Source organism: Carettochelys insculpta, chromosome 10, assembly GCF_033958435.1.
Source record: "Carettochelys insculpta isolate YL-2023 chromosome 10, ASM3395843v1, whole genome shotgun sequence".
NCBI lineage: Eukaryota > Metazoa > Chordata > Testudines > Carettochelyidae > Carettochelys > Carettochelys insculpta.
In genome coordinates this window covers 17,715,598-17,918,468 of record NC_134146.1, presented here as the reverse complement: position 1 = coordinate 17,918,468, position 202,871 = coordinate 17,715,598, and the positions used below count along the sequence as shown (strand labels likewise).

General features: G+C 44.0%; 2 protein-coding genes across 3 annotated transcripts; both read left to right on the top strand.

The window, feature by feature from the left end:
- Positions 1 to 3,583: 3,583 nt before the first annotated feature.
- On the top strand, positions 3,584 to 119,898 carry CUL3 (cullin 3). The gene is made up of 16 exons (XM_075004223.1): positions 3,584 to 3,945; positions 29,480 to 29,677; positions 37,704 to 37,817; positions 43,599 to 43,759; positions 45,090 to 45,204; positions 47,702 to 47,930; positions 61,118 to 61,263; positions 66,066 to 66,242; positions 68,183 to 68,353; positions 81,711 to 81,818; positions 87,928 to 88,052; positions 88,384 to 88,480; positions 96,376 to 96,510; positions 109,494 to 109,680; positions 113,922 to 114,067; positions 118,687 to 119,898. Exons 1-16 carry the CDS (start codon positions 3,880 to 3,882, stop codon positions 118,816 to 118,818), a joined length of 2,307 nt encoding a protein of 768 aa, XP_074860324.1. The 5' UTR covers positions 3,584 to 3,879; the 3' UTR covers positions 118,819 to 119,898.
- A 9,932-nt stretch (positions 119,899 to 129,830) lies between these two features.
- Positions 129,831 to 153,398, top strand: FAM124B (family with sequence similarity 124 member B). Of its 2 annotated transcripts, XM_075004284.1 has the most exons (4): positions 129,831 to 129,889; positions 133,751 to 133,782; positions 144,151 to 144,893; positions 150,337 to 153,398. In XM_075004284.1, exons 2-4 carry the CDS (start codon positions 133,767 to 133,769, stop codon positions 150,967 to 150,969), a joined length of 1,392 nt encoding a protein of 463 aa, XP_074860385.1. In that variant the 5' UTR covers positions 129,831 to 129,889; positions 133,751 to 133,766; the 3' UTR covers positions 150,970 to 153,398. The 2 variants fall into 2 exon arrangements, with proteins under 2 accessions (XP_074860385.1, XP_074860387.1); XM_075004286.1 differs by lacking the exons at positions 129,831 to 129,889; positions 133,751 to 133,782 and adding an exon at positions 143,559 to 143,683.
- Positions 153,399 to 202,871: the final 49,473 nt, after the last annotated feature.

The window sequence follows — 202,871 nt, the reverse complement described above, 5'->3', positions numbered from 1 at the left end:
AAGCAACATGCTTGTCATATTGTTAAAAAGAAAATGGCAGTCTCTGAAGTGAAAGTATTCTGTGGAGGTCCTTATATTGTGCTCATCACTGTATTTTCAGAGTACATTTCTAGGGTACATTTAGCAACGTGACCGTCATACTAGTCCTTCCCCATGCCAAGCTACTCTCTATCTCGAGCAGGTATTCTTGGCCCGTGTACTGCAGACTTGCATACTAGGGTGAAGGTGGCTGAGGGCAGATAGAAGTAGTCATTGTACATGAATGTAAACTCCTGATATGGAAGTCTATTTCCCAAAGAACAGCTACTACCTAACTTTCTTTACTGCAGGAGCATTTGAAGAGGTATACATAAGATAGCAGGCAGTGAAAAAGATCAGCATTAGGGTTACGAGCAGTCGATACGTATCCTGCCCTTCTTCACAGACCATCTCCCTTTTGACATCACTGGTTCTTAAGAACAATTCCAGTGGTCCCTTGTGTGAGCACAAGACCCTAGATTTGGCAAAATCTGCTTTATTGCTTCTACAGATGGGAGCAGAAATTAGAAGAGTTGCACAGGAGGATTCAGCACACTTGTTTGTTACAGAGCTGGAATGCAGAGAGGAATGAGGTTCAAAAACATTGCTGGTTCTTACTCACTGGTGTAATGGCTCCAAGCCAATGGGAGAGAGCTATCATAGCCACTTAATTAAACCAACCCTCATAAACAGCTGAAGTTATGTCAGGGGAATGTTGCCAAATGATCGTACATTGCAAAGTTAGATGTAACTTAATTTTTAAATCATTATCCCTTCTCTAGATACATAATGTTGGGATTGAGTATTTAAGTGACCTGAGTTACTATTTGTGGACCTCCTAAAAATAAATGAATCTTTATGAGCAAGGGTGCCATTTTGGGAGGGCAGTAGGGCAGCAGCCATGCATACAGGAATGCTGGTTGCTCTTCTTCCCGTTCCCTGCTGTCAGGGAGCGAGGGGAAAGTACTCAGATTGTGTGAATTATTCCTCTGTCCTCTCCCCTCATTGGCTAAGAGTGAGTGGCATGCATCAGGGAGCAGGGGGAAAGTACACAACATCCCAGTAGGCACAGCTGATGCTCTCCTTGCCCACCAAAATGGTGCCCATCTTTAGCAGTAGACAGAATGAGAAAATGAGTGCTTGGTACACTGGGATATTAAAGGTATTCTAAGCATAAGGGCACAACATGAAAGAAAGTATAAACAGCAGGTGAAGACATTGTGCTAGAGCAAGGGTGGGCAATAAGTCAGGAGCTTACCTTAGTGAACTGTATCCAGACCATGGGACGCTTAGCGCCTATCCCTTTGCTAGAGCAAACAGCTATAATTGATACCACCCATTTGTTCAGGTAACTGAGATCCATACTGCAATTTAAGGTAGGGTCTTTCTCCCAAACTTTTAAACTTCTTGGAAGCAAAACTCTTAGACTAACTTGGCTGGGCTGGATTTATCCACTAAGCTCCCAAATGAGGAACACAACACTGAAATGTATGGGGACTATATTCTTCATGTTGAAAGACAGAAAGAAAACTTTGTGTCTCCTACCACCTGACTTTCATTTCAATTGTTATGGAAAAGCACATTAAGAACTAGACACTATTATTCTAGAAACTGTACTTTTCAGAAGACCTGAACGGTACTGTGCTTCAGTTATGCTGAAATCACTAGGATTCTTATTTGCTGTGTTGCAGTTATTCATTTTTTTTTCCTTTTGGTGTAAAGTTAATTCTGAAAAGGAGATTAAATATATCCAGTAAAAGTACTTGCATTAGTCCAATTTAAACTGGTTCTTTTAAGATGAAGGGAACAAATAGGTGAGGAAACTCTTACAGAAGACAAATTAGGCCACAGGATATATGTACCCGTGTGCCAAAATTATAAAGGTATTGCTAGGAAACTGCTGCATGGCGTAATGTACTAGTCTGAAAAATGCCTGTCGTAAGAATCATGCGATTGTAATAAAGGTACAGATTGGGAATCAAAAATAGGAGCTCTATTACTGTCTGTGCCACAGTCTTCCTGTATTGGTTCTTGGGCTAGTCACAGAAGCCCAAACTTCAAGTGTCTAATAACTTTTTGTTCTTGTGTTTGAGGTCAGAAGTGCGGAGCAACTGAATTTGTCATTGAGTTGCAAAATCTGATATTTACAAAATTAGATATTTATATAAATTGTCCTGATTTGAGAATAACCTGCAGTTAGCCTTACTCTCACACAGGCATTGGGTCAGATGGCCTTCTCATTTCTCAAGCATATGTTGTGATTAGCAATTAAAAAAAAAATACAACAATCCTGAACGTGTATTTCAACATGCCTGAGTTGCCCAAAGAGTACAACACCCATGAGTGCCATGACTCAGTGAGCCAAAATTAACTGCTGGGAAACTTCAGGTTGATAAATAATTAAGATATATGCCTGTGGAGTTCTTTTTTCAGAGACTGTTTGCTTTTGCCCCCTCAACACAGGTCTGAAAGGGGTTGTGGGCCTATGTTTAAAGCTGTGTCTACATTTGACTTTTCCTTTCTGTTTTCCCATCACGGCTAGCATTGCCAAATTACCAACATATTAATAACCATCTGAACTAAGGTCTAGCAACCTGATAGTTAAAAGCTTGGTGCACGCCGGCACCTGGCTCATTTATGCTACCAGTTACAGGATTACCAACCGGGGAGGTACCCCATGATAGCAACAGACACAAACTGGTAGGTCAACCCTTGTCAAGGCCAAGTGTTCAAGTATCACCAATCAGGTTGCCCTCAATGGAGCCCTTAAAACAGTAAGAAAGGCCAGGGTCTCTTGCTTTGCTTCAAGCTTTAAGGTTAACCTCGGGTCCCACTTTCAACCAATATCCACTTTTTTTAAGTCAAGTGGGAGTCTTCCCTGGTCGTTTGACTCCACGAGCAGCGACTTCAAGGGAAACACCCACTGCCAGGAGGTAACAGGGCGGGAGCTGGCAAGGCGGCCAGGCCAGCCAGCACCTCAGCCTGCCCTTCAGCCGGTTGCATGCTGATCATGCGCGCGGCTACGGAAACTAAACCGGCTCTAGTAACAGAGAGGGAGCCCTGCTAGTCTATACACTATCAAAACAGAAAGCAGTCAAGTAGCACTTCAAAGACTAGCAAAATGGTTTATTAGGTGAGCTTTCGTGGCACAGACCCACTTCTTCAGGCCATAGCCAGACCAGAATAAATACCGAGGTCTGCTCTGGTCTGGCTGTGGTCTGAAGAAGTGGGTCTGTGCCACGAAAGCTCATCACCTAATAAACCATTTTGCTAGTCTTTGAAGTGCTACTTGACTGCTTTTTGTTTTAAACCGGCTCTGACATTTCCCGCCCACCCTTGCTCCCTCCCAGGCCGACCATGGGATCCCCTCTGAGTCGACCCCGCCCCTCCTGCGCGGCGCGTGGCCAATCAGCGGCCGCCATCGCTCCAGCGCGCTTTCTCTTCCTGCCTTTCCCTCCCCCTGCCCCTTCGCAGTCGATGACAGCTCGCACCGAGTCTCGCGAGAGTAGGGAGCGGTGCTCCCACCCCTTGGCCCGCCCTCCTTGCTGAGCTCCTCCCCTCGCCCCTCCTGCCGCCGCGGCCGGATCTGTCTCTGGGGTGGAGGGGGGGGGGCGCTTGGCCCTGCGCACTGAGCGATGTTTGTCCGCCATCGCGGCGGAGGAGGGTGAAGGAAACGCCGCCGCCGCCGCCGCTGGAGACAGGGGCCTGCACTGCCGCCCGGAACCCTCGTAGCCGCTTCCCTCAGCCCCGCTTTCCCGGGGGCCGCCGCCCGGAGTGAAGGTCGCCAGGGCCATTGCCCGGTGTGTCCCACAGCCCCCTCCTCCCGACCCGCAGGAGGCTCCACTCGAGCCGGGTCCGAAGATGTCGAACCTGAGCAAGGGGACGGGCAGCCGGAAGGACACCAAGATGCGGATCCGAGCCTTCCCCGTGAGTAGCAGGCCACCGACTCCGCGCCAGGCCCCGGCCTCCGCAGGCCCCGCACCGCCCGGTCTGTCACCCTGTTCCCCGCGGGGGCCGGGCTGGGCCCGAGAGCGAGAAACTGCGGGGACGGGGCCTGGGCAGGGAACGGGAGCGGGGGGCGCCGCGGGAGGAGGACGTGCTCTGCCCTATCTGTTATCAGCACAATGGAACCTGTCACGGCGGCCAAGCGGGGGGCGGCGCGGGCCACGGCTGGGGACTGGGCGCCTGGGGGCGAAGACTGGGAGCCTGAGGGCGGAGCCTGGGAGCCCGGCTGGGGACTGGGGGGGCGAGGGGGCGGAGACTGGGAGACCGGCTGGGGACTTGGGGGGGCGAGGGGGTGGGGACTGGGAGCCCGGTTGGGGACAGAGACCACTACTTGGAGGTGGTGGTGGGGGGTTAAGCTGCAGCAGTGGCGCAGGGACCAGGGCTGGGGAGGTTAGGCGGAAGAAGCTGTTCGAGCTCTATTTTGGGGGGTGTGGTGGCAAAGGCAAACTGGGGTTTTGTGGGGATGAGGCACTGGCAGTGTTGGGTACTAACTGGGGACAGGGACTGAGGATGGGGTTTGAGGTGATAGTGGCACAGGCACTGGCTGGGACCAGGCTATGTGACGGGGTTGAGGTGCAGTCACTAGGTGGGGTTTTGAGAGGATGATTTACAGTCACTGGGGTTTGGGAATGGCAGGACAGCAGCACAGACACTTACAGTGGTTTGTTACTGAGAGACTGCATTACAGACAGAGGGGATCTTCTGTTACAGCATGAAGTATGAAGAGGAACCTGCATTGGTGATATGTCTTCCCCTTTATAAGCTATGCAAATATGTTATGAAAATATATTTTATGCAGCTTCCCAGCAAGACGCTACAAATGTACATTAACAAAATAGGGAATCCTATAAATCAGTCTCTGAGCTAGTTTTCATGCATATGTGGGATTTTATTTTGTAGGCATTGTAGGTCACATGGTAAAATATCAGGTGATGTTAAGAGTTAGTAGCAACATAGCCTCTGTGTAACTTTTCATAGGTTTGCTAGGATATTAGCTGTGAAATAACCAGGCCTATTTGCAGAATAGCTAAAATGACTGGCAATTACATTGCAGTAAAATTGTGCTGGTTTTTCAGTGGTTTCTTCAGTTGAAGCTTCCACTAAATGCATGTGAAGCGTGCTTTTAATGGTTTGTAGCGTTACGAAAAATGTGGACGCTTCAGTTATTCTTAGTGATTTCCTTCAAGTGTTCATGTATGTACACATGTGGAAAGGGAAATACTCTAATAAGTCTTTGGCTGTTAGTATCTTTTGTAACTTTTTTGATGTTACACCTGGTCCAGATAGCCAGTGGCAAACAACTAAGATGTGTTGCTTTCATATGTAAACTGGACATACTGTTCACATCAGTTCACCATCATGTCGTATGGTGGAAGACTTGCTTAGACAAATTGTCAATGAAAAGTTGAAAATTTTAACATTTCTTTCCACAGCTGGAAGTTCTTTAGGGCTCTTGATTCAACTGGACAGCTTCCCTCTTAAACTCTACTTCTAATCAACAGTAATTCATTATGTTGAGGAATGAACATTGAGGTTAAAAACAGCATGGTACGGCGTGTTAAAAGACTATAATGTTTTACTTCAAGGGAGGAGAACCTCTAGCACACTAGCTGCATGTGGTTGGTCAGGGTTAGCCATTGGCAGGCTGCCAGACATTTTGTTTACCTGAGCGTCCACAAGCGCGGAGTGCCACAGTTGCTAGTGGCCATGGTATGCCATTCTCATAGCTTCCATTGGTCAGGAAAGGTGAGCCATGGCCACTGAGAGCTCCAGTGCTCCACGTTTGTGGACATTCAGGTAGATAAAGTGTCTGGTACATTGCCAGCATCTAACCCTGATGCAACACATATGACCCATGGACTGGAGGTTCCCCACCTCTGTTTTAAGTGGTGTGTGGCTGGTGTGGTAAAAATTAATTTGTTTTGAATGTATTCTTATTCGAAACATAAACCTCATATTATTAGAACTTCTGAGGATATAGCAAAATAATAACTGATAACTTGTATACCATAGAGGGACTGTCTTAAAAATTAGTAATGACAAAAATTATGCATCTGTTTTACAGCAAACTGCTCTAATTAAATACATTTTTTTCTGGCAATATTTAGCTAATAGGATCCATGCATAAAATCTCTTTATGCATGCGGATGAGGGTAAACTAATGGCTAGGATAAGCATTATTTTGTATTTTATTTTTTGAAAGCTCTTGTAACTGAGCATATAAAATGCTGTCCATGGATGACGAGTGTTCACATGGACTCCTGATCACATAAGGGTTGAGAATGCTTGATATTTCTTTTTCACTCCTCAAGCTGCTCGTTCTTAGCATTGTTTTAATTTTTCCTTTGAGCTGTTTATAAAGTGGAATAGTTATTTCATGGAAATTATCTTATAATCTTCCTCAAAAATAACACTGTAAATATATATTGACATCAGGCTCTCCAAACTCGAAATAGAAGTTTACATCTGTTGATAGTATTTTTGAAGCTTTGCTATTTTTAAATAAATTTTCCTTTTTTGCAACTAAACCCAGTCAGAATTTCACAGAGGATTTTTAACTGAAAAAAGAACATGTAAGTGAATGATCACTTTAAAAAGTTTGCCGTCAGGCACGTACTTATAAGGGGAAAAATTATTACTCTCCAAAAACTGTAACTTCAGTTTTCTGAATATTTAGGCATGTATAATTTGCCTTAGTTTGTTTAAATGGACTCTTCATGTAAATGATACTACATTTATTTGCAAGACAGGGACCTGTATTTAGTATTTACACTTGTATTTGGGCACTGTTTTCTTTTTTCACATTCTTTAATTCTGATGCTTTGTTCTGAGTTTTGAATTGCTAATGTTGCTTGTGTTATGTCATTTCTATGCCCTCTGTTGGTTGTAGATCTTCAGCAGTATTGCATCTCCTTCAGTTCCTTCATTTTGTTTCAGATTTTTCACTTGGGAATAAATATTTGCTATTGCGTTATTTGGAAAGAGTAGCCTTGTTGGACAAGTAGGTTCCTGAAATCTAGCAATGTCATGATTACGTTCTAATGATGGCCATGACCCTTTCATATTCTGTACTTTTTGAGCATTTCTCTTCTTTAATAAGCATCTGTGAATTGTGGTGGAAAGGGGTGCAATAATTATTTTGCCCCTTTCAAATTATTTTGGTTTTGCTGCTTCTTCATGAATGAGTGAAAATAGCTTAAATGTAAACATGGTGTTAAACTGTTGCTCAGTCACAAATGCACCATAAATTATTTTATTTTAAAATACTTTATTTCCCAATTTTTTTAGTTTCTTGTAATTAAGTATTGTAGAAACATACATTGGTGGCAAGTGCCCCTTCTTCTTCAGTACTAACCAGCTGCTGGTATACAGAATCTCACTATGGCACCATTTCCTTCTCTCAAGGGCAGTGGCAGAGGGTATATCTACCCAGCAATTAAAAATGTGAGGCTGGCCTTTTCCAGCTCACTTGGTCTTATGGGACCTGGGCTAACAGGCTAATTGTCATGTAGACTTTTTCTGCTTGACTGGCATATGTACTCTAGGACCCTGTGAAGTGGGAAGGCTCCAGACAGTTTCCTCTAATTTTTTTCTGTGCATGGGCAGAATGATTTTTTTTTTATGTGTGCCAAGGCTTATAGGGTTGTGCATTGCCAATAGAAACACATGCTGCTGGCTGTGGGCTCTCTGCTAATCAGCTGGGCAGCACCTGCATCTCTCCTGGATGGCTGTCCAAGTGTTCAGCTTCAAGAGAACACTAGCTAGAGCCCAGACTGTGACCCAAACATCTATACCACAGTTAAACAGTCCCAATGTCTGTGCTGGAGTTAGACCCTTGTAACTGGCCTGTGCCCACTGACGTCCCGGCATGGCTTGGCTAAGGGGCTGTTTAACTGCAGTGTAAGTTCTCGGGCTTTAGCCTGAGCTCTGGGAAGCTCCCACATCAAAGGCTCCTAGAGTTCCCACCCAAGCCTAAATATCTGTACCTCAGTGAAAAGTCCCTCAGCCTGTGACCTCAAGTCAGTTGGCAAAGACCATCTGGGGGTGTCTAATTACAGGACAGACATATCCATAGAGTACGTAAGAATCTATACGCTGAAGTGGGTTGTTCAGTAGTCAGGAACAGTCAGTGAGAATTCCCTGAGTAGAGTGAATCTTTACCATTTGTTGTCAGTGTAGGAATTAAGAACTTTACTTATGCCCCATATTAGTTTCAACCTAAATTGGGTTTAGTTTAAGTACTCCGGAGCAGCTGATCACATACATTCTTCCAACCCATGCTAGAATTTCAAGTGTTACCCTCCCTTCCATCCCTCCCCATCTCCACCTCTTTGGCAGGTGTGTGTATGATTTTTTTTTTTCCTTTAAAGGGGAGGCTCAGGAGACATGTTGATGCTCATGAATTTGTGAGAAAATTGGAAATAAGGTTAGTGAAGGAAGACGCATTGTAAACTTCCTGGTAAACCTTTAATTCATTGCTGTCTTCCTGTGCTTTTCCAGTATTGGAGTTTTCCAGGTAGTACTACTTTGTGTGCCAAAACTTTTATATAAAGTAGTATAAAATATAAAATATAGTAAATATTTGAGAGAAAACAGGAATAAAAAGCTGCCACAGAAAACTAATATTGATTACCAACAAAAGTCTAAATGTATTGCAAATTTCTTCAAAGAAAGTGGAAAAGTTAGGCTCCTTTTGTCATTTTCGTGTCTTGTTCATAAACCCACAACACTGCAAGAAGTTTTATCTTTGCCAGAAAATATAATTGTCTTCAAGCCCAAAATGGATCTAAAACATTTTTCCCTTGTGTTTTTTCTTTTGGAATAAGTTCTGGAAAGGCTGTCATAATCTCTGTAAGTTTCCTGTATACATCGGTGAGTGTGGAACACTTGATTTTCATAAATTATCTTGATATATCTTGTTTAATATCTGTAACAATTTCAAAATATTAAATGTTTGTAGATGCATTCTTTTTTACTCAGATGGCCATATTTCTAGTGGGTTGTACAGCAAAATTGGTATTGGGAGGCATAGTTTCCCATTAAGCCCTACATGGGCTCAGGGCTGCAACAGGGAGAGATCACTCTTCCTGAGGGTATATCTATGCTACAGGGAAGATCTACCCTGTAGCGGTTGATCTCCCAGATTTCGATTTAGTGCACCGAGTGGGATGCTCGAAATTGAATTTACGTGGTGCCCCCATCAATTGCATTACTTCTGTTCCCCATCAGGAGTGAGAGAAGCTGATCGGAGTGCAACCTCCAGTTGATCTCCCTTAGTTGAGACAGTGCAGAAGCCTTAAATTATGTACGTTAATTTGACTTCCCCTGTAGTGTAGGCCTGGCCTAAGCCCGGAAGCTGCCAGGGCTGGTGGGGAGGAGACCCTCTTCATGGTCCCTTGCACAGAGCTGCCCAGACAAACCTTCTGCTCCCCCTTGAGTCTGCCCTGCCTTGCAGATGCCCCTGCCTCCCAAAGACCACACATGCAGCCCAGAACTTGTAACCCCCTCCTGCACTACGATCCCCAGCCCTGAGCCCCACACAAACCTGGAGTCCTGCTCCTGAACTACAACCCCCTCAAGCACAGTCCTACCCCATAGCCTAGCTGGATTCCTTGTACCACAATCCTTTACCCCAGCCCTGAACCCATCAATCCAAAACCCACCCTAGAGCCTGTACCCCCAGCCAGAGCCCTCATACTTGCATCCCAGTCTTCTGCCCCACACCTGCACTCCATCATGCACTTAGAACCTTTTTGGCCCCACCCTGCCATGTGAATTTTGTTGTGTTCCAATGTGATGGGGGGCGGGGTATGTCACATACCACCTCCACAGTGGTGTGCATAAGAAAATTCATTCCATTCAGGGATAGAAAAAAATAGAGGGAACACTCTTGCGAGGGTTTTGAGTGTTGTGGCTCGAGGAAACTTTAATCAGAGCTGAAAGGCTTGTTTAAGTTGGAAGATGTTACCTCTGAGTAAACTTGGGGCCTGGGAAATAATGTTGTCCCCTCTCCTGCTAGTTCATACTAAGACTGGGCATTATAGCATCTGCATTCTGCTCTAATATGAGTATCTTAATATCTGCACTTTTTAATAATCAATAGACATAAGCTGGCACAAAGGAGAAATTAACAATTTCTTCCCACTGTGTGTAAAATCAGTTGTCTAATCTTTTTTTCTTAGTGGCTATCACCTGAACACATCTTGAAACAAAACTGTTAGAACAGATCTTGAAATATACGGAATCATTTTATTTCAGATTAGGTTTCTTGGGGCTGGGTTTAGGAAGCACTGTGTCAGTGGCTCTCAACCTTTTTAGACTCCTGTACCTCTTTCGGTACTCTGATTTCTCTCTTGTAGCTTCAAGTTATATCTCATTTAAAAGCTATTTGCTTACAAAATCAGACATAAAAACACAAGTGCACAGCACCCTATTACTGAAAAATTTTGTACTATCTCATTTTTATAGTGTAATTGTAAAGTAAATCAATTGGAATATAAATATTGTACTTACAAATGGTATGTAGTATGCAGAGTACTATAAACAAGTTGTACGAAATTTTAGTTTCTACTGATTTTACTAGTGCTTTTTATGTAGCCTATTGCAAAACTAGACAAATATCTAGATGAGTTGATACACCCCCTAAAAAGACCAGGGTGTGCTCATAGGGCTATGTGTACCCCTGATTGAGAACCATTGTCCTTCGCCACCTTTTTGCATCAACTGTTCTCCTATTATTTCATTAAATATTTATTGCAAATATTGGTTCTACAACAGTTTTCCATCAGTGTGTCTCAAACTGAATTAGTGTACTTGCATTTACAACTCGGAAGTACTTTGTGTACCACCATCATAGCTTTAATTGATGTGGTTCTAATAATTCCTGTTTTAATCAAACGGGGTTATGTGGGAGTGGGAGAGAGAATGCAAACAAGCTACTGCTTTATATGTTTAGCATTAAATGGTGGTAGACATATGTACCAAAGCTAAGGTGGGGAGACACAAGTTCAGGACCCTCTGTTTCAGAACATTTCCCCTGCCCTTTCTCCTGATTGTTCTTAAAGATGAAATTTCATGCCATTTATTTGGACATATACACTTCGTTATAGTAATTACAGGACAAACTGTTGTCTCAAATGGTACTTGAAACACTTTGAATCCTACACAAAGATTTTCAGAGGAGCTGAGGGGGGTATGCCTCTCCCATTGAGGTTAATGGATAATTACAATAAGTAATAATTTTATGTAAATGAATTGTATGGTTAAGTTCTGAAACTTGTACAGCACCTTACTCCATGAGTTGTTTCAGTGTAGCATAAAGTGGTACTGAGTATGAGGTAGAGGTATGTGAATCTGATCCTTACTATGTATTAGTAAAAGGAATTAATAAATGTGAGTAGCAAAAGCACTCTTCAAAGCAGATGTCACTGTCACTGTTTCATAATGCTTTTAGTATATAACAGTGGGGATGACGTAATAACTGCACAATAAAGTTTAATGTGGAGTTAGGGTTGTCAGAGTGAAGTTTCCATCCACCTAAAACCTCAATGAGATTAAAAAACACAATGAAGCACATAGAAACCATATTGCAAGTACACTCCTAAGTCCTTAACTAATCCTTCCCCTATTGACTTCAGCGTTACAGGAAAATACCCTCATTCAGATCCATCCTGCCTACCTCCTTTGCCAAAATGACCACACATCATGCATATGAACAGATTTCATCATGTAGACACATATATACAAGAATCTGCATTTGTGATTGCAAATAAAATTAAATTAATCCACTTTCCTAGTAAAACATATTGGAGATCTTAACATGGTGTGTGTGTGTGTATTAAACATTTAATGGCTTGATTAGAAATTTAAGATCAATGTTAATAGATTTTTAAATTTAAGTAACTTAAGTTCCTGAAACTTTGAAAGTCACATTTCTTATATTAATAGCAATTTTTTTTTAAATAAAAGCCATTGGTATCACTGAATTATCAGCGTGATGATTTTCCAAACTGAGTGTTTTATTAGATTTAAGATAGTATTTTAATGATTTACCTTTCTTCATAATTAGAACCTCTATTTTGGAACTGTTGATGTTTGTGGCATGCAACAAAAGGACTTCCTTGCATGCTTTGTGGCAAGTCTGAACTAGAGTCCTCTTGCATAGATTAGTTTGCTGCAGTTCTTATTGTTTCATTATACCATTGTTTTATTTTGGGGGATGGGTGGGTAAGAGGAGTTTAAAGATATCACTTGTTGCATTTGTTACCCCAGTTCGTTCCAGGTGGATTTTTTTTTTTTAACTTTGTGATTCTGAGCTCTTGATGAACTATTTCCTGTCATTTTTAACATATTATAAGCAAGGCAGTTGACTTGAATTGAAGAGGCCAAGGCATTGAAATGTCACCTCAAGTGTTGTCTAATTCACATTTTTGTTGCAGATTATAGATTGGACCAGACAAAACAGACTGCTCCTTCCTGGATACAAAACACTTAGTTCATCTCAGGCAGCTCTTGTTAAGTACGAATACAGGGCTAGTTCTGATTGTTCACTCTTCCCAACCCAAATTATCATGAATGCTGATGCGCCATCCAGCAGGCTGACTGTAGCGTTCTGCATAGGGAAGTTTTCTAACCTGTTTTGAAACTGGTTTTCTAAAACTGCTTAGGCTGTTTTAAACATTTAAATCTAGGTCTCTGATTTGGCTGTAACCAAGTTTTAAAATTAGCCTAGGTTGAACTACTTTCAAAGTCAGTTAGAAAAATTCCTCAGTGTAGTCATCTTTCTTTCTCCCAGAAATTATGTTCAGATATCTTTGAAAAGGAGCACTTTCATTATGACCTTTCTATAATATATGCTAATATTTGCTAACCTGAAACATTGCTCCATTCAGTGTAGCATGTGAAAGTAGAAAGCAGACAGAGTTGTGTCATTCACAGAACACAGTGTCCAATTTGAACAGTTTAAGGGTAGTGTGCTTCAGAATATTGCCTAATTCACAAACTGACCTGTATGTATTCAGGGAAATATAATAGTAACATCCAGATTAGAATAAAACATACACACAACGGGCAGAATTAAGGTTGTTATAAGGAGAATTAACTATGGTATTCACTGACTTGAAGTACTCTCTCTCTCTCTCTCTGTGTGTGTGTGTGTGTGTGTGTGTGTGTGTGTGTGTGTGTGTGTGTGTGTGTGTGTGTGTGTGTGTGTGTGTGTGTGTGTGTGTGAATACATAACACTTCAGTGATATAATGAATGATCCTGTAATTTGTGTAATCCACTGTATGTTTCAGAGAGAGATCATATCCTTTCACATTTGTGGTAGCCTGTGAAATGTGTACTGGTTTCTTTTAAAGCATGCTTGTCTCAAGCTTTCTGTACCTGGCTGGGGGCCTTCTATCTTAGGTGATTTCTATTGGAAAACATTTTATTTTAAATGTAAATTTCGTGATCAGAAAAGGGTGCTATCTTAACGGATATGAGCAGGAGTAGTCTTTTTATTCACAGAATTAGGAAATATGCATAATAGCTTTTATGATTCTATGATTAGTTGTTATTCATCAGTGCCTAAGAGGCAGCCAAGAATAGGATCCCTTGAAAACCTTGCAGTCAACGTAGACGAGAGATGCAGGAAGTGGGGAAGGGATAGAACCCACAAGCAGAGAGAGCAATGTGATGGCTGCAGTTACTAGGAATTCTGGATGTCAGTTTAAATATAAAATTATTAATTTTTGATAATGTTTAAGTTATAAAGAGCTTTTGAGTGTATATTAATGCTTGGTTTCTTTAATTGCTCAAGAACTGGTGGCCGCTGTAATGTAGAGTCAGAATTCCAGCAAACCTGTAAAAACAGTTATTTTCCTTAGGTTTTCACATGAACTTGAAAGTTGGGGTGGAGGGCAAGAGAATATAGAATGGCATAAAAATAGAACCTGAAATCCAGAATCAGAAATTTCCTTCACTGCTTGACTAATGTCTGTCAAACTCATTCTCTTGGGGCCATTTCTAGAAGGATAGTTTAAATTTTTGGTCATTATTTATATTTGTCTCCCGAATTTGTTAAAACATCTTTATCTTCATCCATCAATGTTTTATAGTCTGTCTTGTGTGGTGCACTGAACACTGTTAGATGATGAGACTCCAGACAAGCCTGCATGTTAGCGTCAGAAGAAATTTTCTGTATCTTCTTGCTGTTGCTCTTAATTGAGAGGGGACAGTTCTTCCCAATTTAGGTTTATTAGAATATTAAATTAAATCTTTGCAAAATGCAGTCAAGCTCAGCTTAGCCTTTTAATTTAAAAGAACCCACCTTCTTTCTATCTTCCATCCTCAAATTGTGCCTGAGAAATGGGTTCAAAAAAGCCCATACAAGCAGCAATGATTTAGTTTTTTTGTTTTCATTTGAAATCTAATACAGGTTGAACTTCTCTAGTCTGGAACCGTTGGGACGTGACCAATGCCAAATGAGAGAATTTGCTGGACCATGGGAGATCAATATTACCTAGCAGCCTTCCCACCACTTCCACTGCCTACTGAGCTCTTAAAAGACAGGAGTAAATTATAGCTTAAAAATCCAGCACAGAACACTGAGAGCCAGGACTGATGGCTGTAAACAAACTTTATGGCACTGTGAGAAACTTGGCCACACCCATGATAAGTGGATGTTGCTGGACAAGAGAGTGCTGGATAAGAGAGGTTCAGCCTGTATAGTGCAAGAATCAAACTCTACAACTGAACAGCAGTTCATTTTTTTAAAACATTTACAGCAAGAGTTTAAGTAGATCAATTCATGCAAGGCAGGGAATGAGCAAGGAAGAATATTTGGGAGCTGATTCTTCACTCAGTTTTGCTAGAATAGATCACTGAGCTCCCTTTTGTTGCAGTGGGGATGCGCCCAGGTGCAGTGGTCTGCTATATTGGATCAAATTGCAGAAGCAGGGCTTTTAATTTTTTACTGGTTCTTATATACCAGCTGTTATCAAGGATCTCAATCTAGATCTCAGAAGTACATAAATGTTCTTATGACATCACAAACTAATGTTATGTCTTTTGACTACCATATTGGAATTTCCAGTATGTTTATGGAGACAGCTCTATCACAAACTATGATTAGAAATACATTTTAATTTAAATAATTTCATTTGTGACCACCTCACGAGCTAAACAACCACGAGGTAACAATTGATTGACTTTCTTCCTTAGTTTTGAGAAAGCGAATATTGGTCAGGATAAAGTCCTTTGTGCTTTGAGCAAAAGTTTAAACAGAGCCTTTTAACAGAGTGGAACATTATAGGACTCTTGCTGAAGTATATATATGAAAGTTATTTACTCCTGCAATGCATAGTTATTTTAGTTTTATTAGAAATCTTTGGTTTGCTAGAAAACTATGGCTGCAAAACAAGTCAGCTACTTTTGATGTCTGAATAGGGGATAATTTGCTATCTTAATTTGTCATAAAATTTCAGCAAACCCATTTCCTAAAAATTGTTGGTTTTTAAAGAAAAAAAAAAGGTCAAACACCAACATGCTCCTGCTACTTACTAGAGAGAGGTAATTTAATTGAAGGAGAATATGAAGCTACACTGAAAGATGGAATATTTAATATCAATATTAAAAGGTAATATATTTCAAATATTCTTTGTGATAGTTTTGTAAAGTTATTTCCTACAGCTTGAAGTTTCCTGGAATTTATCTTTTATTGTTTTTCTGCACTTCTCTGAAGTGCCCCCATTTAGGCTGTGTCTACACTTGCATTCCTCTTTCGAAAGAGGCATGCAAATGAGGGAAATTGAAAGTGCAAATGAGACACTGATTTACATATCTCATGCTTCATTTGTGTAATCTCTTTTTGAAAGAGATCCTTTTGAAAGAAAAAAGCAGTGTAGATGCCGTTAATTTTCGAAAGAGCCCTTCTTCCCATTTCCCTTCAGGAAGAACGGTTCTTCTGAAGATGGGGCTTACTTTCAAGAGAGTCCCATCTCTACTTTTTTTCTTTCAAAAGAAGCTCTTCAGAAAAGAGATTATGCAAATGAGGTGTCAGATACATAAATCAGTGCTTTATTTGCATTTCCAATTTCCTTCATTTGAATGCCTCTTCTGGAAGAGGAATGCAAGTATAGACAGAGCCTAAGTGAATTATACGATTAGAACAGGTTTTTTTACATTTATGTGTTGTGAATTTGGGGCCTATGAAGGAGCAAATATCAAATCCTAATTTTAACCCCAGTCCCACCAAAAATAGAAAATTAAAATTGACAGTATATATTGTTGTTGTTAAAAGGAAGAGCTTTTACTCAAAGTAATTCCTCGCTCCCGAAAAGAATAGAGAGGGGATTGAAGACCTGTTAGTGACCTCAGATATTGAACATATCATCAAAGTTCAGAATGATCACCATGGCTTCTATGTAACCTCCTTCAACTCAGGGGACTGATTTATGGGCTCTGATTTTTAAAGGATACTTCCTTTCATTTTGGCCATTCATCCTGCTCTCAAAAGGCTCCTTTAGGTCACAGTGGTCCAGGCATATTTTGAATACAGGATGTTCCCTTTCAACCTCTCCGTGGTCTCAGGTTATTTACAGAAGGTATGCTGATGGCTGCATGCCTCTGCAGGTAGAGGAAACTGATATTGCCATACCTGAACAATTAGCTGCTTATTGGTTGGTCATAGTAGGAGGTACCAGCATCAGTCACTAACACATTTCAGCTCTTGATTCCCTAGGTCTTCTAGTCAGTTTGGACAAGTCCATATTAATGCCTGCACAAACCATACAGGCAAGCAGAAAAAATGAGAAGTCGTCTGACAAAGTGGGTCTTTGCCCACGAGAGCTTATGCTCCAAAAATTCTGTTAGTCTATAATGTGCCATGGGACTTCTCGTTGTTTTTGCGGATACAGACTAACATGGCTCCCCTTCTGATACAGTTAATCAGGGTGGACCTAAACTTAGACACAGTGGGTGCCTGCTTATGTCTGGAACAATTCCTGGTCAGGAACTCAACCAGCTTCATCTCAGACTACAGCCCAATTCTACCTACTCTACCTACTCTGACATGATTCCATCCACTTTGTCTCCAGATGTGGTTACACCGTCTGTGCCCTGAACTGCGATAATAGCTTCCTCACAAAATACTGACATTGCTCATGTAGTGGGAAAACAGACGCACAGTATGAATAGGCATATGCCTACAAAGACACTTAATGTGAATGCCTCCCTACTGGGATGGGGAGTGCATTTCAACAATGACGGAGCCCAAGGCTCTTGGGCCCCATGAGAATCCAGGCTGCATATTAATTTGCATAAGCTTGGAGAAGTTCTCTAAAAGTGTACAAAACATTCCTGTGCATCATTTCATTCACACACTTCCAGGTCAGGTCAGATGATATGTCTGCTAGATAAACAAACAGTGAAGAGTAAGATTCTCCCCCAAACAGTCTGCTGCCCTCCATGGGAGCTGGTACACAAGGCATTGGAGTAGCCTCTCAGCTGCATGTATTGCAGGCATAATCAATTCACTGGCAGACAGCCCCAGCAGACGTTTCCACATAGTTCATGAGGGGGACCTTCACTCATTAATAGCACAGTATCTCCCCCAGCCATGATGAATCCTATCTTTGGACCACTTTGTAACCAAGCACGACTAATATGCCTGGTTTGTATTTCTGTACTGCTCAAGGCCACAATTCCAGAGCAGATGCCTTCCTGGTATGTGGTTAGAGACACTAACGTATACTACTTCAAGTCATTGCTCATATCCATTTCATTTTGGTCTGCACATGCAGTGTGTGTGGTGGTTGGAAAGCTTTCCCTTAGCACTACCCTTTGGGCCAGCAGGGGAGTCCCCTGAAGTGGCAGCTCCAATGCAGCCCATATATACTACTGGATTCAGGCAGAGGAGATTATGGAGGAATCTGACCCCCTGTTTGACATCCTTTCTCCTGGGGGCCCTTCCAGGTTGGCATTGCCTCTGAATAAAATGGTTGCTGACACTGCCAAGATGCTCTGGCAAACCCTGGCTTCTATTTTGTCTACAGAAAATGGGATAGAACCTTGGTACTTAAGGCTACAGCAGAGACATGAACACCTTTTCGCACACAACCCTCTTTCCCGTGTGCCCCATGCTGGGAACCTTGGATGGCCACTTTTGCTACCATAGGCAGAAGCAAAGGCAGCTTGGCCCTATCCCAAAGGCCAGTGGATAACTGGCTTATCAAGATCAGGTTGTGGCAACAGATAGAGAAACTTTTAGCCCTCGCTCAGGCCACATTCCCCCACCTGGGTCTCATGTTAAACAAAGCCAAATCTACCTTGAGCCTGACACACAGAATAGAGTTTTTATAAGGGTACTTCTGGACGTGACCCTGGGCAGGGTCTCCTTCTCCAGGTCCCAGTTCCAGGCAATAAGAGAAATAGTTGAACTCACACATCTATTTCCTACTTTGATGCGTGAGACTATTGGGCCATATGGAGGCATGTATGTAAGTATGTCTGTCTGAGATTGTCCTCTGTGGGTATGGCTAGTGCATGTGTGGACGTGGTCACAGTTCCTCCTCACATGCTTGCCTCTTGGCTGGTGCTGCAGGAGCAGGTCACGTGCAGTGGAGTGTCATTTGTTATACCACCGTCCTCCATAGAGCTGATGCTTCAGCTCTGGGGTGGGGAGCGCACCTCAGCAGCATGAGGAACACTAGGTATGTGGTCTGAAGCAGAATTATCACTGCAAGACAGTGTCAGGGAACTCAGAGTGGGCCATCTGGTGTGCACGGTATTTTAAACCCACGTGCATGGCAGATGCGTGTCGGTCCTGACAGAAAACACTGCAGGAATGTTTTGTATAAACAAACAGGATAGTGTTTGCTCCTCTCTTGTGGAAACCCTGCTACTGTGGGAGTTTTGTATGAGCCACTCCATCCACCTGGAAGTCACCAACCTCCCAGGGACCCAGAATGTACTAGCAGACTGCTTCAGCCTTTTTTTCGCCATACACGAGTGGTCCCCTGGGGTGGATATAGCCCTGAGTATCTTCTTAAGGTGGGAGTTTTCTCCAGCTACATTTGTCCATGATGTGGGACAACTGGAAGTGCCAGTAGTTTTGCTCCTTCCTCTATCGCAGGCCAGGCTATATAGGGGACATATTTCAGGTATTGTTTGCTTCACACCTGCTCTACGTATTTCTGCCCTTTCTTTTAATTAACAAGGTCCCTCTCAGGGTATGGTCTCCCTAACGCTGATAGTGCCAGCTTGGCCCTGCCAGCATTGGCTCACTACTCTGTAGCAGCTCTCCGTGGATAAACTCGTAGTTCTTCCCCCTGTTCCCAGATCTTGTCACTCAAGACCATGGCCAGTCGTCACTGGAGTCCCACCACCTCATGGCTTCGATGCTCCAGGGTTGAGGTGGGTGGTGTGCCAATGCTCTGAGTCTGTTAAGGAGGTGTTACTGAGTAGTAGGAAACACCCCCACTAGGGCTACTTATCTTGCCAAATAGAAATGTTTTTCCATTTCGTCCCTGCTGAAGAGAATTCTTCTGCTACAAGTTCCAATTCCTGTCATTTTCTGTCAGGGTTCTGCTACATCTTTTATGTCAGGGCTCACCTAGCAGCCTTTTCCACCTTCTGTGCAGGGGTACAGAGGCTCTTCACCAACCCAAGATGAAGTGGGTCTTACCCACAAAAGCTCATTACCTAATAAATACATTTCTTAGTCTTTAAGTTGCTTCAGGACTGCTCATCCTTTTTTTTTAAAGGACAAGGTGCAGTTATGCCAACATCCTGTGTTATTCCCTTAGGTAACATCACACTTCGATATGAATCTGGATGTTTTCCTTGTGGTCTTTTCACAAACTGCACTCTAATGACAAAGAATGTGCACTACATTCTTCGAATGTGAGATATATGCTTTAGCTTTTTATTTAGACTGAACAAAACCACCTTCAGCTCCATAGTAGAGAGGAAGAAGTGCTGCCAGTTTCAGCCCAGTGTATCTTGATGTGCAATGACCTTGCAAAAGTGCCAGCCTCAGTGCTTACTGCTCACTCTACAAAGGCACAAGTGTCTTCAACTGACTTCTTGCCACAGGTGCCCATCCTGAACACCTGTAGGGCAGCCGTCTTGTCCTCCATATATATGTTCACAGCTCATTGTACCATTTCCCATCAGGCTAGGGACAATGCAGTCTTTGGCAGGGCAGTGTTGCAGGCCATTGCCACATAGGCTCCAGCAGCTGATAGCAGGAAGCTGGCCTGGGGTGTGGAGCCCCGGCAACCCAACAGCTGTGGGGACCCTACACAGGGAACCCTGACAGCCCCAGCAGCCCTGCTGCAGGAAGGTGGCTGGGCACTGAGCTCCACTGGTAGTCCCGCAACTGTGGGAACCCATGATGGTCAGAGCCCGGCAGCCCTGCAGGGGAGACCTCCATGATTACTTCTCTCTAGGCAGCCGACCTGACCTCCCTATGTCTGGCAAATCCACTCATTTGGGACCGCTTAGGTCCCAAGAGTTCTGGATGAGGGAGGTGGAACCTGTAGTCTTTCAGCCAGCAGCATCACTTCTTATTGTGATGTCATCTGTCCTTGTTCTCCTGATACCTGGCTTGTTGATAAGCTCCCTGTTAGTGCATTTTGCAGCTGCTTCCTCTTTCCTGTCCCTGATGTCCAGCTACCCTGTTTTTTTACTCATATCTGTAATAAAAAGTTCTTGAAGGCATCATAAGGACATTTTTCTCACATTTTTGAAATAAGTTCCTGCCTGGGATCTGAACCTCATTATTTTTATTGTCCTTTAGAACCTCCAGCTTCTTGTTTCCTCTGGCACCTTTCTTTAAGATCACCTTCTCGTAGCTGCCCCAGCTTAAACTTCTCCAGTGCATTATTGACAGTCTACAGTCTATACTGGAAAATGATCCCTTGTTCCCACAGACCTTGAGCCAGGCCAGTCCTCATCTACAGACAGCCCCACAACCTGAAGAAAATACTTACCAGCAGTCACACTCCATGCTGCGGAAACACTAACCCAGGAACCTATCCCTGCAACAAACCTCATTGCTAATTCTGTCCTCATAACTGTCAAGTCACACCTTCACAAGACCTAACTACAGAAGCCACAACATCAGGGCCTCATCCATTAACGTGATATATGCCATCAGGTACCAACAATGTCCCTCTGCCATGTGCACTGGACAAACCAGACAGTCTCTATGCCAAAGGATAAATGGACACAACTCAGACATCAGGAATGTGAACACAGATAAGTAGGGGAACATTTTAACCTCCCTGGACATTTAATACAGTAACCCCCCGCCTTACACGTAGGATGCGTTCCTGGGCAGCCTAAGTCGAATTTTGCTCAAGTTGGGGGAGCTGGGAAACTGACCAGCACTGCTGTATTGGTCAGTTTCCTGGCTCCTGGACTGATGGAATGCTGCAAACCAGATGGCATTTTGGCTCCCAGCTCCCAGGACTGGCAGGGAGCGGGGAAATAGTCTAATGCTGCTGTGCTGGTTAGTTTCCTGGTTCCTAGCAGTGGCAGGGAGCTGAGAGCCGCCTGGTACTCAGCTCCCAACCACTCCTTGGAGCCAGGAAAGTGACCAGCACAGCAGCGCTGATCAGTTTCTCAGCTTCTGGAATTGGAGAGGAGCCAGGATGCCTCCTGCTTTCTGGCTCGGCACCACTCACGATTTTAACTTGCATTAATCCAAGTAATGCACAAGTTGAAATCGTGTAAATAAGGGGTTTACTGTAATGTACTTAAAAGTAGCCATTCTTCTACAAAAGAATTTTTACCACTTGATTACACAGGGAGTTATCTGAACTGGAATTCATTTACAAATTTAACACCATTAACTGAGGGTTGAATAAAGATTTTAAGTCTAACACATTACAAGGGCAGTTTCTCCACCTTTGGTGTTGACACTTTTATATCACATACTATGAACGAGAGACATCCAACTCAATTTGTTTCATTAACTGGTGCTACTAGTGACAGATAAACTTCTTTTCCTTTCCTATATAGCCTGGAATCAGTTATTTCTACTCCAGCCCATCTCTTGAAGTAGGGTTTACCCCTAAAAGTTCATGACCTAATACAATTGTTAGTGTCTAAAGTGCCATGGTATTGCTTGTTGCTCATGATAGCTGTTATTCCTGTGAGAAGCGTGGGGAGACTTGAAGCCCTTATGGTAGATCCACCTGACACAGCTCTCCACAAGACAAGGTTTCTTTAGGTCAGCATCTTAAGTTCCTACTGAAGGTGCCTTTTGAATTTCATCTTAATCAGGGTATGCATCAACCCTTGTTTTATGCTAACCCTCACTGAAGGAGGCAAGACTACATTCCCTAGATATATACAGGGCTCTTAGCTTCTGTCTGCAAAGAACAACTTCATTTCTGAAATCTCCAGGGTTGTTTGTTGCTATGGCTGAGAAAACGAAAAGGAAAGCTATTTTGTCCTGAAAGCTGTATAAAATAGCCTCTGGCATGTCTCTCTCTAATATGATGTTGTGAAAGCCCCTTCTCAGACTGCCAGGGCCAATTCTACAATTGCTGGAGTAGTACCATTAGCAGCCTTCCATGGACTTCTCTCTGATATTTGCAGAGCAGCCACTTGGGGATCCTTACATGCTTTCACTAGGCTCTATTTCAAGCTATGACCACAGATGCTTCTTTTGCTGCAGAAGTCTTCCATGCTGTGTTATAGCAATACCTTCTCATACCCACCTCTTCTCCATGGTAGTTGTTTTGTAGTCTAATGATTATTATGCATTTTTCTGAACCTTTTTCAATGTATCTGTTTTGCAATGAAGCAACCACGTGTGCTTGCAGTGTTCAAGATGTGGGTATACCGTGTATTTATGCAGAGGCAGCAAGATATTCTTTTATTCTCTGTTTCTTAATGATTCACCACATTTTTTTGACTGCCACTGTGCGTTGAATGGATGTTTTCAGAGAACTCTCCATGATGACTCCAAAATCTCTCTTGAGTAGTAACAGCTACCTTATTCTGCATCATTTTATGTGTGTAGTTGTGATTGTTTTCCAGTGTGTATTACTTAGCGTTTATCAGCATTGAATTTCATCATTAATTTTGTTGCCCAATCACCTTCATTTTTTGAGATCATTCACAGTATGGTTGGGATTTAAATACCTTGAGCAGTTTTGTATCGCAGATTTTTGTCACCTCACTGTTTACACCCTTCTTCAAGACCCTTTGTTTCCTTTCTTTTAACGAGTATCAATCTGTGCAAGGACCTTTCTTCCTAATCCCATGGCTGCTTACTTTATTTAAGAGCCTTTAGTGAGGGACCTTGTCAAAGACTTTCTAACACTATTAACTGGATCCCCCCTTTTCCACATGCTTGTTGACCCTCTCAAATAATTCTGGTAGGCAGGTCAGACATCATTAGTTGGGGAAGAGTCGACATGGTATTCATAAAGGGAAATCATGTTCATTTATATGTCTGACATTTCAGCCTGTTGGTCCAGTACTGAAATTACACTTAGCAGCCTGTAATTGTCGGGATCACCTCTGGAGCTCTTTTTAAAAATTGGTGTCACATTAGTTATTTTTCAGTCCTTTGATGCAGAAGCTGCTTTAAAATATCTGTTACAAACCACTGATAGTTTGGTGATTTCACCTTTTTGAATTTTTTTTAAAACTCACTTGTGAATAGTCTGATCCTGGTTACTTATTGTCAGTTTGTTCCAAAACAACCCCTAACTACATCTCAGTCCTCAGATATATCACATTTAAAAAAAAAAGGCTAAAGTTTGGGAATCTCCTTCTAAACCTCAGCATTGAAAACCAATTTCTGCGATGATCTTATCGTCCTGGAGGACTTCTTTAGCATCTTAACCATTCAGTGGCCCCACTGGTCTTGAGCAGGCTTCCTGCTTCTGATATATTTAAATTTCATTTTGCTACTTTTGAGTTTTTGGCTATCTGTTCTTCATATTCTTTTTTGACCTTCCTAATTATATTCTTACACACCATTTATCAGAATATATGTTTCTGTTTTCCTAAATAGGATTTAACTTCCACTTTTTAAAACAATGTCTTTTTATCTCACTGCTTATTTTACTTGGTCAAGCCAAGCCACAGTGGCATTGTTTTTGTTCTCCTTACTATGTTTTTTAATTTGGAATATACATTTAAGCTGAGCCTCTGTTATGGTATTTTAAAAAGTTTCCGTGTAGCTTGTGCTTTTGGCACAGTACATTTTAATTTCTGTTTTAACTAACCTTTTCATTTTTATGTAGTTCCCCTTCCTGAAACTAAATGCCACAATATTGGGTTGCTTGTGACGTTTTTCTCTTAACAGGGATGTTAAGTTCAATTATAGTATGGTCACCAGGCTTGCTAACAGTTAGGTAAGGCAGGAAAGGGGTCAACTGCCCAATGGCCCGGTGATACAAAGGGGCCCAGAGCTCCCAGCTGCCACAGTAATGGTGTCCAGAAGTTCTAGACTGTTTAAATTGCTACCCGATTGCTGTGGTTTGGGTGGGGTCAGGGTTGTCAAGGTATGCATGGGACTGAAAGCTGCCTTGCTTCAGCCCTGCTCCTTCTGCACAAAGCCACATCCTTTCTGGGGGTGCAGAGCACCCGCCCCCCCGCAATCTTACCTAGGGGCACAGCAAGGCTGTAGGCCTCTCTGAAAGTTACTGTTTCCAAGTGGTCTACCTATATTCATCTCTTGGATCAGATCCTACACTCCACTTAGGACTAAATCACGAATTTCCTCTCCACTTGTGGATAACAGAACCAGCTGTTCCAAGAAGCAGTCCTTTATGGTGTCAAGAACTTTACGTCCTGTTTTGCGGTGACAGGTACCCAGTCAATCTGGAGATAGGGAGATTAAAGAGGCTATAAAAATAAAAAAAAAAATCAATAATAATTGGGGATTTCAACTATCACCATCCTGGCCAGGTGGTTGGTAATATATACCTACAGCTATATTCTTATAGCATGGAACTACAGGAAATAGCAACTAGAACAGTGAAAGCAAGAGCAAGTTTGAAGGCCATGGATAAGATCTGGAAAAGCAAAGCAATTAGCTTTGGAACAAAGCTGAGCGCCTTGAAAATGTGTGTATTTAGCAGTATGTTGTATGGATGTGAGGCATGGGTGATAACAAAAGATTTGAAGGGAATAATATTGGCATTCAAAAGGAGTTGTTATAGAAAGATTCTGAGAATAGGATGGATGCAGAAGGTCACCAATGAGGAATTATATAGAAAGATACAGCTGAAAGAGAACCTGCTGCAGAAGGTTATAAAACGGGAGCTACAATTATTTGGGCATATTTATAGAATGAATGACAAACGAAAAATCAAGACTCTGGTATTTGGCATAATGGACGGTTTGAATGGAAGAGGCAGACCCCACAGAGAATGGATAGGTGATACAGTAGATTGGTGCAGAGCTAGTCTACAGAAACTTAAGCCACTCCGCACTGGACAAGGAAAGATGGAAGGAAATAGTGGGAGAGGCATCAGACACCAACGGGTGCTGAGCCCATGGTTATTATTGGTGATGATGATGGAACTACCATCCATCCATATTTTGTGGAACAGTTTGGGATATTTAAGATTTTTACTTTGTTTGAACATGTATTGCTACTCCCACCACCAGCACAACCTGTTCTGTCCTTTCACTATGTATTTTGTTCCCTGATATTACTGGATCCCATTGACTATCCTCATTCCACAAAGTGTCTGTGATGCCTATTATATAAATATCTTCCTTTAATTCAAGACACTCCAGTTCACCCATCTTATTATTTGGACTTCGAGCATTTGTACACAAATACTTCAAAAACTTGTCACTTTCTAGCTGTCTGCCATTGTGATCTGATTGAACGGTATTCTTTTTCATTTGTTGCTCATCAGATCTTAGTATTTTTATCGTATTTCCTCCTCTTTACTGGGACATAGAGAATCTCTATTAATAGACACTTCTCTAAGGAATATTTCTGTTCAATCCATATGCTACCTTTTGGCTTTCCTCAGTCCTTAGTTTAAAAAAGTGCTCTGCAACCTTTTTAATTTTTGAGTGCAAGCAGTCTGGTTCCGTTTTGGTTTCTGTGGAGTGCACTCTTCATGTGTAGGCTCCCCCTTTCCCAAAAGTTTCCCTGGTTCCTATTAAATCCCCTTCCTCCCTACACTATTATCTAATTCACACATTGAAAAGCTACAGTTCTGTCTACCTGGTCCTGTGCGTGGAGCTGGAAGCATTTCAGAGAACTCTACGATGGAGATCCTGGATTTCAGTCTCTTACCTAAATTTGGTTTCCAGGACCTCTTTTCTATCCTTCTTGTGGATACAGATAATTTCCTCTTCTCATTTCAAGATGAAGAATATTTTTTTTAAAAATGATTTTCTCCTGCTCTTTCTCACGCTGTACTTTCAACAAAGGAATTTGTCGTATATATGCATACACAGCTCTTCAAAATTAAGGAGGCAGTACAGCTGGAGAGGACTTCAGTAGCAGGAGGAGGAAAATGCTCCTTCACAGTGAGGCAGTGCCTCTGCTCCCAACAAAGTGTCCATAAAGAGAGTAAAACAGTATGCTGCCTTGTCAACAAAGGAGGATTCTCCCGCAAGGGTGAAAGAGGAGATGCCATGTACCTTTAAGACTTAGGAATCTTGTGGTCAGTGACTGCTTTCTAAATGACAAAGACTTCTACTTGCAGGCTTGGCCAGGCATCTCAGGAGGCATGTTTGCTGCCAGGGACGCATATGACAAATTACAGAATGATTGCCAAGCACCAAATAGCCCTGAACCCCATACTGCATTAATGATTCTCTGAGATATGACCCTGAGCAGATCAGAAGTGACAGCAGTGTTCTGGGAGTAAGGGTGAAGGAGCTGGTGCACAAAGGGTGTGGCGGGGGGGGAGAGAGAGAGAGAGAGAGCTCATCAGTCCTTCCAGTCAGTGCTAAGGGGGGCAGGCACACATCCTGGAAGTAACAAGCAGACCCGTAGTCCCTTGTAGACTAATATTTCTAAAGCCATGAGATGTCATGGGTAAGACCCACTTCGGATGATAGGGAGTAAGCAGTTAAAATCCAGGGTTTATGTGGGGGTTGGGGGGCAGTGCAAACAAAGGAGAAGGGGGAAAGGGAGTGCCTGTCACTAGTAGGACCAGTAGATGAAGCAGATTAAGCAAGATGCATCCCATTCCTGAGAATATCAGAGGTAGGAAAATTGCCCTTATAATGGCTCAGATAGTTGAGATCTCTGTTAAGGCCTAATTTTAAATGCGTCAGATTTGCAAATGAATTACAATGCAGATGTCTCCCTCTGTAATCTTGTGGTAAAATTCTTTTGTAGAAGAATGGCTACTTTCAAATTCATTATTGAATGTCCACAGAGGTTAAAATGTTTTCCAATAGATGTGTGTATTCCAGTTCCTGTTATTGGATTTATGTCCATTCATCTTTTGGTGCAGAGGCTGTCTGGTTTGTCCATTGTACATGGCAGAGGGGCATTGCTGCTATATGATGACGTATATCACATTAGTGGTTGTGAGCCCCTATTATGTGGCTGATTAGGTTAGGCCCTGTGATGGTGTTATTTGTATAGATATTTGGACAGAGTTGGCAACAGGGTATGTTGCAGGGATGAGTTGCTTAGGTTTGTGTTTCTGCGGAATGGGCTGTCGCCACTGGTGAGCATTTTCGTGAGGCTGAGCAGTTGTCTGTAGGAGAGGAGTGACCTGTCACCAGAGGTCTCGGAGTGAGGGATTGTTTTCGAGTGTAGCTTACAGATTGCCAATGATGCGCTGGAGGGTTTTAAGTTGGGGGCTACAGGTGAAGTGGTGTTCTGTTGTTATCCTTGTTGGACCTATCATGAAGTAGGTGACGTCTGGCTCTGTCAGTCTGTTTCTTTATTTCCCCTAGGTGGGAAATTTAAGTTTTAAAAAATCTTGATGAAATTGTTGTAGGTTTTTGTCTCTGTCAGTTGTTTTGGAGGAGATATGGTTGTATCCTAAGGCTAGACTCTAGTCTAGACAATGGATTGTGTGATCTGTCTTGGAGGGTAGCTGGAGACATGTAGGTAAGCATAGTGGTCAATGAATATATGTTCTCTAGTATTGTTGGGGGTATTTTATCTTTCTGAAAACAGTGCTGCTTCTGTTCTAAATACTTGTCATTCATATGAATATGTATTTCTTCAACACTCACTGCTGTGGCACTGAGGCTGCGTCTACACGTGCACGCTACTTCGAAGTAGCGGCAGTAACTTCGAAATAGCGCCCGTCACGTCTACACGTGTTGGGCGCTATTTCGAAGTTGAAATCGACGTTAGGCGGCGAGACGTCGAAGTCGCTAACCCCATGAGCGGATGGGAATAGCGCCCTACTTCGACGTTCAACATCGAAGTAGGGACGTGTAGACGATCCGCGTCCCGCAACATCGAAATAGCGGGGTCCTCCATGGCGGCCATCAGCTGGGGGGTTGAGAGATACTCTCTCTCCAGCCCTTGCGGGGCTCTGTGGTCACCGTGGGCAGCAGCCCTTAGCCCAGGGCTTCTGGCTGCTGCTGCTGCAGCTGGGGGTCCGTGCTGCATATACAGGGTCTGCAACTAGTTGTTGGCTCTGTGTATCTTGCACTGTTTAATGAAAGTGTGTCTGGGAGGGGCCCTTTAAGGGAGCGGCTTGCTGTTGAGTCCGCCCCGTGACCCTGTCTGCAGCTGTGCCTGGCTCCCTTATTTCGATGTGTGCTACTTTGGCGTGTAGACGTTCCCTCGCTGTGCCTATTTCGATGTTGGGCTGAGCAACGTCGAAGTTGAACATCGACGTTGCCAGCCCTGGAGGACGTGTAGACGTTATTCATCGAAATAGCCTATTTCGATGTCGCAACATCGAAATAAGCTATTTCGAAGTTGGGTGCACGTGTAGACGTAGCCTGAGTGTGTTAAATTAGAAACAAATGATTCACACCTGTTTACCACTTTTGTAAAATCACTGCCTGTTACATGTGAAACCTGTACCTTTTATTATGTGTGTCAATTAAAACTTGGTTTAAACTGATGAGGTTTGTACCATGACCAGAAATTTGCTAGGTTGTATGTTAGTGTGGGTGAGAATTAGAGAACAGTAGTTATATTTATAGAGGAAACACGAATATTCTCCCTGCGAAATCAGGTTTGAGTCTTATGAAAGCTATATTTTTGAAGGAAAAAAAGTCTTTTTTTTTTTTTTTTTAAACAAGCAGTGCTATTGACTATCTACTGTACTTGGAAAGTCATAGCAATCGCTGTCTTTGATTCAAAGGAGTTAATCCCTACCAATATTGCCATAACTATTGATTGAAGTTCTGATAAATGTTAAAAAAATTCTAATCGGAGAAAGTTAACAGAAGGTATTAGTGCTGTTTTCAAATTACAGTGGTTTCCAGCTAATTTTCTGGTCACGGTTATTAATTCTGGAAAGTGTTAATTTCTGAATTTCAATATTGCAGATGACCATGGATGAGAAATACGTAAACAGCATTTGGGATCTCCTGAAAAATGCAATCCAAGAGATCCAGCGTAAGAACAACAGTGGTCTCAGTTTTGAGGAACTGTACAGGAATGCATATACTATGGTGTTACATAAACATGGAGAAAAATTATACACTGGACTACGAGAAGTCGTCACTGAGCATCTCATAAACAAGGTATCTAAACTAAATTTTAAGTCAATATTTTTATTGATATGTAAAATGAGCACTGTATAGCTGGTTTGTAACAAAAATTGAAGTTGTGATACAATAGTTTTAAAACTGTTTAAATCATATATAATACCAGTTTAGGATTAATGTTGAGCATAAGATACTCATGTCAGAGGTACTGTTTGTCTATCCTACTAATGAATAATGAAATTTACAAATTTAAATGTTAATGAATATATGAATAAAAAACCTTTCAGTTTAATTATTATATGAGCAATAAAAATAGAAATATCTCCTACACATTCATTTTTTAAAAAGTTTCTTGCTATTGTGTGTCTTTCTTTGGTGAACACTTTCACTTACCTCTTTCAATTTGGCAACTACCGGAATAAGAACTTTCTTGTTATGGGTATGTTCATGAACTAATGAAACATAGCCTTGATGGGATTGTATTATCTTGAGAGACTAGGGAGGCATCATTCAATACAGAAAACCCAATTGATGAAAACATCTTGAACAGGCTGAGTCCGTATATTTCAGTTTTTTTCAAAACATATATGTAATGTAGCCAAACATTTTAAATTCACAGTCCTTTTCATTCTGAAGATTGAGATATTCCATCTTGCTTCAAGCCACAGTGTGACTGTGTTAGTGAGGAAAAGCAGTCACATTTACATCTGGCATACCTAGCTCATGTTGGCTAACCCGTTTTACTTGACACTTTTTTTCTCCAAGTTGAAACAAGGCTGAAGACTTGTTGCTCTAAAGAGCTCAAGCACTTGTGACATAATCAAAGATGCAGCCTGGAGGACAGCTGTTTTTCCACTGTATCCATTGTATGTAGTGGCCAAGGTACTCTGGTAGAATCACACCTATGATGCCTTTACTGTATAATTTAATGTATGGACTGTTTTCCATTTTTGGTTATTCTTTCATGTGAAGAGGTCTTAACTTTGTTGTAGACCACTTCAATCTAAAATATGCTTTAGATACATATTTTCTTACACTAAGTGAATGAAAGGAGAGGCAGAGAATAAAGTAACTATATGATTTTGCACATATGTCATTTATTGCTGTACTAATGCCTCAGTGACATTAATGAATTTGTCTAGACTAGTCATATAACATGGTAAAAGTCTGAGACTTTTAGCACTCTGTGCCTATAAACGCCTTTGTATTGTCCTGGGCTTAGCAGTGTTTACAGCCTGCGCTAGGAGCCTGTCTCTACTATCAAGAGATTTGTCAGTCAACTGAGTTAGCAGGTCTCCCATGGCATTCCACCTGAATCAGTCACATAAGGCTCTCCCATTGAGCCAGGATGGTGTAGATTCCACAATAAATCGACCCAAGCTGTGTTGACTCCTGCTACAGTATTTATGTAGCTAGAGTTGCATACGTTAGGTTGACTTAACCCAGTAGTATAAACCTGCCCTTAGTAATGCACACTTGTGCAGTAATCTTTTGCCTGGTTAGACGTGAGGTCAGAATGATTTTCTTGGGTTGGTTTCCTCGCTTTTGCTCATCATGTATATATTATTTGAGTGTTTTTAAAAACTAAATGAAAAACATACACGTATGTTTAGGAAAGGCCACTTGTGACAACTGCCAGTGACTCGTAATAACAAAAGTTGAATAGAATCAGGTGTGATAGTGCAGCTCTGAATGGGATGCTTATATTTTTTTTCCCATACAATTCGTAGATTTTATCATCTGATGCATGTGAGAGCTTACCACAAACTCACCAGTCTGTTAAATTCATATTGTAAATGAGTAATGAAAGAGTCTCTGTGTACATGCATATGCTTGTGTTCACAGAGGAGTATACCTGTGATTCAGGCCTAATTAAAATTTGTGTGAGTATGTACAATTGAAATACCTTCATAAAAATAAAGCTAATTGTTAAATTTTAATTTTTTAAATTAGTTGTTTTTAAAATGACTACATGCAGAAAATGATCATATTTATATAAAAACTGGTTTCCCTGTACACGTAACCATTCACATGGGAAGTTGACTGACCAGTAAAAGTGCAGGGAAATAACACTTGAATGCAAAAGGCTTCTTGGCTATTTTGTTTGTATTTTTAGTCTAACTTTAAAACCAGTTCGTCTTCCTTTATCTCTGCATTCTGGCTTCAGGATGTGACAAAGTGTAGTTACGTTCAGAAAATTGATTGTGTAAAATGGTGCTCAGTAACAAGTAAAAAGTAGCATTTTAGGAATAGGTGATAGAAGTTGTTCAAGTCTGAAATTAGATATCTCTACTTTCTTTACAGTTTAATCTGTCTGTTTAAATGGAAAGTTTAGTGGAAAAATCATATAATTGATGGTTCCATGTATCTCTTTTTACTATTTAAAAACGTAAGCATATAATTAACGAATCACTGAAATGCACTCTATCCACAGGTCTTCACTTACCTACATCTTTAGGCTGTGTCTACACAAGCCCCCTCCTTTCAGAAGGGGCATGTTAATGAGGGAGTTTGAAAGATGCTAATGAGGTGCTGCCATGAATATGCAGTTCCTCATTATCATAATGGCGGCCATGGCGATTCAAAAGTGCTGCTTTTGAATTGTGCTCCGCCCGTGTAGCCAGGGGCCTTTCAAAATAACCCCCCAGTCTTTGAAAGCCACTTCTTCCCAAAACATATGGCAGTGTGATGCAAGGAGGAAGGGGTGGATTCCGCGCCCTGCCCCCCCCACACCTGCCTTAGCCCCTCCTGTTCCTCTGGGTCCCAATTCAGGGACACTCCAGTGGTAGGCCAGGACTGCCCCCCTTCACTTCCTTCTATTGCTTATGTTCCCCGGGTAACTTGCTTGTGGCCCTTGCAACGTCTTGGCCGTTTTTGTCAGGGGCCTCAGCCTAGCAGTTGCTGCTCTGTCCCAGTTGCTGTTCGTATCGGTGGGAGAAATCTGTTTAGTCCCAAAGATAAAAGTGCAGCATTGTTTTACTTCATCCATTAGGAAAGGGCTTACCCATCCCTCCTTTGTCAGGAAGCAGTTCATTTGTGGGAATTTTGCAGAGACCGTTCGATTAGTCTTGAAATCTCCTACCTTCCGGGGCGAGGGAAAGAACAGCAAATCAGCTGAATGCCTCTTTTTCAAATCACCATGCCTGGTGACTTTGCATTTTCCCGCAGTGGAGGATTCCTCGAATAGACCTATTTATGAGCAAGCATAGCAGAAAATGCCAGCATTTCTGTTCCCTGTAAGGCTTCAGACTGTGCTCTGTCACAGAAGCCTTCCTGATAATCATGAACAGAAAAGCTTTAGTATGGTTTTCCTCCATTCCCACTACTATACAAAGTGCTGCTAAAGGTCAAGTGGAACCACATACCAGCATGGTCCCACCAGCACTGGTTCTCCACCCTATTGGTCCTTTCCAGTGGCAACTCCAGTCTCGCCTCAGTTGCACCCAGATTTGATCCCTCAAGGCCACAGCCAGCTTCTCCATCTAATCAGGTAGTTCCTTATTTAAGGGCCTGGAAGCTCCAAGGTTAAATCCCATAGTGGAGGCTTGCTTGTGGCAAATTTTCCAGGTCTTACTAAGTAGCAGAAACCTTTCTGCCAGGGCCACTTCCCTGTCAAAGTAGACTCATAGAATACTAGGACTGGAAGGGACCTTGAGAGGCCATTGAGTCCAGCCTCCTGCCCCAGTGGAACCTGTTCTTTGTCTGGGCGTGTTAAACTGGGGTCTCACCAATGCGTGTGTCCATTCAGCATATAGTCAACTATTTGCTGCACCTGAAACAGCAAGATTTAACAATTTTCTCTGTCAGGCTTCCCTCTAGAAGCAATACCAGCTTTCCACCCTTGAGTCGATAACTTTTTTTCTAATGACTTGACAGTTAGATTCCTTAAAGCCTGGAGAGTTTATGCTCTGAGTTGAGACACCCAGTCCCCTATTATGACTTGAACTTGTTCTTTTCTAAATGCATGAGCCTTGGCAACACGTTGTTTACTATATCTTTTCTTGGAAAGGGGTTTTCATAATTCCTGTCACTTATGTCAGAAGGACCTCTTAACTGTGTGCCTTTGCATCTGATCCATCATACAGTTCTCTGTAAACATAATGCCCTCCTCTGAGTGTATTTTCTCTCTAAGGTAGTTGCGCACTTTCACATTAGTCCATGTACTTGCTTGTATTTTACCCCAAACCACATACAAATCCAGATGAGTAACAACTACACACATTGGGCATTTAGATGAGGCCTGGCATTTTGCATAAACAGATCCAAACTGCTTTATGTCTATTGCAGATTGGAAGGTCTTCCAGGGACTTAACATAGAATTTCATCTTGGATATCTTGTATCTGCATATGTTATGCTCTAGCAAACATTTGACTAGAGGCAAAGCTGTCTGCTAATGCTACAAGATCATAAGCATTGACCAGCGACATTCCTAGTGCAGATTCCCTATCCTGGACATTTGTAAAGCGGCAACTTCATCATCAGTGCATACTTTCTCTTACCATTATGCCATCAGCTAATATTCTGGTGACCAGGCCAAATTTGGTCAAGCTGTAGTACAGTCTGTGTGCATGGGAACTCTGATCTCCGTGCCTGGGAATCACCAAGAGTCAAATGCATGTATGCAATCGCATGAAAAAGAAAAAAGTTACTAACTTTGAAACTCTTATTCTTTGCGATATGCTATGTGTGCCCTTTCCATGGCTCAACCTTCTAACTCTCTACATCTGAGTTTCTAGAGAAAGGATCTGAGGTGACTCACAGTCAGCTGGGCCGTTTGTTCTTACATCAGTGGTGCAGAGTGGCAGAGGGTGCTCAGGTTGCCCCACTAGGTATTATGAAGGGAGAGCTTTCCAGTATCTATGTGTGCGGTGTGTATCCGTGGACACGTGCAGTACATCTCAAAAAACGATGATTATGAAAGGCAAGTTTTGTGATGTGATTGCAGTCGTTTGCTGTCTGTAGCTGATGTGATGAACTTTATTTGTATCTGTTTTCTTGCCCTTAGTTTATCTCCCGATATCATCTTCAGGAGTCGGGGGTAGCTCAGTGGTTTGATCACTGGCTCGCTAAACCCAGGGTTGTGAGCTCACTCCTTGAGAGGGCCATCTGGGGCAAATTGATTTAATATATATATCTGTCAGGGATGACAATAGGTCCTGCTGTGAGGGCAAGGGACTGAAATCAATGACCTCTGAAGGTCCTTGTAGTTTCATCAGATAGTGAACAAACTAGCTAAAAGTGATTTGAAAGTTTTCTGCGTGTTGTTATCTACAGAACTGTACAAATAGTATACATGTGTTTAATTGCTTCAGTGTATAGATTTAAGAATAAATTAGATAGCTTCCTGTATTCATACAGGTGAGAACTTGCACAGGATTTGACTTCTAAAGAAATTTAGCTCTATTTTCTTTTGAAGCCTTTAAGAGTTTTTCTTTTTAAATTTTCTCATTGCAGAGCTGTACTTTTAGCTCATGACAGAAACGCAATGCTGTAAATTTGTGGCAAAATATTTTCCTTTTGCAATTTTGAGATCTCACACAGCACAAACAGTTCAGCCATGTAAGTCCCTAAACTTTTTGGCTCAGTTAGCCCAATCCATCTTTTCTAGGGAACAAAATTTAAGGGAAATCCTGCCATACAGTGAATGGCCCCATATTCTGTTCTGTCTCTCTATTGCTAAAAGCAAGAGTTTGGAACAGGCTTTAAATGAGATTGTGCAAAAACCTAGAATATCAGAGGCTTTACACTGTCCATTAATAAGATATCAAACTCTAAATATACTCTATTGGACACCAGATAAAATTTTCAGCGTTGAATTATTCACACTTGAGATCAAACAGATTTCATCTCCCCTTCTCATTGGCCTAGACCTATCAACTTCTGTATAATTAGAAAATGCAGCCATCTTTTAACAAATGTTCAGGTAGTCAGCGTTGAGTTAACAGATCCTGGCGCTGCAGCCCCTTAGAAGTACAAAACTTGAATTTAAGAAAATTAACCCATCTCTAACTTTCTAAACCCTGTATAACATTTACAAATGGGAAAGTCATTTTTTAACAATGTTTCTCTTCTGATTCCCACTCCACAGGCTCAGCCTGTTTCTGTAATGGAAATCCTATTCTATTTACTTTCTAACATCATTGCTATTTATGCACCATTGTATATGTAAAGTATTATAAGAAATGCTTAGATTGTAGACTTAGTATTGGAATGGTTGCTGCCCTCCACTGTTAAACAAATTCAGTGCATTTTATAAAACATCTTTTTTTAACCCCTTTGAGTTTGCTTTGATCTTACTTTAAACTTATAAGGTTTTCTGGACCTTTCCCCAGCTCTTGTTGGTTTTCTTCCTCATGGGAAGTGGTTGGGGTGTGGAACCTGACAGACCATAGGAATGAGGTAAAGGGCAGAAAGTATATGGCATGACCTGGAAGAGGAGAAAGCAGAGTTATGGCACAGCATCCTTTATCCCAAAATATAAACATTTCACAAAATTCATAAATAAATTAAATCATTACTAACAATCCAATTATTACTTATGATTTAAACACTCAAATATCACAACACAGTTGGTAGTTCATGAGAATTGAAATTTGAGATTAGCTGGTGTGGTTTGGCTGGGTAAGCTTGATTGCAATGATAGACAAACAATGTTAATGGTTAACAATAAATTAATATCATAGATTAGAAATTTGTTCATAAAATATGCCATTCTTAACCTCCTTACTATCCATTTCTGCCTACCAGCTCCCTCTCCTTTCTCCCTGTCGGGGATCCATTGTTTGTGACTACACAGCAACAATTTTGAGTAATCTGTTGTACTGAATGAATACCCCTTTTAAAAATTCTTTGCTGCAAATTCTTCATACTTTCCCTTTTCAACTTTGCCATGTCCAGTGGTCCATCTAAAATCACTTCTGATTGTAGCATTATTTTGAGCTGCTGTGAAGCGGGCATCATAATACTCATTTATGTCGTAGAAATCTTGTTTTCATTTTGATTTGCCCCTTACTTATAAAGAGACTGTACCAGCTGTATGAAGCTGGTACTCTTGGAAAACAAGGTAGATTCTTATATTGTAGTAATAGGGCTGTCAGTTAACTTAGGTTAACGCCTGCCCAGGTGAGGGTCCTACTGCTGTGGGAATGCCAGTGGGGCCCTGTGTATCAGCTGGCTTACAGCTGCAGGGGCTGCCCCCAGATGAGGTCCCTCAGCTGCAGGGGCTGCCCCTGGTTGGGGTCCCGCATCTAGAAGGTGGCTAAGGTGCAGACCCCGGCTGGAGCCCCGGCTGATGTTTCGCCAGGGGCTTTAGGAGGATGTCACCTCCAGCCCAGCCTGGGTGCCGTGCTGCCTCAGCTTTTTTTTTGTGTGTGCGTGTTCTGCAGATACTATTCTTATTATTGTTTAACAGCATAATTAATGGCGATTAATTGTTTTTTAATTGCTTGATATCCCTATCTAGTAACAATCCTTGCCTTTGTGGCTAGTAAACCTTCCTTTTCTGAGCTGTTTAATATTTGTGTGATTGATCCAAAATGTATGTGCATGTAAGCTTTTTGTTTGTCATAAAGATTTTTTTAATAAATGAAAAAATGCCTTTTATTTAAAGTACATACTCAATTTCCAGATCTGAAGAAGTGGGGCTGTCCCACGAAAGCTCAACACCTAGTAAATCATTTTGTTAGTCTTTAAAGTGCTACAGGACTGCTTTTTTGGTTTGTGAAGGTACCTCTCTGTGACTAATAAAAACATTTGTAAAGGTTATGTGCTTTTTTTCATATTTTGATAAGCCAGACATCACTTTGAAGCAGATAATAATGGTCAGTAAGCTTTGGCTTTTTTCCCTCCGCTGCCTGCCCACCCACCCAAATGTTGCAATTTCTGTTGAACTTGAACGGCAGCTGTTGGTGGTCAACACTTAGGAAAATCAAACCCCTGGTACCTGATACTCTTGAGATAGTAGCAAATACATATGTAGTAGCAGGCTTCAGACGCTAAGTAGAACTGTGTATTGGCAAAACAAATTTGGTGGTATTTCATTATCATCCTTTTTTGTTACAGGTGCGAGAAGATGTGTTAAATTCATTGAATAACAACTTTCTTCAAACATTAAACCAAGCTTGGAATGATCATCAGACAGCAATGGTGATGATTAGGGACATTCTCATGTATATGGTGAGTAATCATGGTATTCCACTTGTCATCATTTATAGCCCTGTCTTCAGAAATGTAAGCTGCTTACCTTTCAGACCACTCTAAGGGAAAGAGGAGCAATAAAGTATGTCCAGTCATCTGCTTTTCAAAAGAGATAATTTATTTTAAAGGTAAACTACCAGAAAGCCCACATGAGCAAGAAAATGGTAAATAGGTCAGTTTCTTTTAGCGTCACTTATTTGGTAGACAGAGGTTATTGAAAGTGTTCTTCATTTCTTGCTGACGTGCTTCAAGGGTGGAAAAGATTTTCAGACGCCAATCAAAGGGAGAAGTGTAATTGATTTGGGGGGAAGGGAAGTTGGTCAGTTCCTAAATGATTCTCTTTCAGTTAAGGAAGCTTTCACTTTATTGAGGCTTCTGCCAATCTCCTATAGTCATCTGATGCTGCCTCATGATATATACATTACAGATTCAACCCTTGGTGAGCGAGAGCCCAAATTGCAGATTGGCAGATTTCTGAAAGGTGTAAAATTGCAATGAGGTTCTATTCCTGAAGTTTTAGATTAGGATGCCTCTGTTATCACCTTTTAATTTGGCTTGGAGACTTCCAACCATTCTGTGTAAATGCTTAGCAAGTCTCAGAAGTAATATAATTATGTTACTCTAGAATTACAGGAGGGCAAATGTTACCCTGATTTGACTTTCTATTTTGCCTAAAGTTCCTGTTACCCTGAAACTGAAAACAGGTGAGTCTCCCAAGCAAAATATTTTAAGATTCTTGTTCTAGATTTATATGGCTGCTAATTATTATTTTTTGCTGTTGACTTTGAGTGCGGAATTATTATAATATAGAGCTATACCTATCTCATAGAACTGGAAGGGACCTTCAGAGGTCGTCGAGTACAGTCCTCTGCACTCACAGCAGGACCTATCACCACCCTTGACAGATTTTTATTTTTTTAATGTATTTTCTCCAGATCCCTAAATGGCCCCCTCAAGGATTGAACTCACAACCCTGGGTTTAGTAGGCCAACATTGTTCCCAAATGGTTGTAATTAAAGAACATAAAGATTTTGATATGGCTGATAGCTAAGAGAGGTCTTCTTTCACCTTCAGGAGAGGAGCCCTTTATTTTTGGATCTGTGGCAGTAGGGTTCTAGTTTGGTTAAATTTAGCCTCTATGGAGTTTGTGATCTCAGAAGTGAGTTTAATCTCTGGTGAGGAGGTGGTAGAATTCAGTCTTGTATGCTTTCAATCCCCAATTCAAATTCCAGAGCCAAACAACTTGATTGCAAAAATCAGTTAGGCTACATCTACACTAAGAGAAATCTTCGAAATAGCCACGCTATGGCCATTTTGAAGAATATTAATGAAGTGCTGAAATGCATATTCAGCTCCTCATTAACGTGCTGCTGGCCGTGGCACTTCAGATTTGCCACTTACTCAGCAGATGGGAATAAGGGGATTTTGAAGTTGGTGGGGTACTTTCAATAAGGACCCCCATTTAGACAAGTCACACAGGAGCAAAAAGTGGCAATTTCGAAGTGCTGCAGCCAGCAGCACGTTAATGAGGTGCTGAATGTGCATTTCAGCACTTCATTAGTATTCTTCGAAATGGCCATTAGCATGGGTATTTTGAAGATTTCTCTTAGTGTAGACAGGGCTTATGGTTATAAAATGACAGTATTGTGCCTATCTACAGTGTTACTTAACAGAATAAAAGGAAGTGGTGGTTGTGACAGTGTTGGACTAAATAGACTTCTGATTGGTATTGCAATTGCTATGTTCCTTTTGATGTACTACTTTTCATTTAATTGATTAAAAATAGGACTTAGGTTGTGGTAGGGGGATAATCAAGTTTAAAATAAATCTTTCATTAAATTCTCATTTCACTGTTTTCCATTGTAGGTAGTTTTTGATTAATCTTTAAGCTAGTCTGTGTGAGAAATCTGATCTTCTATGAGTCTCAAGTGCCAGCATAATTATTTCCTTTCTGAATACCTGGTTTCAGCTTGTCAGAGCTTCTGAGTAAGATTTTCCATGCAAAAGCTAGATGCACACAAGATTTTTTTGGAGGTCCTTGCGAATTTGAAGTGAGAAAAATATACTATTTATGGTTATGGGTATTTCCTGTGGACCCAGTCTTGCCGTCTTTTCAATTAATGCATCAAGTTCTATGTGTGTGTTAATGAGCATCTTTCTTGGGGTAGATCTTTTCTTCTAAGAATTTCTAAATCATCATGTGATTTGGTGATCTTCTGGCAGTTAACTCTGTATAATCACAAATCCAAAATGTCAGAGAGTCTTGAATTTTGTGTTACCTATATTCAGATATTTCAAGACAATACAACAAATGTGGTTGAGTAGTATTTTCCTCAGTTTGCCTTTACACATTGTTAAAATATGCTTTTCACAACAAAGGACACTGCTAAAGGATATTCAGCAAAGAAGTTGACTTTTTTTTTTTAAAAAAACACCCATCTAGACTATCCTGGGAAGGGGTTTGTCTAATCTGCTCTTAAAAATCTCCAGTGATGGAGATTCCATAGCCTCCCTTGGGAATTTATTCCAATGCTTTACCACCCTGACAGGAAGCTTTTTCTAATGTTCAGTCAAATGTTCAGGTGGCACCCTTGTTCCCCACACCCCTCCACTTGCAGAACTGGGAACCAGGTGGCAGGCTGGCTCCCTACTCTCCTCTGCTTGCAGAGGTGGGAAACTGATCAGGTCCGCAGTCCTGGTCAGTTTCCTGGCTCTGGTTAGAGACAAGGGAGCCAGGAAATTGACCAGGACTGCTGGCCTGGTCAGTTTCCCCATTCCTATCAGTGGTGGCAGCTGAGAGCCTGACTTTTAGCTGCCCCTACTAACAGGAGCAGCTGCACACTGACAGGAGTGGGGAAACTGACTAGCTCAGCAGTGCTGCTCAGTTTCCCCGCTGTCAGTTTCCCCGCTCCTCTGCATGGTGCCAGCTCCCTACCACTGAGAATTACTTTTAACCTGAGATACATGTAACTTGAGCGTGCTTATCTTGGGTGTCTGCTGTATATTGTACAAGCTGAAAGTAGTGAAATAGCAGATTTTGAAACTAATCTTAAGATTGATTAATATTCTTAGCCCCTGAAAAATGCCAGTACAGGTTCCACATCTCTCGTCTGGCACTCTCTTGTCTGGCAACATCCATAGTCCGACATGATTTTGGTAAATCGTACAACCACTTATCTTGGGTGTGGCCCAAGATTCCTCTAGTTTCAGAAAATTAGTTTAGTCACCAGTCCTGGCTTTCAGTGTTCTGTGCTGTTATTTAGCTCTTTTTCAGCCTCAAGTGTCTTTTAAGAGTGCAGTAACCACTGGAAGTGTTGATAATGGGCTAGGCCGGTAGTTCCCAACCTGGGGTCCATGGAGCAGGGGTCTGTGAGGGTATTGCGGGGGCGGGGTCCTGTGTGGCGGGGGAAGATCATCAAATGGAAAAGGAAACCACAACATAGATTAAGTGTATGTAGCAGCTAGAATTGGCTTTGATGGGGGTCCGCGCATAGATTGGATGGGGATTCGGGGTCCTCACTACTGAAAAGGTTGACAACCACTGTTAGACAGTATTGACCTCATGGTCTGGCAGATTCTCTCATCTAGCATCACTCTGGTACTGAGAGTGTAGGACAATAAAGGTTCAACCTCAGTACAAATGTTTTCAATAAAAAGCTGACTTGTTATTTGGAGTTATGGTGGATAAAGGCAAAAGTGTTATCTTACAACAGTACTAGCACAAACCACAAGAACTTCCTTCTCTTGATGGTCTTTTAGTGATGTGACATGCTGGTTTCTTTCAGCAGTATATTAAATGCCCAACTAGCAGTTGTAGCGTGTACCTGGCTTATAATTAATCATTCCCTGTTTACTTTTGGAGACGTGGATAGAGTTAAATAAGGGACAACAGAGATACCTACATATGAATGGGAAAGAGAAACTACATCAAGCACTCTCTTCTCTACCATTTCTCCTAATACAAATGTTAGAACACTCAACCAAAAGTAGCATGGCTCATTTTTTCTTTTGGTCTGCGTATGGAAAGTAGGAGTCAAATTATTGGTGTCTATCCAGTAATGGGCAGTTGAGCTCTAGAGCAATGGTCATAAGGTCATATGTAGTAGGTGAAGGACTGTTCTATGATTTGTGGTCCATATTTGAAATGTATATTCAATAGTGGTATTGGATATGAGTTTGTTGGCCAATACCACCGGTTGAGGTGGAACAGAGGGATGGAGATAGTAAAGGTATTTTGTGCTGACCTGAAAGAAAAAAAATTCTTTATTTGCAGTGTGGTAGCCATCTTGGGGCCAAAATGTAAGGGAAACAAAGTAAGGGGATGTAATATATTTTATTAGACCATCTTCTGTTTGCAGAAGAGACAAAATTTTGAGCATCCAGGGCTCCTGTATATGTCACTTACTATCAGCCCTGGTCCTCAAAGGTAGTCTTCACTTCTTAAATTCATTGAGTCTAGGAGGTGCTAAAAATTGTTGTCTCAACAGAAATGAAGGGTCCTGTGGCACCTTATAGACTAACAGAAAAGTTTTGAGCATGAGCTTTCGTGAGCACAGACTCACTTCATCAGATCCTGGTCTTGGAAAACTGCAGGGCCAGGTATAAATAAGCCAGAGCAAGGGTGGGGATAACAAGGTTAGCTCAGTCAGCAAGGGTGAGGCTTACTACCAGCAGTTGAGCTGGAGGTGTGAACACCAAGGGAGGGGAAGCTGCTTCTGTATTTAGCCAGCCATTTGCAGTCTTTGTTTAAGCCAGAGCTGAGGGCATCGAATTTGCAGATGAATTGTAGCTCAGAAATTTCTCTTTGGTGTCTGGTCCTGAAATTTTTTTGCTGTAGGATAGCTACTTTTAAGTCTTAATTCGTTGCTGTTACAGATCCAGACTAACACGGCTACCCCTCCGATACTTGTCTCAACAGAGAATCTGGTTTTATGATTTACTACAGCAATTTTTAACCTACCAACTTTTGTCTTCTGACTGTAAGGGGGCTAATTGCCCACTTCATTTTATTGGCTGCCACATGCATTAGTCCCTCATGTTTAACAAACTGTCTCACCGTGTATTTGGCTGTTGCCATCTGGTTATCTTTTCCAGATTTAAAGGTGAATTCTGCAGGAGAAAGCTTTTGTCTTCCACCAACAGCAGTTGGTCTAATAAAAGATATATCACCCACTGTGTCTCTTCTTAGAAATCAATTTGAAATTTTTATTTCCAGCAGCGTTTTGAATCAGTAGATATTTGGTATGGAATTAAAGTTGAAAATAAAGTTTTCTTGACTGGGGAATTAAGGTGCATATTTGTGCCGTACTGAACTTGGTTTTCTATAGGAAATATAAGTAAATCAGTTTGTTCCCTTTAAAAAAAATGGTGGTAGGAAAAGTGACTTCAGCTCATACTTGAGCATTTTCACACATTTTTGGTGATATTTTTTTTTGTCTATAAACAGCTGACCAGTATAAAGGATAGAGATTTGTCTTTGCTAGGATTTTCTTCATATAATGTCTCCACTAACAATGTCAGCATTTGGTTGAGTAGTTTAGCCTTTTTTAAATAAAGGGAAACAAAGACTTTGAAAGCTAAATTGTGGGCTTAACTGTGGGTAGCAGTCTGGGGGATGGGAAGAAGTCAGGTTGAAATTCAGTTATGCAGTTGGGTCCACGCAGTATAAATCATGAACAAGCTCTTGAACACATTTTGAATCATACAGATATGTGGGATATAAGCTTATTTTTGATATTTGTTTGTATTTTTTCCTTATAGGATCGTGTATACGTACAACAAAATAACGTGGAGAATGTCTACAACTTGGGGTTAATAATTTTTCGAGATCAAGTTGTACGTTATGGCTGTATACGAGATCACCTACGACAAACTCTGTTGGATATGATCGCAAGAGAGCGGAAAGGAGAAGTTGTAGACAGGTATGGTGGTTCTAACTGATTACTATTGTATTTAATCTTTAAACATAAAGTGGTGAGTGGTATTTACAGCATTAAGTATAGACAGATAAGTTGTTTTTGCAAGCACTAGTTAATCTGTCCTTTCGGTCACAGCATGTCGGAGAGTTGTTTTTTAAAAGACTGGATTTTTTAAATTATTTTTGAGCATATGTCTTTTGTAAATATTAGATGCACAGAACTTAAGAAGTACTGCTAAGAAAACTGTTAAACAAGTATTTAGTTTGACTACAAAGATTCAATGATCTGTCTATTAATATTCTTTCTTATTTATTCCCTGCTTTTTTTGTTTTGGTTTCAAGTTTTTCCCATTATTTTGCTTTCCAGGTTGCTTTGAATTTGTGGTTGGGGTAATTCCTTGTGCAGCCCTTCTCCTTGTTTCCTCTTTTGCTCGGACGCCTGCGGTTTGCCATTTTTGGATGTGGGAAGCTTTATTTTTCTCTGTTTTATTTTGCCATAGTTTTTTACCTTAAGTCTTTCAATGTTAATTTGTCCCATTCCAATTTCTTACTTTTTTGCAATTTCATCATACCCTGAATGCCATTCCAGGTGCATGATGCTGCACCTAAAGAAACTTGACATTTGCAAGTTTTTTGTGCTTTTCCATTTTCAGAGCAGCTGTTGGGTGTGGAGACCATGTGAACTGCATGCTGCTTTAGTTACAGTAGCGTCATTACGATTGCCAAACAAGCATTTTATGAAGAGAGTATCTCTCAGCAGCTGTATATTGTCCCCTAGTGTCATACAGTGGGATTTTTCACAGCTCACTAATTCTTTTTGCTCTTACATTAGCTTTATTGACATGCTTATGTTCTTAACTGTGTTCTGACTTGCTGATTGCCTCTTTTGTCAGTAATCAAAGTATTGTATAGTTTCTCTGGACTATTCCAGTGCTGCAGCTTTAATTGTGAGGTTGTTCTAGGTGAAATAAGTGGCTCAACCGGTAGCTTTCAACTAGCTTAATTTAAAACAAAAATACTTTTGATTGTCCATTATACTGTAGAATTTACAGTCAGTATAAACAAATGGATTTCAAGTCTACTGCTGCTCTTGTTTGGCCTGTCCCTTTCAAAAATTGTTTGACTGATTTAATGAAAAGGAAAATGTAAGGCCTTTATATTTTAAAATTACTTGTAGTGGACTTGATTTTTTTTCCCCCCTACAAAATTGGTGGTTTGTGACATGAATGAGAAACCATCTGAGCAATGCTCTATACAGCTTTATCAACTTATGTTCTTTTTGCTCTGTATTTTAAAAGCAAGCACAAATCTCTAAATTGTCAATCTTTTGGCAGAGGTGCAATAAGAAATGCTTGCCAGATGTTAATGATTCTAGGTCTTGAAGGAAGATCAGTCTATGAAGAAGACTTCGAGGCTCCGTTTTTGGAGATGTCTGCAGAATTCTTTCAGGTATAGTGGTGTTTTCACTTACACTTTTTATTTTAACTATATATGGATTAGAGCTAGTACATGTATAATTATGGATACAATTTTGCCATAGTAAAATTAAGCAAAATTTACAGAATAGTCATGGGGAAAAAATGTATAAAAATCAAAGTATGGTTACAGATGGGCTGAGAGCTGAAGCCCCGCTACCAGTGCTGAATCTGAAGAAGTCATGGAATCTGTGACCAAATTGCATCCTTTTTTTATAACTTCCCGGATAATGTAACAATTAGTAAGAATCAAAGTGCAGCATTCAGTAATTGTAACTTGATGAAGAGGGGAAGGTGTTTTTTGTATGTGACTGTGTAATAAAAGTTCCCAGTTAATTTTAAGTCATTGTCTTTTATAGTGTCATTATGGATGTGAAATTATTTGGGAAACTGCCTTATGAAAGTGATTGACCATATTGTGAAATTTTTAATTTTGCAGGCTTTAATTGCATAGAATAAAAAGAAAAATCTTCCCAAATAATCTTTTGAGGGGGACCATGAATAAAGGAATAAGAAAGTTTAACAAGTTTTAGAGCTAAATCTTGAGTTGGAGAAAAATGCCACTTGTTAAAAATGTTGAGATCCGATATTGCCTTCATGTTCCCGTGGATGAGTTCGTGTATCCTGCATAATTACTTGAAATCACCAAGCGTGTGCAGTATATGTCTGTCTTTGTATGATTAGTATGCAGGTGTCCAACGTTTGAAAAATAAAAAAAAAAATCAGAGCAACATTTCCCATTTTTAACCATATGCCTTTATATTAAAAAAAGGAAGAAAGAAAGAAAAAGTTGGAGATGGACAATTTTCCAGGGTGAGAAACTGTCCATCTCTAACTTGTAAAAATTATTTGCAGAAATTGCCAAAATAATAGATAAAGCAAAAAAAACCTTCAGAAAGCTTTTGGTAAAATTTCTTACCGCAGGCAATTAAAGAAATTTCTCAGCCGTGAAAGAGAGAGTTATGTCTTGATTTTAAAATCTTGTTGAAACAGAAAGTGAGGAGAAATAAATAGCCAATTCTCTATGTATTGTAGTTGAATAAAATGTGTTTAGGGCAGTAGTTCTCTGCCTACTTACCATTGTGGTAAATAACAGAGAGAGCTGCATATGTGGCTGCATTCTCTCTCTCCTTCTCCTTGTACGGTGTTGCTGATGTCCCATCAGTCAAGCTGTGCACTGATTGGGCTGTGATTGAGAACCACTGACTTAAGGTAACAGTACAGTAAACTTTTTCATATCTGGAATTCTATCATTTGGAACTGTCAAATAACCAGCATTTTAACCTTAAGTAAATTTTAGTTACATTGTCCATTAGTACAGTATAGTGAAAGTAAATATAAATAAATACAGCAAATACAGTATGTTTGAAGTATACAATACTACTGTTGTTGGTAAATAAAGTGCTCTGCATGCATTTTTCTTAATATCTAATCTTGTTTTTCTTTAGTGTTATGCATTGCTAGGTATACCTCTCTCTTATCCAGAATATTTGAATATCTGCCCCTCACCCCACCCCCCAGTCCCGGGGCTGTTGGATATGAAAGGCTTTACTGTACTAGGGCTGGTGGTGTTCACTTTATTAACTATCTGGAAGACGGAAAAACAGCAAAATTTGCTGACAGTGAGTTAGGTTATTCAATTCCAAAAAAACTGAACTCCAAAAAAAGACCTGTGTAAGTAAAACCAGGAAATTTCAGCAACATAGTGGTAGACAAAATTTAGCATAAACTTGGTAATGTTCATTGGAAGACTAAATTGAAATAATCCAGTGGAACAATTTGATTCCAGTTCTTTTTTTATGTGAGTTCTAAATGTCTCTGTGCACAGGTGATTGAAGATGTTTTATTTTATTTGCATTTGTGATTGTAATGATTTAAAGATGTTGTTGGGCTATATAACAGGAGAAACAAACGTATAATATTGACCATTTGGGATTAAAGACAGTTTGTATGAAATAGAATCATAAGACTTGAAGGTACCTCAGAAACTCATCACGTCCAGTCCCCTGCATGCAATCAGGGCCACATAGTATACTCTTTGGAAATAGCTGGAATAATGAAAGCTGTGAATCCTTATCTCAAATTTATTAACAGCAAGAAGAAATTTTCATTATTCCATCCTTTTCTCTTTTTCCCCCACAGTACAATGGTGTTACAGCTAGGTGCACTATATTGGAATTTTTATGCTTTTCTCTGTATCATATGATTACAGTTGCTCTTGGACATTGGACACAGGATTTGCCATGCCAAGAAAAACCTATGTTTTTATTGTGTTCATACAGGCATGAGCTCAATTTTGGTTATGAGAGTAGGCCCTTTGGGATTACACACTTTGAATTAAGCACATTCAGGATCATAGGTATAGGGATTTCACATTTTTTTGTCATTTTTCTGGTTGATTAGCGCATAATTATAAATAATGTGATTAATGCAGAATAACTTTCATAGTATTTTCCTATTTTTAATCACAGATGGAAAGTCAGAAATTTTTAGCTGAAAATAGTGCTTCTGTGTATATAAAGAAAGTAGAAGCTAGAATTAATGAAGAAATAGAACGGGTGATGCACTGCCTTGATAAATCAACAGAAGAGCCAATTGTGAAAGTTGTTGAAAGGGAGCTTATATCTAAGCACATGAAGACTATAGTGGAAATGGAGAACTCTGGGCTTGTTCATATGCTGAAAAATGGAAAGACAGAAGGTAAGGCAGATCATACTGAAATCAGAAATGCCTGGAATGCTGCCCTAATTCTTATCACACTTACAGCATTCGTTTTTAAGTCTCTCTCTTTTCATATTAATGTTGATGTCTTTATGGAAACCTAAAAATCGCCACTTATTCTGCGTGTCTGGGAAAGTTGCTAAAACTTTAAATGTATCTCAAGTAAAAATAAGTCAATCAGTGCAGAGTAGGAACTGTGGCATACATGCTGCATATTTCTTCTTAGTACCTGATGTACTGCTTCTCAGTGAAATAAGACAGCGTGTTTAGAAAAAGAAAAAATGTATTGTCATGTTTCTTGACTTTTTTGAGCTGTTACTGCCAACCTGCCACTCTTCCAATGCATTGATCTCAGAATGTGTCTTTCTATGCAGTGTCAGAAAAGTTCCAGTAATTAATTTTGACCAGTAGACCACAGTTTGAGAACTTCTGGAGTAAGTTATTGACATAACAGTAGACTTATATGATGAGTGCATTGAGTGAAGAGACTAAAAATTGAATGGCAGAAAGGAATTATCTCTATAATTGTGTTAATAAAAATTGCACATAATTTTTCCTCTCCTTAAGATAGCAATTTAAAAAGTAAAAAGGTGGAAATGTTAGTTATAGTTTCCTGCAGCAAGAGAGACCCTGAGTTTTAAGGATAGCTGAGAGACTAGTGTGGTGTGAGTGGCTCTATTAATATTCACTATATATCTCAGAGTATTCATTTAAATCAAGGTGATTTTAAGTCATGAAGAAAAAACATTGATTTAAATCAGTTTCCCAAATCTGATAATTAAAATGTTAATTTATAACTCAGTGCAGCATTTTATGACCTCTTAGAGTATATGTTTTATGTAATTGTTTTAAGATAATTTGATTTTGATTAATTTAGGAAGTAGTACAAAATACTCATTACCTGAGTCAAATTGCCACAGTACATTAAGAATGGTAAGAACTAAATCACACATACAAACACAATTGCACTTTTATTTTATTACAATAAATCTTAAATGTTACATTTGCAATTTCAGCTGTATCCTGAGTTGCTGGCTGTCCTTAAATCTCTCTCTTTTTTTTTTTTTTTAAATAAAAAAAAAAACTCTGACAAGTCCTCAGAATGCTACTTCCATGACTCTGTTATCTTCCTCACTCTGTCATTTTGATTTGTAGACTGAAACAGATACATATATCCTCGCTTTTTCAACTCCTAGTCAATTTCTTAGATTTATGTGAATAATACCAAACAATGAAAATATGCTTTCTGTACCTACAGAAGAAGCTATTGATGTGAAAAGTTGGCTTAGCAACTGAAGGAACTCTGTTTCAAGATGCCTGGCTAATGATTCCCACCAGTTCAGGGGAGTGACTTTGTTCAAAACATCATCAGTAAACATATAAACTGTGTCTACATGTAAGCGCCCTTTCGAAAGGGCAAAAATCGAAGTTCGGCTTTTGAAAAAGCGGCCATCGAAAGAGAGCACCTGCTGCCATTTTTCAGATTGGCGTTCCGATCTGCTCTTTCAAAATGCTGTCCAGGTCTTTCAAAAGAGAGCGTCCACACGACTCCAAGCTCTCTTTCGAAAGAAGGGAGGCAGGAAACGCCGCGGACGGGGTCCCATGGCCGACAAGCCCTTCTGGGGCCGCAGCCAGCCACCTCCTTCAAAGTGCCCCTCCCTCCGCATGAGCTGAGTGCTGCCCAGCCTGGCAGAGCCCACTCGTGCCCACCATGGAGGCCCAGCGACAGCTCCTGCAGGAGGACGCCCTCACCATGGATGCCCTGCTGGCAGTGCTATTCACCCTTGCCGCAGCTGCATCTGAGGTCATCAGGTGGCTGTGCGGTCCTCCCGGGGCCGTGGGGCTCCCCCCCTCCTCGGGGCACTGCCAGGCACCCCCCCCAGGTGCCCCGATGCCTCTGGACCCACCCCAGCAGTACTGACTGGTGGGAGCGCGTGGTGCTGGGAGAGTGGGGCGAGGAAAGGTGGCTGCAGAACTTCCGCATGTCGAGGCAGACCTTCTGCGAGATCTGCCACTGGCTCGCCCCCGCACTTCGGCACCACGACATCTGCACGCGGCCAGCCCTCACCCTGGAGAAAAGGGTCGCAATTGCCATCTGGAAGCTGGCCACCCCAGACTCCTACCGCTCCGTGGGACAGCAGTTCAGGGTGGGCAAGGCCACAGTCGGGGCTGTACTTATGGAGGTAAGGTGGGGCCAGTTGGATGGTGGGGCTGGGGCAAGGGGCACCCTCCCCTGCAAGGGGCTGCATGGGCCAGGGGCTGGATGGGAGGGGGGCAGAATGGGCCCGAGGTGGGGGGCGACGGCCACCACACCCACACTTGAGCACGTGTCCCCCTTTCCCCTCTGCAGGTTGTCAGGGCCATCAATGCAATGCTGCTTCATAGGGTCGTCCGCCTGGGGGATGTGGACAACACGGTTGCCGGCTTCCTGGACCTGGACTTCCCGAACTGCTTCGGTGCTTTGGATGGCACGCGCATCCCCATCCGCGCCCCACCACACAGCGCTGGCCAGTACATCAACCGGAAGGGCTACCGTTCAGTGGTGCTCCAGGCTCTGGTGAACGTGAGGGGCCGGTTCACTAACCTCTATGTGGGCTGCGCTGGCCTGGGTCTTACGGAACTCCGGCCTCTGCTGTTGCATGGGGGGGGCTGGCATCTTTGTCCCTCAGTGGGAGATCCCCATGGCGGAGGACGTTACCATGCCGCTCTGCATGGTGGCAGATGTGACATACCCCCTGCAGCCATGGCTCATGAGGCCCTACATGGGACATCTTGACCTCACCTGGGAGGTGTTCAGTGAGCGCCTCAACCATGCCCACAATGTGGTGGAGCGGGCTTTTGGGTGCCTAAAGGGGTGGTGGAGGTGCCTTCTCAGATGGCTGCAGGTCGGGGTCCCCAACATGTCCCAGGTGGTGGGCTCCTGTTGCGTCCTCCACAACAAGGTGCAGGGAAAGAGGGATGCCTATGTCCCTGGGGGGGAGGCCCCTCTGGACGGCGCTCTCTATGAGCAGCTGAGCGCCGCCCCCATCTGCCAAGCCCACCGGGATGGCCACTGCATCCGGGAGGCCCTCAGGCAGGCTTTTTCTGATGGCCACCTCTGACCCTCACACATGCCCACATCCCATGCACATCCATCGCCCACCATCCCTGCCACCCCCATCCCCGCCAGCACTGCACCTGCACATCAACCACTCACCATCCACCAAGGAGCACAGCATGGGGTGGTGAACAGTAATAAAGAAATGTGTACGCCAAACTGGGTCCTGGAATATATATAGGGGAAACCTAACTTGGAGGGGGTGGGGGGAAACCTAACTTGGAGGAGGGGTGAGGCACTCATTCCGGGGCAGGGCTGGTGGGTCGCTGGCCCCATCGGCCCCTGGAGCCCCTGCTCCCCTGGATGCAGGGTCCCTGGCCGGGGGGGGCGGGGGGAAGGTGCCGGTAGCACTGGCAAATATTGCTGGTGTGTGGGCCTGGTGGGGGCAGACTCAGTGGGGGCAGCAGGGCCAGCATGAGGAGTCGCAGGGGGGCTGTGTGGCTCCCGCACAGCCTGGCCAATGCCCTGGAATGTGTCCAGCAGCCTGTCCCAGGCCACTCTCCGCCACTCCATATCCACCCGGGCAAGCTGGAGGTGCTCCTCAGCCGCCTCCGGCCTGACGCTGGCTGGCCTGGTCTTCTTCGGCCCAGCATAGGGCCCTCCGCCACGTCCCCGATGGTGCACTGCCTGGGGTGGTGTCCGGAAGGCTGCAGCAGGTGGGCTTTCTGGGACGAGGGGCAGTGCGGGGCTCTCCCGGCCCACGGATGGTGTGGCTGTGTGGAGAGGAGCAGAGCATGTCAGTAGTGTGCCCTGGACGGAGGGGACCCAGCTGTGGCCTACCTGCCCGAGCCCACCCCATGGGGCCCCCGCCCCCACAAGGGACACTGCCCCCCCCACCCCCCAGGGAGCACCGACGACCCCCAGCACTGGGCCTCCCAGCCTGGCTGTGATTTCAGGGGTCTCTCCCGCAGGTGGCCCTTCCCAGCCTGCAGTATGCGGGCCCTGGGCACCGTCTGGCACCAACCAGATGCCACCCCTGCGCGGCTTACGGCACTGTCCACTGAGGGCGGGGTGCTGGGCGTCGCTGATGTGCCACTGCGGGGTGCCGCATCCAATGTGGGGGTTGGCCTGTGTACGGCCCAGGACCACCGGTCCCATGTGCGTTGCCCCCACCCTTGGAGTTGGTATGCGCCCCTACTTGTACGTACCAGAGGGTCCTTCGGCTATATCCGGGGATGGCCGGCCCTCGGTCGTTCAGCTGGAGGAGCGGGAGGGGATGAGGATGGTCAGCTCCCCCCTCCTTTCTTGACCAGTCGGTGGTCCCCTCATCCTCCTGGGTCCCCAGTCTGGGCTGCTCCTCCACCTCCTCCGCCTGCAGCTCCTCCCCAGAGGTGTCCAGGAAGGCCACGGGGGGGTGAACTCTCCTGGGGCCCCAGGATGCTCTGGAGCTCCCGGTAGAACGGGCAGGTCGCTGGACCTGCCCGGTTCCTGGCCCGGGCATATCCCTGCCACAGCTCCTTCACCTTGGAGCGTACCTGGTCTGGGGTATGCTCTGGGTGGCCCCTGGTGCGGAGGCCTGTTGCCAGGCAGCCGAAGGCTGCGGCATTCCACCGATTGACCCCCATGTGGCGGAGGACCTCTTCATCCTGCCAGAGGCCGAGGAGGCCCCGCGGCTCCCGCTCAGTCCAGGAGGGCGCCCTTTTCTTTTCTCCTCCAGGAGCCCTGGGAGCCTTGTGAGGACTCGGAGGGGGGGCCGTGGGGCTTGTGGGGGGTTTGGCTGCCGGCCATGAGGGTGCTGGAGTGTGCAGCTGCAGCTCATGTGCAGGCTGCTCCTAGCACGCTCTCAGCTTCCTGCCACGGGTTTCCTGTGTGCGTGCGGCTTTAAAGCAGCCGAACGTAGGGACCGTAGAGCCCCGCTGCTGCCGGCTGGAGTGGCCCTGTGCTCCAGCTGATCGGCGCCATGGCAGACCTGTATTTCAAGAGAGTGAGCTGTGGAGTGTCTACATGTGTATTCTTTCAATTTATTATTTCAAGAGGGAGAGATCTTCCTGATATGGGATTGGGGTTCGGATTTTGAAGTCTGAGCCCCGTTCTTTCGATTTTCTTTCGAAAGACAGGTTTATACGTGTGGACGTTCCTCCCACTCTTTCGAAAAAGGGTTTCTTTTTTTGAAGTTTTTTTGTGCATGTAGAGACAGCTGTACTGATTATATGGTTTCACTCCAGCCCTGAAATTTAGTATGATTGGCATAACTGAGCAGTGACTTTGAGATGCCTGTGCCATGGTAGTAGTATCACCTTCAGATGGTCTACTTTATATCTGGGTATTAAGAGTGTTTTTCCAGGAAATGAGACAGAGTTGATGTTTGTTCCATTTGTTTCTTTATTGCACATAGTTTAAGTTTTTGGTGAGGTATTTCTTTCATTGGTGTCTTTCTGAAGTGTCTTCCAAATTTCAACAGCATCAGCAATGCAGCAGCAATATTTCTGGAGCTTTTTTAAGGCTATGAATTTCATTATGCTGAGCATATCCTGTCTTCAGTGAAGTAGAAAGCAAAATAGTTGTTATGGAGGTATTTTGTGACTTGAACATTTTCTTCTCCTCCCGAAGACATATTTAACTCTTGGGCTAAAAGATGCAATAAATGGGCATTGCAGACATATGTTAAGGAACATCCTTCTCATTTTTCTTCAAAGTATCTTCTCATCCTTGCCACATTTTCGGCATTGTCCATAACAAAACTGCACATGTGAGAGTTCAGCTTTTGTTCATAGTTTATTACAGCTTTCTCTGCTGCTACTTTTATATATTCTGTTGTGTGGACATTTCCCAACATAATTATTGAAAGATATGCAACTCCATCTTCTGTTGTCATTCAAACATATATTACTGGATCTTTTGTACTTTGCTCCACCCATCAATGCTTAAATTGGCAGATTTCTCCTCAGTATTTCAAGATCCTACTCAAACAATGTATCTAACAAATCTTCCACCAATGTCTGCTCTACCACATGTAGTGTTGCCTGGTTGTAAGGATTGTACCATGTCAGTGAAGGTGTTGATTTTTAACAACGTGAAAAAGATACTTTGCATTATTTAAGCAATCTTTTATTCATGTATAGTGTCTTATTGGTATTGTCAGAGGGGTAGCCAAGTTAGTCTGTATTTTTAAAAACAAGAAGAAGTCCTGTGGCACCTTATAGACCAAAAGATACTTGGGAGCATAAGTGTTCGTTGGCAAAGACCTGCTTTGTCAGATGCTTGAGTTGAGGGTTCCAGAGGAGAGTTAAGAGGGAGTCTCAGTCGAGGAGAGAGCCAGAGTTGACAAGGTCTGTTCAGTCATGGAGGATTTGGTCCATTATCCGCAGTTAATGTGGAGTTGTGAACATCAAGAGAGGAGAAATCAAGTTAGTTCAGACAGGGAGGGTGTGGCCCATCATCAGTAGCTAATGTGGAGGTGTGAACATCAGGAGCAGAGAAACTGCTTTTGTAATTGGCCAACCACACCCAGTGTCTGATTAATCCTTGGTTGATGGTGTCAAATTTGCAAATGAATTGCAGCTCTGTAGTTTCTCTTTGGAGTTTATTTTTGAAGTTTTTTTGTTGTAGGACTGCTACTTTTAAATCTGTTTCTGAGTGTCCGGAGAGATTAAAGTGTTCTCCTACAGGTTTTTGTATATTACAGTTCCTTATGTCTGATTTTATGTCCATTTATTCTTTTATGTAGAAACTGTCCAGTTTGGCCAATGTAAATTGCAGTGGGGCATTGCTGGCACATGACATGTATTATATTAGTAGATATGCAGGTGAAGGAGCCCCGATGGTGTGGTTGATGTGGTTAGGTCTTGTGATGATATTGCTGGTGTAAATATGTGAGCGGAGCTAGCAGCAAGGTTTGTCACAGGAATTGGTCCAGGTTTAGAGTTACTGTGTTGTGGTCAATAGTTGCTGGTGAGAATTTGTTTAAGGTTGGCAGGCTGTCTGTGGGCGAGGACAGGCCTGCCTCCCGAAGTCTGTGAGAGTGAAGGATTGTTGTCCAGAACAGGTTGCAGATCCTTGCTGATGCGCTGGAGAGGCTTTAGTTGGGGGCTGTATGTGATGGCCAGTGGTGTTCTCTTGTTTTCCTTGTTGGACCTGTCCTGTAGGAGATGGTTTCTGGGTACACGTCGAGCTCTGTCAGTCTGTTTCTTCACTTCCTTAGGCGGGTATTGTAGTTTCAGGAAAGCTTGCTAAAGGTCTTGTGGATGTTTGTCTGTCTGAAGGTTTAGAGTAAATGCTGTTGTACCAAGATCGATGGTGGGGTACAGATTGTTAAAGTCTCGATGAAATTCTTCTAGAATCTCCTTACCATGGGTCCAAATGATAAAGATGTCATTGATGTTAAAGGACGGTGATAGAGGACGAGAGCTGAGGAATCGTTGTTCCAAGTCAGCCATAAATATATTAGCATATTGTGGGGCTATGTGGGTGCCCAAAGCAGTGCCACTAATTTGGAGGTATAAATTGTCCCCAAATTGGAAATAATTGTGGGTGAGAACAAAGTTACAGAGGTCAGACAATACTATACCACAATAATGCTAATCCTGGAATGTTTCCTTGCAACAAGCCCTGTTGCCAACTTTGTTCGCATATCTATTCTGGAGACAGCACCACTGGATCTAACCACGTTAATTACAGAATCATGGGCACATTCTCATGTTCCTCAACTAACATCATATATGCCATCATGTGCCAACAATGCCCACACACCATATATATAGGACAGACTGCAAACACTCTTTGACAAAGAATGAATGGAGATAGAATAGACATCAAAAAACTCCAAATACACAAACCTGTCAGCTGGCACTTTAATGGAATTTATGTTCTACTGAAAAGGGACTTTCACAACTGTCTACAGAGGGAATGCTCAGAATTTACGTTCATATTCGAGTTCGACACATTAACGTGTTTTAAACAGGGACAGCAATTATCTGATCTATTAGAAGGACTTGTTTACATACTTTGTTTTAGCTAACTCTTAACTTCCCCGCCCCACAATCCACATCCACTGTCCCTTTGCTCTTCTAATTTGGCAACCTGGATAACAATTTTTCTGATTTGTCAACCTCGATAACTTTTGGACCTCTGTGCTTTATATATTGTGTCTGTTGTGGATCTGTCCCATGAAAGCTCATCACCTAATGAATTATCTTGTTATTCTTTAAAGTGCTACGTGGCTGCTTTTTTGTTTTGATAGAATACAGACTAACACAGCTATCTCTCTGTCACAAGTCGTAAGGATTTGCTAAGCTAAACTGTCTTTTCTAGCAACATCCAACATAGCAGAAAGCTTGGGAATTTACTTGTCAAATCACACTTATACTAAAAGACATGAAAGGGAATTACAATTACTAACCAGTTGATCCACATTGTTCTTCAGACATATCCACATAATTTTCTCCCATTAAGCAGCTTTTCTCGTGATGTTTCATTCTTGCAAGTAGGCCCTGCGTCATCTCATTGCACTGCTTACATTCAACACAGTTTCCTCATATATGCAAGGAATGAATTTCTTAAAAATATTCCTAAAGAGGGTGTCACTGATACCCAGAAGCCATGACCATTTTTCTTTGATAAAAGTGGGGAGGAATGTCAGAAGCTGTGTGTATACTGAATAGCATCTTCCCTTCTCCTTTCCAATCCACTCCTCTGTGTATTTCTGTGCTTCCTGCATCCTTTCCTATATATTATCTCTCTGTGTTTAAGACAGGGTGGTGAACCTACAGCCCACAGGCCAGACCTGGCCTACGAAGTTCAGGGATTGCCTCACCTCCTCCGAAAGCAGCAGAGCCAGCAGGCACTGGCACTCCAAACACATGGGTGATACTGCGGTTGGAGCACCAGCTCTGGCTCCCCACTGCATGGAAGGAGCCCCAAACTTTGGGGGCCTGGTCAACATACTCAGTGGGCTGGATGCGATTTGCAGGCTCTGTTTGGCAGGAGGGCGGAAACAGCTCTGCTCACGGCAGGGAGTGCTTTCCTGCAGCACACAGAGCTGCCTGCACACATGTACACACGTACACCCAACTACGAGCTGTACCAAGAAGGTGTCCCTGACACCTAGACCCTCACCCTGCACCTCCGTTCTGCCCAAACCCTGTACTCCCAACTTGTTCCTGTACCCTTTCTCTTACCCAGAACCCTCACCCCCAGCCCACTCCTGCATCTAACCATCCAGAAATGAAGGCGGGGGAGAGGGGACAAAATCCGCCAGCTCGTGAGCCTCCAGAAGAATTAATCTGGGCATGGGGGCATGCCCTGAGCCTCAGCATTTCCCACCACTCCCCTGGGACTGGAGTTCGAGGGGACTGAGGCGTGTCTTTTTCCCCTCTGCTTCTCATTTGGGGTAGCATCTGTGAAGGATGTTAATATGTTTTCTCCTTCTCACTTGGGGGCCAGGTCAGTGAGGGTGGGATTTTCTCCCATACCATCTGTATTGCCCCCAATTGATGGGTTTTTTTTTTTTTTTGGGTGGGACAGTGACCCTTGACCTCAAATAGTGTTTCCCAACCCTGCTTTAAGACAATCTCTTAAATAACTCCCCTGTCGAACTTTGCCTGGTCCACCGTCACATAAGCACAGAACAAAAACCATTCTATCCAGCTTGTGTCTTCCTTTGTAAATATTATTTTAGTCTGCTGAGAACCATCAATTGAAAGCACAGAACTTTCAAGAAGCAAGAGCTGATAGTGTGGACAGACTAGAGCCATTGATACACTTTATGAGATTAAATGTAGATTTAGCATGTTTTTGTGATGATGTTTAATTGTAACTTTTTTAAATGAGGAGGTTAATATTAATGATTTGTTGCAAAATAAAAAATCCAATATAATTTTTTTTTAAAATCTGATTTTTTTTTTTAAATCATTGGGGTGTTTTTTTTTGTTTTTTTTTTTTTGTTTGTTTAAAATCCACCCCGGTACATACTCACTCATCTTCAGAGTGATCTTCAGAGTAGTGATATGTCCAGGAATTGATTCATTTTGAAAAGGCATGTGGGAGAAATAAAACTTGACTTAAAAGGAAAGGCAGAGGGGAAAAAAACAGACATATCACTTACAAAACACCATTTTAAAGCAGAGACACTTGTGAGAATAAGGGAAGTGGAGAGAATGAGAAAAGCAGGAAATCAAGAAAGTAAGTCAAATGTAGAGACTCATATTAAGGAATAATATTAGCCGCACAAAGGCTGCATCTACATACATGATGAAATCGATTTTAAGTCAGTTAGCCTGATTTTTTCCAAGTACCTCTCTTCACTGTAAATTCCATTAGCTCAATTTATGGACCACTAAAATTGACATGATGTTGAAATCCTAAAATCAAAGTAGCCTGACGGATGTAGCACTCAATTCGAATGTGAAGTTCTGAATTAAGGGTAGTGAGGATGCAGCATGATTTTAAATAGAATTCATCAGCCTCCACAGATGTCGTGCATGTGCCCCACAATGCACCACAGTTCTCCACTCTGGCCTCTTACATCTCGGCTACGTCTACACTAGCCCAAAACTTCGAAATGGCCGTGCAAATGGCCATTTCAAAGTTTACTAATGAAGCGCTGAAATACGCATTCATCGCCTCATAAGAATGCCGGCAGCCACGGCACTTCGAAATTGACGTGGCTCGCTGCTGCGTGGCTCATCCAGACAGGGCTCCTTTTTGAAAGGACCCCAGCAACTTCAAAATCCCCTTATTCCTATCTGCTGTTAGGAATAAGGGGATTTCGAAGTTGCCGGGGTCCTTTCGAAAAGGAGCCCCATCTGGACGAGCTGCTCGGCAGCGAGCCGCGTCAATTTTGAAGTGCCGCGGCAGCTGGCATTCTAATGAGGCGATGAATGCGTATTTCAGCGCTTCATTAGTAAACTTTGAAATGGCCCATTTGCATGGCCATTTCGAAGTATTGGGCTAGTGTAGACATGACCCTCTGCTCTCAGTTGCAGAGGAATCAGGCAACAGGACCATTACAATTCGGCACCCGTAGGATCATGAGGCTGAAAAATATTTTCTTTTTCTTTGCTCCGAGTGCAGCTGTGGGGTCTGTGGTTCTGTGTGTACCCCTGCTAGCTGCCTTTTTTCTGTGCTGCTTGGCACCAGCTACTGGTCCCCCATACCATGTGTCAGCTAGGCTGTGGGTGGGGATTGTGCTTGTCTGGTAGTGCAATAAAATTTTCAGCCATTTACATTTTGTCCTGACCCCCACATAGCCTCCTTCCTTCCCCCTGGAGGTGCTACACAGTCTGGAACATTCCCTCGCCCAGCTGCATCATGTGGCTTGACCCCAAACCACTAACGGGATGTGCTGAGCAGGGTACCAGGCAGCTTGGGCACAGTGAGATTCATGATTTTTGGGGCCTGGATGTAGCCAGGGGTCTTCTTGCTTCCCATGGGACATCTCTCTTGGTGGTTGTGATTTTTCGGGGGTTGGCTGTAGCCGGAGATCTTTTAGCCACCTCAAGCCATACATGTTTTAACGAAAAGAATGTATTAGCTGTACAGTTACTACAGTTGTTGAAGTAAGGCTTGCAGCAGGTCCTTAGAGTCGTCTTTTCCAGATGCAAACCTTGCCGTAATCTGGGGTCTTTTAGCCTGATGAATCATTTGAGTTTCAGTGTAGCAACCGTGTCTGCTTAAACATAAGGGTATTTTTTGGTAGGAGGCCTAAATCCAGATTCAAGTTCCAGAAGGGGCCTCCGTGGGCAGCCACAATTTTCGTGACTGTCAAAAATGTACTCACTGTTAGCTGCCCTGGGCCATTACTAATGACTCATTCAAGTTTCAGTGTAGCACCTGTGCCTACTTAAACATACTTAACGTGGCAGGCGAAAGAGGGGAATGAAATGTGGGAAGATAGTGTCATATACCCACATATGCTTTTGGGGCCTGAATGCAACAGAGCTCAAGGAACTGTGGGATATGTTGCCACAATACACTGCAGCAGCACTCGATTTAAGCTACTTGCATTTGGTAGCAGTAAATCAATTTTGTGGGGAGCATGTGGGAAGGTGAACGTGCTCAAAATCAAATGGATGTAACCCAGTGTTAAGAAATCGATTTTAACAAAATCAGTTTTATCTCGCAGTGTAGATGCAGCCAAGGTCTATATTGGTTTCCTCATCTGTGTAAAAAAAAAAATCTTGTAAGTCACCACAGTTTTAAGTTTATATTAATGTAGGGCTTTTTAGAGGAAAAATGGTAAAGTGCTAAGTAATGTATCATTATTTCAGTGCAATAAATAGTACACCAGTGTTCATACCACAACAGCAGGAACAGGGAGGCAACTGAGCTGTCTCATATGCAAATGGTCCCTTTTTCCCAAAGCAACTTTAGGAACGCTAGGAAGTTAGATAAAAGGTAACACTACTCAGTGACAGAGAGCCAAGTTGTGAGTGGGCAAAGGGCGTTAGCTGGGTGGAAAGAGAACTTTTTTGTCTTATGTAAAGAGGAGGTGACAGAAATACACTCGACGGGGTATAAGCGTACAAAGTAAAGTGACTGAGGTTTCAGGCTGGTCAGGTGAGTAGTTGAGTGTTCAGTGAAAGATTGTGCAGAAATTTATCTTCAGATTTGGAGATGCATTTAGTTTAAGTTAAGTAAGGATTCAAAGCTTAATAGAAGGGAAGTATTTGGGTATGAAGTTACTGCAGTTACAAAGGTTAAGAATTTTACGTTACTGATGAATTTGGTTTTGTTTTAGCTAAACAAAATTTATATGTTTGATGAGAACTTAATTTTAACAAATGTAAGCAAAGACTAGAAACAATCACTTAATTATCTCCTTTTTATTTTAATTTTTAGGATTCTCTCATATCCTAAAATAAGGTGTGTCTTTGGGGTGTCAGTTTTGAAGACTACCATCATTGAATAAAATTTTCAGCACTTTCCGACTAATAAATGTTTTGTCTACAGAATTGTGATGCTGTATTGCTTTGTTCTGTAAGCAGATGTTGGCTTTTTTAATCTTATATGTGAATCTTCTGAGCCATAATTTACCCTCTTCATACCTATTTTGCTTATCTAGTGAATGAGATACATGCAAATACAGTACATGTTGGCTGCAGTGAACAATATTTCACTGTTTTGTTTTCAGACCTTGCGTGCATGTACAAGTTATTTAGCCGTGTGCCGAATGGCCTGAAGACAATGTGTGAGTGTATGAGTTCGTACCTGAGGGAGCAAGGTAAAGCTCTAGTATCTGAAGAGGGAGAAGGAAAGAACCCAGTCGACTACATACAGGTGGATAAAACTTCTCATTGTTTTGTGTGTGTGTGGGGCGGGGGGGAGTTGTTTTTTGTTTCACAGGGTAGCAAGGATGCTTGACCACTGCCTTATTTGGCGGAAGGGCTGTTAAACCTTAAAATTGGTACAAAAATGGTTTGTAATAAAACTATACCTTACAATTCTAAGTTATTATAAACTCTCTTTGGGGAATTTTGGGAAATATTTTCAATAACTTTCATATGCATGATGCTTGGAGAATAAGAACTCATACGTTTTGTTTTTATTAAAGGAAATATATTCAGGCTGATTAAAAAAATTCCTAGGAAATCTTTGCCTTCTGGGAAATCTCCTGATAAGTGACAGGCACTAAAAAGTTCAAGGAGAGTACTTCCTCTTGATCAGAAAACTGCAGTTAATTAATACACCTGGAGTTGCTAGGAGTTTTAGGTGAAGGAACAACATACCACACAGATGGATTTACACTTTTAAGCCACAACTTTAACACTGAAGAGAGGGACACTATGCACACACACCCTGCTCTTCTATGCTAGAAGTGCAGCATTAGAAGTCTACCTCCATAAAACCGGTAATCTGGAGATAGATTCCTTGTAGGTCTACTCTTAGGACTCGCATCTGAATTCTCTTTGCCTGTTCCCCACCCTGTGAATGAGAGAGAGATTGCCAAGGTGGGGACTTGACTTAGTACACAGACTTCTGCTCTCCCTTTCTCATATAGGTTCAGAGTCCAGCATCTAAATACCAGGTCTCTTTATTTCAGGAACTTGCCATCTTACTCATACCCATGCTGGACAGCAGCTATAAATAGCAACAATCTAAATAGTCTTACCTTTCTTAATATTAAATTTTCATGTTCTGTTTCTCAACAGCAAAACTGTATCACTGTCTGTCTACGGTTCTATGATTGGTGTGTCCACATTCCAATTGGGAAGTGTGATTTCAGCATGTGTAGACCTACCTGAACTAAATCAAAGCTAGCTTGAGTAACAATAGCGGTGAAGCTGTGGCAGCTGGGGGCAACTGCACAGGTGAGCCTCACCCACACAGAATGGGGAGAGGTATAGCTCAGTGGTTTGAGCATTGGCATGCTAAACCTAGGGTTGTGAGTTGAGTCCTTGATAGAGGCCACTTAGGAATCTGGGGCAAATAGATTTAAAAAAGAAAAAAAGTGGGGGGGAGATGGTGCTTGGTCCTGCCAAGAGGGCAGGGACTGGACTCAATGACCTCCCAAGGTCTCTTCCCGCTCTTTGAGATGTGTATCTCTCTCTATAATACAGTATATATAGGATTCTGGCAATATGCTAGGGCAGCAGCTGCTAGATTATACACAGTAGAACCTCAGAGTTACAAACGTCATTGGAACGGAGGCTGTCCATAATAGTGAAATATTCCTAATTCTGAGCAAAACATCATGGTTGTGTTCTTTCAAATGTTTAAAACTGACCATTGACTTGAAACAGCTTTGAAACTTTACCATGCAGAAGAAGAATGCTGCTTTTAACTGTCTTAACTGAAACATGCACAGACAGTTTTCTTACTTTGCCAGATCTTTCTACAACCTTCCCCTTATTTCTTTAGTAGTTTACATTTAACATAGCACTGTACTATAATTGCTGTTTTTATTTATTTATTGTCTCTGCTGCTGCCCATTTGCATACTTCAGATTCCAAAAGAGGTATACGGTTGATTGCTCAGTTCATAATGCTGTCATGGCTTCACTATCAGTGTTACTGCAGTTAGTTTTGATCTAGTTAAATGGAAGCTAGCTCAAGTATGTTTACGAGTGTTACAGTCAAGCCTCCCAACTGCAATGTGGACATACCCTATGGTGAAGGTGGAAAAACCCACCACACCTTGACACCTTGATCCTGTGGGGAAAAATTCCTTCCTACCTCCAAAAAACATGATTGATATAACAGCATCATCCTAAAATCACAACTCCTAAAGCAACATTCAGAATATTCGTCAAGAGTAAGCATGAGACTAAGCAGGTGAGAGGAAGAGATTTTGGGAAGTAATTGTAAATATCTGCTAGACAATGTGAAGGTGGCAAATTTGAATGAGCATGCGAGAACCCATTACTCTTGCAATGCATGTGTTCTTGCTTCCTCTTCCACCCAAAATGGCATTTCCAGGCAATGTTGTATCCTTCTAAATGTGGGTAACACAGTTGCAGAAGCTCTGAAATGCAGCTTTGTAACTTTAATTTTGCTTGAATAATCTATAGATGTATGGGATATTTGAGAATGTGACAACTAACCAAAAAGGAGGAGATGTCGGCTTTAAGAGTTTAGAAACTCCCCACCCCCCCCTACCCCTGCCCCCAGCAACTAAAAGAAAGTGAGGTGTAGCACTTGGTTTATCAAGGTAACACACAATGAGCTAGGAGCATATTCTTCCTTTCACCTGTGTTCACCCTTTTCTTTCTCAGCCCTTTCATGGAGAGGGAAAAAACCCTCAATTTTAAACCCACACAATGAATTCTGGAAATGCTCTTATTAAAACTGATTCATTTTCTTTTGTACGCACTCATTTATCTTTTTAAGGAAAACCTGTAGTTGCAGCAGTACTGATGTATGTTTTACCCCTATTCTTTCACTTCAGGCGATAAGTTAATCTCTTAAACTTGTTGTGGGTCGGGGTGGGAATGGTCATTTGTATTTAAATGCAAACATTTAGTGTTATTTTCCTAATTATTGCTTTATTAATAGTAAGTTGTTTTATCTATCAGCATGGAATCAAATAACCTTGTTACTGGTTCCTAGTAAAAGAAGCCATTTGCGTATAAATTATTAATGATGGAATTAGTTCTGTGGCAATGCTTAAGTGACTCTGAGGATTAATAAGAAAATGCCCTCTTTGACCAGATGAGTTTCAAAACTCAAAGAATCATTTTAAAATATAAAGAAAAACAAAGCATCTATTTTAAAAAAATTCAATGTAGAATATAGGATTTCTCAGACTCACATGAAACAGAATTTCAACTATTAAAACCTAATGGAACTAAAGAGAGATCTCAGAAAATGAATTGAATAAAAAGAGTTGAGACTGACTTTAATGATACTTGGAGAATTTCTTGCTGCTAAGACAAAAGTAATATGACTACAGAGTTGAAGATGTGCAGCCTGGTTGCATATACATTAGCTTATGAATATGCACCCAAAACCACCCCATGAAGGCGTTGAGCCAAAAATGGTGTGACAGCAGTTCGTATTTGTGTTCTGCCATGCCCCTGAAAGCAATGCTTCTTTTACCCTAAGTGACACCATGAGGGGAAGGAGAAGAAAGTGTGAACTGAGATACCAATGCAGTGCGCACCTCAGCATGGTAATCTTGCCTTAGTCTAGTCATCTCGTATTTTTCAGGAAAGCAAACAGTAAAAAGACACATACACATAAAAAAAATCTGTTCTACAACAGCTAGGAAAAGCGAGCTTTCACTCCACTGCTTCTGCAACATGATACATCAGTAGCACTTCAGCATCACTGGTGAGATGTTTGCAAAAGCATTACCAAAGGATTAGACTTGAATTCCTCTCCTAGTAATTTCAGTAATATACTGAAATGCTATGGTAATTTAAGCTACTGACAACTTCTCCTGTTAAGACCATTTCTTCAGATTGTCTACTCCTCAAAACAAGACATAGGCGAACCTGGGTAAATACAGAAATGGCATAATTTAGTTTGTATTCAAGACTTAAGATTTATTTGCCTGACTCAAGAACATTCTTTAGATTAAATTGATGGATTTATCATAAATGTGCTGTTTCATTTAATTAATAAATGGCTTCTTTTAAGTAACTTCATTAAATACTTCCTTCCGTTTCATAGGAATTTGTTATAATGGGTAAAGTTAAGTTACAGAAGATACTGTAGCTCAAGTTGCTTGGGGTTTTGTTTGTTTGTTTTTGTTTTTTGTTTTTCCCATCTGTTTCCTTTATTAATACGTTTTTATAACTAGTAGCAAGTAGCTTATGTTGCCTAGGATTTTAACAACATCATGTCTAAAATAGTGAGTGTCATATCACTGGACCAGCATTAAAAGAAACAATTTAGACTCCCTGCCCTGATACAAAATTTGTAACCACCTCCACATTTGTATCTGTAAAAATGAGCAATGGAAATCTGCACTCATGTAAATACTCACAGAGATAAAGTGGATATTCACTGAATTTCAAGGTTCTAGATATAAAATTTGTATCTACGTATCCATCTGTGTCTACAAAAATGAGCTCCTCGTATCCGTATCAACATCCATGGATGTCGCTATCCACCTCTATAAATGAGATATTTGCAGATTTTCAGGGCTCTACAGTTTTGTCTTATTTCTTTCTCCAAAATGTATTCTTTCTTTGTAATTTTGGGAATAAAAGTACTTGGTGCTTAACATTTTATAACTCCCTTTCCTGCCTCAGATACTGCTCTAGAGTACTCCACTTGAAAGAATGAACAACAAGCAGTCCTCCCCTAACTTAATAAAATAAGCTGCTCAATTTTAGACAGCAATTAAACTTTTGGTAATACTTCTTCATTAAAGAGTATATTAAGATAGCTGCTTTAATGGTGGTGTGGTCGTTTTAGTCCATTTATGTTCCAGGGTTTCAGTTTAGTCTTACCATAATTTGAATTACATCCACTAGAAACAGCCTTTTAAATGGAAGTATAGATTGTGAATAGTACTGCCAAATTAGCAGACTTTCTGACTTTATAGTGTCCCAAAATCCAGTATTGGAGTATAACTTTCTTAATAGCAGTATTCTATCTGTAAAAAATACGATACTATGCTCTGTTTTTCTTAAGGGTTTATTGGATTTGAAGAGTAGATTTGATCGATTTCTTCAAGAATCTTTCAATAATGACCGACTCTTCAAACAAACTATTGCGGGTGATTTCGAGTATTTCCTCAACCTCAACTCTAGGTCTCCAGAGTACCTCTCGTTATTTATTGACGATAAGCTGAAAAAAGGAGTCAAGGGAGTAAGTACAAATTCTATTATACGACTATTATGAATCTATGGAAAACTGTAGCTGGTTAAAACTGAGCTAGTTGTCTGTTGATGCGTTTTATAAAGCATTATGTGCAGGTAATAATTTTTAAAAATGGACTGTTGTGTAGTGCATTTGTGTGTGTAATGCTTTAGACATGTAAAAGAACAAATAGCCTGTCACAAAAACAGAATAGTTAAAATACAAAGAATAAGAAAAAGCAACCGTGTAAACACACACACACACACACACACACACACACACACACACACACACACACACACACAAAGGTTGCACCTGTCTGGTCTTGAACAAGAGAATGTGCTGGACCAGGAGAGGTCCAGGGCTTCTGCCCTCACCCTTCCTATGCTTCTAGGGGCTGCTGTTGTCCCAGCCTACCACTCCTCCAGGGACTGGGGCCTAGGCTTCCTGGGGCTGCTGGGGGGCTGCAGCCCCATCCTGCCGTGTGGCAGGTAGGGGAATCCAGCCTCAGCTTCAGCCATGGGACTCTGGCCCAGAGATGTTGCTGGAGAAGAGTGTACAAGATTTGAGAGATGCAACTTGTGTGTGTGTCTCTCTCTTTAGGTATAGTCTTTAATTTGGTTCACATTGCAATTTATATGCTTCATTTAACACAAAAGATAGGGGAGGGGAGATAATTAGTTCTGAAAGACTAGTCAAAAGAATGAAACTTGTTGGGAGTAAGTATTTTTATCTTTGCTGGACTGTGACATATATTAAAGTAAAGATGTTTCAGCTGACTCAAAAAGACAGTGTCCAGGATTTCTGAGTTACGTTGACTGTTTCTAGTTTTAAAGAAAAGAAAGTATGATAGTTTGCAAGATAAATCAGAATGGAAAGAAGCACTGACCAGTGTGTTTATTTCCAAAGCAAGATGCCTAGATTTTATAGAAGAGTTTGATTCAGGAAATTTTTAATTAGACCAGCATATGCTGATTGGGACTGACAGCACTGTTCAGAATTGGTTATTTTATATTTTGTAGGATTTGCTTTAACATGTGTTCGTATTGCAAGAAAATGTGATATCATTTTAGTTTACATTTATTGTAGTGCTTCAGAAATTAAATTATAAATTATGCATTGTTTTTATCTTACAAGATCTGAAAATTCATGTTGCAGTTCAAAATGGTCTTAAGCCCAGTTTCTGCGCAACTGTCAGACTCTGTAAAATGACTTGTGAACAGGGTTTTGGTCTTAATTTAAAATAACATGTCATTTCAGAAGCACTTCTGTTTACTTTGGTTTCAGTTTTCATAGAAAGATCCTTAAGTAAAGGATTATTTTTTCCTGTTGTATATTTCAGCTTCTCCTGTGCTCGTTGTCTTTTTTTTCCCCTCCTTTTCAGACTACTGGGTTCGCCTCTGTGTTATATTAATTTGTCAGTAGCATATGGGTGGCGGGGCAGGGGGAAGAGTGGTGATGAGGAAAGAGTGGTGATAAGGATGTAGCAGATAGATCCAGTTAAGTCAGATATTTTAACATGAGAAATTCCATGTTTTGTCATAGGTAAAAACTAGATCTAGGGGCTTGTCTAAAATTAAAACTTGAGTGCAAAAGTGCCAATGGGATTGTCCCTTAGGTGTAGGTAATCCATCTCCCCAAGAGGCGGAAGAATTCTTCCGTTGACTTAGCGCTCTCTATCCAGGGTCTTGGGTCACCTTACTTACACTGCTCAGGGATGTGCATTTTTACATCACTGACCAATATAGTAAAACTGACCCCATTTTCTAGTGTAAAGCAGGCCTAACTTTATTCTAGGTACTTAAACTGGGTTGTTTCATAGTGAAACATACTCTAGCAGTGGTTGGTTTGAATACTGGGTGCAGATTATCTTTCTGTTACTTTTAGTTCTATGATAAATCTGTATGCACAGATGAAAACAGCAAAATAATTGTTTTTATGTTTTATAGCTTACAGAGCAAGAAGTAGAGACTATATTGGATAAGGCCATGGTTCTATTTAGGTTTATGCAAGAGAAAGATGTTTTTGAACGTTATTATAAACAGCATTTGGCAAGAAGGCTTCTTACAAACAAGAGTGTTTCAGATGACTCTGAGAAAAACATGATATCTAAGTTAAAGGTAAGATTGTTACCTACACACAACAGATATCCTTCAAACTATTCTTGAATTGAGTCTTTTTTCTTTTTCTTTTAATACTGAGTTGGTGCAAAACTGATCACAATATACTCATTTTAAATATCAAATTAAAGTTTATAATAAATACAGGAAAACACTAATCAGATTTATTTCTGTCAGACAAAAGATTAACTGTCAGATTAAAAGAAATAATTCTACAAAATTAGTGTTGAATATTCCACTTGGGATAAGAGGGCACTTTAGGAATATTGAACTTTTGGGGGATAGGATGCAGCTCTACGAACAGTCTTCCGGTGGGAAACCTGACTCCTGTGTGATTACCTATAGTCAGTGTGATCTAGTGGTTTGAGACCAGGGCTACATCTGCACTAGCCCCAAACTTCGAAATGGCCACGCAAATGGCCATTTCGAAGTTTACTAATGAAGCACTGAGGGAATAAAGGGGACTTCGAAGTAGGCAGGGTCCTTTCGAAAAGGAGCCCTGTTGGGACGAGCCGCGCGGCGGCGAGGCACGTCAATTTCGAAGTGCTACGGCCGCCCACATGCTAATGAGGCGCTGAAGATGCATTTCAGCGCTTCATTAGTAAACTTCGCAATGGCTGTTTGCGTGGCCATTTCGAAGTTTGGGGCTAGGGTAGACACGGCCCAGGAGTGTCATCTTAATCTTAAGGCTAACTTTTCCACTGACATATTATATAAATTTGTAAAAGATACTTATCATTTCTCTATCAAATATCCTCATCTTGTAAATGGCAACAGTACGTAACCACCTCGAGCACTCTGAGATTCTTTGGTGAAAGGTTCTCCAGTAAATACAGGTATTATTTTTCCAGTATAAATCCTCCTTTACCCCATATGCATTGTAATATTGATACCATACTATTGTGTAGTTTTTCACTTTCTTCACAGTCAATACCATATGGTTACTAATATTTTCAATACCCTCACTTCATAAACTATGACATCCTTAAAAATTCTACTTGTTCAAGACCAAATGAACTTTTTAGATGAATGAATAAATTTATGGTTTGTTCTTCCTCGAGTGTCCCCGTGGGTGCTCCACAATAGGTGTCGGGCTCGCCCCGGTGCCACAGATCGGATCTTTCCAGCAGTTCCTTCTTAACCGCCATCGGCTGCAGACGGAATCTGCTCAGGCTGCGGCCAGAGTCAGCGTATTTAGAGTTTCTTTTCAGAGTTCTTAGTTAAATTGTTTGTTTCTTTATTGCAAAAAAAAAAAAAAATAATAATATATATGTCTTAGTAATGAGAAGGAGGAGCGGAGGCAACCCGGAGACGTGAAGGCCAGTAGGCCTCCTGCTGTGGCAGGCTGGAGTCCGTGGGAGGGGAACAGGCTCAGAGAAGGTGCTAAGTACCCTATTAACAGCTTAAAGACTCACCACAATGTCCTCTTCAGGATTCAAGAAGTGTGAGTCGTGCCGCAAAGCTATGCCGGCCTCTGATGGGCACAGTCAATGTATTAGGTGCCTGGGGGAATCACACATCACCCAGAAATGCTCCTTCTGTGCAAAGCTCACAGCCAGAGCCAGAAAGGATAGAGAAATGCGGCTGAAAATGCTGCTGTTTGATAAGGCCCTCCAGCCAGACGTGCTGGAGAGGCCTCAACCGGAGGGACCCACGGGGCTCCATAAAAGGAAGGCGGTGTCCCGCACCCCCTCGGTGCAGAAACGGAGGAAGCTCTCTCCAGCCCCATCCCTGCCGGCAGTCACACTGAGCGGGACGGGCGTAGCACACAGCCCCCAGCCGCAGTCACAAGCTAGCGGCAGCGCACGTGGCAGAGGCTGAGCCTCCGATTACTAAACAGCCGGCCCGCGCATTCAGAACGGCAGCCAGGCAAGCGCTGGAACCGGCAGCACCACCGCAAGCGGCACAGACCCCCGCGGCACCAATGATGCAGGGCCAACAGGCACGTATCCTGCAGGCACCAGAGGAGACCACCCGCAGATGAGCGTGCCGAGTGCGGCACCGACAGCGGGGCCAAGATCCCCAGCACGGGGAGGGGTTGGAGCCAGCCCCGCAGGGGAGGGGAAAGGCAGCAGCGAAAACCCAGCACCGCAGCCCTTCTCTGGACAGGGCTGCAGGGCTGCTCTCAACAAGTCCTCCCCTTATGCTGTGTACACCAACCAGGAGACATGGGTCTCCCCCAGCCTACCCAGAGCCGCCTCCTCCGTTTCTCAAACCAGCGTCACCATGGCTCGGGCCACCTTCGCCTTTTCTGGGATTTGACCCTCTGGAGTACTACCACAAACCAGTTTCACCATTGTCTCAGTCATCCAGATGATCTCGCTCCCCCAGACATCGGGGGTGTGCACCTCGAGAGTGGTCTAGGTCTCCATCCCAGGAACCATGCCCGTGCTGCCATGGTCGTCCTTATCACGCTGGGCATAGACACCACAGGCATACACCCGGGGCAGGTTGCCCTCGACCACCCAGTACCCCCGCGGGCTGTCACGGACGGGGACGGAAACACAGCTGTCTCAAGGGGAGCTGATTTTGGAACCCCGAGATTATCCCTCGCATGCCTCCAGTGAGAGGGTGTACCACCGGCAGCAGGACCCTGAGAGTTCAAGGGAGGTCTACCCTAGTGGTTCCTCCTTGTCGGCCCCCGGGGATGTTGCCCCCCCGGACGACCTCAGACAGTTTCAGGAGCTGTTTAAAAGGGTGGCTTTCATGCAAGGCATCCAAACAGCAGAGGTGCAGGAGAAGCACCACAAGCTCCTCAAAAACCTGAGGCCTCCGGCCTCGTCCAAAATCGCTATCCTGCTCGACGAAGCAATCATGGAGTCTGCTACTACCATATGGCAGACCCCGGCTTGCGCTCCACCTATAAACAAGAGGGCGGATAAGAAATACTTCGTCCCGGCGAAGGGCATGGAGTTCCTGTTTAGTCACCCACAACCAAATTCTCTGGTGGTAGAATCGTCTCAGCAGAGATCGAAGACTTCCCAGTACAAAGCGGAGGGGAACGGATAGAGATGACAAGAAGCTAGAGCTATTTGGCAGAAAAGTATACTCCTCCTCCACCCTGCTGCTGAGAGTGGCTAATTATGCAGCACATCTAGTGAACCACAATTTCGACAATTACTCCAGGCTTACTTCTCTCATGGATTCACTTCCAGAAGATGAGAAGCCGGTGCTGAAGGCCATCGTGCAAGAAGGCTATGCAGCTTCAAGGACGGGAGTCCAGATCGCCCTGGACGTAGCGGACATGGCAGCACGCTCAACGGCTACGGCAGTGGTCATGCGCTTAGAATCTTGGCTCCAGACATCAGGTATCCTGAGGGATCTGCAGGCAAAAATTGTCGATCTCCCTTTCGACACGCAGAAGTTGTTTGCAGAGTCAACTGATTCGGTCCTTCATTCCAGTAAAGACTCAAGAGCCACACTCAGAACCCTGGGTATTTATACCCCTCCATACAGAAAGAGAAAGTATTACCCTCAACAAAGGCGATAACCCGTACCAACCTCAGCGTGCTCAGTACCAACGGGGCTATGACCAAGGGCGGCATCAACAGCAACAACATTATAGAACTCCTAGGCGACGTTCCCAACAAGGCCGTGCATCCTCGGGGCAGGCCCAAAGGCAACAAGTTTGACGGACAGGTCGAGGGCTGCACAATTACTACCATCGCGCAATGTCATCCACAATTAATGTTCCATCATCGCCTCCGACCGTTCCACTCACAATGGCAAAAGATCACCACAGACAAGTGGCTACTAGAGATCATAGCCACGGGTTACGTGATCCCCTTTCAGTTGCTCCCACCGCCAAGACCTCCGCCCAGGCCTCATCTCAGGGATGCCTCCCACGAGGTGAAACTCAAGCACGAGGTGGACCACCTGATGCTTATAGGGGCGGTGGAAAGAGTGCCAGAGCGACTCCAGGGGAAAGGGTTTTATTCACGATACTTCCTCACAGAGAAGAAAACAGGAGGCTGGAGGCCCATCTTAGATCTTCGAGGTCTCAGCTGGTACTTGCGCAAACAATGGTTTCGGATGATCACAGTTGCCTCTCTACTCACGGCACTGGATGATGGAGATTGGTTTGCAGCCCTTGACTTACAAGATGCGTATTTTCATATAATGATCCACCGGGCTCACAGACGTTTTCTCCGGTTTATGGTCGGCAAAGAACATTTCCATTACAAGGTTCTGCCGTTCGGCCTCTCCTCGGCCCCCAGAGTCTTTACCAAGACCCTGGCAGTGGTGTCAGCCTACCTGCACAGGCAGGGGGTATTTATATTCCCATATCTGGACGACTGCCTTCTGCAAGGGGCCTCAAAGGCGGAGGTACTACACATGATACGCGTAACAGCAAACACGTTTTCTTCGCTGGGCCTCGTCATCAACCTTGCGAAGTCAAAGATTGACCCCACACAGGACATAGAGTTCATGGGGGCATGCATAAATTCTACCACAGCAAGGGTTTATCTACCCGACGCTCGCTTTCGCGCCATCGGTTCCCTGGTACAAGTCATTACATACAGCCCCACAGTGCCGGTTTTAACGTGCTTGCAGCTGCTCAGCCACATGGCAGTGGCAACGTTCGTGGTACAGAACACCAGATTGCATATGCGCAACCTACAACATTGGCTGGCGAGCATTTACAAGCCGGCATCCCATACTGTCCACAGGGTGGTGTTGCCCACGACAGAGGTGCGCAGATCCCTGCAATGGTGGGTAAACCCCAAGAACATGCTAACAGGGGTACCCTTTCACCAACCACAAATCTCTATTTTTCTCACCACCGACACCTCCCACGTAGGGTGGGGAGCACATATTGGCGAAAAGGTGACGCAAGGACTGTGGTCCCCTATGGAACAGTCACTGCATATAAATATACTGGAGCTCAGAGCGGTGTTCAACGGCTGCAAACGCTTTCAAGACGACATATAAGGCAAGGTAGTCAGGATCAATACAGACAATATCTCCACCATGTTTTATCTAAATCAACAAGGCGGAGCTTGATCCCATGCCTTATGTGCGGAAGCAGTCCGGCTGTGGAACTGGTGCATCGCCAACAATATAACGTTGAAAGCCTCGTACTTACGAGGCGCTCACAACGTGAAGGCAGACCAGCTGAGCAGGCACTTCGCACTCACACACGAGTGGCAGATCCGCTCCAATCTGCTACGACCGATTTTTTTCATGCATGGGGGTTTCCCCAGATAGACCTGTTTGCCACTCAGCACAACAAGAAGTGCCCCCAATACTGCTCCAGGGTAGGACTGGGGTGGGGGTCCTTGGGGGACGTGTTCGCGATTTAGTGGAAGGGCCCACTGCTTTACGCGTTCCCCCCCACAGTGCTCATCCACAAGGTCCTGCAGAAAGCCAGGAGGGAGAGAGCCCGCATGATCCTAGTGGTCCCCACATGGGATCGACAGCAATGGTTCCCCTTGCTTCTCCGCATGTCAGATCGTCCACCGCTTCCCCTTCCGGTAAGGGCTGGAACTGCTCACGCAGGCCCAGGGGTCCATAGTGCATCCACACCCCCGAGGCCTGCGCCTACAAGCATGGTTAATCCATGGCTCAGCTCCCTAGAAAGTACATGTACGGAGGGAGTACAACAAGTCCTGGAAAGTAGCCGAAGGATCTCCACCAGGAAGACCTACAAACAGAAATGGACTCGATTCACTGCATGGTGTTCCACCAAGCAGCTAGCTCCCCTTGAAGTGCCTATACCTGTCATACCAGAATACTTACTGGACCTCAAGAGAGGCGGGCTCTCCCTCTCCTCGTTGAAGGTCCATCTCGCCGCTGTATCGGCTTTTCGGCATGAAGAGGAAGGGCCCACGGTGTTTGCCCATCCTATTGTTACCAGGTTCCTGAAGGGGCTGGTAAACCTGTACCCTCCTCGGAAACCGCTTCCACCATCGTGGAGCTTGGACCTGGTGCTCAGTGCGCTAACGGGACCACCCTTTGAACCCTTAGCCACGGTTTCCCTCCGTCTCCTTATGATAAAGACAACCTTCCTTCTTGCAATCACGTCAGCTCGCAGGGTGAGTGAGCTCTCGGCAGTTATGGCAACGCCGCCCTGCATAGTATTCTCAAAGGAGGCGGTAACCTTACGGCTGCACCCAGCCTTTGTTCTGAAAGTTTCTTCAGAGTTCCATCTTAACGAACCTATAGTTTTACCCTCATTTTACCTGAAGCCTCATAGCTCCAGCAAGGAGGCACGCCTGCACCTCCTGGACGTGAGGAGGGTGTTGACCTTCTACATAGACAGAGCTAAGTCCTTCCGGAAAACGGACAGACTCTTAGTCTCTCTCGCTCCCAGGTCAAAAGGAGAAGGTCTCTCTTCACAGAGAATCTCGAAGCACATTGTGTCCTGCATAAAGATGTGCTACGAACTTCGAAAGGCTTCTTTACTGGCCCCGCCTAGGGCTCATTCCACCCGGGCGGTGGCGGCATCAACAGCCTTTTTCAAGGGCATCGCGTTAAAAGACATCTGCAGAGCGGCGACCTGGTCATTCTATGACACCTTCACCAAGCATTATGCCCTACACCGGGTATTCCAAGAGGATACCCGCCTCTCGACAGCGGTCCTTTCGGGGGCAAGCTGCACATAACCCGATTACCCACCTCCTTTCTCGGGTTACTGCTTTGGAGTCACCTATCGTGGAGCACCCACGGGGACACTTGAGGAAGAAAGAGAAGTTACTCACTGTAGTAACGATGGTTCTTCGAGATGTGTCCCCATGGGTGCTCCACCACCCGCCCATCCTCCCCGCTTCGGATCTCTGTTTAGTGCTTTTCAGGAGCATCCGAGGCGGTTGGTCAAGGAACTGGCGGGGACCAGATCGCGCACGTGGCCGGGAGTGTGTAGGGGAGCGGCGCGCGCCAGCGCATGCGCGGTCCGGCAGAAACTGCTGGAAAGATCCGATCTGCGGCGCCGGGGCGAGCCCGACACCTATCGTGGAGCACCCATGGGGACACATCTCGAAGAACCATCGTTACTACGGTGAGTAACTTCTCTCTTTTGTGTAATGGTGAATGACAGGCAAATGTTATGTTTTGTAGTGAATTTTCATGACAGCTTTGCAGAACTGTTCTGTAAGTTAATAGATAATGATGTTCAAAAGAAATATTTAGGAATAAGTGTTGTAGTGTAAAGAGAGACGATTAAAAACAGGTTTTACTTTATATATTTGGGTAGGCGTCAGTTCTTCTTCGAGGGATTGCTCATGTGCATTCCAATTTGGGTGTGTGCCAGGCACATGCCCAGTTGCTGGAAGCTTTTTTGCCCTCACCGGTAGCCCTAGGGTCAGTGCGGCACCCCCTGGAGTAGCACCCATATGGCCGCCCATATATGCATCATCCGACCTGCCCCTTGCTCAGTTCCATCTTGCTGCACTGTTGGTTGCTGGAACTCCCTCATTGTTGAGCTTTTGCTGGTAGCCTTTATTGTTTTAATTAGTTGTAAATAGTTTAGTTATCTGTCATAGACAAATAGCTCTACTTAGCATCTAGTGAGCTGAGGTGGGTCTTTAACCCCCCCCACCCCCGGCACCAGGTGATGCCTGGCTCCCTGGGGTTTAACAACTGTTCAAAATGTGGCAAACGAATGCCCGAAGGCAACCCACATAGGGCGTGTCTGAGTTGCCTCAGTGAGGCACACCTCCGGGAGCGCTGCTTTGTTTGCAAGACCTTCAAGCCTAGGACTTTAAAAGGTAGAGCTCAATGGCTGAAGGTTTACTAATGGAATTAACCTTGCGCCTGGACATTTCCCTGGTGGGAACTCAGAGCACCACATCATCAGTGCAGCAGCTCTGGCACCGTTGGTGCCATCGGAAAGTTCCCGGCACCGAGAGCAGGACTCGACGCCTAGTGCCTCCCGGCACCATAAGAGCCAGTCTCCAGTGCCTCACAAGAAGAGAAGACGGGACCAAGGTCAATCCCAAGAGAGAAGGAGGCAAGGCAAGCTTCAGGGGAGTCCGCCAGATCGCACTGTGACCGGGGTCATGAAGTGCGGGCGTTGACTCCAGCGCAAGGCGGGAGCCCGCGCTCTGCCAGACTGCCCTTGATGCCAGAGGCCTTCAGCGCTGCACAGGGCCTTCTGCAAATTACGATGCTGCAGCTGCAGATGCGGCACCGGGAGCCTTCATCGCCCTAGTTCCAGGTGCCTGATCAGGTTCTAGGGACCCCGGTATGGTTCCTGACACTGATGAGACCCCTGCAAGCAGTTGACTCCCTCGGTGCCATGCAGACGTTGCGGAGTGTGCAAGAACCGGTGGGTGCTACGAGACCCTCAGCACCACTGTGGTCGTTGGCATCAGAGTCCGCATCGGAGTTGGCTTCACTTTACTGCATCTCAGCTCAGAGTGGGAGTACGAGGTCACCTCGACATGGCAGGCATAGGCACCGCTCTCGATGCCCCTCAGAGGGGGAGTGGCAAAGACCCCCCCACCCCCCCAAGGTGTCCCACAATGGCCCTTCTGGACTCTGTGGGTGATCCATGAGGCACAGGGGCAGGATGCGGGACTCCCATCCAGGGCACCCAGAACTCCTCAGGTGCCGAGATTGGCACTGACTGCTGCTTTGGGAGCCCTGCCGAGAGAGCAAGCGGAATCATCTGCACTGGCAGCGACAACGGTGCCGACACAGGCACCGGTGCAGTCAGTGATGACCCAAGCATGGGCACCGGCCCTGCAGCCACCGGGGACTGTGGTGCAGTGGGCACTGGCACCGACCGAACCAGTGCTGTCCCAGGTGCAGAGTGGCACCATACCAGAGACCACTAGGGGGCCCTTCACCCCAGGCACCGAGCACGGCACCGCTAACCATGGTGCCGGGGACTTAAATGGAAGTTCCAGAATTCCGCACACCGGTGGACTTGGAGGCTGTGATGCCCTCATCCTTGTCCTCCCCAGATGAGGCGATGGCTAGATCCTCCGCATCCCTGGTACTGGAGGATGGAGGCGCATACCAGCAGTTGTTGAGAAGGGTGGCCCAGAGTCTGGGGATGCAGGCAGAAGAGGTCCGGGATGAAATAGACTCTGTTACAAATGTCCTCTCAACGCCTGGACCGTCCAGGGTGGCACTGCCCATTATAAAGACAATTACTGACACAGCAAAGACAGTATGGCAGACCCTGGCCTCAGCCTTGCCCACGGCTAGGAAAAATGAGTGCAGGTATTTTGTCCCAGCCCAGGGAAATGAGCATCTATTCACCCATCCTCCCCCGACTCCCTTTTCGTGGATGCTGTGATCAGCAGGGAGAGGCAGGGGGTCCCGGGGCCCTCCCCTAAAAACAAAGAGACCAAACGATTAGACCTATACGGCAGGAAAGTTTTTATTCTACAGGTGGCCTCCAGTTGAGAACTGCTAACCAGCAAGCCATGGTTAGCAGTTATGTGTGCAGTATGGCCAGCTCCATGGATCGTTTCGCTGAGCTGCTGCCGCCAGAGACGAAGTCGGAATTTACAGCCCTGATGAAGGAGATGACTCATATCTAGAACAGTACTACAGGCCACCGTAGATGCAGCTGATGCGTCTATCAGGGTCATGGGCTCAGGTGTAGCTGTGAGAAGGGGGGCAGGGCTTCAGGTCTCGGGACTCTCACAGGAGGTGCAGCAGTCCATTCAGGCCCTCCCCTTTGAAGGCCCCTCCCTATTTTTGGAAAAAACTGACAAGAGGCTTCATAGTGTGAAGGACTCACGGACCACCCTACGCTCACTGGGTCTCTATACACAAGCGACCCAGAGAAGAGACTTTACCCTGAGGCCCCAGTTCAAGACAGTTCCCACAACAACAACGGGATGGGAAGAGAAAGGTCTGCCATAATAAGAGACATCAGGGCTGCCAGACACAGGACCAGAGCCACCAGAAACTCTCACCGGGGTCTAAACACCAGTTTTGATCGGGCAATTGGGAGTGACACAGCGGCCACTTCCACAGTTCCAGCTCAGTATGTATTTTCATCCTGCCTATCCCTATTCTACCAAGTATGGTGCATTATAATGTTGGATCAGTGGGTCTTCCGCATGGTAGAAAAGGGATAATGCTATCCAATTGTTTTCCTACCCCCCTACTCACCCCCCTTCCCTGTCCCTCTTCAGGGACTCCTCTTGCAAGACGGTTCTCAGGCAAGCGGTAGGAGCCCTCCTACAAAAGGGGGCTATAGAGGAAGTGCCCCAGGAATTCCAGGGCCGGGGTTTTATTCCTGTTGTTTCCTAATTCCGAAAGCAAAATGGGGATTACGGCCAGTCTTGGACCTGCGAAACCTGGATAAATTTGTGAAAAAGATAAAGTTTCATATGATATCCCTGGGCATAGTTATCCCAATGCTGGAACGAGGGGACTGGTTTGCCACTCTCAATTTATAGGATGCATATTTCTATACATCAATTTATCCACCTCGCAGGAGGTTCCTCCAGTTTGTGCTAGGGAAAGACCATTACCAGTTCACAGTCCTTCCGTTTGGCCTCTCGTCAGCCACGAGAGTGGCAGCCATCTTACGCAGGTAGAGAGTGCACCTGTTCCCCTACCTAGACGACTGGCTGACCCGAAGTCGGTCACAGAGACAGGTGATGAGACATGTCTAGCTGATACGAGAAACATTCGACACGTTAGGCCTCCTAGTGAACGAGGCAAAGGTTTTGTGCTAGCCCCACCTCAGGTCACGGAGTTTGTGGATGCCCGACTAGATGCAGAGCAAGCCAGGGCCTTTTCTGCCCCAGAGCAGGGTCCAAGCCTTAGCGTCTTGCGTCCAAGGCCTGATCAGGTTCCCAACCACAACAGCCAGGGGATGCCTCAGACTGTTGGGCCACATGGCAGAATGCACGTTTGTAGTCCAGGTTGCAAATGTGCCCCTTCCAGTTGTGGCTCGCCTCAGTATACACACCTGTCAGAGACAACATAGACAAGTTAGTTACAGTCCCCGCAAGAGTGTTAATGGCATTACACTGGTGGCTAGAAGCTGGGTCAGTCTGCATGGGAGTGTCCTTCAGTCCGCCACAACCCTCCCTCTCCCTGGTCACAGATGCCTCGGACCTGGGCTGGGGAGCACACTTGGGGGATTGACAGACTCAGGCTCTGTGGAGCAAGACCGACACTCAGCTCCCCATAAACGTGCGGGAGCTCAGAGCAGTTCGGCTGGCAGGCAAAGTGTTTGAGTGAACTGAAGGGGCAGTGTGTCACAGTCAGCACGGACAATGCTATGGCAATGTACTATGTAAACAAAAACAAACAAGGAGGTGCACGTTTGTCGCCCCTGTGTCTCGAGGGCCTCGCACTCTGGGACTTCTGCATCCAGCACCAGCTTCTCTTGAGGGTATTCTACCTGCCTGGGGCTGACACCTCTGCAGCAGACTGTCTCAGTGGGTCTGTCATGGACCACGAGTGGTCATTACACACCAAACTACTGAGTTCAGATTTCCAGAGGTGGGGACGGCCCCAGGTAGACCTCTTCGCCACTCATCTCAACACAGAGTGCAGGCCGTTCTGCTCTTACCAGAACGGAAGTCCGGGCTCTTGGGCAGATGCCTTCAGCATTCATTGGTCGGATCCATTGCTTTACGCCTTCCCACCGATACCGCTCATCCACCGAACGCTGTTGAAAATTTGGTCGGACCAAGCATCAGTTATCCTGGTGGTCCCAGCCTGGGCTCGACAACACTGGTACTCAACCCTCTTGGAAATGTCCACTCGCGCCCCGGAGGTGCTTCCACAGTGCCCGCACCTGCTGACACAGGAGGAGGGGAGACTGCAGCACCCTAGTCTCCAAGCGCTGCATCTCACAACATGGAGGCTCCATGGCTGAGACTGGTCGAGCTGGCCTGCTCCAAACCTGTCAGGGAAGTATTGTTGAACAGCAGGAAACCCTCTACGAGTGTAACATGTAGCCAGATGGGAAAGGTTTACCATATGGGACACTCAAAAGGGGCTGTCCCCCGGAGAGGCCCCAATGCCATGTATCCTAGACTACTTGCTGGCCCTAAGCCAGACAGGGCTGTGGATATCCTCCCTGAAAGTGCACTTGGCAGCCATTTCAGCATTTCACCCAAGGGCCGGGAGGTCATCAGTCTTCTCGGACCCAGGGCGAAAAGGTTCATGAAGGGAATGGAAAGGGTCAGACCACAGGTTTGGGCCCCCCTGTCAACATGGGACCTTAATTTGGTTTTGTCTAAGCTTTTGGCTCCCCCATTTGAACCTCTCGCCTCCTGCTCTGTGTTGTTCCTTACCTACAAGGTGGCATTCCTGGTGGCCATTACCTCACCCACAAGGGTGTCAGAGCTCAGGGCCTTTCAGTGGACCCACTTTATACAGTGTTCCACAAAGATAAGGTCAGGCTGAGATCCCACCCGGCGTTTCTGCTTGAGGTGGTCTCCCCCTTCCACATTAACCAAGACATCACCTTACCGGTGTTTTATCCAAAGCTCCATGCCTCCCCTAGGGAGCAAAGTCTACACACCTTGGATGTCCAGAGGGCACTGGCCTTCGATATGGACAGGACCAAACCCTTCCGGAAGTTGCAGCTGTTGTTTGTTGCAGTGGCAGACAGGATGAAGGGGCACCCAGTCTCCTCTCAGCGAATCGCCTCCTGGATAGTGGCCTGTATCAGAGAGTGCTACAAGCTGATGGGGCTCCCCCTCCCCCAATCAGGGTTCACTCCAGTAGGGCACAGGCATCGTCTGCGGCGTTCTTGGCCAAGGTCCCTATCCAGGACATCTGCAGGGCAGCCACTTGGTCCTCCATTCACACATTCACAGCGCGTTATGCAGTATACGGAGAAGATGCTGCGGTGGGCAGGTCTGTCCTGCACTCCTTCTGGGGCTGCGACCCCGCCTCCTAGGCATTGGCTTGCATTCACCCAAATTGGAATACACATGGGCAATCACTTGAAGAAGAAAAGACAGTTACCTGTTCTGTAATTGGTGTTCTTCGAGATGTGTTGTTCATGTCCATTCCAAAACCCTCCCACCTTCCCCTCGGTCGGAGTAGCCGGCAAGAAGGAACTGAGCGGGTGACGGGTTGGGCGGTGCATATATGGGCGGTCATATGGGCACCACTCCAGGGGGCACCACACTGACCCTAAGGCTACCAGCTAGGGCAAAAAAGCTTCTGGCAACTGGGCATGTGCCCGGCGCACACCCAAATTGGAATGGACATGAGCAACGCATCTCGAAGAACACCAGTTACAGAACAGGTAACGGTCTTTTCTCACATGGAAAAGAGAAATTCTATTCCAATACTTGAAAATTGGCTGAAGGGGGAGCTCAGTGTTTGCCTGGGTCTGTCAGAGTCTATCTCCAATGATTCATGATTTAACTGTTTACAGATCCATTTTATAATTATAATACAGCAAATCATTTTTTGATAGACTGAATGTGGATGTCAATTCACATCTAAACTGGAAGGAATGTTCAGGGATATGAGCATCTCAAACACAACAATGGATGAGTTCAGGCAACATCTACAGGCTACAGGGGTAAGAATTGTTTATCTTTTTTCACGTGCTTCTAGTTTTACATATAAACACAAGCTTGCACTAGAGAGATTCTGTATTCCTCTTCATTCCTTCGCTTCACTTCTCTCAACAGAATAACTTTTTAACTTAACCTTTCAACTTTACCTACTCACTCTTTGTTTGAAGCTTGACTACTTATTTAAAGGATATTAGTTTCACTGAACAAAATCCTGTTGAATCTTGACTGGGTCAGTATTCCTCTAAATCGGGTCTGCAACCTGCAGCTGTTTAAGGAGGACTTTGTGGCTCCTGAAGCTATTATTGCAATGTTAAAAAAAACAAAAAAAAACAAAACAAAACAAAAAAAAAACCCACCCACTTTCAGATTATTTTTGATAGGGTAAACATCTGAAAGCCCAACAATGAACTCATTTCTAAATAGCAAATTTAGATCTCAAAAAGTGATCTCAGAAAGTTGGAAAACTCCTCCTTTAATATGTGCAGTACATTTTTTGTGTGTGTGTGTGTGCACGCGCTGTTCTTAAAATACGGGTTACAAAAAATATGGCTTAACGTTTATTAAGGATTGTCTTGTATTCACATGCATTACGGGTCTTGAATTTTTGAGTTTTTTACTTTGCTTGCTCATTTGTTTGCTGACTCTGCCTCTGAATAGTTGTATGACCTTTCTTCAGTGAGTAACGCAATTTCAAAACTAATTCATGACAAGAATAATGTAATAATTTTAATTAATTAAGTTATACCAGGAATTTGCATAAACCTAGTGCTCAGTAAAAGTAGGAATAATTACATTCAACACACAGTCCTGTCAATATAACACTGTGTGACAGAATTTGAAAAGCTTTAGTTAAACTTGTGAACTGTTGAACTGCTTTACCAGCAGGTGGTGTTCACTACTTGTTGAAGCAAATAGCCAGGAAATGTTCAATCATCATACTTGAGCTTGTGAGCTCCACTTTAAAGTCATAGCTTTCTATATCACTTTTAAAAGAAACATTTGTTCAATTCTTCATACGGTCAGTCAGTTCTTTTAAAATTTTTTATCAAGGATTTTCTTCGAGATTTTTATCTTTTTTTTTTGTGTGTGTGTGTCTCTTTTTGGCCATTTTTTTTAAGACAGTATGTCTTTTTTTCTTTGTGTAAGCTCCTTGCTTCTTGTCCTAATTAGAGGATAAGGAGAACAATTTTCCTCCACCGTCCTGCAACAGTCTTTTACATATGTGAAAATGATTATCATGTCCCATCAGCCTTCTCTTTTCCAGATAAACAGACCCGGTATTTTTTTGGTCTTCCTTCATAGGTCACGTTTTCTAGATTTTCTAATACTGTTTGTTGCTGTTCTCTGGACTTTCTCTGATTTGTCTACATTGTTCCTGGAATGTGGCACCCTGAACTAGATGTGATACTCTAGCTGAGGCCTAATCAGCACAGATTAGACAAGAAAAATTACTTCTTGTGTCTTACTCACAACACTTCTGCGAATACATCCCAAAATGTTCACCTCCCCGCCCCCCCCCCCCGATTGCTATGCTGTTGGCTCATATGTGTAGCTTTTGGTCCACTATGAACCCCAAAACCATGTCCTCAGTACTCCTTCCTAAGCACTCGTTTTGTACGTGTGTTACTGATTTTTCCTTCCTAAATGTAGTACTTTGCATTTGTCCTTTTTGAATTTCATCCTATTTACTGTGGAGTATTTCTCCTGTTTATCAAAATCATTTTGAATTTTTGTCCTGTTCTCCAAAGCATTTGCAACTCCTCCCAGCTTGGTTACATCCGCCAACTTTACAAGCGTATTCTGTATGCCATTATCTAAATCATTGATGAAGATACTGAACAGAACCAGACCCAGAATTGATCCCTGGAAGGACCCTACTTATTATGACATTCCAGCATGACTGTGAACCATAGATAACTACTCTCTGGGAACTGTTTTCTAACCAGCTTTGCATCCATCTTAATAGCTCCACCCAGGTTATATTTCCTTAGATTGCTATAACCTTACCATATCCCGTAGAAAGCACTTGGAGCTCTGGACAGACATAAGATTCTTTGAACTAAAAGGCTTTTGTTTATTATATATCCACAAGATTTTGTGCTGTGTGAGTTAATGCCATATGGCTGCATCCTCATTTCTCTGTTATAGTAGCTGAAGATGTGATCTTAAATACCTTTTGCCAAAGAATGACAGCATCAGTTAATTTGAGCTTTCCCACACAGCTTACATTTCCGAAGGCTACTACACAGGTGTTGGTGTGGCGTGAGATAAGTAGGTCTTGCATGCTAAATAGCCTTTAATTATCTCAAGCACACGTGTCCTATGCAGCCCTGGTACAACTTCCCCTGGGGCTGTTGGCTCCCACCATTTACTGACGTTTCCAGTTATCCAGCCATCCTTCAATATGGTTTATATTGGATAATTGGGAATTTACTGTATGTTGCCAAACTTTGGTCATTCAAAGTTTGGAAAAAACAACCCCCTGAGCAGCATAAGTTTTGCCAGCATGAGGGTCCCATGTGCACAGTGCTTAGAGTAGCAAGAAGAATTTCTATAAATATATTAGAAGCAAGAGGAAGATCAAGGACATGGTTGGCCTACTGCTCAGTGAGGAGGGGGAAACAACATCATGAAAGTTGGAAATGGCAGAGGTGCTCAATGACTTCCTTGTTTTGGTCTTCACCAAGAAGTCTGATGATGAAGGAATGCCTAGCATAGTGAATGCTAGTGGGAAGATGGTAGGTTTGGAAAATAAAATAAAAAAAGAATAAGTTGAAAATTACTTAGAAAAGTTAGATGTCCGCAAGTCAGTAGGGCCTAATAAAATGCATCCAGAAATACTCAGAGCTGATAGACGTGTTTGAGCCTTTAGCTATCATCCTTGAAAAGTCATGGAAGTCTGGAGAGATTCCACAAGACTGGAAAAGGGTGAATATCGTGCCCATCTTTAAAAGAGAAATAAGAACAGCCCAGGAAACTACAGACCAGTCAGTTTAACTTTTTTGTTCTGGAAAAGATAATGGAGCAAGTAATTAAAGAATTCATCTGCAAACATCTGGAAAAAAAAATAAGGTGAAAGGTAACAGCCAGCATGGATTTGAAAAAAAATGTCAAACCAATCTGATAGCATTCTTTGATAGGATAACAAGTCTTTTGGATAAGAGGGAAATGGTGGATGTGGCATACTTGGACTTTAGTAAGGCATTTGATACGGTCTCACATGATCTTACCAATAAACTAGGCAAATAAAACTTAGATGTGGTTACTATAAGGCAGGTGAATAACTACTCTCTAAGAACAGTTATCCTGCCAGTTATTAATGGTTCTCAATCATGCTGGAAGGGCATAACAAGTGGGGTTCCACAAGGGTCTGTTTTGGGACCCGTTCTATTCAGTATCTTTATTGATGGTTTAGATATTGGCATAGAAAGTAAGCTTCGTAAGTTTGCTGATAATACCAAGCTGGGAGGGGTTGCAACTGCTTTCTGGGAGATGATCATAATACAAAACCATGGGGATAAACTGGAGAAATGGTCTGAAGTAAATGGATAAAGTTTAATGGGGCAAATGCAAAGTATTCCATTCAAGAAGGAACAGTCAGTTTCACACATACAGGATGGGAAGCAGCTGTCTAAGAAGGAGTACTGCAGAATGGGATCTAGGGGTCAAAGTGGAACACAAGCTAAATATGATCTAACAGGTTGATGCTGTTGCCAAAAAAAAAAAAAGTGATTGTTGGATGTATTAAGAGGAGTGTGGGGAGCAAGAGTAGTCATTCTTCCACTCTGCTATGCACTGATTAGGCCTCAGTTGGTGTATTGGGTTCAGTTCCGGACACCACATTTCAAGAAATTGGAGAAGGTCCAGAGAAGAGCAACAAGAATGATTAAAGGTCTAGAGAACATGAACTATGAGGGAAGACTGAAAGAACTGGGCTAATTTCTCTTAGTTTAGAAAAGAGAAGACTGAGAGGGGATATTATAGCTGTTTTCAAATACTAAAAAGGAGGAGGAGGGAGAAAAATTGTTCTCCTTGGTCTCTGAGGAATGGTCTTAAACTGAAGCAAGGGAGGTTTAGGCTGGACATCAGGAAAAAACTTCCTGTTAGGGTGGTTAAATACTAGAATAAATTGTCTAGGGAGGTTGTAGAATCTCTATCACTGAAGATATTGAAAAGCAGGTTAGATGTACACCTATCGGGGATGGTCCAGGGACTGTAGAGGTGGTGCTTGGTGCTGCCATGAGGGCAGGGGACTAGATTTGATGACCTCACGAGGTCCCTTCCAGTTGTAGCATTCTGTGATTCTACGTTGGTGGGAAAGTAACTTCCCTGTAAGAAGAGTTTATTTAGTGTGCCTTCTAGTAGATCTAAAAATTCAGGAGGGCTAAAATTTTGGGTCTTAGACTTTTTCCAGTTAAAAAAACATAAGGGAGCAGTTTGTTCTTAATTTGAAGGTAGTGTGGTTTTAAAGTGTATGTTTAGACTGCATGTGTATTTTGAACTTGGTGCCATCTAAATGGCACTGAAGTCCAAAATAAGGGATTATTCCGAAAGTTCCGTTACCCCTATCATGACAAGTGGTATGGGAACCAGAATACTGTGCTCAAAATAGCAGTGCTGTTTTGAATATAGGGAAGAGCCATTGTGTTGCTATTTTGGGATACCAAAATAGCACCTGCAGTCTAAACATAGCCAAACAGACCTGAAGGACATGTCATTTTAAGGAAGTATATAATATTTTTTGGTGGGTTAGTAGTTGAGTCAATGGCCACTGACCTGGCTTTGAGCCTCTATGCCTTTTGATTTTGCCTCAGTGTATTCATACCTCATCTCTAGATGAATGATTGACTGCATTTCTCTGTACATCAGTGCATTTTAAGGCTCATCAAATCAGAAGCGTGTCAGTGTCATTGAAGTGTGTCAGTGGCCTTTGATTCACTTAGGAGAAGCCTCAGTGTAGTTCTTTATGTGTGAAATATTGTTTTAGACTGTTGAATCCAGTCACTCTGTTAAAACCTTTTTCTGGATTGTGTGGCCCAGCTGACTTTTTCTTTCCCCCTAATAAGTCTCTAGATAGTCTCATATATTTATTTATTGGGTACAGTGTATTCTTGTAATAATAAATAAAAGCATTCTTAACTTGGGAGGCCTCTACTTTGTGTCCCAATGATAAGTGTGACTTTTTTGCCTTTAATTTAACCCACCGTATTGCTGTGTATTAGTTTTTGTAGTCTGTCAGAGCCTGGATCTTTTTATAATTATACGCTTTCTTTTTTAAAGAAAAAAAATTACTTACCTCTAATTCATGTTCATTAATCGTATGGAAACTGAAAATATACACAGTTATAAGCTTAGCAATATGAAATGTAGTTGAGACACTTTTTGAGAATTATACCTTGATTACATATAGATATGAGCCACCTGCTGAGACCATTTCAGTAGCTTAAAATGTCAGCTGTAGAGTGTTCCAAGCCTTTGTGAATGCCTATGTTAATAAATACTTTCAGAAAATAAGTAATAAAGCCATATAATTTTATCAGATTGAGCAAGAAACCAATTGTTTACATTAAACAATGGCAAAACATATGCAGAGGTTTTTGGCTTTAAAACTTCAGAGAGGGAATGGCAGGAAAAACTCCCTATTGCTTAGTATTGAATGTCAAACTGTTGCTTATTGTTTTCTGCAAAAGGGCAAGTACAAAAATTGTTACTTTGCAATTCACATTATTAACAACACAAAATGTAGTTTTTTCTACCCAGTCAGTCTTATTGCAAACAGAATTAGAGCAGAAGGCAAAAAATGACAAGAGTTGACCCTGTGATGAATCTGACCATGTAAAGCTTTTAATTTCAGAATTTATTATTGTGAATACTTAACACATTTTACGTTACCATGTTCTGTATAGTCTTTGGCCATATGGGAACAATGTGAGCTTTTGGGCTCCTGCTCCAGCAGTGATGAATTTAATTTGTCTGTCTTAGAAAGAATGGCAACTACAATTTCTCCTTGGTCTGTGGAAACTATTAAAAAAGTCTAATTATAATATAGAAGACAGGGAGAACCCTTTCCCGTTTTAAAATGGTGGATGTCTTCTTCCATTGTTGCTATAGGTCTCATTAGGTGGTGTTGATCTCACAGTGCGGGTTCTCACAACAGGCTACTGGCCTACTCAGTCAGCCACACCAAAGTGCAACATCCCTCCAGCTCCCAGACATGCTTTTGAAGTATTTAGAAGGTACGTGTTGAATCAGGCTTTGTATTTAGCAATCATAAATAAAAAGCTTCTAAACCGTGATTAAAAGTAAATATACTTTTAGGAGTATTCCAAGGCATATTAGAGAGTTGCTTTGTTCTTTTCTGGGCAAACTAGAAAACCAACTTCTCACTGCTTGGATTTTCATTTCAGATGCAACTTTAAGCTCAATTTATTTTTTTTAAAGAGTAACTGTTAGACATTATGCTCCATCCTAAAGAAGTCAAAATTATCTACTTATGTAAAGTGCTTTTGGATCATCTGGACAAAATGTGCCATATAAATATGTAAATTTTCATTTTAATTGTCTCAGATTTTATTTAGCCAAGCACAGTGGTCGACAGCTGACACTCCAGCATCACATGGGTTCAGCGGATCTCAATGCCACCTTCTATGGACCTGTTAAAAAGGTAAATGTCTGAATTTTAAAAGTATTATGTTTTAATCTCAAAAATAGTCTGGGCATGGGTTGGAGCACTTTCTGGCTTTTTGCTCCCTGCCACTCAATGTCACTGCCCCCCTTGCTGGTCCCACTGGCCAGTGTTGTGATGCCAACCAAAGGGATCAGTGGGGAAGACCTCCAGGTTAGTAGTTTCCTGTGCTCCCATTCGCCTAGCTATGGAGGAGAGGGAGCGTCATCATGCAGCTGCTTCCTTCCCCCTTGAGCCAGACCCAGCCCATGAGGCTCTGGCTTCCCTAACCACAATGAGAAGGCAGCACTGGCATTCTGAGCATGGGGCTGGAATGCCAGCACTGGCTCCCTGCTATGGAGAGAGGGGATTGAGCCCATGGCCCACTTCCAGGATGGTCACAGCAGACCACACTTTTGAGAACTACTGATGTACCCCATCTTTGGCATATTGCAGGCCACGGAACTTTACCCATTGACTCCTTTAATAGGTCCCTAAACTCTGGCAGAGTTGCTGAAGTCCTCTTCTTTATTCTCCGCTTTCCCTGCCCCCCATTGCGTCCACACTGGTGCTTAACTTAATTCTTTACCCTCCCTAGTATTTATCCCTCAGATGTATTTATAGGGAGCTATCACGTCTCCCGTTTACCTTTGTTTGATTAGACTAAACAAGTCAAGCTCTCATAAGTTAAGTTTTCCGTTTCTCTGTTCAGCCTGATAGCCCTTCATTACACTTGCTTCTGTTTTGAATTCTTTTTTTTTTTAACATGGAGAAACAGAATTGCTCACAGTATTTCATATGAGATCTCACCAGTGTCTTGTATAATGGTACTAGCAGTTCCCTATCTCTGCTGGAAATACTAGCCTGATGAACTCAAGGACTTCATTGGCCTTCTTCACAGCTGCATCATATTGGCATCTTAGTCACCCTTGTGATCAACCAACATGCTCAGTTCTTTGTTCTCCTCTATCTCTTCCAACTATATACCCCCACCTTGTAGTAGAAACTCTCATGGTTAGTCCCTAAATGCATGACCTTGCACTTTGGGATATTAAATTTCATCCCATTTATATTATTCAAATTTACGAGCTCATACAGATTGCCTTGTGTGTTAGTCTGAGCCTCTTCTGTACTGGTAGTACCAACAACTTTGTTTCATGCTCAAATTTTATTAAGATACACATCCTTTTTTGTGCTCAGGTCATTCATAAAAATGTTTAAGATTTGACCCAAGACCAGTCCAGCCTGACACTTCACCTTTCAGTACAGCTTCTTACAGTCTCTTCTTTAATCAGTTCCTTATCCACCTTTTAATTCTTATACTAATCCCTAACTTTTCCAATTTAATTAACAATTTCCCAAGTGGAAGTGTATTACGTGCCTTACAAAATCCAGGCAGATTAGGTCTAGTCCATTTCCATTGTGTAAAAGGTCAGTTATCGTCTTAAAGAAAGAAATCAGGTTGGTCTGGCATGATTGTCCCTTTTGTAAAATCATGTTGTATTTTATCCCACTTGCTGTTAACGTCTGTCCTTAACCACTTTCTTTTTCTTAATTTGTTCCAAGACTTTAACGTATAAATAAGGTCAAATGAACAGGCCTGTAATTTCCCAGGTCACATTTTTCCCTTTGTTAAAAATAGGAATTATGTCAGGAATTCTCTAGTCATAGGATATGACCCCTGAGTTGACAGATTTCATTAAAAAATCCTTTATACTCTTCTTGCATTTCATGTGCCACTTCCTTTAATATTCTCCGATTGCCTGTCACTGCCCCCCCCCCCCCCATATTAGTCCCATGAAGCTTGACTTGCACTTCAGAGGTGGTGGTTTCTAACACCATATCCTCTTTCCCATTAGCTGCCTGCATCATTAATCTTACAAAACTGAGAAGATATTTCTTTAGGTATTGGGAATTTCTAGATTATTTTTAATCTCCATCCCATTCTCAGTGCTTATCAGTCCCAATTCTTTCCATGTTTTCCCCCTTTTTTTTTATGTTGATGTAGAACCTTCTACTGTTGGGTTTAGTGTCCTTTGCAAGGTCCAACTCTGTTTCTTTGGCAGTTCTTTGCTTTCTCACCTCCACAAGGTAGCTTTTGTTACTGATCCATCCCATCTTTATTACTTGTAATCTTTCTGCTTTGTCTTAATCGCTGGTTTTGAGATGCTTGTTCATCCAGGTTGGTCAGCAACGCTTCCTTATGATATTTTCCCTTTTGCTTGGGTTGCGGGACTCAGACAGTTTCTGCAACTTTAACTTAAAGTAAATCCTAGCCTTCTGCACATTGAGATCCTTGAGTTCTTCAGTTCAGTCCACTTCCCTAATTCCCTTATTGTTTTTACCGTGAGTCCTTTTGCAATAAAGGATCATAGCTACAGATCTGTTTTTTTATCCTTCCATTTAGTTTCAGCTGAATTAGTTCATGATCATGCAAACCAAGATTTTTCCTTTGCAACCAGTTCTATGAGGTTCTCTTTATTCATCTGTATCAAATCTAAAGCGGAATCACTTCTTGTTCATTCAGCATCTCTTCAGTGAAGAAATCTGTCCAGTATCACATCCTGGTAAATCTGGGCCCTGCTATTATTGGTATCACTCTCCAGTCTATTCCTGGGAATTTAGTCTCCCATAATCACACAATTCTCAGTAGTATTTATTTCATTAATATTACTTCATAAAAACATGTGTTCGATACCGAGGTCTCTATCTGTATACACATGGAGTCTTGAGGGTCTTCAGCCTATCCCAAGCACTAGCCAGTGTTTGTCAGTCTGTGAGTTCTGATTTGAAAGTGGGTTCCAAGCGTATTGTAAGGGAGAAGGTTGCAGTATTGTCACTCTTCTGTGCTGCCTTCAGAGCTGGTATTGCCAGCTACCCAGCTCTGCAGCCAAGCTAAAGAGTGGTGAATGCTGGCCAGGCAACCAACTCTGTAGGCAGCTCTGATGCCAATAGTAGCAGCAGCACAGAAGTAAGGGTGGCAAGGTAGTATGGTATTACAGTCCTTACATCTGTGCTTGTGGTAGAGTCATCACTGTCTTCAGAACCGGCTGCTTTCTAAGTACCCAGCAGGTCTGAAACTAGAGCGGAAAGTGGTGGCTGCTCCATGGGCACCCAGCTCTGAAAGTAGCAGCACTGAAGTCAGCGTGGCATGGTATGCGGAGGGTGTTATCACCTGTGGGGAGGAGGCCATCACAGTCTGAAATATTTTCAGAGGGAGTCCAAAGGGAGAACAGTTGGAGAACTTCTGTACTAGTTCAAGGGGCTTTCTGCACCAAAGTGATACTGACCCAAACACTTTTATTCCTCCATCCCCTCAAATTTCTGTACAGCACACCTCATCATTGATATACAGTGCTATGCCACAATCTTTGCCTTTATTTCTGTTTCTTCTGAAAAGCACATAGTCTTCAATACCTGTACTCCAGTCATTCCTGCTACTGCACCAGCTAATTCTGTTATCCCTATAATATCTGATTTCACTTCCTGTAGCTGTAATTCTGTTTCCTCAATTTTGTTACCCAAGATCCTTGCATTATTGTAAAAACATCATAATTGCTGCTGGCACATTCCTCATCCTGTGAGGTACAGTCATTTTACTGCCAATATCTACTACCCATCTGTTAGCTTCATAGGTATCAGAACTGTATTTCCTCTTAAAGTCCATTCTACCACTGCTGACTTTTCTCCATTGCTGAATCTGTTTTTACTTTATATCCCCCCCTCACAGTGTTAAATCGGGTGTGGTGAGCACCCAGTAGTCTCTCCTAAATTATAGTAGTTGAGCAGAATCAGAACCAAGCATATAATATTCTTGGACTTGGGTAATTAAAATCTCAAATGTAATATTGCTTAAGCAGAATGCTCTTACTAAATAATAAGTTCTTCTTGGAGTGATTGCTCGTGTCCATTCCAAGTTTGCGCATGCCCAGTCGCCGGAAGCTTTTTGCCCTAGCTAGTAGCCATAGGGTTGGTGCGGTGCCCCCTGAAGTGGCGCTGATATGACGACCAATATATGCACTGCCCGATCTCCACCCCCACTCTCACCCTTCCTCGCTCAGATTCTTCTCGCCGTGCTACCAGTCGGTCGTTGGAGCTCTTGCTTTCTCTGCTCAGTTCTTTAGCTAGTAGCCTATTGTAGTGTAAATAGTTCCTGAAGAAGTGTAAATTAGTTTTACTACTTGATAGTTAGTCTTAGTGTTTTAACTAATAGCCGAGGTGGCGCTTTCCATCCCCCTTGGCATTGGGGAATGCCTGGCTCCCCAGGCTTTAAGACTTGTTCAAAATACGGCAAAAGTATGCCCAAAAGTGACTCTCATTCATCCTGTTTGATTTGCGTGGGGGAAGGACACTTGCATGATTACTGTCCAATTTGTAAGGCCTTTAAGCCCAGAACTTTGAAAGATAGGGCCTGACACCTTAAAGTCGTCTTAGTGGAGGCAGCTCTTAAGCCTCAAGAGTCTCCAGCAGGAGCGGAGAGTGGAGCCTCCTTGGTGCAAAGTGCACTGGTGCCGTCAACCACAGTGCTGCCTAAGAACTCCCAGCACCAAGAGCAGGTGCAGGCACCAGTGCCTTCTCAGTGCCATGGGAGTCCATCTCCGGTGCCGATGAAGAGGAGGAGGCATGAGAGGCATCTCTCGCCAAAGTCAAAACAGGGTGGCCTCAAGTCCAAAGCTCCGGTGCACACTGCCAAAGGGTAAGAGGCACATCTGTTAAATGCAGTGCAGAGTGTGGGAGCCCACAGGTGCTGGATTTGCCCTCACCGCTAGTAGTGTTTCCAGTGGCATAAGGACTTCTACAGATGATGGTGCTGGGTCCTTCTCCATCTATGGAGGACAGGCAACATAGCATTGAAACAGTGATTGGGGCTCATGGCCGTGACACTGGCACCAACCCCTGCACTCACATCGATGCCGACACCAACGCTGTATTCGGTGTCAAGCGCTCCGGTGCCGACCCAGCAGACTGTGGGCCAGTTTCAGGTGACCTATACTCCGGCACTGGCACTGTCCTCGGCGCGCATGACATCGTCTCTGACTCCAGTGGTCCCACTGTGGTTATCTGCTTCTGAATTGGCATCAGAGTCGGACTCCTTTTACTCAAGCTCCAGACGGAGCGGGAGCTCAAGAAGGTTGCACCATAGCCGTCGCAAGCACCGGAGTTGTCGTTCAGACTATACAGGTTGGCCTCTGGCTTCACAGGCGACTCGGCACAGGCCCTTTTAGACCCTGTGGGGATTTCATGAGGCACAGAGCCAGGCTGTTGGAATGCCTTTAACGGTGCCGGGGGCCCTGCCAGTCCCACGCTCAGCACAATTGGTGTCACCGGGCGCCCCGCCACTCGAACAAAGACAGAAAACGGCAGTCATTGTTGAGCCGCCTGCATCTACTTTGTTGGCAGCGCCCTTGGCACCGTTGGCAGCACCGTTGCAGCAGGACTGGAGCCCTTCAGTGCCAGCGCCATCCGTAATTGTCCCTCTGGTGCTGATGGAGCAGGCACCAGCCCAGGCACTGGTACTGACTGACTCAAGTACAGGGAACAGTAACAGCGCCGTTTGTGCCACCTGTGACGGGGTTTTCTGGCCAGCCGGTGCCAATGCCAGCTCTGCCTCTGGTGCCTCCTTGGAGGCCAAATGCCTGAAGAGGTCACTACTGCCCTTCCCCTCCAAATGGAGCAGAGGGTGGCCCTAGAGTCTTTCAGACTATGCAGCTTTTTATCTGCCTTATCTGAAAATAGGGTAGGAGTGTGTCAGATCTTCAGCTCCACATAAATGTGAGGGAGCTCAGGATCATCAAAGTAACGTGTGACTTTCAAGGCCAATGTGACAGGACATCGTGTTAGTCAGTACAGCAACATGACAGCAAAGTACTATATCATCAGACTGGGGGGAGGGTTTTCACGCTTCTCTCCCCTGTGTCATGAGGCCATGATGTTCTGGGACTTCTCATGAGCACAGCCTCATGCTGTAGGCCTTTACCTTCCAGGTGTGCATAATTCACTGGCGGACCAACTCAGCAGGTCCTTTATGGATCACAAGTGGTCTCTCTGCCTGGAGATTGTTCATTCTATTTTCTGGAAGTGGCGGTATCCCCTGGTGGACCTGTGCGCCTCCCACCTCTATGTGAAATGATGGACATTTTGCTCCTACCACAATCAAAGCCTGGGGTTCTGGGCAGACACCTTCAGTGTCCCCTGGTTGGGCAGACTGATGTATGTGTTTCCTCCGATTCCACTAGTCCACAAGGTCCTCCTTAAGATTTGCTTAGAAGGGGCATTGGTCATCTTGGTGGCACTGGCATTGGCCCATCAGCACTGGTACTCGACCCTCCTGCACCTGTCAATCCTCAAGCCGATGACATTGTCAATCCACCAGATCTGCTGATGCAGCAAGAGGGGAGGGTGCAACATCCCAATCTCCAGCCGCTGCACTTCACAGCATGGATGTGCCATGGCTGAGGGACCAGGAGCACACCTGTTTGGATCCCAAAGAGGAAGTGTTATTAAATAGTAGAAAACCCTCCACGAGGGTGACTTTTTTTGGCTAAGTGGAAAAGGTTTTCGGTGTGGGTACCTTACAGAGGGCTATCTCCCTCACAAGCCCCCATCCTGTTGATTTTAAATTACCTATGGCGTCTGGTACAGGAAGGTTTGTCCCTCTCCTTGGTTAGGGTGCACTTAGCTGCTATCTCAGCCTTTCACACAGGTCATGGAATGTCTTCTGTATTCTCTAACCTCATAGTTAAAAGGTTTCTGAAAGTTTAGAAAGAACCAAGCACCAGGTTCGGGCACCACTGCCCCTATGGGATTTCAGTTTGGTGTTAGCCAAGCTTATGGGGTTCCCCTTTGAACCTCTGACTGCCTGCTCCCTGCTGTTTCTGAGTTACAAAACAGTGTTTTTGGTTCAATTACTTCAGCCAGGAGGATATCTGAGTTGAGGGCACTTTCATTGGACCCCTTGTACACAGTATTTCACAAGTATAAAGTTAGGCTGAGACCCAACCCTGCATTTTTACCGAAGGTGGTCTCCACGTTTCATGTTAACCAAGACATTTCCCTATTGGTGTTTTACCCAAAGCCCCATGCATTCCTGAGGGAGCAATGTTTACATCCTTCGATGTTAGAAGGGCGCCGGCCTTACATATGGATAGAAGAATGCAGCAACTCTTTGTGGCAGTTGCTGATAGGAATGAAGGACCTTCTGGTCTCTTCCCGTGGATAGTGACATGCATCAAGGCATGTTACAAGCTTGCAGGGGTTCCTCTCCCTCTAGTTAGGGCACTCTTCACCAGAGTTTAGGCATTTTGTGGCGTATTTATCGCAGGTGCTTATGCAGGACATCTGTAGGGCGGCCACCTGATCCTCAATTCGTATGTTTACAGCACGTTACACTTTGACACAGCACACACGGGAAGATGCTGCAGTGCCAGGGCTGTCCTGCAGTCCGTTTCGGTCTCCGACTCCACCTCCTAGGCCTTTTTTTGTATTCACCCAACTTGAAATGAATGTGAGCAATTACTGGAAGAAGAAAAGACTGTTACCTCCTCTGTAGCTGGTGTTCTTCGAGATGTGTTGCTCATGTCCATTCCAAAACCCTCCCACCTTCCCCACCGTCGGAGTAGCCAGCAAGAAGGAACTGAGGGGGGGAGTCGGGTGGTGCATATACTGATCACCATATGGTGCCACTCCAGGGGGCACCGCACCAACCTTATGGCTACCGGCTAGGGCAAAAAGCTTCTGGTGACTGGGTGTGTGCCCACACGCACCCAACTTGGAATGAAGATGAGCAACACATCTCAAAGAGCACCACTTACAGAACAGGTAACTGTCTTTTTTTCTAATTGGGAGGTGCAAATTTTTCCTAAAGTGATTTCATGACTTCTTTTAAATTGAAACAGGAAGATGGCTCAGAGGTTGGTGTAGGAGGTGCCCAAGTAACTGGCTCAAATACAAGGAAGCACATATTGCAAGTCTCCACTTTCCAGATGACGATACTAATGCTCTTTAACAACAGAGAAAAATACACATTTGAGGTATGATTTGTACCATTTTAAGTTGGCTTTAAATAACTGTTAAAATGTATTCTACAGATGGGTTCAGAGCATATATGGTATTACACATCCTCTTTGAGAAGTTGTGTAGGAAGTCTTGATCTATGTATACAGACCTTTGGTTGCCAATGAACTATACCTCACTTGTTTTTACCTGATAGCAAGAGTCTGGAGTCAATAATTACATTTTTGGTTAGATTGTTTTTAGCGCCTTAATCCTGCATGTCACATTGTTAATCACTTAATATATGAAAAGTGTGTTGCTTAGAAGAATTTTCATTGGGATTTTGTGCTGTATATAGTATAGGATCATAAACCTATATTAGCAATACTGGGTTTGTGTAATTGATAGCCCGTCTTCCCTGGAACGCTTATTAAAAAAAGGGGCAGGGCTCTTAACCATTTTTTTTCTTTAAAGGTGTTGAAAATTGACTAATAGCCTTAGTCATTCTTCTTCCAGAAACTCAGGATTTTAGACTGTATGTATTTAGACTTCAGCTGTGTATGGCGAAATTAGAGTCTGCAGAAGAGACCATAATCTGCTTTAAGACTGCTTCAAATTAACTTAGTTCAGTATAGTCACCCAGTGAAGAGGGGTCCAAATTGTTTTAGGTCCATTTAATTTGCAAACCTCTTATGACAACGAAGATGGATTTGAACCTAAAATATTAGAGAGAGATTCTTTTTTGGTTGTTTTTTTGGAACATCCTTATGCTTAATGTTTCATATTCTGAATTACAAACCTCAGAATGGGAAGCTTCTGTCTTTTATTTCATTGCTGGATGGTAGTTAATGTATTCATCGTCATTGTCCTTTACACCTGCTGGCATGTAGGGCAGCAAAAAAGTCCCTCCACTTCTGTCTGTCACTGGCCAGCCTCTCAATAGTACCCCCAGTGTGATTCATGCTCTTCATTTTTACTTCAGCAGTCCAGCGCCATGTTGTCTTGGGTTGTCCTCATTTCCGCTTCCCTTCAGGGGTTCAGTGAACAGCAATCTTTGTGATGGAACTTCCATCTTTCCTGGTCAAGTGCCCAGTCCATCTTTAGCATCTTTTCATAACAATGGTGACCATGTCATCTTGTCTGTACTGTGTAAGCAGGTCCAGATTTGAAATTATTCTTGGCCAGAAAATACTGAGGATCCTCCGAAGGCTTCTGGTGTGAAAGTTCGTACCCTGTCACCTGCCAGCATTCTGATCCATATAATAATGTTGATAAAACACAGCTGTAATAAAACTTCAGTTTGGTGTGAATGCTGTACTGTGATGGCTTCCATACATCATTCAGACTCATGAAGACATTTCTGGTTTTACCGAGGCTGCTCTGTATGTCCCTTCTGACATCTCTGTCTTGTCTGATGATAGTACTCAAGTGTGGAAAGCTCTCTGCGGTAAGTAGGTCATGGCCATCGATCTTGACTGATGCTGGTGCCTCTGTGTTTAAGGTCATGACTTCTGACCAACTCTTAGTCCCACCTGTTTTCTGAAGATGCAGAGTCTATTTGTCTTCTCTTACATATGACGATGCGTATGGGAGAGTAACACAAGGTCATCAGCAAACTCGAGATCCTCTGGTGTGGAGAAGATAGCCCATGTAATGCCTCTTGGCTCATCTTCTGTTGTACACTGCATAACCCAGTCTCTGACTAAGTTAGAGTATCGGAAACATGATGCATCCCTACCTTATTCCAGTTTTAACTTCGAAGTGCAGATCATTATTTCCCATGCTGCATGTACAATTGTTATAAAAACTCTTGATGAGTAGTACTACTTGTTTTGGTATTCCATATGCTCTCGGAATTCACCAAAGACGATCTCTACGAGTGATGTTGAAGGCTTTTTCGAAATCGATAAAGTAGATGACCAACCGCCTCTGCCATTCAGTGCATTGCATTGCAGTACAAACATTTGATGCACACACCCGTTTCTTTTGCAAAAGCCAGCTTGTTCTTTGCTCAGTGATTTGTCAACGGTGTCTGAGATCTGCTGAATAATGATCTTAGTGAGGACCTTGCTTGGCACTGCCAGGAGAGTGATGCTGCACCGGTTGTTAGTCATTGAGTGCTCCTTTCTTGGGTATCTTAATAATCATTCCTGTGGCACCTGCTTCCCTTCCCATGTTGCTGTAAAGAGCTGTTGAAGAATAGTGGCTGCAAGTTCTGGGTCTGCCTTGAACAGTTCAGCACTGAGGCTGTCATGTCCTGGAGCTTCTGGTCTAGGTGTTGGCACTCAGGACTTCCATCTTCCATGCTTTCACCACTGGCAGTCATACAAGTCACTGTAAGTGACTCTGGAAGGCTGTCACACACAGTTGAGAAGGAAGTCTTCATTGCTGTTTCTGTAACAAATGGCTCTTTTCCAGGTCAGGGTTGTTAGCCCTGAGCATTTGCCATGTAGGTATGCTGCATTTCCCCTCCCCTCCCCCAGGCAAAAGCTTGGTTTTGCCAGGAAAAGCCACTCACGTAGACATGGCCACGGAGAATAAATCAAACAGAAATAATCCCTTAGTTCACTGTTGTCCTAGGGGTTTCCCCTCTCATAGGCTCTAGTGATCCTGCTTCTTGTAACTTGCTGGACCCAACCAGCTCCACTCCCTTCTGGGACACAAGCACCAGGGCTAACTTCCGGCATACCTGGCTCCAGGGACTCCGTAGGAATTAGCTCCACTTCTCAATAGGTCCACTCCCGCGGCCCATGCTATCCTAATAGCTTATCACCGTCCTGCCCTCTGATATGTCTGTATATGTTCATGTGTAGCCATGCTCTCTTTTTATTGGCTCATTTGGTACCCCCTGCTCTGATACACAGGATCTGGTCCTGGCCTACTCACAGGGACCAGCTACCCTGTGACACCATTAGACCTTTAAAACAAAAAATCAGTAAAGTAGCACTTTGAGTGACCTAGCTCCCATATGCTGTGTTCTGTCTGCTATAAGGTCAGTACTGTGAAGGACACAATAGGACAGCATCGCACCTAAGAGGTTCAGGTACCCTCTGCTGATGATAAGCCAAGGCACCAAAAAAACGTCTTTGCAAAAGAAGTTTCGTCTTATCAGACTTGTATTCCCCGTACTGCCATTCATGCTCTAACTTTTAAGTTTCTCTAAACTATTACCTCTGTTTTGGGAAAGGATTGAGTAAGGCAAATACCTTCTCTTCTGGTGCAGTACTAATACTTTGTAGTTGATGAGGTACTATAGAGGAACAGAGTATTACTACTTAAACTTTGAGAAAAGAGTTTTGCTTTTTAATTGTTAGCGGTTCGCATGTTAGGGCTTCGTGTAACTAGGTACATAAGAACATAAGAACGGCCATACTGGGTCAGACCAAAGGTCCCTCTAGCCCAGTATCCTGTCTGCCGACAGTAGCCAATGCCTGGTGCCCCAGAGGAGGTGAATCGAAGACAATAATCAAGCAATTATTTCCTGCCATCTGTCTCCCGCCTTCGACAAAAGGCTAGGCACCATACCTTACCCCTTGCTAATAGCCATCTATGGACCTAACCTCCAAATATTTATCGAGCTCTTTTTTAAACTCTGTTAGAGTCCTGGCCTTCACAGCATCCTCTGGTAAGGAGTTCCACAGGTTGGCTGTGCGCTGTGTGAAGAAAAACTTTCTTTTATTAGTTTTGAACCTGCTACTCATTAATTTCATTTGGTGTCCTCTAGTTCTTATATTATGGGAACAAGTAAATAACTTTTCTGTATTCACTTTCTCCACACCATTCATGATTTTATATACCTCCATCATATCACCCCTCAGTCTCCTCTTTTCTAGACTGAAAAGTCCCAGTCTCTCTAGCCTCTCCTCATATGGGACCTGTTCCAAACCCTTAATCATTTTAGTTGCCCTTTTCTGAACTTTTTCTGATGCCAATATATCCTTTGAGGTGAGGAGACCACATGTGCACACAGTACTCAAGATGTGGGCGTATCATAGTTTTATATAGGGGAAGTATGATATCTTTTGTCTTATTATCTATCCCTTTTTTAATAATTCCTAACATCCTATTTGCTTTACTAACTGCCGCTGCACACTGCGTGGATGTCTTCAGAGAACTATCCACTATAACTCTAAGATCCCTTTCCTGATCTGTCGTAGCTAAATTTGACCCCATCATTTTGTACGTGTAATTTGGGTTATTTTTTCCAGTGTGCATTACCTTACACTTACCCACATTAAATTTCATTTGCCATCTTTTTTCTTTTTTTTGCAGGGGATAATGGTCTTATTTAATGGTGCTTTCATGTGAGAGAAAGATACTTAGGTTTTGTATTCTCTTAATAACTTATCCCATTGTTTCCAAATGGACTACTCTTAATTTTCAAAACTTACATTGTTACTTACGTGGAGAAGAATGCTTAAATACTTTGAAGTGTATATAATCTGTTCACAAACTGAATATAAACTGAAGATTTGTTGCATCCCATACTATACCCATAAAATTGTTATATAATTCATCAAAACTAGTTCATTAAAAAGTTTAGACTGACTTCATAATCCATGCTATTCCTTCCTCACTCCCCCCTTTCCACATGGAGAGAGCTTTTAAAGGTTGGTCACACCTGTATAATTTTAAGGTCTTTTGGCTCTGTGGATTACTGTTAAAACAGTTACTTAATTCCTTGTTATGAGAGAGAGAAGTTTAACATGTCTAGAATTTGATATACTGTGTTGTTTGTGTTTAGTTATCGCTGCCTACTGTGTAGTTTCCTGGCACAGCTCCTTTACGTCTAGTTTAGATATGTGCAGATGCACAATAGATTGTAATTATAGGTTTCCTCCCTGAAATAAATTATATGTAACATATCAAATAACTGAAAGAAAGGGAAAACACTTCAAAATACCTAATTTTAGATTTGGAAAGACACTTGGTTTTTTTTATAACAAGGTGTGCTTTTGTAAAAGTAATACTGATGACTTCAACTTTATCAGGATGCAGTAACTTTTTATTCTTGTTAATAGAAAAACTAAGTTTTGTATCTTTCTTCTAGAAATCTGTGTGTGCTATAAATTGCTAAGTACTGTCCCTCCCCCCACTGAAGTCAACTAGTGGATAGTGCTCATCCTACTGTCGCATCAAACCACTTCTGTGATGCTTTTTAAAAGGCAGTTTGTGCATTTCTGAAAGATGAGATTTTAACGCAAGTGTCAGTCTAAGGATGAACTTAAATGTTGAGAACTAAAATACGGACAGTAAGTAGTAAAAGCCCCAAACAGCCTGATTAGTAAGGGTGTACAGCATAAAAGCTAAGAGGGAGGTAGCTGTGTTAGTCTGTACTCCAACAAAACAAAGCAGCAGAAATGTAGCACTTTCAAGACTAACAATGATTTATTTAGTGATGGGGTTTCATTGGACAGACCCACTTCGTCAGATCCATTTCATTTCCAATAGAGACTGACATGTATAAGTACAGGGGACCAAAAAAAATTGCAATAAAAGCTGACAAATCAAATAGTGGGTCTGTCCCACAGAAGCTCACCACCAAATAAATCATTTTGTTAGGTTTTAAAGTGCTACATTTCTGCTGCTTTGTTTTGTTAGCGTAAAAACTAGTTCTTCTGCAAGGGTCCACATGGGTGCTCCACAGCTGCGCCCATGGGCCGAAGATTTTCTTAGCCGTGCCCCTCAGCTGGCTGCCCACATGCACAGAGCACAGGCTCCAGATGCCTGTGACAGCTACTGCTTATGCATGGGCAGCCTGTCACTTCAGTTCTTCTCTTCTCTCCACTGGCTCTGGTGGCATTTTCCTTTCTGTCCCTCAGACCTGAAAAACAGACAGACAAACAATCTGTTGAGATAAGAAGAAGAGTCTTTAAACAGATTTGGTAAACATCAGAAAGACTTTGCAAACGTGGCTTCTCAAATGGTCTGTGCCGTTTGCCGGGTCCACTTTGAAGTGCAGCCAGCCACTTACTCACGCCCAGTTTGCCGAGCTTTAAAAAGTGCTCTGCCAGTGCCCTCTCAATCCCTCTGTCAGACGTCCACTCTCACTGTCTGGTGTTTGGGACACCAGCGCATAACTGAAGCTGTGCTCATTGCAGGAGCCTTTCAAAATGATCCCACAGAGCCAGAGAGTGGCAGCTCTGCCTCTTGATCATGGAGCAGGCTTTGGCTCCTGCAGAGCAAATGGACTCCCCCCTCAGGTACAGCCCACAGGGTTTCAAGAGCACTGACAGGGCTATGCCTCAGGCAAGTCCTGCAAGGAGGGGAGATCCCTTAGAGGTGTGAAGCGGTCATATGCCTCATCAGGCTCTGTGTCCCTGAGAGCACCAGGGACCTCCTCAAAACACTGCATTGCCCCGTCCCTACAGTTAGTGGGGCAGCCCAGGTGTCCTTACCCAAGAGGTGAGAGGAGAGGTCCAAACCCTCCTTATCTAAAGCAGTGAGGCTCTTTGACAAGCTCTTTGCCTCAGCTCAGCAGACTAAGCCAGTAATTGACCAGAGCACACCAGTGTCTGCTTTCACTTCTCCAGAGCAAGCAGGAAGAAACACTGAGAAGCTGGTACCAAAGAAGTGAGCCAAAACTCTGTCAGACACTACTGCCACTTCTCTCCTCTTGGTACTGACGGTGCAGGGGGGTCTGTTACCAATGCCCTCTGCCTCATATCCCTCCATTCCTCTGCTGTACACTTCCATGGAGGCGTTGTTACCTCCACTCCAGGCACTCCTCTGCTGAGAGCTCTTTACATAGGCCAAGGCTTTCCTATTCTGACCCACAGGCAACTGGTTTTCCCAGTTCCACAGGTTCAGAGGACAACAGTCCTCAGAAACCTGCCACAGCCACAACACTGGCAACAGCACTGGATGCCCCGACTTATACCACCCAGTGGGCTGTATTGGGACCCATAGGGGGATTCAAACAACAGCCTAGGCCACAGCCCCTTCCACAGCCATTCCTGGTGCCAAAGGGCAGACCCCGTACCAGCAAGCTTTCATCTTCTAAATCAAAGCTATCTGAGACTGAAGAATGTGCCTCACATTCAAGAGGGGAGGACCGCTCGCCCTCTCCCCTTTCTTCAAACTTGTTCTCTCCATCTTCGACTGCTTCAGTGGTACAAATTGCCACCTCAGATGATGACTCCAACTCCTTGCAGAACCTCTTTAGGAGAGTCACGGACTCGAAATACCCCTTCCAACATCAGGGAACTTCAGACACAAATTGACAGACCTTCTCCAGACATCTACATGTAACAGACTGGCAATTCCAATAAATGAGGCTCTGCTAGATCCAGCCAAACTCCTCCGGAATACCCCATCCTTGATCTTCCCCACCTCAAAGAGGCTAGAGCATGAATACTACATTGACCCCTCCGGTGCAGAATTGCTTTTCTCTCACCCGCACTGCAACTCATTATTAATGAATGCAGTAAATCAGAGGGGAAAGCAACACAGTTACAGGGTCAGCCTTGGGGCAAAGGCTGGAAAAGGCTGGACACATTGGGGAAGAAAGCATACTCTCCAGCCAGCCTACAATTTCGAATTGCCAATTATGTGGCCTTGCTAGCCAAATATACTCATGTTTTCGACCAGTTCTGCACCTTCTCTGATACAGTTCTTGACAACAAAGCAGAACAATACAAGGCATTCATGAGCGGAGGCTATCTAATTATGCAAACAGCCCTGCACTCTGTGTTTAGACTCAGCAGATACTGCAACCAGGTCCCTAGCCTCTGTAGTAGTCATGAGGTGAATGTCCTGGCTACAACTGTCCAGGTTCCCCAAAGAGGTTCAGGCCACAGTAGAAGATTTGCCCTTTGAGATGCCTCATCTCTTTGCCAATGGTACTAATGAGACTTTACACTCCATCAAAGAATCAAAGGTAACTTTGCGTACTCTTGGCTTCCATTCGACCACCTGAGAGGCCCTCAAAACAGACAATACAACTACAGATACAAGGCACCAGCCTTTAATAACAGGCAATTTGATAACAGGTGACAGCAGAAGCAGCCGAGGAGGGGACAATCTTCAACCCAGTCCCTGACTCAACAGGTCCCATTGTGCCAGTCATTTTGAAGTTTTGATTGAGAGTTGAATGGCCCCCTTAAATCTTGGATCCCAGATAGAGCCACACACCACTTTTGACTCGAGGCTAGCAGCATTCTACCCTACATGGCAAACCATCACGAATGACCAGTGGGTCCTGGAGATTGTGCAAACAGGCTGTGTGATCCTGTTTTGCCTCCCAAGCCCCAACCCCATTTCCCTTCCCCGTCTCTTTTCAGGGGCCCCTATCACTAGTTGCTGCTCATGCAAGAGGCATGATTACTTCAGCTGGGGGACATAGAAGGGGTACTCACCGAGAACAGGGGAATGGGACTCTGTTCAAGGTACTTCCTCATGGAAAAGAAATCAAGGACCTGGAGGCCCATATTAGACCTCAGATACCTGAACTGGCACATTCTCTGTCAAAAATTCAAGATGGTAACTCTAGCCGCTGTTATCTCCGCTCTGCAAAGAGGTGACTGACTGTCCACGCTCAACTGCAAGATGCATACTTGCATATATCCATTCATGCAGCACACAGGAAGTTCCTCTGATTCACCAGAGCAAATCAACATTACCAACGCAGGGTGCTTCCCTTTGTCCTGTGTACAGCAGGAAGGGCCTTTTCAAAGGTCCTGGCAGTGGTCACCGCTTTCCTGAGAACAAAGGGAGTAGCCTTTTATGCCTGTCAAGACGATTGCCTGATAAGGAGTCAATCCGGTGTGCAGAATGAGCAAGCAATGTCACCAGGACTCTCTTCTCCAGCCTGTCTGTGCATAAGCCTTCAAAAGTGCACCCGTACAGTGACCCCAAGACTCAAATTCATAGGGGCACTCCTAGACTGCCAGACTGCTACAGCCTCACTTCCACAACACAGGCTGAAGGCAATACAAGCCCTTGTCACTGGTGTGCAGCTTTGACTGACTGTACCTGCCAGACAATGCCTATGCCTACTGGGTCACACAGTAGCAGTGGTATCAGTGGTGCCACACGCACATTTACAAATAAGACCCATGCAGGTGTGGTTCAGAGTGGTATTAATGTCTGACCTACACCTGCTGAACAGGATACTGAGCATCCCAGCCAAGGTCAGGAGCTCCCTCACCTGGTGGATGCAACCCAGCAATGTGAGCGTAGGAGTGCCTTTCCAGAGACACCCTCCCACATGCATGATCGCATCAGATGCTTCTCTCTTGGGATGGGGAGCTCACCTCTGGGACCAAGTAGTCCAGGGTACATGGTCCCCAAGTGAGTAACTGCAACGCATCTTCTCTTAGAGTTGGGAGCAGTTTGGTACGTGTGCATTCACTTCTCCGCCCAGATCTCCAACACTACAGTTTGCATACTAACAGACAATATGACAGCCATGCATTATATAAACAAGCAGGGTGAGGTGCGATCAAAACAACTCTGCCAGGAAGCAGTACTACTTTGAGAGTGGTGTATCCCCCGGCAGATCCACATTGTTGTGGCTTACATCCCAGGCAAGAACAACATACTGGCAGACAGTCGCAGTCACTTTTTCTCAACAGACCATGAATGGGAAATGAACAAGTCCTCCATCCACCACGTTTTCTGCAGGTGGGGCTTCCCGATGATAGACCTGTTTGCCACAGCTGCCAACACTCTCCCACCTATTTTGCTCCAGACATGAATTACACCACAACTACTAGGGGATGTGCTCACCGTCACATGGAATGCATCTGTAATGTATGAATTTCCATTGATACCCCTCATTCAGAGGTGATAGCCAAGGTAAGGGGGGATGGAGCTCAGGTCATCTTCCTAGCACCCAGATGGCCCAGACAAACATGGTTCTCCAACCTGCTGCTTCTCTCCAGGTGTCCCCCCTCACTGCTTTCCTCCTGTTCCGGTGCTCTTTGCTCAACAGAATGGCTCAGTTTGCCACCCAGCCATCGACCATCTCCACCTGCACACGTGATACCCCGTTGGCTGACAGACCTGGAGCTCCTATGCCCACCATAGGTTTACATGATCCCGGGAAACAGCAGAAGACTGACAACAAGAAAGACACATTCTCAGAAGTGGCAATGTTTTATATCATGGCGCTAGTCACAATCATGCGACCCTATACAGTCAGGGGTTCCACAAATACTCACTTCCCAGACCTACCTGCAACAAATGAATCTATCAGTAAGTACCCTCAGGATCCATCTGACTGCCATATCAGTATTCCACTTGCAGATTCAGGACTTTTTGGTCTTTACTCACTCTTCGGTCAAGCAGTTCCTGAGGGGCCTTCAAAACTTGTTTTCCACCACTTAAGGACCCAGCACCGGCTTGGGACCTGAATTTAGTTTTCACATCCCTCACGGGGAAACCCTTCAAACCGTTGGCCACCTGTTCCCTGCTACATCTCTCCATGAAGGTAGCTTTCTTTGTGGCGATAACATCGGCATGCAGTGTCGGAGATCAGGGCTCTCATGTCAGAGCCTCCCTACGCAACCCTAAGTTCCTCCCGTAATTGCTCATCTCATTCCATTGTAAAGAGCCAGTCTACATAACGGTATTTTTTCCCAAACCACACGCCAGTGACGAGCACACGTCCCTGCATACCCTGGACGTATAGCAAGCACTGACATTTTACCAGAGAAGAACACAAGATTTCCATAAGACGACTCGACTGTTTGTCTCCATGACGGGAAGGTCCCATGGCATGCCCATTTCCAAGCAGACACTCTTTAAATGGATTTCTAGCTGCATAAAGATTCACCTACACTAACGGGAGTAAACAGCCTCCTGCAAATCTTTGGGCACATTCCACGTGGGCAATGGCCTCATCTACCACCTTTTGCTAGAGCATATCCATAGAAGACATATGCAGAGCAGCAACGTGGGCTTCTGCACATACTTTTGCTTGTCACTATGCCATACGATCCTACTCTGATTCTCAAACCAAGTTTGGCCACTCCATAATATTATCGGCCAACACACAACATCCGAAGGTTCCACCTCTGAACCTCAAAACTGCTCTGTAGTCACTTAAGGTGAAGCACCTACAGGGACCCTTGAAGAAGGAGAGATTACTCACCATGTGCAGTGACTGGAGTTCTTTGAGACGGTTGTCCCTGTGGGTGTTCCACCACTCACCCACCCACCTCCCCTCTGCTTCAGATTTCTACCTAGACGTCCAGATAAGAGAAGAACAGAGGTGATAGGCTGCCCACACATGTGTAGTAGCTGTCAGAGTCTTGAGCCTGTGCTCTGTGCATGCAGGCAGCCAGCTGAGGAGCACTGCTAAGAATATCTTAGGTGTGTTGGCACCAATGTGCCCACAGACCAAAGGTGGAGCACCCACAGGGACAACCATCTCCAAGAACTCCAGTTACTGCACAGGGTGAATAACCTCCTTCCTTTTCATTTTGGTTTAGTATTCCACTCTTCTGTGACACTAGCTAGGGCTTTGTTAAGGTAAAAAGCATAGCAGTAATTATCAATGATTGATTTTAATCCTTTGACATTAGAAACCAGGGTGTTTGACCTGAAATTTCATCAGCACCAGTAGATTGTGCTGGGACTGGTAATCTTGAGTTATGAAATTGAAATAATAAAAAAAAAGGTATTTACTCTCCTCTTTGTAAGCAGTTAACTTATGTGGTCAAGAGCCGCTTTCTTGTGGTTTACTGAAGTTATCATGATTATGCCATTGCAGTAAGGATCGTTTTTCAAAATAAAAATTTTAGGTGCCCTGTAATTTAATCTTTAAAAAAATTATTTTAGTGTGCAACTTTATAAACAAATATGGAATGGACCCAAATTCATAGTTATATTTAAATGAAACTAGAAATGAATAAATAACAACTATTTGTGAAACCTTAGATATGGGCTTTTTTGTGTATTGGCAGCTGTAATGTGGAAGTTTTTAGGCAGCACAGTCCTGAAGCACACTTCAGTAGTTAAAAACTTCATCCTCCATGAGAAAACTATGATCGGTTCTCTGGGAAATGAGAATTGATGACTCATCTTCTAAATGCCTCTCAGTAGAACTGTGAGGACCTCTGACACACATGACTCAGAAGTGATCCAACTTCTGTTAACGTTTTTATGAGGGAGGCAGCGAAACATGTGTCTTTCGCAAGGGACTCCATGAGGCACTAAACCTGAAGAAGCACTTGATGAAAGTTTTAGTGGTCTTGATGATAAACTGATAACACTGCTATAAAAGAATGTGTGCAAAGGACTGCTGGGTATATTTCCTTAGGAATGTTGTAGTTTGTATGGATTCTAACACTGTTTGCGCCACTGATGTTTTAGTAGTCATCTTTCAAATGTCATCTGTTGTACCTTGAGCCAGTGTGAATCAGTATGTCAGTTATCTGCAGAGTGTAAGGTGGAAACAAAACTAAGCAGTTGTATACTTGAATAAGAGTGTATTTTGCAGGAGGGTAAGAGAAAACGGGGGGTGTTTTGTGGAAAAGTTGATATCAGAATGAGACTCATTTGATATTTCTTCTAAAGCTGTCAGCTCCTCATGTTAATATATTTCCTTACCAAGCTTGAGAAAGTACTTTTGATAGCTTTCTATGAGAAATTTCCTTGGCTAATGTGTATAATTTTCATTGAACTTGCAATAAAAGTAACTTGGAGTTCCAGTTTCATTTCTTCAAGCAACTTTGGAGACAATGGAAATAAACTCTTTCAGCTTTCTCAGGAGATAAATTGATTTAATCATTTATTTTGTTCTTGTCAACTGTTTACTTTAAATTATACTGGAATAAATCTACTTTCTTTCAATCAGTCCATGTTCATCATAAGCCTTTTTGCATAGTATTTATCAAACTTTCACTAAAGAAATTCTAACTTTGCAAGCATCTAAAGAATTTGACTATCAGAAATTAGTTTTGAGACCCAAGGATTATTTTTGAGCAGTTGGTACAAGGTGATTTTTCCCTAAAAATAATTTAACATGATCTGATATTAATTATAAATTATTGATGATGTCATAATTTTCATTCAGGAAATTCAACAAGAAACTGATATCCCTGAAAGAGAGCTTGTTAGAGCCCTACAATCCCTTGCATGTGGCAAACCAACACAACGAGTTCTCACAAAAGAGCCAAAATCAAAAGAAATAGAAAATGGTCATATATTTACAGTGAATGACCAGTTCACATCCAAACTGCACAGAGTCAAGATTCAAACAGGTAAGTTTTTTGTTTTTTTTTTTTAAATATTCCATTCTTTTATAATTCAAAAATGTCTTAAGTTGCTCTTGTCCAATAGGCCCTTCATTGTTATGTCTGGACTCCAGTATAGAAACTATAACTGCAGGTAGAACCACAGGAGGTGTTAGAGGAGTGAGATCTTTGAACATCAGTGACCTCATTTTTCATGGCCAAGCTGTGCTCCATCCTTGCTGGAGTGTGAGAGGGTATTCAGAATCTCCATCTTCTTGCAATCTCCATAATGGTGCTAGGCACACTAGTCTTAAGTTGTGCAATGTTGGCATCTATGTTGAAAGTAAATGCGTTCTCTCACTAGCAAAAGGAAAATGTTAATCTATAAAACTTGCCATCACGCACTGGTAACCTGAAAGCAAAAAATTTAATAATGAGGCAAATTAAAAGGACTTACAGAAGGTGATAGTTGGTTTAAATGGGGATTTAAAAAAGAAAAAAAAGTGTATAATCCTCTCCAGCAACGAGGAGAGGGTAGCAGGACTGAAGCTTTTAAATTAAATTGCAAGTTGAAGCTCTGTAGTCCGTCACCCTCATGATCTGACTGGTGCCAAATGAGACAATTTGCTGGCCCACAGGAGGTCAGTATTGCCTAGTACATTACTAACACTTCCACTGCTTACTGGGCTCTTAAAAGACGTTTGGGGTAAATTAGAGTTAAATAACAGCACAGAATACGAAGATCCAGGACTGGTAGCTGTAAACAAACTTTATGGGACCATGGGAAACTTCGCCACACCCATGCTTAAGTGGCCTTCTGGTAAACTAAAATCATGCTGGATTACAGATGTTGCTGGATGAGAGAGCACTGGACTAAAAAGGTTCAACCTGTATTATTTTTCAGAATGTGCCTGGCTGTGTTCTGATTTATTTGGTGAGAGTGAGCGAATATCTATCTCATAGACCTATTAACTCTGCTGTGAAATTACTGATTTGGCATTTTCTTCAGTGAACTCTGAGTGGTGTTACAGCTGTGCTGGTTGTTCATTATGTCTCTTTTCAATCATGATTATTTAATCTGAGATTCACTTTACTCATTTGTGGAATCGGGATGACACTGCTGCTGCTTTGAGTGGCTGCACACATATTCCACTCAGGTGTGTGCTTGCCCAGCAGGCTGGAGTCAGTTAGTTTTCTGCAGCAGTGCCCATCAGGTTAATGCATGCTCCTGTGTATCCTTGTGGCCCCTCACTTCTTTCCTGTGTGTTGAACTGGAGCTTGCTGTACAGTTTTCCTCACTTTTTCCTTCTGCATAAATAGCCAGTTTAGTTTTCTTACCTGTAAGTAGGTAGTTAGCATTAATATGAGCTAATTGATTGTTTTAAATTTTAATTATTTAATTTTGCTTCTTTCTTTTAATGCTAGGCACCACCAGTATGTAAGGCTTGTTGGACTTCATGCACTTCTTGTCATGTGGGTGTATATTCTGTATAGCTACCCCCATGTATGCTGGCCTTTCTTGTCAACAAAACTCAGCACTTCCGCCAACAGTATTCTGCCTCTCCTTGCTGAGGAGGAATGCCTTTTGTCAACAAAAAAGCGATGTAGATGCTCCAGGCGGCCCTCTGTTGGCTGAGAGGGCTTCCAGTTCATCGGTCAGCCCTGTTTGCTTAGCTTCCGGTTGGCTGTTCTTTCAAGAGCAGCCAGGCAGTCTGGCTATTCTCTGTCGACAGAGCGGCTAACTCTTTTGATCCACTTTTGCATGTGGATGTGATCTGTTGACAGAACTTTTGCCGAAGATCTCTTCTGACAGTAACTTCTGTCAACAGGTCACTGTAGTATAGACTTAGCCCTTGTGTATGAACTAAGATGTGTCCAACTCCTAGCCCACAATTTGCAGTGTTAGAATTTAAAAAGCACTGTACTATTTTGAAATACTCTAATTTTGAGAGAGATTATTTGGACTTGTAATAGAACATATCAGTAGAACTGATAATCTCTCAGATACATTTTAAGTGCAATCACTGTACTTCTCTCATGGCAGACATTGCAAATATTACAGGTATTTTAACCCTTTCCTAACTGGATGTGGACAAGGCTGCAAACATCTTTAATACAACAGTATGCTCTTGTGGTTACACTTTATTTGCATTAGTGCATAAACTACAGTGGACTTGGGTGTCTGCAGATACAAGCAAAATGCCAAGATATCCATGATTTGACATGTCTATCTTGCATGTAGGTGGCAGAGATACAATAGCAGCTATAGATGTTTTAGAGCACCTTAAGTAGGCCCTCATTTATTTCATATGGCTCAAGAGGATCAAGTTCTGTGACATCACCTAAATTGTAATGGGACACTAATTTATATTCTTGGGGTATTCCTACACAGCAGCTTTATTTTGAAATAAACTATTCTGGAAGAACTATTCCAAAGTAGCTTATTTCTAAATAACACAGCTACACAGTCAAATGTACCTTGAAATGTCATTTAGCTACTTTGAAATAGTATCTACACACATCGAGCCTATTTTGAAATAGAGCCATTAGACACATTGGCCATGTCTACACTAGCCCAAATCTACTCTAGGAATAAGGGGATTTCGAAGTTCCTGGGGTCCTTCCAAAAAGGAGCCCCATCTGGACGAACCACGCAGCAGCAAAACGCAGCAATTTCAGAGAGCTGTGGCCAGTGGCATGCTAATGAGGCGCTGAATATGCATTTCAGCACCTCATTAGTAATCTTCAAAATGGCTGTTTGCATAGCTATTTCGAAGATTTGGGCTAGTGTAGATGTAGCCATTAAGTCTTATTTCTGAATAAGCTGTCTTCCCTGTCTGTCAGCACCTATTTCAATAGGCACTATTTCTAGTACAATGAGGTTTACCAATGTCAAAGTAAGCCAATCTCTATTTCAAAATTTATTCCAAAATAGCAGTTGTGTTTTGCAGACACTAGGATAGTTATTTAGAAATAACGGCTGTTATTTTGAAACAACTTTTTTCTGTGTAGACCTACCCTTACTATCCTGTCCTCTTATATTCATCATCGTTTGTACCATGTAAAAAGCACCACCTATGACTTTTAATTAAAATACTCATGGAAGTAAAACCTGTAATTATTTTCATCTTAGGTTATATTTGAGTTTTGGCCTCTTGTTTTCTAGGCTTTTAGCACAGCAGAAACAGTTGTCAACTCTATGAGAGGCTGTATCTTGCAACATTCTCTAGAGAACAAGTGAAGGGGGAAAAAAAAGTTCTTTCTGTCCTTAGAGGGAACACTCCCATGATGCTCAGGATTGTTGAATGGAGAGAGTAAAATGAGAAAAGAAGGTTTCTAGAATCTAGAGACCCATATTCAAAATCAGGAAACATTGACTTCATGTGTGTTTTAGGAGAAGAGGTGCCCAGAAATAATAGAGAAGGGGGATGAGAGGCTGGAAGCAAGGACAGAAATATGAAATTGGTGTGGGCGGGGGGAGGAACAAAATCCATAGGAGGAGAGAAAAAAGTGAATAAGTTAATTAGTATTGTTCTTTTGGCTAATTCTTTTCAAAGGTTTAAGGCTATGTCTACACTAGAAGCATCTGTCTACAGAAGTTACTGTCGGAAGAGATGTTCCAATAAAACTTCTGTCAACAGATTGCTTCCACACATAAAAGTGGACATATCTTTTCCTCTCTTGACAAAAGGGCCCCTCAGAGCATCAACGCAGATTTGTTGTTGTTGAAAGTTTTTGTCAACAAAATGCATTTTGTCTGCAGACATGCCATGAGTTTTGCCTACAAAACTCTAGTGTTAGGCATAGCCCATTGCTTTTAAATAGTCTCCAAAGGCCACCTACAGTCACAGAATTCTTTTCTTCGATATGATCTCTAAATTATGTGCAACTTAATAAGAAAACACTGTATATAACACACAGCTCCTACATTAATTTAGCAAAATCTATAATTTTAAAGAGAAGAATCTTGAATCTGACAGTAACCAAAAAAAGCTTTGCAAATAAACTTAAGTACCATTTGAAGAGCAGAGATGTTTATTACCTTTAATTTTAAATACTATATAGCAACTGACAAATTAATAACACATTCTTACACATGCATTGATATGTATGTCTGCTTGTACCACCTTTAATTAAAAAACATACTTGAAAAAGTCACAAACCGGGAAACTTAACTCTACTGTGATAGAAGTTAAATTTTCTGCATGTTAATATTATTGAAATTAATAATATTGACTTTGCTTAAGGTATTTCACCTTTTATTTTAGTTGCTGCCAAACAAGGGGAATCAGACCCAGAAAGAAAAGAAACAAGGCAGAAAGTAGATGACGACAGAAAACACGAGATAGAAGCTGCTATAGTACGGATAATGAAATCTAGAAAGAAGATGCAACACAATGTGCTAGTAGCAGAGGTAATGTCACATATACTGTTGCAGTGCTTAAGAGATTAGGAAGAGAGCACTTCTCAGGTTTCTCTGTCAGTTCTCACTGTTACGTTAATGTTGTAAAGTTACAAGGTGCTTGTAAGATTTTTAAATCAATTCTAGAGAAACTATATTTTTTCTCATGTCTCTAGAAGCATAGATTTCTTTAATTCTGTTATTTCCTATTGTATCAACCAGTTTTATACAGTACAGTGGCTTATAACAAAAAACAGTAAGTTGACTGCAAAAAATGTATTTTCTGTATTGAATTTGTAAATATCTAAACATGGTCTGTCAGACTGCAAGAGGAGTGAGTTTCAGAGAGTGAACCCTTAGTAGAGAGAGTCCTGCCACTAGTAGTTACTAAATTTGAAGGCTGCACACGCATCAAGGCTGCCTCTACAATAGCAAGTTTTTTCGAAAGGTATTTCAAATGCCAGGGCTACTGGGAAACATACTGTGGAGTGTCGTCACACAACACATTCTTTTGAAAGTAAATCAAAAGAATACGGTGCTTCTTTCAGAGGCACTCTTCTGGTTCCAGATCAGGAAGAGTGCCCTATGTAGGTGCTCCACAGGCCACTCTTTTTTCAAAAGAGTTCTCCATGACACCAGCCAACTGGTGCACAGAGATACTCTGGCCACTGTCAGCAGAGCTCTGTGCTGCCTGCATCTGGCTGTATTTAAAGATGCAGGGACTCAGAATCTCGGTGGCAGGAAGCTGAGAGCCGACTGACAGCAAGGGTGTTAGCCTCCTGCTGTGCGCCCTCATGGCCGTCCCCTGAAGGCAAGATACAAGCAATAGCCACCAGCTGCCCCCTGCCCACACCCCGAGCCCTTGGAGGGGTCACAGGAGCCTGCCTGGCCCATCAAAAAACCCACTTCTTCCTGGACTGAGCCGGAGCATTGGGACTTCCCTGGCCTATGGTGAGATGAGGAGGTCCTCTGGAAGACGGCTGGGAAGCGGTGGAACACAGCCACCTTTGCCCGTCCAGCTGCCAGCTTGGCCACCTGGGACCACCCTGCCCACACCCAGGAGCAAGTATGATCAGAAATGAAAGAACTCAGGAAGGGGTGCTCCTGGGCTGGGACACAGCTGGATGGTCAGGGGCAGGACCCGCCACCTGCCCCTTCTTCTGGGAGCTCTAGAGCTTCCTCAGGCCCCACGACACTGATCCACCACCCACGGTCCTGGAAATGTAGTAGACAATCTGCATCCAGAGGCTGAGACAGAGGCACAGCCGGGACCCCACGACTGCACCAGCCTGCCAGGCACTGAGCCAGAGTCACCCTCTGAGGACTCCAGTGATGGAGACATCGTAATTGATGTGCCATTGTGGTCAGTCAGCTGGGTGACAGCCAGCAGGTTGTCACCAGACTTCAGTGAGGAACCCTCCGGTAAGTACCGGCAGGGTGCATATCCTGGGACATGGGGAGGTGGCATCTGCCTCCATCATAGCTGGCAGTGGGCCAGCCACACAGCATTTAGCCCCAGCCCGAACACACCCCAGATGACCACACCTCCTGGCATGCCTTAATCACTGATGGCAACTCTCAGCACCAGCTCCCATGGACGACAAAACAAGCTGCATGCATGTGGAGGGTGTGGGGGGGGCCAGACCATGCCCCGTGCATGCTCCACATGTGGCAACCCCTCGGTGTCCAGGATGCTGTATGGCCTCCATGCCGCTGCACAGCTTGAGGCAGTGGTGCAGGACTCTTCCCTTGCATCCATATAGCTGCACCATCCCAGGGCCAGGCAAGCCCTGTTCCATCTCTAGGGCTGGACACCCCACTGGAGGCGGCCAAGGGTGCCACAGCTCACCACCCCGCCACCAGCACCACAGCAGGCCCGTGTCCAGAGGACCAAGAGGTGCATGGCGGAAGACGCGCTCTCTGCTGCCAGATGGAGATAGCAGATTGGAGGCACTAGGTCAAGGGGGTGGACCTGGCATGGTGGCTGGAGGCTTGGACAGAACTAATGGGGGATTTGCAGGACATTACAGCCATCATGCGGGAGCACCTGATTCCCACCCCCACCACTGAACCTGACCCTGCTGAAACACTCCCATAGACCTACCTCCCTATGCTTCTTGCCTCAGCCCAGTTCCACAGGGGACCCCAAACCTGGTGTGGGAGGGGATCCTGGGGCAGACAGGGCTTGCGTCCCGCCACTCCCAGCCTGGACTGAAGCCCCTCACAGCTTCCAGGCTGAGGTGCCCCCGCCTAGTGTGTATAGTTGGCCCATGTTCCCCATTGTAAATTGTTGCTTACACATATTGTATTATTTCACACATTCATCCATTATGTTAAACGGTTTATTGTTCCACCATCCCTATGTCCTGTATTCCTGGTTGGAGGGGACAGTGAAGATTGGAAGTGTGGAGGGTCCTGCATTGGATGCCTGAGGGAGGGTCACTGGGGCCCCTGAGCAAAGCTCTCTTGGAGGGCCTCCCTTTTGTGCACCCCATTCCAGTGGGCCTGGTGACCCAGGGCAGAGGCTGGCTGTTTGTAGCTGGAGCTGGACTCAGCTGCCCACCCCTGGATGAATGTCATGCTCTTGCTCTCCGCTATACTGCGTAGGGCACAGCAGGCTCCCACCACCTGGTGACATTCTACAGCCCAACCTCTAGGCGAGTTAGGAGGCACTTACGTTAGCCCTTCAGATACCCGAATGCGTTCTCCAGCGAGTTGCGGGCCTGGTTGAGCATTGTGTTGAATAGCTCTTGTGTGGGGTCTGTGTGGCTGGTGTAAAGCCGCATGAGACAGGGCTGCAGGGGATAGGCTGTGTCCGCCACTGTGCACAGGGGCATGGTGATGTCCTCAACCAGGAGCTCCGGCTGAGGGATGTAGATCTCTGTCTCCATGCACCAGCAGAGGCCAGAGTTCCGCAATAAATGCGCATCGTGTGCACAGCCCGACCAGCCCCGATAGGTGTCCATGAACCGTCCTTTAAAGTCCACCAGGGCCTGAAGCACTACCAAGTTTGTAGCCTTTTCAGTTTTATGTTCGGGCCCACACTGTGGTCTAGGGTGCGGATGTGGCAATGGGTCCCCTCTAGGGCACTGAAGCAGTTCAAGAATCTGACTGTGGCGAATCCCCTGACAGCCGAGTGCAGATCCCCCACACGGACAGTGCTTTGGAATAGCATGGCATTGATGGCCATGATAACCAGCATGGGATGGAGAGCACATGCACCATTGAGCACGTGACATGGTGTGTCCAGCCCCGACCCCTCGTGCCCTCATCCATCTACCAAGTGTCCCCTCTTGCCCAGGACCCCATTCCCTGTGGAGGGTGCCTAACATGAGCATGCCTTACCTTCATGAGGACAGCCCCAGTGGTGGCCTTGGGCACCCCTAACTGGTTCACCACAGACCAGTAGCTGTTTGGGGTGGCCAGCTTCCACACAGCATGGCAACCCACTTCTCAAGGGGGAGAGCAGTCCACATATGGTTGTCCTGATGTCTGAAGGTTGGGCAAGACAGTTGCAGAGCTCCAGAAAGGTCCGCTTGCTCATGTGAAAGATCTGGAGCAATCAGGCATTGTCCCACTCCCCCCTCACAAGCCAGTACGAGCTGCTGGGATGGCCCAGAAGCGAAGGGGCACCCGGGGGGCAGGGGTGCCAGCAGGGTCCCAAGGAGAAGGGCTCTTTGGCCCCAGTTGAGAAGTAAAGGGCACCCACAACCACCGTGACCAGTAGGCCAGCCATGATGTTCATGATGTCCAGGTCTGGATGCTGCTGGAGATCCATGTGACTGTGAAATGGCCATCTAGTTCCTGCACTGGTTCAGTTCTGCAGCAAACACCTTAGCAGGCCTCAGCAGTGTGTGCACAGAGAGGGTGTTTGGGCGAGACTCTTTAAGAGAGTGGCTGGCTAGGTCCCTGGAAGGGCTTGGCAGCCATGTGACCCCATCCACCATGTTTCCTGCTCCGTTCTTTCAAAAAAGCAACTAGGCGTGCATGGCAGCTCTCTTTCGAAAGAGCAGATCGAAACATCAATCTGGTTTTTGAGTGTGGACATGATCTTTTGAAAGATGACCTTCCAGAGGATATTCTCAAGAAGATCATCTTTTGGAAGAGCGCAGTAGTGTAGGCGTAGCCCAAAGTGTCTTACAGCAGGTTCTAACTGTGGTAATGGATCTAAGTGGAAAGGAATCATGATAGTGTTACATGAAGAAGTGAGAGAGCTGACAGTAAGGAAACTTCAGCACTGAATTCATGACAGCCATTATTATGGGCATAAATTAGTTGGCTGCTGGTGTGAGGAAGGATGTTCATTCCATATATGTAACTGCTTAATTGCCTACCCTTGTTAGGTTTTTGTCATTCTCTGAAATATCAGCTATTGACAATAGTGGAGGTAGAATATTGGATGTAATGGCTCAGTGATAAAGAAATAAAAAACAAATTTATTTTAATATGACTCCATCTAATTTCTGTTACTAACTAAATTATTTTCACTGGGTTTGTATGTGAAATGTACAGATTACCACATAAGCGTCAAAGGTTATAGCCACCCTTTTTTAATATATGTTCTCAGGATTATTTGTGTTGTGCACATTATCTGCAGTATAACATTCATTGTTCTTGTTTTTATGTCATAGGTAACTCAGCAACTGAAAGCCCGATTCTTACCAAGTCCAGTTGTTATTAAAAAACGTATTGAAGGACTTATTGAGAGAGAATATTTGGCACGAACACCTGAGGATCGCAAAGTATACACTTACGTAGCATAAAATGCGTCAAGCAAATTTGATTTATTCTTGGACTATATTCTTCGCATGAACTGGGAAGTTCTTTTAAATCATTAATATTAAAGACGACCATCTCTTCTATTAAATTACAATACATGTTCTAGACCATGCAGATCAAGCCTTTACTCCTTTTGAGAGTTTTCAACATCAATTGATTGAGCTTCAGGCTTTTCAAGGTTATCCCTGTAGAGATCATTCTTATAATTCCTCGGGAAAATGTGAACGTGCTGCGTTTGTTTTCAAAACTGTATGAAAACAGGAAAAAAATAAAAACAAATTTAGAAAATACAGCTCATTTAAAAATAAAATTGTTGGAATTTCATTTCCCCAAATCTTCAGTGTTGATGTAAATGTGTTTCTGTAGTGTTGCTTAGAACTTTGCGCATTGTATAAGTTGGGTTTAAAAACAACACGACTGGTAAGACAGAATTCCCAGTTATATTGCTCTGCTTCAGACATTTCTTTAACTAACCATGTTTAATTTAAATATTTGGTAAACTTTTAAAGACCCAAGAATACAATTTTAGCATGCTTCACTCTTCCAGGTGTACTCATTATTGTTCTGGCAATATGATCAGGAACCTTTTTGAGGCTCAGTAAAGACAGTAATAATTTTGGCTTTCCCTTCTGTAATTTGAGTTCTTCCAAATTAAGTTCTATATTGATTAGGTTTGTTCTGGTTTCTTTATAGGAAAAAGGAAAAGGTTTTAGTGTGTATAAACTGTATAATAATTTTTGCTGTTGTACTCACTGTTGATAGTGGATTGTACAGGGCGATGTTTTTATTTCACTTAATGTAGACACAATAAATTTAAAATAAATGGATTTAGTGTACACAGACCACTAATTCAGTTGTTTTAGAGCACAGGCAGTGCAATTTGTTGAATGAAATACTGCCCTTTGAAGAAACATAGCAAGACTGCACCTTGTTTGTTCATGCCATGACCGACAAGAAGGTTTCCCACCTTAAATACATATTGCAGGAGATTAAAGTGAAGCCATTGTGCACTATTAATTGTTTTAAAATGCAATCTGAAAATGCAATAAATATTCTTACTTTAATCTTAATGAAATCTTCAGTTCTTACAGCAGAACTCGTTTTCATATATTGTTAGTGTGGTTCAAACAAAGGATTTCAAAGTTTGATTCATGGGCAGCATCATTTTTCTTCACTAAGTTTCTTTTCCTGCAGATGTGTAATGTGCGAAAGAGTCTTTTTGACTGATATAATTTGACTTCTATGCAGTTTTTCCTTCCATAACTGTGAAATCATAGTTTCTTCATTCTTCATCAAACTACTTGTAGGGTTCTTTTTTCCAGGTTTCCTTAATTGTACTTTTTCACAAGAGATTTAAAAATGTAATTGGGACAGGCTGCTTATAATAGAGACCCTGTTTTAGAGTTTAAAATACCTGGGTTTTGGCCATGAAGCATTAAAGTACAGCGAGCACATTTGTTGATAGCTGACAAAGGTGTTTGTTCAAATATATGGTGAAATGTAGCAACGCGATTTCAGTGTGGATAAAGATGCCAGATGTGTGTAGGTAGAGTGACTTACTTTGTTTTTCTGTCGGTATTTGGCAACTAAGAAACTATATTTCTGTCTCCAAACATTTTTATCTTAAATGTTTTATAATTTGTGCAAAATGCTTCAAAGTCCCCAACCCCTCCCAAAAAACTTATTTTACTCCCAGAAGTTCCACGATTTTTGACTAGACCAGTTCTAAATGATCAGAGTGAAAGAAAACTCCCAGGCTTCAACGTTTTCTTTGTTTTTTGGCCAACTTTTGTTTCAACAATGCTGTTTGGCATGCTGTCAGGCTGGAAAGCCTTTATGGTGTCAATTATTAGATACATCTGTGTATATAACTAATATACTTCAAGTGATAATGTATTTTCAATAATACTCTGGGTAGATTGCAACCTTCTATAATTGTTTTCTAAATATAGTGTGCATGCTAAATTAGGTGATATCAGAATTATTTCAGAGTGCCTCTTTGGACTGTTGTGTCCTAAGATAGTTAAAATTCTCCCCAAATATGTGCTTTGTCACATGTTTTTTTGTGCTTAACTTTTACAAATTTCCCAGAAGGGGGATCTTTTCAGATACTGGAATATTTTGTTTGTTTTTTTAAAAAGGCATTCATGGTGTGGTAATGTATCAAAATCCCGGACATATAAATTTATATAAATTCTGTACTTTTTTTTTTTAAAGAAGCGGGGAATGGAAGAATGAAATTCAGATGCCACTGGAGTCTGTTGGAGTTTTACCGTTTATTTCAGTCGGGACAGAAGTTAACATTATCTGTGTTCTAGCTCTTGGCTGTCATACATCTAATGTTATGCGTAAACAATTGTGTGTAGTTGAGGTGAATAATTTTTTTAACCTACATAAACAGAATATGTGAAGAGATAGCTGGTAATTTAAAGCTCTGTAAATAACAAGGTGTGGAATTTCTTTTCCAGATAAAAAGGACTGGAATTTTAAAGAGACAGGGGTAAAGGGGTACCTTTTTATTTGACCAAGCTGTGTTGCTGGCAGAGACGAGCTTTCAAACTACATAGAGCTCTTGAAATCTGTGCAGCTTTGTGTACCTCCAAAGCCTGTCTTTGTCACCAACACAAGTTGGTTCAAGGAAAGTCCTAACCTGTCTTGTCTCTCTAATATCCTGGGCCCAACCTGGCTACAACAACCCTGCAGCCAGAAGAATTTTAATGATATGTGAAATGTGTTATTGAAATGAAATGTGTCTCTGTGATCCTTCAAAAAATCTCACCCTTAAACATTAAATATGAGGTGATGTAGCAGAGGGTATCTTAATGTATTCAGACTGACCTCAGGCTTGAAGAACAAAAAAAGAACCCCTTTTAAGGTGAGTTTGGTACTGTATTTTTAGAATGTATACATGTGAATTTCAATCATGAATTTGAAATGTGCAAACTGTGCAAATGTCCTTCTGATTATCTGATTTCATTTCTGATCTTCCTTTCTTAATGAGTGATCAGCTGCTTCCTGTTGCATTTTAGTAAAATGGCAGGTATGAGGGTTTACACAGCTTACTGTATTGATGAAGAATATGAAACTTACCAGTATTTTAAAATACCTGGGTGGGTGGGTGGGTGGGTGGGTGTGTGTGTGTGTGTGTGTGTGTGTGTGTGTGTGTGTGTGTGTGTGTGTGTGTGTGTGTGTGTGTAAGGGAGTGAAGTGAAAAATGAAAACTTAAAGCCCCCTGCACTTCTCTTATAAAAACTCAGAGCAGAATTTCAAACAAATGGTGCTTATAATTAGAATTCCAGATTCATATTTAGTTTATAGTTATAGTTAAGGCTTCACGGCTGCAGCTCCAACTTAATAGAAAGCCATTGCATCAGTACCTACACTTCATTTATTGCTTTCCCCTCTCAGCCTCAACCACTTTCCTTCCCTAGCCACATATCCACTGTAGTTTTCCTTCATAAGCTTCCTTGCAAATACAAATTTTATACCATGGTAGAATCACTGGTGTGGGCTAGTGCTGTGATCCCCAAACCTTTTACTTCACTCTCTCCTTTACCTCTGTCCATATCCCATCCTCAAGCCAAGCTGGGGGCTGCTCCCTCGCCATCCCCTGTGTGGACTGGTCTGGGCCCCACTGCACTCTCCTCAACATTACATTGTGCCCCTTAGTGGGGGAATGTCTGCGCTTGGGACCTCTCACTCAGTGCTTACAGCCCACACCAGTTAGGCTTTGGCTTATGACCAGCTTCCCCTTTGTTGTGTGCCTTATAATCAATCTGTAAAATCTCCCAGGCCTGCAAAGGAATGTGAGATTAAGCTTCATATTTATAAAGCAGATCCAGTATCTTGGCTGGGTAAGTGCATATGTTAAATGGTAATAGTTTTTCCCTAGATTCTTTCCAGTCACACAAGTCATTAGAGCCATCTTGAACTTTCCTTTTCCCCTGTAAAAATGAATTCAGTGCTGGTGAAATCTAGTCAGACAGTCCAGAAGCTTTTCTCACCAATCCCTGTCTGACTCAGTTCTAGGATACACTGGGATATTTTCATAAGATCAGGAAATCAGCAACTCCAAGTGACCAGTGTTATGGATGTGCACAAATAGGCTAAATGTACTCGTTGATGGAAATGCCTATTGTCTATGAATTGAATCAGTTATTTCTGTCATTTTCTAGGTGCCCCATATAAAGTAGTGTTCTCTTTTTCCCATGGTGTTGTTCATGCTGTTTCCTTAGATGAAATGCTTCATTACCTGTGCGAGAGAAACTTGTGCTACAGCCATTACCAAGGAATACTTTCACAAAGAGCACAATCCTTTCTCATGGACTGAAGTAGCCACAACTTGGACTTCCTCTAATCTCCAACTGTAAGGCATGACGCGCACAAGGACCTGCTGCCATAAGTGACTGGTTCCTGGTAATTTCATCATGGGTACCAGCACCTACAATGTTCCAGATGAATCTGGTTACAAGAGAGGTGGCCTCTGGCTGCTAGGCTCCAGTTTATTGCATGGTTTAAAGAATAGCAACAGGACCTTGGAATAGGCTTGGAAGTAGTCATTGTTCACTTTTGGCCAGAGGCATGGGATGCACTCTTGGTCACTGCTATAAGCACGTGTAATTACCTATAGGCCGTGTCTACACATGCCCCAAACTTCATATGCATATTCAGCGCTTCATTAGCATGCGAGCGGCCGCAACACTTTGAAATTGACGCGCCTCGCCGCTGCGCATCTTGTCCAGACGGGGCTCCTTTTCGAAGGGACCCCGCCTACTTCGAAGTCCCCTTATTCCCATCAGCTCATGGGAATAAGGGGACTTGGAAGTAGGTGGCGTCCTTTCAAAAAGGAGCCCTGTTGGGACGAGCCACACGGCGGCGAGGTGCGTCATTTTCTAAGTGCCGTGGCTGCTCGCATGCTAATGAAGCGCTGAATATGCATTTCAGTGCTTCATTAGTAAACTTCGAAATGGCCATTTGCGTGGCCATTTCGAAGTTTGGGGCACGTCTAGACGTAGCCATAATCTTGAACTCCTAACAGCTGTTACATTGATCCTGGGCAATAACCAACATGCTCAGTATTCTGCGAATACATAAGGAGAAAAAAATGTGTGAAACAAAACAAACCATGTATCTGTAAATAGACTTAGAGAGGTAGCTGTGTTAGTCTGTAGCTTCACAAATGACTAACAGTCCTGTAGCACCTAAAGACTAACATATTTATTTGGGAAATGAGCTTTTGCAGGTAAGACCCAAATCTGAGGAAGTTTGGTCTTACCCATGAAAGCTCATTTACCTGTTGAGTAAATGTTAGTCTATAAGGTGCTATTGGACTGCTTGTTACATGTATATGCAAAGTAAGTTATTGTCAGACATGTGAATATGGATTTATGGCATAACTATTACAACTAAAATGGAGTTTCCTGGGAAGTATTTTTAACCTCGTCCATAAACGGAGAGTTGTTTTGTCATAGTATGTTCAAAATGCTTACCCGGTTTAGAGAGTGTCAACAGGTCTGTGATAGGTTTTTATATTTCAATACTTTAATATTTGTCACACTGTAACTTTTAGGCTTATTGTACTGATTTGTACTTCTTTCAGTGAAAAGTAAGTTTCAGTTTTGCATACAGATTGAAATAGTGAGCCATTGGGGTCTCATGGTTTGTTTTTTTTTTCTTTTTGAATGTTGATATTTATTACTGTGGCATGTATTTTCCCCCAGAGAGAAGTAGCAGGAGTTATCGTAAAACCTATTTATTTTAAAAAGTGATGAATCACGTCGCATTGGTGGGAGTGCTACACGCAACTCAGTGTTTTCAGTGATTGACTTTCCCCTCCATCTAAAGAAAATCAGAGCAAGATAATAAGCACCATGATACTAGGGCGGCACAAATAGTAGGGCAGCGTTGTGGGGGTAAGGGGGGGGGGGGTTAATTTTTTAGGTGCTTGACAGCTGGGGATGTAGCAGGAATGTCACTTCATATTTCTGCAGTGATTCAGCACAAGTTGATGGTGTGGCAAATAAGGAGCCTCTTACAACTGGGTGCAGCCCAGTGGGGTCTGAGAAACTGGTCTCACAGCTGGCTACTGGGAGAAAGGAGCGAGACAGCAGACTTATCTTCATGGAATACAGAAAGCTACAGACATGGAGAGAATTAACAGCACTGTGGCACTTGTGGTCGCTGGGATGAGCAGCGCGCTCATGTGACTTGAACTCCTGATTCATATGTCTGCATCTAGCATTGCTTTGGAGAGTACGGGAGGAAGTGTTTTGACAGCATACAGTGTGGGGCTAAGCAAGCCTGCTATGGTCTGTGTCGTACAAAGTGGTCTGCAGAATGAAAGATTTGGAAGACCATTGATCTGCCACTTCTGTCCAGTATATTGAACAACTTGATGTATCTAATGCACAAAAATGCAGATAATATTTTTAATCTCTGCAAAGCAAATGCACTTCTGCCCTGGTCATGTGTCTACAGTGATAAAATGAGCATGAGAATTAGGTAATACAATTTTTAGACAACGGTAGATATTTAACTAACACTGAACTCAGCGCTGTAAGAAACGATTGAGAGAGAACCATGGCATGTCACTTCAGGGTAAATGGAGCAAACACCACCCATATAGCTGATGTAACCTGTTCATTTATGTTTGATGCATGCACTTAGTTTCTCTGGGAATCACAAGTTTAGCCAGGTTAAACTGGTTACAGAGACACAGCTACAGATTTTCTCCTTACCTGTTTACATGACTGAACTTGCTAATGCTAAATGATGTTGCTGTGTTGACAGCAAGGTGAGCCAAGCTTACAAAACAACTTTATTTCTTCCTTACTGGCCTTTCCTTACTTTCTTCAGGCCTTCCTTACTGGAGTGACAATCGGAACAAATATTGATCCCTTGAAGTTAATAATGTTTAATGCTATTAATGAGACAAAAATGTGTAGGTCTGTTTCTCGTGACAGAAGTACCATATACCCAAACTTGCTGGAGTGATATTTTGTAGCTGATGCTTGGTTTCATTTTGGATACATAAGTTCACAACTACTCACCCTGCCAAAAGCTGTTTTATTACAAGCATGGCAAATGTTGAGATGCTCCCCAACAACAGTGCTCCTGCCCTTTCAAGCAATTACCTGATTTAATTCACCTACACGTTAATTTTGTTAATTTACACTCTCACTTGAAGAGTCTGTAACAAAACGTGGCAAAGGGTACTTCCAAAGCTGAAAAAAATGAAATTAAAGCAAGCAATATACCATGATCCAGCTAGCGGTCTTGGAGAAATCTGGAAGCATTTGGATTGTAATGGTAGATACAGATGACATCATATTTACAATGGGGCAATACAATAATTGTTATATCAACTGCCATGGAGAATCCTACAGGGGGGTCAGTAAAAGGTCTGTTTTGGGAATGTCAACTAGTGTGAAAGTGTGGCTTACCGCAGCATTTGTTATGTTTTGTGCTTGGTGTTGTACCATCCTGTGCGATTGGTTTTAGTTAGGGCTCTCGTCCCTTGACAAGTTTATAGGAAATTTGGAGGTGCTGATGCTCAACATTAAGAAGAGTTATAGTAACAGACAGGTAGCGAATGAAACAAACCAGCAGTAATGTAACCCTTTGAAGACTTACAAAATAATTTCAATTTTTTTTATTTCTGTATTAGAAAACCATCAGTGCTGTACTAGAAATGTTATATCTCCAGATCTGAGGAGGTGGGTCTGCCCCATGGAAGTTCCTCACCTCATAAATAATTTTGTTCGTCTTTTAAAGGGCTCCATGACTGCTGGATTGTTTTATGAAGAGCTTTTGAATCTGTGCTCTAGAACCCGGCAATCCTGAGTAGTCATCAAAAATTATGTATCCAATAATTCTTAAATGGTCTTATTACTTCCCCTGCTCTCTGCTGTTTCCTACTGCTCCTCATCCCATTACTGTTTACTTCTGATTGTCACACTTCTCTATGGGCCGCTACACTAAGGCCCATCAAGCATGCAAGAGTGATACACTATCCATTTCTCAACCCTGGTTCACCACATTTGTCACTTCTCCCTTCCACCTGTTCTGCACAGCTTTTGGCTCCTGTCTCCTGAACTGCAGATGCAAAGGGGAATGTAGTAGTATTGAGAAGGGGCACAGGCCAATAGTGACATAATATCTGGAGTGATACAGCTTAGACAGACTTATTTCCCTGTGTTTTTGAGATGCAGAGGTGTACTTAACCTACTGGCTTTCAGCGTGAGTCTTGACACAACTTGGCAGTGTAGACAAAGACTAGTGTTCCCAGCAGGAAGAGTATGGGGCAACCCTGGCTGCAAAACTCCAGCTGGTTTCCATCACAAGGGCTCCATGAGAAGGTGAGAGAGTCCCTGCTGGCATCCTATTGCAGAGAGCAAAAAGCAAGATGATTGATAATCGCAACCAGGTATAAAATAGAGAGGAAACACGGAAATTTAAGAGACCAAAGACACTGGAGAAGCAGGTTACATTCCACTGTGGAATTGTTACATAGACGAATGGTTAAATCCTAGCTCTGTTTGGTTACTGCCATCAAGATTTCTGAGCTTCCCTCTCCTGACTGTACTCTGGAACTGTACTGTTGTGTCTCTTTCCTGTATACCAGATCATTGGCTTTTGGCTTATGCCCACCTTATACAGGAAGCCAGCTCTAACCTTGAGCTTCTGCCTGTACAGTCTTCCCTCTGCTTCCATAGAAACAATACACAGTGAATACAGAACTGTGATCAAACATACGACATTTTATGTACTCATGCAGGGTGAGACGGGAACTCCTGTGGTTAGAGAATTGTCTCGTGGCAGCAGGATTCTGGAGAAAAAGGGGGAGTTTTTAATGCTGGAAACAGGCATTAAAAGATGGAGAGAATCTTAACACCGAGCGCTGAGAGTTTTGAAAGCTGAGGAAGTTGCAGAGCGATTTCAAGCAATGGAGTAATGTCACTACAAGCAAAGTGTCTGTGCCTGCATTGAAACTTTTAGATGGTCTCCCTGGTTTCTTTCACAGTTTAGCACTATTTTGCATTAATCCTTTTCTACCCATTTCTCTGTTGGATATTTTGGTGGGCCGTATATGCCTGTTAGGGAGTTTCTGGTTTGGAGCCAGAAGAGATCACTTAAGGAGAAGTGCTGGCTCGGTGTATTCCCTGGTCCCCTCTCTTCACCTCTTTTCCTTCCCATTCTCTCCCCCTTCTCTTGTCCCCCACCATCTCCCCTTCCAAAGGCTTGTAAACTGACAAGAAAGTGTCCTTGGTGGGGCTGCAATCTTTTCTCAAGTAGCTCCTCTGATTCTTTCCCATCAATAAGTCACACAAACACCTTTCCTGCTCTCTCCCTGCAGGGATCTGCAGCTGCTGTCCCAGGCTAGGATTTATATGCCCCTGTGATGACCTCTGGCCCAGGTTCTAGCTTTCAGCTGCTGGCTCAGGCAGGGGAGGAGCGAGTGGAAAGGAGGGAGGCGGTGGTGTAGCAGGCAGGGATAGCCACGGTCTTGCGGGCACCGCACGCTGTATTGAGAACTGCTCTGAAAGACGATCCTCCAGCTGCAGCATGAGTGTTGGGGTTCAGAGGAGGATACTGCAGGGTAGGTGGGGGCTGCCCTTGTTTCTGGGGAAGCTGCGGGGTGTGAGCTGGTTGCTAAGGGGTTTGTTGTTTGGTATCTAGGTGGCAGAGCTCAGCTGGTCCTTTCTCTCTCTCACTCCTGCTGGGCTGCTATAGCTTTACACAACAACGTAGGCATAGCCCTGCTGGGTCAGACCAATGGTCCATCTAGCCCAGCCACCATCCTGTCTTCTGGCTGTGGCTGGTGGCAGGGGTTGCAGAGGGGCTGTGCAGAACAGGGCTGTTATCTAGTGATCCAGTCCCAGCTCCTGGCAGGCAGGGGTTGGAAGTGGGTAGAGATGAGGGCCTTTGTGCAGCATGGTAGAACAAAGATTTCATGCCAGTGTGAATTGAACAAAAAACTTGAATTTCTTTCTGTGCAGGAGGTGGGGTGGATGCAGAACTGGTTGTGAAGCAGGCTCTTTGCAATGGTGGTGCTGACTTCTAAAGCACCCCAACTTCTCATCCCTTTGCTATACCCCAGAACCACATGGGGGAAATGGAGGCAGCAAATTCTTCTTGCTGGGTGCTGTACCGTGCCATGTTCACTTCTGGTGCTCTGGGAACAGTCACTATGCAGGAGGAGAGGATGGGGGAGAGTCCCTGCAGCACTTCAGTTATGAATGCTGACAAGGTGTCTAGTGGCTGAAGCTGGCTCTGAATGGATCACAAAATATTCACGGCCCAAGCTCTAGCCCAGGTCATGAATCTTGTACAGACTTGGAAAGCAATGAGTTTAAAATAGCTGACCCAATGCAGTGCATTGATCCCGGGAAGGGGGCATTCAAATGCCCTGGCAAATTTTCTGTGGGGATCTTTTCTGCATCTAGAGAATGCTCCTTCGCCATTCAGGATGTTTAGTGTGTTGTGTGTGTTTGGGTACTTCCACCACAAGCCCCGTTGGAACTACCTGGATATGACTCTGCGGCTGAGAGTGAAATCTGAGTGCAGGCAGGAACTTTCAAAAGTTTCTTCAGGTTTTACTTTTAAATCAAAGAAGAAATTTTTAAAACCCGCTGATTTTTCTCTGTTCCACGCCCTTTGCTCATACTTCACCATGCAATGGCATTTTTAGCTTTGTGGGAAACTTCTTGTTCTGATGGGATCAACTACCTGGCGAAGAACATAACAGGTTGCTGTGGAAACATGCTTATTTGTTACCTTTCTGGGGTATTTGAAACATGTGCCCTTTAGACTTGTGTTTAGCTTCCTCCCTCTCAGCCCAGAACTGAGATGTGAGCTGCTCTGCAATCTGCAGGTAAATGTAAAAAGAAGGGGTAGGGCTTTTCGTTGATTGTTTTTGGCGTTCCTCTTGTTTCTAGGAGTGTGGTGGAAGCTGGTGAAACAAATTAATGATCAATGCACAGTGTGGATTTGATGAATCCAATAGAAAAACAAAGTCTTTTGAAAGAATCAACTTTATGGTCAAACAACAACAAGGTGACTTTGCTAATTTAACACGTGGGTAATTACAAAGCACCGTTTGCAACATAAAGTAGCTGGTGCTGAATATGTACAAAACATCGCTGCAAAATGAGTGTGATACCCGAGTCGCAAATGAAGTTAATAGGCAGCAGCCTTAGAACAAAAGGAAGGTTTCCCCCGCCACCCCCACAACATGCAGGTGACCTGTGGAACTCCATGCCAGAGGATGCTGTGCAGACCAAGGTTATAACAGGGTTAAAACAATAACTAAATAAGTTAATGGAGAATAGGTCCATAGATGTTTATTAGCCAGGATGGGCAAGGATGATGCCCCTGACCTCTATTAGTGAGAAACTGGGGAGGGTCTGCAAGGGATAAATTGCTTAATAATTATCTGTTCTGTTCATTCCCTTGGGCACCTGGCATTGGCCCAGACCCACCAGTGGGGGTTTCCAAGGGAGAATTGCCCTGCGGCCCAGTGATTCAGAGGAGCCCAGGGCTCCCTGCTGCTGTTACTGTGGCAGCATCCAGAACCGCAGGCTCCTTTGAAATGTCACTGGAGCGCCAAAGCTCTGCTCTGCACAGCTTGGGGAGGGGGACGGGGGCATGTGGCAGCCCAGGCAGTGCTGAGGGCTAGCTGCCCCCCGACTCCACCATTCTGCCAGAGGCCACCCCTCTGCTGAGGGAGTGAAGCTGCCTGTCCCCTGCACCCCCGCCCATACCTTGCCTGTGGTGGCTGCCAGCCCCACTACCTTGGCCACTGTTGGAAGACGGATTATTGGGTTGAGTGGACCTTTGGTCTAACCCAGTATGGCCTTTCTTGTGTTGTGTTACTTGCTACAGAGTTGCAGAAGGGGCTATTCGTGGGGCTAAATCCTTCCTGTAGAATCAGAGCCCTTCTTATGGAGGTGGCATTTGTTAAAGAGAGTAGCAAAAACTAGAGACCCAAACAGGCTTCTGTAAAGTTTGGGTTCCCACTTTGTTTACCAGCTACCGCATTTTTAAAGTCTGTCTAGCACACAGAGTGAATAATATACTGCAAATAAACATTACCTGTCAAGCCCTGTCCTCTGAGTGCAGAAAGCCCTGTCTCTGGTAGAATCCCCCATGCGGAAGAGGAAAGAGGATTTTCGGAGCTTGTGCAGGGAGTGCAGAACCCAGGTCCCAAGAGGCTATCACTGAGGCTGTGACCACAGCTGCTCTGGGATAAGACCAGTGTATCCAGCCCTCAGGTTGCAGTAGTGGCTATCGAGAGGTTCATGTCTTGCTCTGTGGCCTGTTGAGAACATCTCAAACATGTGCTGGTGTCTGGAAACGAGATTTGCTCTGAAAAGTAATTTAAAAAAAAATTACTACACCCACATGTGTGCATGGACTTCATGTTGCTCTGAGCAATATAGGCTCGTCTGTGAGTCTGAGCAACAGAAGGAGTCAGACCTTAAACGTCATAAGGATGTTGCCCATAAAATGTGCTGAGCGCACCAAGGACACGTTGGTTGAACATTTCCAGAGGAAGCGACTTCTTACTATATGTTGATGCTGTAATAATGGGCTCTTCCTCTAAGGAAGGTACTTACCTATAAAGGAAGCAAACTTTTGTGGGGTTATTTATTTCTCAGTGACTGCCAATGTTCCACAAGTTATCAGAGAGGTAGCCGAGTTAGTCTATATCTTCAAAAACAACAAAAAGTGCTGTGGCACCTGATGAACTAACAGAAAATTTGGGGCATAAGCTTTCGTGGGCAAAGACTCTCTTCATCAGATGCATGAGTGAGGGAGTTTCAAAGGAGAGTATAAAGGAGTCTCAGTGAAAGGGAGGGGCGGAGCTGACAAAGTCTATTCAGTTAGGGTGGGTGTGGCCCATTATCAGCAGTTCATGTGGAGTTGTGAACAGGAAGAGAGGAGAAATCAAGTCAGTTCAGTCAGGGAGGATGTGATTCATTATAAGTAACTAATGTGGACTTAACATTCCACAATGGGCTTTTAGAATGTTCATTTTCAGCTCATTTTCCCCCTCACATAGACCCTGTGCTCTACGACAAGGGAACGTAGCTGTGAGCAAATGGGATGACCCCCTTGGTTGCAACTGAGCCGCTCTTTTCAGCTGGCAAATGTTGCTAGTGCTGTGGATATTGCAAGTGTTGCGGTCACTTGTTTTCTTCCCCTAAAGAGAAGGTGAATATTCCTGTTGGGAGCATATGATCAGCCTTTGTCTCCTCCCATCCAGGCAAATTTAATATGTGACTCTCTTCTTGCTAATGTCTAATCATATCCATGGTGAACACCTTTTGAGGGGCTCATCACACTTCACTGAAGTGCTGCGTGGCAATTTTTCATTGTTTACATTACAGTAGAGCCTAAAGGACCAATCAGGGACTAAGGCCCCATTGTTCTATGCACCGTCCACATGTGCGATAAAAAGAGGGCCCTGGCCCCATATGGCTTATAATGTTAGTATATAAGACAAGACATCAAGAGGCTACAAATAAATGTAGGTAAAGACAAGGCCAACAGTGAAATATAGTTACCGGAAGTTGGAGCCCACCTCCAGCCTAGTCATCCAGTAGAAGTCCTGACAGAAGTGAAATATGAAAGTGAAATAATGCTCCCGCTCTGATTTACAGGCCAAGTGTGCTAGTTTCTGAGCTACCCACATGTGCTAACCAAAAGAATTCAAGCATGAAACGGAGTTGCTCACACAGATTAGCTGTTTTTTTTCAATTAGATCATGTTATTTCTCTTGAGCCTGTCAGGACTGTGAGTAATCAGACACCTGCTCTTCAGTAATAATTACCGTGAAGGAATTGGCAGGTTGTGTTGTGTGTGTTTAGATCAGGCTTATTAATCACAGCAGCTGAAGCATTTGATTCCTGCCTGATGGCATTCCATGACTTTGCTCAACGCCACCCGACTTTCTGCGCTGTCCTGTAATTTGTTGCAAGCCCATTTCTAACACTGGATACATGAGCTCCAGTGGAAGAGGTGCCCAGGTAGCTTCAATGTGTTAGTCAAAGTTAGAATGGCCTTTTTAAAGGAATTTACCCGCCTGCCTGCCTGAAAATTCACTTGTGTGGAGAGAAACCGGTTTCAGAGGGCGAATTTGATGACTAGATTAGGGCTAGGCCTTCCCTGTGGTAGAACTTGTTAGAAGGTAGAAAAGCTACAAAAGTGGTTTCTGTGCTGGGGGATTGAGTATACACCAAGCTCTCCCAACACACCCCTTGCAGCTCGGGAAGTACAACTAGAAAATCTATCCCTCAGCTCAAGAGGTTTTACCTGTCGTATCAGAGCATTGTTCTTCCTTGTCAGCTTTGGGGAACTCATTGCTGCCCAGAGCACAGAAGCAACATGACTCCAATGTCTGCATCTGCTGTGATTTTCTTCCCTTGATGAAATTGTTGGGGCTTGGTAACCTTTCCGAGACAAAGCACATAGCTGGATTGGCAGAAAACTCTATTTCCAAGGTGTGTAATGAACTTAGACCAGGCTCGGGGAAGTGAAAGCAAGAGGTGATGACAGACCTTGAAAATGGAGACAGACCAAAACCAGAGTTTCACGCCCTGTGCATTCCAAAAGTTCATCTGCAGCTGTACAACCTGACTGCAGTTGGGATGTTTCAGACCATAGAAGGCTTCAGAAAGAAACTTTTGAAACTGAAATCAGATTTTACTTTTCAAACCTGAACATTGAATGAATACTGGACAGCAAGCAAAAACAGTAGTCTCACAAGGCCATATAATGCAGGTGGTCAATTTTAATTGTAAAGATGGCTATTGACTCTTGTAGTTGTCTTTCATAATTTGTAGAAGTGTTTTTTAATTTCAAACCCAGTGTATTGGGCAAAAATAGCACTAACATTTAATTTTGTTTTTACAGATCTCATTACAGTGGAATGTCATCAACCAGATGTAAGTAACTTTCCTACTTTTTATTAAATACATTTAAAAGGAGGGAGGGAGGGGGCGGCCAGTGCAAGGTGGGTCATATTAATTCACTTCTTTGGAGATTAACTTTCTAAAAGCTTTGCTATACATGCTTGGGCCCTTTCCTGCTGCGGACTGTGCTGTGTCAAGGTTTAGTATGCCTACTGCTATAATACCACAGGTTGAAACCCTCTCATCCAGAAGTCTCCCATCTGGCAACATCTGTAATGCAGCATGATTTTAGTTAGCCAGATGACCGCTTATCATGGGTGTGACCAAGCTTCCCACAGTCCATACAGTTTGTTTACAGCCACCAGTCCTGACCCTGTGTCCTGTGCTGCTTATTTAATTGTATTTTACCTCAAAATGTCCTTCTGAGAGCCCAGTAAGCAGTGGAAGTGTTGAATGCTGATAGACAATACTGACCTCCCACACTCGGCAGTGATCAGGTCCCGAGGGTGCTGGACTAGAGAGGTTCAACTTGTGGCTGAGATACTAATACCATTTGTCTCCAGATGTGCTTTAATTTATGGGTGTAATCCTCCACTGAGCAAAACACCTATTGGAAATGAAGGGAATTCGGCATTAGTCAGAACTGCATGATTTAGCTGTGGGTTCCTAACAGAGATATGCATGTTAGTAATTCCGCAGAGGGCACATGTTAATAGGGGAGGAGAAAACCAGCAGAACTTCACAAAGAAGCAAATACAAAACCTAAACTGAGGTCATCTTGACAGAAATTAGCCTATTTGCTAACAGCGCCTTAACGGAAACCTATGTGAGGAATTGGGGCTTGGTTCTCCATTCCTTTGCACTTGTCTAGTCATTCAAAGGGGATGTAAATAAACCAAACTAAATCACAGGAACAATGTTTTAGACACAGTCTATGCAAGTGAAAATGCAGGTCAGCAGAGAGCCAAGCCTTCCATGCTGTCGCCCTAGAAAACGGTCTAGGAGGAACTGGCAAGTAACCATGACAGGGAATTAACCTATATTGAGGGTTAGGAAGAAATTGTAAATTGTTAAATTACTGTGCTGCTGTGCTGAGCTCCTTCAGGTTGTTACTTGTAATGGGAATTGTGCAGAATTCAGCGTGTGCCTTAGAAACAGTAATGCCTTCTCTTTGCTGTTGTCATTGCCACGGCAGTTTCTTCCTCTTTTCAGCCATGATGATATAATATTCACATTACAGTTAGCACCCAAAGGGCCCAACTGTGGCCCTTTGTACCAGGTGCTGCGTGAAGAAAGAGGTGGCCATGGTTCCTGCTCAAAGCACTTCACTTCCTGCTACTGTGCTGGCCATGCAATATGAATTTCTTTGTTTTTCTAGTTTTTGACGTCAGGCTAACTCTTTTTAATGGTCGGCAAAAGACTAAAGCATCAAGAAATAGAGAGGCCAAGGGAATAATGCAGTGCCAGCAATATTGTAAATTATCAGTTGGATAGGTTGCCAGAACCTCCTTGGCCCTAGAACAAAATGTGTAATTAGTTATATGCGGTCACGTGGGCAGTACATAGCAAGATCTGGCTGCTTTTCTCATACATTTTCTAGGATGCAGAGTGCCTCATGCTCACACAGGGCACCCAGGACCAGGCCAATCATCCTGGGCCAGGAGCCCAGCTGTTAAAAATGGTTTTCTCACATGGTTGTCTGGCCAGAGGCTCCTGAGTTGAAAATGTCTACCTAGTGGAGAAAGTCACCCCCAAACATTTTCCACAGCAGCATAATGTATTGTAGCAGTTCCTCTGAAGTTGGAAGACCTGTCACAGAAGGTTCTGTACTTGAAGGGCTACTGGTTTTTGACTAGAAAGTCTGGTAGAAAAGAGGACATGACAGCATTCAGTAAGTACTACTGACCAGACCCCAGAAGGCCTGTTACCAGAGTAACTGTCCACAATCGGCTACAGTTCTGTTGCCAGGAAAGTAGGAGGGGCAGCTGCTGCTGGACCTGGAGGAGAACTCAAGAACTGCCTGGCTCTTGTAGAGAGAGGTACTGGGAGCCTTCAGGGGAGGGTTGTGAGCTCAGTCCTTGAAGAGGCATTTTACAGATCTGGGGCAAATAGATTTAAAAATAAATCTGTCAGGGATGGCGATAAGTCCTGCTGTGATGGCAGGGGACTGGACTTGATGACCTCTGAAGGTCCCTTCCAGTTTTATGAGAGAGGTCTATCTCTGTGTATATTGGATAGACTGGACAATCACTTTGCCAAGGGATGAATGACACAAATCAGACATTAGGAATCTGAATACACATAAACCTTTCAGTGAGCATTTCAACAGAGTAGGCCATAGTATTAAAAACCCGAGAATCTGTGTCCTACAACAGGGAGACTTTAACACCAGATTACAAAGGAATCCATCTGAACTGAAATTTATTCTCAAATTCAACAGTTTGCACCTTGGCCTTAATAGAGGTAGCAACTACCTTATGCATTACAATGGCAGCTTCCCCGTCTTTGATATTCATAGAGATCTCAGGCAAGTCACTTAACTTAATAGACACTTGGAGTAAGTGATTTTCTTCCCAGCCTCCCTACCCTTCACCCCCACGAGCTGATCTGTCAGTTTCCATTTCTTTTTCTGCTTGTTTTCTCTCTCTTATATTTGCATTGTGCCAGTTCATTTTCAGCACTATCTCCAGATCTGAAGTAGTGGGTCTGCCCCATGAAAGCTCATCACTTACTAAATCATTTTGCTAGTCTGTAAAGTGCTACAGGACTGCTTTTTTGTTCAGTGTCTTTACTGTGCTGAATCGACACCTGAAGCCCTCCCAGAGGCTCCTCCTGTACTTCTCGTTCTGATGGAGTACCAGAGTCAACGAGCGAGTACTCGGTAACTGATTCATTGAGTCTATACAAGGCATAATCAATTGACTCCTGCTAGAGCGAGCACTGCCTGTTGACCCATGAGGCAGTGCACAGGTTGTATCAGGAGTGTGGTGGGGGAAGGAGTGTATGCTGGGAGAACTGCTGCACTCCCATCCCTGCTGATTGAGGTGCTGGCCCTGGGGTCAATTGGTGCAGCTTAAGGCAGTGCAGAGAATGTTCTCAAACTTGCTGAGATGAGCTCAGAGCCAGGGCTGGCAGATGTGCAGAAATTTTGGTGGTGCCTAGAGCCCACATCTCTCCCTCACCCCAGCACCTTCCCCCAACTTGCCTGAGGGTCGGGGAGGGGTGCAGGTTCTGAGGTGGGGCAGGAGATTGAGGTCCAGAAAGGGGTGAGTGCAGGAGCAGAGGGGGAGAGGTGAAGTGCTTAACTGGGGCACCCTGCTCTGGCGGCAGCTCCTGGGGACAGGGGTCTTCACTCGCTGCTCCCTCAGGTGCTGCACCTGCAGCTTCTCATTGGCCACAGGGCTGCTTGGGGTGGGGCCGGTGTGCAGAGACACCCTGTCTGGGCCCCACAGGGGTGACAGATGGAATATTCTAGCCCTTTGCACTGCCAGTGGGGGCGAAGGAGAGGGGCATGGCTGGGCCAGTGTAAATGGCCCCAGGGTGACAACTGAGCCAGGGGACATATTGTGGGGGAATGAGCAGGAGCAGCAGGCTGGGGGTGGGTTGAGATCCAGCCCTAAACTTTGCTGGATCCAGGAATATTCGTGGGTAGAATGGGCCCATATAACTCACTGCCCATGCTTAGGACTGGTCTGTTGATCCAGGGAACCCTGCGGGGCTCTATCGTACAGAATCTATAAGGGGAAGTTGTTCAGAAATGGTGATTCTGTGGAACACGCATGTGTTTTTAGCTAGAACTGGACCAAGGCTGAGGCACTCTAGCTAGTCACTTACAGTTTCTGGGATCCCTCAAGGATGATCAGAATCATTTCTTTCATTTTAACCCCAAAGTCCAGCATGCCCTTATGGGTCCAGAGAAACACTTGGAAACGTGATTTGAGTGTAACCAGTGCAGCTCTTTTGCAGCTGAGTTTGAAGGCAGCCTGTGGAAGTTGCTCTGAGAGGGATAAGATGTCCCATTCGTCTTGAAAGTATGAGAAGTTTGAAGCCTGATGCTCTGAGAAAAAGGGATACTGTACAACCAGGACATGTGGCATTGCTGGGGGCGGTGTTAGCAAGGGACTAAACAAAGTTGTCTTTGCCTGAGTGGGTCACAGTGTAGAAGCAGTGGTGAAGCCCCAACCTGTATGAAAAGGAGTTGTGGTGGACTGCCTAGGAGATGAACAGTAGCAGAGAAGTAGCCAGGTTAGTCTGTATTTTAACAAAACAAACAAGCAGGAAAGAGAGAGAAAAAATCACTTGTGATTTTCTTGCCTAGCAGGTGGCTTTTGTGTGGGTGTCCCTTGCCGCTATCACTCCAAGAAAGGAACAAGGGCACAGTGTAGAGTTGGGATCCTGAGAGAGAAATATGGATGGTTATTTAATGTACTGGCATGCCCTAATTTTGGCCATTTTAGGTAGCCCTCCCCAGACCTTTCTGTAGTGTCATGCACTAAATCCCAAGGGCTTTTCTGTGTGTGCTGCAAAAGCCATTATAAGACTCTGCAAGCTACTCACTCAGGTGCTAATATTCAATATTTTTCTTGTGGTTTTTTTGGTTAGAAATGACCCCTTTATTTACCCTCCATGCCCTGGGGGGAAGTGTAAACCTCCACAGCATCTCCATTGTGATGTTGGCTGGTAAGTTAATTAGTGCCAATGCCCTTACACTCCCCCATAATGTGAGATCCATGCCTGTTTTTTTTTTTTTTTAATTAGAATGATAGGTGTATTGTTAACTGTATGGAGGAGTTGCCCTGAGGAAAAGGAGTAGCTGGAAGTCTCATACAGCAAGGATTATATTTGTTCCTTAGACTGAAGGCTACATTCATTGAAGAGCTTGCCATCTCCTGGTGACTTGCTCTCAATGCTTTCAGGGTCCAGTTTATTTCAGCTTCTGTTTGACCTCTTCCAGACCTGAAGAAGAGTTCTGTGTGACCTGAAATCTGGTCCCTTCCGCCACAGAAGCTGGTCCAAGAACAGAAAAGTGTATTAAGGGATAAACTCAGTCTATGGAGGGTTCACTCTTACCAGATCCAAGAACTAAAATGCCAGTGTGATGAAGTGGGGTAATGCTCCTCCCAAAGGAGTTTGAAGGACTTTGAAACTGCCCATATTCTAAATGGGAAAATGGGTGGCCCATGGAATGAGAACATTAGACCTGGAAGGGACCTTGAGAGGCCATCAGGTCCTTGCCCTGCACTCATGGCAGGACCAAGCACCATCTAGATGAGGAGTCAGCTACCAAAATAATAATAAGAGCCTTTTTTAAAAAATGCAATAAAAAAACTCAATTAATTCTAGAGCCGCAATGTACATGACTGAGGCAGTCCTTACAAAAATTATGGTTTGACATTATTAATCCCTATTTTAAGAATAGTGCAAACACAATGATTTGTAATGTGATGCATGGTTACTGCAGGACATTCATCGTTTATCAACAATAAACAAGATTTTTTTTTTAAACTTGTAATTATGGTGTCAGGAGCCACAAAGTTCTTAAAAAGCAGTATGCGGCTCTGGAGCTGCAGGTTGCAGACTCCTGGTCTAGATCATCCCTGGCAGGTGTTTGTCTAAGCTGTGCTTAAATATCTCCAATGATGGAGATTCCACAACCTCCCTAGGCAATTTATTCTAGTGCTTAACCACCCTGATAGCAAGTTTTTTCCAATGTCCAGCCTAAACCTCACTTGCTGCAATTTAAGCCCACTGCTGCTTGTCCTATCATCAGAGGTTAAGGAGAGTAATTTTTCTTTTTTTTTCCTTTTGGATAAGTGAAAGTTGTTGTCTCCTCTCAAGACGTCTCTTTTCCAAACTAAACTAACCCTGTTCTTTGAATGTTCCTTTATATTTCATATGGGAATTTTTGCGTTTGGGAGTTAATTTTACAATAAAAAGGGTGCAAGAAGAGTCGGTAAAATTGCTTGTGCTTTGCCATGGTTGTGGCAGGCTAATTGCAGAAGGCCCTGCCCAGCAGTTCTGAAGCAATTCTTACTCAATCTAACAATCTTATGTTGAGTCCAGTGGTAGCTTTGTCTCTACCCATGGGGACTGTGAAAGATATTGTGTTTAATTGGGAGCCATAGTTCAGTGAGAGCTAAGAACTCATTGACCATTCCATAACTAAGGGCGTTAAGGTTATGTCTACACTGAAGCTGAGTGAGAGCCTCCTAACCCAGGGAGACAAACAAGAGCTAGCTCTGTTCCAGCTAGTGTGCTCAAAATATCCATGTGGATCTTATGAAAGGGTCTAGCTGCCCAAGTACAAGCCTTCCAAGGCCCATGGCGCCATGTGCAGGTGATGAGGCCATGCAGCTGCCCACATGGCTATTTTCAGTGTGCTGATTCCAATAGAGCCATGATGTTCAATAGGTCATCCATTCGCCACATGTGGCAAACTGGACAGCACAGTGGGGTGAGGCAGCTCATTAGAGCCGCACACATGGAGCACCCTCTGCGCACATGTCCGCCCACTTCATTGACAGACCCTAACCCTCATTTTCCTTCAGGGATAAGGGTCTGTTGAAGAAGGTGGTTTTCACCAATGGAGCCCCACCTATGCGGCTAGTTTTTGTTTCGCCAAAATCTCTCCCAACAGCCCGTTCGCGTGAGGTTATGTAAATGAAGTATGCAATTTGTAAATCACCCCTTCATCTGCAATGTCGAGTTCCCTCGTTTGCATTCCTCTCTTGCAAGAAGAATGCCTCTATGTAAATGACTCGATTTTTTTTTTTTTTGTGTTGCTTTTGGGCACAGATCTCCTTCCTGAACATATTTTTACATTCATGGGATTTTTACCCATCCCAGCCTGTTGTAGTTACCTGACCAGAGGAAACACTGTGTGTGCATTTGCAGAGGTGCAGGAAATCCCTGCTTTACGTGATTTTCACATACACGTTCATCGTATTAACACAAATGTCGAAATCCTGAGCTCCAGCTGCCCGCTTCCCCCACCTGGGGTGAGCGGGCGGCTGGAGTCTGGGGAGGGGGGCATGGCTTCCCCCTGGCTTCCCCCAACTGGAGGGAAGCCAGGGCATGCTGCTGCTGAGAGGAGGAGAGGGGAAGCCCCTTAGCCCTAGGGAGCCAAGAGCCAGGTGCAGCAGTACCTGGTCTGTTTCCCAGCTCCTGCAAGAAACAGGAAGCCAGGAAACTAACCAGGCACTGCTGTGCCTGGCTCCAGGCTCCCAGGGGCTCAGTGAAGGAGGAAGGGGTCCTTCTTCCATGACTTATGTGAAATTTGAGTTATGCAGGTGTTGCGAGGAACGCAACCCCTGCATAACTCAGGATTTTACTGTATTGCAACAAGGTCAGTGTGTGTCACAACAGAAAACTAGGGCAAGCCATGGCTCTGTGTTCACACGTATGAAACCTAAGGGCTTGCTGACAAACTAGTCTATCAGCGCCTTCACTCCTGAGTGTACGTGCTGTATTGGAGAAAGGGAACAAGACGGCAATTACTTGTAATCAAGCTATTATTGCATTGATCCCCTGGTTGGGGTTTGTTTTTGTTTTTCAATATAGAAACTTGCTGGGACAGAGGGAGGAATCCTCCCATGCTACTTATGCAATGCTAATCATGTCCCCAGTATGTGGCAACTGAACATGGCCATTCCATTTTCCCTTTGGTGATCTGCTAGTACCATAGGGAAATGGCATATTTACAACCAACAGCAATAGGGCGATCTTTGGAGGAGACACTGGGAGCCAAGAGAAAAGAAAGATGCACCACGCGTGCAAACACCTTCCCACGCTTGCAATGGGGTGGAGAGAGAAGATGGAACTGGAGGGGAACGGGGACTTGCCCATGTCCAGTGGCAATGGGATAGGGTGGAAAGGGAAGACTACAGTGGCGGCCGACTCTGGTGTTGATAGGATCATTGTTTCAATAAACACTCTCTCCTGAGTATCTTTTATGCTCTGCTCAGCTACAGTGAGTGTGTTTCCTGACGTACATCTTCATCATCATCCTCAGTGAATCGATCAATCCCCAGCTATATAGTAGGCTTGATCCTAAAACAACCACAATCCTAGTTTTCTTTAATCAGTTCTCCTCACTTAGGCAAATGCCCCATTCATCGCAAGCAGAGGAAGGCAGCTGGTTCTGTTTTCCCTTTGCTGCTGTTTAACGCTCAGTACACAGTTAATCACACATTCCCTTCCCTTTGGGCTGGCAGAGGTGCCTCAGGAAAACAAAAATGTTATTCAGAATTCGTTTACAGGGTTGTAGCTGAAACTTTGAACACTTGTATTGCTCCATGTGCTATATTTAGTTTCTGTTCTCTCCATCTAATTCCTGTAATTGTCTCCATTGTAGTTCTCCACCCAACCCACCCAGCATTTCACTGCAATGACTATCTAGTAACCAAGGCGGTAAGGCCAGCAGATTTTAAATAAATCTCTGTCAAATCTTATCTGTACCTAATCTATAATTGTGCATTTTATATTGGGACTGTCACCATGGTGTGTAAGAACCTAAGTTAGTTACAACAAATCTGATTCTCTCTCTGTGTGTGCATGCACATAAAATACATATTTTAAAGTCAGTACAAAAGTAGCCTTTCATAGACACAAACCTAAACCGCAGCATTCAGTTATGGAACCTCCCAAACTTTGAGGTTGTTCAGATCTGGGGTTTTGCTTCAGCCCATTGTAGCAAGAGGGATCAGCTACAGGTGAACCAACAGCTTTGCTGGGCCCTTGGGCAAGGTGAGCAGGGGCAGCTCTGGGCTCCTGGAAGGGCTTGGGCCTAGAGTGAAATGGCGCAGGCCTTCAGTGCCCGCCAGAGGGCTCCAGCTGCTGCTACTAATGCAGTAGCGGTGGTGGCAGTGACGGCCGGCTGTTCTGGGCCCCTCTGAGTTCTGGGGTAATCTCCTGCTTTGCTGCTCCCTCTACCCTCTGCGTTGGTGGAACTGACCTGTCATAACATGTGGAGCCAAATCAAAGTTTGGAGAAAATCATTTTAAAGGCAGAAGATTTCATTAATCCGTGTGTGTGGGAAAACTCCCACTGAACAACAGGAACTGTAATTTTGTGCACAGTGCTTGATTGGGAAAAGGAAAAGCAAAGTGATGCTACAGCAAGAGGCAGAGCTGTGTTCCCTTAACCTCCGTAGTCCCAAAATGCCAGAAATTGTTGTCTGAAGTACATGCAAAAGTCAAGAAAGTTCAGAAGGGAGAATTGAGGTTTAACTTACCCTGTGTAAATTGCTTCTAAATTGGTAATGTCATTGATGGACAACAGTTCATTTGCCCACAGTCCCTAAAGAAAAGTTGGAAGGAGGAATGTTTTCAGCATTCCTTTTGTTGTTTGGAAACTATATCCATCTGTAAAAGCAGAACAATAGTAACGATCTGCTTATGTGCAGGAATAACACAAATGTCCCAGCTTATCCACGTACGGTGTAGCAATAGAAATGCACGAAAATGGGGGAAAAAACCCAGCACCGTGAGTACTTTGGAATAAATGTAACAAACAGGGCACTGAAATATTTTGATTAGAACTGAGTGACAGTTTGCTGCCTTCGCTGTGTAAAATGACGCAATGGGAAAACTAGGGTTTAAGGCATTTCCCTAAACTCTTGGTTTTCCTTAGACTGAGTCACATCTGCACTATTTGTTATCTGTAGAGTTCACGTTTGTTTTTCCTTTGTTAGCCGGTTTCCCTTTCTGGATTTGAACAATAGTTCATCTGCACACCCTGGAAGGGTGTAACTCACAAAGATCACAAGCTTTTCGTTTATTCTAAAACACTGGCACGCTGGCGAAAAGAACAAAGCTTCCAGAGGCATTAAAACACAAGTGCCACGTTGCATGTACAGTGAAGCAGTAACTGGGTCTCTTGGTGTTGGTTGCCAGGTTCTGCTAGATCTCACATTATGCATTTTCATGGTCAACTGGCAAGTATATTTTTAAAGTAATTTAAGGATTTGAAAATAAGTGCTCTAATATTTCAGTGCTCCTAATCATCCGCCATATTCTTCTGTGACAAATAGGTTAGGGCTTGCGTAGGGGTTTTTGTTTTGTTTAGTTTTTTAATGAGAGCTTCTGATGATTTTTATATATCTTAGTTGGTGGTTAAAGATCAGGACTGGAATGATGAAATGAGACTTATTCCCAGCTCTACCACTGTTTTGGTGCCCCCCTTCCCCATGATCTTGGGCAAATCATATATCTTCTCTGTGGTCCCTCTTATCCATGAATTATAGGTGCACATACAAGTCTTTACTTCACGGGGATGTTGTGAAGCATTTAAAGTGAGCTGAGATCTTCAACGGGGAAGCAACAATGAAATCCAAAGTATATTTGCTGCTGATTGTTCAGTGTCTACAAAAGCACTAATTTTGTCTTTATTTTTATTCCCAAGTTGGTTTTGCAATGGAGGGAAGAGCAGATTCATTGGCGATGACTGTGCATCTTCTTGCCTCCGATGGACATTCGTTACTCTTGCAACAAACTCTGGATCGGCTTCTACGGTGGATGTGCCTGGATGTTCGCCTCTTCCTTGTATCGGAACGTGTTGCTCCAGGGAAGTATTATGAGAAATATCGCCGGAAGAGCTCTGGGTTTCCTGGGATGTCTGTTCTCCTGTTCCTGAATGAAGACTTTGGGGAAGAGAGGATTTTTCAGGTCCGTGATTTTTTCCAGCACCCACCATGGCAGTATTGCCACATACAACAAGTTAATGAGAAACTGTACCCTTCTGCACCTGCTACTCAGGAATTTTATGGCCTGGATGAGCATCTGCCTGTGTGGGGTGTACGGCATGTTCACTGTGGCACAGAAATTCTGCGTGTGACCCTCTACTGTAGCTTTGATAACTACGATGATGCAGTCAGACTCTATGAGATGATCCTGCAGAAAGAAGCGACTCTGCAGAAGAGCAACTTCTGCATCTTTGTGTTGTATGCAACACAGAGTATTGCGGTTCAACTCTCCCTGAAGCAGCTGCCCCCTGGGGCCTCTGTTGAACTGAAAGACTCTTCCGTGTTGCAATTCAAGGTGCGCGAAATTGGTCAGCTCGTGCCGCTTCTGCCGAATCCATGCGTTCCGATCAGTAGCACTCGGTGGCAAACTCAGGACTATGAAGGAAACAAAATTTTGCTTCAGGTACTGTTTTGTTTGTGTGATGTCTTTAATTTAGTAGCTAACTTGTCAGCAAGGAAGATCACGGGTGCTGATTTGGAAGATAGTTAGCTATTATTACCTATTTCTTCCTTTGGGTTTATAAAATATCGATAGCTATCTATCTCATACACAGGATGCTTTCCCCATTAATACAACCACAGAAAGTAACATAAAAAGATCGCCATAGGTCTGGGGTGATACGACATGGTGCAGCTAGGTTGGTGAAATGTTAGCCTGAAATGTAAATACTTTGCAGGCTGGTGGCTAGATGAAGTTTCACCCTCGGATCAAATTACTGTGCCCCAATTATTTCTTTATGATAAGGATTTAGAGTGGAAATGCTTTCAGATGCTCATTGCTAGCTGTGGTGCTGGGGGCGAGGTGGGTATGTTTGGGTGTTTGAATGCATGTGACAAAGCTTATGCCTATGAAAGCCTATGTCCAAATAAATTTTACTCTTTAAGGTGTTTTGCTGTTCGTAGACTAACACGACTACTCTCTGAAACATGGGTGTATGCCATCAGTCAATTTCTGGGACCATTTTGTAGTTAAGCTGAGTAGTGAAAGTGTACTGCCTAGGATGGACTAAATGAATCAATGTGAGGAAAGGCTTCTCTCTAGGAGTAGGTTTTTTCATTTTAACTTTTGTTTTTTCAGCCTAAAATGATGTGTGGTTACATGACACAATTTCTTTTCAGAATAATTTTGTGTCTTTTTGCAATTGAAAAATGCACTTTGAAAGTGGAGCTAGTCCATTTCAGGATGCACTCTTCTGGAAAATGTTTCACGTATACACACAAACATTTTGGATGAACTTTTCCATCTCAGGCAGGCCTCCAACTGCTACCCCAGACTGCATTGCTTTACATCTGATCTGATCCTTCCTGCATATTTATGTGCACTCCACTTGTCTGGCAGCTGGAAATTTCCGTTCACCCCTCAATATTTCCCTGAAAATCATCTTCAAATGCATTGTCCCTAAGTCTGTTTTTGCTCAGCACACTCAATATCGTTCTGTGACATCCAGGTCTTGCATTACGTCTTCTCGTCAGAGGTTACATATGACCCCTGTTCACAATAATGCACAAATTTTACCTTTAGTTTAATGGATCTCAAGGACACTGAATTCAGTAAGGTTTCTTCAAGGCTATGGCAGGCCCTTATGCATGTCTGATATTGTGCAATCTGTCACAGATAGCATCCCCATTGTGTGGATGGAGAAACTGAGGCAGGAAGTGTGTCTGAGGGCCTTGATGTGTCTGAGGGCCTTGGTGGGACCTTGGAGAGAAGTGCTCTAGAACTAGCAGGAAGCACTCAGCACTTGGTGTTATTAGGCCCTAGAAGTGAAAAGAATGAATTCAGTGGGTCTGATTCACCGCTTACTTTAAACTAATTTAGCTCCCTTGACTTTAATGACCTAGCTGCTGATTTACAGCAGTATGAGGAAAAGAATTAGTCCAATTAGCTTTTAGACCATAAGCTATTTGAGGTTGGAATGGTCATTCACTGAATAGAAGTACAGCGCCTAGCACAACGGGGCCTTGATCGGGCTGTCGGCTCTTGGCATCGCTTTAATACAGTAATAATTGCTAAGAGTTAACCTTCAAATGGCTTCATTTTCAAATGGTGGGCAGAAGGAAGAGGTGTGGGAGAAGGCCCAGTATTTGTAACACATTTTTGAATCAATCTACCTGCAAACTTTAGAAATGTCAATTTTGGGGTTGAAAATTTTCCACAAAAAATATTCTTGTTTTCCAACTGGTTTCTAAATTTAATAGAATGTTTGGAAAATTCAAAATGTCAATAAAAACATTTCAGCTAAGTGTATCTCTAACCCATTTCCTTAGATTTCAATTGCTCAGCATTTTCCATTTAAACATTTTAATGGCTCAGTATTTTCAATACTTCTGTGTTCAGTATAATTTTGATTATTTCAATAATGTGTAGCAATCCTGTGTGATCTTTATTTTTCTCTAATTTTTTTGGCAGAGTGATCTCACCTTCATATTTTTCCTCTTTCTGATCCATCCATGGGTTATTTGGTAAAACTCCTCTTCATGGTTGATTTCTTCACTAATTTCTCTTTCATAATTCTCAGTACAGTTTTTGCTTTAATGTTTTCGTTACTTTTCACCTTCTGTCTCTATGCAAATTAGTTGGCTACTCATCAGTGTAGGCAAGGGCTTCATTTTGTCAAATGCATTTGTATTCCCTACCAGGAGGGGGTTAGGGTTTGGTTTTTAGTTGTGACTCACCTGCCTTCTGCCAAGGGAAGCAGGAGCCATTCTGAACTTGAGGTTTGTTTTTTGTGTCTTCAAGCAGCACAATGATAAGATGCCAGTTTGATTTGAAGAGTTTATTCTTTGAGCAGATAATGACTCTTAGATCCTCCTAGAGGCAATGTCAGTGGAAGGCTCTCAGCATCTCCCAATATTGCATCCTTCATTTTAAAGGAACCAGAGTATCACTGGTTTCTCAAGAAAAAGGAACAAACCTTCCCTAAGTCACAAAGGTTCCTGCGATCCCTTGCTAATAACCAGTTAGTATTAGTATTAGTTAGGGAGTCTCCATGGTGAGTGACTTTTTGGAAAAGTCACAAGCTGGTTCTGTTAAGGGGTAACCTACCTCATTCTTCTCTGTCCTCAACATTGTAGAATGTGTCTTGGCTGTTGATCAGTTACAGTGTGTAAAATATTGTTGCCTTATCATGCCTATTAGTTAGTCTAGCCTTCAAAACATCACGGGAGCATTTTTCTGTTACAGCAGGTGTCATCAGGTGGTGCTGCTACACATAACCTTCCGAGTTCTGCCAGGGTGTGGATGCAAGAACCCTGCAACCACGCACTGAAAGTTCTATGGTGTGTTTTGACACTAACGGCCGTGCGACAAAGCACACGATGTCATCCTGGAGGAGTTTAGCAACACTTGCATTTAGAGCCAGAGCAAAATTGCAGAAATCCCCCAGGACTGCCTCAAGGGTGTTTAAAACACAGTAGCTTGGTTCACATGGCTACTTTAGTCACGAGTCAGGCTCAAAGGCGAAAGTAAGCCAGTGTACCCTGGTGTAGCACATGGTTAAAGAGAGTGGCTGGCTGGGGTCAGGGCTGCCCGCCAAAGTTCCTGTGCCAGTGCTGGGCTTGGGCTGCCCACCCCTCTACTTCTGCCCCTTACCTCAATCACAGGAGCCCAAATCACCACCACCTAAGGCCCCCAGCCCTATTGCCATTCCCCTTCTGATTCCCCAAATTTTTTTTCCCCTCCAGCACATAAAGGATGCAAGCTGAAATCCATTATTATGCTTCTATTTGGTTATTTATTATGGGAGAGATAAAAGACACAATATTTTGCATACTCACATATCTTCAGTGTTCTCAAGCTTTCACTTATTTACCACATCATTCCTGGTTTTTAGACCTCTAGCTTGTCCCCCACTACTTGCCTTTTAAAAAATAAGAAAAGCTCAACATCCCTAATCTCTCTAGCCTCTCCTCTAATGGAAGCCATTCAATACTTTGTATCATTTCTGTCCTTTTCTGAACCTTTCCAGTTCCTTTTGAGTTGGGTGACAAGGACTGTGGGGGTACCAAGGATTTACATAGAGGTTATATTTCCTGTCCTACGGCACCTTCTCCACATTTGCATGCTGTGCTGTCCAGTTGTGTAGTGGGAGATTGCCACGCCTATGTGAGGTTTGAGGTAGTTCACTGTGACCCTTTTCTCACATGGCCTGACACAGCCAGGTAGCTGATCCTTAGGATGCATAATGATGCTTTGATTTTTGATCTTGCAGTTTTGCCACAGCCATTTGCCTTTTTATGATGGTCCTGAGGTTTTGAGAGCTTTGGCCACTAGCCAGCAAGGATTTCAGGATTTGAGTCCCCATCTTGAGGGCATATGGAGGTCTTCTCAGAAAAGTTAGTCTGGATTTGTGATGACGCAGTTGTATTTTTATCTTGTTGAAAGCCACTGATAACTCCTGAGTATGGTTTTTCAACCAATTGTTCATCCACTTTATAGTATTTCAATCTAGGTCACGTTTCCTTAGTTTCATTATAAGACTATAACAAAGCAGGATTGTATCAAACACCTTATTAAAATCAAGATATGATGCAGCTACAGCTTTTCCCTGGTCCAACAGTACAGTAACCATTTTGAAGAAGAAAAATTAGGTTGGCTTGACATGATTTGTTGTTGAAAAATCCATGTTGGCTATTACTTATCACTCTATCATTCTCTTGGTACTTACAAACTGATTGCTTGAATTTGTTCCATCTTTCCAAAGGTATAGCATCTTTCCATGTGTTGAAGTTAGGCTGACTGGTTTATAATTTCCTAGGTTCTCTTTGTTCCCTCATAAGATTGCTACTATGTTTCCCCTTCAGTTCTCTGGGGCCTCCTCAGCCCTGCCACATGATATTAGTTATTTACCACTGTTCATAATCATTTTTTTAATAACTAGAGAAGGCTTCAGGCAGGGGAAAAATCATGTCTGTTTAATAAAGTAAATGGCACTACTACTCTAGGACCTGATTCATATGCTTTATACATGAGAATTTGGAATGGAGCAGAATACACAGTTGGGCCTAAACTTAAATCTTTCTTTGTAAGCAACTATGGTTGAAAATGAATTATGAAAAGCTGAATGGCTTTTATTTTACTGGAGCACTTTTCAGGGGGGACCAGTCTGAGTCTACAAAATTCAGTGTGAATACGTGACTTAAAATAGCATTTGAATTTATTACTGTAATGGCAATGCTGAATCTTTCTTGTTTTCTCTTTTTATCAAAACAGTGAAATTTGAACGGTGATTAGCTGCAAAGTAAAATAATTTACAAAAGTAATACAACCGTGCATTGAAATTGATGGATCAGCTCATTCACAAATTGTTTAGTGTGGGTCTCCACATCTGAGCTGTGTAATTCCAGGAGATAATAATGGAACCCATTATCATTATAAATGTAGATAATTTCACAATGGTAGCCACGCATGACAACACACAGGCTATGACCACACAGCCAAGTTATTAACAGATGTTTTTTCGAAATAATTCTTGTGAGTATGTACACGACGCATATGCTATTTTGAAATAAATTCAAAATAATGGTCACATTATTTCAATTTTGTAAACCTAATTGCAGGAAGAATAGCTCCTATTTCAAAGTAGGCACTGTTAAGACACGAAATAGAGGTTTTTCTAAATAAGCCATAATGGCGCCCAATGACTCGATTTCGAAATAGGCACTGTGTGTCTGGACATGGTATTTCGAAATAGCTTGGTGCTATTTCAAAATAAGCTATTTTGAAGTAGCTGTTCCAGAATGGATTCTTTTGAAATAACACTGCTCTGTAGACATAGGTACAGCAGTCACTTCATTGTGCCTTAAGCAATCGTTTAATGGTGTTATTGTCAATCTTTCTTTAACAGGTTCAAGACGTCTCGAAGCAGGGTGAAAAAAATGACATGCTTCCCAGTCGGTGCAGTAACACAGCTGAAGGAAAGCCCCTGAGGAATTCCATTCTAGCTCCCTTTCCCGCAAAGTGGGCAAATCCGGAGCAGAGAAGCTGGAAGATCAGAACAAACTGTAAAATCAAATCAGAACGTGGAATTATTTCTGGGAGTGTTGGTAGCACCCCACCGAGTAACTCCTGCTCTTCCTCCCAGGCCAGCAGCCCAGCAGCCGCCTCACGGTCTGATCCCAGCTTGTTCCATGGCATCGCAGGCAACAAACTGAACATTTCCAGTCAAAACCGGTTTCAAAGGCAAGAAGCGGAGACCAACGTTGATACGGGAGTCGCAGTAGTAAATTCTGAATGCGGTCTGTCACCCCTGAGCCGGTTTTCGAGGGACTTGCAGGGCAGCCTTCCTCAACCGCCAACACCACATTGTTCATTAGCGGCTGCTGGCTCCAGAATCAACTTGCTTCCTGAGGCTAGAAGCCATCTGCCATCATTTGGTCTCAAAAGAAAGAAAGGGGCAGGACAGACAGCTTCAGGCAGTCGCTTGTGGCTATTAAGAACAAACCATGGAAAAGAAGAGGAAGAGGAATTCTTTATTTGATTTGAAACCAATGTGTCTTACAGACTGACTTTAAAGCTGAGAGAGAACTGCTGTGTTCTGGAAACAGAGAAAGCAATCGGCCTGCGGTGATCTCTGTCGTCATACAGACATTAAGATCCAGAGGCTACCCAGTCTGTTAGCAGAAGAGACTTCAGTGGGCTTTAATGCAATGGGGTCATTTTTATGTACAAAAATTCTAGTGATACAGGGGCAAACCCACAAAAATAATCCACGTGTTGTTACAGAGAGAGCTGGAGAACGGCCAACTGGGTAATTGTGCAATGATGGGAAGAAGCCATGGGAATCCTGTTGCGGTTTTGTAAATGTTCATCAGCGGCCTGTGAAGCAGTGCGTTAAAGAGCTTTGGCAGTGGCCAGGCAATGGAACGCTACACCAGGCGGCCATGGGAGGCACTGCGTGATTGGTGTAGAACGTTGTGTAGATTATGTGCCATAGACGTTAGGGGTGTATGGCAGGCTACTTGCCTAAAACCATGCCCCACTGTCTATTCTGCTATTTACATTCGTATTAGCTCAGTGTGCAGGGCCTGTACTCGACACGCTGCCATAAATGCAAATGTCCCTTTCTGAGGTGGGGCAGTTCCGGCAAGTGAGCAAGCTTGCACTGTCATTCTCACCCTAGGAGCAGTGTTCTCTGAAACCTGAGTGCTTGGACAGCTGTCCAGGAGAGATTCGGGTGCTGCCCAGCTGATTAGCTTCCCACAGTGGGCTGCACGTGTGTCTATTGGTGGTGCACATTCACACCAGCCTTGGTGCACATACTAAAATTTATTCCACCCCATGGATAGAAAAAATTAGAGGGAGCACAACACAGGAGCCCTTTCATTTCTCCCTCTGTTGTCATTCAAACTTGAAAACTATGAATGTGCTCTTCCATATGCATTTAAATGAGACCAAATCACACTCAGATATCCTCCAAATGCTCCTTTTCAAATTTATGAAGAAAACTGTTCACAATCAACTAGTTCGAACTCTATTTTCTCCCCATGAAGGTCGTTGCCCCGACCTCACAATCCTTCATGGGATAAAGCTAGGAACAATCTCGGTGAGACATCTGTACAGGTATCAACATGGTGAAAACTGCAATTAAATTTTGAGGGCCAAGAAACAAACAGGAGCTATTGGAGTTGAGCGACATACCAGAATAAAAGGTATCTTCAGTAGAAAGTGCTCACCAAAGAATCAAAGAAGTAATTAATTTAAAAGAAGCAAATGTTTATTACCAAGACTGGATTGATTTAAAGTTTGCCTGCTCAAGAAGAATGGTTACCTAGGCCCATGGGTAGGTGAGCCCAATGAGCCCAAGAGGCAAAAGGGAGGCAATGCCTTCTATAGGTCTTAGTGCTCAACCCCTCCCCTTTTCCCATCCTTATTCTGACCATTCCTGAAGGCTTCCACAGCATGCTGGTGCAGATCTGTTAACTTAAAAGTGAACAGCCTTCCAGCTTGCCAGATTGGTTAGTGTAACACTGAACCTGTGAAAAAGCCATTTTAGCAGGGATGAAATCATTTAACAGCCATCCCTGTTTACTGACAGACAGTTGTGCATTACTATGTCTGCTGGACCTTAGTTTAAAATTTGCTTTAAATATTTAATTAGCTTGTGATGGTAGATTGTAAAATTACAACTCTAAAAAAAATCCTTGCATATATATTTAGATGCACAATTTGAGTATTCAGCTTTAGCTTTAAATGCTGGGATTTTCAGTCATATAGTTTCTTAAATAAATTATTCAAAAGACCACCCTTACCTAAAATACACATTTTAATTACTATAGGACAAAAACTTGCTTCCAAAGCTTTCCTGTCCTTTCTATTTATCCCTACATTGCTTTTCTTCCAGATAGCTGTACAAAATTCACTTCCTTTTTACTTCTGACTATTTGGTGAATTATTTTAATGGAAACCTCCACCAAAATCAGTACCTCACTGAGATATAAAACCCTTTGTGCTGAAATTATTTGGAAATATTTTTAACATAGTATATGCTTAAATTTCATGTCTTGTTATGAAAACCACACAAATTAGTTTTCCTTTTTTTCTTTAAAAAAAAAAAAAAAGCTTTGTTACGAACACACTGAGCTGCTCTGACTAATTTTAATATGTCTTGGTTTCAGTGAGTTTAAATATGTAGTAATCTTGCATAATGACTTTATGAAGGTTTAGCAGTATATTTAAAACAGAAAATCATCTTAGTAATACTGCTGAATAAAATGTAGAACAGAGAGAAGCTGTATCACGTATTCCACGACACATAAAGTTGTATTCAGCAGGACAACTGATTTGCCCACACTTCAAAGTTTTTGCAAATAAATCTCTGACAAATTTCAAGGTATATAAAAACAAACTAACCCCTGTTATGAGACACTTTCATTGCCAAATGTTGAGCTTTTAATTAAATGCCTTTTGCAAGTCCAGGCTCCACAGTCTAGTATGCAGTGAAAAACATGCTCATTTAGAAGAGTGAGGTTTTTTTCCAAATGTCATTTGCAACATTTGGGCTCAGGGATTTGGCGGAAATGAGTGAGCAGAGAGAAGAGGGAAGGGGTGTGGCCTGGGCGGAGCAGGGGTGGAGTATGGGCAGGGCCAGAGGCTGGAGACCTTGTCTCCCCACGCAGCAGCGTCACCCACCACCCATGCCAAGGCCAGAAAGGAGAAATGACTGGCAGAGCAAGAATCTGATCAGCGCTTTTTACTCTCAAATATGAGGAACACACGGCCCCTCGCTGCTAAATCATGGTAAATGTGGAGCCATGAGAAGGAAATGCTACTTTACCTGGCCCCTTCTTGAAAGTGTCTGCTCTGTCCTGGCTGAGTTAGGGAATGTTTCATAGCAGAGCTTAGGCCTTGGTGAGATTTACATTCGTCATGATCTTGTCTTCTCTGAGAAGAGATGGACAAGGGTGGAGATAACCAGTGCAGCAGCCGTTCACTTCACATTTAGCCGCACCATCATCCTGAGGCAGTCACTGGCCCACCTGAGACCATTTTTAACTTTTTTTTTCTTTTGTAAAGAGGTCTGTGAACACAGACAGCACGTTTTAGGCTTTGCGCGTGTTTTGGCTGCATTATCCCAGAGGCCCTGAGGACCCAAGACTCCTGCAACAGAATGCTTATGGTTCAGTACCAGGGCTTTTCATCTATGACACTCCGGAGTCTACTGCAAGAAAGCATTGCACTGCGGCTTGCCTCGTAGGAAGGGCTGGATATTTTTATGATCATTGCATCTTGGGGAGTTAAAACAGGGGGGTAAATGCGCTTAATGCTTCAGCTGAATAGTAACAGTGAGGTACCCGTGTTAGTCTGTATTCTAACAAAACAAAGCAGCAGTCAAGTGGCACTTTAAAGACTAACAAAATAATTTAAGTGATGGGCTTTCGTGGGGCAGACCCACTTCTTCAGATAGGCAACGCTTCATTAGCATAATGGTGGCCACACATGCTTCGAAAGTCCCACTTTCAAAACACATGGCACCAGTGCAGCCGGGGGCCTTTCGAAATGACCGCTTGATTTCCAAAACCCCTTGTTGCCATTTGGTTTTGGGAAGAAGAGGCTGTTGAAATCATGGGGTCATTTTGAAAGGCCCTTGACTTCGTGGGCAGCGTGCGTTTCAAAAGCAACTCTTTCAAAGTGTGTGTGGCCATCATTATGCTAATGAGGTGCTGCATATTCATGGCAGTGCCTCATTAGCATCTACCAAAATCCCTCATTACCATGCCCCCTCCAAAAGAAGGGGTTAGTGTGGCCACAGCCAGAGTGTAATTTAGAGTAGTCCAAAGGCTGCTCTAACTGATGCAGGGGCTGGGTTGTCTCCTGATTGCCCCAATATATGACTGCAAAGGTATCTAAAAGCTATGTTCATGGTCCTTGCCACCCTGTCCCTATCCCAAATGGAGGAATAAAATCGTACAGAATTGGGGTCAATACCTTCGTCTTCCCACAAAGAAAATATTTTGGATGTTAGTAACACACATATGGAAGGAAAATTCTAGTGTCAAAATCTGAATGATCAAATCTAATCAGCTATAAAAGTAGTCTTCTTCCAGCCTTGGTCCTAATCCCGCCTGCATGGGTACAGTGCTTTGTGACCTCCTCCCTTCCAGTCTGTCTTGAAGCAGTTCCTCAGAAACTCTTCAGCTGATGTTTATACGACAGCTGTCTGTCCGCTTTTGGATCCCCCAGCTCTTCTCACACCCTCTGCTTCTAAGCTTAACTCCCAACTTCCTATAGAGTCTTCTGACCTGGTTTTCCTTTTTTTTTTTTTCCTACGACCAAACAATCTAAACCTGGATTCCCTCAGGTTTTCTATCATTCGTAACCCTGTCTCGCTTTCCCTAATTCTTGTTCTGAACGTCATCCAAGCATCTATCTCAACACTTTCATTTCCACCTGCTCTTGTTTAAATAAAAATGAATAGAAACGAGATGTCTTTAAAAGAGCAATTAGCACTGGACAGTTGTCAAGGGGGCTGCTTGCTATTTATTGGGCTGGAGCTACTGCAAAGTCACCTTACAATGGTATTTTCCACTGAGATCAATCACAGTTACAGAGGTAACAAGGCAGTGGGAGAGATTCCATGCGCTGTTCTGAATGAGCATGTGAAACGGATATAGCAGTAAATAACCATTTCTCTCTGGTGTTTCAACAAGCAAGCATACCCCTTTTCCTTAGTCTTATGGGCCAGATCAGGCCTGCTGAAGCGGGTGCCTAGGGACCAAGTGTTTCAAAGGGGCTGAAATCTCCTGGCTGCTACTTTTTCTGCAGCAGCGGTGCCCAGGAGCTCTGGGTCCCTTTGAAATGACTCGGGAATGTCACTCTGCCACTCTGTGTGGTTTTTGAGGGCTGAGGGTGGGCCAGCACTCTGCTCCAGGTGATGCTAAGAGCTGGGTGCCCTTTGGCCCCCACACCTTCTTCCTGAGGGTCCGCTCCTTCCAGGGCTTGGAGCTGGGGCCCACCAAATCTTGCCTCTGGACCCACAGAGGCTGTCAGACCCTCTGGTCTAGATTTCCTGGCACTTCACGTTCAGATCCAAGCAGATTCATTGCCTTTGTCCTTCCAAGGCAGATGAACAGAAGTGTGACCCTTACTAACCTGACCTCTTGCCAGGCAAGGCCCCGTCAGCCCAGCGAGGGCAGCCCTTTTGCGTAAGGGCAGAAATTTGCTTACTTTTCACAAATGCCCTTCCTCTCTGTGGGAGACTGTGTGCTCGTTAGCCATCGCCACCCAGCCTGACGCATTTCATGAGGGCTGTTTGTCTGCAGTTTTGTGAAGTACTTGAGGGTCCTTTATCAGTGTGAAGTCCCATAGCACCTCATTGATTTTTTGGAGCATAAGTTTTCATGGGCAAAGGCCCACTTTGTCAGGGGCACGAGTGGAGTTTATGCTCCAAAATATCTTTTAGTCCATAAGGTGCCACAGGACTTCTCGTTTTTGAGGCGCTTTGGGGACGCAATAAGCAGCAGTGTCTTTAAAGCGTTGCTCAAAGTTTCTTAAGAGACCACTCAAGATAAAAACACAATCCCGTTTCCACTGGGGTCAAAGGCAAAATCCTTCTTGAGTTCAGTGGAAACTAAATTAGGGCCTTAGTCCTGCTGAGCAGCTTTTAGGTTAAAATACAGGAAGTGTTTCTGTTGTTTTCCCACAAGCAGAACGCACGTTGTCTATGCAAACTCTGTGCCGAGCATGGGGCCCAGTAATGGAAAAAGCGGTGGCTTGTCAGAGGAAACAAAAATGTCCCAGCAGGATACTGAGGTAGGAAATACAAGTGTCAGTTACAGAATGTGGTGGTAAGATGTGGCCCCTGCACCTATGTGGAGCTTTATAGCCTTGTTTTCCTGGGGAGCCAAGCAGGCAGGCTGCTGTTCCCAAAATGAACTTTGTCTAAGCATTCACTCGCACTCGCCACGCTGCAGAATGGGGTCCAGAATCAGGAAATAAGGCTTCAAAGCAGTTGGGAAGTTTTTGTGAGCTCTCAAGTCTTTCCAGGGTTTTAGAGTTAAACTAATGGATACTCCTGAGCTTATCCCTTTAAATTACTGTAAGCCAAAATCACTAGTGCGAGATCTCTCGGCCTTCCATTCATATTTAATAGTATTTCACTGAATAATTTAAACCTCTGGTGTTTCTAGCACAAGTTAAATTCCGTAGCTCACTGCTAAGTTTCACCTTATCTGAATGCTGGGCCACTTTGTCTCCAGTGCGCTAGTTGGTGAAGCTTCCCAATATGGGTGGCATTATCTGAGGGATGCGTCTGGGCTTTCGCTGTATATTCTCTTTGCTTCTTCCAGGTCACAGGCACGAGTCGTTCCTGGTTCGTGTTAGTCAGAGATGCTAAGTATAAGTTCAGCCCTGCACCAAGCGCAGGCTCTAGACGGTGCTTTTCCCCCAAGGAACTGCCAGAAAAGGAGGGGGCAAAGCTCCAAGTCCAGAAATTTCACTTCAGTTATTTTGGCCCCTTTTTGTGAACCTTCACAACTGAGTCTTTAGGATGGATTTGAACGTTGGAGATTTGCTACTGATAGTGAGACGAATCAGAAAGGGGTGTCCATGCACAGGGCTGGGAGGTGGAGAAAAAGGAGGTGGAAAGATGAGACTGGATGGGGTCCCTCTGGGTTTGGTTGGTTAGAATCACCCAGAGGCAAGACTACACTCCACAGACACTCTGGGTTTCTCAACAAGGTCTGTAGCTGTGCCATGGTGGGACTTGGAGTAGATGTAGCATATTAAACTCTGTGACTCAGATGTCATACATAAAGGGGAGGCAGAAGACAGAAAGAACTGAGAGCTTGTTTTCATGTACTGGGAGATTGGCACTGAGACAATCTGTCCCCAGGGGTTGATCTAAAACACACAAAATGGACCACCGATTGCTCTCTTGTTGACTCCAGAACTCCACTGCAACGAGAAGCATCAGGCAAGTTGACAAGAAAGTGTCTCCTATCGACCTTCTGCAGTGGAGACCCTGAAGTAACTCAACAAGGTATGTTGACGCCAGCTACAGTATTCATGCAGCTAGAGTTGTGTATCTTGGCTCAACACTGCCATGCAGTGTAGATTTACCCTTAGTAGTGGGCAATGCCTGTGAAGCTTGCTGAGGGGGGCCTTCTACATCCCATATCCCTAGTGTGTCCTACGGTGTTTGTGGGTGAAGTTGAGAAATGGAGTACAAAGGTTGACATAGGTACGTGAACAGAAAAAAGACTTATATCCATCATCTTTTTTTACGTAATCTTTATTCTAAAATTTTAAATACAGCAAAACAACTTGGTTACAGCAAAACAAAACCTTCATAGACATGAATAATGATGTACACTCATACACCCATCGGTGCTAAGGAATTTCAATGGAGAATGAGCAGAAAAGAGAGGAAGAAGTAACTCACTCACTATGTGTATATGGAGCCTGAAATGGTGCGGTTCCTGTCTGGTAGGCCTCTGAACCTTTCCACAGGGCAAATGTTAAATAAGAAAGGTCAGCAGATGAAAAGTGGGTGAGAAATAGAATTATAAAAATACACTACAACAGAGATTTGCTGTAGGAGTAGGAAAACTGCTACTATGGGTTTTAGTTCTCAAAACATTAGGCTGATTTCATCCTTGGTGTAATTAGACATACTGAAATTCCTACCAGGGATGAATTTGGCCTAATGGATGTGGTACTACCCTAATTTTAGGTTGAAATTGGGCCGAATTCACTTTGCTGTGGAATGACTCGTCAATAATAAAGCTAATAAGTCAGGTATGTAAATTGTGTCTTAATCTTCTAGTGCTGGATACTCTTCAGTGTAAATTAGCAACCCAGAATCCTGAGCAACCTAGATAGGCAGATAGGGGCTGACTCTAAGCTTGTTACAAATCAGGAGTAATGTCACTGACGTTTCTGAATGTGTCCATTTTTTTCTGTCGCTACTTTCTTTCAACCTGGATGTCATTGAGCCAAAAGCCATTAGCCTGGTGTAGCCTGGCACTGCTTTTGAGAACAGCCAGAGGAGTGACAGCTTGAAGAATTGCAAGGACTTAAACTACAGTCTGACTGGCTGAGGGGAAGGCAAAGGCATGTAATTTAGTTCCCCAAAAGTGTACATTTGATGTGACAGTTCTATCTTCATACTGCATTGCTATATCTTCAGGGCTATATCTTCATGCTGCACATAATCTTCAAATTGAACTGCCCTTCACACCGTGTTGACCATGGTTGCAGGACTGTGACCTAGGTGAAATGAATTTTGTTCTCTCAATCCAGTTCCCAGTAGGCAAGTACCTTCGCAGCAGCTGGCAAACTTGTTAGCATTCTCAGCAGAGAGGCCCAGGATTGACTGGGTGGGGGGAATGAAATAAGCCCCGATGTCTATGGGAGGCCCCTTTTAGATTTAGTCTGAGGAACTATTGGCATCTTAGTGGTCAGTGTGGGGAACCAAAATGAAAGATTCCTGTCTATGGAGCTGTCAGTCTGGAACGGTTTGGGAGCACTACATCACAAACACTATGAAACATTTCCAAGTGTCTCAAATTTCAGTTCCATCAGACCAAAAAGAAAGCTAATATGAGGGATAAATTCCTTCCCGAACCACAGCCAACAGCAGTAAAATCGCATAGGGGAAAATATTAGGACTCTATTTTCAATCTGTTCTACTTCATTAATATGCATCTGCTCTCATCTCCCCCTGCCTCCTGTGCAAATCGCCCACTGAACTTTTTCAATTGCTCTTCTCGTTTTGATTGCTTTTGTAATCACTAACTTTGCAGAACTGTTCTTGCCAAGTGATGGTGGAACTAACTCAAAAGAGCGCTTTAAATGATGCTTAAATAATTAATTGCTCAACCCTACTGAGTATGAAAATGCTGCAGCGGCTTCTTTTAGCAGAAGACTGAACCAAACACGTTAGCCTAAAGTATAAGCTTATTCGCTCATTTGCTCAAGTTGGGTGGTGTCTGTAAAGGGGAGGAAGTGTTGCAAGAGCCAGTGAGAAGAGCCAACTGAAGGTGACGATTTGGGAAAGGGGGGAGTTATGAGTGGTTTGCACTTAATGCAAGCTACAGGCACAGTTGATGCCGTGGCTTCCATTCTTCTAGGCCCTGGCTATAGTAACAGCACCTTTTGTCTAGACTGAAAGTAGCACAGTGGTATTTTCTGAAGCCCAGGGGATGAGTTGCCAGGGAGGGAGAGAGCAGAGTTCCATAGCATCCTAGATACAGAATATAAAATGCACTGGGCTTACTGCCCAGCACTTGTTGGCCTTAGGCCCAGGAATAAGGTAGAGATCATGGGCTAAGTTAACCCCTGCGGTAACACTGCTGAAGTTAATAGTTACACTAGGGATCACCGTGGCCTCTTATATTGAAAAATAAATCCCACCATGGAAGAGAGCAGCAATTCTCAACATTTTCTGGACGGGGACCCATTTTGACAATTCAGGAAGACTTGGTGACCCAAGGCAATTCAAAAAAGCGGGGGAGGTGTTGCCATAATTAGCTAATTTTGTGCCTGAGTCAAGAATATAGAATTGTGCCCCCCTCCTGTTTATATATTCATAATAGTTATTTCATAGAAAAGGGGAATTATATTAGTAAAATAGCAACACTACATTTCCTATAGTTAGTCAGAGCCATGGTGGGGGGAAGACACTCATCCCCAAATTGCTCCCCTCCCCATTTAAACCCCACAATCAGGGGTGAGGGCAGTCACACAGGGACTGGAGGGGGCTAGGGGAATCGCCTTCAGGGTCTAGGAGTCACTCAAGGGCTGCAGGGGGCTAAGGGGGTCACACTCAGGGCTAGGAGAGTCACACTCAGAGGCTGGAGGGGGATGGGGTATCTCACTCAGGGGCGGCGCCAGCTGTGGGACCCCCAACCACTGTGGGTGGAAGCCAGGAGGGGCATGGAGCCCTGGGCAAGCCCACAGGGACCCTGGCCAGGTGCAGGGGGTAACCCAGACTCCCGCAGGTGGAAGCTGGCTGAGGTGTGGAACTCTGGGCTGGCAGTGCCAGTCTCTGGAACTCCGGCCAGCTGTGGTGGGGGACTCCCAACCCCCACATCTGGAAGCTGGCTGGGGCACAGAGCCCTGGCCGGCAGTGCCAGCTGCAGCAACCCTGGCTGGCTGTGGGAGGGAGGGGGAGGGGGAAGGGGGGGGTCCCTGACCCCAACCCTGACCCCTGCAGCTGAAAGCCAGGTGGGACCCAGAGCCCCAACCAGCAGCGCCAGCCTCAGGAGCCCCCTCCAGGTGCTGGGGGGACCCCCCGCCCTGTGGAGTCCTGGGCCAGCAGTGCCAGCCAGGGAACCCCAGCTCAGTGTGCAGGGGACCCCAAGCTGGAAGCTGGCAGGAGTGAGAAGCCCTGACTGGCTCCCTCCACACAGTCCCAATCCCCAACCCTGCCCCCCACCTACATCATCTTAGCTGGGCACTGCTTCTTTGGCTCACTAGCTCTCTGCCCTGTTCCTTTTTTCTCACGTGCGGGTAGGACGTTCCCTGTCCTGCAAGGATGAAATGGTACTTACTGTAATTCATTGGTTTAACTGCCTGACAGCTGAGTTGAGTACCATTTCAGTGTGAATGGCTTCTTAACAGCTACCTGGGGAGCCGCCCAGCCCAGCTGGTGACCCTTTCCAAATGTAATCACGACCCATGTTTCGGTCCCGACCCATAGGTTGGGAAACCTTGGAATAGAGGCTTGCAAGACTGGGGAGAAGAAGCAAATGCTGGGTGAAGGTTCTCTGTGGGGATAAGGTTCATCTCTCCCCTATGGGGTCAAATTCAGCTCTCGCTTATACTGCTGTAAATCTGGAGTGACATGGGTGAAGCTACATCTGAATTATACTGCTGGGGCTGCCACAGGAACTGGTCTCTCTCCCTTGTCTTAGCACTGGCTGGACAGATGTCATCTGTGCGGGCTGTTTGCTCCCTTCGTTGGGTGCTGACACCCAAGAGCGTTGGGAGTTGCCAGCAGTTTGTGTGGTGTACAGTGCCTGGGACATCTGGATTGGAGGATGAGCCGAAAGACGGGAAGAAACTTTTCGTGGTAGATGAGCCCAAACAAGGAGCACTTGCCAAATTTGTATTGCAGCCAGTGCAGTTTTTATCCTTGCAACAATCAATAAATCAGGTTCTGACATAAGATTGCTGTTGGTATTTTCACGTGTTGCATTTATGCCCAATGTGTCATATATTTAACTAATGTAATTAAATAGAATCATAGAACACTAGACCTGGAAGGGACCTCAAGAGGTCATTGAGTCCAGCCCCCTACCCTCACAGCAGGACCAAGCACCGTCTGACTATCCCTGAGAGATGCCTGTCTAACCTGCTCTTAAATATCTCCAGTGAGGGAAATTCCATAACCTCCCTAGGCAATTTATTCCAGTGTTTAACCACCCTGACAGTCAAGAATTTTTTCATAATATCCAACCTAAACCTCCCTTGCTGCAGTTTAAGCCTATCCTCAGAGGCCAAGGAGAACAAATATTATCCCTCTACCTTGTAATGCTCTTTTAGGCACTAGAAAACCACTATCATGTACCCTCTATCTTCTCTTTTCTAAACTAAACAAGCCCAATTTTTTCAGTCTTTCCTTGTAACTCATGTTCTCTAGACCTTTAATCATTCTTATTGCTCTTCTCTGAACCTTCCCTAATTTCTCCACATCTTTCTTCAAATGTGATGCTCAGAACTGGACACACTACTCCAACTGAGAGCTAATCAGCATGGAATAGAGCAAAAGAATGACTTCTTGTGTCTTGCTCACAACACCTTCTTTATGCATTCCAGAATCAGGTTTGCTTTTTTTTTTTTTTTTTTTTTTTTTTTTTTTTTGCAACAGCGTCACACTGACTCATATTTAGCTTGTGGTCCACTGTGACCCCTAGATCCCGTTCTGCAGTACTTCTTCCTAGACAGTTACTTCCCATTCTGTATGTGTGAAACTGACTGTTCCTTCCTAAGTGGAGCACTTTGCATTTGTGCCAATTAAACTTCATCTTATTTACCTCACACCATGGCTACGTCTACACGTGAAGCCTACATCGAAGTAGCCTATTTCGATGTGGCGACATCGAAATAGGCTATTTCGATGAATAACGTCTACACGTCCTCCAGGGCTGGCAACGTCGATGTTCAGCATTGACGTTGTGCAGCACCACATCGAAATAGGCGCTGCGAGGGAACGTCTACACGCCACAGTAGCACACATCGAAATAAGGGTGCCAGGCACAGCTGCAGACAGGGTCACAGGGCGGACTCAACAGCCAGCCGCTCCCTTAAAGGGCCCCTCCCGGACACACTTGCACTAAACAGCACAAGATACACAGAGCCGACAACGAGTTGCAGACCCTGTGCATGCAGCATGAATCCCCCGCTGCAGCAGCAGCAGCCAGAAGCCCTGGGCTAAGGGCTGCTGCCCACGGTGACCATAGAGCCCTGCAGGGGCTGGAGAGACAGCGTCTCTCAACCCCCCAGCTGATGGCTGCCATGGAGGACCCCACAATTTCGACGTTGCGGGACGCGGATCGTCTACACGGTCCCTACTTCGACGTTGAACGTCGAAGTAGGGCGCTATTCCGATCCCCTCATGAGGTTAGCGACTTCGACGTCTCGCTGCCTAACGTCGAAGTTAACTTCGAAATAGAGCCCGACGCGTGTAGCCGTGACGGGCGCTATTTCGAAGTTAGTGCCGCTACTTCGAAGTAGCGTGCACGTGTAGACACAGCTCATTTCTCCAGTTTATCTACCTTGTTTTGAATTAGACCCTGTCTTCCAAAGCAATTGCACCTCCTCCCAGCTTGGTATCTTCTGAAAACTTCATAAGCGTACTCTCTACGCCAATATCGAAATCATTGATGAAGATATTGAACAAAACCAGTCCCAAAAGAGCCCCCATGGAGCTCGACTTGTTCCGCACTTCCAGTGTGATTGCAAACTGTTGCTAACTATTCTGCAAGAAAAGTACTGTTGCAACTTTGTTTGAATGCAGTACTTTGCTAGTAAACTGTGCAAATGGGAAGACCTGAACAATGGGGCCCTGGGTTTATTCATAGACAGGTATAGCAGGCACAATGAGCTTCCCCATGCTGCTTTGACTCTGCCCTGACCTGCCTCTGCAGCGCAACCCAAGCTTTGTGCTTATTCAGTCCTTGGGCTTTGTTGAGTCTGGCAGACTTTTGTTATGCTTGTATGACCAGCCTACTGTGACCTGTCCACATGTCGATTCACTTCATATGGGTCACTGAACAGCCGTCTGCTGGTAATGACTTTCAGTCTCTACTGAACGGGATCAAATTACCACCAGTGACCTAGACATGAAAGGCTACAAAGCCCATTATCCATCTCCTGCACCATCCAGCCTCTTTTACCGTTACAGATGAAAAATGAAAAAGCCCTTTCCCTCTAGAACAGGGGTGGGCAATAATTTTTGATGCTGGGGGGCCACTCCAAGATTTTGGTGAGTTGTCAAGGGCCGCACTTTTCTATGGGACAGAGGTTGGGTGGAGAAGGGGGCTTGGTGTAGAGAACTGGAGTGCAGGAGAGGGAGGTGGGGTCTGAGAGGGAGTCTGGGTGAAGGAGGGGGACCAGAAGCAGAAGACTGGAGGGTGGACAGGCAATGGCAGCAGGTGGGGATCTCCTCCCTGTGGCTTCCCTGCCCCCCCCATACTCACCACAGGGTACTCTGCTGCTTTCTGTGGGCCTGCTGAGCCCCACTGGGCAGCTGGAGGCCTCCCAGCCACCCACAGAGAAGCAGGGCTCAGGAGGCCACGGCAGAGCTTTGGAGTGCCAGGTGCAGGAGGGAATTCTGGCCTGGGGGAAGGAGGCAGGAGGCAGTGTAGGATCCGGGAGGGAGTTGGGGTGCAGGTGCTGGCCGGCAGGTACTTACCTAAGCAGCTCCCAGCCCAGCAGCACACTCAGGCAGTTGGAAGCCACTCCAGTTGGATCTCTGGTGTGTGGAAACCAGCCAATAGGAGCTGAGAGATGTTGTCGGAGGTCGGGGCAGTGCACAAAGCCCCTCCTCTTCTCCTCGCCGCCGCCATACAGAACCACAGGGAGCAGCCAGCCACTCTGAGTAGCACTGCTCTGTGCACTGGGCAGGCCCGATTAAAAGGGCTGGTGGAACAGCTCTGTCCTGAGAGTCCTGTATTGCTCATCCCTGCTGCAGAATTTTGGCTTCATAGAGTTTGCTCAGAACGGAGCACTCAGCTGCTAGGACTGGCGCTGCTGGAGCTACTGCGGCTCAGACAACAGGCAGGCTCTAAACCAAAGGAAAAACAAGGTCCTGGGGTAGAGAAGTTTGGTGCTTTTGTTAATTATTCATCTAGTGCCGATTGGGTGCATCCTACTGTGGGTGGACTCTGGCCAAAGGGCCTTTGCTGAATGAGCGGCATGTCCCTGTCCCGAGCACAGGACAGCCTGAAACGGGAAAGAGAGAGACTGGAATGTACTCACTGGAACGGGGAAACTTTGTAGAGTAGCTGTTCAGACAGAGCTCCCCCTTAAAGCCCCCAACATCCCCCTGCCTGAACACCCCACCCAACCCATGCTCAGTCTGAAACTGCTCCCCATGCTCAGCTTGAAAACCCCACATGCTACCTCTGCTCAGACTGAACCCCCCCGCAAGGCCCCATGTCCCCCCCCAACCGGAACACAGTCCCCCTCAGGGTGAAACCCCCTCCCCAAACCACAACTCAGCCTAAGGCCCCTCCACCCCACCCCAGCTTGTCCAAAAGATTCCCCCTCCCTGCTCAGCCAGAGAGGGGGAGGATTACCTGGGGCAGTGGCCTGGCAATGGCTGACAGCGGCAGCCACAGGGGATTGCCTCCCTCCCCACTCCCAGTACTCTCCACATGGAGCTCTGCCTTGGCCTCCTGGCCTGCTGAGTCCTGCTTCTCGGTGGGTGGCTGGGGGGCCTCCAGCTGTCCAGTGGGGCTCAGCAGGCCCACAGAATGCAGCAGAGTACCCCGTGGTGAGTATGGGGGTGGCAAGGAAAGCCACAGGGAGGTGACCCCTGCCTGCCCACCCTCTGTCCTGGTAATTCCCGGCCAGGCTGGTCAGGGTGGGGGCAGAGCACCGGAGGAGCAGGGTGGCAGGGTGCTTTCTTCCCTTTCAGGGCACTGCTTTCTGAGGGGTAACACCACGCTTTGTTAAACAGTAACTAAAAGTGTAGAGCCACTACCAATGTCACAGACCAGTCACTGCAATCCCAGGTGAAGGCTTTAAAGGCGTGTTCCTGGTTATGGGTTGCATTGGAGGGCAGTGGCGCAGCCTGGAAACAAACAGTAAGAGATGGTTTATTTCAGTGCTCGTCATTTTCAAAGAGCACCCCCACCCCCCCACCAAAGCCTGCCTGATGCTGACAGGAGCCCTTTGAAATCCTCTGACAGCTCCAGTGTCTGGCTGCTCAGCCTCCGCAGCCAAGTGTTGTGCCCCAAGCAAACAATTCCCCTTTACTTTCACACAAGTTGTGCGGAGTATAGCATGCTGCAATAACCAGAGGAGTATGGTCCTCTGTGACAGCTGAACTGCCATAGAAACATCTCTATTTCTCCTTCAATCTCCCAAAGGCGCATTCAACATACATATGGCAAGTGTTCAGTCTGTCGTTAAAATACTCATTACTGCTGGCCTGGTGCTCCACGTGTAGTTTCTTGAGCCAGAGCTCAAAGGGGTAAGATGGGTCGCTCGGGACCACAATGGGCATTTCTGTATCCTGTCCTGTAACCTTGTGTTCTGGAAAGAAGGTCCATTCTTGAAGTGGCCCCATCAAAAAAATTTTGCTCACCACGATGCAAGATGGTCAAGGATCACTCGCCATGAACCACCAGGTGGTTCCACAAGATGGGCAAGAATCACTAGCCTGTGAACCACACTTTGAGAACCTCTGGTCCAGGCTGTTTCTTTGCATTGCAGAGTTCTCATCCCAGTTGTGAATGCAATTGGTGAAAAGTGAGACTTGCCTCAAAAGAAGAGGGAGCATTCCTGCGCTATTCAGAACGTGTAAATTCACATAACAATGTGACGGCAGACGACGGGGGAGATGGGATAGGCAGACTCAGGCAAATAAGTATCATGATGATGGTGAATAAAATACATCACATCTTACTAGAAAAGTCAACTGTACAATCTCTCCTGTCAGTGTGTGTGTGCGTGTGTGTGTGTGCGCGCGCGCACGCGTGCACACACACGGAAGGTGATGGCTGTCATTAGTAGATTGCTGGCTTTTCCAGCATGGTACAACAAAATTATTCCTCATACCACTAATAACCAGCTCCATCTTGTGGACAGAAACAGCATCATTTTCAGAGCATTTCAGGTTCCTTCCATGACCTAGTTTGGAAATTGATAATAGTTACACTTTACTGTTTCTTTTACTCTTGCTTGTGCTTTTTGAAAGACCATGACATTCAGCAAGATGCATGAGACTGGAATTCTGGCAGGAGAGCACGTGTACGGTAACGGTCTAGTGTGAAAAGGCTGGGATGGAAGAAGGTAGGCAGGGAGCTTCTCTCTGGCCTGTATCTCTCCTGGCAAAGGAAATGACGAGAGAAAAGAGAGCTGTTCTGCACAGCATGGGGCCAATTCACTTGTAGGTTACATCAGCATTTACCAACGAGATCCAGAATTCTGCAGTGGCAACTCTGCCTAGAAAGCATGTTTGCAGTGCAAGATACCCACAACAGACATCTTGCCATAGAGACTGCAGCTTGCCAGCACTGCTCCATGACAGTAAACTGGCATTACCTAGCATGTGGCCAAGGTAATCTGGGGATACTCTGCTCATAGCTTAAAGCTGCACGTCTGTGGCAGAACAGCCAAGACCCCCACATCCTCCCCAAGAGCTGAATGTCTGCAGGGGGGCACGGCAGGCCCAGAGGGTTTGGGGAAGCACATTTTGTGCTCACTTTAGCCTGGTGTAGCTGTGGAGGTAGAGGACAATTCCAGTTCTGGAAATAGCAGCTAACAGATGGAAGGTGGGTTTCCAGTGGAGTGCAAAGATTTCTGTAATTGATCACACTCTTGGACCTTTAGCTGGATGCATATTTACTTCCATAATCACGACACTTAACACTGTAACTGTGCAGCCCTGGTATACAGTGCCACCTAAATGGTCATGGTGGCTCAAACAGAGCCAGCCAGGCAATGCCTACCCTGAGCGGCATCTGCTGCTTCTTATATCAAACAAGTCGCTCCTTCTGGTGGTTCTCTCATGCAGACTGATTGTCTTCTGCATCTGGAAACCACCACAGGTCTCTCTCCTCTTCTGTCTCTGGAACTTTCCAGCATCCTTTAAATATGTCCGTAGGGTGATATGAGCGTAGCTGCAATCCTGCCTGGGGAGCATCATTTTACAACCTATTTCAGCACTGTTTTCTATCTGCTTTCATTTCTGTTGCATCATCCCAAAGGCCTCTGTACTCACTCCTGCAAACTCAGCAGATATCTTCACTGGGGCACTCCCAATGCACCCCTTCTTATTTAAGCTCAGAGGATCTTGCTAGAGCAGAACCACTGGGACAGGTAAGATGACATCTTCTCTGTAATGCAACACCTACTCTTTCTTTTAATTGATGTATCTGCCGTCTTGCTGCCCAGTTCACCTGCTTGATCAGATCCTTCTGGAGTTCATATGCCTCTTTGGTTCTCTCTGCCTCCGGTTACACAGACATCTCTCAGGGATGGTCTAGATGGTACTTGGTCCTGCTGTGAGGACAGGGGACTGGACTTGATGGACTTCTCAAGGTCCCTTCCAGTCCTAGTGTTCTACAAGTCTATTTGGGCTTTTAGCCTCTATCTTCATCAGCACCAAATGTGCCCAAAAAGGCAAGGAAAGAATGAAGACTAATGAAAGGAGACCCATTTGCCTCTAATTAATGCACTTTCAATGCCCCCAAACCATTCTGGCGCTAAGAAGAATTGTCACATAGGGGTTAGGAGATAGGAAAAGGTAAAAATCTTCTATCATCTCATATGCGGAGACCATGCAGTGTAATAGGCTGTTCCTAATTATATTCGCTAGGTGTCTACATGAGCATACCCGTGCATGTACACTTACACAAATGATTACGCGATGTTCAGCTAAGATGTGTACAAACTCACTTTTCTAAACACAGCACAACTTTGTCTACCAGTCACAAACACGTTCTTTCTGTTCAAACTAACCAGCAGTAACACCATTTCAAAGCATGTCAAGGGTTTAAAGTCCTGTTCCTTATTGAAGTAATAAAGCCAAAGACTGAAACCTTTTGGGTACTAAGTTTTCTTCCTCTCCACTTATGGAAATGAGTGTTGATTACATTTAGCATCCCCCGGCACTGAGACTCAAAGCTGGTTTAATGCTGGGATCAGGGTTCCACTGCATACATCACAAACTGCACAAAAAGGCTGGGGCCCGAGATTTCTGACTGACAGATAATCTAGGGGAGAAAACTCTTTTGAACTCTAGATTGTTGTAGAGTTTTGCTTGTGACTGAATGGGTCTCCCTAAGTCTTGCTTGACGAAGGAATTATGGAGCTAAATGTATGTTTGATGGGTTAAGAATTTGGTGACACATGCGCAGCAACTCTGGACTACAGCCACATCTTATTTTGCTTACTGCACAAGAATGATAGCTTTCCTAACTATTAAGGGAGAAACAGCTCTAATGATTACCCAGTCTCCTGTGGGGGAGGTGGACACTCTCCACCCTCATTGGCTGTCTTGCCCCAATGTGCACAATGGAGTACCTTTACAGAGACAATAACGCTTGGATCTCAAAGCTCTTGTAGTAGTAATTTTGCCAAACCTTTCAAAATCAGGAGACTGTCACAAAAATCATTAAATTTAAAAAGTGTAGCATTTTCATTTGCCGTCTAGGTTTTCAGGCTTCCTTCCTCACACTTTTCTCTGCAACTATGAGGACTAGAAACTGACTTAATCTGCCCCCCAAATCTCCTAAATATTCTATTTAATCACATGACTCCAGGACCTGGAGCTTTAAGGAAAACACCCAACAGTGCTAGACTCATGATGAAACCATGAGAGGGGGCTGTGCTGTATTGGATGGGATGCTGGAAGAAAGTGGGCTGACTTATTAAACTTTTTTATACACGCAATATCCAGAGTTGCTTTCCAGACGTGTGAGTCAGAATGGACAAAGAAGCTTTTGTTATACAGGCGGTCCCTGATTTATGAACACATTGACTTACGACCAACCTCCCATTAACCCCATATTACTGTACTGTATATAATTTTTGAGTTGAGAACCACGTATGTTTAGTTTTTCAAACAGCGTGGGCAGCATGGTATGAGAACTACAGCTCAGTCATGGTGGCAGACGACAGGTTGTTCCCCCGCCCTTTTGTTTTGTTTTGATTCTCACTAGCACATTGTTTGTGTGTCTGTGGTCAGGCAGTGTGTTTGTTTCATTCCCTCATATATTTTACCCTTACAGTATTTTCTGTGTTTGCTTGTGGCTATCCTGGCAAGTAACAGGAAGAGTGCTCTTGATAAGGGTGGTGAGATAATTAGAGAAAAGCTATTGATTTAGAACAGAAAACAGCTATAGCGAGGCAATACAAAGAGGTCAAACAGTGTCGTTCATGGCGCACAATTTAGGCCTATCGAAATCCACTGTAAGCACCTTTATAAAGGATAGTGATCGCATTCGTAAAACAGTGAAGGGACTGCGCCTATGAAATCAACAATTACAACAAATTAGTGCTTTGGATGACAGACGAAATTCAAAAACCGCCTGCTGTTCAGCCTCAAGATGATGCAGGCTAAGGCTTGTAGTCTTTTTGAAAACTTCAAGAAAAAGGAGGGCTATGATTTTGACCAGCCTTTCAGGCCGGTCACGGTGGGTTCAACCGTTTCAAGAACCATGCAAGCTTTCACAATGTGAAAGTAAGTGAGGAGGCAGCCAGTGCTGATTCAAAAGCAGCAGAAACTTTTATAGAATTGGACAAGCTGATAAAAGAGGAAAATTATTTGCCAGAACAGATCTTTAATGTCAATGAGGCAGGTCTCTTTTGGAAGAAAATGCCTGACTGTACCTACATGCATAAGGAGGCAAAACTATGCCTAGTTTAAAGGCTTTCAAAGACTAACAGTCTTGTTAGGAGGGAACGTTTTTGGGTATAAATTGAAACCCTTCTTGATTTATCACTCTGAACACCCTAGAGCCTTCAACAATATTAGCAAGGCTACTTTATCAGTCCATTATCATGCTAATTAGAAAGCATGGATGATGCTTGCACTTTTTGAAGATCGGTTCATGAACTGTTTCATCCCAGAAGTCAAGACATATTTTCTGGAGAAAGGAATTCCTTTCAAAATGTTGTTTATTTTGGATAATACTACCGGGGTCACCCTCAACACCTAAACGACTTGCACCCCAACGTTAAAGTGGTGTTTCTGCCTCCCAACACCAGATCTATTCTCCAACCCATGGACCAGGGGGCCACATCTGCTTTCAAAGTATATTATCTATGCAACGCATTTGCAAAGGCAATAGCTGCCGCAGAATGTGAAAATGCCAAAACATTTCATGAATTTTGGAAGGTCTACAACATTTTGCATGGTATAAGGAACATTGCTGCTGGGTGGGATATTTTTTTGAAGAAAGCCCCCAACACTGCTGCCTCCCCCACTGAACCAATGGCCTCTACAATCAAAGGCACTGCTGAAGTAGAAGATGAATCTGCTGTTGATGATGTTTTTCGTGTAGCATTGTTATCTACCTCTTCCAATTCCTCATCCAATTCACTCATCTTCATAATTATCAATCCAAGCGTGCATGACAATACCAGGAATAAAGGTAAAGTTCATGTACAGTATTAATATTATTTACATGGTGTTATTTACAATATTTACATCACTGTATTGCATTGTGTTTTGTATTTCATGTTCATGTTTGTCCATTTCAGTTTGCTGTCGCTGCAGTTGTGTTGTGTTTTTTTTGTGTGTTTCTGACCTCAGCGTTTCTTGTTTTCATTGTTGATTGCTGTTTTGTAGGTGCTTTGTTGTGTTTGAAGTACTAGTGAATTAATATTATAAACGTCACTGGTAGTGGGCCGTTGATAGCTACCTGTATAAGAGTATTTCCAACTTACGACCAAATCGAGTTATGACCAGGTGTTTGGAATGTAACCGGTTCGTAAGTCAGGGACTGTCTATACAAATACTGGTGATGGGAAAATGCTACTGCTTTAATTAAAGATGATGTGGGACTCCATTTCCAAAAGAGTTCAGCACCTAGCCTGCATCGTTCTTTGGCTCAGTCTGGCTTCACCTGAAATCAGAGTTCTGGTAGTTCCCATTTTTGAAATTACTGGGTGCACAACCTGGCCATTTGCTGTGCCACATAACTGGTTCTGGAGTTGTCTTGAAAATCTGAACCACTGTTTCTTACCTTTTAAACTAGCTAAACTTCCCTTGGTTCTAATGTCAGGCTCCAAACACTCATGGGGACATTTTGGAAAAAAAATGACTAGTTCTATGATTTACATTAGCTTGTAGGCTTACAATGTAACTGTAGCCATGTTGGTCCAAGGACATTTGAGAGAGACAAGGTGACTGAGGGAACGCCTTTTCTTGGACCAACTTCTTCTGGTGAGAGAGATGAGCTTTCCAGCTCCAGCTCTCTCTTGGTTGAAATCTAATATCCCCCAATGGAAGCTGGTCCAAGAAAAGATATTACCTCACCCACCTGGAATTGAATATCCAACACTTCTCCCACTAAGCTGCAGTACCTACTGGATTTTAGGGGCCTAGATTCTTCAGCCGGTCAATGTCTGGCAACAGGATTCAAGGTTGTCGAGGGGTGTCAAAATGTAGTGCTTCCCAGATTGCTGAGGCTCCTCTTTGGTTTGTCACCCTACAGCCAATAATAATTTCAATATTCTGGCTAGCTCAGGGGGAGGGATAGCTCAGTGGTTTGAGCATTGGCCTGCTAAACCTGGGGTTGTGAGTGCACCTGTCAGGAGATAAACAGAAAACACCCTAGCCAGGGGCACTTGGAGAGAGTTTACCAGTGAAAGGGACCAGGACAGTTTGGGGAGTGTATCTGTGACGATTTCTGGATTTCATTATGTTTTATGAATACTGGTTGTGATTATAACATTCCGTGTGGGTTAGAACTTCCATTCTGTACAGCTTGAACCTCCCTACTCTGGATTTCCCTAGTCCAGCAACACCCCAGCTCTGGCATCATTGGTGACCCAGGGCTGCTCGGGGCTGGAGCCTCACTGTGAAAAACCAGCAGGCTGGGGCCAGGAGTGTTGCAGGACCAGGGAAGAGCAAGACACTAGTGGTTGGTGGCTGGGAGCAGAGCCCTGGTGGGCTGGTCAGAGGAGTAGAACCCCAGCCAATGAAGGACAGGCCCAGCACCCTGGGGAATGGAGGGGCTGGTGCCATGGGCCAGTCAGCTGGCAGAGGGACCAGCACTGACCTCCCCTGGTCTAGCAAATTCCCTGGTTCAAGGCCAGTCAGGTCCCAAAGGTACCAGACCAGGAAGGTTCCACCTGTAACAACCCCGCCACCCCCACCCCCCGGCTGTCCAAGTAACAAAGAGCTAGGGTGACTGGTGAGGAGGGGCACCAGACACTTCACTCCTCTGCACCATGACTCCTTCTTGCACCAGCCTCAGCCTGAGGGAGGACTGGGATAACCCCACCTCTACGTCAGGCCCCAGTCCTGCCCCACTCCTTCCTGCCTTGCTCCACCCCCTCCCTGCCTCTTCTCCCAAGCAATGTAGCTCAGGGAGCTAGTGAGGGGCCTGATACTTGTAGCAGGGGCACCCCAACAGTCCCCCACCTCCCAGTGCATTCACCAGCAGCATTGTGGGGAAGCGGAGAGGTCCAGCCAGGGGAGCAGAGCAGACCAGGGTCTCACTGTTCCATTTCCCTCTGCTGCTGCTGGTGAGCGTGGTGATAGGCCCAACCCCTGCCATGATGCCCGGGCCCCTTTTGGTCCCCAGGGCTCTAGGGTCTAGGTGGCTGGAGTGCCAGTGGTGTTAGACCCAGGACTTGAGGAACATACCTGAGTTGATCCAGAGTGAGGACCAGTCATCATCCCTACCCAGACTGAAGGGGCTTAGCAGCTGGCGGGATTCAGCAGTGGGATCTCCTTACAACAGATTGGTGTCCATGGCCCTGAAGGAGGGTATGACAGAGACAAACACTGAAAGAGATCAGTCATTCATGAAGCAAATAAGCCCAGACAATTCACCTATCTCCCCAGTCAGGAACACCCTTACAAATCATGGTGTCTTGTGCATCCCCAGACCCGGAGAGGGCCCTCTCTGCAGATGGGCTATGATCAAGGGCTGAGGGCCAGGAGCTGGGTGGGGAGTAGGAATAGGTAGAGGAGCAGGCGGGAGGCACTAAGTGTCAAGCAGCACAACTCAGGCTGCTGGCTGGAAGACGGAGCAGAGGAAGCAATGCCACTAGCTGGAGATGAATGGTGGTTTCCCCTTCCCCCAGAAAGGAAAAGAGCTGGTGAGCAGTGGCTGGGCTGGCCACTGTCACATGCATAGTATGTAGTTGTCTCGGTCACCATGAAACTCGAGGTGCCCCAAAATTCATGCTGCACTAAGCAGCTGTATATGCTGCCAATGTCTAGGGACAGCACTCCCCCGGCTCCTAGAGGGCCCAATGCTGACTTGGTTGGTCTCTTTGGGACATGCTTGCGCAAGTAACATTCGAGCACTGATCTCTTTCAGGGCACTGCTGGCAGACAGGTAGCTGGAAGGCGAAACCCCTTGATGGAGAATTGTACAACAGCAGGAGCCGAATATCTGTGATAGCAGCAGACTGGATGCTTCTCAACACACAGCCCATTGCAGTATAGAACGGGGTGAACTTTTCCAGACTTGAATGGGGGTCACCTACATGCCAGGTGAGTGCACTAACCACTTGGCTACAGAGCATATTGGGCAGGGGAAGTAGATCCCACCACCCCCACATGCTCCTGTTTACCACCAATGAAACTGTAGTTAAAGATACCTCAAATCTAAACCCAATGTTTTGTGCAACCCCAACCTTTTTTTTTCGTTTTTTTTGGTTTTTTTGCTTGATCCTGCCCATTACTGCCATTAACTTCTGGGTCCAGAATCAGGCCCTGACTAATTAGACAACAACCCAAAGGGCATCCTCTATGGCAAGGGGGCGTAAAACGGGGCTGGGCCCCGCCGGGGAGCATGACATTTTTTAAGGGGAGTGCAGTAAGATTAGCTGGTGGGCCTCAGGCTCATCCATCTCATTAAAAATGTTGAAATATGTTCCTGTTTTTATGTCTGTGTATTCACATTTATATACCAATTCATAAAGTTTTTACACTCTACCGACTTATTATCTTACAAATGCTAAAACAGGTTTGTTTGTTTTTTCATATGAAAACAACTCAAATTTCTGTTGGTTTGGATTAAATTAGACAAGTTGATGAGAGGGGAGCTGCTAATTCATCCACATCGTCAACAACAACCCTGGGGTCAGCACCCATTGGCGTCTGATGCCTCCCTCACTATTTCTTTCCATCTTTCCCTGTCCAGTGCAGAGTGGCTTAGGTTCTGTAGACTAGCACTGCACCAATCTACTATATCATTTATGGTTTGCTAATTGCGGGGACGAAAAAATGGGGCTCACCATAAAATGTCTGCTCGCTGTTGCTGCCTGGTTCCCACAAACCCAGCCAGCCGCTGCCAGGTGCTATATATAGCCAGGGTAGGTAGGAAGCCTGCCTTAGCCCCCCGTGCTGCCAACTGAACTTTTAGCCATGTATTGAAATCTCTTGGATTGATTTCAGTAGCCCCCTGGAGATCGATTCCAATTCAAAGAGACTCCTGACCAATCTGGGAGGGTTGGAAACTGTTTTATAAACCTGCGTCCCCAGTTTTCCTCCTGATCATGGGAGAATCCTGCAAACATAGCCCCAATGTAGGATGGTGCATGGCAGCTCAGAGCTCTGTTAAAGTTTTCTGGTGAATCCTGAGTAACCTGTACAGAATGCAAGTCATAGAAAACCTGGATGGCACTAAATTATTCTGGAGAATAATTTAAACTCAGCATGTAGTGTAAGCCATTGACCACTGGGGAGCAGTAACCTCTTGTGAAACAGCGAACTCAGAAGTGCAGCTGTGGTTTCTCGGCATTTCAGTATCGTCACTGCTGTTCCAAGCAGGAAAATGGAGACTTGAATAAACAGGGCTATTCGTTTAATCTTATTTGATCTGTTTTTTCTCTTGTCCTCTGGTAGCCCACGGTCTATCTGCAGAGGGGCCAACAGCCCGGCCAGGCCCATGACCAAGATGGAAGTGGGGGTCTTCTCCATGCTCCCAGAAGGGGCAGGGCTGGGGCTAGGCAGGCCTACTTCTCTCCTCCAGCCCCCAGTGCTGCCTGGAACACAGTGCTCCAGCAGCAATTTAATGGGCCCAGGGCTCCAGCCATCACCACTGCTCTAGTATCATAGAATCACAGAACTGGAATGGTCCTCTGGAGGTCATGGAGTCCAGCCCCCTGCCCCAAGGAGGATCAACCCCAACTAAGTCATCCCAGCCATGACTGTCAAGCCAGCACTCAAAAACCTCAAGGGATGGAGATTCCACCACTTCCCTACGCAACGCATTCCAGTGCCTAGTAGTTGTGGGTCGGCAGCCAGGAGCTCCAGACCCTTTTATATTGCCAGGTACAGGGCAACTGCCCTTCCATCCCCCGTTGGTGGGCTTCTCTTTCTCACATGTTAGGGACATCAGGACCCTCCTTTGCTCTCCAGAGGCATGACTACACTGCAACTGGGAGGCATCACTTACAGCTTTAGTAGGTCTACGTGTGGCAGCTTTGAGCAAGCTCGCAAGCTAACCACAGCTTGGCCCCGGTGCTTGCTGGTGGTGGAATGAAGTGGACACCTGAGCAGGCGCTGAGGATGGGGTGGGCAATGAGGCTGTGGCTACACTGCAGCCTTCCTTGGAAATAAAATATTTCGAAAAATCCTACTTTGAAGTGACGTGTCCAGGTGTAATATCTATTGTGAGACAGCAGTTAGCTCTTCTGAAACAGCATCCACACTTACTCGCAGGTGTCCCGGCTCACTTGCCTCCCCCTTGAGGGACAGCAAAGCATTGCAGCCGCATGGCCGGGCTGCCCTGCCTCAGAACACCGCGGTGCTCCCTGCCACGGAGCTGGAGCTTGCCCTCGCCAGTCTCAGCCGCCTGCTGCTCCCGTGTCAGGCTGTGGATCACTTGCTCCAGGCGGACTCCCAGGTATTACAGCAATCACACTCTGTGCCCCTGGGGCAGACCCTACTCAGGCAGCTGTGGGAGCTGATCCACCAGCTGGAGGCCACCCACCAGGGACCAGAGCTCATGCTCTGCAGTATCTGGCACCAGGAGGCCAGGGCAGACTGGTGGGAACACTTCGGAATGAGGAAGGCCACCTTCCTTGAGCTCTGCAAGCGTCTTGCCCCTGCCGTCTAGTGGTGGGACATGTATCTGAGGCCCACCACCCCCTTCCAGAAGTGTGTCGACATCACCCCATGGAAACGTGCCACGCTGGACAGCTACCAATCTGTAAGAAACCAGTCTGGTGTGGGGAAGTCGACTCTCAGGGCCCTGCTCATGCAGATATGCTGATCCTGGGCTTAGATGGTTCTGTTTTGTTTCAGGAAGAAGGGTGCTCTCAAAAAACACAGGATATTTTTCTGAAGAAGCCCCGTCCACCCGGCTGCCTTTGTCTTCGGAAAAGTCTCTTCTGAAAGCGCAATCATGCGAGATTATGCAAATGAGGCATGAGATTTGTAAAGTAGCTCTTCATTTGCATTTTCAATCTCCATCACTTACATTCCTCTTCCAGAAGGGGAATGTAGTGTAGACATAGCCATCGTGGGTTACCAATTTCAAAATAGTGCATCCAGTGAGCGTAGTGCAAACCGACAGCTAAGTTATTTTGAAATAACTGGGTAGTGGAGATGTAGCCTAAGTGGCCCGCAGGCAGGATGCTGTTTGTCAGGGCTAGCCCCTGGCAGGCTGCCAATGCTTTGTTTACCTGTGGATCTGTAGGTATGGTTGCTTGCAGCTCCCATTGGCCATGGACTGCCACTCCTGGCCAATGGGAGCTGTGGGACGTGGCACAGATCAGAACACTTCTTCGTGCAGTGTTCATTGGCTGGAAATAGTGCTCTGCTGGTTACTGGTTAGTTGATTTGCCATAAATCGTGCTTTTACAGAGTATTGTTGGCCAAATACAGTCCTTCTGGTTCTATTTATTCAAACTGTCTTTTAAATCAATAATTTAGTCAATTTAAAATTTGTATCAGCAAAAGATGAATTTTGTGTCCATGTAGTCAGACACTTTTTAACATCCAACCAAGTTTACAGCACAGGAATTGGTAACATTGACTCACCTTTCTCCCCTAAAAGGAACTCAGTACTTGCTTGTGACCCATCTTTTCAGCAGTGACTCATGATACTGTATCTCAGTTATTGAGTGCCTGTCTTTTTGAGACACTTGGAGGCTGATTTTCAGAAAGTGCTCATCACCCTTTACGTATCCCAAGTCAGGCTCCCCAGATCATTAATGACATTTAACTATAGGACTCAAACATCTCTTTTTTGTCTCTTCTTTTCCATCCTCCTCCTCCTTTACAAATGTAGTGCTAGATTATGAAGCCCAGTTTCTAAAGAAGGAGGTGGGCCTGTAGAAGCCATGTAAAAGGCTCCATGGAGCAGATTTGGTGGATGAGCTTCAGCTAGTCTTAGTTCCATTGTATGACATTTGAAATGGGGAAATTGGGGCATATGAAGGACAAAGGATGTGTGGGTCAGATCAAATGTGAAGTGAGGGAGCGGTCCAGACCCATCTCTCTTAATCCTGATCCTGTGGCCTAATCAGTAGGCTGTGCTGCTTCCCCAGTGTTTCTAAAACATGTACTTCACCAAATCTTCAACCAGGCAACTCCAGGAGTGAAAATTCTTCCCTTAATTCCGGCTCACATTGGCTGTACTGCCATTCAGATGTTTAATTCTCACTATTTGAAAATGGATTTGTGAGCTTTGCGGCTTCCCTGTAAGATTTGCATTAATATGCCAGTTCAAAATTCCAGCTCTGTTGTTAGTTATGGTACAGATCTCATTTTTACAAGCGCACATTCATGTTCCAAAGGCTTTCTCTTCCCTCCTCACTCTAGAGCTGGCAGTTGGGTTCAGCTGGGGGCACATGCCTGTAAATCTGTTCTAGCAGGCATGGTAACAGCAGCTTCTGCATCTCAAATCAGTGCGTGAAACTGTGGCAACCCAAGTTTTCAACGCCGCCTTCTGTATATGCCTTGCACAGCGCAGGATTGAGAAGAAACCACAAGGGCTTTTCTGGCTGTAAGTATTTATAAAGAATCTATCACGCCAGCATCTAAGCAAGGTTTAAACATATCCTGACAGCTGTGTGGCAGAAGGAAAATGTTTCCGGTCTCATAAGAACCTCATTCTGTTCTACTGCTCTGATCGAGTGCACTGAAAATGGAAGAGGAAATGGTCCCTGCAGCCCCCCTGCCCCTTTCGTCTTTCAGGCGTGTTCTCTCTTAGCCCAGTTTGGGTTTTTTGTTGCCAAATCTAGCATGCAGGCAGCCTTCACCTGACCAGCAGAGGGGGTTAGGTCCTTGTATTCCAGCTCTGAAAGAACTGACTCAGGAGTCACCTACCCCATCAGATGCCCCCCCTCCCCCCTTACAAACACACACTTCTCTCTCTCTCTCTCTCTCTCTCTCACACACACACACACACACACACACACACACACACACACACACACACACACACACACACACACACACACACACACACAGACAGAGCACTTGTCATTATGTAGGAGCATGCTGCCAATGTGAGCAATGCTTGGCTACCTCACCACTTGGCTGCTGGCGTGATTTCCAGACAATCAAGTGACTTCTTCCTGCACTATGTGTGTCACAATCGAGCTCTTCAACCACATAAGCTGTGACATCACTTCAATAAACAATGGTGGATATGTTTAGTGACTTGAGGCTTAAAAAGAATGAGAAATTATGTCCCTGGGCTGTTACTGAGCACTAAGCGTAGGAAGCATCTGATGCATCATCTTCTTCCTGGCTTCTCACTTGGCCAAACCTCACGCTAGCATTCTGATGAGGCTGCATCCAGAGATGATTCCACAATGGGAATGTACTGAGCATGAGGGTGAATGCAGAGGTGTGAGTTACATTCCGAGAGTCCAAAAGTCTAAGGAATCCCAAACACCCTTCCAGCAAATCTGCCAGAAAGTGGCTGTGAATGGCCATATGCCATTTTTCATGTGAGGGAACGTCCCTAGCGGACCCAGAACTGACATAACCTTGCAACTCCCTTCCAACAGAGAATCTGTGACAGGGCAGGAGTATAGCACAGTATCCTCTGGTTCTGCAGGGACTGGATGGTTGGAGAAACCTTTGGAAGTGCACTAATCTGCTTCAGCGGCCAGGGCAATTCTACACTAGACCTGAAAGTGGATCCTAGATAAGCAATTCCAGCAACGACAATTGCTTAGCGGGAATCACCATATCTATGATCGACTTAGCTGGCCAGCCTCACTGAGGGAGGTCCTCAGCCTTCCATCCTCCTTGCGATAAAGAGGAGGTCAGGGGTCGACTGTCGAGGCTTGATATTTCAATTTCATGCATCCCTACTGGGCACACAAAATCAAACCTGATCAGGTTGCTCTCCTGGCAAGTGTAGATGTGCCCTAAGCGTCCTGGAAGCCCAGGCTTGGAGAGACACAAGTAGCCCTGACATGGATCTAGTACCAGGACCAATCTCAGAACCTCCACAGGCTGAATTCCCTCCTTTGTCTCCACCGAAGGCCTTTTTCTCAGGCTGGCTGCACTCTTGGGTGTTTCAGTTTTCTTTCCCCGATTGCTTACACTGTACTGAAAGCCTAATCTGGACTGAGGAGGGCAAAGTCCCGTGCCTGAAGCTCCACGCAGTTCCCTCAGCCCATCCCTGATATAATTGCGCAGTGTAAAATGGCATTTAGTCATCTCACCAGAACTATGGACCAATTCTGTGCAATAGGCTGGCATGTCACTGACCACCACCACGAATGGTCTGCTCTTAGGAAGAGCACAGGGGCTTGACACAGGGTGTTGTCATCTTAAGTGTAGCTGGGGAAGAAAAAATGAAGACAAATACGATCAGATTATCTCACTTGTACCTCAACTTCCTGTTCCAACATCACCATTCTCCTACTCTGTGCCCTACTCTCTGCTCCAAAGGGCCACGTGTACTAACAGTTCTTGCATTTTTGAAATATTAACCATACAAAAGAAGGCCTAGTTTCCCAAATAGAAGTTGGGAGCGTACGGACAGAGAGCTGCATGCGTGTGTACAACAAAGCTTGTTAATAGCCACCAAAGGCTCTCTTCCTGCTCATTGCCCTGAAATTAGCATAGGCAAATACCCACAGCAATTGAGCTAGCGGCACATCCATGAAAAGAATGTATTAACAATGCAACACCCTCCCCCGGTGCCGTCCCCACCCCTTCCCTGCCTCTGCCCATCTCCTCACTGAGCAACGCTGCCCAGGAGATTCCCGGGCCGGGCACTGTAGCAACAGGGGTCACCACTGCCCCTCACTCACCGCACAGGTGGCAGGAGCTACAGCAAAGCCACATCACCCTCCCGGCCCACTTCTCTGTGGTGGTGGGAAGCAGAGAGCCCTGGCTCCAGGGCAGTCTTCTTCCCGTCACCTTGGAGAAGCTCTGTGCAGTGGGCCAGGTGTGAAGTGAAGCTGGCTGCCACGCTCCCACTGCCCACAGACGGTTCAGGCAGCTGCCATGGGGGCCTCCAAAAGCTCACACCCTGGGGGGCAGCCTCCCCATCCTCGTCCTATGCACACAGTGGCTCTGCCTCCTCCTCCTTTTCTCCTCAGCTCGGGTCACCTCACCTTTTAACCCTGCTCATTGGTATGTGATGTGCTTAGAAATCGCAAAGCTGAAAGAGATGAGCTGTGAGCATCTCTCACAGCCACAATTTTCTGGCTGTTAATGGCGCAATTGACATGGGCTCCAAGCCTGCCAATGACGTCATGCGGGAACATCACTGCTTGCACAATGGAGGTGCTGTTACTTTAGCACGGCTCTGTGCCGGTGCAGCAATCCACCCGCATGCTCCATTCTTAAGGCCCTCCTTATTCAGAAAAATGTTCTATTTGAAATGACCTGGGAATTTTTAATGGCCGCCGCTCTCAGACCTAGTGAAGCAGAGCAGCGACAGTTTATTCTGTCTTTGTGTTTAGGAGGTGCCCAAAAGCCCCCATCAGGATCGATGACCTCTCTGCTAGCGAGTAAACAAACATAGGTTGACATGGTCTGCCCCAAAGGGGTTAAAAGCAAATTGAAAGCAAAATCCACGAGAGTCAATGGCCGTATTACCAACTGGATGGAATCAGTCAAATCATCAGTAGGACCAAGCTCTCATACTTCATTCTTGGCATCAACATGTATCACTCAATCTTCTCATATATGCTTCTACAGTTCCGCTCTTGCCACACACAGGTTCAACTTCATTTCCTGCCTCTGGCAGCACACAGTGATTCTTTGGCTGAACACGCTGAAACTTATAATTAAGCATTTGTCTGGTCTTGTGGGTTGATCTATCATGTAAATGTGTACAAAGTAGGTTTATTCATCTTGTTTACTGCAGTTGAAAACTCAAATTCAGAAAAAAGTACCAACATTGTAAATGGTATGAAAGTCACATAAGGTATCTCCTGTCTTGTTTTTGGCCATCACGTCAAATTGAGAGAGGCATGAGTGGTACAAAACTAGACGTCCTTCTTCAGCTGTAAAGCATTTAGCCTTGCTTAGAAAAAGTTTCTTGGCTCTCCAGACAGTGATGTCTCGGCCTGACATACTCTGCATTGGTACACAAAGGCTGGCATTGTCAAAGTATCCGACAGGAGGCAGGCACCCAAAACCCAGTGAAGCCGGGCACCTAACTCAGTCAGGCTGTTCTGAAAATTCCAGTTAAGTCTCTTTGGGCTTCTTTGTAACAGGAAGTGAAATTGCAACATTTGTTTATTTTCTGGCTGTTTTAAAGTGACCTTAGCTTTAGAACTGCCACATTTTTGACCTGAAAATGAATCTGCCTATTTATTGCCGTTCAGGGATTGGTTTAAATCACCCCCAATGCTGAGTCAAACTAATGGTATTTGTTGAAAAGCAAACAAAAGGGATTATATTTGGGAGAACTCCTCAAACATTCTTTCCTGGATGCTTCTTATAATGTAATGGTTGTTTTAATAATCCTGTCCAAAGGAAATAAACTAATCTTCTTGGCCACTCCTCAGACTGTGAGTGCTGCTTTACAGCCTGATAGTGGAAATAAAGAATAGAGATAGTTGTGCTATATTCCTTTTTCACCCTATGTGTTGTATTGCCACTTTAGTTTGGAAATACTTGAAGACAAAGGACCATGTGTTTGAATGGCTTCTAACACAATGGGAATCCTGTTCAGAAATCAAGACCTTTGGCAACTACTGCAATAGAAATCAATCATAATAATTGGACAAACCCTGGGAGGGGAAGACATAAATTCTAGAGCAGACAGTGAGCATTACAAAATGTACCATACTCGGGGTCTGTTTCAATTCACAGTGAAGTCAGTAGGAGCCTTTTCATTGAGTTCAATAGGCACCAAATCAAACCCAACATGTAGAATGTTTGTACATTCTCTATTATCAAACTAACGGTGTGAGGTAATTTTTTACTTAAGTGATTTAGGAGCCTAGGATTGCAATGGGAGTTAGGCACCTGATTTGCTTAGATGATCTTTCAAATCCTACTCTCTGTATCTTTTGGTGCCTAATTACCTTTAACAATCTGACCATAAGTCACTTTTGACCATTTGACTTGGGCTCCAAAGCCACTTTGGCACGTTACCCATGAGCTCCTTGGAAGAGGGAGTCTTTCTCCGCTGTTTTGTATGGTGCCAAGAGCGCTAACGATCATAATGAAGTACAAGGATGGATGTTCCAGAATGCTTAGCATAGGCCAAGCTCGGCTCCCATTCAAGCCAGTAGTTTTTACTATAGACTTTGATAACCTTTAGTCTGGCCCCCAACACCTGTGAAAAATCCATGTGCCCTACTTATCTTCTCTTCCAGCTGTCCTTACTGATTGAAAAAAAAAATCCCATTAACTCCTACTACTTTTTCTGGTGTAGGATTTGGAAAGCTGAGTTTAAACTAGGAGTTTATTCTTAATCATTATGTAACTAGTTGCCAAAGCTGAATCCACCAGTCTCATAAGTATATGGTAAAGGTTTAAAAACTACTGCACCAGGTGCCTTGTTATGGAAGATCTAGTGTTTACACAGAAACCTTGCCTTGTGTAGTTTTCCTGATTTTTCCAGATCATTTTCTTAGAAGAGGCTTTTTTTTCTTTTTGTCTGAATCTGATAATAAACACTTCCATTTGGGCATGTCAGAGTTTTGAACGCATTAAAAAAAAAACAAACTTAATGTTCCATTACCTCGTGTTCTGTCGTACTGCAATTGCTTCTCTATTATCCAACATTTAGGGTTTGTTCTGTCATGCCTTGTTTGACACGTAATGTCACTGGGGGTGAGCCGGCATTGTCTTGCACTGCCTTTGCATGTGATATATAGCGTGTGCATTTTTGTAAAACAGGAAATGTCTTTTGATTACTGTAATTCTAAGAGATTAAATTGACCATGTAATGTGTCAGAATCACTAGTACAGTCACTTCTTTTCTGGAGGCTGTTTGTTTTACTGTATCTCTTGTATTTCGTGCCATGTTTTGTGGGAGAAGAATGTTCAGCACAAGCAATAAACAGCCTTGTTATTTATCTACCTAACTATGGACTTAGGAAGTGATCATTGAATGTTTTAAAAAAAAAAAATTGGCCTCAACTGCCAGCTTCATAGTTCCAATTTCTCTGGTATCGATTTACCGTGCTTTAAGAAGTACTGCAAGATTATTGTGGGCTGGAAGCCCATCTGAACATAAAGCAAGGCAGCCTTGCTAGGAATGCTAGAAGGTACTGTCTACTCTGAGAGATGGACGTTTCAAACCAGAGTTCCCAGGTGGACTGGGAAATGCAGAGGCACAAGAGGCTAGCAGAAGTTGAGTCAGAGTCACCCAAATATGCCCATGAACTACTTACTGTGATTGTGCCAGTAAAGACTCTCTCTCTTTTCGAATGTGCACAACCCTGACAAACCCTGTCTCTGTCGAACCCGGCTGGGGGTGTACAACATAAACAAAGTGAAACAAAAGTGAACTGTAACCAAGAGGCAGCATATGGTAGCCATGACCAATTAGCAGGTCCTTGGAATCCTGTTGAAGAGCGGGAGCTGCTTAGTCACTGTAATGACATCAGCTAATACTGACAAATGTTGAAAAATTCCAGACAGTGAGTGTCACTGGAAGGCCTTTTATTTCTGAAGATATTTTTTAAAGGGCAGTCTACACAAGCGTAACTTCCGGGGGCTGTGAATTACACAGAAAGCAATGGTGTAATGAAAGTCCCAAGCGTTTGCAAAAAGCCGGGCTGATTTTTTTTTCAACATATTTCAGTTGTAAAGAATTGACCAATTGACCAACTTTCAGAAACTTTCTCTCAGTTATTTGATTTATGATAACTTGTCTAAAACCCACGTTGAATTGCAAGAATTTACATTCCACCCAACTGAGTCATGCACTTACTATTTTGTGGGTAACAAGGTAACATTTAAGAGTCTAACCGAAACCATAAAAACAAGGAAATTCTTTGAGTTAAGCCTGAAACTCTAGCCCTGATTTATCCACCTCAGTGTGGAAGCTTGGCCTGCTAGAGCTCTGCAGAGCCTTGGAGTTGTAGAATCCAGCTCTAACTCAGTAACATGATTACATGTTCTGGTTTAATTCAGTCCCTTAATATACTTCAGTGTAAATTTGAGATGTGACTAATTGTTTAGGTTTTTGCTGGGTGCCAAATTCTGCTGTATTGTGCAGGGAAATGGTCTAAGGTAAATAGGATGAAATTCAGTAAGGACAAATGCAAAGTACGCTGCTTAGGAAAGATTAATTACTTGCACACATACAAAATGGGAAGTGACCGTCTGTGTAGGAATACTGCAGAAATGGATCTAGGGGTAGTAGTGGATGACAAGCTAAATATCATTCTGGCTGTATTAACAAAAGTGCTGTAAGTGAGACACAAGAAGTATTTTTTTAGCTCTCCTCTGCACTGATTAGGCCTCAAATGGAGTACTGTGTCCAGTTCCAGGCACCGCATTTCAGGAAGGAGGTGGGTTTTTTTTCAGTAGATGCCCATGCTTTCAGATCCAGAAATTCAGTGTCCCAGGTCTGGAAGTGCTAGGCTGTCAGTGACCCAGCCCTGGGTGTTGTGGTACAAATGGTGGCCCATTTATATGTGATTCAGCCACCATCAGAATGGGACATAGCTCCCTGCTGAGTGCATGTGGGTTACATAGACTACTAGGTTCAAATTGCGGAGTATCTTGTGTAATACGAAGAAGATATCTGAATTCTCTGGGCATGAGGTAGAGAGAGTTTTACCTGCAGTGGTGGATCGCACTTCTAGAGAAAGCCAAATGTAAATCATTCATGTTAGTTTTGACCAGTATGAGCAATGTTATTGATGAGGCTTTGGTGACTCACACTTTGAGTTTTGCAGTAGGGAATGGTCCTTCAGCGGTCTCATTGCTTCTTCTTGGAGAAAGAATGTTAATATCATGGATTCAGCACTTTTGAGAGTCCTTTTTGTCATTGTGACTGTGTGTCACTTTTTGTGAGATACTTTCATTTGATGGGTCCCCAGCATGTGTGTGCCTGGTTCATGTGCTGTGTCACCAAAATGTATTTCAGACCTACACTTCATTTTCATCTGCCCCAGATGCTGATATAGCAGACAGAACAAGAGTTGGGGGTAGGAGAGTTGAAAAGATAATCTGGCTGAAACAATTCAGCTAACGTAAAAGAGCTGCTAACAGACCCAGTACTGGGCTGTGTTGCGGAAGAGGGGTCATGGTGGGTCCTTCCTTTTGGGCAATGAAATTTGCACTATAGGGGGATTGTTGAAACGGTCACTGCACCCAGATTCTCAGATAGCAACTCTTCATTTAATAGGTGATTATGATGCTGTTGCCACTCCACTAATGACTGCAGTGCTACCACAGTGACCTACATCTTCATAACTAAAACATTGGATTGCAACCTTATGGTTCCTAGAGGCCACCCTAGGAAAGGACATTGCATCTTCAGCTAGCCCAGCATGTAGCAGCAAAATTCTTGAGGTTGGACAAGTTTTTATAAGCACGCAGCTTCTGCTCTGCACAGGCTACCTGTCTATTTTCTGAGTTGAGGTGTTGGTTATGTTCAATAAAGCCCTAATTGCTCAACTATTTAAGATCTCCCTGTATCTCATAACCAATATCCCCTGGGTCACTGTTCAGAGTTTAATCTCTTCACAGTGTGGTATTCTCAGCGAAGAGCCCCCGTATCTCATAACTATTGCTGGTAGTCACCCATCAGACCCAGAGCTATTGCTTCTCAGTTGTTTCTTACAGGTTTCCAGGTTGTACCATCTTCCCTTCTTACTTTATGCAAATTTGAAAGAACTTAAGAACAGCCATACTGGGTCAGACCAATGGTCCATCTAGCCCAGTATTCTGGCCAAGAGCAGCCAATGCCATGTGCTTCAGAGGGGGATGAACACACCAGGTAATCATCGAGTCAGCCGTCTCCTGTTGCCTCTTCCCAGCTTCTGGCAAATAGAAATTAGGGACACCTGAAAGATCAGACCTTTCATTGAAAGACTAGGGCTGATTACCTTCCAGCTTTTAGACTTATTGCACAGTAAAGGAGTGATTTAAAATGATCATCTTCTGTATACTTATGCATGTGTGTAGACCTGGATAACGTGTGCATTGTAAGCAAAGGCATGTCTGAGTGATTACATATATGCAGTACACTCACACACCTATCAATGGCATTAGAGATTCAGCATTGCCTGAAGAACAGGCTATTAATTTTTGTTTCTTTTAATGATGAGTTTGAAAGTTGTCTCATTGTCTAAAGGTAAGTTGGGAAATACTGGGTTAACCTAGAGGGACAACAGTAGGTTTAACTTGGGTTACCTCTTTTGGGGGAAGAAAGTTTCAGTTTAGTATTAATTTAATGTGTCTGGGTTTGCAGTTCAAAGAGGGATCATCTGATCTTAGAGTGTTGCATAGCACAACAGTCAGCAATCCCTAGTACAGGTGGCAGGAATGGCAAGATGGACTGTTTTCATAGGTACACAAGGAAGGAACTCAGCTCTATCCCTCCTCCCCCATGCAGCCAGGAGAAGGCTCAAACCCATGCCGCCTGTGGCTTAACAAAAGACCAGCCAACCAGCATTTAATGGTAAAGCTTACATCTTAATTTATTTATTAATGAAGCTGTTGCAAGTAGGACTGTTGGTGACTTTAAAAAGTATCATCGGCCCTTGGAGCACACGTAGAGGTCAAAAGGTCAAATTTCAGCACTCTGCCTTTGAAAGGTTGCTGACCCCTGGCATAGCTCACATCGTGATCACAGCAGCTTTTGGGACACCATCTAAACCATATAAAATGCTCATAGTGTCACAGTAGCAATTGTCTGACTATGGTTGAGAAGCCCATTTCATTTCAAGTCCATGTCTTCAGAGGCTTCCAGATTTTTGAGAAAATTACCCTCTGAGGAGAAATTTCTCATGCTTCGTTTTGGTTCTGGAATCTGAATGAAAATTAATTCATTTGAATTAAGAAGTCAGTCTGAAATGGGCGTATATTCTTTGCAACTTTATACACATTTCAGTGGCACACCATGGCATTAGAGGAGATATTAATGAACTCAATTTGACAGCATGCCCAGCCCATGAAGTAGGATAGTATTAATGAGGAAAACTAAGGTAAAGAGAGTTTATGCACAATGTCTGACATCCCAGAGGGAATCTGTGGACGATTCACAATAAAAAAGCAGATCTTCTGACTCTTAATCTCATTCCTTTACAATAACACCACCTTTTTCCAAATGCTTCCAAGCTTAGTCAATCAAGGGTGGTAACTGATGCTGCCGAGAACTGATTTGGTCAATGAACGTCTTCGCAGGTTTAGTAGGTAGTCTCATAGAGCATATGCCCTGACTCAACATAATTGTACTTTTGAATGGAGTCCCAAAATTATGAAGCACACATTTAATGTTAAAAACCTCACACTACTATCTAGGCACATACTGAATTCTCGGCCCATCTTGTTTCTGTAGCAGCTGCACCCTAGACCACCACCTCACTCACTCCTGTTTTAGTTTTCCCTTTGGAAGTTTGCTGGTAAGCCCCAGTGAGGCAATGGCACTGCCTTTGCTTTGTAATGTAACGTTCCTAGCACATTTAAGGTGCTGCAGAAATAATAGATACTGAAGTAGGCCTGAACAGAAAGCAAGCTAGGATGGCAAGTCCGTACAATGAGCAGAGAGGACGGGCCACAGACGTCTTGTTAATATCAATGGAAAGAAGGAGAAGCTGGAATAAAAATAAGAGGCAGTTTAATTCATTCTCTTTCCACTCAAAGTAGAAATGGAGGCATATGAGATTTCTTCTAAAGCATCTTTTGGAGAAATTGCAACTGACGTCAATGGTGTATTTCCGAAGGATGGAAGTGGTGTGGTACAAACCAATCCATGAACAGCTGACATACTCTTTCCCCAAGTGTCTATAGATAATCCTACTATTATCCTTTCTCTGCTGGTACTTTTTATCACAGACTGATAGAAGGCTTCTTGGAATAAGGGTTATACTTTGGTAGCAAAATTGGTCATGCTTGAAAACCAAGTCCTCCCACACTCTAAATCACAGCTGTGGATGAACCTCACTCAGGAAATCCTCTAATCCACAGTCTATTTTACCTGTATAGTTCAGTAACTCAAGGGTTAGTGGGTATACATTCATCCCTCACTATACGAGCACCGGTGGTTCCCAACTTTCTGCTCATAGGTTAAAAACTCATAAGAGGGACACTAAATTCCCATTAAAATACACGTAAAAGTCTCTGATTCATTCCAAGTGCTCCTAATTCGGCAAAGGAGTGGCAGCATGTGGTGCTGCTTTTGAAAGGTAAGTGAACCTTGGGTTGTGGAGGGGGGAGGGTTGCAGAGGGTTCAAGGCTGGGGGCAGTTTGGGGCCATGAGTGGGAGGGAGGGTTAAAACCTCGTGGTGAGTTGGGTCCATGGGGGTGGATGGGGCTGCGGTGGCTTGGGTCTGTGGGGCAGGCCTGGGGGTTTTAGGCTGATGCAGATTGGGTCTGTGAGGCTGGTGGGTAGGGATGTCAGGCTGCTGCTGGTTGGGGCCATGGAGCCAGAGGCAAGGTCAGGCTGAGGCGCATTGGGGCTGCAGGGCCATCAGGGGGTTCAGGTTGTGGCCCTGAGGCTGGCGGGGGGTTCAGGCTGAGGCAGGTTGGGTCTGCAGGTAGTGGGGTGAGGCTTGTATTAGCAGGGGGAGTTCACTCGTCCAGTGAACAAAGGTAGGTATATGTGTCCCTCGTTTTAGCGAGTACTCGTAAATGAAGTACTCGTTTAATGAGGGATGAGTGTATTTTACAATATCTTCATCTTACCTCTTCTCCTGCTTCAGGTAGCTCAAATGAGCTCACATTGCTAGTACTGAAAGAGAGACTGACACAAGTTCCAGATTGACAGATCACCTGACTCTACATTCACAGGAAACACAGTGGAAACCTATATGCAGAACAGACCATTCACCACACTGCATAAGAAGGGCGTTATGGTCATCACCGGCATCTTCCTTGTGAGTAGAAAATAATGCAAGAAGCAGATCCAACAATACTCTGTGGGCCTCCAGAAGCTAAAGAAATAATGGGATGGTTTCCAAATCTCACGTCCCCCTAGTGCAGCCCTCTGCTGTATTGATGATTTTGCAAAGACGTTAAGTTGGTGAGTTTTGTTTGCTTTTCTGCAATATTATGCACTGAGAAATCCAGTTATACTTTACAATTTTTAACACCCATGAATCTCTTTGTTGCTGGTTTTCCATCGTGCTTACGGTGCTGTCACTCCACCACATACTGAGTTCAACAGAACCCCAGAGTAAAGCTGATGCTTTTGCAGAAGCAGCAACTGATTTTTCTAGAAATGTGCCATCTAGTTCCCAACTTCATACAGAAAACATAAAGAGATGCTTCGGGGCTGAAGGATGTTTGTTATGATATCAACACCAGTGCATCATTTGCTGTAGTAGCTTGAAGTCGTGCATGTGATTTATTTGAATTAAGTCCCATTCAGTGATCGCATGAAGACTGTAAATCAGGGTAACTTATTTAAGGGCTTCTAACCTCTCCATGCTGTTTGTGTTCACTACACTGGAAACTGAGAGACACTTACTTTTCAGTATCTACTCATCAGTTGTATTGCTTTCCCTGCCTCTTTACCTATGTCCTGTCTTTAGAATATGGACTCTTTATGAGAGGAAGTGTCTTGGAGTACTGTATGGGTGTGTACAGCACAGACTCTGGGGTGGCATACAGGTGTAAGACGAACGGGCTCTAATTTTTCTCAACTTTCTGATTTGTATATGTTTTTAAGTCAAATATAGCTAAAATAGTTTCTGTATCTCTTTAATTGCCTCCCATGTTCCTTTCTGGTTTGAAATCATTTTGTCTTGATGGAACAAACTCAGCAAGGCCAGAACTGTAGTTGGCCTGGTGCCTTTAAAAAGCTTCTCCTTCGGTCTTGCTGCAGTGCTGTTTCCCATGGTGTTTGTTCTCGAGTAATGTAGCTGGAACAGTGCCACCCATGGAGCCGCTAATTGAAAGCATGTGACTACAATTTTAAACGGGATGTGACTGCTCCTTTCGAGCCCTGCTGTGAGTCATGTGGAAGGTGAAACGTTTGCGTAAGGTAAATAAATATCCTTTTCCATTAGTCAGCAATTACGGGAGTGGAGTGGCTTTGCCCACAAGAGCAAAAAGGATTGCTCAGAGCTGCCAGCTTGTTGCAATAGCTGCAACGCACAGGTAGGATGATATGAGGCAGTGCAATATTAGGATACTCTAAGCCTTCAGCACAGGTTAGCCTGAGAGCCAGTCAATTCCTGATAAATATAGTCACCATTTATGTTCCTTAAATGAATGTAGGGATAGCACGTACTGGCATCTCATTGTTGGTGTTCTCCAAGAACAAGAAATCTTATGGGATTTTCCTTGGGCAAGTGCCAGAAAGTGGAGTGATGCTAACAGCAGACGTTTGACAGCCAAATGAAGTAGTTCCATCACAACTTCTCATCCAAAGATGAACAAATTTAAATAAAGGCAAGCTGCTTGTAAGCTCTTCAGGGCAGGGCTATCTTTGTGGTAGATTTGTCAGTGCCTAGCACAGCAGGGACCTGACCTTAGTGCTACTGCAATACAACAATAATAGCAGAAATTAATACGTAGATATTGTCTTCTGGTTATAAGAACACATATTTTAGTTATTTATGTCACATATTTACAGTTTACTCCATGAATATGTCTTTGCTGCATCAGGGTTTAATCATGCATTTTGAATATGCCATCAGTTGCTCGTTATTGTGGTGTCTGGTTAGCTAAGTCATGTGGTGAGACTTTTAGAACAACAAGCTTGGAAACAAAGAATAGAATAGGCTAAATAAATACGTCACACCTGACACCAATACCACTTTTCATTTTCAATAACCCCTTCTTCCAACCTTACCCAAAGATGGTTTCAAGGGTACCTTTAACAGTACTATTTAGAACCCTGTATCCCATATAGATACTTATAAACTGTTGTTCATTTTTTGCATTTCTGTCATGTAGGAAGCACCATGTCCCCATAACGTGATGCATTGTAGAAATACAGAATGCAAAGAAAATGCCAGCCCCAAAGAGTAAAATTGCTGAAAGCTTTACAAAAAAAAAAATCAAACTATTAATGCTTTCTCTCAAAAATCATTGGCAAATCATGACAGATTTGTGATTCTTTTCCCTTTCCATTAGTCTGAGAATTACTGACAAATGCACAGTTTTGGTTTGCAAACGTAGGAGGACAGAATTTTCAAACTTGCATTCCCAAAACGAGTCAGAGTTAATAAGAGACGCTGAATTTCAGAGGTGCTCACCATCTCTGCAGTCTAGTGAAGATAGGTTTGAAAATGATGGCCTACGTTTTTAGTACAAACCCATGTCCTGTGTGGATGCCAATAACAACCATGATAAGGACTCCAGTTGCACTGTGGCTAGCCAGTATGTGTTTGTAACAACCTTCCCCACATCATGTTACTTGTGTTGGCTCCTGGGAATGGGAAGGCAAAAAGAGTAGGTTGATCCCACCTGCCAAAATGATGGCGGGGCACTCAAGCCAAGTAGTGTAAGAGGCATTGTGAGCTGATGCATAGGATTCCAATACCACTCAGGTTTGACCCACCCTTAATAGCATGGGGAGTGATATACTTATGCTGACCCAGCCCAGATCCCAACTGGCATCATCGCACTCGTCCTCAGTTGACCTAGCAGGCTGGGAGCCTGGAGGTCAGAATGCAACTGGAGCTTAGAGAGACATGGGCATGGGGATGGCATTGGTTGCACAATCTTGGCCCTCTCTGACCCCCGCCCCTCTCTGTGTCTTAAAATTTCACCTCCACAGTGCATGTTTTGTGAGGGCAGAGGGACTCAGTTTCAGATTTTGCCCTGGGCCTTCAAAAACATATGTGCACTTCTGGGAGTCCAAGACATGGCTCCTAGCCTAGAGCTCTAATGCTTCTATATTATGAATTACAGAATTTCACAGAACTTTGGAAACTTCTGGAACCAGCATCGTAGAGGTAGTAACTTTTTTGGAAATTATCTGCTGTATATCATTTGTCGCTCTTCTGTTTGTAGGCCAGTGGGAAAGAAAACTGGTGGAAATGAAAAATGAAGTCAGTGAACACACTTGTGTACTTAAAACTCCCTGTTTTATAAGAAATAACTACTACACAGGGCCAACATCATAAATGTTCATCCTGCGTATCTTTCTGTTGACACTGACGATGACCAGATGTTCAGTGAAATCCTATTAACTTTTATTTCACAACTTCAGATGCTTCCTGTATTCAGGCCAGTTCCAAAGTCCACTGCAGTCAATGGAGGACTTCCATTGACTTCAGTAGGCTAAGCGTGAGACCTCCAGATGTTTTCAAAAGCACTAAGGTTGTTCACAAAAATACTGGAAACGGTCTCAAACAGACTTCAACATGCTGTGAGAACTGTTTACACGGGTGAACTTTGAAATATGCATCCAATCACACTTTCATGGTAATGTGTAGGTGGAATCTAGGAAAGTGGATGGATCATCAGAATTACAGTTCAGATAAAAACTTAGTTCCTACAACTTATTTTATATCTTGAAAATCCCTTCTCCCCACCATCCTGGAAGAAATTTTAGTAGCACAGGAGAAGATCTGTATTCAGCACCAGTGACTTGGCATGAAAGCTGATAGAAATCTAATTTAGGTCATTCAGATTCTCTTCCATGATGTCATATGTTACAACTAAAAAAAAAAACCAAAACATTTCATTTTAATGATAATTTGCTCAAGCTTTTAATCACTAATCTTTGCACCTTCTTCAGGCACCTGGCAATTGACTGCAGTGTCATATAACACATCTAGCATTAGAAGGCAACATGGAGTAAAAAGTGGCTAGATATTTCAAAGCATTTTGTTGTTCATATTGCATGTGTGGTACATGTTAAGACGCACGCATTAAGAAAGGTGACACATTCACTAACAATTCACCATTTGATTTAGTGCTAACAAGACAATTTTGTTTCCTTTGGTTCCATATAAGGCAGAATAGATACCTCAGGGCAGTTTCTCTTTCCTGTTTTGCTCTACTGCACCTATGATGACTACTGGGTCATTTTTCTTTCGTTGCGTAGCTGAGGATCAGCACAATAAAATTAGCAAGGCCCCGAGGTAAGACAAAAGAAGACATAACAGATGAATAAATAGCTGTCCATCAGAGAAAATTAGGGGGGAAAGTGAATCATGAACTTGTCAGTGATTCAGTGTTTTTGTCTAACACAATAAACAGTTTGTTGTCAGCGGGGCCCAGCCACTACTTGTTCACTATGGCCTAGTTCCAAGCCAAGGACGAGAGCATGTGTGGTACCAAATTGTTACAAGACATGCTGCATTTAAGCCCCTTTTTGGACTGCTTATGCCTCTTCCGAGAACAGAAATCGAAGTAAATATTTTGTATCCTTTTTATAAGATTTTAGGACAGCATGATGCAGAAATAATGATGACTGCAAAAAATGCTTAGAGAATGTCTGCGCTAGCCCATTTGCCGGCATACCTGGTTGCTCACGAGGTGTTGGAAAAAACAACCCTCCGAGGGAGAGAAGTTACACCGAGAGTAGCGCTGGTGTGAAAATGCTGTGATGGGTGAGTGCGTCTCCCACCAACATAGCTACTGCAGCTCACGGGAGGTGGTTTAATTACATTGACACGAGGGCTCTCTCCTATTATCAGAGGTGCCACGTGAATGATTTTACAGTAGTGCAGCTGCATCGGTACAGCTGTGTCATAGCTGGCTAATGTAGACATGGTCTTTAAAAATCTGTATTTTAGGTGAATTATTAGTATGGCTTCCTGGACAATAGTGATAGTGCTGCTGAATTTAACTCATTGGCGAAGTCTGGGTGGTCTTTGGAAGCTTTATTTCTAAGTTATGGTTCAATTGTCCTCCTAAAGGAACAGCCTGATCTAAGGGGCAGTGCAGAGGTCCTAATGTCCCAGAGACAGGACCAGGAGCTGTAATTTGATCCAATCACAGAAGAGAACACCAGGTCATCTCTTACCTCCTGGATTAGGCCTCAGGAGACTAAACTATTGTTTGCCAGAGGCTGAGCACAGGAGGGACCCCACTGTGAACCAATGCCTGACAGCCAAGCAATGGCAGGGAGTTTATGTGGTGAGATATAGCCTGATGATCCTAGAAAGTGACCTGCACCCCATCATGCAGAGAGAGGCAACCCTGACCACCAAGATCACCCCCTTCTTTGTCCCCTCTTACCTCTGAGCCCCCTGCATGACTATCTCTTTTGGATGGCTCAGAGAAGGAGAGATGGGATCTCATGCTCCCCTCCACTTGTTTCTGGATGTGGGGACAAGGTGACACGTGGGGAGAGTGTTACCATGAGAACAGAGTAATTCAGTAGTAGCCCCTGCACAAGGGCTGTGATTCTGGGCAGGGCAGCCCGAGAGCAGGTTATGTTAACATGAGGAAGTAGTCCTTATTTTCCTCCAAAATGAATCCCACTGCATGACCACATAAAACCTGATAACAAATTAGGACCAAACCATCCAGTGTTTTGCTTCAAAAAATGATTTTGCTTTGCCACATTCGCTGTACAAATCAGAAAAGTTAGCGTGCTTTATTGACACACTTGATTTTAATAGAGGTTAGCACTGATGCGGCTTTTACACCCCAGCGCTCTAAATGGAGTTGCCCTGTTTCCCAAAAATGCTGTCTTGTCCTTCATTCAGCTGTTTCCAATAAGTTGATTTGGAGACAGTTAATGGATAAAGGGGACTACTGGTGTTTAAAATTTCAGAATGATCGAGCACATCTCAGAGGGAGGCAAATGGTACTGTTGCGTGTTGCAGGTCATTTCGATTGGGCACCTACAGGGAGAGCTTTTGCTTTATTGATTGGGAGATGGGACTCTTCATTTTTCTTTTCTATTTCTTTTTCTTCTTTTTTGAATTGATGTTGGATTGAAAATGAAACTCTTCTGGTACATAGACCGTAACTCTATATATTAGCTATTTTTACAATAAACTGGGTTTGTCTCTCTTTTAGGGACCTGGGTCAGAATTTAAAAACTCTTATTCAAACCCCTGACCTCTGGGAAAAGCTTGGAGTGAGATCACACACTGTGGCTTGGACTCACCCAGTTGGTTACCCCTTCTCCCCACAACAACTGAGGCCTTTCTTCCCAGGATGGAAGGCTATGGAATTGCAAACTTGACAAGGTACTTTTCTAAAGCCTTTACATATCTGGGCCAGGATTCCCTCTAATTTTTTCCATCTATGGGTGGAATAAATTTTGTGATGTGCACCGCCAGTAGAAATGTGTGCTTCTGGCTGTGGATACTATGGGCACTCTGCTAATCAGCTGGGCAGCACCTGAATCTTCATGGGTAGCTGCCCAAGTGCTCAGCTTACAGGAAACACTGATCTGGGTCCAATCTCATTCCTGGGTTCATAGGACCAGGAAGTGGGCTGCAGGTCTTTTGTAGTACAAGCTTATGTAAGCTCCCAAAGTGCCTGACAATCTCAGCCCACTGAGGTGCCTCAGATTAGCCAAGTAGGGTGACTATGACCAGAGGGAGGGTTTGTTGTCGGGGCAACCAGAAGTAGGGCAGACCAAAATCCAGAATTCTCCACATGTAGGAAAATCCAAAATTGAAAAAAAAAAAAAAAAAGTTTTTTGGACTTGCATCTTGATGTTTTCAAAGCTTTCCATGGAATGGGAATTCTGAAATATTGCCAAAAGTACGGAGAGCATATTTTTCTATTGACCTTTTAAAACAAAACTCAGGCTCCTTGAGCATTCTCAAGACCTGGCGGACATGTTTCTAGGTCCCCTACTCCACAACAACAGGAGTCCCAGTGTATCTTTACATTGCAGAAGAAGAAGCCTGCTTCCCAGCCTGGGCTGGAAACAATGTGCTAAATGTAGCTCTGTGGTCATTGTGGCATTTGCAGCAGCAACCTCTGCTGAGGTTCCAAGGATTTCAGGTCTCTCCTGTTAATTTTTGACCAGCTCAGGAAAGGCACAGGTATAGAACTCTGGCCCCATGTAGTAGCAGTGCTACCCATTTGGACCACATGGGAGAATAACAGTGAATCCTGTTCCAAGGTGTGTATGCTAGGGCAATGCACCTTTTGTATGAGCAGGGATTAACTAGTTCCATACTTCATTCTCTCCAATATCACATAGGAATAGTAACTGTAACTTATTTTCAAAGTTTCTCTAAATATTTCTATTACATTAAGGAGACCACTTGCCATTAGGTCTGTAAATTTAGCGCTGATCAACTGCTATGTTTCCTAAAAGAGTGTGTTTGCATCTCTTCATTGATAAACATAAGACACAATTTTTCTCTTTTGAAAAATAAAACCTGAGCTAGACTCAATGAAATTTGAATTCTGAATGGGTTTTAGTGTTAATGTTACTTGATCCTCTGAAAATTGAATTGTTTGACATGTATGTTTTCAATCTGTAATAGTGGATCAGAAACAGGAAAAGGCTACAATTTCATATTTCCCCTTGTGTGTTAACGACAAGTGCAAGAGAGAGGAAGGATAAGGAATATCTCCCCTTTAATTTGTTGGTTTAATTCAGAACTGCATATCATGCATACAGCGGAGGAGTCTGTGAAATACAGATGCAGTTTCCGGGCTTTTCAGAGAGATGTACAGCTTTAGCTTATGTCAGTTGGCGTCTCTGTCTCTTTGCAAAGGCCCCTGCTGTGTCACCCTTACTCAAAGCTTAGTCCCAGTCTGTCAAAATATTAGCTTCATGTCTTTTTGTGCTGTCTGGCCTGACTTTTTCAATTAGTTAAGGGTTGTTGTACACTTAAAATGTTGCTTGCTTTGGCAGTATCTAAAATCTGTTAAACCAGAGATGCCTGTTTATTGTTACAGCACCATCTAATTACAGCATGAAGAAAAGTCCCTGTAGAAATGAGAAATTTAGCAGGGCAAGTTTTGCTGAAGAATCTTGGAAGCCACTGAATGCAATTGAAACTATTAGGCTCTTTTTTTCTCCATAAATCCTTCCTTATAATTGTCATTATCAAATTTTCAGCCTTTTCTCTGTCTTATTAACACCACGAGGTAAGAACATGGACAATAAGGAGAGAAAAAAGGTAGATATTGGGTAGAGTAGTGGTCAGATTGGTGTTACAGTTAGTGAAAGGACTATAATTAACTTGGCTAGAAAGCTGGAGGAAACCTGAGGAAAACATTTGATAACCTGGAATACAAATGCATGTATTCTGGGCAACGAGGAGGAGGAATGGGAACGACAGGTGCAGGTAGTATGACCAGATAGTGTTGGGTTTACAGAAACCTGATGAAATAGCCCTTGTGACAGTGATACAGGCATTGAAGGATATGTGTGGTTAGGAGAGATGAGAACACAGGTAAAGGTGATGGTGAAGGAAATAACATTGTACACTAATGAAGTGGCAGAAAGTAAAAAAGATGTGGACAAAACAGAATTTGTTTGGGTAAAAATCACTTCGAGGAAGGATCCTCTGGGAAGTTCTGTTAGGATATATTGTAGTGTTACAGATCTGCTATAGACCCACAGGGCCAGTCTTGGATACAAATCTCTTTAATGTTGTTAGAGAGAGAAATATTATTGGGAATTGTCATAATGGGAGATTTTCAGCTTCCCAAGTGTAAATACCATTAATGCTTATAGGCCCAGTTATTCCTAGCCATGACAAATGAGACTTATTTTCATCAGATTGTCACTGAGCCAACAAGAATGATGCAATTTTAGACTGGGTTTTGGTGAGTAGTGAGGGGTTCATAGAAGACAGGTTATAGTAGTAATCTTGGCTCATGGGATAATGCGTTGATTCAGTTTAAATTAAACATAAGGCTGATTAAATCAAACTCATTAGTTGTGGGGGTTCTTTTGCAAAAGAGAAGAGTTTGGGAAATTAAGGGAGTTAAAGAAATTCAGTAGATTGAAGAGATTAAGGTCCTGAATGAGGAGGCTTGGAATTTCATTAAATCAGCTACACATAAACTGTCAGAAATTTGCATCCCAACAAGGAGAAAAAATCTTTATAGAAGTGCTCTAGACTCATTGGTAAATAACCATTCCCAAAAGATCATTAAGAGTAAGCAGAGACCCAACAGAGAATGGACAACGGAAAGGTAAAACAAAGTAAGAATAAAGTTAATTTCTAAAAGTAAAGCCAAATTTGCTCTTGCCAAGAAAATTAAAATAAGGTTTAACTTTATTTAAGCCTCTTATTATTTTAATATATGCAATATGGAAGAATGTGGAGGCGTTGCTCTACAGCGTGAATGTAAAGGAGATTAAAGGTAATATAGTTACGGCCTAAAACTAAATGAATATTTTTCTTTAATTTTCAGTAAGGATTGCAATGTGGAACATGGGTGTGAAAGTGGGATGGCTGATGGAAATGTAGTAATTTCTGTATTGATACTTTTACCTGAGGTAGAAGGAAAAACTTCTAAGAGTTTAGTGCACTTGAATCATGGGGACCCTATAGTTTGTATCATCGAATACTGAAGAAGTGGCACATGAGATTGCTAGTCTGTAGCAAGGATTTTTTAAAAAATCTATCTATTCTGTACATGCGGTAAAAGTAGCAGTAGTACACGTGACTGGAGAATAGCTGATGTCATACCTATATTTAAAGAACAGAGGAAAAGGGACCAGGCAACTACAGACCTATTTATCCATCTTGAACTTAGCTAGGCTTCAGGATAAATTGTGAAGGAGAGATGCGGCAGGCTGGAGGGTGGGTGTCCAGGGATGGGGGAGCATTAACCTGCCTGGCCTGGCAAAATCCCTTCTTTGGGACCAGGGAGGTGGGACCTGTAGAGAAGTATTAAGACGTCTTCTTTCTCAGGGGCTTGTCTGGCTGGTTCTTGCTCACGTGCTTAGGGTCTAAGTGATTGCCATCTGTGGGGATGTCAAAGACCTTGTGCAGAAAGGGGGAGGGTGTTCATCTGGCTCTGTCAGTCACTTGCTAGTATTATTTGCATATATCTCCCTTAATCAATTCCCTACCATTGAGCCTTGGTACACCTCCATGTCTCCTGATCTCTCCCTGTGGCAAGTAATAGTCTCATCTGCTGTGCACAGCGATGCTTTGGGCTAATTTTGGTGATTGGCTATAATGTGCAGGGCCTGGGAGGTGGTAGTGGCCTGTGATACATGGGAGGTCACAGTAGGTGCTTTGGTGCTCCCATCTGTGCTTACACCATATGACTATTAATGCCAATATGCAGTTATAATGCAATGGCCTTTCCTAACTTAGTTCTCTGGGGAAAAATCCTGACTGTTGAAATCAGTGGGAGGTTTGCCACTGAAATAAAATTTTAGTTGCTGCAATATTTTGTGGTTGCAGCAGCTTGTATGACAGTTAAAGTCAGAAAACGCTAATCCAGAAACTCTATTCCTGTGCTGCTCCTAGTATTTAAACTGTGCTTCCCAGGGTGTTACAGACTAGGTGGGCCATTCTGTTAAGGACCTGAAAGTCTGTGTTTTATTGAAGAGGAATTTTCACAGCTGTTTGGAAAGAGAGGCTGCTGAACTCTTTTATATTCAAATTTGACACGTTACCATGTGGTTTGTACTGGGATGGCAATTTTCCAGCTCATTATAGGGGCTCTTTTACATACTTTGCTTTATCTAATTCTTGACATGCAACACCCCCGCCACCTTCTGCCCCTCTGCTCTCTGATTCGCTCACCTCGTTAATATTTTTCTGATTTGTCAACTTTGATTACTATTTTTGGCTCTCTGTCCCTTAAATATTGAGTCTGTTCTGGTCTGGCTATGGTCTGAAGAAGTGGGTCTGTCCCATGAAAGCTCACCTAATAAATTATTTCGTTAGTCTTTAAAGTGCTACTGGACTGCTTTCTTGTCTTCATAAGAAGAGATGTAGATCTAGACACACAAATACATATTCACCAGTAAGAATCAATTATTTTCCATGCGTCGATTAAATTCAGGCTCCACTGAAGTCAATGAGAAGGTTTTACCACTGACTTCTCTGAGCCAGGATTTCATCCACAGAATTTAACAGGAAGTTTTTGCTGTAGTATTTAAGAGCTCTGGCTCATGTACTTTTGATTTATCAACCCCCAGGTGAGGTGGGAATGCACTGTCTTCATTTCAGTGATGGAAAGAGAAACTGAAACAGAATTGTCCATAATCCCAAAGAAACTCTCTGACACAGTCAGAAACATCACACAGCCCCTTGGTTCCCAGGCCCTTGACAGCTGACCATGATGAGGGTGGTCTAGCCTGGTTGTCGGAGCTTGCATCAGGCTGATGACAAAGCTGAGCGTCAAATGAGATGGGAGGAACTGGGATACCAGAACTGTGGCTCAAGCTGCAATCGTAATCAGGGGCCTAAATCAAGGGATGAAGCAGAGGTCAGGACCTGGAGTGAGCAGGGTATCCGAGAAGGGCAGGGCAGAGGCAAGACAGGAGCAGCAGGACAAAGTAACAAAGCACCAGCCTGCTGGTCCCTTCAGCCAGTCAGGAGGCATGGTCAGCAGAGCAGGAAAGCTGTACAAAGGAAGCTGCCTGGAGACTAACTCTGCTGCAGGCTGTGATTCATGACAGCTTTTGCCTTAATGGAAAGACCAGACGCCCTCCGCTTGTATTAATGTCAGTCAACCCCCCATTTTTCCAATGACTCTTCTCTCTTCTCATCCCTTACCATTTCTCATACTGTCCTGCCGCTGTATGTTGTTGGCGTGATTACAGCTGTAGCTACTACCCTGAAAGAGTAACAGAGAGGTAGCCATGTTAGTCTGTATTCTAACAAAACAAAACAGCAGAAATGTTGCACTTTAAAGACTAACAAAATGATTTATTCAGTGATGAGCTTTCCTGGATTAGACCCACTTCTTCAGATTGATCTGATGAAGTGGGTCTGAACCAGGAAAGCTCATCACTGAATAAATCATTTTGTTAGTCTTTAAAGTGTGACGTTTCTGCTGTTTTGTTTTACCCTGAAAGAGTTAGTGTGCAATAGGACAAGCCTGAGGGATTTCCCTCCCCCACCTCCCCTGGATTGAGGGAGAAACTTCAAATCAGC

Excerpts from the sequence above, each read along its gene's own strand:
- FAM124B (XM_075004284.1), top strand. Across the intron at positions 144,894-150,336 it reads GAAACAAAATTTTGCTTCAG|GTTCAAGACGTCTCGAAGCA; the intron begins GTACTGTTTTGT and ends TTTCTTTAACAG.
- CUL3 (XM_075004223.1), top strand. The coding sequence starts at position 3,880 with ATGTCGAACCTGAGCAAGGGGACGGGCAGCCGGAAGGACACCAAGATG. Across the intron at positions 37,818-43,598 it reads GGGACATTCTCATGTATATG|GATCGTGTATACGTACAACA; the intron begins GTGAGTAATCAT and ends TTTTCCTTATAG. Across the intron at positions 96,511-109,493 it reads GAGAAAAATACACATTTGAG|GAAATTCAACAAGAAACTGA; the intron begins GTATGATTTGTA and ends ATTTTCATTCAG.